This window comes from Scyliorhinus canicula, chromosome 4 (assembly GCF_902713615.1).
Source record: "Scyliorhinus canicula chromosome 4, sScyCan1.1, whole genome shotgun sequence".
NCBI classification, from domain to species: domain Eukaryota; kingdom Metazoa; phylum Chordata; class Chondrichthyes; order Carcharhiniformes; family Scyliorhinidae; genus Scyliorhinus; species Scyliorhinus canicula.
The window spans coordinates 65433116-65691185 of record NC_052149.1 but is presented as its reverse complement, the minus strand read 5'-3'; the positions used below and the strand labels follow the sequence as shown (position 1 = coordinate 65691185).

Below are 258070 nucleotides of genomic sequence, written 5' to 3'. Positions count from 1 at the left end.
AATGGCAAGTACATTATGTTGGACATGTTTGGAACAGGAATGTGCCAGAAATATTTAGAGTAGGGAGGTCATAACATCAGTCAGTATGTAATTTGAAGCGCACATTGTTGTTTTGGAGCTCAGTGCTCCAGCTAATGTCTTAAATACACACCACTAAATGTGTATTGAGTGGCAACAACCCTTAGTTGCTGATTTATTTCTCCTGGCTCTGTAAGAGTTTGTAGAAGTGCTTGATGGTTTGGCGAGATCTTTAAAGCTGGTGAAGTTGACAAGGAGTGGTACTGCATGTGGAGAATGTTCTGTCAGACCACATGTTCCCAATAATGGGAGTTGTAGTAACAATGGGCAAAATTCTACATTTGGAAGACTAAAGACGCTGGGACTGAATTGCGTGCGGTTTACACTCCCATTGGGGGCGCTTTTCATGGAGCTATTCAAGGCATGCTAATGGGCCAGCAGTCTGCTCATGCGAATTCGTTCTAACCTCTGAGGCCGGAGGTGTGCCAAAGAGCCTGGCAGTTGGAACTGTTTTTAAGCGCTCCACTTACGACATACGCATTGCAGCCACCAAGATGGCTCAGAGAATAATAATAATCTTTATTATTGTCACAAGTAGACTTACATTAACACCGCAATGAAGTTACTGTGAAAAGCCCCCCCCCCCCCCCCCCCCCCCCCCCCCCCCTCCCCTGTCGGGAGTCCACAGCTCCATGCCACTGGCCCAGGCAGCCATCCCCCGGGCAGCCAGTTTTTGATGGTTTATCAGTGTTTTTTAGCCTCCCACTCCCCCTCCGCCATGGCACCCAGTCCGTGTTTGTCAATATTGGTAGTTTATGGGTGGCATGGTAGCACTGTTGCTTCACAGCGCCAGGGACTCGGGTTCAATTCCTGGTTGGATCATTGTCTGTACAGAGTCTGCACGTCCTCCCGATATCTGCGTGGGTTTCCTCTGGGTACACCTGTTTCCTCTCACAAGTCCCGAAAGATGTGCTTATTAGGTGAATTGAACATTCTGAATTCTCTCTCAATGTATCTGAACAGGTGCCAGAATATGGCGACTAGGGGATTTTTTCAGTAACTTCATTGCAGTGTTAATGTAAGTCTACCTGTGACACCATTAAAGATTATTATTATTAGTAAGTCACACCCGCGAGACTTCTAGCTGAGAGGGGCGGAGCATCACGGTAGGGCGGCGCATACTGTGCCCAACCCAATAATCACATTTAAATGCATGCAAATGACAGTTTTGCATGCCGTTTCTGGCGTGTACACAAACCTCGTTATGATCACCTGCGGGGGACAGGAGCCTAGCACCCGATTCGGAGCTGGTCATCAACCTCTATTTTGGGCCGATGCACGATTCTCCACCCGATCACGGTTTGCAGCATCACAAGATGGAGAATTTTGCCCAGTGTCTCTTCACTTGCAGCATGACAAGGACATGTGGCATGGGCAGCAGAGAAGAGAGTCAGCTGCTCAAAGAGAGTGGAGGAGGTTTCTCAGCAAGAGGCCTATCCACCCAGAGTTGTACTAAAATATTCAGCTTCCTTCAACCTAAAATGGACTCCATTTTTTGAAAGAGGCGCTCACTGAACTCTGTCTCCCACTTGCAAGCAGATCTGTAACCTCAGCAGGGTAAGGAGCGTACTGCCAACAACTAAGGCAACTATGGTCCTGAATTTCTTTGCATCAGGATCCTTCCAGCATTGAACAGCCAACATCTCCCAGTTGACTGCTACAGAAGAGAAGTGACTGACCCTCTTTCTGCCAGGAGAGGAAAGTTAATTGTCTTTTCTCTGACCTGAGAGAAGCAGGAGGAATGTGCACATGACTTTGCCAGATTAGAGCTTGGCCCCATGGTGCAGAGTGCCATCAATAAGTTTTTGTGGGTGTTGCATCTCAATGCTAAGATGTATTGAAAATAACAGTTGAATGTTCAATTGGTGGGTAAGTATGCTCAGCACATCATGCGGTGAATGCCCGTTATCCTGGCTGCAATCATGATGCATGTATTCAGTACCATTCTAGTGTCACACGGGAGGGTGGGAGTATGGCAGGGGGGTGGGCACCGGAGCAATAGGTCAGAAGGTGAAAGCATTGAGGGAGAGCTAGGGTATAGGGCCAGTCTGACTCTGAGGCAGAGCAGACAGGGAGATGTTGCTGAACGCAGCGGGTCTGGTGGCCTGAAGTGCATATGTTTTAATGCAAGAAGTATTACGGCTAAGGCAGATGAACTTAGAGCTTGGGATTAGTACTTGGAACTATGATGTTGTTGCCATTACAGAGACCTGGTTGAGGGAAGGACAGGATTGGCAGCTAAACGTTCCAGGATTTAGATGTTTCAGGTGGGATAGAGGGGGATGCAAAAGGGGTGCCGGAGTTGCGCTACTGGTTAGGGAGAATATCAAAGCTGTACTACGGGAGGACACCTCAGAGGGCAGTGAGGCTATATGGGTAGAGATCAGGAATAAGAAGGGTGCAGTCACAATGTTGGGGGTTACGACAGGCCTCCCAACAGCCAGCGGGAAATAGAGGAGCAGATAGGTAGACAGAGTTTGGAAAAGAGTAAAAACAACAGGGTTGTTGTGATGGGAGACTTCAACTTCCCCAATATTGACTGGGACTCACTTAGTGCTTGGGGCTCAGATGGGGCAGAGTTTGTAAGGAGCATCCAGGAGGGCTTCTTAAAACAATATGTAGACAGTCCAACTAAGGAAGGGGCTGTACTGGACCTAGTATTGGGGAATGAGCCCGGCCAGGTGGTAGAAGTTTCAGTAGGGGAGCATTTCGAGAACAGTGACCACAATTCAGTAAGTTTTAAAGTGGTGGTGGACAAGGATAAGAGTGGTCCTAGGGTGAATGTGCTAAATTGGGGGAAGGCTAATTATAACAATATTAGGCAGGAACTGAAGAATCTTGATTGGGGGCGGATGTTTGAGGGTAAATCAACATCTGACATGTGGGAGGCTTTCAAGTGTCAGTTGAAAGGAATTCAGGACCGGCATGTTCCTGTGAGGAAGAAGGATAAATACGGCATATTTCGGGAGCCTTGGATAACGAGAGATATTGTAGGCCTCGTCAAAAAGAAAAAGGAGGCATTTGTCAGGGCTAGAAGGCTGGGAACAGACAGCCTGTGTGGAATATAAACAAAGTAGGAAGGAACTTAAGCAAGGAGTCAGGAGGGCTAGAAGGGGTCACGAAAAGTCATTGGCAAATAGGGTGAAGGAAAATCCCAAGGCTTTTTACACGTACATAAAAAGCAAGAGGGTAGCCAGGGCAAGGGTTGGCCCACTGAAGGGAATCTATGTGTGGAGCCAGAGGAAATAGGCGAGGTACTAAATGAATACTTTGCATCAGTATTCACCAAAGAGAAGGAATTGGTGGATGTTGAATCTGGAGAAGGGTGTGTAGATAGCCTGGGTCACATTGAGATCAAAAAAGACGAGTTGTTGGGCGTCTTGAAAAATATTAAGGTAGGTAAGTCCCCAGGGCCTGATGGGATCTACCCCAGAATACTAAAGGAGGCTAGAGAGGAAATTGCTGAGGCCTTGACAAAATTCTTTGGATCCTCACTGTCTTCAGGTGATGTCCCGGAGGACTGGAGAATAGCCAATGTTGTTCCTTTGTTTATGAAGGTTAGCAAGGATAGTTCAGGGAACTACAGGCCGGTGAGCCTTACGTCAGTGGTAGGGAAATTACTGGAGAGAATTCTTCAAGATAGGATCTACTCCCATTTGGAAGCAAATGGACGTATTAGTGAGAGGCAGCATGGTTTTGTGAAGGGGAGGTCGTGTCTCACTAACTTGATAGAGTTTTTCGAAAAGGTCACAAAGATGATTGATGCAGGTAGGGCAGTGGATGTTGTCTATATGGACTTCAGAAAGGCCTTTGACAAGGTCCCTCATGGTAGACTGGTACAAAAGGTGAAGTCACACGGGATCAGGGGTGAGCTGGCAAGGTGGATACAGAACTGGCTACGTCATAGAAGGCAGAGAGTAGCAATGGAAAGGTGCTTTTCTGATTGGAGGGCTGTGACTAGTGGTGTTCCGCAGGGATCAGTGCTGGGACCTTTGCTGTTCATAGTATATAAAAATGATTTGGAAGAAAATGTAACTGGTTTGATTAGTAAGTTTGCAGATGACACAAAGGTTGGTGAAATTGCGGATAGCGATGAGGACTGTCAGAGGATACAGTAGGATTTAGATCGTTTGGAGACTTGGGCGGAGAGATGGCAGATGGAGTTTAATCCGGACAAATGTGAGGTAATGCATTTTGGAAGGTCTAATGCAGGTAGGGAATATACGGTGAATGGTCGAACCCTCAAGAGTATTGAAAGTCAGAGAGATCTCGGTGTACAGGTCCACAGGTCACTGAAAGGGGCAATACAGGTGGAGAAGGTAGTCAAGAAGACATACAGCATGCTTGCATTCATTGGCCGGGGCATTGAGTATAAAAATTGGCAAGTCATGTTGCAGCTGTATAGGACCTTAGTTAGGCCACACTTGGAGTATAGTGTTCAATTCTGGTCGCCACACTACCAGAAGGATGTAGAGGCTTTAGAGAGGGTGCAGAAGAGATTTACCAGAATGTTGCCTGGTATGGAGGGCATTAGCTATGAGGATCGGTTGAATAAACTTGGTTTGTTCTCATTGGAACGACGGAGGTTGAGGGGCAACCTGATAGATGTCTACAAAATTATGAGGGGCATAGACAGAGTGGATAGTCAGAGGCTATTCCGCAGGGTAGAGGGGTCAATTACTAGGGGGCATAAGTTTAAGGTGCGAGGGGCAAGGTTTAGAGTAGATGTACGATCAAGTTTTTTACACAGAGGGTAGTGGGTGCCTGGAACTCGCTGCCGGAGGAGGTGGAAGAAGCAGGGACGATAGTGACATTTAAGGGGCATCTTGACAAATACATGAATAGGATGGGAATAGAGGGATACGGACCCAGGAAGTGTGGAAGATTGTAGTTTAGTCAGGCAGTTTGGTCGGCACGGGCTTGGAGGGCCGAAGGGCCTGTTCCTGTGCTGTACTTTTCTTTGTTCTTTTTGTTCTTATTCTGCAGTTTTTACACCAGGGTGTAGCTGATGGATGGCAAGCTATCCACTGACCAACTAGCTCATGATTGTGTTTTGCAACGCGAGTGGTCAACAGTTGTACAATGTGATCAATGCTGCCACAGGTCACATCATAGAACAAGACATCGTACTGCTTAAGCAACGTTTCCACTGCGTGGATTGCTGCAGAGGAACACTGCGCCATTCATCAGCCTTTGTGGCCTGGTTCATTATGGTCTTTTGTGTGCTCCATAACTTCATCATCAGGGGGGTATGGCCATTGCTACGAGAGATACGGGGCGGGATTCTTCGCCCCGCCGCACCCGTTTTCTGGTACGGCACGCCACCACTGGCAGCGGAATCCTCCGTCCTGGTAGCTGACAAATAGGGTTTCACATTGTGGGCATGTGGGCATCCCCGCGCCGTCAGGAAACCTGCCAACGGAGGATCCCGCCAACGGAGAATCCAGCAGGTGGTGGACAACTGAGGAACAGAAAGCTGTGCTTTCTGTGATTGCCTCATTCAACTACAGTTCAACTGAACGCAACCCACTTGTTATACACCTTACTGTCCCTCTGCCACTGGTCGTTCTCTTGATTACAATGCTGAAATAAAGGCCACCATAGAACAATCGTTCCAAACTAACTTTGTGAGATACACCATCCAATATTACACACAAAAGCTAACCAATTACCCTTATGCATTTCCATAGTGCCTGTCTCACAAGTGCCTTTACCTGAATAGCCTATTGCTCATATACAGCTCTACTTTAGGAGCTACAGCATAGCTGCTGGAAGGCTGCTGAATTTAACTGGGATGACTGCAGAGGAGCTTTGTAAAATGCCCTAGTTTGGGCTTAGATAGCTTGGCTTTTGTCTGCAGCACCTCTACATTGGCAGCAGCAATCTGAACTAGCTTGCAGACAACAGGGCGGTGGAGGGCAGTGGTGGGAGAATGAGTGCTGTTACCCTGAGAAAGGACAACAGGTTTATGCTCCACATGTCCACTGTCATTCCCCCAAGATTGCAGCTTAGCAATTTGAGTAATTTGTTGGAGGACGAATCACTGGACTATGGTGAGACTTTGAAAAACCTTGGCATCTGCAGCTATGAACACATATGGCAACAAATGGAGATCTCATGATCTCACTCTGAGCTTCCACTGCAGTACTCTGCTTCTGCCTGTGCTAAATCAGATATCTGGAAGTGCTAACCATTGGCCACCCTTCCCAGACTGGAAAGGATAGGCTCAAAATTATGCGCAAAGCTCTTTGCCAAGTCGTTGATGGGCTCCTCATGCTCCAGGTATTCTGACAGGCCAGTCAGTGGATCATGCATTTCATTGGCACAGCACAGTGGCACATTGGTTAGCACTGCTACCTCACAGTGCCAGGGACCTGGGGTCAATTCTGACCTTGGGTGACCGCCTGTGTGGAGTTTGCACATTTCTTCCCGTGTCTGCGTGGGTTTCCTCCGGGTGCTCTGGTTACCTCCCACAAAGATGTGCAGGTTAGATGGATTGGATTTGTTTGATTGCCCCTAGGTGGTGGTATGGGGATAGGGTGGGGGATTGGGCCTTTCAGAGGGTCAGTGTAGACTCAATGGGCCGAATGGCCTCCTTCTGCACTCTATGGATTCTATGATTCTATGATTGTCAGTTCCCATCAGCCTCTCCCTGTACACCATCAACATCCTCATCTGAGTCCTCTGCAGCAGAACCCTTGTGCGATCTCACCCTCTGATTAGTTGTCAATTGCACCATCTTTTCCATCTTCTCTGCCTAGAGGCCACTCAAACATGCAACCCTCTGGTTGTGTGCTGTTGGTTGGTGAGATTGAGTGATGGTGTTTCTTCATTATCATAGCCCTGCTCCTCTTGCAGTTCATGTCTTGTCCAGGTGGCAGTTCTTGGGTATGTGAAAGGAGAAAGAATCAAGGGTAAGGTTGCAGTGAGGGGGAGGTGGGAGTGGGGAAGTAAGTGATGCATGCTGAGTGTATCAGAACACATGGTGCGAGAAGGTGGATTTGATAGGAATATATCATCTTCGTTTACAGTTTCAGTCCTGCCACTGGTCACAGCCTCAGTTGTGACCACTCCAGTGATTTCCAACACCCTCTTCTCAATAGGAGGAAGAGCATGTAACCGTACCTGTCCCTCGCTGGTTAGGTTTCACGACCTCTGATCACGTGCCACCTTGTGCTGCCACTTTATCCTGCAGTGCATTCACATGCTTGAGGCTATAGAATTATTGCATTAACAGCAGTGACTATCTGCTCCCAATGCTTTCTCAGTGTCTGTCAAGATCATCTCCTGCCCCTTGGAAGAAGACCTCTCTCCACCTGTAAGTCTCCCATGCCACATCAGAGAACATGAGAGCACCATTTCAGCCCTGTTTGGCCATTTTCACTCAAACTCCCTTCTACAAACAGTTCCAGCACCTGTTGCAGCTGGTATATGACTCCCCTTTAAGATACACAGTCTGGTTTTAAGTGGTGCTGACGTGGCACAGACCTGGGCCCCCTGCTGATTGCGTGCAGCCATTCTGCACTATGTTTAACACTGGGCTGCATGCCACTATCATTATAACGATCAGGCAACACAAAGTTTGCATGTTCCTGCATCGCAACAAATGGGTGAGAATTAATCACACATCACAATCTGTGATTGTTATTGAGCTTTATCCAACTTTCCCCACTTTTTAAATGCAGAAATGTTCTCAATATTATGAAAATATGTCTTTGTGATGCTGTAATATAATTTCAACCAACTATGAAATTATAGCACGGTAACTTTTGCACAGCCCAGTAAAACAGACATTTTAAATAGTGTTTTTTGACGCTGAGAATATATTTCAATGAAAGAAAAATACTAATAAAACATATAGCCAGGCAACCATTGCAAATCAAAAGTTTATTTGGCAATGTAGACATCTACATGTCCATTCCCCATAATATACTGACATTAAAATATTAAAATAGTGTTTTTTGTGCATTCTGCGCTCACTGTTCCATATTAGGAATGTAGCACTAAATTACGCAAGAATTATGGGCATAATTTAATGGATAAGTGTCTAAGTGCGGGAGCGAATGGGAACTGCTCCGTGTTTCCCGATGCTCGACCCGGTGAGTCATCGCCCGTAACAGATGTTAATTGGTCCACTTAACGAGGCCCCACGGGCTTCACCCGACAAATGATGGTCCAGGAACCCACCCACCAGCTTTCCGCTGCACGGTAGCACAGTGGTTAGCACAGGTGTTTCACATCTCCAGGGTCCCAGGCTCGATTCCCGGCTTGGGTCACTGACTGTGCGGACTCTGCACGTTCTCCCCGTGTCTGCGTGGGTTTCCTCCGGGTGCTCCGGTCCAAAGATGTGCTGGTTAGGTGGATTGGCTCTGAAAGATTGCCCTTAGTGTCCAATAAGGTTAGGTGGAGTTACTGGATTATGAGGATAGGGTGGAGCTTAAGTAGGGTGTTCTTTCCAAGGGCCAGGGAAGACTCGATGGGCCGAATAGCCTCCTTCTGCACTGTAAATTCTATGATTCTAAGTTAAATTGCTTCAACAAGAGGGAGCAGCACTTAAAGCAATCCTGCAGAGCAAACCCATACAGCTCACAAACTTGCCACCGAAGAGACCAACCTCACGATTCAGGGATGCTGACCTGTCCAGATTGTTCGACGGGGTTGAGTGCAGCCGGGGTGCCCCATTCCCCCAAAGATCTTGGAGGGTCAGCCACAGGGCAACTAAGGCCGCATGGGAGAAAGTGACAGCGGCCGTCAGCTTGTGGAGTGTGAACAGGAGGACTGGCACTCAGTGCCCCAAGATAATCAACGACCTCCACTGGGCTGCACCGGTGGGTTGGCACCGGTTCCCTCTGTGTCCCACAGATAAGGTTGACCCACAACTGATGGGAGAGGGCCTAGACATGTGGCAGGGTGTCGGACATCAGAGCCCTCACCCCCTACGAGGACCAGGCACTGGAGGTCGTGGGGGTGGCCGAGGACAGATCAGTCACCGATATAGAGGTTGGCGTACAGCGCAGAGGTGAGAATCCATTTGCCACCATGCAGATCAACTGTCACACATGAGTTGTTAATGCCATACAGACTGACCCAGTCCTCCCACTGACCACAAGTCCATTCTCCTGCAGGATCCCACCTCGGTGGGCAACAGTAGTGGACAGGCCTCTGAGGCACATTCTGGTGAGCACCTCACAGTTGCTGATGCACATCAGGAGGAGGCAGGAACGCCCAGGCGAGACAGCACTTGGAGGTCTGCTGGATCCCATGAGCCAGTTGGATCTGAGCCTCTAGACCAGGTTTACCCAGGGTTGATGCAGTTGCAAGGGTGGGGTCGTGATATTCAGAGGAGGATATCAACGACACTCTAGGAGGTCCATAGCACATTGGAGGAGTCTCAAAGGTTATGGGCGCTGGAGATGGTGCTGGAAATCCGTGGCACCAAGGCCAACACTGCTAGGGTGGTGATCGCAGTGAGGAGCCTGGTGCACAACCTCAGCATCATGAGAGGAGGTGTCCAGAGCTTGGCTCACTCAGTAACGGCCGCAGCTGAGCGCCTCAACAGCATGTCTGACTCACTTGGGGACATGTCCCAGTCCCAAGTGGACCAGTATGAGGCTCAGTGAAGCATGTCCCAGTCTCAGGTGGGCATTGTAGGGGCACTCCAGAGCAAGTTCCAGTCACTGAGGAGCATCGCTGAGGGTATCGACACCATGGTGCAGACGTTGGGGAGTTGCCACAGCTGGCAGAGCCAGATAACGTAGCCAGGGCTCAATCCAACTGCCCCTCCATCCCGAGATGACCCCCAGGGCCCTATGGGCATCAACCAGAAGGAGGTGGTGCTGGGTGCCAACCCGGAACCTCCCTACGGAGGGGCGACGGCGGCCACCAGCTCCCCCAAGTTCCACCCCACTGACAATGCCGCGTCCTGGAACAGGGTGGCATGGTGGGACATATGCTGCCAGCAAGTGGGCCGGGGCCATCCGAGAGGTCCCCAGAGGACGTCCACCAGGCGCATCAAAGGCCATGGGACGTAGTAAGCAGCAAGCTGTCGCCACCTCTGATGTGCATCCTGGGGACATACCTAGACACAGCAGTAGAGCATGGAAGGCTAAGCAGTTTGAGGATCACTGATATGGCACTGGGGGGAAAGGTGGGTAGGGAGGTAAGGGGAGAGGGCGGGGTGATGGGGGGGAAGGGGTGGGGGAGGGTTTGGGCAGGGTGTAGAAGATTGGGCTGCACCATTGGGGACTAGGGGCAATTGGGGGCACATGTCTACAGCAGTAAAAAATATTGCACCCAAGAAACATGGGACTTTCTTCCACAATGCGGGCCGATAACCAATCCCCTGCTGCAGCCCTGAGGCATAAAAGTACAGAGCTGCGGTGACCTTGACTGCCACCTGGATCGATTATCCTCCTCCTCCACGTGATGCCAATCCACAAGGACATGGCCACACCATCCCCTTGGTGAGGCGGAGCCTCCTGCGGCACTCGCTGTCCGTCATCTGTTTGAAAGACCAGTGACGCCAGTACACCTTGGGCCGTTGCTGGCCTCCCCTTTGGGTCCCTCCCTGGCCTGATGGGCTTCTGGGTCCTATAATCACATTAGCTGCCCAGATACAATTTAATCAAGTTAAAATGTGTGCTGGAGAAAATGTTGTCCTAAGCTGTTAGTTTGCATCAAGGAAGAATGAATGGTGTGAAATTTTGCTTAAATAAGAATCATCTCAACATAAAGGATATCTTGTTGTCGTGTTTGGTCAGTCATTTTGTGCTTATGCCCCAAGGCTGGACACATAGGAAGGATACAGCAATGTCCTGCGCCTGGTGTGATATCAGATTGAAGACTAATTTACACCATGCTGTTGAGCTTGAGGCACTGAGCACACACCAGGCATTCACCCTTCCTCCTCCCAAATGGGAACAACTGGACGATGAATTAACTCCAATGAGTTGATCTCAGATCACACTTTCCAGTCTTGGGACTTAGTTGCCCAATTCCCTCTAGGCACATTATTATGCGTAGTGTGGGCCAAAAAAGTAAGGCAACCAAAGAAAAGTAACTCTAGTTTTAAGAAAACAAGGAGTTTTAGGACAGTACGTACAACTTTCACTCATTTAACAATATTAAATTTTAGTTTCTGTGCAATTAAAACTAGCTTTTATGCTGCCCTGGTACAAGAAGTGGAATAATCAGAGCAGCACGGTGGTGCAGTGGGTAGTACTGCAGCCTCACAGCGCCGAGGTCCCAGGTTCGATCCTGACTCTGGGCCACTGTCCGTGTGGAGTTTGCAAATTCTCCCCATGTCTGCGTGGGTTTCACCCCCACAACCCAAAGATGTGCAGGATAGGTGGATTGGCCACGCTAAATTGCACCTTAATTGGAAACATGAATTGGGTACTCTAATTTTAAAAAAAAAGAAGTGTAATAATCAACCCTGCAATTTTATCATCCTACATAATGCCTCTCTGCGGACTGTGTAAAATCCCTGTATGGGATTTACAAGAGGTATGTTAACATCAGACAAAATATAATTTGTGGAGTCCAAAGGACCTTTTCATTTTCCAAGGAGCCAGATCCAATGTATGTGTTTTCAGATTGTCTTATACATTTCCCAGCTTTCATCTCTACTTTTGAGATAAATCTGTGCAGTACAAAGAACAATAAATAAAGAGTCCAAATGGCTAAAGGATAAACATTGCCAGATATATTTGGATTAGCACTGACGTTTTTTATATTTAATCTTAATCCTCTTTCTCTGGGCAAGCATGGGCTGCGTTAAGCCCAGAGTCAGGTTGCTTTAATTTTAATTGGAACAGATTGCAAGGACAGTGACGACTAAAATAAAACCAAAAGAAAAGAATGTCCTCAGCCAGATTTTGAAATTTACTAAAATGTGTAATGTTATCAAAATGTGACTATTACATCATGACATTTTTCAAATCATATCACAGTTTTTCATTAACTTTCTGTCAAACATGGCGATAATCCTGAACAGTATAATTCTTGTGCAGAAAATGTACATCGGGGAATCATTAAAAAAAAACAGCATATCAGCACATCTGTGTGAAGTGAGAATAATACCTGGTGCAACATTTTGGATCTATAATACAGAAAGCAAATTACATATTATACCATAAGAACCTAACAAAGGTGTATTTTCCTCTTTCCGGTTAAAATTATTCTGTTGGATGTCCTTTCAAACTAAGATTTATTTACCAGTTATTTTCAAGTTGCTCAGTAACAGCAGATGTTGCTTAAGAATTAAAACTCCCAGTTCTCTCACTCGTGTCCGGATGAGGATATCGCAATTTTCTCTTCTCTTTTTTTCACCAACACCATACATATATACCTTTATTTATTATTAAATTAATCAAACCTTCTCAAATGTCTATGAAGGAAATCTCCTGAACCACGAGTAACTAATGCTTGATCCTAAATATAGCACGGTGGCACAGTGGTTAGTATTGTTGCCTCATAGCGTCAGGGACCCAGGTCAATTCTGGCTTCGGGTGACTGTCTCCGTAAGTTTGCTTGGTTCCTCTCGTTTACCCCCACAGACCAAAGATGTGCAGGTTAGGTGGGGTTACAGGGACAGGGCAGGAGATTGGCCTAGGCAGCATGCTCTTTCGGAGGGTCGGTGCAGACTCAATGGGCCGAATGGCTGCCTTCTGTACTGTACGGATTCTGCTTTCTATGGATTCCATGGATTGATCATTTCTTTACTTGAGTCAAATGCATGTGTCAGCATTCGCCAATGCTGGAGAAAACCAAGGGAGTATAGAAAGTGCAGGGGTGAAATCAAAACAGAAATCAGGAAAGCAAAGAAACATCAAGTAAAATCAAGAAAAACCCAAAGATATTCCATACATATACAAAGCGAAAGAGAAGTACACGAGGAACGAAGGAACAGTGCCAATGAGAGACCAGACAATGTAACTTTGGGAGGTATCTTCTCATCCAGTTGGTGGCTGGGGTTGAAAATACAGAGAAAGGCCAATAATCGGAATCCTGCCTGTGGGAAATCAGTTCAGAATTTTTCCCTCGCTACTTTCATGATGGGCTGGTGGTGGGTTGGGTTTTCTGTTGGGAATTTCATATGCATACATTGCCATGTCATGAATACCGATTAAAGCCCCACTTGCTGGAATCACTTTCCCCCTCCCAATTATGTGCCATTCCAGCAGGAAATTAGACCAGTCTAAATCACGATTGGATATAAGAGGTGTGTAGCTATCTGCCCTCACTTCACCCGTGACTAAGAGGTGAGTGCAGCATTCAAAACGTATCTGCAACAGCGCTTCCCTAGTTCTGAAGCAATGTCAGTGTGATGTCACAATGCTGGGTGTGTAGGATTGATTTCCTCATGATGAGTGTCTCGGGTAAATGGTTGGTCGCCTCACGATGGGTGCCTTGGGTATAGAGTTGGCCTCCTCATGGTGGGTGCCTCTGTACTCTGGGAGGGCAGCACTCAGTGTGCACTGCAGGTCTCAGGGACCAGCATTGTGACCGGCTGGGGGGAAAAGGCAGGTAGGGGACATGTGGGGCATGGTGTATGGTGGGGTTAGAGTGGGGAGAGAGGAAACGTTGGCAGGCAGAGGGGAGACCAAGGGTGGGTATCTGGAGCCCGACATGGAAGACGGGAATGAAGACACGGAAGGGAGTGGATGGGAATCGAACTGTATGAATGTGAATGCATCCACGCAGACTCTGGAATACTGAAGGGGATGGGGGTGTTGGGGGGGGGGGGGAGTGTTGTGCTGGTATGGCATATGAAGGATGGATTGCACAGAGGCTCATGGAGGTGGGGGAGGGCAAAGGCTTGCACATGAAGAACACATTGCCGAGCGACTCATTGGAAGTGGGGGAGGCAGACTGTGTTGTGATCAATCATGAAGGACGGGAGAGCTCATTGAAAGACAGTGAGGGTCCCTGGTCTGGGGCCAAGAGGTTGGAGTGAGAAATTAATGGCAGTCCAAGGGCTTTGTGGGCCTCATAGTCAGGGTGAGAGATTAAAGGTAGATCTTGGGCCCGCAGGCTATGTATGACATGCATATCATAGTCTCATTCCAGGGAGGGTTAAGGCCTATGTAATCAATGGTAATCAGGCACAGCTCGACATGCAGGGCTCGACTATTGTCTTACCGTCAGTGGTGATGGAGTTGTCTGGTTCTGTACTGGACTGGTCCGAGTTAGGAGAGGCATTTACAGCCTGTAAATAGGGAAAAGTTAATAAAGGGGAGGGTATTCAGAGAAAGTTGGAGCAGGAGTAGACCATTTGTCCCTACGAGCCTGCTCAGCCATTCAATATGATAATGGCTAATCCTCGATCTCAATGCCTTATTCCCCCTTTTTCCCTATACCCCTTGGTGCCATTAAAATCTAAACAATGATCTCTAATTTTCTTGAATACATTCTGTTAGGGTACCAGACCAGACCCCAATTTATGTTAGGTTACTAGTTGACAACCCCAAACAATTTTTCTATTTGTAAATTTGTTGCATCCATCAGTCCACAGGGAGAAGGAGAATTGAATAACAGAGCCTGCGCCAAATGCTGCCTTCTTTCTAATTTTTTTATTATTTCCTTCCAATTAAGGGCAATATCATGGCCAATCCATCTATTCTGTACATATTTGGGTTTTGTGTGTGAGACCACGCAGACCCAGGGAGAATGTCCAAACTCCACACAGGCAGTGACCCAGGATCAGGATCGGAAATGCTGCCTTCTTAACGGCAATGATTTGATTGAGGTGCGGAACGGCCTGGTACCACCTAGCACAGCTTCGAGAGGTGGCCCAACCTGAGGTTCATATTCCAGGGGAGCCCGAGCAAGGCACAAAGGATGAGGACATTAGACCCATCCCACAGAATTGACTCGCATGAGCAAGGGTCTACCGAAAAAGACTAACCCTGGAGCTGAGTGAAAGACAATGCCATACATGTCTGTGCTTATCAACAGATGCAAATCAAATCCTCCACATTCTGCTGGAGGATCTAACGCCCCATGGACTGGGAGGACATCCCCTCCCTGTGCCCCTGAAAGTCACCACAGGTTTCTGCCTGTGGATCATTCTAGGGATCCTCAGGGGACCAATGCAGCATCTCACAGTCCTCAATGTAAAGTATCAAGGAGGTTACATTATGCCCTCTACAATAAGGCTCAGCATTATGTGAACTTCACACTGGATGAAGCTAGCCAGGCTGCTAGATTTCTGTGGTTTGCAGCTAGTTCAGACTTAGAGTCCAGGGTTCAATCATAAGAGACTATAAGACATAGGAGCAGAATTAGGTCACTCGGCCCATCGAGTCTACTCCGCCATTCAATCATGGCTGATATTGTCTCATCCCCATTCTCCTGCCTTCTGTCCATAACCCCTGATCCCCTTATTGCACACATGTTGCATTGGCAGCTCCATGGCAGCAGATCCTGGAAAGTTCAACTAGTGTGTGATTATCAGAAGCACATCCTGCACATTGGTGCCTGGTACCCTGGGAGTTCCCATGACTCATATATCCTGAGTCACTCCCAGGTGACTCACATATTCAAAGGGCCTGAGCAATTACAAGTTTGGCCACTTTGGCATAAGGGGTACCCACTCAAATGATGGCTCATGACACCATGAATCATCCTCTGAGGAGGGATACTAAGCGGTGCACAGCTTTACACGATCCATCATTGGACAGACCATCGGCAACCAGAAAATGTGCTTCCGATATTTGGACTGCTCAGGTGGGGCTCTGCAGTACTCTCCACAGAGTGTGTCCCACATCATCATGGTGTGTTGCACCCTTCATAACCTGGCACTTCAAAGGGGGGAATCCCTTGCCAGAGGGAGAAAAGGAGGAGGCCGAGAGCTCCTCAGAGGATGAAGAGCAAGAATGGCAGGAACTTCAAGAAGGAGATGAGTGTCAGTTTGAAGGAGTGAAGGGGGGTCCTGATAGGGAGGTCCTGAAAAGGGGGGCTGTCCTGAGAGAGGGGGTGGGGGCCTGAAAGCAGGGGTCCCTTCATGACCCCAGAGCGGGGTGTGCTCACTTGGCAGGGAGTTGTGATGTCCATGTCTGAGGGGAATGGCATTGCCCATGGGTGGGATGTGTGTGGGACCTTCAAGCTCAGAGAGTGTGCACTAGACCGGGGAGAAACTCCCCAAGGCCCAAAGAAATGACTGAGGGTGTGATTTAACAAAAATAACTGATCACGTTCTGGGCGGGAATTGAGGCATCGTTCCCGGCGCTACACTATCTAATGGCACTCTATTTTCCTTTCAGCTTCTGGCAGGGAGTGTCCCACTGAGGCTGCATTTAGCTGTACATCCTGCACAGACAAACGGAGCTCCTCAGTGAAAGTTTAAATAGCGCACCGATCTCTAACCCCTCCCTCCCGCCCCCCAACCTAACGCTACCCCCGGAACCCTCCAATGCCCCAACTCACCTGTTGAGGCGACCTTGAGCCTCCCCCCCGCACCTGACCGCCCCCCACCCCCAGGCCAGATCAGCAATGTGGGTAAAATGACAGCTTGGCATCTTGGAACTGCCAATCTGGCAACCTGGCAGGGTCAGGGTGGTGCCATGGTGGCACTACCAGAGTGACCATGTGTCACTGCCAGCGTGCCAGGTTGGCAATGTCTCGATGTCCAGGTGGCACCGATGCCAGTGTCCAACCTCGATCCCTTGGGAGACCAGTGCTGAACAGCGCCCGGCTGGTGTCTCCTAGGTGAGGCCAATTGATGGCAAATGGCCATTTGATCGGGCAGCAGCATAGCTAAGTGAGCTTTTAAGCTCCTTTAGCAAAGTGAGTCTTGGTCCTGCTCACTGTGGGCAGGATGCAGACTGCAACGTATCGCGAGATCTCATTAGATCTCCCAAGGCATAATGACTGTCGGGGATCACGGGAGAGGCCTCTCCCGGGATCTGCCGACCACATCCCACCCCAATTCTGGCATGACACGGCCGGTAAATCACGCCCTTAATGTGGGTGAATCCGGGTCCGGATCACACCCAAAAAGCCTGCAGAATAACTGCCAAACTCGCCCAAAATGACATTGAGAAATCTTTTGGGATAATCGGAGCTTTAGTGTTATGGATTGGTGGGTGTTTCGCGTCAGCTGCATTGGCTACACCGCGACCTGTATTCACCTGCACTTAGTGCAAAAATTAGTCCCGACCTGAATCTCTCCATGCCTGGCACCCTCGCTGTCTGATTCGTCCGACTCGCACCTCACCTGCTCGCCACTAACAAGGGGTGGCTGCTTTTAAACTCTCCCTCAGCACTCACTCGCAGCCAATACATGAGAATGGCAGCGCGCAAACCTGCTCCTCGCTTTGGGGATGCCGACCTGGCCAGGTTTCCCCATGCAGTGAATGAGAGGCGGGGCACCCTATTCCCCTGAGGAGGTCAGAGAACCAGCAACAGGGTGAGCAATGCTGCCTGGGGCTCAATGGTAGTTGCAGTTATTGCAGGCAGCATGACCGGGAGGACCACTGTCCAATGTTGGAAGAAGATGATCAACCTCCTCTGAGCTAAATTGCCACTTCTCTCCTGGCATCAGTCCTGTCTGGCGCCCCTCAATTCCTAAACCCTACCCAATCGACAGACTGCGTCCCCCCGACCCCAACCCCCTCCCAACATCCGATCTCCAAGCTTCCTTCTCAGAATGCGCTGGCACTCACCAGCACAACCCTTTGATGTCTAGGTGCATTGCCCATACATGCTACCTAGCATAGACCCCCTTGACCTATCAAGCGTGCACAATGCCCTCTCTTTGTTCCTGCAGGAGAAGATCATCCATAATAAGAGGGAAATGACAAAGATGGGGGTGGCGGTATGCCAGAGATCCGAATCCTCACCACCAATAAGGAAAGGGCTTTGGAAGTGGCGGGGTTGCCTGAGGAGAGAGCAGTGACCGACAGCGAGGTTGGCCTTCACTAGAGAACTGCGAATCCATTGCATCTTCATCCAGATGACCTGTTTCAAGTGAGTTGTTGATGTCCCACAAAATCATCCTTCCTTTTCACTGACCACATGTCCATTGCCAAGCAGGATCACCATCTGATGAGGCCAGGACATCCAAAGTTGTTCGTCCCCCACCACCCAAGTGAACACCTCAGAGGAGAACTCCAAGGAGAACACCGGCGAGGCGTCACAATTGTCACCCGCACCTTCCACCAGCGCAGAGACACACACCACGGTGGGCGACATGAGTGGACAGGCTTGGGGAACACCATCTGGTCAACACCACACAGCTGCTGATGCACAGCAGGTGCATGCAGGAACACCCATGGGAGACAACAGTTAGAGGTCTGCTGGATCCCAGGATTCAGCTTGACCCCAGCCCGATGCCGAGCTTCTGGACAACGTTCTCTCAGAGCTGATGCAGACGATAAGCGAGAGCTATTACATTCAGGAAGGGATATCAGTGACATTCCAGCAACTTCAAGGCCGATTGGAGGAGTCCCAAAGCCTTTAGGCACAGGAAGTGGTACCGGTAATGCATGGCACCCAGGCCAATCCTGCTCGGGTAGTGACTGTAGTGGAAAACGTTTGGCGCGATGGCTTGATTGGTGATGACCAAGGCATTGCCCAGTCTATGATGATGTGGCTGAGAGCCTCAACATCATGTCCCAGTTGATGAGGGACATGTCCCAGATGCAGGAGGCATTGCCAAGGCATTCCAGTGCGTGGCCTAGTCACTGAGGACCATCGCTGAAGGCGAGACCAGCTGCGAAGGCAGGCTGCATCCAGGGAAATACTGAAGATCCGGACTGGGGCTGGGGATGTGGTGTCAGAGCTAGGGAAGATGAATGAGGCATTTAGAGAGTATTAACCGGGACTTTATGAGGCAGACCCAGGAGGAGAGGAGGGGTACATGGGGTGGTTTCTGGATGAGCTGGAATTTCCCCAGGTGGAGAAAGCAAAGAGGCAGGCGTTGGAGGAGCTCCTGGGGCTGAGGGAGGTGCTGGATAGTATCAAGGGTATGAAGTCGGAGAAGGCCCCTGGGCCAGATGGGTACCCGGCAGAAAGAATTTGCAGCGGACCTGGCACCACATCTGTTGGGGGCGTTTAATAAAGCATTGGAGAAGGGGTAGTTGCTGGAGACGAAGAAGCAGGTAGTAATCACACTAATCCCAAAAAAAGGGAAAATCCGGTGGAATGTGGGTCGTATAGACCCATATCACTATTGAACACGGATGTGAAAGTATTGGCTACGTTGTTGGTGGGGAGGATGGAGGATTGTGTCCCGGGGGTGGTTGCAGAAGATCAAACAGGCTTCGTGAAGGGCAGGCAGCTCGCGAGTAATATAAGACGGCTGTTGAATGTGGTGATGAATCCGTCGAAAAGCTCTGGTGCCGGAGGTGGTGGTATCCATGGACACGGAGAAAGCATTTGATCGGGTGGAGTGGCGGTACATGTTCGAAGTTTCGGGGAGGTTTGGGTTTGGGCCGAGATTTGTGGCATGGGTGCGGTTGCTGTATGTGGCGCCAAGAGCGAGGGTGAGGATGAATGATATGAGCTCATGAAGCTTTGACTTACACAGGGGTACGAGGCAAGGGTGCCCGCTGTCGCTGCTGCTGTTTGCGCTGGTCATAGAGCCATTGGCGATGGTTCCCAGGGGGTCGGCAGAGTGACAGGGGATAATGAGGGGACAGAGGGAGCATCGGGTGTCGCTCTATGCCGATGACCTCTTGCTGTATGTTTCGGATCCATTAGAGAGTATGGGAAGGATTATGGGCCTTTTGGGGAGGTTTGGAGGGTTCTCGAGATACAAGCTGAATGTCGGGAAAAAGAGAGGTATTCCCGGTGAATGAGTTGGCACAGCGGGCTAATTTAGGGGGGATGCCATTTATGGTAGCGAGGGATAGGTTTAGGTACTTGGGGATTCAGGTAGCGAGGGAATGGACGGTGCTCCATAACTGGAACTTAACAAAGCTGGTGGAGGAGGCCAGGGAGGATCTTAAAGAGGTGGGATACACTGCACTTAACGTTGGCTGGGATGGATAGTGCACGAGGTGGAGGGAAGTGGGGCTGGTCAAGGTGAGGGATTTGTATTTGGAGGAAGGATTTGCCAGTCTGGAGGAGCTCAGGGAGAGGATAGAGCTGCCGAGGGGTAGTGAGTTCAGGTATTTACAGGTTAGGGACTTTGCACGAAAGGTCTGGAAGGGGTTGCCTAGATTGCCCCGGGATACACCCTGCTGGAGCGACTGCTGCTTCTGGGACTGGAAGGGGAGGGAAGAATTGGGGATATATATAAGTGGCTGGGGGAGCAGGGAGGCAAGCGGGTGGTGAAGCTCAAGGAGAAATGAGAAGCGGAGCTGGGAATGGAGATCAATTGGGGAGTATGGAGTGAAGCACTGCGTAGGGTAAACGGGACCTCCTCTTGTGCAAGGATGAGCCTGATACAGTTTAAGGTGGTGCACAGGGTGCATATGACTTGGACGAGAATGAGTGGGATCTTTCAGGGTGTAGCAGATGAGTGTGAGAGGTGCAGGCAGGGGCCAGCGAATCATGCGCACATGTTTTAGGGTTGTGAAAAATTGGGAAGATTCTGGGCAGGATAGTGGAGGAGGTGGACGCGGACCCTTTGGTGGCAATATTTGGAGTTTCAGAGAAGCCGGAGCTCATGGAGAGAAGGAAGTCCGATGTCTTGGCTTTGGCCTCTCTGATTGCACGGTGACGAATTTTGTTGGAGTGGCGGTCGGCATTGCCACCGGAGGTAGCAGTATGGTTGGGTGACCTGTATGACTTCCTGCAGTTAGAGAAGATAAAGTATGAGTTAAGGGGCTAAGCAGGGGAGTTTGAAGAAAGGTGGGGGATGTTTGTGACCGTGTTTGAGGAGCTGTTCGTCGCAGGGGGCTGGTGGGTGGGTGATGGGGAGGGGGTGGTGAAAAAGGAGAAAAATCTGTAGAAACTGTATAGTTGATTGTTGGGAAGAATGTTTCCCGAGGTTTTTATTTGCTGTAACCTACTTTGATACAAGTTTGAATAAAATGCGTTTTAAAAAAACCAATATGGTGCAGACGGTGGCGTGCTCCCAGATGACTCAGAGGCTTTAGCAGCTCACTGCAGCTGCCCCTCCATCCCATGGAGTCACCCAAGGCCTACGGGCACCCTCAGGGAGGAGGACACACTGGAGCCCATCCTGGGGCCTGCCATAAGGAGACTACGGAGATCTCCAGTTCTTCTGAATCCTTCCCCTCCTGACACCAGCGAATCCCAAGGGCAGCGGGCTGAACAGGGTTACACGGCAACGCCTGTGGCACCGGTACATCAGCCAGGGACCTCTGGCTCCAGGCCCTCCAGAGGCCATCCATCAAGTGCATCAAATGTCACAGGACACTGAAGGCAGTAGGCTGCCTTGACCTCTGCCTTCCGTGCCCTGTGACCTTTGATGCACTTGACAGAGGTCCTCTGTAGGGCCTGGAGCCGGAGGTCCACAGCCGACCTACCTCACTCACAATGGCTTATTGATGTTTTTGTAGAGATCTACAATTATATAACTTGTCACCATCTGGATTTGGGTCCCCAAATTCAGAAAATGTATTTACCGTTGCTGGACATTGATAGTATGTGGGCGGCATGGTAGCACAGTGGATAACATTGTTGCTTCACAGCGGCAGGAGCCCGGGTTCGATTCCCGGTTTGGGTCACTGTCTGTGTGGAGTTTGCACGTTTCCCTGTGTGGGTGTCCTCTGGGTGCTTCAGTTTCCTTCCACAAGTCCCCAAAGATGTGCAGGTTAAGTGAATTGGACATTCTGAGTTCTTCCTCAGTGTATCCGAACAGGCGCCGGAGTGTGGCGACTAGGGGATTTTCATAGTAACTTCAGTTCACTGTTAATGTAAGCTTACTTGTGACACTAATAAAGATTATTACTACTTCAATCTGCAGTAATAATGCATACATTAAAGTTATGCTGGTTTGCTTATGGTTTTACTTTAGCATATTTGAGTCTGTACTTAATAGCTATCCAGTTGCTGGAAACTTGTTTAGTTTTCATTTCTATTACATAACATTCACCTGAGACAACTCATTGTGATTAATAATATGGCCAGTTTGAAAAGTTCATCCAAGACATGCGCTTTCCTCTGGTGTTTGATGGTGCAACATATCAGCCTTCAAGAAGATGTTTAGATTTTATTGCCCACATCATAATATTGCTTGTTGACACGAGTGTGTGCAAAATTTACAGATTAAGTCTTGTGAACCTACTAAATTATAACGGATTCATATGTTGCATTTTGCTGAGGTGTGAATGATAATTTGACAAAAGAACAGAAAATGTTGGATAAACTCTGCGGGTCCAGCGGCATCTATGAAAAGTGTGATGAATATAAGAGTTTGCCATATTTTATATTTTGAAGTTTTTGCAATAATGTTATTTAAACCTGGGTTAAATGTTGACAGGCTGTATGCCTGCTAGAGCTGAAATTAAAGGTGAATTAATCAGTGATTTTTGAAGGGGAAGTGTTTTGCGAATATATATTGAAAGCCATTTTACCTGTTTGTAGATAGAGAGCTCATGTAATGTTGGAACAGCTTGAGCCAGGCTAAACAAATCAAAGCACATCTTGTAACAAGGGACAAAAGAATGCTGGTGTGCTTGGAGTGCAGCGGGTGTAGCAAATGGGAGGGGCCAGGTCTAGACAAAGTAATTGCTTCTAGGATTCTAAACTGAGTAGAAGGTTTTCAGATTGGTCCGAAAAAAAACTTTCTCTCTCCAAGGACTCTGCACCGAGATAAGCAAGTAAAACCCAATTGTCAACTTTGCACATAAGTCGTATTTGAAATATATGGGTTGCTTAATTGGAATGTAGAGATATGTTTCAGGAAGCAAGTTGTACCCATTAACTGTAAAACTATTTATTTGTTGGTAATGTGCTGATTTCTGTGTTCAAATTAAAGTTTGTTTTAGTATAAAAGCTGAACTGGTCAGTGTTATCGCTCCTGTGGTGCAGTAATATTTCTTCAAAGTGTCACTAAATCCAAATAGTTGGGTTCTAATCTTGGATCTTATCCAAAATTGGGGTTCTGGATCAGACTCATAACAAGGGAAACAGAGTTAGCATTTCGGATCTAAATTATCCTTCTACGGAATGATAATTTATTGCTTTCTTAGTCTTATCATAGTTTTAATTATTCCGCATGTCAAATATTAATTGTTAGAAGTGAATCTTTCAACTCTTCCCTAATGTCAAATCTCTCATCCCCATTATTCCCAGTGAGAAAAATTAGGTTCTGCCTGTGTGCTATGCTCAGGGACTGCTGCTAAGAAATAGAAGGTATCATTTTGTTTGAATCCTTTTTCTCCACGATGTAGAAGAAGTGCCCAAGACACCTCCCTACTGGAAATAATGCAGATTCAGAGGAACCACAGAGCCAATTGGAATCAATATTATCTTTTAATAAATGATTTACAAATGATAACATTCCGAGACATCAGCAAGACTATAAAATATTCGATTTACCCCTGTTGAAAATTTCAGCCCAGGCCAGAAACAGTCTCCTGACATTGGTCACCCAGTTAAAAACACATTCAAGTCCTGTCAAAATCAAATTGTACCAATACTGAGAAACAAATATTTCACCAATTATAGCATTAGTTCATTAGTTAAATAGGTTATGTATCTCATCATCCAAGGGACAATGAGCCAAATTGACCCCTTCTTTGCTGTATCATTCTGCAATCAGCAGAACAATCCATTGATGGGGGATTGATACATTTGATAAAAGTAGTTTCACCTCTCAATGCAATTCAGAATTAAAATACATATCTGTTAGATAAATATATATATCTGTTAGTTTTGAGATTCATTGTAACATATATGGTTATAAACAGAAACAACTTGTTCATTTATAAAATACCCAAGTAGCATCATTGTCATTGATTTACCACATTTTCCCCTTGCCCTTCCCTGCAAATATAAATCTACTTGCATTTATATAGTGTACCTTACATTGAAAGGACTCAGAGCACATTGCTTGCAGGAGGAAGCAAATGAAGTAGTCGCAGGGCAAAGGTTAGATAAAATGGTACGGTTAGGATAAGGAACCAAGGATGCAGTTGAAGAGGAGAGTTTTGAGAAGGACTTGGAAACAGGGAGGTAAGTGACCAGGCAGAGGGGCAGGGTACATAATTTTAGTAAATCTCTGAGAAAAAATTAACTGCTGCAGATGCTGAAACAAGAGATGAAGAAGTCCAATGGTAGAGGAGCAGATGGTGTGTGTTGGGATAAAACGCAGGAAGAAATCAGAAAGGAAGAATGGGATGAAAACAGCACTGAAAAATCCATTCGGGTTTTCCTACGCAGGTCTGGTATGAACTTGATGGGCCAAATGGTGTCTTTCCATACTGTAAATGACTATGACCATAGAAAACCTTAAAAGCAAGATCAAGAATTGATATTTGGGGAATAGTGGAACTTGGAGTGACCAGGTGATGGAAGAGGGAAGGATTTTCGGGTTCAGCCAACGGTGAGCATCGTCATGGATGGAACGGGAAAATTTGGAGAGCGGTCAAACGTCATCTGGGTTCAGATTTGCCATTCTTGGATGGATAAAAGCCTGTGGAGAGCTGAAGTCAGAAAACCCAGCTTTGAATGTGTTACATAAGTCAAGCCTCTTGACAGCAAAGGCATTGGGCGTGATTTTACCAGAAAAGATCTATGTCCGGTTTTGGGCACATTTAGCAGGGTCTTTCTCAGCTGCTTTATTTTGGCCTCGGCGAGCTTCTTTCTGCCGAGGCCCCACTTCGAGTCATTTCCTGCTGGCAAACCCTGCTGGGGCACCATTTTGTCTGGCTACCCCTCTCTTCCCCCTCCTATATACTAAAATATTAATAGTGTGCTCTTCGTTTATTACTTTATATTTGATATTTATTTCAGTGATTGTCTATCACTGTTGCGAATTATGATTACTTGTTTTATTTGAATCATTGCAATTTGGCCCTGCCTTGCAATGATTTTTCAGTAAACTAAACCAATAAAGTACCGATAGCATTGTTAAAGCATAGCTTCTAGGCATTAATGATACACTTGCTATCCCCCTCCACACTTGCTATCCCCCCTCCCCCATCTCCCCTCAGTTCAATGGGCCCAGGAACAGATAGGGAGCTACAATCACACACAATGCTGTTTGTGATTTTAGCCAGTGCAGTCATGCTGTAGTGGGCTCACAGAAGCTAGATTGGAGGTATTTGAATAAGACGTCATCAGAGGGGTGAGACTGTACTCACAAGGAAACCATCTAGTTCCAGCCTCTGTGAACAAAGCAAGTTTGAGAAAGACTGGCAGTTAGAGATGGTGACAATACGTAGGGTGAGTATCTTGATGGTGTCTTGATGGTGATATGGACAGTTTTAAAGTGGGCAGGTGAGGAAAAGAAAAACAGGTTAATAACGTCAGCAAGCATGAGATTGAAAAAGTCATGTTGACTAGTCAATAGCATGGATGAGTGGGTATCAAGTAGATGGGCTGTATAGATAAGATGATTGAATGTGGAAGTAGATGGAGGAGAAGAGGAAGGTAAGGGCATCATTTGATGGGGACATTTTATGGAGTTCATGGGGAGCAGGTCCAGTTGGAGGAGGCAGAAAGAGTTAAATAGATTACCTCTATTTTGCAATATCAGCCAACAAATAATTAATGGAAAACATAACACTTAGTTATTTTTCATGTGTAATTACTTATCATTCTGAGTAGCTTGTTCACTATCATTCTCTAAATTGTATCCTGAAATGTCATCCTCCTTTTTGGATGTGGAAGATGACTCAGAGTATGCTCCCATATCCAGCACTTGTAAGAACTTCAGCTTCTCAAATGCAGTTTCTTTTACTCTACTCGTTGTGAGTCTGTTGTCTCTGTGAAATAAAAACGATTGTGTACAGTAAATGGAATATAAGATTGAATTTGCATTAATACAGCATCTTTCATGACCTCTCAAAGCACAACATAGCCAATGATAATTTTGATCTGCCCGTCATATTGTGGGAAGATACATCAGCCAATTTGCATACCAAGGCCAGAATTCTTGGTGTTGGGATTCTCTGTTCCCGCCGGCAGTGCACAACTGCCCGTGGTTTTCCTAACGGCTTGGGGTGGCTTCGATGGGAGATCCAGCCAATGGCGTGCCACCGAGAATACACGGCTGGGGGACCGGAGAATCCAGCCCTAAATGTCTCATGAAGAAATTAGATAAACAAATAATCAGTTTCACTAATGATGACTGAGGAATGTATATTGGCTACTGGTCCAAAGATTTACAGGTTAGGTGGGGTTACGAGTATTGGGTGGGGGAGTGGACCTGGGTGGGGTGCTCTTTCAGAGGATCAATGCAGATTTGATGTGCTGAATGGCTCCTCCTGCACTGTAGGGATTCTATGGATTCTACTTACTTTCTTGACTCTTCTCAATCAAGATTTTTACATCTGCCTTCTTGGAGATATTGTTTAACATAACAAATAAAAAATGGTACCTTTGACAGTGCAGCACTCCATAAGCATTATACTGAAGTTTAATTATTTGCTCAGGTCTCTTAAGTAGGGGTTGAACCCACAAAATTCTGACCTATTGGCATAAGTGTTACCATTAAACTAAAGCAGAGACACATTGGGCTGAATTTTGCCATTGGGGGTCAAGCCCCATACCTGACACTTGAAAGTAGGATCCAACCCATTCCACAAGCAGATGCAGAAGGTGGCCCTTAATGGCAATTAGGCTCCTGAAATAGCTGTCAGCTACACTGCCAAAGCTTCCACCGCTGACAATATGCCATAACAGTGGGTAAATTATAGGCTTTCCCTCCCCAAAACACTTTCCCCGCCAGGGTCACTTAGCTCCTGACCTCATTACAGCCTTGGTTCAAACATGGACAAAAGTGCTGAATGCCAGAATGTCAGAGGTGAGAGCGGCTGCCCTTGATATCAAGGCAGCATTTGACCGGGTATAGCATCAAGGAGCCCTAGGTAAACTGGAATCAATGGGAATCAGGGGGGGAACTTTCTGATCCCCCAAAGACTGTCAACCATCTACAAGGCACTAGTCAGGAGTGTAATGGAATACTCTCTCTTTACCCGGATGAGCGCAACTCCAATAATACTCATCGCCGTTCCTTCGCCTAGGGACGGAGTTCCAAGATTTTGACCCAGCGAAAGTGAAGGAATGGTGATATATTTCCAAGTCAGGGTGGTGAGTTTCTTGGCAGGAAATCTCCAGGTGGTGGGGTTCCCATGTATCTGCTGCTCTTGACCTTCTATATGATAGTGGTTGTGGGTTTGGAAGGTGCTGTCGAAGGAATCTTGGCGAGTTACTGCAGTGCATCTTGTAGATGGTAAACAGGGCTGCCACTGTTCAATAGTGGTGGAGAGACTGAGTGTTTGTGGAAGAGATAGCAGTCAAACAGTTGTTCTGTCCTGGATGGTGCCGTGCTTCTTGAGTGTTGCTTGAGCTGCACATATCCAGGCAAGTAGAGCGCATTCCATCACACTTCTGGCTTGTGCCTTATAGATGGTGGACAGGTTTTGCGGATTCTGGATATGAGTTACTCACCACAGGGTTCCTAGCCTTTGACCTGCTCTAGTAGCCACAATATTTATGTGTCTAATGCAGTTCAGTTTCTGGTCAATGGTAACCCCCAAGATACTGATAGTGGGGGATTCAGCAATGGTAATGTCATTGAATGTCAAGGGGCGATGGTTAGATCCTCTCTTGTAGGAGATGGTCATTGCCTGGCACTTGTGTGGCATGAATGTTACTTGCCATTTGTCAGCCCAAGACTGGATATTGTCCAGGTCGTGCTGCATTTGGACATGGACTGTTTCAGTGTCTGAGGAGTCGCAAATGATACTGAACATTGTGCAGTCATCGGCAAACATCCCTACATCTGATCTTATGATGGAAGGAAGGTCTTAGATGAAGCAGCTGAAGATGGTTAGCCCTTTGACACTACCCTGAGGAACTCCTACAGTGATGTCGTGGAGCAGAGCTGATTGACCTCCAACCACCACAACCATCTCCTTTGTGCCAAGTATGAATCCAACCAGTGGAGGATTTTACCTCTGAATGTTATTGACATCAGTTTTGCCAGGGCTCCTTGATGTCATACTCGGTCAAATGCTGCCTTGATATCAAGGGCAGCCACTCTCTCCTCACCTCTGACATTCAGCTCTTTTGTCCATGTTTGAACCAAGGCATAATGACGTCAATAGCTGAGTGACTCTGGCGGAACACAAACTGAGCATTCGTGAGCAGATTATTGGTGACTAATTGTCACTGTTAATTATTATCATAGAATCCCTGCAGTGCAGAAGAAGGCCATTCAGCCCATTGAGTCTGAACCGACTCTCCGGAAGAGCACCCGACCGAAGCCCAATCCCCCACCCTAAGCCCTAACCCCATCTAACCTGCACATCTTTTGGACACTGAAGGGCAATTTTAGCATCACCAATCCGCCTAACCTGCACATCTTTAGACTGTGGAAGGAAACTGGAGCACCCAAAGGAAACTCACGCAGGCATGGGGAAAACATGTAAAGTCCACACAGACAATCACCCAAGGCCAGAATTGAACCCTGGTACTTGGCGCTGTGAAGTAGCAGTGCTAACCACTGTGCCACCGTGAGCTGTTCCATCACTTTGCTGATGATGGAGAGTAAACTGATAGGACGGTAATTGCTGGGTTGGATTTGTCCTGTTTCTCTAGTACAGGGCATACCTGCACAATTTTCCACATTGCCGGGGAGATGCCAATGCTGTAGCTGTACTGGGACAGCTTGGCAAGGGGTTCAGCAAGTTCTAGAGCACAAGTCTTCAGTGTTATTGTCGGAATATTCTCAGGGCCTTTGCAATACCCCGTGCCTTCAGCATTTCTTGTCACCTGTAATGGTGGAGACCTCTGGAAGAGGCTGAGATGGATCATCCACTCGGCACCTCTGGCTGTAGATTGTTGCAAATGCTTCAGCCTTGTCTTTTGCACTGATGTGCTGGGCTCCTCTGGCATTGAGGATAGGGCTATTTGTGGAGCCTCCTCCTCCAGTGAGTTGTTAATTGTCCACCACCATTCATGTCAGGTGTGGCAGGACTGCAGAACTTAGATCTGCTTGCTTCGCTCTGTCTATTACTTGCTGATTATGCTGAATGGCATGCAAGAAGTGTTGTTTTGTAGCTTCATAAAGTTCACAGCTCATTTTTAGGTATGTCTGGTGTTGCTCCTGACATGCTCTCCTGCACTCTTCATTGAACCAGGGTTGATCCCTGATTTGGTGGTAATGGTAGAGTGGGGGCTATGCCAGGCCATGAGGCTACAGATTGTGGTTGAGTACAATTCTGTATTTGAACCCTTTTGCCAGAATGAACAATTTGCTCAACCAACATTATTAATTATTTTGCCTGCTGAGAATACATGTGTTCCAAGCAGTTATTCCAGTGGCTGACATATGTAACAACTTCTCTGGATAGTGCATGTGAAAACACATCTCCTCTGTTCTGTTTCCAACTCTATTATTAGAATAGTTGACAGCCAATGTCAGAATTTACCTGCAATTATTTTCATTTACCCTGGTTGGATCTACAAATCATTTTTCTTGTCAGTTTTTCTCAAATAATTTGCATCCTTCAAAACCTTGCCTAGTTTCACAAACACTGGTGCCTTCCAGTCAATGCCCCGAGCTATTTAATGTGGGTCACATCATCAAAGCCAAATCCTGTCCTTATCAAAAATGAACATAATTGCACTTCCAAGAAGAGCTGATCGTGAACAGGAATTGGAACACTTTTGCTCTCTGCCCCAGGAACACAGAAATCAACTCTAGTATGACCTTGCGAACAGGAACAGGAACATTGCATGATATTTCTCTCTCTATTCCAGAGCATTGAGTCCAATTATAGTCTCGCTCAGCACTTCCTTAACATTTTTCCATTTACCACAGGAGCCATCCTTTCTAACTGATATTACCAAATACCTGTAACGTTGAATTTAGTGCTCTCGGTCTACAACTACTTGTAACTGGATTCACGCTTCCCAAATATAACATTTATATCCCAATAATGAGGGCAGCACGGTAGCATTGCGGATAGCACAAATGCTTCACAGCTCCAGGGTCCCAGGTTCAATTCCGGCTTGGGTCACTGTCTGTTCGGAGTCTGCACATCCTCCCCGTGTGTGCGTGGGTTTCCTCCGGGTGCTCCGGTTTCCTCCCACAGTCCAAAGATGTGCAGGTTAGGTGGATTGGCCATGATAAATTGCCCTTAGTGTCCAAAATTGCCCTTAGTGTTGGGTGGGGTTACTGGGTTATGGGGATAGGGTGGAGGTGTTGATCTTGGGTAGGGTGCTCTTTCCAAGAGCCGGTGCAGAGTCGATGGGCCAAATGGCCTCCTTCTGCACTGTAAATTCTATGTAAACTGAAGCCAGTTCCGGGTGGCACGGTAGCACAGTGGTTAGCACTGTCGCTACACAGTGCCAGGGTTTGATTTCCGGTTTGGGTCACTGCTCTGCTGTGGGTCGACACTATACTGAATTGACTGGAGACCTAGTACTAGCCTGACCAGACTTACTAGCTACCGCATGGTGTTTGCACTGGCTAGCTCGTGGACTCTGACTGTCTCAGTGGCTGGGTCCAGAGAGAGCGGGAAACCTAGTGCCCTCTGGCTTTATAGTGGTAGCGTCCTGTCTGGTGATTGGCTGCTCTGTTCTGTGTGCTTACTGGTCATCCTGTGTGTCAATCACTACCTGCCTGCACTTCATTATATACATGAGTAGATATTATGATATCTCCCCCCTTTTGTTTTAGATAAATAAATATTAAGGTGTGCGTGTGTATACATATGTGCCTGACTATATCCAACAGGTGTCGAAATGAACATATATACATAGGAAGGTGTCGACAATGTAGATACATGGCAAATGAAATGGTATTTACGGCGGTCAAATCGATGAGGTCACAAAATGTACAAAAGTTCAGTCTATAGATTTAGTCTTTGTGGTGGGTGACGAATTCTTGTTGACCGCCACAGAGGTGGATCAGGGGCCGCCTGCACTTGGATAGGTGGGATCGCTGCCATCGCAGTGGTTGCGGGGGCCGGCAGGATTGCTGGTAGACCGGTGGCCTCGTGGTAGGGTACGTCCGGAGGAAGCTCGTGGGTGGCGGGGCACTTCGATCAGGTAGCGGGCATGGAACTCTTCGCAATGCCCGTCTGTTGCGCCGTAGCAGGGAGCCATCAGCCATGCTGACAAGGAACGATCTTGGGGCCACTTGTTTGATAACCACAGCTGTGGCTGACCAGCCACCCTCAGGCAACTGGACATGAACATGATCAGTTGGGACCAGCTTGGGTAGATCCGTGGCATGAGCATCATATGTGGATTTCTGTTGGGCCTGTGACTGCTGCATTTTCTGTACAACCGTGAGGTGGTCAAGGTCTGGAACATGGATGGCTAGAACTGTGGTCCTCAGAGTGCAATTCATGAGCATCTGCGCTGGAGACAACCCAGTGGACAGCGGGGATGCCCTGTATGCCAGCATTGCCAGGTTGAAGTCAGAGCCTGAGTCTGCAGCTTTGCACAGCAACCGCTTAACAATATGGACCCCTTTCTCGACCATTCCCTGCAGGAATGGTCTGCAAAATCAGACCATTCCTGGCTGTAAAAGCGAGGACCGTTGTCACTCATTACCGTGAGTGGAATCCCATGCCTGACGAACGTTTCTTTGCAGGCTTTGATCATCGCCTTCAACGTGAGGTCGGACAGTTTCACCACTTCTGGGCAACTGGAGAAGTAGTCGACCAGGAGTATGTAGTCACGCCCCTTGCTGTGGAAAAGGTCGACACCGACTTTGGACCACAGAGAGGTCACGATCTCGTGTTGCTGCAACGTTTCTTTGGGTTGAGTTGGCTGAAATGTTTGGCAGGTAGGGCAGTTGAGGACTGTGTTGGCAATGTCCTGGCTGATGCCTGGCCAATAGACCGCCTCCCGAGCTCTGCGTCGGCATTTCTCGACCCCAAGGTGACCCTCATTGAGTTGGCCGAGCACCATAGCTCGCTTGCTCTGAGGAATCACGATCCTGTCGAGCTTCAGGAGGATGCCTTCCACCACCATCAGGTCGTCCTCTACGTTGTAGAACTGGGGACATTGTCCCTTCTGCCAGCCATTGGTAAGGTGCTGCATCACACGCTGCAGCAGAGGATCCTTGGCCTTTTCCTCACGAATTTGAACCACCCACTCGTCAGAGGCTGGAAGGTTGGTGGCACACAATTGCACTTGCGCTTCTATGTGGCAGATGAAGTCAGTTTGTTCACATGGTGTGGTAATGCACCTGGATAGAGCATCTGCAACAATGAGCTCTTTGCCTGGTGTGTAGACAAGTTCAAAATCATAGCGGCGTAGCTTAAGAAGAATTCACTGTAACCGAGGCGGCATGTCATTTAAATCCTTCTGGATAATGTGGTCTAGAGGCCTGTGGTCAGTCTCTACCGTGAATTTTGGGAGGCCATAAACATAGTCGTGAAACGACTATCCCTGTTAGGAGGCCCAGACATTCCTTCTCAATCTGAGCGTACCGTTGCTCAGTGGGCGTCATGGCCCTGGAGGCATATGCCACTGGAGCCCAGGACGAGGAGTCATCTCGCTGGAGGAGCACCGCCCCAATGCCGTCCTGGCTTGCATCAGTGGATATTTTGGTTTCCTTGGTTGGGTCGAAGAACGCCAGAACTAGGGCTGTGGTGAGCTTCGCTTTCAGCTCACGCCATTCCTCTTCATGCGCGGGCAGCCACTGGAATTCCGTCGACTTCTTGACGAGATGGCGGAGGGCCATGATGTGGGATGCCATATTGGGAATGAATTTCCCGAGGAAGTTGACCACCCCGAGAAAGCGGAGGACCGCCTTCTTGTCCTCCGGGGTCTTCATGGCGTTGATCGCCGAGACCTTGTCGGCATCTGGCCACATGCCATGCTGCGAGATGTGGTCATCTAGGAATTTGATGTCCGATTGACCAAATGAGCACTTGACCCTGTTGAGCTGGAGACCATGCTCATGGATTCTCTGGAATACCTTCTTGAGGCGAGCGAGGTGTTCCTGGGGCGTTGTGGACCAGATAATGACATCGTCAACGTACACTCGCACCCCCTTGATGCCCTCCATCAACAGTTCCATGATGCGGTGAAATACCTCTGAGGCAGAGATGATGCCAAAAGGCATGCGGTTGTAGCAGTAGCGACCGAACGGGGTGTTGAACGTGCACAGCTTGCGACTGGACGCGTCCAGCTGTATTTGCCAGAACCCCTTGGAGGCGTCCAGCTTTGTAAAGAATTTGGCATGAGCCATCTCACTGGTCAACTCTTCACATTTTGGTATCGGGTAATGCTCCCGCATGATGTTGCGGTTTAGATCCTTGGGTTCAATGCCGATTCGAAGCTCCCCTGACAGCTTCTTGATTCAGACCATGGAGCTGACCCAGTCTGTGGGCTCTGTGACTTTGGATATGATGCCCTGGTCTTGGAGGTCCTGTAATTGCTTCTTCAGACAACCCTTGAGGGGTGCCGGCACCCGGCGTGGTGCATGAATTACAGGGGTGGCATTCAGTTTGAGCAGGATTTTATATCGGTGTGGGAGCGTGCCCATTCCATCGAATACGCTGTGGTACTGCGTGATGATGTCATCTATGTCAGCTTGGAAGTTTCCATCAGGCGAGGCCGTCGCCGGTGACAATGACATGGTGTGGACTCACTGAACCAGATTCAGGTGCTTGCAGGCTCGAGCACCGAGCAGGGATGCTCTGTCAGGCCCGACGATTTCAAACTGCAGCGTCACCTTGATCGCCTTATTGGACACCCCTAGTTGACATGAGCCACGGCAGCTATGGCATTGCCATTGTAGTCAAGAAGCTGGCAGGCCAGTGGAAGAATACTTGGTCTGACGTGGATGGTGTCGGGATCGGATTTTGAGATGAGGTTCGCTGATACGCAGGTATCCAGTTTAAACCGGATTCGCGCCTTGTTAACTGTGAGGACAGCACACCACTCGTCGTCGGGATCCACACTGAGGATCGAGAGGCGTTGTGCAGGTGTGGTGAAGGGCAGCGCATGCTTTGTTATGATGCCCACCCGGTATGGGGACTTGAGGCACTCAGCATCAGGGTCTGTTCGGCTGTTGGGATCGGAATCTGGCATGCCTTGCTGTATTAAATGGACACTTCTGCGCCGCAGCTGGGATCGCTGGCTGCTGAGTGATGGAGCAGATCTGCAAAGGGCTGCGTAGTGGCCAAGCTTACCAACCTGTAGACACCGGCGTCCTTTTGCCGGACATTGCCGCTTTAAATGGGTGGAGCCACAATTCGGACACGTCATGACGCCAACGTCAGCGCGTTCCGTGTGCCATCGCGCATGCGCAGTGCGGTCGATCGACGTACGCACCTGCGCAGTCGGGTCATCGGTCTCGTCGTCTCCTCGGTCGTGGCGTGCATGCGCAGGGACCTGGGAAAAGCGCGCAAAACGGTCACTCTCCTCGATGCTCAGGCCCTGCACCTGTGCGATGGCCTGCACCCGTTCCACCTCGTCAGAGGCAAGCTTTGCAGTCTCTGCCGCCCTGATGTGGGAGTAACGATTATTAGCATGTTCATGGACAACGCACATCTCGATAGCAATAGTGAGGGTCAGCTGCTTGACTTTCAGGAGCTGCTGACGAAGGGAGTCGGAGTGGACCCCGAAAACGAGCTGATCCCGGATCATGGAGTCAGCTGTCGAGTCACAGTTACATGACTGCGCGACGATGCGGAGATGGGTCAAGAAGGACTGAAAAGGTTCATCCTTACCCTCAAGCCTCTGCTGGAAAATGTACCGTTCAAAGCTCTCATTCACCTCAATGTCGCAGTGGCTGTCGAACTTCAGCAGGACTGTTTTGAATTGCGTCTTGTCTTCGCCTTCAACAAAAGCAAGGGAGTTGTAGATGTGGGTGGCATGGACCCCCGCTGTGGAGAGGAATAGCGCGATCTTCCTGGCATCCGATGCGGCCTCGAGGTCGGCGGCCTCGATGCATAAGAGGAACTTTTGCTTGAAGATCTTCCAATTGGCGCCGAGGTTGCCTGAGATGCGGAGCTGCGGAGGAGGGTGGACGTTTTCCATGTCCCCGGATGGCTGCTTGCTGGCCAATACTGATTCACTCGAGGTAGGTCCGTCAAATTTCAGTATCATCCCTGGTACCATGATGTGTTCGACAGGTTGGTTTGACGTGGACTGCACTTGATGCAGTGTAGCGAGAGACAGACCTCTAACACTGGAGAAGATCCAACAGTGGTAGTGGTACATAGAACATAGAACATAGAACAGTACAGCACAGAACAGGCCCTTCGGCCCTCAATGTTGTGCCGAGCCATGATCACCCTACTCAAACCCACGTAACCCCCCAATTAACCTTACTTTTATTAGGACACTACGGGCAATTTAGCATGGCCAATCCACCTAACCCGCACATCTTTGGACTGTGGGAGGAAACCGGAGCACCCGGAGGAAACCCACGCACACAGGGGGAGGACGTGCAGACTCCACACAGACAGTGACCCAGCCGGGAATCGAACCTGGGACCCTGGAGCTGTGAAGCATTTATGCTAACCACCATGCTACCCTGCTGCCCAAACCCAAACCCTGTCTGGTGATTGGCTGCTCTGTGCTGTGTGCTTACTGGTCATCCTGTGCGTCAATCACTGCCTGTCTGCACTTCATTATATACATGAGTGGATATTATGCCAATCACCTGAAACCAGGACAAAATGGTCGGCAAGCTCAGTTCCTCACAATTGGAAATTATGACAGAACGGTGGTGCAAAGCACTGTTGCCTCACGACACCGAGGACCCGGGTTCGATCCTGGCCCCGGGTCACTGTCCATATGGAGTTTTCACATTCTCCCCGTGTCTGCGTGGGTCTCACCCCCACAACCCAAAGGTGTGCCGTGTAGGTAGGTGGATTGGCCACGCTAAATTGCCCCACAATTGGAAAAAACAAGTTGGTTACTCTGAATTTATTTTACAAACAATTGGAAATTATAGATTTCTTTCTCTCCTTTTGACACATCTTTAATAAGGACATGGGGAGTCCACACCGTGTAAAATAAGAACAAAGTTTTGTTTACACAAATGATACCTACACTACCCTGTAGAAGACTCCCTACTGGGTTCCTGCTTGGCCAGAGCCTCACTGGCAGATCTTATATGCATGTGGTAATTGAGATACTCTGCCCCTAGCAAGGAGCACGTGGAAGACAGGTATTTCCACCCAGTAGGCCCCATGTGGGATACAAAATCATTAATGATGTGGACTTCTCTTATTTTTCTGAAACTCCAACTGCATTGCACCATTAATCCTTCTTTCTCCCTGTTGTGCTGAATATACGATTTAGGACTCTAAGGCATTTTCTGGTGTCACAAAAATTGATTTATCTGAGAGGTAAATCTATCCAGAAGACTAGTGTAAATCAATTGCCACAACATTGTGGAACTTAGTTTTTTCAGCACTTTCTCCCCAAATTCAACTTATTCAAGATGGGTCTAGGACTAAATGATTTAGCATCACAGCCAGTGCATTGAGCAGTCAGAAGCCTTATGTACAATTATAGAAGGCAGGCTTCCTGTTCATGAGCATCTTTTCTATGTTAAAGTGTGGAGCATTCTTTCCCTCCTTGACAATAAGCCCCTACAATAGTGTTCGTAATCAAATTCACCTTACCTAAGAAAAATCCCTTTGATGTTTGGTGTGGATTCAAAAGCATCCTCTGGGATGACAGAAATCTGATTGTTCTGGAGGTAAATATATTCAAGAGTCTCTGGCAGATCAGAAGGAACATAGGAGAGCTGATTGCCTGACAGATCCAAAAGCTAAATACAGAAAACAACAAATTAAAACTGACATTGTTATCCGTTATACAGAAAGGAGCTGCATTGTTTTCATCACACAAACCAAAGCGCGAATGATTTTAATGCCTTCAAGCAAATATTGTACCCATACAGGCAATATGTGTTTCGTTGAATACTTTGAAAATATTGTGGGGTAGTTAAAGGCCCTAAGGTGTGCAATGAAGTCTGACTGTAAGAATATAAATCCTCTCGTTCTGTTTACCTCATCCATCTCAATTCATTCTCTCTATTAAAACTTATCCTAATTCCACTTGAACTTATTTCTGTCACAATTTCAACGATCTTCCGTAGCAGTCAACAAATCTATTAATAATTGAGTGAAAAACTGCCACCTGAAATTCACCTTACTCCTAACTTATTAATTTTTCAGTAGTGTTGTCTGACATGTGAAACCATCAGCACAGCTGAGAAAGAATGCAGAAACTCACATTACTTTAACATTTAAGATAGTTGGCTAGAAACATGATGCTTTTTTGGGTGTCAAATGGACAGCAAAACCTCCAATGTGCTGAATTTGCACATGCAAATAATGGTCCTTGTTTGAGGACAGTTTTGCAAAAATTGGGTCAGCCTAAACACAGCCAGCTTCCCTTTAATCAGATTTCAATATCTCTGACGTATAGCCGCGACATCAATTCCTCTCTCATTCAACTGCCCAATCAATCCATTAACTACACTTTCCACATCTCGTCCAGCAAACACAGCCAGGCTTCATGAACACCCCAGTTGTCCATTACTTCACAGCTTGCCCCACTATCCTGAGGGCCAGTGTACTGGAATCTGACATATATAGCAGGGAGGAAGCATGTGTGTTCATTTATATATCCAACTTTGCCTCAGCTTCCTGATCCCTGATCCCAGGCATACCCATATTGTTATATTTTTATGATATAAAGGCACAAATCACTCATAGGGGATCGAGTAAACACTTTGTTGGTTCATTTATTGAGACGAGGCACATGGGAACATTTATACAAAGATATAAAGCTTGAAGACATCAGCAGCAAAGCTGTCTCTGTGTGCTCTGCTTAAGAGCAAAAATGAAACCAAACTGGATTACATGACACACTTCCTTTTTACTGAAGTCATACTGTAATCCCTTAAAGGTTTTTACAACACACATCAGGCATCACGTTTCTCATTCTCTTCCATCCCTCCACGATTTCCTTCTCACTCCTTTCCCTCCATCTTCTGTTTTCAAAATGGTCGCGTCAAGTTTAATGCAAAAGGTAATAGACAGACTTGCATTTCTCTTCTGCCTTGTTACAACACATAAAATTGCTAGAAAAAATAGCAAGTCTGAGGATTGGGAACAGTTCAAAATTCAGCAAAGGAGGACCAAGAGATTAATTAAGAAGGTGAAAATAGAGTATGAGAGTCAATTTGCAAGTACCATAAAAGCAGACTGTAAAAGCTTCGCGAAGTATCAGAAAAAAAGATTAGTGAAGATAAATGTAAGTGCCCTATGGTCTGAAACAGGAGAATTCATAATAGAGAATAAGGAAAAGACAGAGCAATAAAACAACTGCTTTAGTTCTGCCTTCAGGAGGAAGACACAACTTCCAGAAATGTTTGGAAACCAAGGGTCTAGTGAGAATTGAAAGTAACTAATATTACTAAAGAAAAGTAAAGGAGAAATTAATGGTGTTGAACGCCAATAAATCCCCAGGCCTGATAATCTACATCACAGGGTACTAAAGGAGGTAACCATGAAAATAGTGGATAGTATAGATTCTGGAACAGTCTCAGCAGATTCAAGAATGGCAAATGTAACCCGCTATTTAAAAAAGAAGGGATCGTGAATACAAGAATTACAATTTGGTGAGCCTAACATCAGTAGCAGGGAAAATGCTAGAACCTATTATAAAGGATGTAATAACAGGGCACTTAGAAAATAACAACAGGATAGTCAACATGGAGTTATGAAAGGGAAATCATGGGCGAGATTCTCCGCGCATGCACAGGTTGGACAACGCCGACCCGCGCATGCGCAGTTGGCGTCTTTCTCCTCAGCCGCCCGGCAAGACGTGGCGGCTTGATCTTGCCGGGCGGCGGAGGGGAAAGATTGCGTCTGTTTTGGAGTCGTGGTGCTCCCGTGCCAATCGGGCCTCTAGATGCCCCAAACGGGCATCTGGTGCCCGTTTCACGACGGCAGCGAGCAGGTGTGTTTGCTGCCATGGTGAAACGGGCGTGAAGGGCTGGCCGCTCAGCCCATCGGCCTCGGAGAAACGCCGCTCGCCATAAAAAATGGCGAGCGGCGATTCGTGGCGTGGGGGGGGGGGGGAGAATAGCGGGAATGCGTGAAAAATGTCGGGAGGCCCTCCCGCTATTCTCCCACCCGGCGTGGGGGGCGGAGAATCGCGCCCCATGTTTGACAAACCTACTAGAGTTTTTTTTGAGAGCATAACTAATAGAATAGATAAGGGTGAACCAGTGGATGTGGTGTATTTAGAATTTCAGAACGTTTTTGATAAAGTCCCACATCTGGGGCGAAATTCTCTGCAGACCGTCGTAACGTCGATTTCTGGCGAGCAAAATTGGTGTAGATGACTCCGGCGTGAGGGCCTTCTTTTAGGCGGCTATTCTCCATTCCCGGAGGGGCCAGCAGCGGACTGACGCGATACGCGTCAGTTTCACCAGCTGCGGAAGTGGTGAGACCTGGCGTTTTGGGGGGGGGAGGAGGAGGAGAGAGACAGACCGGCATTAGGGGGGGGGGAGGAGAGAGACAGACCGGCATTTGGGGGGGGGGGAGAGAGACAGACCGGCATTTGGGGGGGGGGGAGGAGGAGGAGAGAGACAGACCGGCATTTGGGGGGGGGGGAGAGAGACAGACCAGCATTTTGGGGGGGGGGAGGAGGAGAGAGACAGACCCGGCGTTGGGGGGTTTGCGGCGTTGAGTTGAGAGGAGAGGGGGGGTTTTGCGGCGTTGAGTTGAGAGGGGGGATTGCGGTGTTGAGTTGAGAGAGGGGGGGGCGACGTTGGAGGGGGGGGCGGCGTTGGAGGGGGTAGGGGTGGTGAAGGGGGTAGGGGTGGTGAGGGGGGTTGGGGTAGGGGCAGCGGCGTGCAGAAGAGGGGGGCGACAGATGCCCGGGGCCAACGCACTGTCGCCCCCCCCTCTGCAGCTGCCCCTACCGCAACCCCCTCCCCTCACCACCCCTACCCACTTCACCACCCCTACCCCCCTCCAACGCTGCACCCCCCCCCCCACTAACGCCGCACCCCCCCCCCACTAACGGAGGAAGGAAGGGGGGGAGGAGGAAGGAGGGGGGGGGAGGAAGGAAGGGGGGAGGAGGAAGGAAGGGGGGGAGGAGGAAGGAAGGGGGGGAGGAGGAAGGAAGGGGGGGAGGAGGAGAGAGGGGGGGTGTGTGGGTACCGGCCTTCAGAGGGAGGGGGGGGTGTGGGTACCGGCCTTCAGAGGGAGGGGGGCGGGGTGTGGGTACCGGCGTTGAGGGGGGGGGGGACCCGGCGTTGAGAGGGGGGGGGACCCGGCATTGAGAGGGGGGGTTGCGGCGATGAGGGGGGGTTGCGGCGTTGAGGGTGGGGGCTTGCGGCGTTGCGAGAGATGGGGGGGCGGCGTTGGCGGGGGGTAGGGGTGGTGGGGAGGGGGGGTAGGGGGTGGGGGGAGGGGGGGTAGGGGTGGTGGGGAGGGGGGTAGGGGTGGTGAGGGGGGTAGGGGCGTTGGAGGGAGGTAGGGGTGGTGAGGGGGGGTGGTTGGGGTAGGGGGCAGCGGCGTACAGAGGGGGGGGCGACGGTGCGTTGGCCTCGGGCATCCATCGCCCCCCCTCTCTGCACGCCGCTGCCCCCAAACCCCCCCCATGCCGCAACCCCCCCCCCCGATGCCGCAACCCCCCCCGATGCCGCAACCCCCCCGATGCCGCAACCCCCCCCGATGCCGCAACCCCCCCCGATGCCGCAACCCCCCCGATGCCGCAACCCCCCCCGATGCCGCAACCCCCCCCGATGCCGCAACCCCTCCGATGCCGCAACCCCCCCCCCGATGCCGCAACCCCCCCCCGATGCCGCAACCCCCCCGATGCCGCAACCCCCCCCCCGATGCCGCAACCCACCCCCCGATGCCGCAACCCCCCCCGATGCCGCAACCCTCCCCCCGATGCCGCAACCCCCCCATGCCGCAACCCCCCCCGATGCCGCAACCCCCCCGATGCCGCAACCCCCCCCCGATGCCGCAACCCCCCCCCGATGCCGCAACCCCCCCCCGATGCCGCAACCCCCCCCCCCCGATGCCGCAACCCCCCCCGATGCCGCAACCCCCCCCCGATGCCGCAACCCCCCCCCGATGCCGCAACCCCCCCCCGATGCCGCAACCCCCCCCCCCCCCCCGACACTGAACGGCGTCCATTGATGGTTGACGCCGTTTTAAAGCTACTGTGATTTTCGCCGACGTGACCCGTAGCCACGTCGGCGGGACTTCGGCCCATCCGGGCCGGAGATTTGTGGAAACAAAAATATAATGAAATCCCGCCGGCGCCAGCTGTTTTCAGAGGCTGCCGGCGGGATTCGCACAGCGCCAGTTTTTGGCCGGTCAGAGAATTAAAAACCCTGCGGGAGCGGGATTAACGCCGCTGCCGGCCGATTCTCCGACCCTGCGTGGGGTCGGAGAATTTCGCCCAAGAGGTCAGTGTGTAAAATTAAAATGTATGGGGTTGGGGGTGATATATTGGTTGGGGGTGATGGATTCAGAATTGGTTAGCAGCCAGAAAACAGACTAGGAATGAATGGGTCTTTTTCAAAGTGGTAGGTGATGACTAGTGGAGTCCCACAGAGATCAGTTCTTGGGCCCCAGTTATAGGGAACAAAGTATAATATTTCCATGTTCGCTGACAACATGAAACTTGGCGGGAATTTTAGTAGCGAGGAGGATGTTAAGAGGCTTCAAGATGATTCCGACAAGTTGAGTGAGTGGGCAAAAACATGGCAGAAGCAGTGTAACATGGATAAGTGTGAAGTTATCCACTTTGGACAGAGAAACAAAATGGCAGAGTAATATTTAAATGCGGATAGATTGGAAAATGTTGACATACAAAAAGACCGGGGTGTCCTAGTAAACCAGTCACTGAAAGCAACATACAATTACAGCAAGCAATTAGGAAGGCAATTGGTATGTTGGCTTTCATTGCAAGAGGATTTGAGGACAGGCAGAAGGATATCTTCTTTCAGCTTTATAGAGTCTTGGTGAGACCATCTTATTGCTGCTTTATAGGGCCTTGGGGTATTCTGTGCAGTTTGGTCTCCTTATCTAAGAAAGGAAAAACTTGCCATAGAGGGAGTGAAGCGAAGGTTCGCCACACTGACTCTTATGATGGCAGGATTGTCGTATGAGAAGAAATTGGGTCGACTGGGCCTGTATTCTCTGTAATTTAGAAGAATGAAAGGGAACCTAATTGAAACATATATGGCGGGATTCTCCACTTGTGAGAATAAGTGTTGACGCTGGGGCACGATTCGTGGACTTCCATGACAGCAAAACTGTCTCCACACTTGGACTGATTCAGCGACTGTTAAGGAGCTAGCCACGTGCCACGTGGAACACAACCAATTCCAATGAGAAATGGTGCGGGATTTGCCAGATTCGCAATTGACACTCAGGAGGCTGACAGGCTGCAGCTGCAGATACACATTTCACTCCCCACACACCATCCCAGCCAACAAGATGGCATTGGTTGTGCTGGAGCACGCCCATCCCACTAATGGGTCAGCTGGGACCAGAGGGTACCTAGGGGGATGGCCTGGGGGGACACCCATATGACCTGTGGCCCTAAGTTCACAGTGGGCAGTCAGCAGCGTGTGCAGCTGCATGGCTGCCTTGCAGGCCACGGCAATGGTGCTCTGTGCTCGATTCTGGCATCAGCCAATGGAGAATCCTGCCTATAAAATTCTGACAGGGCTGGACAAATTGGATGCAGGGATGTTGTTTACTCTAGCTGGGGGGAGGGGGGTCAAGGGGAGGGGGGTCAAGAACAAGGAGTCACAGACTCAGGATACTGGGTTGGCCATTTAAAAAGGGAAATGAGAATCTGTGGAATTCTCCACCGCAGAAGGTTGTGGAGACCAAATGACTGAATATATCTAAGAAGGAAATCGCTAGATTTCTAGACCGTAATGGTGCCAAGGGGTATGGAGAGAGCACAGGGATAGAGGATCATCCATGATCATGTTGAATGGTGGAGCATACTCAAAGGGGTGAATGGTCTCCTCCTGCTCCTATTTAACATTACAAGTTAAATATTGCCTAAGAAATTTTGGACATAAAAACTATTGACAGCAGTTCACAGATTTAATGTAATTACATTTCTTTCGAGGAATATTTCTGCAATAATATTGGTTATTTGTCATTTTCATTAGATTGATTTTGAAATTATTAAAAAATTTAACTATGTTTTTCCTCAAATTTCACCTCGACTTAACTGGAAGCATTTGCTACAATTTCTTGAACACCTTCCACTGACATATCTAACTGTGATTGGATTATTTTAAGATTATAGATAAGGCATGCAAAAAGTTATATGATAGTCAGAAGAAAAGCACATGAGAACTTGAAGCAGGAAAAGACCACTCTTGAGGCTGATCACCTTTAATAAGATCATGGCTGATCATCAACGGTGACTCCGTTTTCCTGTCCTATTCCTATATCCCTTGAATCCCTTCTAATCCAAAACTTAATCCATCTCAGCTAAAATATGCTCAGTGACTGAGCATTCACAGCCTTCTCAGGTAGAGAATCTCAAGAATTTACATCCCTCTGACTGAAATCGAATTATTCTAATCAAAATGGCTTCTCCTTTATCCTGAGGCTATGTCCCCTCAGACTAGACTCTCTAGCCTGTGGAAACAGTGGGGTGAATTCTCTGCCAGGGGGATTCTCCGTTCTGCTGGTAACGCACACCCGCCTGAAGGTTTCCTGGCGGCATGGGGTGGCTACAATTGGAAATTCCATCGGCCAGCTGCTGGATTGAAAAATACCACTGCCAGTGATGGCGCTCCGCTGGGAGCGCCATGGCTAGCGAGATGGAGAATTCACCCCAGTCTCTGTCTCAGCATCTACCCTGTGAAGTCCTTTCAGAATTGGATTTTTCGATAACATCATCTAATTTTTCTAAACTCATCTTATTCAATCTCTCCTCAGACGACAACCCTCTCAACCCAGGAACTAAAAACGTTGTCACACCACCTCTGAGGCAAGTGGGTCCTTCCTTAGGGTTGGACACCGCAATTGCGCACAATAGCCCAGCAAAAATGATCACAAAAATGCCTTGTAGATTTTCAGCACGACTTCCTCGTTCTTATACTTCAACTCCCTTGCAATAAAGGCTGGCAAACCATTTGCCTTTCTGGGGCTGGGGCAGGGGGAGTGCAGCTCTGATTTCACTATCTTATTAGAAATGGCGGAAAAGGTTTCCGAGCCAGGAGGCCCTATCGGAGGGACCACAGCTCAGGGTGGTCAGAGGCCCACGTAGCCACTGCTGATACAGAAAGGATATTGTGAAGGGTGCCTCAACATGGAGGTGCTCTGAACGCCTTCTGCCAATCTCTGAATGAAGAGACCCACAGCTGCTAGGGCCATTGGTGTGGCTACGGCCTTTCATCCTGGTGGCTCCAAATTGGGGTGTAGAGCCTTTCAATAAGCTAAATCCCTGCCACCATGAGCCAACTCTAAGGTTCAGCTAGCTTCCACCCAGTGGGGGCAGCCATATCAACAGCAGGAACCTGCTATCACCTTCGAAAGTGGCCTCAAAGTGGTGACTATTTCCTCCCAGAGGCAGAAAGGCATTATGCAACTATTCTGATGTGTTTTCTCCCTATTTTTTTTAGCCCTTCCACCTCCACACCAACTTGCATAGGGCAGGAAAAATGCAACCTTTTGCACCCTCCTCATAATTTATTTTCCCACTTAGCTTTATATTGTTAGCAACCTTTGATATATTACACTTGGTCCCTTCATCTAATGCATTGTAACTAAGTGAGGTTGAAGGACTGACCAATGCAGCACCTGAATGGTAAGAGCCGGCCAATCTAAAAATAATCCATTTATTCCTATTATCTGCTATCAGTTCTTTTTTTTTATATAAATTTAGATTAGCCAATTATTTTTTCCAATTAAGGGGCAATTTAGCGTGGTCAATCCACCTACTCTGCACATTTTTTGGGTTGTGGGGGCGAAACCCACGCAGACACGGGGAGAACGTGCAAACTCCACACGGACGTGACCCAGAGCCGGGATCGAACCTGGGACCTCAGCGCCGTGAGGCAGTTGTGCTAACCACTAGGCCACCGTGCTGCCCTGCTATCAGTTCTTTAACCAATCCTCTATCCTTACCAATATATCCCTCCCAACTCCATGAGCAACTCCATATTGTGCAACAAACATTTCATGCAGCATCTTATCAAATGCTTTTTGAAAATCCAAATACTATATCCATTGGTTTCTTAGTTCCCTGCTACCATTCCTTAATACTCAATTCCACAAGTTGCGACTAATGGCTGGTAGTCGCCCATTTACTTTCTCCCCGAATAAACAATGTTACATTTACTATTTTCCAATACACTGGAACTATTCCAAATCTAGGAAATTTTAGAAAATCAGAAGTCGTGAACCCACAAACTCGGTATTAACCTCTTGTAAAAACCGACATGTCGGCTGTCAAGCCCAAGGAATTTGTCACGGGTCTGTCCTTTAATTTCTCCAGTACTTTGTCCACGCTGCAGTCAATTACTTTCAATAAACCCTTGATTCCCCACTATTTCCGGTATATTTTGTGCGTTTGCTAATGTGAAGACAGAGACTGAGGGCGGGATTTTCCGTGCAACCGCGCTACGTGTTTTGCCATGGTGGATGTGGCCCACCATTGGGCGGAGGTGGGATCTTCGGGTCCCGCCATTCTCATTGAATGCACCCCTCGCAGCCAGGAAATCCATGGTGGGAGTGCACCGTCAGCGGGACCAGAAGATCCCGCCAAGCGTGAACAGCCAGAAAATTCTTGCCAGAGTATTTGATTACTGTCTCTGCCATTTCCTTATTCTCCATTATAATTTCTCCTGCCTCAGCTTCTAAGGATTCATAAAAGCAAATTACTGCAGATGCTGAAATCTGAAACAAAAAAAAATTACTGGGCAATCTCAGCAGGTCTGACAGCATCTGTGGAGAATTAACTTTGACAAAGAGTCATCCAGTCTCGAAACGGTAGCTCCCGTTTCTCTCCACAGATGCTGTCACATCTGCTGAGATTGTCCAGTATTTTCTCTTTTTGTCTAAGGATTCATGTTTACTTGTTACTCTATTCCTTTTTACATATTTATAGAAGCTTTTGTATTCTGAATTCATATTTCTGCCTAGTTTACTCTCATTCTATTTTATTCTTCTTCATGAATTTTTTTGGTCATCTTTTGCTAACTCTATCTTTAACCTCATTAGTTAGCCATGGATGAATATTTTTTCCCGTGGAATTATTATTTCTCAATGGAACTTCGGTTGATTGAGAATAATGAAGTTGTTCTTGAAAATGTTCACCGTGTGTTGTAAGTCTGAAGGTTGGAGTCTCTATCAGTATTCATGAACACTTACCAAAAGAGAAAAATGCTGGAAAATCTCAACAGGTCTGGCAGCATCCATCAAAGGGTCATCTGGACTCAAACCGTTTGCTCTTTTCTCTCCTCACAGATGCTGCCAGGCCTGCTGGGATTTTGCAGCATTTTCTCTTTTGGTTTCAGATTCCAGCATCCGCAGTAATTTGCTTTTATGAACACTTAATTAATTTCAAGGGCCCAAGAGTTACGGAATAGATAAAGATAGGGTTGACATGGCGAGCAAAGTCTCCTTCATGGCAAGTTAAGATTCCAATAACTATGGACTCATATGTGCAAAAAGGTTTCTTCTCCTGACTTCATCTCAAAAGTGAATAACTGGACACATCAACCAAGGAAAGAAACTGTTTAGTTTAGGATGCTCCTTATATATGACTAGTCAGGCAACATTCACTATGTGGGCTCACCATGATCAAGCACTTCCAAGAAAGAAGAGAAAAAAAAACAACTGAAAGGGGTGTGAATAGAAAAACTATTCTTGCGATTTCCCAGCGATTTCTTCTGATAGTGCAACTGATATTAATAATATCTTACCTGTAGATTAGCCAGCTGTTTCCATGCCCCTGGATAGACAGAGTTCAGTTTAAGTTTGTTATTACTCAAGAAGATCTCCTTCAGTTTTGTCATTCCTGAGAGCGGGCCATCAGTAATTGAATTAATTTCATTTTCCTTCAGCCTTAATACATGTAAATTCTTTGGCAGTCCACTGGGCACTACATTTAGATTATTTCCAGAGAAATCCAACGATTCCAGCAGCCTCGTTTTCCGGAATGCATCTGGGTGGATTTTGGGACTCGTTAGTTTATTGTAACTCAGATTAAGCTCTGTCAAAAAGTATGTGTGAGCGAAATCGTTTCTGGAAATTTCCGAGATCTGATTATGGAGAAGCATTAACGTCTTCACCCGTCGTGGTAAGCCACTTGGGATTCTTTCGAGCATATTATTGTAAAGGTGGAAGGTATGGAGTTTTTTAAGCCCCTTGAATGCAAGTGGATGAATTGCTTTTGCCTTTATCTTGTTGTTATGAAGTAAGAGGTATTCAAGGTTTTTTATCTGCGTCAGCCAGTTACCAGGTATTGATTTGATAGCATTTTTCTCCAAGTGTAAGAGAATAATATTCCGAGGTAGCCCCCTTGGTATTTGAGTCAGATTGTTACTTGACAAGTCTAGGTATTCTAAGCTTGACAGTTTCCTTAATTCAAGAAGAACAAAGGTTATGTACAATTCAGAAATAATATACATTTTTCTAAATGTTCTAGTGCAACTTCACCATCAGTGTAGCCTCCTCCCAACAGAATGACTTGAAGTTCAACTGAACTGCAAAACCGAAAGTTATTTAATACTGCATGCTATACTCTTTAGCTAAGTTCCCCATTCTTGAGTGGCCTTGAATACGGAACCGCAAGAAATACAGAGGTTTACAGCGAGTGATCATCACTCTCCTACCGACACAGGCTCATCACCATGGGGTGATGTTACACCCTGGGAGGGTGGAACAAGGTAGTCGGGGTGGGAGGATGGGAGTGTCAAGGAATGGGTGCGAGGGTCAGGGAATAGGTAGCAGGATTGGCGAATGGGGAGAGGGTTGTGGAATGTGGGGAAGGAAGGGAATGGGGGGAAGGAAGGAAATGGGGTGGGAAGGAGGGGAATGGACGGAGGGCGGAAGCTGTCGGACAAAGCATCGTCCAACAAGAATCGAGCAATGATAAGGGCCTCCCTGATCCTGCGGGCATGTCGGACCCTTGCTGCCGCCTATCCACCATTCTCCGCCTCCTCCGCGGGTTCATACACCATCCCCATCTGGTCCAGCTCCTCCTCCTCCTCAGACGAGGCCACATGTCCCTCCTCCTCTTCCTCCAGCATGTCACTCCACTGTTGCGCCAAGTTGTGGAGGGCACAGTAGACCACTACAAAGCGGGTGACACTCGGTGCAGTGTACTGCAGGGCACTACCAGAGCGGTCCAGGCATCCGAACAGCATTTTCAGCAGTCCAATGCACCGCTCAGTGATAGCCCAGGTGACAACATGCACCTCAGTATATAAGGTCTCTGCCTTGGTCTCCAGCCTCTGCACTGGTGTCATCAGCCAGGACCTCAGTTGGCACCCTTACCCCCAAGAGCCAACCCGTCATCCTGGGGTGGTGCTCAAAGATGCAGGGGATCTCTGAGTGTGCCGGATGTAGCTGTCATGCACAAACCATGTAAGGATTCTGGGAGATTCATCCTGGTATGGCCACAGGGAAAGAATCATTGGGACAGCCTTTACTGCTGGTGATGGATTTAGAAAACTCTCCCAAAACTAAGGTATATGTCTGGAAGCAGTCACTCAAAGTTACTTTTAGGCAAAATGGGAAATATGAACCCAATGGAAGCTGGGAGCAACCATGGACTGTAATTCCTTGAAAAGTGAGATGTGTATTCAGTATAAAAAGAAATGTACCCTTCTATTGTTAAAAATAATGTTTAGTTCATAATGTTTTAGTCATAGTTTACAATAGAAAATCTCAAAATATGACATCTTACCATATCATCCTTCCCAGGTATTAAATGGAAGTTTGAATTTATTTTTAAACGCTATCAGTCTCAGAGATCCTAACATTACTTGAATATTTTGAACGCTAAAAAGAACACAAATGTCCAACTAAAATGCTTTTATTCTGCTCTGTGTCTTCTCAACAGCTTTATCATGTAAGATCCTTACCAAAATGTTTCGTTGTCTATTCCATCATTGGTTATGTAATTGTTGTGAAGATACAGTTCTCGAAGACTAGAAAGGTTATCGAAAGCACCTTTAGGAATCTTTTCCAGTTTATTGTTCTGCCAACATTTGAATATAAAAAGAGTGCAATGAGGTAAAGTTATTACTTTGAACTTGAAATAATAGCGACTGTCTCTTTTAAAAAGAGTTTTACATACTTTTAAATGCAATCTGAATAATTCCTTTGGCAGATTCTTGGGAACGTACTTCAAGAAATTACTTGACATGATTAATATTCCAACACCATCAGATCCATTAAACATGTGATCAGGTAATCCTGCATCAGTAAGCTTATTGTTATGGAGGTAAACAGACCTATTAAGATAAAGAAACAATAATTGCCAATAATTTAAAAAATTATTATTTGATAGCATTATCAAATGTTATCAACAATTGCAAAATCTAAAGAGATAGTGTTATGGAAGCCCTCAAAAAGGAAAAATGCTAAAATAAATATTTAAGAGTTTCTCAAATATACTTAAATAGAAAGTCCAGCTTGAAACAAATCCACTATTTTCCAACACCAGATGTTGTTATTTTTCTTTCAGCATTATATATTTTAGTTAGATTAATGTCCAGAGGGCTGATTTAATTGCTGCAGATATTTTATTCATTGATAAAACCACATATTAATTTTGTAAGTAGCCCAAGACTTTGTGGATGGATGTAGGGGCAACGAAGAAGAAATAACTTCCATTTATGTAGCACATCTTCTGGATGTCCCAAGGTTCTTCACTATCAATCAATTGTTTTTGAGCTGTTGTTGCTTTGGAGACAAACATGACAGCTAATTGTATTTTACTGTTGAAATAGTTGTAATCTTAATTAGTTTATTGACCTTGGGTCTAATATTCATTGCTTTTATTTTTTTTCAATTTACATCTTCCTCTCCTGAAGGCACTGACTAACAGCTCCATGGGTCCCATCCATCCTCTAACTGATCGTTATTCTACATAAGCCTGGAGAATGAATATTGACAGGCTAATTGACTGTGAGGCCATGAAAACCACGTTGGATCCTGTCCTCACCCAATATCCACACATTTACACTTTTTAGGTGCAATTGAATAACGGTTCAGAATAGGGCCAGGAGATACTGAGGCCAACTGCAATGATTTACTCTTACCATAGCTGAGATTACTCAATTTAGGCCACGGATCGATGTTGGGAGGGGTTCTTGGCCTGTGTTGAGTAAGTAACCTCAGCTAGAGTAAAAGTAAACCATTGCAGTTGGCCTCAGTACATCCTGATTCGATTCTGAGTCGTTATTCTGTGGCACCTAGAAAGTTTATACATGTACAAAGTGTATACATGTGGACCATGGTGATAACGTGTAGGTCAATGCCACAAAACTGCCCATTTTTGCATCATTTACAGATTTTCATTATGTACTTTTACATTATTTTGGTTTCATAACAACAATCTAAACTTACTCCTAGCTTAACATTAGCAACAAATCTTTCATCAGTTCTAAGATAAGTTGAAAATGAAATGAAAATCGCTTATTGTCACAAGTTTGCTTCAAATTAAGTTACTGTGAAAAGCCCCTAGTCGCCACATTCCGGCGCCTGTTCGGGGAGGCTGGTACGGGAATTGAACTGTGCTGCTGGCCTGCCTTGGTCTGCTTTAAAAGCCAGCTATTTAGCCCAGTGTGCTAAACCAGCCCCAGCTGGTTAAAGAGCTGTGTATAAAACATGGAAATATAATTAAAATAAACATCCTTTCCAAGAGGACTAAAACATGTTTATTTACCAGCTTGTTTATTGGTGTACTTCCTGGTTTAGAATGCATATGAGGGGGCAGCACGGTGGCACAGTGGTTAGCACTGCTGAATCACAGCGCCGAGGACCAGGGTTCGAAACCGGCCCCAGGTCACTATCCGTGTGAAGTTTGCACATTCTCCCCGTGTCTGCATGGGTCTCACCCCCACAACCCAAAAAGATGTGCAGGGTAGGTGGATTGATGATGTTAAATTGCCCCTTTATTGGAAAAAAATTATTGGGTACTCTAAATTTAAAAAAAAATTAGAATGCGCATGAAATTGTTTTATTCCAAGAAATTTCTAAATAGAACAGGCAGAATTTTACGGCCCCTCCCACTAGCAGTTTTTCCCAGTCTCGTCAAAGTCAATGGACTTTTGAACGACTCACTGCATTTCACAGTCCCACCTTCTCTGTGACATGACTGTAAAATTTATTTCTATTTAGACATAACCTTTTCTCTTCAAATATCCTGCTATAAGACACCTATACTGACCTCTAACCTTACAGGGAAGCATCTGAATTCCTCTGAACACTTCCCCAAGCAACAGTTAGGCTTGAGAACTTTGAGAAAGAAGAGAATAAAACCTGCTGCACCCTGCTATTATACCTTTAACAATATCTCAACATAAGCACAGGGACCTTTCTTATCTGCTTGACATACTGATTACCTTTTGCCTGGCCAACAGTATATGTTGCTAAACCATGGTTTTGTCAGTTTACAGTCACTCTCACCTCTCAGAACGTAAGCATAAGTCCAACTCTAGAACTTAAGCATAAAAATCAAGGATTGTCAGTGTCTTATCCAGAAGACAATATCAAAGGCTGTATCCATTGGATAAGACGTTATAACGAGGCCAGGCCTGCCCACTTGTTTGGATGTAAAAGATCCCATGGCACATTTTGAGGAAGAATAGGAGAGTTATCCCGGCCAATAGCTATCCCTCAATCAACATCTTAAAACAGTGGGCACAATTATCCGATCTGCCACCCGTGTTTTCCTGGGCGGCGCGTCTTCTCTGCAGCGGGATTCTCTGCTCCTGCCACCTGCCAATGGGATTTCCCATTATGGCCATCCCATGCTGCCAGGAAACCCGCGGGCGTGGGTGAGCCACTGGCGCAACGGGGAATCCCACTGGCAGCGAATCCCGCTGAGTGTGTCTGGTCATTACATTGCCATTTGTGGGACCTTGCTGTGTACAAATTGGCTACCATGTTTCCTACATTACAGCACAAGTACCACATAGATTGTAAAGAAAAAAGGTTTATTGAAAAATGAACAGTATCACAGAACACAATCTTCCAAATGTCATTAGATGTTTCTTTGTACATGATAGGGTCACTAGTTATCCATTTTCACAGGGACAATGGATAGTGTTATGCAATGCAATCTCTAAAACAATTATAAAAATCCTAGAATTCCATGCAATAAACATGGAATTTGACTTACTCAGTCTTGTAAATCAGTCACTCTGATTATGGTCTTTCTGAAGAGGAAATCATTTGATAGGGCTTTCGCACTGTGGATAGGAAGAATTCTCTTGGTTCCCTGCAGGTTTGTGACACGATGGTCACTTGATAGTACAGAACTTGAATATTTCTGAAAACATTTCAGTTGCCAAAGCTTTTTGTCTGGCACTCATCTCAAAAATTATTTCAATAATTTGAACAACAGACTGAGCAAGCAAACTGCTGCAAATCTCACCCAAGGAATCATTCTGAGCCTTGCACCTTTTTTGAATTACCCAAATGCTTGGGAAGCCAAAATTTCTCCGTTGTTTTCACTATGGCAACACTTCAGCCAATCAGTGTCAACTTGCCAACCAATCTGCATCCTTTTCTCTTGCAGTATAACATTGTTGTGATCATTTGAAATTTGGCTTTATTTTGTTTATCCTGATTAATAAAAGACAAAAAGATTCAGCAACATGTTTCTCTTTTTGAAAATATTAAAATAATGCACAAAATTGATCAAGTTAATGGTATTTATGAATGACCCGGCATCTTTTTTTAATATAAATTTAAAATACCCAATTCATTTATTTTCCAATTAAGGGGCAATTTAGCCTGGAAAATCCACCTACCCTGCACATCTTTGGGCTGTGGGAGTGAGACCCACGCAGACACAGGGAGAATGTGCAAACTCCACACGGACAGTGACCTGGGGCCGGGATCGAACCCGGGTCCTCAATACTTTGAGGCAGTGTGCCACCGTGCCGCCCATGGCCTGGCATCTTAAAAGTGTTTGTATCTTGGATACAATAAAAGAGGCAAGTGTTTTGTTAATCATATATTGAAGTGGTACCTGCAAATTCCCAGGGAGGTTGGGGGAGGTGGTTGGGGAGTGAATTGGCTGAAGTGGTAAGAGGATCAATGTAAAGGTCACGCAAATCTCCAGATCACCTGACCTGTGCCAAAAGATATACTAAAGTAAATAAGATTGAGCTCAGCTCTGAAATTCTCCAAGCTTAAATACTCGCCTGGTCCTCTATACAAGAATTCCCGCTTGGGCAAGGACTGATGACACTGGTGGAACTGTACCCCAGCACAAGTCTGTAACTCTGGGAACAAAGTGGAGACATCTTGGGTGATAGCAATGGGGCTCTTTGGACAAATCAACTTCAATATTCTCTGATTTGTTTCTGTGATGCAAATACATATTAGTTCACATGACAAATCATACCTTAGATTTGGCTTCTGCCCAAAAGTGAGGGGGTAGATCTTTGTAAGGTAATTTGCTGCAACATCAGCACTAACCAAGGTTGGCGGCAGGTGTTTTGGAGCAACTGTAAGCTGAAAAATATACAATATCCAATCAGTAGATCACTGTCCTGTCTGGCTAAATTAAAGGAATCAGTCAAATTCAACTCTGGATCTTACACAAATAGAAAAGCAAATTACTGTGGATGCTGGAAATCTGAAATAAAATTTTAAAAAGTACTGGAGAAACTAAGCATGCGAGGCAGCATCTGTGGAGAAAAGCAGAGTTAACGTTTCGGGTAGAGTGATGTTTATTAGAACTGTTCTGATGAAAGGTTACGCGATCTGAAATGTTGGGCAGGATTCTCTGGCGTCCAAACTATGTGTTTCTCGGCACCGGGAGGTAGTGCACCATTCGCTGGCAGTAGGATTCTCTGCTCCCACAGCTATCAATGGGAATTCTCATTGAAACCACCCCACACTGCCGGGCAACCTGCAGTCAGGGAGCGCGCTGCTGGTGGCACCAGAGAATTCTGCCCCTCTCCTGCTGTTTACTCTGTTTCTCTTTATATGTGCTGCCTGATCTGTTGAGATTTTTCAGCATATTTTGGGCTGGATTTTTCTCCGGAACTCCACTACTAACGGAAGCAGCGGAGAATCTAGCATCAGGCAGAAAACAGGATCAGCACTGTTCCGATGCTCCGATCCCCCTCTGGCAACGGGACTGAGGTTTGCCCCCTATGCCAGCAGGATGAAGACAAATTTGCATCCTATTAACGGGCCAGGCACCATACTCTCCGGGCACTCGTAATTCTTCAGTCCTCTGGTGCAAGTCTTGACAAGCATGGCCCTGACGCGGTGGGCCAAGGAGGTAACTCTTTAAGAGAGTTGCCCCTAAAATCTATTGGAGGGCAACTCTCCTATCCTCAATGCAAGACCTGCCCAGTCCACTCTCCGCAGACCCCCCCCCCAGTGCCCCAATACCAGAGACCTCTTAATTAGAAAGACCCCTACCACAGACCCTCAGAAGAGAGACCCCTGTCAAGAAGCCCCCCAAAAGAGAGACCCTGCCTAACAGCCCCCAGCAGAGACTCCTGGGTGAAAACCTCCAGAATAAAGACCCCTGCTGGGAAGCTACTCAGAAGTGAGACTTCTGTCTGGAAGCTAGAGATCGGTCCAGAAAGAGGCAGTGAAAACAATCACTGCTTTAAAACGCACCTGAACAATACACATGCTGGCTCAGACGGAGGAGGCAGCACCTTGCAATTTCTGGAAAGAGAAACAGTCCGTGGGGTTAAACCTCCGCAGATTTTTTATTTGCAAGCTTTTCATTCATTTCTCTTTGATATTGATTTTACGAGGCTGTGATTGACAGCTTTTAGACAAACACAACTGTCTGCATTATTTCATTCATCTCCCTTCATGCTTGAGTGACTTTGAAGTATTTAATTGTGAAATTAACAGAAAGCACTTAACTCTCTTTGATGTGGTGCAGGAGTATCAATCGTAGCTTGATGTTTATAAATATTGCAGTTAGTAAAATCCATCCAGTAAAATCAATTTCACAGAGATATAAATGAAAGGCTTACAGTTCAAAAATCTGTGGAGGTTTAAACCAAGCTGTCTGTTTTTTTCTTTCCAGGAATTACAGGTGCTCCTTCCTCTGTCTGAACCAGCAGGTGTATTGCCCAGCTGAGTTTTAAAACAGTGATTCTTTTTTCACTACCACGGTCTGGACTGCTCTCCAGCTTCCAGACAGGGGTTCCTCTCCTTGGGGGGCTTCCAGACAGGGATCTCTCTTCTGCGGAGTCTTTGATGGGGGTCTCTTTAATTAGGGGTCTCTGGTGGAGGTCTCTTTAATTAAGGTGTTTCTGGTAAGGAGGGGGAAGTTGGGTCACCCCCTTACCATTAGGGGGAGGCTGACCCAGAAAATCACGGGGGCGGGCTAAATTGCATTGTGGGTGGGCGGGAAGTTCTGTATTGTATTGCGGGAGGGAGGAGTCCCAGCCACCAGACCTCGCTATCGGGCCACCTGCTCAAAATGGAGGCCCAATAACAGGATTCCCTATGGAATCCTTCGCAATCCTCACCATGCATACATTTGCATATCTAAGGACTGGGAATTGCTTCCTGATTTGCACTCCAGCAGGAGAACATATTCTCCCAAACAGAGAATCCTGGCCTTTGTTTTTATTCCAGAATTAAAGAGCGCTGACACAAACATGTTGCTTGATTATTGGCCAACTGTATCAGTAAGGCAGTTACTATGCAAATAGTTTACCAGCACATCATTGCGATGCAACAGCTACTTATTTTGCTTGTGAAAACGTTTAATTTTTAAGGTATTTATTTTGCAAACTAAACTACGATGTCCATTAAAAATCCATTCAACATAGGGGGCGGCACAGTGGCAGAGTGGTTAGCACTACTGCCTCATAGCGCCAAGGACCCGGGTTCAATTCCGGCCTTGGTGGCTGCCTGTGTGGAGCTTTCTCCCAGTGTCTGCACGGGTTTCCTCCAGGTGCTCCGGTTTCCTCCCACAGTCCAAAGATGTGCAGGGTAGGTGGATTGGCCATGCTGAACTACCCTTGAGGGCCTAGGTAGGGTGCTCTTTGAGAAGGTCGGTGCAGACTCAATTGGCCAAATGGCCTCCTTCTGCACTGTAGGGATTCTATGATCAATACAGCACCGCCTACCACACCAGATTAGCATTTATTCCCATCCTGAAATCAGTCTTTGGAAAATGTCAGGGTGAAATTACAAATATTGGGGTAGCTTTACCATAGCCAATAGGAACTGGGTTAAGACCACGCAATCACATTTAACATTGGGCTATTAGAGCCAGCAGATACAAAACACTTTTACCATATTAACTCTGGACTGGATTTGAACCGAGCTCTGAAGTGAAAGCAAAGGTTTCCCCATTTTGTGATTCTTGAAGTAAAAAAAAAGTTTACGTTGATTTGGGTAGCAATTTATTTGTTTTTGATCAGCAAATCGTTACCTCCAAACAGAATGAATATAGCCATGGCACCAAAAATGATCAGGAGCATTGTACCTGTTAAGTAGTCAGCACTTTCAGACTTGGCTCTGTTTATTGAATTGTCGGAAACATGGTAAAAGATCACGGGTATTTTCTGAGAGATTTACCAATGTTTTACCAGTAATGCTAATGTCAACTACTAGGTTCTGTATGCTTGGAATGGTGATAAATCAATGCACAATGGTTGATCAATTATGATTCTGTTGCAGAAGTAATGATGAGGGGGAAGAGAAAAATTAATATCGAGTCAGCCTCCAGTTTCCTGCAGGAGGGGTCTGTTCAGGTGCCCAGAGCTGGTTTCCTGGCAGCAGGCTTGGGAGTCAGGGCTCCTGGATGCCTTTGCAGCCTGGGAAAAGAAAGAGCCACAGGCTGCCCTCTAGAGAGATTCCCCTCCAACATTCCTGGCTGCAAAAACCATTTTTTAATGTAAGATTTTTTTAAATTTGGAGTGAAGGAATCTCCAGGTTGAAGCACCCTCCCTGTTACATACCTTCCATTAGAGCCTGCTGTTCATTTTAAGCTGTAAAATTCTGATGCCCCCCTCACGTCCCAGATTTCAGAGCTAACATGCCACCCTTAATGTCTCAGTAACATTTCTTTAATCTGCCGGTTTCTTGTAATATTCACAGATTCTTAATCCTCTGTACAGAATGCCCTGCTGTTTTGCCTCCCTTAATAAATCAAATTCCAGTGCAAAATCCCGTGGGACGATGGGAAGACTATGACAAATATAAGGATAATAAATGGCTGTCACTATTTGTTTGCCACTGACTGGAAAATCCAACCCATCATTATTTACACAGAGCTAAGTTTAGGTTGCCTTTGCTTATATTGATGCCAACTTATACTGATAGTATCACAAGTACATTTTTGTATTCATTCAAGACTTAGGGAAACTTTGTGTCTAAATATGGTAGGGTCACTGATGCCTGCAACACTAAAGAACTGTTACATTTGTAGTGACGTTGCAAATGGTTGATTGCAATTGAATTATCCATGATTTGAGCAGCTATTCCTTCCTTGACCAAGCACATAATCAGAGAGGTGCAAAGACAAAGTTCATCAGTGGGATTGTCTGAGGCATAGGGTGGGTTTCTCTGATTGCCGACACTGAAATCGCATTCGGCGATTGGGCAGAAAATCCCGTTTGACGCTGAAATCAGGGGCGGTGCCTGTTTTCAGAGGCTCCACCCCCTCCAAAACAGCATCATCGGTGAGTTCGCCGCATGCCATTGGGATGGTCTCAGGACGTCACCTAAAGGCCCTCCCCCAATGCTCCGCCACCGATGGGCTGACTTCCCGACGGCGTGGATCACTTGTGGTCTGAGATTTCATCAACCTCGCGTGGCAGCTGCGGACTGTGTCCGCTGGCCGGGGGTGCTTCGGTGGGTGGCAGAGGGACTGGTGGGGGGTGGTCCAGGAATGACAAGAGGGGTTACGGGGGACACTATTTTCAGGCCGGGTCCGCGCACGGCCAGAGCAATTTTGTACAGCGCGATCGCTGCAGGGGGCCACCATGCGCTTGCCCAGCCCCAGACCCGGCAATTCTCCGTCCGTTTCTGTCGGGAATGCCAGGGGTTTTACCTGGTGTGGCTGCTAGCCCTCCATCAGGCGGACCATCGGTGCGAGGGCGCCGCCAACTTTTTCGTCGTAAGACTGGACATAGCCTCAGAATCGGAGAATCCAGTCCTAAGTGTTGATGCCGGGGCAGGATTCCTGGACTTCCACGACAGCAAAACCTGCGGTGCACCTGGACTGATTAAGCAACCATGGATGGGCTAGCACCGGCGCCACGTGGAACACAATCGATTCCAATGAGAAACATTGCAGGATTCGGCGGATCCGTGATTGAGGGCGCCATTCTCTGGCCTCGCTATGCTTTCGCTCGAGCGAAATGAGGCCGTTGAATAGTGGGAGAGGGAGAAAACCAGAACCGTGCCAGGCGTCAAACAGTTTGGGATGCAACCGGATGGCCCCCATTGGCGAAATCGGGATATGGCCTTGGCGTGGCGAGAAACCAATTATCACCACTTAAGCCCTATCCCCTTATCCAACAGCCTCCCTTCCTTCATCGGCCTCCCCAGCGCCCCCGCTGGCGCTGATTAGTGCTCCTTTATAAAAAGATGAACCTGGCAGAAGGGCTACTGTGGGTAGCTGAGGAGGTGAGTAGCAATCTTTGATCACAGGCAAAGAGCCCGGGGGCACTGTGCTTGCCACCCCAATACTTGGCGGGGGGGGGGGGGGGGGGGGGGGGGGGCTGCTCAGCTGGGGAGGGGGGAACCCTCCGCAGGAGTGTGCCACCATGGGAGGGTGGGGGGAGAGGTGCTGGGGGGAGGCAAGCGGGGGGCAACCGCTCACAGCACCAACATGTCAACCCATGGATCGTGTGTACACATTGCTGGAGGTAACCTTTGTCCCTGAACACCTGTCCCACCGACCACCCATAAACCCCACCAACTGCCAAGGCCTCTGGCTGTGCGGCTGAAGGTTATTACTAATAGGGAATTGGCAATCATGTTTATGTCAGCGCTTCACACATCCCAAGTGGATTCCTATAGTGGGCAGGACATGTAGCATGTGGGAGTAATTGCCTAGCATCCCAATCACACCATGATGCCTGGACACTGTGCCTCAACACTGTAGGATGCAACATGCAGCAACTAACATCCAAACACGGACGGGATGGGAAACAGCTCCGGGGATATGTCCACGGCCGGAAGATGGATTAGTGCCACAGGGAGAGGGCCAGCACCAGGTCCAGGTGACATTATGAGCGGGTGTCCGGGATATAGGATCTGGGGACCAGTGAGGGGGCTGTCTGCAGCCGGATGTGCGTGGACAAAGTGTTCCGGGCATGGGAGAGGGGATCAATAGGGGAGGGGGGAATCAATGGGGAATGGAGGGTCCTGGGGTGGGAGCCACTACTGTTTGTCAGTCTAACACCCTCTCCCAATGCCTTACAGATAAATTATTTTTAAAAACATTTTTTATTCTCCTCCTTTTTCACACTTTCTCCCAAATTTACACCCAACAATAAACAACAATCAGTAAAGAATGTAATGTCAATCCCCATATCAATAACAACGATCCCATCCTCCAACCAAACCCCCCAAACAATAGCCCTCATGTTAACATAAACAATGACAAAGAGGAATCAGGAATCCCCCATAGTCACCATTAACACATACAGTCCCTCTCCCCCCACCCCTCCCAGCCCCAACCCCCTAATGTTCAATGTGATCCAATTCTCAAAAGTGCATAATGAATAACCCCCATGAATTGTAAAATCCCTCCATCCTTCCCCTCAGTTCAAATTTGACCTTTCAAGCGTCAAAAATTCCAGCAGGTCCCCAGGCACGCCAGGGCACAGGGTGGAGAGGTTGACCTCCACGCTAACAGGATCCGCCTTTGGGCAATCAACGAGGCGAAGGCTACAACATCTGCCTCTGTGCCCATTTCCAACCCCGGTTGGTCCGACACCCCGAATATGGCCTCCCGAGGGCCCGGGTCCAGTTTCACGTGCACCACTTTAGAGATTGCCCTAAACACCTCCTTCAAGTAATCCTCCAGCTTTGGACAGGATCAAAACATATGAACGTGGTTTGCGGGGCCACCCTCTCAACATTCACATACATCTTCTACCCCCTCAAAGAGCTGGATTATCCTCGCCCTTGTAAGGTCTGCTCTATACACCACCTTCAGTTGTATCAACCCCAACCTCGCACATGAGGTGGAGGCATTCACCCTCCGGAGCACCTCACACCAGAACCCCTCCTCCATACTCTCTCCCAACTCTTCCTCCCACTTTGACTTGATCCCTTCTAGCGGCACCTTCTTCTCCTCCAAAATAGCCCTGTAAACAGCCGATACTATTCCCTCTCCAGTCCCCCTGTCGTCAGCACGTCCTCCAGCAATGTGGAAGCTGGCTCTACTGGGAAGCTCTATATCTCCCAGCAAAGTCTTGAACCTGCATGTGTCTAAATATTTCCCCCTGCTCTGCCCATACTTCGCTCTGACCCAGCTCCATACCTTCTCCACATTCGCCGTCCAGTAATAATACATCAGGTTCAGAAGACCCAAACCTCCTGCCTGCCTTCAATCTCTCTAAAAAATGCCTTTGGCAGGAAAATCGGCAGTCATTGAAAAATAAATAGGAATCGCGGCAGAATATTCATTTTAACTGCCTGTACTGACCCGCCAGTGACAGAGGGAGACCATCCCACCTTGCCAGATCAGCTTTCACCTTCCCCACCAAACTAGAAATGTTGTACCTACGGAGCCCCGCCCAATCTCGAGCACCTGCACCCCCAGGTATCTAAAGTACCTAAAGCCTTACGGAATGGCAACCCCCCGATCCCTGCCCCCACCCCTGGCCGAGACACCACAAAATATTCACTCTTGTCTGGATTTAATTTATACCCTGAGAAAGACCCAAACACCCGAAGCAGCTCCAGTATTCCCCCTATTGGCACACTTGGTTCCGACACGTATAATAACAAGTCATCGGTATATAAGGACACCATATGCTCTACCCACCCCCCCCAGCCCCGCACTATCCCTTTCCATACCCCTGAACGTCTTAATGCGATGGCCAATGGCTCAATCGCAAGTGCAAACAGCAAGGGGGACATAGGACATTCCTGCCTAGTCCCACGGTGGAGAGGAAATTATTCTGAGCTGATGTTATTTGTACGGTCACTGGTCCTTGGCTCCTTATATAATAGCTTTACCCAGTCCACAAATCTGGGTCCAATTCCAAACCGCTCTGGAACTGCCATCAAGTACCCCCATTCTACCCGGTCAAACGCTTTCTCAGCGTCCAATGCCACAACCACCTCTGTTTCCTTCCCCTCCGCCGGTAGCACAACCACGTTCAATACCCTTCTAACGTTTGAAAAGAGCTGCCTCCCTCTCACAAACCCCGTCTGATCTTCACCTATCACTTTCGGGAGGCACTCCTCCAGCCTACCCGCTAGTACCTTCGCCAATATCTTTGCGTCCATGTTTAAAAGTAATATGGGCCTATATGACCTACACTCCGTCGGGTCCTTATCTTTCTTAAGTAACAAGAAAATCGATGCCTGTCCCAAAGTTTGTGGCAACACCCCCTTCCCTATTGCCTCCTCAAACATCCCCACCATTAGCGGTATCAGCTTATTTTTGAATTTTTTATAATATTCCACTGGAAACCCATCCGGCCCTGCCACCTTCCCCGACTGCATCCTCCCAATCGCATCTTTTATCTCCTGCTCCACTATAGCCCCCTCTAATGTTACCCTGTCCCCCTCCCCTAACCTGGGGTACTCCAGCCCATCTAGAAATTCCTGCATCTCCCGGCCAGGTCAGGTGGCTCTGACCTGTACAACCTCTCATAGAATTCCTTAAGGACCTTGTTAATCTGATCTGGAGCTACCACCAACTTCCCTGCCTTATCCCGCACCTGGACAATTTCCCTTGCCGCAGCCTCCCTACGGAGCTGACCTGCCTTCTCTCCATGCTCGTACATTAGCCACCATTAGCCCAGCCAGCGCCTTCGCCCCTCCTGACGAGACTAGCGAGCGCGGCCCTGACCTGTCCAATTTTGGCTCCTGCACCAAGTTCCAGTCCCCCCCCACTATCAGTTTGTGTGTGTCCAAGTCGAGGATGGCCCAACACACCTTCTTCGTGAATCCCACATTGTCCCAATTGGGACCATATACACTTACTAGCGGCACTAGTCTCCCCTCCAGCGCCCCTGTCACAATTACATACCTACTCTCCTGATCTGCAACCACCTTCTCCATCTGGAACCGTACCCTTTTGCTGACCATTACCGCTACCCATCGAACCCTTCCGTCAAATCCAGAATGAAACACCTGACTAACCAGCCCTTTGTTCATTCTCACTTGATCCTTCACCCTCAGGTGAGTCTCCTGCAGAATTACTACATCGGCCTTCAAACTTTTAAGATGAGCCAGCACGCTTGTCCTCTTTACTGGGCCTCCCAGCCCCCTCATGTTCTAACTGGGGGTCTCTCACCGCCCCCCCCCCCCCCCCCTTATCCACCATCATCATACCACCGGGCCCTGCCCCGTGAGCCTGACCCGTCCCTTTCCATTATTAACATCGAACCCCCTCCCCCCTCCCAGAATCCCCCCCTGCACTTCCCCTCGAAAATATCTCACCCAGTATTGATCCTCTCCCCCCCTACCTGCTCGCCTCGAAGGCCCATTGAAACCTGCAACCCAGGCTCCAATGTCCGCAGCCCTCCTCTCACCTCACCTCCGTTCACTAGCCGACTTCAGTTAGCTAGCGCGGGTGCCCCCCCCCCCCCCCACCCCCCAAGGCATACTGCCCCTTCCCACCCAGTCCCAGAAGAAAAGGAAAATCAATCTAACGGTTCTAACCCATGCAATTCAATGAAATAACATATAACCATTGCAGCAACAAAAAAGGAGCAAAAATGCCAATCAAACCAACACAAACTTAAACTCTATAATGATGTGAAGTCAAGTAAGTTACAATACAGGTCAGTGAAAAGAAAGTTATAACATTTATACATTTTCCAGCTCCCCAATCACGGTCCACGATCTCTCTTCCAGCTCCACTCCTCACTTCTGTCCCAAACCTTCTGCCTTCATGAATGCTTCAGCCGCCTCCACTGTTTCAAAATAAAAATCTTTGGCGTTGTACGTCACCCTCAGCTTTGCTGGGTATACCATACCAAATCACAGCTCCTTGTTTTACAGTGCAGCCTTCACTCGGCTGAAAGCCGCTCGTCTCTTTGCCAACTCCACCGTCAAGTCCTGGTAAACCCGAACTCTAGCACCATCCCACTGCACCTCCCGCCCAGTTTAACACCTTCTCCTTCATGTGGTATTTATGAAAGCAGATAATTACTGCTCTCGGTGGTTCATTTACTTTGGGTTTCGGCCTTAACGAGCGATGAGCTTGGTCCAGTTCATACCGGAAGGGGTCTTCATTCTCCCCATCAACCCCGCCAGCATCTTAGCAAAGTACTCAGTTGGCCTTGAGCCCTCTGCCCCTTCAGGCAAGTCTTAGTTATGCCACCTCGAGGGAGTTCTCCAAGTCCTCAAGCTTTGCTCCGAGTCCTCTGTTGACCTCCACCACCCTCGTCTCCCATTGAGGTGAGCTGGTCACTGTGCTGCAACACGGCCTCCTCCACTTCCTTCATCTTTTCACCCTGTTCTCTCACTTCGGCCGATGTCTTTGCCACATCCACCCTCACCGGGGTGATTGCCTCCTCCACCAATGATCTCAGTGCGACCGCCATCTCCTTCCTCAACGCCTCCATGTGCCTCGCAAACTGCTTCTCCAGCTCCACAGCCATCACCTCAGTCATCCTATCCACTGTAAGTAGTGCGGCCACAACACGCGGTCCAGCATCCGCCATCTTGTCAACACTTTTACAGGTCCTCTCCTTTGGCAGCGAACCCGTGTTTCCTCCCCTCTTCATAGCTGTTTTTGGCATCCCTTAACCACTTAGTATTTTTCTCCTTCTTTCTTCAATCTCAAGATAAATAATGAAATAAAATAATAAAATAAATAAACAAAATAAAAAATTTAATATTTTTTAAAAAATAAAAACAATTAAAAATGTTTTTTTCCCTTTTAAGATAAAAAAAAAATTATTTCAAAAATCAAAGTTCAAAACATCTCTTCTCCTGGGACTGGACTTCAAACATCCCAAACATTCATTTTCAGTGGGGGGGGGGGGGGCACCCAGTGTGCGCTGCTCCGCTTCTACATATGTGCTGGATTCACCTCAGGCCACGCTCCTCCCCCGCCTCTTGCTTCGGGCTCGCTGCCCCTACTCCCCCGGTCCCGGGGGTCCCCACCGGCTCCAAACCTGCCTGACCCGGCGCCTGTCCCTCAGGCCCCAATGGCAGAAGAAATAACGACCTGCGAAACCACGGGGGAACCCCCATAAAATGCCACCGACTGGCGGGAGCCCGTCTTCAGCGCGACCGCACTGCTCGTGCGCGACACTGGAAGTACCGCCTTACAGATATTTAATGCTATGGCAAGGATTTTGGACCCAGAATTTGCCCTAGTGCCAGTAGGCCATGCGGACAGACAGTGGAGACGGCGGCAGCAGCAGCGTCAACAGATACTTGAGGCGGTGGTCCATGTGCCAGACCCAGACTCCCACCCTGCAATCCCGGCCGCCGATCAGGCTAGGGAGGGACCCAGAAGGGGAGTCCCGCAATGGCCTAGGGTGCACAGGCATTTTTAAAGCAGTTCCACACACAACATTGTTACTAAACAGTTCATTGGTTCGGTAGAGCATGTATGCTGCGTGAATTGGCATGAAAGTGCCGTGGGATGGCATGGAAGAAATAGGGGGCATTAGTACTGCGAGGGACCATGAGTTGACATGGAGGATCCATGGGGAGCATGGATAAGATCCTTCACCATTCCTTTCAAAAGATTCCCAAATCCAGGCTATGGTTCTCGACTCCTCTGAGGGAGAGTCAGCCATAAGTCAAGGAGAAGCTGGCCCAAATCCATGAAATTACAGGGAGTCAGGAAATTTTGACCCCTGCAGTGGAATCAGGCAGGAAGGAGTGCAGGGCACAGGTTCTTCATCCACATCTTTATCCTGTGCCAATAAGGGCTCTGGGTTTGGGAGAAGGAATCCCAAAATCCAGTCCCAACTGCCATTTTTAAGGGTGTGATTCAGACCAAAATTTCCTATGTCCTGTTTTGAGCACATTTAGTGGGGTGCTTTTCGGTGGCTGCAGTGCCAAGAACGATCTCGCTATTCAATGGCAGTTTGCTGTCTTTCATGGCTTCAGTTTCTCTCTGCCAAGGCCGCACTTAGAGGGATGCCATTTTGGAAGGCTGCCTCAATCTCCTACCCCCCCTCCCCCCCCCCCCCCCCCCCCCGCCATTGTGGATCCCCCTCATTTTTGAACCAACACCACCACTCCAACCTTGGGTAGGCCCCTGGGAATCCCCCGCCTCACCCCCCTCTACCTGGTGAGCCCCCTTCCGGCCCATTCCTTGACATTGCCAACCAGGCACCCGTGCACCCTGACACTGTCAACCTGGCACCATGGCAGTTCCCCTGGCAATGCCACCTAGGCACCCTGGCAGTAGCAGAGTGGCACTGCCGGAGTTCCCAGGTGGTATCACGAGGGTGCCAGGCTGGCAGTGTCAAGATGCTCAGGTGCCAGATGGAGAGCCAGGGTACCACCCTGCCCTGTCCCGGCCACCCGAGGGTCTCCAATGGCCTTGGAGACCTCCCCAGGTCCATTATGCCTGGTCCATGTTTGTGTGGACCAGTACTAAATGACACCATAGAGAAGTCTTGCAGATGTGGCCGTTGACTCCCGGACACCGGGGAATCCAGCAAACGAATGTCGCAATCTCACGTGAGGACTTGCGGGAGGTTTAACAGCCTCGTCCTGACACCAAGTCAGGTGCAATGAGGCTGCTGAATCACGCCCCAAATCTCCCTCACCCCCATTCCACCACAGTTGGAGGTGTGAAAATCTGGGTCAAAGAGCCTGGAAGATGGTCTATATAACTATATAAGTATCTACAACAGATGGAAATGTGAAATTTGTGTTGGCTCATTCAACATAAGCTTAACCACAACGTAGAAATATTGTGAAAAAGCAAGAAATAAATAAGAGATGTTCGCAGAGAACAGTGAACATGAAAAGTTCCTGATAATCCAACCACAGGAGAACCCTCTGGAAAAAGTTATAAATGAATAATTTTATGGCCAAGTCATTATGGAATGTTTTCTGGACTGCTTGGTCACCTGCCATGTGTTCAATTTATTTCATGAAACTGAAGCAATTTTAGTTTTGGAACATTTTGAAACAATTTTAGTTTCCAGTAGTTTTTGTTCAGTGCTTTTCTTTTCCCTTGCAGTTTCAAAAGCTCCCTGGGGTGAGAACAGCTTGAGGAACTAATCCCAGAGCCTGTGTTGGAGCTGTTACAGAGGCTGTGTTGGAGCTGTTACAGAGTATGTGTAAAAGGTGGCAAGGGATGACTAATTTCCCATCCTTATTGCTATGGGGATGACTGGTTACCACATATCAACACCACTCGACTGAACAGTTGAGATCAAGGTTCAAGCATGTGGAGGACCACAAGGGTGAACCCACGTCCCACCACACTGTGGTACTGTGCCAATGCACCACCCTGAAATCACTTCTTTTTTAAAAAAAAATTCCAATTAAGGGGCAATTTAGCGTGGCCAATGAACCTACCCTGCACATCTTTGGGTTGTGGGGGCGAGACCCACACAGACACGGGTGAATGTGCAAACTCCACACGGACAGTGGCCCGGAGCCAAGATCGAACCCGGGTCCTCGGCTCTGTGAGGCAGCTGTGCTTTTCATAGAATTTACCATGCAAAAGGAGGCCATTCGGCCCATCGAGTCCGCATCGGCCCTTGTAAAGAGCACCCTACCTAAGCCCACACCTCTAACCTGTCCCCGTAACATAGATACATAGATACATAGCAGATAGGAGTAGGAGGAGGCCTTTTGATTTTGAGTCTGCTCCGCCATTCATCACGATCATGGCTGATCACCCAACTCAATTGCGTAATCCTGCTTTCTCCCCATAGCCTTTGATCCCATTCTCCCCAAGTGCTATATCCAGCCGCCTCCTGAATATATTCAACAATTTAACATCAACTACTTCCTGTGGTAATGATTTCCACAGGCTCACCACTTTTTGGGTGAAGAAATGTCTCCTTATATCTGTCCGAAATGGTTTACCCTGAATCCTCAGACTATGACCCCTGGTTCTGGACACACCCATCATGGCATCTACCCTGTCTAGTCCAGTTAAAATTTTATAAATCTCTAAGTGATCCCCCCTCATTCTTCTGAACTCCAGCGAGAACAATCCCAAGCTAGTCAATCTCTCCTCATATGACAATCCTGCCATTCTTGGAATCAGTCTGGTAAACCTTTGCTGCACTCCCTCGAGAGCAAGAACATCCTTCCTCAGAGAAGGAGACCAAAACTGCACACAATACTCTAGGTGTGGCCTCACCAAGGCCCTGTATAATTGCAGCAACACATCCCTTCTTCTATACTCGAAACCTCTCGCAATGCAGGCCAACATACCATTAGCCTTCTTTACCACTTGCTGCACCAACATGCTTACCTTCAGCGACTGGTGCACAAGGACACGCAGATCCCGCTGCACACTCCCCTCTCCTAATTTACAATCAATCAGGTAGTAATTTGCCTTCCTGTTTTTGCTTCCAAAGTGAATAACCTCACACTTGTCCAAATTATACTGCATCTGCCATTGATTTGCCCACTCGCCATGCATCTTCTTCATAATTCACCCTCCCACCTAATCTGCAAACTTTGAAATGTTACATTTTGTTCCCTCATCCAAATAATTAATATATATTGTGAATAGCTGGGGTCCCAGCACCGATCCCTGTTGTACCCCACTAGTTACTGCCTGCCAATTTGAAAACCCCAACAAACCCTTTTGGACACTAAGGGCAATTTAGCATAGCCAATCCGCCTAACCTGCACATCTTTTGACTGTGGGAGGAAACCGGAGGACCCGGAGGAAACCCACGCAGACACGGGGAGAACGTGCAGACTCCGCACAGACAGTGACCCAAGCCGGGAATCGAACCTGGGACCTTGGAGCTGTGAAGTAACTATGCTAACCATTGCGCCACCATGCCACCCTGAAATCACTTCTGAATTTTATTTTACCACTGAATTCTATGTTAGTGGACTGATGTTGGCAGCATCAGGTGATAAAGTCACTCATTATTGTATACAGAAATTCTAGACCATAACTAGACCCACCTGCCGATTTATATAATTCTGTTAGTTGAATGCTGTTTTCCAGTGGCTCATGAGATCATTTTATGGCATAAATAGAGGCCACTCAAGGGTAAGCCATAAATACAGAATACATGAGTGAGATAGGACAAAGTAATTCAGCTGCAATGCCAGGCCAAGTGAGTTGAGTAGAAGAAGGTTTGTGTTTATACACCACCTTGACCTGTTGCTCAGAAACTTCTCATCTAAAATTTAAATGTCTGTCCTGTAGATAAACACAGTAGCCGTTGCATACACCAAGATCGTAAAACATCAGTGAAATGATTGAGCAGCTAATCCATGCTTTGAGATATTGGTCAAGGAAGGAACAGGACAGTGGAAGAACTCTGCTCTTTGAACTGTCCTCGATCTTCAATGTCCACCTGTAGCAGTGGAATGGGAGAATTTCAGATGAATGTTTCACCCAAAGACAATCTGCTTACCAGCAGACTAAGATCCCTATCTATTAGCTTCTCATTTAGCATTTTATTTGTAATGTAAGTATTAATTTAGATATAATATAAGAACATTTACATTTTACTATTGTACCAACCGTTCTTAATCTGAATGATTAAAAACATAGATGGCCCTTTAATAGCCCCATGTCTTTACGTGATGTAGCTTTCACTTCTGTGGAAGGTTTTGTCCATTTTAACTTGAAAAACCTGTTAGCGAGGATTAAAGTTAGAAATTATGGGCAGATGCAGCCCCTATAACTATATGCATTCTCTTTTGTTTAAGGACAGCATGTACTCTTTCTGCTACCCCCCCCCCCCCCCCCTCCTCTTTCTCTGGTCTCCTCAAGCCATGGCAGGTCAACCTGCGTCCAAATCCATTTCAATAGCGTTGTACGCAACCTGACAGAAAGCACCTAATGATCACTCTGCTGAGGATGTCTGCTCCCTGGGTATAAGCCTCTGGCCTCTACTAAACACTCCCACAACAACATAACTGAGATCAGAGGTTGGGGTAAATTATGGGTGGAGCCCAATATGCCACCACTCCATACTTAATCACATTAAATTAAAATTGTTCTGGAACTGAGTGGAAGAATATTTCACACAGTTGAATCTACAAATTAGCTACATTTTAATTTGATAGATTATTAAAATTATCAATGCAAAATTAATTTTGAGCAAATTGATGAGTGTCTGATTAACATATTTCAACATTCATAATAGAAACATAGCAAAGAGTTAAAGAAATCCAACTTATAGTCTCTCTGTCATTTTACTTTCTGAAAAATAGCTACTCTTGATTTCCAATGCAAAGAGAAATGGATGGTGCAGAGAGATAATATTAAATTATAACATTCAATACATTTCACAGCTCTTCAAAAATGACAAATATCAATGACTCAGAACTCAACACTTTCCACTTCGATGCCAACATCAAGCACTCCTTATCCGGGCACAACAACTTTAGAAAATGTAGAGCACAGCACAGTGGCAAATTCCTAAACAGGGTGAGATTGCTATTTTAGTCACATAGTGCCAAATTATGGACAGTTTTGGGCTGTGCTGTTGCAGCCTTTTGAACTTGGTTGTGACACTTCCAAATTCAATTCTTTTAAGGCCTCCATAGCCCAACAGGTAGATGAGGCTTTTATCCATGGGCTACATTTACAACTGATGCAAAGGGCGATACTATAAATCACCTTTCTTTGGCTTTTAATTTAATTAGATAAATCATATTCAGATAATCTCATGAAAGTGTCTGAAATAATTAAAATCTTTTACCTTATTGTTCGCGAGGTATAAATACAGCAAGTTCTCAAGAGAACAAAACGCATCATCTGGAAGCCCTTCAAAAAGTCAAACAATGGAAAATTCAATCATCAGCCTTCGACGTCAGAGTTGCCTAATCCATTAAATTGAATAATTTTATTTGTTATCAGTAAATTACTACTTTGCTGTATTATTTATTTATCTTAATTTTATTTTATTGATAATTTAGTTTTTGCACAGAATAAATTATTAAGAGTAGACTGTAATACTAAACGTTCTTTTATTTAGTGAACTTCGTGGGCTTTCTCACTAAAATGGTTCCAAATACATGTTTAATATTAGGTATCTGAAAGGAATGAAAGCAGGAGATGGAGTGAGGAGTAGTGACTCCAACACAGTGAAAATGTAGGGAGGACCGGTGTGATGAATGGAACATTTAGATTGTGGTAGTATGACTAGAGAGATTACGGTACCCAAGAACCAAGCTGCCATTGGTGCAGACGACTCGCTGGCCATTGGCCCAGGCAAGTCATGTGCCTCTCTGCCAATTGGGTGAGGCTAGTCATGTGACTCCCCGCCGATTGGCTGAGAGGTAGGTAGCTCCGCCTACGAGGCAGGGTATAAGAACCCGTACCGGCTGGCAGTCAGCCTTTCTCTGTACGTCTACTGCCGGGCACACATCTAGTGTATTAAAGCCTGTTGTTTGAAACTACCACTCAACTCGAGTCCAATTGATGGTGCATCAATTTAATACACTAGAATTTTGAAATGGAGCTACGGATCAAGCCAAACTGCCTCCGCATCAGCCCGCATGCCGCAAATGCATCATCAACATTTAAACATTGGCTGGCGTGTTTTAACAGCAGAAAACCGCCCGACAAGGGAGCAGAAACTCCATATCCTCCACTCCTGCGGGGGCACCGCCGTCTACTCTCTGATAGAGAATGAACTCGACTATGACGCCGCCATGGACCTGCTAAAGGGACATTTCATCAGGCCGGTGAACCAGGTCTACCCGCGGCACCTCCTGGCTACGAGGCAGCAATTCCCCGGTGAGTCCCTCGATGAATTCTACCGGGCCCTCATTGTCCTGGGGAGAAATTGCGCCTGCCCGCAAGTCTCTGCGGCTGAACATACCGAACTTTTAATCAGAGACGGTTTCGTTGCGGGTATGCAATCATCCCAGATACGCCAGATACTCCTGGAAAAGGACACTTTAAGCCTCGCTGAGGCATGGACCCTCGCATCCTCCTTAGAGGTCGCTGACCGCAATGCCCGCGCGTATGCCCCCGGCTGCACGGCGGCCCCTTGGGCAGCGTGGCACGTGACCCCCCTCACCCCCGCCGACTCAGACCCCCCCCAGACCTGCGCCGTGTGGCACCCTGATAAGCCCACGGGGCCCCGCTGCTACTTTTGTGGCCAGGCCAAGCACCCCCACCCACGCTGCCCGACCCGCACCGCAACCTGTAAAAGCTGCGGTAAGAAGGGCCACTTTGCGGCCGTCTGCCAATCAAAGTCGGTCGCTGCCGTTCCGAACAGCGACCGCGGATCCTCCCCCCCATGCTCCTCTAGGGCCCCGTGCGGCCCGCAGACCTCGCTGCCCCCACCCCCCACCGCCACGAGTGATCCCCGGATGCCGCCATTTTGGACCCCCGACGCCACATGCGATCCCCAGGCGTGCCATTTGGGCCCCCGATTCCACGTGCGACCCCGGGCACCGCCATCTTGTTCACCCCCCACCACGTGCGGCCGACGGGCGCCGCCATCTTGGATCGGCATGGAGGACCCCGCAAATGACTACTCGCTGTTGGATGACGACTCTGAGTTCCTGCCACGACTCGCCTCGGTGACGTTGGATCAGTCACGGCCCCGCACGCTTTCCACGGCGACCACACAGATCCTCCTCAACGGCCATGAGACGAGCTGCCTACTGGACTCCGGGAGCACAGAGAGTTTCGTACACCCCAACACGGTAAGACGCTGCGCGCTCCCCGTTCACTCAGTAAAACACAAAATCGCTCTGGCCTCCGGTTCGCACTCAGTCCAGATCACCGGGTGCTGCGTAGCGGACCTCACGGTCCAGGGGAGGGTTTTTAAAAACTATAAGCTCCTCGTCCTTCTCCACCTCTGCGCACCAGCACTCCTGGGACTGGACTTTCAGTGCAACCTGCAGAGCTTAACTTTCAAATTCGGCGGCCCTATTCCCCCCTTACTGTCTGCGGCCTCGTGTCCCTCAAGGTCGACCCCCCCTTCCTTGTTTGCAAACTTCACCCCGGATTGCAAACCCGTCGCCACCGGGAGCAGACGGTACAGTGCCCAGGACCGGACCTTTATCAGGTCCGAGGTCCAAAGGCTTCTGAAGGAAGAGGTCATAGAGGCCAGCTCAGCCCCTGGTGAGCACAAGTGCTGGTGGTTAGGACTGGGGAGAAAAACCAGATGGTCATAGACTACAGTCAGACCATCAACCGGTTTACGCAGCTGGACGCGTATCCTCTCCCCTGTATTTCCGACCTGGTTAACAGGATCGCGCAGTACAAAGTCTTCTCCACGGTGGACCTTAAGTCCGCCTACCACCAGCTCCCCATCCGCGCGAGTGACCGAAAGTACACTGCATTCGAAGCGGATGGGCGACTCTACCACTTTTTAAGGGTTCCATTCGGTGTCACAAATGGGGTCTCGGTCTTCCAAAGGGAGATGGACCAAATGGTTGACCAATACGGTTTACGGGCAACCTTCGCGTATCTCGACAATGTTATCTGTGGCCATGACCAGCAGGACCACAACGCCAACCTCCGCAAATTCCTCCGTATCGCAAAACTCCTTAACCTCACTCATAATAAGGATAAGTGCGTGTTCAGCACCGACCATCTAGCCATCCTCGGCTACGTAGTGCGTAACGGAGTGATAGACCCCGAGCCCGAACGCATGCGCCCCCTAATGGAACTTCCTGTCCCCAACTCCCTCAAAGCCCTCAAACGCTGTCTGGGCTTCTTTTCCTATTATGCCCAGTGGGTCCCTAACTACGCCGACAAAGCCCGCCTCCTCATCCAATCCAACACGTTTCCCCTGTTGATGGAGGCCAGCCAGGCCTTTAGCCGCACCAAAGCAGACATTGCAAAGGCCACGATGCGCGCTATCGACGAGTCCCTCCCATTCCAGGTCGAGAGCGACGCGTCTGATGTAGCTCTGGCGGCCACCCTCAACCAAGCGGGCAGACCCGTGGCCTTCTTCTCCCGTACCCTCCAAGCTTCCGAAATCCGCCACTCCTCTGTGGGAAAGGAAGCACAGGCCATAGTAGAAGCTGTGCAACATTGGAGGCACTATCTGGCCAGCAGGAGGTTCACCCTCCTCACAGACCAACGGTCAGTAGCCTTCATGTTTGATAATGCACAGAGGGGCAAGATTGTGGTGGCGGATCAAGTTGTCCACGTACAACTACGATATCTTGTATCGTCCTGGGAAGCTTAACGAGCCTCCCGATGCCCTGTCCCTCGGCACCTGCGCCAACGCACAGGTGGACCGCCTCCGCTCCCTCCACGCGGACCTCTGCCATCCGGGGGTCACCCGCTTCTTTCATTTCATTAAGACCCGCAACCTGCCCTACTCCATCGAGGAGGTCAGGACAGTGACCAGGGAATGCCACATCTGCGCGGAGTGCAAGCTGCACTTTTACCACCCCGAACAAGCGCATCTGATAAAGGCTTCCCGCCCCTTTGAACGTCTCAGCATGGACTTCAAAGGTCCCCTCCCTTCCAACAACCGCAACACGTATTTCCTAAACGTGATTGACGTTTCCCGTTCGCCATCCCCTGCCCCGACATGACCACGAAAACCATCATCAAAGCCCTCCACACCATTTTCTCCCTGTTCGGTTACCCCGCGGACATCCATAGCAACTGGGGGTCCTCCTTTATGAGCGACGAGCTGCGTCAATTCCTGCTCAGCAGGGGCATCGCCTCTAGCAGGACGACTGGTTACAACCGGTAATGGACAGGTCAAGAGGGAGAATGGTACGGTCTGGAAGACCGTCCTGCTGGCCCTACAGTCCAGATATCTCCCAGTTTCCCACTGGCAAGAGGTCCTCCCAGACGCCCTCCACTCTATTCGGTCACTCCTCTGTACCACCACAAATCAAACACCTCACGAACACCTTCTTGTTTTCCCCAGGAAGTCTTCCTCAGGGACCCCGGTCCTGACCTGGCTGGCCACCCCCGGGCCCATCCTGCTCCGGAAGCACGTGCGGGTGCACAAGTCCGACCCGTTGGTTGAAAGAGTCCAGCTACTCCAAGCGAACCTGCAGTATGCGTACGTGAAGTATCCCGACGGCCGACAGGACACGGTCTCCCTTCGGGACCTGGCACCCACCGGAGTGCGGCCGCAACCCCCAGCACCAACACCCCCCCTCCAGTCCCAACCTCCCCCAGCGCCCCCGCAACCCGGCGCACAGGAACCACCTTCCACGGCCTGGCCACCGCTAGCTTCGACCAGGGGTATGGACACAGGACAACGACCGCCGCTCCCGGAGTCACTGACGACCACCACTCCAATGTCACCGGCACCGCTGCGCAGGTTCAGCAGGACATCGAAGGCACCCATCCGGCTGATCGAGTCAATTTGATGTACTGATGGACTTTATGGACTCTTGTGTTCTTGCATATGTTCCTTGCCTGTTTTTTTTCGTTTTTGTTGTTGTTCCCTTGGACACTGTAAATAGCAATATTGCTTTCTTGCACGCTAGTCGCGGGCCAGTGGGCAGCCATAGATACCTCGGTACAGCTTAGAACATCTCTAGTCATACTACAAGTCCTACGGGGCCACACCCCCCTCTTCCGTCTCTCCTCCCCCCCCCCCCGCTTCTTTCTCAACAAGGGGTGAATGTGGTAGTATGACTAGGGAGATTACGGTACCCGTAATCTGCCATTGGTGTAGAAGACTCACTGTCCATTGGCCCAGGCAAGTCATGTGCCTCTCTGCCAATTGGCTGAGGCTAGTCATGTGACTCCCTGCCGATTGGCTGAGAGGTAGGTAACTCCGCCTATGAGGCGGGGTATAAGAACCAGTACCGGCTGGCAGTCGGCCTTTCTCTGTACGTCTACTGCCGGGCACACATCTATTGTATTAAAGCCTGTTGTTTGGAACTACTGTTCGACTTGAGTCCAATTGATGGTGCATCATAGATGCAATTGAAAAACTTGTAAAATGTGATCACGTTGCTTATCATTGCAATGAAAATGAGACTCAGTTGTTCTGTTCTAATCCCTGTTACTGTTACTTCAGTCTTGATAAAATGCCTCAGATTGATACTCTAATACCCCAAGAGACCTGTATTGATGGAATCATCATCACAATTTGGGCGGAATTCTCTCAACCCAGGCCGGGCCAGGCGCGAATTGTGCGACATCGCCACAACGCCGGTTCACCGATTCTCCGGAGAGCGGAGAATCGGCGGCATTGGCGCCGGCATGGTCGGCGCTCCCGCCGGTCGGGGGCCGCTCTTTTGGCGATTCCCCACTCGGGATGGGCCGAGCAGCCGTAAAAATAATCCGAGTCCCGCCGGCCCCATCCACATGTGGTCTTACCCGGCGGGACCTCGGCGTGCATCCATCCAAGGGCGGCCTGGTGGGGGTGTAGGGGGGATTCCGATCCCAGGGGGGGGCCTCCCCTGTGGCCTGGCCTGCGACCGGAGCCTACCGATCAGCGGGCCGGCCTCTTGGGCTGGGAGCCTCTTTTGTTCCGCGCCAGCCCCTGTAGCCCTACACTACGTTGCTTCGGGGCCAGCACGGAGAAGGGAGCACTGCGCATGCATGCACTGGCGCTGGTCACACTGCACATGCGCCGGTCGCACTGCACATGCGCAGACCCGCTGTGCCCATTTGATCCTGGTATCGGCAGCTGGAGTGGCGTGGGTCGCTCCAGTGCCGTGCTGGCCCCCTGTAGGGGTCAGAATCACTGCTTCTGGGGACATGTTGACGCCATCATGAAACACAACGGCGTTTCGAGAGCGTCAACACGTAGCCTCAGGATCGGAGAATCCCGCCCTTTCTGTACCAGTGAAGGGCACAATCAACTGTTCGGGAAAGTTTCCCTCAAGATTGTAATGGCATGAGGGCAGCACATTGGCGCAATGGTTATCACTGCTGCCTCAAGGCACCGAGGACCCAGGTTCAATCCCGGTCCCGGGTCACTGTCCATGTGGAGTTTGCTCATTATCCCCGTGTCTGCGTGGGTCTGACGCCCACAATCCAAAGATGTGCAGAGTAGGTAGATTGGCCACGTTAAATTGTCCCTTAATTGGAAAAAAAAGAATTGGGTACACTAAAAAATGTTTTTTTTTAATTGTAATGGCATGGCTAAATTAATAGAAAAAAACTGTTTCTGAAGACCTGCTTTCTTTTGAACTGCGCTGTTATAAGCAAGTGTCAACCGGAAAGAAGGGAAACTGGAGGGGCAAGCAACAATGGTCTGCTTTTGACGAGTTTTGAAGAATGGATATTGAAAAGAGTGGGGAAAAAGTATGAAAAAAGCTGTCTACATGTAACCACAGCCATGTTACTACATAAAGAGGACAAAAAATAAATAAGAATGTAATTGTTAAAAAAAAAATCGAGATATGCAATAGATAGTCCCTTGGGTTCAGTGTCATTGGTCACTCTCATACGTGGACTCCACATGTCCTATAATCAGCAGTGAATCTTACAATTATCTGACAGCACAAACCAAGGTCATTATATTAAGATCCCTTATTGTGTGGACCGGATACTGTATGTTTCTTCTACCTTTCTGGGAGATGGACTGATCAGTGAGATGAGACCAATGGCAAACCTAAAAACTGCTTCTTTTTACATGTAATATATAGAACAAGAAAGATGAAGTTTAAAGTGAATCCCATTCCATTTCATATACCTCATGGACTGTAAAATAACAAGTATATCACCTAACACCGATAATGTGATATATTTACCTTATTGGCTAGCACTAAGCTCAACATAGAAATCTTTTAGCTTTCCCCTGGGCTGTGTTCAAATCTAAGTTTACTTCAGACTGCCTTCTTTTCAATTCAGAAGAAAAGCCTAAAGCTTAACCCCAGGTTCCTCCTTTAGCTCTCTGTTTTAAGGATTGGATTACTGTGTTGTCAATGAAACCACCTTTAAGCTGAAGCTGCCCCCTTCTATGGCACCTATGTGGCTTGATAAACACTATGTGAATGAAGGGTACTCATTGTAACATTTCAAGTATGAACACCCCTAAAATATACCAACAAATTCACTATCTCAAAACTGATAGGGTATGCAAGAAACACAATCCTCTAAACGCTCCATTTAGCTCCTGCTAACAGGCTGAATAAACATTACTAACTTCTGTATAATGGAAAGTTAACCCCTTGTAGGTTGAAAATAATAGCTCAGTAAAAATTAACCCACAATTCTACCGAGGTCAAATAAATCACAAACTATAAAAATAATGCACACAAGATTGGATAAGGTGTGAACTCAAAATAATTTGAACATATGGGGAGAAATTCTCCCATCGGGAGACTAAGTGCCGACGCCGGAATGAAAACCAGAGTGTTTCACTCCGGCGTCGGAGGCCGCTCCTTGCCCCCTATTCTCTCACCCCCAGGGGGCTAGGAGTGGCGCTGCATCAATTATGCGTGCCGGGCCTTGGCACCGCGTGAAAGCAGCGCTGCGTAAATTACGCAGCCAACGTCGCATAAATGACGTCACCCGCGCATGCTACAAACGGCGAGCGCCGATTCTCTGAGCGGCCTGTCGTGAAATGCGGCACGCCGTTTTGGGGGGGTGGGAGAATCACGTGCAGGTGGGAATCGCCTGGCACTCACGCTATTCTGCCACCCAGCATGGGGGTCGGAGAATTACGCCCATGAAGTCCTAGCCTTGGGCGAAATTCTCCGACCCCCAGCAGGGTTGGAGAATCGCCTGGGGCCGCCTAAAAGCCCGCCCCCGCTGTGGCAGAGATTCTCCGCCACCCGGGAAGTGGCGGCGGCGGAATCTCGCCACTCCGATTGGAGAGGCCCCTGCGGTGATTCTCCAGCCCGGATGGGCTGAAGTCCCACCTCTGGGAGACCTCTCCCGCCGCCGAGGTTTGAACCACCTCTGGAACGGCTGGATCACCGGTGCGAGCAGGCCCCCGGGGTCCTGGTGGGGCGGGGGGGGGTGATCGAACCCCGGGGGGGTGCCGCCACGGTGGCCTGGCCCGCGATCGGGGCCCCCCGCTCAGACTCCGGGCCAGTGCCCTGGCTGCACTATTTTCCTCCACGGCCGCCACAGCCTCCGCCATGGCGGAAGCGGAAGAGAACTCCACATTGCGCATGCGCCGGCAGTGACGTCAGCGGCCGCTGACGTCACTGCCGGCGCATGCGCGGACCGGCGAAAGCCTTTCGGCCAGCCCCGCTGCCGGGGGCGCCGGTTTTTTGCGCCGGTCTTCTGGTGCAAACCGCTCCGGCGCGGGGCTGGCCCCAAAAGGTGGGGAGAATTCCCCACCTTTGGGGAGGCCCAACCCCTGAGTGGTTGGCGCCACTCCCCTACTCCGGGACCCTCCATCACGCCGGGTAGGGGAGAATGCCGCCCCTTGTATTTGTGAATGATCTTTAAAGAGGAACTTTAATATAAGGGTACACTGTATGATTGCACTAGATTTACACTGAATGATTGCATTTCTGATACAGTCAAACAGGTTAGGCAGGATTTTCCTCCCCCATGTTTTGCAACGGCAGAGGATGGCTCGCCAGTGGCTAGCGGCAGCTTCTGGTCTGCTGTTATCAATGGGGTTTCCCATTGATCACACCCCTTGCTGCCACAAACCCATGGCGGGGGTGCACAGTTGGCAGGACTGTCTGATCCTGTCAGCTTGGACAGCCAGAAAATCCGACTGCTGAGTGTGTTGTCCTGCAAATCCTTCCAACACACCAATGGCTGGCGGTAGAGTGGCAGAGACTCCTGGTCAGCCATTCCTGGTGTGGAGTGGCGCCCCTCCAGCTAAACGCTCCTGGCGCCAGACTAGTGATCTATTCCGGGAATTATTAGCCATGGAAACAGGTGAAAGTCTGCCTTAGTACACCACTAGGTGAGAGAAGACAATGGGAAATGGAGCACTGGATGATGTTGTTTATCCTCATGTCAATCCGTTAGTATAGAGTGGAATTATTTAACTTGCAGAGGTGAATAACATGTCCCAGTTCCTCCACCCCTGAATTTGTAATAAGTATGCAGAATCTACAAGAAATCTGTTTATATAATAAAGGTGTGAGGAAGATGCCTATTCTCTCGGACATCATAATCATTAATCTTAAATATTGTGATCTTCAGTGAAAAGCTATCACAAGGCAAACTATGAGAGAATGAATGGACATGATCAAGTGTTTAGATCATAGACTCAGATTGAAACATTCCCTTTCTTGCTGATAAGAATTCACTGATACATTTAAAATATTAATAACTTAAACAGCTCCATTTCCACCTTGAGAGAAAAAAGACAGAATTTAGTTTTTAAAAACACATTGTCGGTGTCCAGTTTACATTTGAGAAACACACGTTCAAAAGAAAAAGGACTGTGCAGGTCTAAACTGGACAGGTGGTAACCCCAAATGGAACTGGAGCTGCAGGAGGAGAGATTGGTCTTTGGAAGTAACACAAAACAGACCATTATAAAAGAGAATTGGGCAGAGTGTGAAATGAGCTCTCGACTCACAGTCGCTTGTGTGCTCTCATCCAAGCCCAGTCATACCCCCCCTCCCCCCCCCCCCAACAGTGCTCATGAATAACCTGAATGTATAATTTCAAGGATATTGAAGGAGTTAAAAACTTGTGGTACACACTGGGTGGAGAAGGCTATTACAATTTTATGACTCTCTTAAACTGTGAGTATTCAAAATCTTTAGTCTCCCTTGTAACCATGACAATCTTAAAAAAAATAGAAGTGAGATTGTTTACATCTGGAGTCACTGAAAAGAAACATTTGGCTGTTTGTGAGAAAGGAACAGTGAGCCGCCAGCAACCTGGAGAGCACAGTGATATATCCTGTTTGTGGTGCCAATATGTGCAGGAACTCAGTGTTTGGTGCTTTAATTCTCACTTGCAGAAAACCTTGTCGCTTTCTGACCTCCAATCTTTCGATCTCAAGCTTTTCCCTACTACTACTTATATTTCTCTACATTATCAGCATCACTGTGGGGTAATTAATCCCTTCCCATACCTCCTAAATTGCCAATAGGTTTTCCTATATGATCATTCACTTCCGTGTATCTTCACAGTGTTACAGTCAGGATACAGTAAGAAGTCTTACAACACCAGGTTAAAGTCCAACAGGTTTGTTTCAAACACGAGCTTTCGGAGCACGGCTCCTTCTTCAGGTGAATGGAAAGGCTTGTTCCAGAAATGTTTATATAGACACAGTCAGAGATGCCCCGGAATGCGAGCACCTGCAGGCAATCAAAATCAAATGCTCGCATTCCGGGGCATCTCTGACTGTGTCTATATAAACATTTCTGGAACAAGCCTTTCCATTCACCTGAAGAAGGAGCCGTGCTCCGAAAGCTCGTGTTTGAAACAAACCTGTTGGACTTTAACCTGGTGTTGTAAGACTTCTTACTGTGCTCACCCCAGTCCAACGCCGGCATCTCCACATCACAGTCAGGATAGTCATATCATCTCCTAGTCCAACTAGTTTTTTTCCAATCATTCAAAAATGTGGACCCCGCCCAAAGAAATTCTCCTTTTGGGCGTCTTTGGGATTCTCCATCCAGCAACGTCTGAATCGCGAAACATGATTGGGCGGAAATTTCACGTGAGCCAAAAATCATGGCTGGCGCAGGGCGCCCGACGGAATGCCACGCTCCGGTGCCTTGGCAGCGGCCTCAATGCACTCTACTCCACATGTACAGTAAATGGCATTGGAATATCATTAACTGCCCCGACCGGGTATTCTCTGGCCGACGCTCCGGCTCTGCCAGGAAGGGGTTCACCTATAGTTTTGAATTTCGAGAAACATGCACCATGCCCACTGAGGGAGATGAGGGAGAGAGAAGAAGTAGGACATGATCCCAGAGGCGTGATTGTGGGCTGCCGGTCATGCCGCAGGCAGGGTTGGCTGAAGGGGATGGCAGGGCCAGGGGGGTGCGGAGTAGTGGGGGCGAGCAGGGCATGGGCCATGGGGGTTGAGTGCCCTCCCCCCCCCCCAACCCGGGACTGCGGAGTCCAGGCACAGACCACCATTACGGTGGCCTATAAGGCAACCACATTGCTGCGCATCCCACTGACCACCCACTGTAGCCCATGGTGGCGCAGAGTGACACTGGCCTTATAGGTGCCCCCACCCCACCACCTCTGCACTTTACAGCCTCCCCCTCCACTCCACCAATGCTGTCCCCCACAGCTGGGCGCAACACACCGGCAGAACTTGACGCACCCAACCCTAGGGTAACTCCCACAGTAGCTCCGACAGAGAGAGTACCTCTGGCCAGCCACCGGTACCACTGCCGGCAGGGGTGGGGGCTGGGGCCGGAGGCCCCCGTAGTACTGGGCACCGATGGGGCCATGGGTTGTTGTGCATTCCACTGAGTGCCAAGGGAATGGCTGGGTGTGGGGATGGGGGAGGAGTGGGGGGGAGGGGGACTTACGGACACAGGAGCTGTAGTGCAGGCCGAGGCCACCGTGTAGCCCGTTGGACCAGGGGTATGCACCATGCTAACATGCTTGCCTTTCACCCACTGCAGACAATGGACTTCGGAATTAAACCAGGAATGGTGGCCTTCATCCTAGCTGCTGCAGCCCTAGGTGATACACGGAGGCTGAACAAGCAGGAGCTGCTTGGGAAGGACCCTGCAGCAGTGGAGCTTGCCTCACCAGTGAGGCTGGAGAGCCAGCCACCCAACAGGCCGAGGAAGACATGGGAAGGAATTGCCGCATCTAGCCTAATGTGTACGACATATCTGCCGAATCATGGCGCAACTGGCACCGCGTGGGTATGGGGGCAACACCCACTCCCGGTGGCTGACAAGGTGACAATCGCCATGAACCTTTACACCACAGGGTCCTTCCAGGTGCCGAGTGGGGACCTATTCAGAATCTCACAGATGTCAGTGCACAGGTGCAGCCTGTGCCAACTAGGCATATAAGGTCTGGTTGATGGTACGAATTTCCCATCCCACCCACACAGAGCACCAAGGCAGTTTGGAACTTCTGTGTACAGGTGTTTATTTTGAACTTAACAGATGAACATCTCCATAACAGTTTGTGCCCCAGCCCTAACACTATCCTGTGTGCTACGCCCGTGCCAACCTAACTGGTGTCTACCTTTCCGGCCTTACAGGCCCTAATGCGACGTCTAGTTGGATGCCCAGGCAGTATATCAGAAATGGAGGCAGCCTGGTCCGATTCCCGCCCCGTGATCTGGGTCCCCTTTGGCGGCTGAGGTGCACATTGGGTGCCGTCTGCATCCAGCGTTGTCGCTGTTGCCTTCTACATCATCTGTCCACCTCAGCTGCAACAAGCAATGTCAGGGCAGCCTCCACAGGATCAACTCCAGAAAACACTGTTGTATCTGGAAGGAATTGGAGAAGGAAAGTGACAGACAATCCTGGGACCTTCAAATCCCCCAAACCTCACACACCCTTACCATGACTATCCCATCTTCTCTCAGAGTGCTATCCAGTGAGCTACTTGTGCTGGCAAAGCTCATCCTGTACACTCACCCCAACCACATCAGGAACCTGTAGACCCCAGTCCTCTGCCAGGAACATTAGGGAGATTGTGCTCAACCAACTGCCCTCTGCTCATCCATGCATTTACCGTTTGACCGCAAGAGGCTCCTCAGTGCTGAAGCCCTGCCCTTTACTGTTTGATTGTTGGCAGAACTAATATAATGAGCTGCAGTCAACCCCTCAGTACCACACCCCTTAGCTAACTCTTCGGCCAGCAGGACGGCTCAGAAGAAAAATGTTACTGAAAAAAGACACAAAGTATAAAATCCCCTGAAAACATTGTACTCCAACAGAGAGCTATATATTTTCACAACAGTTAGAACAACTAGAACATAAATCCACATAAAATTAAAACCACTACCCAAGCCCAACTTGCAAAACATTCAACCCAAACAACAGATAAATGCAATCCAACTTCCATATATCAACATGCCCTTCCACAATATCCCCAAAACCTCAAACAACCCGCACCCAGCCCATGTTTCCCAGGCAATCTGGGAGTGGGGGCTGCCTAACGCGGGGGAGTCAAGCCAGTATATGGGGGGGGGGGATTGGGCCAGTTTACGGTGTGAGGGGTTGCCAGCCATGGGACCTCACTATCTGACCTCCTGCTCAAGTTGATAACTCGATAGAGGGAATCCCTCATATTCCACATTGTGAAACACTTAATTCCATCCCGCTTTATCACCGCAAGAGATTCGTAAAACTGGTGCAATTCAACTCCGGTGGGCAGCCTCCCAAATGCAGAATCTAGCCCTCTCATTTTAAAATGAAGGCATTGGTAGAGCAGGAATGAAGGTGGGCCAGCAAAGTGTGGAAATAGCTTATCTCTATCTACCCTCTCTGTTCCCCTCCGTGGCTCCGCGCATGCGCAGAGAGGCCGGCATATTCTTGCACATGCACAGGGAGGTGTCTTCTCTGCGCCGGCCATGGCAGAGTCCTACAGAGGCTGGCGTGGAAGGAAGCAGTGCCCCTATGGCACAGGCCCGCCCACAGATCGTGGGGCCCCGATCGCGGGCCAGGCCACCATGGAGGGCCCCACCCGGGTCAGAATCCCCCGTGCCCCCTCCCGAGGACCGCACCAGCCGGCCTACCAGCCAGGTCCCACCATGTGGGACCATGTCCATTTCACGCCGGCAGGACTGGCCAGAAACGGACGACCGCTCGGCCCATTGGGGCCCGGAGAATTGCCGGGGGGGGGGGTGGGGGGTGCTGCCAACGGCCCTCGACCGGCGTGGAGTGGTCCCCACTCCCGCCTGAAAACAGGCACCGAAGAATACGGCCGCCGGCATCGGAGGGGCGGGGCGGGATTCATGGCCCCCCCCCCCCCCCCCCCAGCCCCCACCCCCCAGGGATTCTCCGACCCAGCGGGGGGTCAGAGAATCCCGCAGACTTTATTCCCTCTCAGACCAGCATAGCCTTCTGAAGATGTGACAGCCAGAATTGCTCAAAGTACTCCAGGTATGATCTAACTCGCATTTTGTAGTGCTGTAACTCTTTTTTAAAATTAGTTATCAAAGGTGTTGAAAGAGGAACCGGGAATATTCCTGGTGGCTTGAGCAACGCTCTTTCTGTGTTCAAAAATAATTTTGTGATTCAAGTTAGCTGCTGTGTCTACCTACAGAACACTTCTTGCATAATTTTTTTCCCTTTCGTTTAATCTGTTAACTGTATGTTAATTACATTGATAAATTTTAAAAAATTTTTAGAGTACCCAATTCTTTTTTTTCCCAATTAAGTGGCAATTTAGCGTGGCCAATCCACCTCCCTTGCACATCTTTGGATTGTGGGCGTAAGACCCACACAGACACGGGGCGAATGTGCAAACACCACACGCACAGTGACCCAGGGCCAGGGTCGAACCCGGGTCCTTAGCGCTGCGAGGCAGCAGTGCAAACCACTGCGCCACCTTGCCGCCCACTTCATGATTGATCAATTTTCACTAAAGTGAGAAAGCAATTTGGCTAGTGATAGCACTTTCACTTCACGGCCAGAGGATTGTGTGATTGTCCCATGTGAACAGAGACCAGAGTGTCAGCAGGAAACACAACCACTTCTATGCCAACACACATTGTTCCTGCCTACAAAATTCCAACCTCTTAGCTTCCAACTTGCAAAATTTAGGAATGTCTCCTTTGGGTATTGACAGTGTCAAATGTATTGAGTAAGATTCACTCGTACTGCCAGTATGCTCATGGTGGAACATCAGTCTCTGCTTGGTTTTTTGAGAATAGCAATATTTTCACCTAATACGGGATTCTCTGTCATGGCAGACCCGTTTTCTGGCATGGGAGCGAGGTCCTCCACCCCATTGGGGCTTCCTATTGTGGCCATTCCCACGTCATTGGGAAATTCGCGGCCATGCGTGCGCTGCTGGCGAAGCGGAGAATTCTGTCGACGGAGAATGCCACCCTTTGTGTTTATCTATTAGGTTCACTTATCAATTAAGCTCAAATAAATATATTTGATGGTGTATAGTGTGAGCCTGTGTTCCAATAGTGTAAGCTCTTCTTCCTAGAAAAGTTGAGCAGCATAGAATGGCACAGAAACTAAATTCAGCCACTTCCTGTGGTAGCAGCTTTCACCTTCACACCACTCTTATGGTAAAGACGTTTCTTCTGCATTCCCTGTTGAGTTTTTTGCTGACTATTTTGTATTGGTGACCTCTAATTATGCTCATCCCCACAAAAGGAATCATGTTCTCTGCACCCACCCTATCAAAGCACAAAGAAAGGTGGTTTTGGTGGTTGGAGGTCCATCATCTCACTCCTGGAATATATGACTACATGAGTTCCTCAGGATACCATCTTCACCTTTTTAATCATAAGGTCCATCCATCATAAGGTCAGGGGAGGTGATGTTTGTGGATAATTGCCCAAATTCAGCACCATTTGCTATTCCACAGATACTGAAGCAGTCCATATGCAGCAAGATCTGGATAGTATTCAGGCTTGGGCTGACAAGTGCAAGTAACATTTGCACCACACAAGGGCCAGTAATGACCATCTCCAACAAAAGAGAATCTAACAATCTCCCATTTACATTTAATGGTTTTACCATTATGGCAAAAGAAAGTATTAATAACATGGGGTTACCGTTCACCAGAAATTGAACTGGACCAGTCGTACAAATACTGTGGCTACAAAACAGATCAGAGACTGTGGTGAGTAACTCACCTCCTGACTCCTCAAAGCCTGTCCACAAGTTAGGAATGTGATGAAACACTCTTCACTTGCCTGGATGAGTGAAGCTCCAACCACACTCAAGAAGCTCAACACCATCCAAGACAAAGAAATACCCCATTCACCACCTTAAACATTCACTCCCTCCAGCATGGACCTATGTATAGTGGCAGCAGTGTGTACCATCTACACAATGCACTGCAACAACTCATCAAGACTCCTTCAGCAACACCTTCCAAACCCCTGACCTCTGCCACCTAGGAGGACAAGGGCAGCAGGTGTATGGGAACACCACCACCTGCAAGTTTCGCTCCAAGCCACACCTCATCCTGACTTGGAAATATACCACTGATCCTTCACTGTCACTGGATTAAAATTCTGAAACTCACTCCCTAACAGTACTGTGGAACTGGACCGGTTCAAGAAGGTAGCACATCACCATAATCCCAAGGGCAATTAGAGATGGGCAATAAATGCTTGCTTAGCCAGTGACCCCCACATAGCATGAACAAATCTGAAAAAAGAAACATTCATGATTTAAAGATCCTTAACAGGTAACACCTTGGCGCTCTTTTTTCAAGAGAACAGAGACTGAGACTAAGTCCATGCCTTAATGACTATTGTCCAGTGGCTCTGACATCCATCATCATGAAGTGCTTCGAAAGGTAAGTCATGGTACGAATCAACTCCATGGCCCTGCACTCTACCCTGGAACACCTAGATAACAAAGACACCTATGTCAGACTCCTATTTATCGAATACAGCTCAGCCTTCAACACCATCATTTCTACAAACCCATCTCCAAACTCCGTGGCCTTGGCCTCGGCTCCTCCCTCTGCGACTGGATCCTGAACTTTCTAACCCATAGACCACAATCAGTAAAGATAGGCAACAATACCTACTCCACGATCATCCTCAACACCGGTGTGTCCTCAGCTCCCTACTATACTCCTTTTACCTATGACCTGATGGCCAAATTTCCCTCCAACTCGATTTTCAAATTTGCTGATGACACCACCGTAGTGGGTCGGATTTCAAACAATGACGAGACAGAGTATAGGAATGAGATAGAGAATCTGGTGAACTGGTGCAACGACAATAATCTCTCCCTCAATGTCAACAAAACGAAGGAGATTATCATCGACTTCAGGAAGCGTAGTGGAGAACATGCCCCTGTCTACATCAATGGGAACGAAGTAGAAAGGGTTGAGAATTTCAAGTTTTTAGGTGTACAGATCACCAACAGCCTGTCTTGGTCCCCCCATGCCGACACTATAGTTAAGAAAGCCCATCAACAACTCTACTTTCTCAGAAGACTGAGGAAATTTGGCATGTCAACTACGACTCTCACCAACTTCTACAGATGCACCATAGAAAGCATTCTTTCTGGTTGTATCACAGCTTGGTATGGAGCCTGCTCCACCCAAGACCGCAGGAAACTACAAACGGTCGTGAATGTAGCCCAGTCCATCACGCAAACCAGCCTCCCATCCATTGACTCTATCTATAATTCCCGCTGCCTCAGAAAGGCAGCCAGCATAAAGAAACAATACTTTTCACTGCATACTAATTCATGTGACAATAATGAATCAAATCAAATCATCTCAACTAGTTCCTGTATATGTATATGCATGGAGGTCATGTTGGCTGGTTTGTGATGTGGAGCGATGCCAATAGCGCGGGTTAAATTGCCGTACCGGCTGAGGTCACCATGAAGGCCCTACCTTCTCAATTTTGCCACTTTCCTGAGGTGTGGTGACCCTCAGCTTAAATCACCACCAGTCAGCTCTTTCTAAAAGGCAAAAGCAGCCTCTGGGACTGTGGCAACGTTTACATTTATGTATTTGCGTGCATTTCTGGTACTCTCCTTGTAAATCTTTTCTGCACTATCTCCAATGCCTCTGTATGCTTTTTAATACAATGGCAAACAGGACTGCAAGCAGTGATTTAAGTTAGGTCTAACCAAAGCTTGATACATAATTTCTATACTTTTCCTTTTGGCCTTCTGGAAACAAAGCCTCAGGCTTAGTTTGCTTTTTATGGCCTTGCTTTTCCTGTGGTGCAACCTTTAGTGATTTGTGAAGGTTACCATTATAGACTTAGATGAGGAAAGATGGAAGGAGGTTTAAGTGGAGCATTAACACTGGCATGGAGTAATTATGTGGAATGGCCTATTTCTCTGCTGTATATCCTACATAATCCTATGTAAGTGTGATACTCATAGAGGTTCAGAGTAGGCAATCTTGAAATTTATCCAGCTTTAGTAAGGAAATATTTAGAAAATAAACACAGCTATGTTAACACGTTACAAAGCCAGTTGAAGAAGTGGCAAATTAGATGCTAATCTTTTAATTAATACTAGATTTTTTTCCAGAATGCAACATTATGAATGTCTGCCTCCTCCCTAAACAAAACCCAGTGTTCCGGAAATCTTTCTTTATATGCTGTCCTTAAGAACAATAAACAAAACAAATGATCTGTAAAACAAAATAATAAAGGAGGCAAAGGGGAGAGGGAGGCAGGAGACAGGGGTGATAGCCACTGGTAAGGCACTGGAATTAAAACAAAACGTCAAAGGAAACATAACTAACTAAGCCAAAATGTCATTCTGGCGGACCAGTCTTTATATGTACTTAATTAATCCATTCACCTGTGTGTCCTTAACCTTAATAATACAATTAACGTACCATTACCAAGCTACAATATGCAGATTTGTGGTTAGCACTGCTGCCTCACAGCTCCAGGGTCCTGGATTCAATTCCAGCCCTTGGATGACTGTGCAGTTTGCACTCTCCCCCCTGAGAGTCCAAAAGGTTAGGTGGGGTTATAGGGACACGATGGAGGTATGGGCTTGAGTAAAGTGCTCTTCCCAAGGGCCAGTGCAGATTCAATGGGCAGAATGGCCTCCTTCTGCACTGTAGGGATTCGATAATATGAATGAACACACTGCAAGATAGTGCAAATGACAAGCAGGAGCTTATTTGTGTCCTGTATGCATGATCACACTACTTTTAGCTCTATATTGAGTAGAGAAAGACCCTCTGGTTTGTAGGGGAATAAAATCCCCTTACCGGAATGATAAGTGACAGTGAACTCAAGCAGAAGGTACCAGGAAGAGATTGTCACATGAATCTAAAACAGCTCTGAAAGCCTGCACCACCTGCAAAGCAGCTGCAAAAATAAAAGATTGTGCAATATTTAGGAAAGAAAATGGAGAAAATGACTACAGATGTGAGGTTCAAGAAATGTTGGAATGCCCCTGCACCAGACTTATTGCTGTGCAAACTAGTTCTCAGCCGCGTCCAAAGCTCGACAAATAATGGAACATTAACTTTTTGCTGTAGATAAAGCAGTGTCTCAGAAGATGTTTGAATTCGCTCACAGACCAACAAATCAATAAGTTATATGTCAATGCCCTCATAGATATCATTAAGTCAGATTTCAAAGCGACTATGATGCTACTGTCACTATTCTAGAATAAACGAATTCCATGAAACTTCAGAACTCTGATCCACTAGCCATGTTTTACAAAATAAAATGTAACCATTAGTAAAAAGATCAATATTCCAACAAGTAGTACAACAACAATTTTCAAATAATGCCCAATCCATGTAGGCCGACTCTAAATGTTCGAGTCATTCAGCAAGGGTTACATATGACAGTGTATAACAAGAATAGCTTGACATTTGTTGTTAGTAATAAAAGTGAAAACTTTCAAACAAATTCACTTTCTACTCTAAACTATAGGTATCATTCTGCCTGAATAGTGAAAACAAAATGATTAATGGCTATGGATGCAATGACTAGGTCCAGGCATATTATTTTCAGAGTCTATTGACTACGTTTTCAATGCCATTTGGAATATATAGAATGTTTGAAAATGCCTTTTGGAAAGTCTCCAACTCCTGAGGATTTTCAAAGGAGGCTTCTGGCGACACTTAAAAGTCTAACAGGAATCACCGCAACGGCAAATTACATTTATTCTTTGGCACTAATGAATAAGACCAGGCCTTGGCGCAGTGCTTAGCACTGCTGCCTTACAGTGCCGAGGACCCGGGTTCGATCCCGGCCCCCTGCCTGTGTGGAGTTTGCCCATTGTCCCGGTGTCTGCATGGGTCTCATGCCCACAACCCAAAAAGATGTGCAGGGTAGGGGGCCACGCTAAAGTGCCCCTTAATTGGAATTTTTTTAAAAACCGAATGAATAAGACAATAATCAGCAACTGGGAACTCTTCTGACATAATGCTAGCAAAATGTTTCAAATAGAACAAGGATATAATTAAGTTAATGGAAAGAGTAAAATAACTAATTGGCTATAAAGCATTTTGAGATGTCCTGAGGCCATAAAAGGTGCTATATAAATGCAAGACGGTTTTGTTTTGCATCAGTTTGCTGTTAAGCAATCAAAGTGAACTCATTACCCTGATGACAAGTAACGAAATGGTTCAGAAACCACATACCCAATGACTTTATCTGTCACTGACATTTATGAACTCTTAATTCTAGAACTGTTAGGTGTTACAATTAATACAGATTGTTATCTTCATCAGTCAAAATTTCTTAATTGAAAATTTTATTTCCTTTGAGGCAGAACATATATCAATTTTGGTGTAACTTTGCAGCTATAATTAAGTATAGATCTCTGACCTGAAAATGTGCAACTGTCCTTTGCATGAAATTAGTTTGAAATGGTTGAATAGTAAACAGCACATTTGCTACCAAGGAAAAAAACACACAAAATTCTCCATTTTAAAATGAGCTTCCTTCCCTCTTCCATTGTTTGCTGAACAGTTCTCTGTTCTCTGAACGGTCCAAAGATGTGCAGGTTATGTGGATTGGCCATGCTAAATTGCCCCTCAGTTTCCAAAAGGCTAAGTGGGGTTACTGGATTGCAGGGATAGGGTGAAGGCGTGCAGACCCGATAGGTCGAATAGGCCGCGGGGGCGTCGCGCCAAGAATGACGCGGCCGGCGCGCCTAATGACGTCAGCCGTGCATGCGCAGGTTGGCCGGCTCCAACTCGCGCATGCGCGGCTGACGTCACGGCGCTGACAGCTTGAACCCGCGCATGCGCGGTGGCCATCTTTCCCCTCAGCCGCCCCGCAAGACGTGGCGGCTTGATCTTGCGGGGCGGCGGAGGGGAAATAGTGCGTCCGATTTGGACGCCGGCCCGACGATCGGTGGGCACCGATCGCGGGCCTGTCCCCTCCCGAGCACAGTCGTGGTGCTCTTTCCTTTCTAGGCCACCTTCAAGCCCCACCGGGCTTCTCACTCCCATTTCACGATGGCAGCAACCAGGTGTGTTTGCCGAACGGCAGGCCGCTCGGCCCATCTGGGTCGGAGAATCGCCGGTCGCCCTGAAAGCAGCGAGCGGCGATTCTTCCGAGCCGGGGGGGCGAGAGAATCGCGGGGGTGCTGAAATTTGTTGGGGGGCCCTCCCGCGATTCTCCCACCCGGCGTGGGGAGCGGAGAATCGCGCCCTGAGTCTCTTGTTTATTTTTTAAGATTTGGTCCTGTGATGCGCGTGGCACTTGAAAGGCTAGCATCTGTTGCTCATCGCTAATTGCCTTGAGCAAGTATTGATGAGCTGCCCTCTTGATTAGCTGCAGTCCATCTGGTGTAGATATACCACCCACAGCCCAGCATAGAGGGAGTTCCAGGTTTTTGACCCAGCAACAATGAAAGAATGGCTGGTGGAGAACTTAATTTGGAGGGGATACTTAATTCCATTGAGCTGACATTTAAACCAGCATGTGTGCATGACGTGCTAATGTTTGCAAAGCTTCCCAATATTGTCCGTCGGGAAGCTTGACCCACCTCATCTTTAAACCATCTTTAAAAGTTCCAAGAACAGGGCGGCATGGGTGGCGTAGTGGCGCCAAGGACCTGGGTTCGATCCCGGCCCACTGTCTGCGGGAATTTTGCACATTCTCCCCATGTCTGCGTGGATCTCACCCCCACAACCCAAAGATGTGCAAGGTAGGTGGATTGGGCACAATAAATTGTCCCTTAATTGGAAAAAAAGAATTGGGAACTCTAAATAAAAAAAAGCCCCAAAAACATAATTGCTGAAGTTCATCAGTTGGGAAATTGATTTTTGGCCTCACAGTAAATTAATTTTCCCTGTTCACCGTGCTTCCCGCTGCTTGCAGCACTGGAAGATTCCGCACATTGAATTTACAGCAGATGCCATTTGGTCAACTGTTGCTCTCCACAGATCCCATTTTGCAACATTTTCCTTTTTCAAGTCCTTGTCCAACTGTCTTGATGAATTGTTTAGATGTTTTCTCAATTCCCACATAAAATCATAGAATTTCTACAATGCAGAAAGAGGCCATTAGGCCCTTTGAATCTGACCCTCTGAAAGAGCACCCTACCTGGGCCAACAACCCAACCTAACTCATTAACCCCACCTAACCTACACATCTTTGGACATGGGAGGAAACCAGAGCACCTGGAGGAAACACACACAGACATGGGGAGAATGTGCAAACTCCGCACGGGCATAAAACATTCTATGTTGTGAAATTACTCAATCTGGAAAAATACTCTTCTAACTTTATTTTCCTAATGACAACTCTGAATTTACGTCACTTTGTTACCAATCAATGAATCATCTTTCACTATTTTCTCTTTCTACAAAATTTGTTCCACCAATCTGTCACAAAAGGTCACCAATCTGTCAATAGCCTGAGGGGCACCACGCAGCATCAAGTATGGCTGACCAGGAGTCTCTCCCACTCTTACTGGCAGCCATTGGTGCTTTGGAAGGATTTCCATGTTGCCACTCGACCTGTTTGTCCACGTTATGGCTCTTTAGTTATCAAGTCCTGGGTGGGATTTAAACCCAGAGTTTCTGGATCAGTGGCAGAGATGCTACCCACCGCGCCACGAGACCTCCTCATATATATTTGCTTTGAACTACATCCTGTGTAGTGGGTGGCACGGTAGCACAGTGGGTAGCACTGTCGCTTAACAGCACCAGGGTCCCAGGTTCGATTTCCGGCTTGGGTCACTGTCTGTGCGGAGTCTGCACATTCTCCACTTGTCTGTGTGGGGTTCCTCCGGGTGCTCCGGTTTCCTCCCACAAGTCCTTAAAGGCGTGTTATTGGGTGAATTGGATATTCTGAATTATCCCTCTGTGTACGTGAACAGGCACCAGATTGTGGCGACTAGGGGGTTTTCACAGTAACTTCATTGCAGTGTTAATGTGAGCCTATTTGTTACAATAAAGATTATTATTATCCACTCTGTCTATGTCTGTGTGCTATCTCCTGTATTCTTCCATATAGTTTGCATTTCCTACAACCAGAAAATGTCAACCTCATATCTTTTTCTATCTCCAAATCATCCATATAAATAGAAAACAAAAGAGCAGCCTGCACAGATCCCAGGTCATACCACAATCTGCATCCCACAAATGCAGGAAACAGTAAATTATCCTTGAAGACATTCAAAGATTTATGCACTTGCATTCCAAGGTCCCTCTGTCCCTGCACATGCTTAAGTACTGTGCCATTAAGTCTAATCCCTTCTGCCAAAATACACACCTCACAAATATTTGTCTAAACTTCTATGATCTAGGAAAGGAAATGAGTCATCAAAAAAGAATCATCAAAATTATTCAGTTTACTTCTTGGTTCCTTCAATTTATAAACAAATGAAGGAAAAATTACAACGCATAATTTTTAAAGATAAGGGCCAAACCATTTTTAAACCTAACTGGATAATCACCAATAATTAATGAAAAAGTTATGATCAGCGTTCCTTCTATTTTTTCTGAAATATTTTCAGCACATGTCCTCTTTAGAAGTTTTTGTGTGGCTGCATAAGCACAGTAATTTAAAGGGGCTGACTTGCATGTAGGCAGTGGGATTTTCAGATTGTGTGCACAGTTTAGAGGCAACATTGGCTACGGCATATACTCCTGTAAAAATAATTTTCATTCAAACTATCGGAGTAAATATGTATTATCAGACTGTATGAGGCCTGGGTTGTCCTGTGATTTTTGGAAGCAGCACAAAATCAAAGGTTTTCCTTACCTTTTGAAGTAAGCCTATTATTCTGTAAATTAAAAGTCTCCAGATTCTGAAGTCTTGATAACTCCTCCATAGGGATCACCTCTAGAGCATTGTTCTAAGTAACAAGAAATGACATGAGTTCTTTGATTTCCTGCCAGCATTTCTGAACTTACACTTTATAGTTTTAAACATAGATGATGATAATTGAGTTGATTGCATGGGGGTTTCAGTGTAGCTTTCAGTGGAGGAAGGTTTCAGTAAAAAACAGCCCTATGATTAACATGTAGATCAAAAAATTATGTGTAAAACAATATAGAATGACAATGGCCCTGTGGCTTATTCTATGCATTTAGCTTCAGTGGTTATTAAATTAATAGGCTACTTTTATAACATACTTTTTGCCAAGGCCAACACAGTACAAATACATGCCAACATTCCGTGGAGAGATTTTTCAGAATCTCGTCATGTATATTAAAGATTTGGCTGAAGCATGTTTGAAATGCCAATGGACATATTCTACAAGTTTCAAACAGCTTACTTCGGTTCACCATCTTTGGGTCATTTTTATAGCATTTATTTAGATACATCACATAGTGAATTAATTAATTGTGTAGAAAAGCTCTGACAATTTCAGTCAAGTCATTCTTAGCAATTTTCATGTTTAGCTAATAATTATATTTCTTATGTCATGTTGGATCTTCCCAAGCACATCCCATTCACTTAATTAATATAGTTCCACAGGTGAAAGGATTTTTAGGAATGCCATGATTTTGGAATGGATTCTGATTGTGTCACAAATCTGATTTGCGGTTTGTTTCTTGTTTGTTTTTAACAGAAAATGACATCTCATGACCCAATGAAAATTACAATTGTCATCTTGAATTTATTAATTCAATGAACTGTCATTTTCGAAATGCTTAAAACAGTCATTCAAAATTGTTATCAATAATGAAGTCATTTTGGCATGAAATCGAGTGTCAAACTTTAAGTATTTGAACAGTCTCCATTGTTATCTTTTCTGAGTAAGTGACCCAAAGGAGAGGGTGAGTTGGTAAATTGACTGCTCAATTTGGAAGTAACCCACAAAGATGCTGCAGAAAGCTGCAGTTTCATCCCTCGTCTTAGCTACCTCAGGTAGGCTGAAGGCAGCGGCACTATGACTTTTCGCAATGCGCATGGTCTTCAGTGCCTCCCCATTCCTAACCGCTATCCAGTGATCCTATACTTGATAAGTGCAGTTGTATTCTCAGATAGCCTGTTGATGCTAATTGCTAAACTTCACACAAGACCACTTAAGTTAAATAGGAGAGAAGGGTTAGCCTGCATCAGTATGGAGAATACCAGGACAAGTCAGGAGCGCCCAAGAGGGAAAACCTGGAGTACGAGATGTGAAAACGACAGACAGCACGTTATTAAATACAACTGAGGGCAAACAATTGTTGCAGCTATAGCTGATTGTTAATTTGTGTAGAGGATCAAGACTGAGATTATGCGGAGGGATTTATCCTATCTCTTACCTGCAAAGACAGGTGCAGTATTGACGTTGATAAGTTCCTAGGAAATTCCTTTAGATCCACTCCACCACAGTCTACGGTTCCATCCAGGTTACAGTTGCAGTCAGGAGGGCAATAAGGTACTTGCACTTCAGGAGCAGTTGTTCCTCCTGCGTGATTCTTCATTGCGTCAGAGGAATCCTTCTCCTCACACATTGCACTGCAGCTGAAGCTCAGGAGCCACAGCAACAAGAACCTACTGCTCCAATTCATTTGACCTCCTAAAGAAACAGAATCCATTTAATTTTAACACTTACTAGTCAGGGTTGAATGTTTCACCCTTGCTGATATTAGCTTCTAATTTACTGAAATTCTATTATTTGGATATCATCACTTTCTAAATAAACCTGATTCTTTGATTTATCTAGAATGCAACAAATAATTGACCTGCAGTAATATTTGACTTGATATTTGACAAAGTATGTTAACCATATATAGTTTGTCATGCATTTAAATTTCCAATCTATAAATAAATAATCTTGATACACAAACTAATAAAAAATATATATATTCAGTAATTTTCCTGTTTGGCACTGTTTCATATCTGACTAGTTACTCATGCCAGTTAAATATTTTGATTTGATTAATTATTTTATCAGCTCCACATTTTTACATTAAACTTAAAACAATAATATTATTAATATTGCTGTCTCAGGAAGAGGACTTGGCCCACCTCCCTTCATTACCTCTTAACAATTAATTCAGTGTTAAGCTTCGCAAGAAGAACAAGTGGTTTTCATATCTCCAAACTGCCTTGGGTTTGAAGGAGATTCTCGGAGGAAGGGAAAGATCCTTTCCAGATGTGAAGCTGAATATGGAAACACTTCATTGATTTTTAAACAAAACTTCAACCCTTCTTCAGAAATGTGAACAAGAAACGCTTTGGCCTACTCTAGAGCTACCATATAGAAAAGTACAAGTCTAGAAAGACGGTTCGAGAGGATATATCTGGAAAGCCAGGTCAAGGCATACTATCAAACTGACTCTTTTTATATCTAATCACACATTTTCTGTTTGGCCAAGAGCCATAAGAACACAGAGAAACAAGTCAAATCCAGTAATAACACATCACTCAAGAGTGATAGCAGGAAAATGCCACGTATTAAATTTAACAGAAACTACTAAATTCCATGTCAATTAAATTTCATAAATGCTTTACCTTGGCTGCTATTATTAATTAAAACCAGAATTCTTGCACCATTCACCAAGCACTGAGATAATCACTAACAGGACCGAAATAGTGGTGTTCTGTTTGAAGAAGGAGCTGTTGATTTAGACCAGTCTGGGTATTCAAAGGCTTACTTTGTAAAATAACAGTTTCCAAATATATACTGCTTTATTGTGACTGGAATTGATTAATAACCCCCTTTTTCAACAATCAGGATTCTGATGACCCTGCCTTGAACCCATCTTATAACAAATTGCACCCATCTAACTATTTCATAAGTGAGAAAAAAAGCCAGTACCTGTACACATGTATCTGCAGCTTTCTTCGCAATGTGTTTATTTAATTTTACAACAAGAACTCAGAACATTTCTCGATGAAGTAACAATCATTTTTGTTTCTAGAGTTTGGTTGACAGTATATTTAGGTTTAACTTACTGCATTAACAAATACAGCACTCATGTATAATTGTTTACATTGTTACCATGCCTTAAATGCTGCTGTCGAGCATATGCCTATTTTAATCTGAATTCGTATTAACTTAGTATTCCAAGGGTGGCTGTGTTTTCTGACTAACAAGTTAAAAACTTACATTTTCAGTTCATCACTGATAAAACACCAGCAGAAGATTCACATAACAAAATCATTTGAACACATTTCCATCTAATGTCATGCAGACTGATACGCACCTGAGTCTGTTTAAAAACAATGCATGGAGAGCCTATCCAACTGAACAGAGGCAAACAATGCTCCCAAGTGTAACCTCAAGATATTACTTTGTCTTTTCTTCCTGCCGGGTGTTACCCTGGCTCGAAGTTTCAGTAATGAGGTGGCGTCAGAATATTTTACTTCTGTTTAGGTTGGACTGACAATCAAATTCTAGTCTTGCATCTACCCTTGACAATACCAATCTCGACAAAGTCCTCTGAAGGAATAAGTCTTCACAACGGTGTCTGATTCAAACATTCACAGTATGACTATGATTTATAGGAATGTGTTGCTTTGCTCTTTGGGGACTCTACAGCACATGAGATGCATGTTTGAGACCACACAAAGTAATCTACCATATTTCCTCAATTAGAATCAGATTCTTCTTTTAAACACTGACATATTCTGGCTGGACCTTAAAGCAGGTTTCTGTTCACAGGATTTATGATTTGCTAATTAATCTTGTAAAAAAAGTTAATGTTAGTAGGAAGCCCTTTATAAGAATCTACAATCAGCTGTGATGTATTTTGCCTGCGTCTATTAAATTGTCCTTTGCCTACCTAGAACCTGCAGTCATTTTCATTTTTATTCATTCGCCGTACTTTTTCAGTAATATGCTCATTAAGCTGAGGGATGGAGCACATTCCAGCCAGGATATCTATTATCAGCACCTGGTTAGGCAGACCACAGTTGGGAACGGAGTAAAATTCTATTTGCTCAGTCTGAACAATGTGCCTCAGCAGCCAATATTTTATTATATATATTTATCCTGAGAAGGCCACTTTCATTTTCCTCAGTAAGTGGTGGTGGCCCCTACTTCCTGAACTGCTGCAGTCCTGGTGCTTTCATCATGGTGTTCTGCAGGAAATGCCAGGATTTTGACTCATTGACAATAAGAAAATTGTAGTCCATTTCCAAATCAGGATGATGTGAGAATTGAAAGGGAAGTTAAAAGTGATGGTGTCCTATGTTGCTCATGTCCGTCTTGCTGATGGCGGTCACAGGGCTGGAAGGTACAGCAGGATGGTGGGTGCTGTGCATCTAGTGTTTTCTGCAGTCATGGTGCATTGGTGGAGAAATGAATTACTCTTGTTAGGGTTCAAATGCTTTGCCATGTCCTGGTCAGTACAGCAGCAATTTTACCCACCCAGATTGTGCAGTGAGCATTGCATCCGATCCCTAATTTGTGCCTTGTAGAAAGTCGACAGAAATGAAGGGCTCATGTCCTCAGTCAATTCTTTGAGAGCATCCAGCTCTGTCTTATTGGTGATCATCTCCAATCTACCCCCACCCCTGACCCTTCATGCCTCTCTGAGATTATATTGGTGGGAGGGAGACTTGGTAATTGATGATGATGCTGTTTAACAGCCAAATGTAGAGGATTGCAGATGGTCAATAGTTGGCAATTATGTGATTCAAATATTTCCTACCACTCCTTAGCCCAGGCCTTGCTGCCTCATCATCAAATTGTGAATGGAGAGGAACACTGTAGGGGCCTCACGGTAGCATGGTGGTTAGCATCAATGCTTCACAGCTCCAGGGTCCCAGGTTCGATTCCCGGCTGGGTCACTGTCTGTGTGGAGTCTGCACGTCCTCCCTGTGTGTGCGTGGGTTTCCTCCGGGTGCTCCGGTTTCCTCCCACAGTCCAAAGATGTGCGGGTTAGGTGGATTGGCCATGCTAAATTGCCCGTAGTGTAAGGTTAATGGGGGGGATTGTTGGGTTACGGGTATACGGGTTACGTGGGTTTAAGTAGGGTGATCATTGCTCGGCACAACATCGAGGGCCGAAGGGCCTGTTCTGTGCTGTACTGTTCTATTGTAAAAACAGATAATGCAATCAACTACAAGATGATTTTTCTGGTGTACAACTTAACCTAATAAATTTATCAATGACGGTAAATTGGAGTGGCATTAGACGAAGAACGAAACGGAACTGGGAACAAGGACAGCTTTGAGATAGGGTGAGTCGGTGGTGCAATTCAATTGACTTGAGGTAAAGTCCGCTGAACGTCACGTCGGCAGTTTGCCGTTTTATTTTGGCCTTGGGGAGATTCTCTCCACCAAGGCCAGACTTAAAGGGATTTCCTGCTGGCGAGCTGAAGGCTCCTCCCAGAATGGGGGCCGTTTTGTTCGGCAGCCTCGATCTTCCCCCTCTTCCCCCCTTTCAGGCCCTTCCCAATTTTGGGGAGGACCCCGGGAACCCCTCCCTCAGTCTGGCAAGTTCGACCCAGCCTGCACCCTAGCAGTGTCAGCCTGGAACTGTCAGGCAGCACGGTAGCACAAGTGGATAGCACTGTGGCTTCACAGTGCCAGGGTCCCAGGTTCGATTCCCCGCTGGGTCACTGTCTGTGCGGAGTCTGCACATTCTCCGTGTCTGCGTGTGTTTCCTCCAAGTGCTCCGGTTTCCTCCCACGGTCCAAGGACTTGCAGGTTAGATGGATTGGCCATGATTAATTGCCCTTAGTGACCAAAAGGGTTAGGAGGGGTCAATGGGTCATGGGGTTAGGGTGGAAGTGAGGGCTTAAGTGGGTCAGTGCAGACTCGATGGGCCGAATGGCCTCCTTCTGCACTGTATGTTCAATGTTCTATGTCTCCAATTGTGGCCTGGGAGACCCACTCTGATCCACACTTGTGTGTACCAGTACTAAACGGCACCCTGGCAAGGCTTTCCAGGCACGGCCGTTGAGTACCGGGCGCTGGGTGAATCCGGTGAATGCATATTCCCATTTAAATATGCTGACCTGGATCTCGCCCAGCAAGAGTTATGTCCAGATCACGACGTCTCGCAAGATTCCATTGAATCTCACGAGACGTTTTGAGCGTTATCTCTCGAGATTCAATGACTTTGTCCCGATACCAAGTCAGGCGCGATGAGCCACGGAATCTTGCCCGCAGTGTATATGTATGCCTGCGCACAGCACTGAGTGTGGATCTCAGGATGTGGCAAGAACAGCAGACCAAGATTATCACTCACTCTTCTTGGGACCTGACGATCTCGCGGCCTCATAGTTACATGGTTCCAACTTACCTCCTGTACATTATATCATTTACTGTCAAATCCAGTAGCAGTCATGCAGAATAAACGGCATTGAAGGAATATTCTGGAGACAGGGAATTAACGCAGAAGACCATACTGACTATTCATTATGCGATCAACTGGAAGATCTTCTCACAAATAGTAGGGAAACCACAGCTGAACGTGACTGCTTACACAAGGAGAAGCTCTCCTGATCTCAGGATGTGCACTTTTTAATCTTGGTACAGGAATTCCTAATACAGTATTCCTTCTTTTTTCATAGCCTCTTAAGGTGGCGATGAGATCAGGAATAAGGGTGTAAGCCATCTTGCTACACAATAAAACCATTATGTTTTAGACTTTCTCATTCTCCAAGCAATCAACCGCTCATTTTGATGAACAGAACAGACTCGTTCTGGACTGCCAATAAAAATGTAAATTTAATTAAAATTAACTTATACTTGCATTGTGGTATAGCTTTTTCTCTTTGGTCAGGACAATGTAATTTCAGATTATTACAAAACCGTAACATTTTATGATGTGGAGATGCCGGCGCTGGATTGGGGTGGGCACATTAAGTCTTACAACACCAGGTTAAAGTCCAAAATGTTTGTTTGGAATCATTAGCTTTCGGAGCACAGCTCCTTCATCGGAGCTATGCTCTGAAAGCTAGTGATTCCAAATAAACCTGTTGGACTTTAACCTGGTGTCGGAAGACTTCTTACTGTAACATTTAATAACACACGGTGACCACTTGGCCATTCACAGCATAGTCAGTTCTTTGAAAGTGTCGTTCATTTATTCCTGCTCCTCTAGGCATTCTATAGATTATTTTAAATCTTTTAAAATATTTACCCAATTCCCTTTTAGTTAAAAATAATTATGGATTTAATTTCCACCACTGTTTCTGGTAGGGGAATCCAAATTCTAACAGTCCTGTTTCTTTGTTCTGTTAATGTTGATCTTAAATTTATGGGGCTGGATTCTCCGTTTGTGAGACTACGCGTTGACGCTGGCGCATGATTCGTGGAGTTCCACGACAGCATACCCGGTGCTGCACCTGAACCGATTCAGCTACTGTTAAGGGGCTATGCCAATTCTAATGAGAAATGGTGCGGGATTCGCTGGTTTGGCGATTGACACTCAGGAGGTTGACAAGCTGCAGTTACATTTACACACTTCACTCCCCACACACCATTCCAGCTAACAAGATGGCAGCAGGACACGCGGCACCAAAGTTCATGGACACCGAGCTGGAGTCCCACCTGGATGCTGTGGAGAAGAGACGGATGACCCTGTACCCTGACCGAGGAAGGAGGCTGCCAACCACCGCTATTCGCCATGCCTGGGTGCAGGCAGAGGTCGTACGCTCTGTGGGCAACACCGTCGGCAGTGCATGGCCCCCTCAGGATGGCCAGGGAGGGTAGGCAGCACTGTTCCCAGGCATCAACCCCCGTTGCATGCACCCATGACCTTACCCCACCCAAACCGGTGGCAACCGAACCCCCAACCTGCACCACATGCCGGTACCTATGCAGGCCACCATGGCCCAGTGCCGTGGTCACTGAGGCCACCAGCTACCCACCCCCTGGGCTGCATGCGTTGGACTGTCTAACACTGTTGTTTTCTGTTTCCCCCCCCTCCACCCAGGAGAAGGCCGCCTATAACCGCTGAAAGTGGGAGAAGATTGGAGGGGGACTGCCGGACCTGTGGCCCATCACCATTGCAGAGCAGAGGGCCTGAATGTAGTCGGCGGCCTGGAGGTAAGGGAGGTCGCCGGGATGGAGTTCGGCCGTGGGCAAGAAAGTGAGACCCTACTGAGTTGCGGTTCCCCGTGACATGCATGTCAGCCCCCCACCCAACACCACCCCCACCCCACCCCACCATACCAACCCACACGCTCACCCCCACGACCCCCATTCCCCACCGGCCCACGGTCTAATATGCTTCTTGTCTTGTGATTTGCAGGACCTGCTGGAGATGGGGCAGGCCCATCTCGTGTCCCTGCCCCCAGCCAATGCCACAGCCGGAGCTCCCCCGTGAGCTAAGCACTGACGAGGAGAGCAGCTCGGTAGGCAGCCCTCCACCCGCGACGCAGGACACCCCGGATTCCGGCTCGATTCTGAGGATGACATTGACTTCCCGTCACTGCTTTCTCCAACACCCTCCACCATCTCAGAGACACTCACTTCGGTTGGGCACTTTAGTGAAGAGGCTCCTGGAATACTATCTGCACACACCCGGTACAGCAGGTGGAGGTAGGAGCAGCCGAGGGGGAAAACGGTCAGAGGGCGGGCCAACTCCAGGAACTAGCTGCCGTCCAGATGGGTTTCGGACTTCTGGAACGGACAGTCCCGTTGATTGTGGAGATGCAGTTGTAGAGCCAGGGGCTGCATGAGGGGTTGTCAGAGAGCATCCAGTGCCTGCAGGTGTAATTGGAGGTGTCCAACCATATGCAGGAGCAGGAGGTGATGTCAGCCCTGCCTGCCACCCAGGCCAACATGGGTGGCGTCTGTGGTGGAGAAATTGGGGGCGACGGTTTTGTTTATGGATCAGCATATCCAAGGCCTGGGGCATTCTGTGCCGGCCTGGGCATATAGGGTCTCCATGACAGCACGGATTCACGTGTGCATTGAGATCTGAAAGATCACGGACAGGTCCCCTCTCGCCGCCTGGAAGGACCCTGTCCCGTAAATGTTCATGGAGACCGGCACCTTGACAGCCACCAGGAGTGGGTATCCTCCCCCACACCTCCACGGTGCCAGGTGTGCCATGATCTGGCAGATATGTCACACTGCCTCCTTGCCAAGCCGGAATCCTCAACGACATGATTGGTTTGGCAGATCCTCGAATCACAGGTCCTGCCGGTACACACGAGGCCTCATGCGGTGCCTCCTTGGCACCTCCTCCTCGGCCTGTTGGGTAGCCAGCTCTCCATCCTGGGCGGCGGCCTCCTGTTCCTTTGGGGCAAGCTCTGCTGTTGCAGCTCCACGTACTTCTCGAGCAGTGCCAGCTCGTACAGCTGCAGGGTATCTCCAAGGGCTGCATGTTCCCCATCTCTGCACCCCTGGTCCCGCCTGTGCCCAGCAGCATGGGGGGGGGGGGGGGGCTCTGACCCTGGCACCCATCCCTGCTGCCAGGGGGTACCACTCTGTGCCCCCATTGTGACTGTGGTGAATGAGAATTCACACGGTATTATAATCTGTATATGTGCATCAATATTGTAAGTGCAGCTGCACTACCTGACCACCAGGGGGAGTAGCTCTGGAAGTACTCGAGAGTTTGTACTGGGCTCCGCCCTTTGCTCCACCCAGGACTCCTCCCCCTAGGGCTGCTGTATAAGATCCATGCCACAGGGTCAGCCAGCCAGTTCCACGAAAGTTCAACGGCTAACAGGCTGGCTCTGTTGTAAGTATATTAAAACAGCTATTCTAATCATACAAGCACGTGTCCATAGAATTGTTGGTTCCAACAATTTAATATACTTACGAAACAGTCAAAGTAAATTATGGAAACAGCCCTCAAGCCCGGGCGCCTAGAACTCGACCCGCAGGATGCAGAGGCTAAGGAAATTTTTTCCCACTGGCTGAGATGTTTTAAAGTCTACCTGGCAGAAGCCAGCACTGCTGGAACAACGGAGGAACAAAAACTCAGCCTACTGCACGTGAGGGTAAGCCATAGAATCTCCACCCAGCTAAATCCGGCAGGTTCTTACACTGCAGCGCTGGCGATATTGGACAAAATGTACGTTAGGCCCATTAACGAGGTTTATGCACGCCACGTGTTTACGACTCGCTGTCAGCGGCCTACAGAAACGCTAGCTGAGTTTGTACGGGAACTGAACAATCTTTCCAATGACTGTAATTATCAAGCCGTCACTGCGGCTGAACATAGGGAGCTTGCTGTGCGGGACGTTTTCGTAGCGGGCCTTAGATCTAACTATGTGCGCCAAAGACTGCTAGAAAAGGGGGCCCAGGACTTAGATACTACTGTGCAGGCTGCTACCACTATGGAAGTCTCCTTCCGCAGCCTCACGTCGTTTCCCGCGGACCCCGCAACCTCATCGTGGACCCCCGACCAACAATCCCCCCAGGCCTGTGCCGCACGGCCCCCAGCTACCGTGCTGCCAAAGCCAGTTACTCTGCTGCCCCAGCCAGCTACTCAGCTGCTCCAGCCAGCTATTCAGCTGCCCCAGCCTGCCATTTCTGTGGCCAAAGCCAGCACCCGCGGCAGCACTGCCCAGCCCGATCCGCGGCCTGTAGCAGCTGCCGGAAGAAAGGCCCCGACTCCACCCCCTCATGCCACGTGCGATCCATGGGGGCCGCCATCTTGGCAAACCCCCACCATGCGGCCGGCCACGTGCGACTCATGGGGGCCGCCATCTTTCTCGCTGCTCACCACGTGCGATCCATGGGCCCCATCTGCATCGGCATGCTCAGAAAGCTCATCTGAAGACTACGACTTCCCCGGGCACTCACCACGCGGCCCGCAACTCAGTGCAGCGATCCTCAATCAAGCTCGCCAGAACGTACCAGCATCTACTCGACCGGACGTCCACTCGGAAGACTACGACCTTCCCGGGCACTCATCACGCGGCACGCAACTCAACGCGGTCACCCTAGATCAACCCGCCCCAAGCACCTACGAAGTTCGATGGCGGAGGTCCAGATCAACGGGTACAGCATGCCATACCTCTTTGACTCCGGGAGCACCGAGAGCTTTATACACCCAGAGCTGGTAAGACGCTGTTCGCTTCCTATTATTGCGGTGAGCCAAACTATCGCCCTCGCTTCGGGCTCCCACTCAGTCCAAATCCAAGGACGCACTGTCGCTACGCTCACAATTCGAGGCGCTAGTTATTCAAAATTTAAACTTTATGACCCACCTGACCTCTGCGCGCCACTCTTATTAGGCCTGGATTTCCAGTGCAACCTCAAGAGCCTCACCCTCAGCTTCGGCGGGCCCCTGCCTCCACTCACTATCTGCAGCCTAACCAAGATGCGCATCTCCCCCCCCCCCTCCTCTCTTTGCCAATCTCACGCCAGATTGCAAACCAGTAGCTACTCGCAGCAGGCAATACAGCCTACAGGGAAGGGTCTTTATCCAACCGTGGTCCGACGGCTGCTCAGTGAGGGGATCATAGAGGCCAGTAATAGTCCCTGGAGAGCTCAGGTGGTGGTCATCAAGACCGGGGGGAAATTTTGCATGGTCATCGACTATAGCCAGACCATAAATCGCTTTACACTCCTAGACGCGTATCCCCTCCCCAGAATTGCAGACATGGCTAATCAGATCGCCCAATATCGGCTATTTTCCATGGTGGATCTGAAGTCTGCATACCACCAGCTCCCAATCCGCTCGGAGGACCGCCAATACACTGCGTTCGAGGCCGATGGCCGCCTCTTCCATTTCCTCCGGGTTCCCTGCGGCGTCACTAACGGGGTTTCGGTGTTCCAACGAGCAATGGACCGAATGGTACGGGCTGCGGGCCACGTTTCCGTATCTGGACAATGTTACCATCTGCGGCTATGACCAGCAGGACCACGATGCCAACCTCCATCGTTTTCTCCAGATGGCACAGAAATTAAACCTCACTTATAACAAGGAGAAATGCGTTTTCCGCACAAACAGACTGGCCATCCTCGGCTACGTCGTGGAGAACGGAGTCCTGGGCCGAGACCCTGACCGCATGCGCCCCCTCTTAGAACTCCCCCTCCCTCATTGCCTCAAGGCCCTCAAACAGTGCTTGGGGTTCTTTTCATACTACGCCCAGTGGGTCCCCCAATATGCGGACAAAGCCCGCCCACTCTTTAAGGCCACACGATTTCCCCTGTCTGCTGAGGCGTGCCAGGCCTTCAGCTGCATCAAGGAGGACATTGCCAAAGCAGCCATGCGGGCGGTGGATGAATCCACTCCCTTTCAGGTTGAGAGCGACGCCTCAGAGGTAGCTTCAGCAGCCACTTTAAATCAGGCAGGGAGGCCCGTTGCATTTTTCTCCCGTACCCTATCCGCTTCAGAACTCCGACACTCCTCTGTCGAGAAGGAGGCGCAAGCCATCGTGGAGGCTGTTCATCACTGGAGGCACTACCTCGCAGGTAGGAGGTTCACCCTCATCACCAACCAACGATCGGTTGCCTTTATGTTTGACAACTCGCAAAGGGGCAAAATAAAAAATGATAAAATCCTTCGGTGGAGGATCGAACTCTCCACCTATAGTTACGATATTAAATATCGACCCGGGAAGCTCAATGAGCCCTATCCCGTGGGACATGCGCCAGCGCGCAGATCAGCCGTCTGAAAGCCATCCACGTGGACCTCTGCCACCCAGGGGTCACCCGGCTCGCCCACTACATCAGAGCCCGAAACCTGCCTTTCTCCAACGAGGAGGTAAAAGCGGTCACCAGGGACACCCGATCTGTGCAGAGTGCAAACCGCAGTTCTATAGACCAGACAGGGCCCACCTGGTCAAGGCTTATATGCCCTTTGAACACCTTGCGATCGATTTCAAAGGGCCACTCCCCTCCACTAACAAAAACATTTATTTCCTCAACATCATCGATGAGTTCTCCCGATTCCCTTTTGCCATCCCATGCCCCGATATGACCTCCCACACAGTCATTAGGGCCCTGCAGAGTGTCTTCACCCTGTTCGGTTTCCCCAGCTACGTGCACAGCGACCGGGGTTCGTCCTTTATGAGCGACGAGCTGCGTCAGTACCTGCTCGACAAGGGCATCGCCTCGAGCAGGACTACCAGTTACAACCCCAGGGGGAACGGGCAGGTGGAGAGGGAGAACGCGACAGTCTGGAAGAGTGTCCTACTGACCCTGCGGTCTAGAAAACTCCAATTCTCCCAATGGCAAGAAGTCCTCCCAGGCGCGCTCCACGCAATCAGATCCCTCCTCTGTACAGCTACAAATCAAACCCCTCATGAGCGGCTCTTCATTTTTTCTAGGGGCACTACCACGGGGGTCTCACTTCCGGCGTGGCTGAGGACACCAGGTCCGGTTCTCCTGAGGAAGCACGTCAGTGGGCACAAAACTGACCCCTCGTTGAAAAGGTGCGCCTCCTCCATTCCAATCCCCAGTACGCATTCGTGGAGTTCCCGGACGGTCGCCAGGACACAGTATCCCTTCGGGACCTGGCACCCGCTGGATCCAGCCCTCCCCACCCCCACTGAGGAACCCCTTACCCCGTTCCTTATGCGGCCTCCACCTCGCGCCGATTCCGCAAGCTCACCCCACCGGTTCCACGCGCCAGCGCCAGCCCGCCCCAGCGCCCCCAGTCTCCGGTCGAGCCAGAGGTGTATGAAGTTTGGACGAGACCCGCCCCGGAGTCTGCCATTGTACCCCAGCTCTCAACACCCACCCAGCCACCGCAAGAGGCTGCAACCCCGGTGCTCCGCAGATCGAAACAAACAATTCGTCCGCCGGACAGACTAACTCTGTGAGCCACCACCCCCGCCGGACTCGATTTTTTTCACAGGGGGTGAATGTGATGAATGAGAATTCACACGGTATTATAATCTGTCTATATGCATCAATATTGTAAGTGCAGTTGCACTACCTGACCACCAGGGGGAGTAGCTCTGGAAGTACTCGAGTTTGTACTGGGCTCCTCCCTTTACTCCGCCCAGGACTCCTCCCCCTGGAGCTGCTGTATAAGTTCCGTGCCACAGGGTCAGCCAGCCAGTTCACCGAAAGTTCAACGGCTAACAGGCTGGCTCTGTTGTAAGTATATTAAAACCGCTATTCTAATCCTACAAGCACGTTTCCGTAAAATTGTTGGTTCCAACAGTGACTATAGTGGGTATTCCCCTTGGGTGGGCTGCGTGATGCCCCGCCGTTGGGTGGCGAGGTGCAGTCACCCATATGGTTGGTGTCACTCTACAGAATCATGGACCAAGGTGGGTGGTGAGTGGGGTATGCAACAAGATGGCTGCCTTGAAGGCCATGGCAATCCGTGCCTGAACACCGCACCAGTCCCTTGTGGGGGGTCACCCCGGCCAAAAGGCCTGTCTCCCACCCACCCCCCCCCCCCCTCCCAGGGCACCCTCTCCACCCCAGCCAGTGACCGGACTGGCATCCCATCATCACGGCTGTGTCCTATCTCCTCTTTATCCCTCATAAGTCACAATGCTGGTTTCACAATTCCCATCAGGAACGCAGCCCATTGGAGGCGGAGAATCGTAGAATCCCTGTAGAATACCAGGTCGGGCCCGCTAATGACATACAAACGGTGTTTACTGCACGTGCGTTCTGGACCACATTGACACCGCTGTTGAGGTGATGACGAATTGCGATTTGCCGTCAAATCTGCGCCCATCGTGATGTTGGCACTGGAACCTGCTCTGTGCCCAATCGTGTTTCGCTATTCTGTTGTCAGCCAACGGAGAATCCCACCCATGGTCGTTTATTACTGACTTACCTGCCAGTGGAAATACTGTTGCTTTATCAAAGCCCTTTTTACAATAATGCCAGACATAATTTCCCTTCATCCTCTCACAATGAAAATATATTTTACTCTTCTTATAACTAAATCCTCATATCCTTAATCACTCTGTTCTGCACACCCTCTGCATGCCCATCCAAAACTGGACACTGTATTCCAAATGTGTCTTAATTAATTCGTACAGGTCTAGCATCGCTACTCTCTTTTTTAATCTTGCCCCCATTTTTAAGATCTAAAATCTCAAATGTATTTTCCAACTTTTCTGGGTAGCGCGGTAGCACACTGGTTAGCACAGTTGCTTCACAGCACCAGGTTTGATTCCCAGCTTGGGTCACTGTCTGTACGTAGTCTGCGCATTCTCCCTGGCTCTGCATGGATTTGCTCCAGGTTCTCCGGTTTCCTCCCACAAGTCCCGAAAGATGTAGTGTGAGGTGAATTGGAGATTCTGAATTCTCCCTCCGTGTACCCGAACAGGCGCCAGAATGTGGTGCCATGGGGCTTTTCACAGTAATTTCATTGCAGTGTTAATGTAAGCCTACTTGTGACAATAAAGATTATTTTAATGAACCGGTCCTCTGACTGTAAACCATATTTAATGAAATACAAGTTATCAGAAATTTGGAATTATATGAAAGGACTAAAAGCACAATTAAATCTGAATTGCCCCCGTCCCTAAAAGATGGCCACACAACATACTCCAGATGTTGAACAGAAATAATTTATGAAAATTTATAATACCATAATAAACCATATCACATCTATGCAATGCTCTCAAGTTTGATGATAGTTCTTTTATTCAGTTTTTTAATTGAAATAGATTTAACTCCATGGTCTACATGATTTCTCTTGGATGTGTGAGGCTGATGCTTCGCAATAACATTCTTAATGCAAGTAAAATCCACTAAATGTAACAGGCCTAACATTCTGCAGACCATTTGAGGAGGTGAAATGTTGGTGGGTTGGGACAGAATTTTGTGCGTAACTGCAAGTGCCCAAGGGCGGGGGAGTGGGCCTAGGTAGGATGTTCGGTCGGAGGGTTGGTGCAGACTCGATGGGCCGAGGGCAGGGAGGCTGCCATCCTGAACTTCTCCTACCCTGGTTTGATTCTGAACGAGGCAAGTAGTGCCAATTGTGAAACCCGGATTACCAAAGTGAATCCAAAAATAAACTGAGTCAGCCATTAACAAAGAGATAAAACAGGATTTATTTTCATTCTTTTACTCTGGATGCTACAACATCTAGCATATAAATCCTGAAAAGTTATTGGTTAAGGAATTGCAAAGGCGATAATTCAAAGAACTCGCTAGTAAGGCAAATTTAAAAAGTGTTTTTCATGTAAATTAAAGTCAGACAGCTGGATCCATCAAGAACCTAACATTCAATGGTTGTATTCATTCAATGCAGATATATAGCTAGTAATAAAGCATTTTACAAAATATATTCAAGGTTACATTTACATCATTTTCAGAAACAGACTGAATCAGTTCGAATATAACTAATTGAATTTTTCTTAAATTTGCTCAGCAAGATACCAGTGTTACAAACTTCAAGTGTAATTAGAAAGTATTGGAAATTATTCCAGATTGTTTCAAACATGAAGATAGTGGCTCCTAACGTCCTCTCTGGCACCCTGCCACTCACATGTCACGTGATCAGAGGCTGGTGCTCTGTCCAGATAGTTGAAAAGATCACCTGGGATGAACCCTCACAGTTTGGCTTTGCCAGGCTGAAGCTGTAGACTCTGAAGTTTCATGGCCAGGCCCATATTACCAGCAATTTTCAGTTTCCCCTGAAAGAAGGCCTACACAGAAAGATCATTAAAAAAAAAACAAAATTGTTCTCCACTGTTATACAAGTCATTGCATTCCAATGAAACGCCTCCCAACTTTTTTTTTCAAAACTCCTTTTATTTTATGGATTTTCAATTTAGGGAGAGATTAGCTACAAAGTAAAGATCAATAATTGCTTTACTATCTTGATGCATCAATGTTATTTCCATTTCTCATCCTAACTGTCCCGTGGTCGTATTGAATGAGATAACTTCCACCTGCCTTCCTTTTAAATTTAGATTTAATGAATGCGGTAATACATGACTTGGTTTCAAAAATTTAAAGAACAATCTAATCATTGTTATGTTATGTATTATTTTGTTAAGAATGGGGTTAGGCAATTCTTTTGATTAAATGACTATTTCAATTGAATCTGCATAAATTTGAAAATCCTCTTGTCAGAATACTGGAAGAATTATTTTATGATCTAAACTGAAAAGAAAAACAGTGCAGGTTTCATCACAACTGGGAAAAGTTAGACATGTAATAGGTTTGGATCAAATGAAAAGGAGGAGGGTGGGAGAGGAACAAAATAAAATGTTGGTGGTAAATTGGAAGGCCGGACAGAAATGACAAAAGATTTCATGGTCGTGCTCAAGTAAAGAAGCAAAGGATAATGCCTGGAGGATAAATCAAAATGGAAAATGCTGGAAACACTCAGCAGGTCAGAAAACACCTACGGAGAGAAACACAGGTTCACATTTCAGATCAATGACCTTTCAATAGAACGGAGGAAAGATAGAAATGTAATAGGTTTTAAAGGGAGGAGGGACCCATTAAGAATAAACGGGAAGTTCTATGATAGGGTGGAGGGCAGGAGATTAAATATGAAATGTTTTTGGTACAAAAGCCAAAGGGAGTGGTAACGGGTGAAGTAAGGAACCAAAAGATGTGTTGTGTGAATGTCTGGATTGCAATTGTCAGAACGCAAAGTTAAGGAATAAAGAAACTAGCAAAAGCAAATCAAACCAACAAATAAAAAAAAGTCTGCAGCGTCCCGAGTCGAAAGATGAGGTGCTGTTCCTCAAACTAGCATTGAGCTTCACTGGAATACTAGTGAAGGCCAAGGACAATCAGAAATGGAGCAATTTGGAGAATTGAATTGACAAGCAGCTGGAAGCTCATGGTCATACTTAAGGAATGAAAGGAGGCGCTTGGCAAAGCAGTCACCCAATCTGCATTTAGTCTCCCAATAGAGGAGAGGCCAATTGATGAGCAGCAAATACAGTATACTGAATTGAACGAAGTGCAAAGTAAATAGCTAGGTTTTTGACCCAGCAACATTGGTGGAACATGTATTCAAAATCAGGACAGTATGTGGCTTGGAGGGGAATGTGTAGGTGGTCATGTTACCGTGTGTTTATGGCCCTTGTCCTTTTAGATGGCAGAGGTTACAGGTTTGGAAGAAGTGATCGAAGGAGCCTTGTTGAGTTGCAGTCGTGAGTTGCAGAATAATGTTCAATGTGAGAACAAGCTCAGCCGGACAGAGGAGGGGCTGGTGGATGAAGATTTGTTGAGTCTCTTTTCAAGGAAGGAGTGGAGAGCTCTCACGCCTTGCATATCAGGAATGGAAGCACAAAAGGATTGGACAACCATGGTGAAACGGAGACAGTTAGGACCACAAAACTGGAACATGTTAAAAAGTAAAGGTTTTCACAATGTTTGACTTGGCTGTTGTTACAGTTTTAAGAAAGACGTACATTAATACAGCATCTTGAAGTGTTGTGGCTATATTACGTAGACTAATATGACAGCCAGTTTGCAAATGGCGTAGTCTCACAAACAGAAAATTAGTCATTAGTTAATTTCTCGTTGTGGTATTGGCTGAGGAAAGAATGTTGACCAGGACTTTGGAAAAACTCCCTGCACTCCCCAAATAGTGCCCTGGAATATGTTTCGTCCACTTTAACAGGTAGAGCCTTGGTTTAAAGTCTCAACCAAAACACAGCTAAGAATGGAGCTCCTCCAAATATTGAAGTATTAATCCAAATTATAGCTCAAATTCTGGAGCTTGAAACCGTAAATTCTTGACTCAAGAAGCAAGAATTCTACCTCCAGTTCCTATGTGCCTCAAACTATTTATTTTGCACCACTGGTTTGTCCCTATGATGTCACCAATGGTGTCTCTCATTTACTCCAAGTTTTTGTCGAGATTTTCCAATTTATGTTTTTCATACTGCTGATGGGAAGTAGAACATCAGCTAGTCGGGCTGTACCTGATCTGGTGAGTACTCAACATTGGCACAGGGAGCCCCCCCCCCCCCCCCCCGGACAGCCTCCACGCCTCGCAGGATTCACTGAAGATCCGCGAGATGTCGGAGTTGGAACTCCGCTTCAAATGGGCGTGACCAAACGCCACTCCTGGAAGTGAGTCGTAAACCTACTTACGACCTACGCACCTGGGAGACACCGGCCTCCATCAATTCACCAGCCTCCCCAGGGAGGTTTCAGCTGGGCGCCGATCGGTGCTGGTCCACATAAACGTAAACCAGATGGAGCGGCACCCAGAGGGGTCTCCTGGGCCATTGGAGACTTTTTTGGGTGGTCAGGCTAAGTGCAGGGTGACCCCCTGGCTCTCCCCCTGGAACGTGGACACTTTGTCACTGCCCAGCTGGCAGCTTGGCACTGCCACTCTGACACTGCTAAGGTGTCCGGATGGAACTACCAAGCTGGCTGGAGCACTGCCTGGGTACCTGGATGGCAGTGCAAGGGTCAGAGGCCAAGGGGGGGGGGGGGGCATGCCCATGATATGAGGGTGGAGGGGGGTTTGAAGGGTGGAGGAGTGCAAGGGGCCTCTGGGAGGTTGGAGGAATCATGGGTGGGGGTCCTAGAAGGGAGGGTATGCTGTAAGGGGGATTGGGGGGGGGGGTCCTGAAGAGGAGGGACCCCCAGGGCCACCATTGTGGGGTGTCCTCATTGGAGGGGGGGGGGGGTAGTGTCCATGTGTGTAGGGGGTGACACTGCCCATGGGTGGGGGGTGAAGCTCACTGAGTGATCGGGCACCTTTTCAAAATGGTGGCCTGATCTCTGAGTTGAGCCCCCCAGTGCTAACACAAATTCTAAGTGTGGGCTAAACTGGTGAGAAACTGCCCTGGGCCCAAAACAGTGACTAAGTGTCATTGAATAGCGGTGGGGAACTCGCCGGCCGAAAACCCACCACATGAACTTGAACTTATAAATCTTTAGGGAGAGTCACACCCAAGATGTTTTCTTCGGTTGGGAGCGGAGGTGGTACTAGTCCCCATTTTCCTTCATTTGAGAGAGGATGGGCTCTTTGCCAAGATTTATTAATTTCATTTTTATTTAAATAAATTTAAAGTGCACATTTGTTTTCCCCAATTAAGGGGCAATGTTTATCAATTTCAAGGAAGTAACTATTCCAAGTGTGTATCCAGTCCCTTCAAGTGGCTTTGATGCAAATGAATTGCTGCAATAAAAGGTAAACTCAATGGAATGTATTTTTCCAGCAAAGTGTATCATCATGTATGTTTAAGGAGTTTGATGCTGTGTCTGCATTTTATTTCCATTATTCAGCTTGCTGCAACAGGTGTTAAAAACACCATTCTGGAATGTAGGGAAAATACTTTTTGCCAAATAGTCTGCAATTTGAAAAGTAAGCAGTCAATTTAATATGTCCAGCCTTCTATTCCACATTAGATTTTTATATGGAAACTACTCACAGTCTGGGGATTCATCTTGCCAGTCATCAAAGCTACAAATCATCATCAGACATGGTTATGGTGCAGTCAGCTTTCTTCTCTGAATGCAGACACAAATAAAGAGTTAAGTTTCAAGAAAGGAAATCAATTTGCAACATTAATCAAAATAAAGCAGCCAGAGTCCATTCATCTACACATTAAGGGGGAGCAACTCCCTCAATTGTCATAATTATTGATGGTAATAGCTCTACACGAGCACCCAGTACCAAAAGATCCACAATACAATTCCTTCTACCAGACTCAACTGTTTTTTTAAAAAACAGCAACCCTAAAACAGTGGAACAATTTTTCCAATTCCTACACTGAGTGAATCTGCCTATTACTGACAGATTGAGAGATTCCTATGGTAGGCACACTAGTGACAATCCTAACTATCTAAATTCAGTTTACTCGAGACTCTTGCAGCCAGGAGAGACTTATCTTATCAGTCTGGGCAAGATTTGAAAAAGGATAGGCTGGTGTCCAACCCATTCACTAACTCAACCATTCTTTGTTCATGTCTTTGAAATCTTGTAACTGGTGGTCAGAATGGTTTTAGCAGACATTTTGGCTGGGATTCTGCATTCCCCGCCGCCAAGATCGGGAATCCCGATCGGGTGCAGAATGCTGTGGCGGGGCAAAATTAGGACTGTGCTGGGCAGCAAATTAGTCGCGAGCCTCCATGCCTGCCCCACTAGCCATAGCGGGTTTACGGACAACCCAGCTGGGCTTCCCGCCCCAACCCAGCAGGACCATGCAAATAGCTCATTTGGTCTATTTTGCATGTCACTGGCAGACAGGTCGCACCATTCACCAGCTAGTTGGGATGCTCCAGTCCGCCAGCCAAGTGGCCCACTGGTGTGAATTGATGCGAATCCTGAGGCGCAGCCCAAAGAGTGGCAAGGTGATTAGTACCCTCCCAATAAAAAAAGTAAGGTTAAGGGGGGGGGGTTGTTGGGTTACGGGTATAGGGTGGATACGTGGGTTTGGGTAGGGTGATCATTGCTCGGCACAACATCGAGGGCCGAAGGGCCTGTTCTGTGCTGTACTGTTCTATGTTCTAATTGCCGCCAGGGTGCCAAGAGGGTCCTTCATGGGAGGTGGGTGTCAGGAGGGCTTGTGCTGGACGGGAGGGGCTCAGGTCATGGGTCTTCCCTGGGATGAGGTTCCTTTGGTTGTTCTTCAGATCAGCAGCCACTAAACCCATTAAACATTTAGTCAGTATGTAAAAGTTCACGTATTCTCAAAATAAAGTTAAATCTGCCCATATGTACCCCTATACCATTTAGAGTGTCACTCATTAACCCATAAATACACATCCCTAATAATAAAGTGAAAATGTTTTCATCTGCACCCCTAAACTCTTTAAAAAGTCTGTCAGTTTGCCATGTGGGGGGGGGGGGGGGGGGGGGGGGGGGGCTAAGCTAGCAATTAAGGTGCATGGTGCCATGCCTGCAATTCGGAGTGGAGGGGGGCTGCGGCAGCTAGTTGAGATTCGGAATGCCCTTTAACAAGGGCGTTCCAATCTCAAAGGTGCGGGACCCGGTCCGAAAGATCGGTCCCACCCCTCCTCAGTTGCACTGTGGATTCCCAGGGTGCCATTCCATAGCATGGAAAAAACGGGCTGTCAATTTTTATTTCCAAGTGCCATGGAATAGCACGTCGAGGACTCTCCTAGCACCAGCGGAGATCAGTCCCGATTCTCCGTTGGCTGGAGCGCTTAGAACGGAGAATCCCAGACTATGTCTCTAGTGAAGTAATTCATTTCAAAGTAATATATTTCCTTTGAACAAAATTGCTGCGCAGTATTGCAACTTTGATGGTTTCATTTTTGTTATGTAAACACTTTTCTCCAATCTTGTCTTCCCTCTAGCTCAGCATTGATCTCTTTTAGGCGTTTGTCCATAGGCACTGTACCTGTGATTAAGATATTCATCTATACTCAGTGTTGAACAAGAACAGTGACTTTTATGACAGACTAAACCTCCAGCTACAGATGCCTTGGGAGCAGTACAAAAAGAACATTATAATGAACGACTTGTTGACCTCTTTCCAGCATTTTAATATCTGTTAATAGGCTATTACATTCATTAATTGCCTTTTTTAAAATGTGATGAATTTGAACTCTTCAACCTTATCAAGGAGTTTAAGGCTAAGGCTCAGGCCTGGGTTTTCCGCTTATGTTGGGCAGGTTTGGTGACAGGAGTGGAAATGGAAGTCACGTTTCACATCAGTGTAAACGCATGACGAGATTGTCTCCACACCCAGTCAGTGAGGGGGCCATTTCCTGACATTCAACGTTGGGAACCTCATTTGAATACATTTACATGTTATTCCTAGGCCCTTATGCCGGAATCTTCACCCCCGCCGTCAACAAATCCATCCATGGCGGCGTGACGGCAGAACGGCATGAAGCCCGACTGGTCTCCGAAGACGTGCACATGCTGGGCAGACCTCGCAGGGGAGCTCAGGTGAGTGCAGTGCTCTGGGGCAGGGGGTGTGGGTGGGAGAGAAAGAGGGCCATGCCTGGGTACCGCCATGGGATCCTCCGGCACTGTCCTGGAACTGCCCAGGCATCCTTGGCACTGCCTGGGCAACCCCTGGTGCTGCCCGGGAATGGCCCAAGTATTTACAGGGTTAACTGGTTTGGTGGCTGTGCGCTGGAACGGTCTTTAAAAATGGTACCTGATCCTCGCGCTCTAAGCTCTTGGCAGGTCGGGCGAATCAAAGGTCCGTGATACAGCACGGGACCTGTCAATTTAAGTTTTTTTTTAAAGTCCCGGACTGGTGGAGAAAGCACTATTCCCGCCCAACATCAGCCTTTGTCGATTTCTGCAAAAATCTCAGCCTTATCTTTGTCAGTGGCACTCTTGTCTCTTAGTAGAAATGTCAGGAATGCAAACCCCATTCCAGAACTTGAGCACTCCAGACTGACACTCATGTGTGCTACTAAATGCTGCACCGTGGGAATATTGGAAGACCCATTTTTCGGACAGGATGTTAAACTGGGGTCCAATCCGTCCTTTTAAGTGACGTAAAAGGTTCTCAGTACATTCTGAAGAACAGGAGAGTTCCGTTGTGTTCTGGCCAAGATTTATCCCTCAGCCAACAATGCTAGTAGTTTAATTTATCTCAATGCTGTTTGTGGGATCTTGCTGTACATAAATTCCCTGTTGCATTTCCCTTTCATTACGACATTGGTTGCGTAACGGTGATCAACTGTCCTGTACTTTAACTGATTGTCTGTTTTTTTGACTGTTGGCTAAAGAGATGCCTTTGACCCTGAATTTCCAGGACAGCCCTTTGGGAGACTGAGCTCAACAGATAACATGTTGTGCAGCCAGCCTGTCCTTCTTAAAAGCAAGCTGTCCGTCTTAAAGGCAAGCTTCACAGAATAACATTGGTGGAACTTAAATGATGGAAAATCGAACAATAAGGCACAGAGAAGGTTTCAGGGTGACAGATGCAGCATTGACGTATTAATGATGGAGCTGGGCATGCGGATAGATTACAAAGTTCCATTGGATCCAGCGGGCCTTCAAGGATCACCCACAGAAGGAAGTGAGGAAACATGGCCAGGCAGGCCAAATCTTGGTATCTGGACTCAAGGATCTGTCAATAGTGCCATCAGAAATCAAATGCCTCATGCACGTGTTCAAAGTCAGTGAATGCATCTTCGCATGACATCTACCACCACAACACCACGGTAAAGTGTTTTGAATGGGACTTCATATCTGTGAGTCAGCAAGCAGAGAGATAATGATGTTGCTACTCCACAACATAACTTGTAAGTTTTTGTTGCTTTAAACACTCTTTGCCACCCTTCCCCACATTACCATTGCCTCCCCCTTCCCCAACACACATGGCCAGTTCTTATGATCACCAGAACTATAATTTGTCCCCTCCCCCAGATTAGTCACCGGCACCTCACTCCCTCCCAGGTATCATTTTTTTTTATTTCATAAGAGTTGGTCACCTTAGCTACAATAAAAATTTCATTGACTGTGAAACATGAAAAGCACTGTACAATTTTGTCTGCTCTCATTTATTCTCCCTCTTTATTTTCCTGAGCATATCTGGATTTGTACTACTTCGTCTTACAAAAAGGGCTTATCAAGTGTGACTGCCCGTTATGATAAAGTGCGGTGCACCTACCCAGTCATTCTTGAACCAGACCATAGATCTATAAAAGCTTCCAGTAGGAAGCTACTTAGCTCACTGTGCCGTGTTGAATCTGCATTAGAGCAATCAAAAACTAATTCCACTACCCTGCTCTCTGCCTATATCTTCCTCTTCAATTGTTAATCTACTCTGTCATTAAAATAATAAATGCATCTTCCTCAAATACTCATTGTGAAAAAACTTAACACGTGGAAACTTTCTGTCTCAAGAAATTTCTTCTAACTTTTCACTCTGTTACTGACAATTGAAAATTTATGACTCCTGGACAGCGATGCCCCAATTAGAGTCAGCAGTCTTTCCTTATTTATCTTAACAAAACCCTTCTAAATCTCTATTAAATATAGCTTTATCAATTTTCACTCCTTAGAAATAGTTGCAATATCTCAAGTCTTGCTTTATAGCAAACGTTTCTCATACTGGACATCGTCCTCTTGAGTTTTGATAATCAAAATCACTGTTTTTTGACTGCGGCCTTCAAAATAAAACATGTACTCGAGTGAAAGCAAACCCATTTTGTGTAGTCTCATTTTCAAAATTTGAGGAGGAGATACATTTCACATGATCCATTTCACAGAGTGTTTTTTAATTCTCCATTCCTTTTTGATTTGAATTGAGCAGCACGGTTGCACAATGGTTAGCACTTCTGCTTCAGAGCGCCTTGGACCTAGGTTCAATTCCAGTCTTGGGTGACTGTGTGGAGTTTGCATGTTCTCCCTGTGTCTGCATGATTTTCCTCCAGGTGCTCAGGTGTCCTCCCACAGTCCAAATATGTGCAGGTTAGGCAGAGTTAAGGAGATGGGGCGGGGAGTGGGCCTAGGTGGGATGCTTTTGAGAGGGCCAGTGCAGACTCGATGGGTCAAATGGCCTCCTTCTGCACTGTGGGGATTCTATGGGGAAATGGATGGTAACTAATGAAGTGTAATACTCAAAATGTTATCACCGTCTTATCACTTCCAGATCCTGCCCGAGCTGTCTCCAAGACAGATTGTAGTGTCATGCGAATGTCACTTTAAGAAATGTTTGGCTGCTCATGTTACTGCAGTGATGTCAGACTGTGGGTGGAGCTGAGCTCTTGGCTCTGCTTTTTAGTTTCACTTTGAGAAAAGCTTGGGTGTGTCTATGTTTTTTTTTGTTTCGCTTCAGTGTTGGAGCTGAAGCCAGACAAAGCAGGAATAGAATAGAATAGAACAGTACAGCACAGAACAGGCCCTTCGGCCCTCGATGTTGTGCCGAGCCATGATCACCCTACTCAAACACACGTAACCACCCTATACCCGTAACCCAATAACCCCCCCCTTAACCTTACTTTTTAGAACACTACGGGCAATTTAGCATGGCCAATCCACCTAACCCGCACATCTTTGGACTGTGGGAGGAAACCGGAGCACCCGGAGGAAACCCACGCACACACAGGGAGGACGTGCAGACTCCGCACAGACAGTGACCCCAGCCGGAATCGAACCTGGGACCCTGGAGCTGTGAAGCATTTATGCTAACCACCATGCTACCGTGCTGCCCAAAGGAGTTCTGTTGATCTCTCTGCCATGAAAAGACTACCTCTTGATCATCTGGTGAATTCAGAATTATAAATGCCTCAATAGTGAATTTAAACCTGATGTGCTTCTGTTAAAAGGTGTTTATTTTGTCTTCTGGATGTCGTTTGGGAATTTATTACGGATTACTTAGTGTTGTATTCTTTGGAGGTTGTATTTGATTAATGGTTGCGAAGATGTTCACTGTATGTTTTAAAAAGGTTAATTTGAGTTCATAGAATAAACATTGTTTTGCTTTAAAAAATACTTTTTCATTTCTGCTGTACTACGCCTGTAAAGTAGGCCATGTGCTCCCCATACCAAACGAGTAAAAAGTTGTGGCCAGCTGCACTCCATGATGCACTTTGGGGTTCTCTAAACCCTGGCTCATAACAATAGTAACACGAGACTAATGTATCAAACAATCAAATCACACTGAATTTCTTTGGAGGACTATGTGTCTTTAAAACGATGGTTGCTTTAGATCAGAATACATGATATATTAACTCACATCAGTCTGGGCTACGTTTAATGCCAGAAAGGACAGTATGGTAATCTAATATTGAACATTGTGCAAATTTATGATTTGACAAAATTAAAGGAATTGGTGTGTACAGCCTTTCTTTTAATTTACAAGAAGAAAACCCACTGCATTCCCAATATTAGGAACTCCCAAAAGATTGAATTGTGATTCAGCATTGTAACAAGGTTTTAAAAAGGTACATAGTCTTGTTCCAGCAGTATGTTCTAGTTGCCAATAAGTAGCTTGTGATATTCTCCTAGTCCTCCTTGATTAAGAACACAGGTTACACGGAGTATAGTACCAGTTTCCTGTAGTCTCGAATCCCGTAGAATCAGTAATTTTGTATTAAAGACACAATTCCATTTCATGTTCCAAACTTTGGGGGCAGATTTAAGCTTCTGCTGGAATGAGCACCAGTAAACCACACGCTCCCAATTTTGTTTTAGAGATCATAATCCCTACACTGCAGAAGGAGGCCCTTTTGGCCCATCGAGTCTGCACCGGACGCTCTGAAAGAGCACACCACTCAAGCCCATTTCCCTGCCCACCAACCCCTGAACCTAACCTCCACATACCTGGACACCAAGGGGCAGTTTAGCATGGTCATTCCACCTTACCTGCACATCTTTGGGCTGTGGGAGGAAACCCACGCAGACACAGGGAGAAAGTGGAAACTACGCACAGTCACTCAAGGCCAGAATTGAACCCGGGTCCCTGGTGCTGCGCCAGCAGTGTTAACTACTGTGTCACCATGCCACCCAACCTCTAACTCTTTTATTTAGTCCAAGATGTTATGAAACTTATAACCTCCTTATAAATGGTGTATATATATTCTGCAACTTTTCAATATCCTTTTTAAAAATATCTGTAGGAAGAAGAATGGCAGGGCTATAGTGATAGGGGATTCAATCGTAAGGGGAATATACAGGCGGTTCTGCGGACGTAATCGAGACTCCAAATTGGTATGTTGCCTCCCTGGTGCAAGGATCAAGGCTGTCTCAGAGCAGCTGCAGGACGGGGAGGTTGAACAGCCAGCTGTTGTGTGCACATAGGCACCAACACTACTATAGTTAAAAAACGGGATGAGGTCCGACAAGCTGAATTCAGTGACTTAGGAGTTAAACTAAAATGTAGGACCTCAAAAGGTAGTAATCTCAGGATTATTACCAGTGCCACGAGCTAGTCAGAGTAGGAATGTCAGGATAGATTGGATGAATGCATGGCTCGAGATATGGTGCAAAAGGGAGGGATTCAAATTCCTGGGGCATTGGAACCGGTTCTGGGGGAGGTGGGACCAGTACAAACCGGACCGTCTGCACCTGGGCAGGCTGGATCCGATGCCCTGGGAGATGGGGGGGGGGGGGGGGGTTTTGCTACAGCTGTTGGGGAGGGTTTAAACTAATGTGGCAAGGGGATAAGATCTGATGTAGGAAGTCGGGGGGAAGTAAAACGGAGCCAGGAACAAAAAAACAGTAAGGGTGAAAGTGTAAGGCACAGGAGCCATAGTCAAAAATCGAAAAGGGCCACAGTACAGGGTAAGTGACTAAGGAGAGTGTGAAAAGGGAGGTGGCCAGTGCAGCATTCAGGGTGTTGTACCTAAATGTGCGCAGTATATCGAACAGGTAAATGAGCTTGTACCACACATTGAAATTGGCCGGTACGATGTTGTGGGCATCACAGAGACGTGGCTGCAAGGGGATCAGGGCTGTGATCCAAATATCCAAGGATATATGTCCTATCGAAAGGACAGGCAGATGGACAAAGGGGGCGGGTTTGCATTGTCAGTAAGGAATGAAGCTAAATCAATAGCAAGGAGTGATATAGGATCAGAAGGCATAGAATCTCTGTGGTTAGAGTTGAGGAATTACAAAGGTAAAAAGATCCTGATGGGAGTTATCCACAGGCCCCCTAGCAGTAGTCAGGATGTGGGGCAGAAAATAAATCAGGAGATAGAAAAGGCATGTAAAAAAGACAATTTACAATATTCATGGGGGACTTCAATATGCAGGTGGACTGGTAAAATCAGGTTGGTAGTGGATCCCAAGAAATGGAATTTGTGGAATGTCCAAGAGATGGATTTTTGGAGCAGCTTGTGACAGAGCCTACTAGGGAACAGGCGATTCTGGATTTGGTGCTGTGTAATGAGGCAGACTTGAGAGGGAGAAGCTGCAATCAGATGTAATGGTATTACAATTAAATAAGGGTAACTACAAAGACATGAGGGTGGAGCTGGCCACAGTTGATTGGAGAAGGAGCCTAGCAGGGAAGACAGTAGAACAGCAATGGCAGGGGCTTTTGGGGGTTATTAGGGAGGCACAACAGAAATTCATCCCAAGGAAGTCGAAACATGCTAAAGGGAGGGCAAGGCATCCATGGCTGACGAGGGATATCAAGGACAGCATAAAGGCTAAAGAAAAAGCATACAAAGTGGCGAGCATTAGTGGGAAACCAGAGGATTGGAAAGCCTTTAAAAGCGAGCAGAGGACAACTAAAAAAGTAATAAGGGGGGAGAAGTAGAAGTACGAGTGCAAGCTAGCTAGTCATAGAACATAGAACAGTACAGCACAGAACAGGCCCTTCGGCCCTCGATGTTGTGCCGAGCAACGATCACCCTACTCAAACCCACGTATCCACCCTATACCATTAACCAAACAACCCCCCCCCCCCCTTAACCTTACTTTTTTAAGGACACTACGGGCAATTTAGCATGGTCAATCCACCTAACCCGCACATCTTTGCACTGTGGGAGGAAACCGACGCCCGGAGGAAACCCACACACACGGGGGGACATGCAGACTCCGCACAGACAGTGACCCAGCCGGGAACCGAACCTGGGACCCTGGAGCTGTGAAGCATTTATGCTAACCACCATGCTACCATGCTGCCCTAGTCATATAAAGGAAGATAGGAAAAGATTTATTTAAATATATGAAAGGTAAGAGAAAGGCAAAAATAGACATTGGACCACTAGAAAATGTGGTTGGAGAACTGAATAGTTACTTTGCATCAGTCTTCATGGTGGAAGACACCAGTGGGATGCCAGAGCTTCAGGAGAACCATGGGGAAGAGGGGAATGTAGTGACCATTACGAAGGAGAAGGCTCTGGGGAAACTTAAAGGTTGGAAGGTGGATAAGTCACGTGGACTGGAAGGACTACACCCCAGGGTCCTAAAAGAGATAGCTGAGGAAACTGTGGAGGCATTAGTGATGATCTTTCAGGAATCACTGGAGGCAGGAAGGGTTCCAGAGGACTGGAAGGTGGCGAATGTAACACCACTGTTTAAGAAGGAGGGTGGCAGAAGATGGGAAATTATAGGCCGTTTAGCCTGACTTCAGTCATTGGTAAGATTTTAGAGTCTGTTATTAAAGATGAGATCGCGAACAACATTTCTAGTTTGGTGGGGAGAGTAAAGGCTGATCTAGCAAGGTGGGATGGTCTCCCCCTGTCACTGGCTGGTCGGGTACAGGCGGTTAAAATGAACGTGTTGCCGCGATTTCTGTTTATTTTATATGCCTGCCGATTTTTCTGCTAAAGACATTTTTCAGAGAGATTGAGGGAAGGATTACTTCGTTCATATGGGGAGGGAAGGTGGCCAGAGTTAGAAAGGTGCTGCTACAGAGGGGAAGGCAGGCAGGAGGTTTGGGTCTTCCGAACCTGATGTATTACTACTGGGCGGCGAATGTGAAGAAGGTGCGGAGCTGGGTCAGAGTGGTTGATTCCCAGTGGGTCAGAATGGAGGATAGTTTGTGTAGGAGGGTCATAATTGAAAGCATTAGCAACAGCGCTGTTCCAGATAGCCCCGGGGAAATACTCAGAGAGTCCAGTAATAATAGCTTCATTGAGAATTTGGTTGCAGTTTCGCCAACACTTCGGGTTGGGGGCACGGTCAAGGGAAATGCCATTCGGGGAAACCACAGATTTGAGCCAGGGAGGTGGGATGGGAATTTTCAGAAATGGGAGGAGAAAGGGATCAAGGCACTAAAAGATTTTTTTCTTAGGGGTTTGCAGGACGGAAGTAGTTGGAAGCGAAGTATGGGCTGGAGCAGTGGGAAATGTTTAGATACATGCAGATTCAAGATTTTGCGAGGAAGGAGATACAGAGCTTCCCGGTGGAGCCAGCCTCCACATTGCTGGAGGAGGTGCTGACGACAGGGGGACTGGAGAAGGGATAGTGTCAGCGGTTTACGGGGCTATTTTGGAAGAGGAGAAGGCACTCGAAGGGATCAAAGCAAAGTGGGAGGAAGAGTTGGGAGAGGATATGGAGGAGGAGGAGTGGTTCTGGTGTGAGATGCTCCGGAGAGTGAATGCCTCCACCTCGTGCGCGAAGTTGGGGTTGATACAGCTGAAGGTGGTATACAGAGCACACCTCACAAGGGCAGGGTTGGAAACGGGTGCGGAGGCAGATGTTGTAGCCTTCGCCTCGTTGATCACCCGAAGGCGGATCCTGATGGGATGGAGAGCAACCTCTCCCCCCTGTGCCCTGGTATGGCGGGTGGGACTTGTTGGAATTCTTGACCCTTGAGATGGTTAAGTTGGAACTGAGGGGAAGGATGTAGGGGTTCTACAATTCATGGGCATTATTCATCATGCACTTTCAAGAACTGGATAACATCAACATTAGTTTGGGGGGTGGGGGGGCAGTGTGTGTTGATGGTGACTATGGGTGATACCTGATTCCTTTTTGTCTTTTGTTAATGCGGGCTAATGTTTCGGGTTTGGTGGGAGGATGGGATCGTTGTTATTGATATGGGGATTGACATATTTGTACTGATTATGTTGTTGTTGGTGGGTGTAAATTTGGGAGAAAATGTGATAAAGGAGAATAAAAAAGAATTTTTTTAAAAATGAGATCGCGAAGCACTTGGAAATGCATGGTAAAATTGAACTGAGACAGCATGGCTTTGTCAAAGGGAGGTCGTGTCTGACAAATCCATTAGAGTTCTTTGAGGAGGTAACAAGCAAGTTAGACAAAGGAGAACCAGTGGACGTGATTTATTTAGATTTCCAGAATGCCTTTGACAGGTTGCCGCATAGGAGACTGTTAAATAAGTTAGAGCTTATGGTGTTCAGGGTAAGATCCTGGCATCGATAGAGGATTGGCTGACTTGCAGAAGGCAAAGAGTGGGTATAAAGGGGTCTTTTTCAGGATGGCAGCCGGTGACTAGTGGTGTGTCTCAGGGGTCTGTGCTGGGACCACAACTTTTTACAATATATATTAATGATCTCGAAGAAGGTACTGAAGGCAATGTTGCTGAGTTTGCAGATGATACAAAGATCTGTAGAGGGACAGATAGTATTGAGGAAGCAAGGGGGCGGCAGAAGGACTTGGACAAGCTAGGAGAGTGGGCAATGAAGTGGCAAATGAAATACAATGTGGAAAAGTGTGAGGTTATGCACTTTGGAAGGAGGAATCTCGGCATAGACTATTTTCTAAATGGGGAAATGCTTCGGAAAGCAGAAGCACAAAGGGACTTGGGAGTCCTTGTTCATGATTTTCTTAAGGTTAATGTGCAGGTTCAGTTGGCAGTTAAGAAGGCAAATGCAATGTTAGCATTCATGTCAAGAGGGCTAGAGTACAAGACCAGCGATGTACTTCTGAGGCTGTATAAGGCACTGGTCAGACCCCATTTGGAGTATTGTGACTAGTTTTGGGCCCCATATCTAAGGAAGGATGTGCTGGCCTTGGAAAGGTTCCAGTGGAGGTTCACAAGAATGATCCCTGGAATGAAGAACTTGACGTATGAGGAACGATTGAGGACTCTGGGTCTGTACTCATTGGGAGTTTAGAAGGATGACAGGAGATCTTATTGAAACGTACAAAATACTGCGAGGCCTGGATAGAGTAGACGTGGAGATGATGTTTCCATTTGAGGGAAAAACCAGAACCAGAGGACACCATCTCAGATTAAAGGTACGATCCTTTAAAATAGTGATGAAGAGGAATTTAGCCAGAGAGTGGTGAATCTGTGGAACTCTTTGCCGCAGAAGGCTGTGGGGGCCAAATCACTGAGTGTCTTTAAGACAGAGATAGATAGGTTCTTGATTAATAAGGGGATCAGGGGTTATGGGGAGAAGGCAGGAGAATGGGGATGAGAAAAATATCAGCCATGATCGAATGGCGGAGCAGACTCGATGGACCAAGTGGCCTAATTCTGCTCCTATGTCTTATGGTTTTATGATGCCACAGTTACAAATTTGGGTAGATAGCTTCTTAGATTCACTTACATAGGTTTCTCCACAGACAGCTGATTCCATATTCCTGCTGCTCCTGTAGTTGATAACAATGCTCAGTATTTAAACCAGTGGTGGGCAACCTGTAGCCCGGGGACACATGCAGCCCATCTAGGGTCGGAGTGTGGCCCATGAGACATTTTGCTGACTGTTGCCCATGCGCAGATTTGCCCAGTTCACAAATAGTCATACTTGATTGTAATCGGCATTTACATTATCATATAAAAAAAGTCTACTTCAGCAGATTCACCTTCAGATGCTGCTTTCCCTCACTTACATTTATCAATTGCTGGTCTGCATTGCCTGCTGAGTTTCAACGTGAAATACGAACATTTCATTGCTTAAAAGTACCAACATATGGGACAGGCTTCATGCGTTCATTTGTTGCAAGAGGAGGCTTTGATATAACGCAAGATTCATAGATTCGCATTTACTGCAAAAGTATTGTTGTGTATTTTAGATGAAGTAACGATGTTACTCATTCACATAGATGATTTAGACTTGGGGACCAAGTGCAATGTGTCCACGTTTGCAGACGACACTAAGATGAGTGGTAAAGTAAAAAGTGCAGAGGATACTGGAAGTCTGCAGAGGGATTTTGATAGTTTAAGTGAATGGGCTAGAGTCTGGCAGATGGAATACAATGTTGACAAATGTGAGGTTATCCATTTTGGTAGGAATAACAGCAAAAGGGATTATTATTTAAATGATAAAATATTAAAACATGCTGCTATACAGAGGGGACTGGGTGTTCTAGTGCATGAGTCGCAAAAGTTGGTTTACAGGTGCAACAGGTGATTAAGGCGGCAAATGGAGTTTTGACCTTCATTGCTAGAGGGATGGAGTTGAAGACTAGGGAGGTTATGCCGCAACTATAAGGTGTTAGTGAGGCCATACCTGGAGTACTGTGTTCAGTTTTGGCCTCCTTACCTGAGAAAGACGTACTGGCCTGGAGGTGTGCAAAGGAGGTTCACCAGGTTGATCCAGAGTCGAGGGGGTTGGATTACGAGGAGAGGTTGGGTAGACGGGGACTGTACTCGTTGGAATTTAGAAGGATGCGGGGGATCTTATAGAAACATTTAAAATTATGAAGGGAATAGATAGGATAGATGCGGGAAGGTTGTTTCCACTGGCAGGTGAAGGGAATAGATGCGGATAGGTTGTTTCCACTAGCGGGTGAAAGCAGAACTAGGGGGCATAGCCTCAAAAATAAGGGGAAAATTAGATATAGACTGAGCTAGGAGGAACTTCTTTCACCCAAAGGTTTGAGAATCTATGGAACTCCCTGCCCAGTGAAGCAGTTGAGGCTCCTTCATTAAATGTTTTCAAGATAAAGATAGATAGTTTTTTAAACAATAAAGGAATAAAGGGTTATGGTGTTCGGGCCGGAAAGTGGAGCTGAGTCCACAAAAGATCAGCCATGATCTCATTGAATGGCGGAGCAGGCGCGAAGGGCCAGATGGCCTACTCCTGCTCCTAGTCTTATGTACTCGGTGAGAAATAAAAAGCACTGAAATGCCTTATCCCATCTCTCCTATGCCTTCAATCATATTTGTATTTAAATGGAAAACAAAGGTTGGATTGATTTTAAGATCTTCTGAACTGTTCTATAATCCTAAATATTGGCCCCATAATCACTGTTAAATAAATAACAGGCTATAAGCCATGTGCACATGCCAAAGTGACTTTATGCAGTTGCTTGATTAATGTAGAAATAGCGAAGTTACTTTCAAACATGCCATTAGCTTCATGCAAATGTCAACTTGCTGTTTAGATCCCATTGAAATGCACTGATGTGACACAAACTGCTCGCACTTGTTCTGAAGATATGGGTCTAGATTCTCCGTTCTGGAGACTGATTACTCCCGCCGGAGTAGAAGTGCTCCTGGCCTTTGCTGACAATAGGAGCGGTGCATATACAATGCAAATCCTTCTCCCCACCATCTCCGCTGACAAGTAGAGGCATCCTTCTTCCACTTACACCACAGCACGCATACGCCGATGACCCAGGCCCCCCACAGACCCACAACAAGAGGCCTCCCAGACCCCCATCATTCCCCAACAGACCCCCATATCAGTGCCCATCAGGATGTCCCCCCCCCCCCCCCCCCCCCTGCACATCAGATAACCCTGCCTGAAAGCTGAAGAGCAGCCCAGGCAGTAGGGTGAAAGATTACCCTTCCGTATCCTCTGCTGCCTCAGACAAAAGTCTTCAAAGCAGCAGCTGTACAAGTGTCAAGGCATCCTCGAAAGCCCAGTGCACTTCAAAGGGCTTGAAATCCCTTGACAGCCTTTGATATGCAAATATTCCATTCAGTTTCACACAGCAATACATTGCATTATGAAATGAAAATCGCTTATTGTCACGAGTAGGCTTCAATGAAGTTACTGTGAAAAGTCCCTAGTTGCCACATTCCGGCGCCTGTCCGGGGAGGCTGGTACGGGCCAGTGATCACAGCCAGTGATTGACAGTGTTATTATTCCAGTTTTTAAGTTGTGTGTGAAATTTAAAAAAATTCTCCCTCTCTCAATCCAATCTTTCTTTCTCTGCATGCTTTTTATACCGGATATGACAATGGATTCACTACTCTAACTTAGACTTTCCTGATCAGCCTTGTGCTATTCGTTAATGATTCTTCAATCTGAATTTTTAAAGAAATCCAATGTCTCCCATCTTTCAGGCTCCAGAAACCCTCACCCATGTTTCACTCAGTTCCTATCTAATACTTCCAGCTACTTGCTGTGAAAAATATCAAGGCGATTACATCAGCAAGAGAAAATCCAACAAACGTGGACACTATTTGGTAAACGTGTACAGGAATTCTTGGATGATTATGTGTTTGCTTTTACTGAAATTTCCAGTTATCCCATTTGCTTTTCTTGTACCTGATTATTTCCCTGAAGCTCAAAACTGTAGAATACTGCTGGCCAGAGAAATTTACCAGCAAACAATTTCAGGAAAACTCTTTATGATAATAAGTTCTGCTTCAATTATATTAATAGGAACATTATGTTAGACAGCAATCTGCATTCAGGGGAATGTGGCCATGGAATGTTATAACATATGGGAGTGTTATATATAATGCACCCAAGCCTCCAACAACCAATAATAAGTCATAAATAAAGGTTACAACTTGGCAACAGCATGCAGGTGCTTCCTTTTGTCGTATAAAAATGAAAGGGCAAAGTAAAATAATTTCTATTCCTCATAGAAGAAAATTCATTGTACCAGAATTGAAATCCACTGATCCTTTGCCATTCTTGACATCCACTACCCATAATCCTTCTTTGCCACCGGGGCCATCTTTGACTTTAAACGCAAACACTCCTCCAATCTTCTTTACAAAGAGCTCTCCTTCCTGGAAAAAAAATAGGTACAGAAAAACAAGATTCAAATTTTGTCTTAGATAATTCTAAGTGGTAATTCATCAAGTCAGTTTAAAAGTCAAACAGAATATACAGGTTTACCATAACTCTTGCAGAGGATTAAAGATGAAAGCTCAATACCTAATAGCTGACCCTTCCTTTAACTTTAGCCTTCATCTTCTGCAATCTCTATTTCCATTAGAGAAGAAACAACCAACTAGGACAAACAAACCACAAACTGGTGCGCTGCATAGCTTTAATGAAGAGCTGTACAATGGTAACAACATAGAGTTCAAGGTGGTCAACAATTTTTCAAGCAGGCATGAAACTACAAAATAGTACCATCTGCAAAAAGTTTTTCCAAAGGCCTGCCAATGGGAGAATGTAATGAGGGGGGGATTTTCAATCTCATAAATTATAACAAGTGTTTACCTATTGGGGATGAAAGAAGAATTGTAAATCATTACAATGGGGTAAAAATCAAAATCAAAGCACTGTTTAACGACTTAACTACACAGATTTCCACCACAAGGCGCTTGAGAGAGACAGTGCTCAGTTTACGCTAGTTCATAACTAGCATTTTACAGATGCCTGACTGCTTGCTCTACAAAGGTGAAAGGATCAGGACGTGCCGGGGCGGCACGATAGCACAGTGGTTAGCACTGTTGCTTCACAGCACCAGGGATCCGGGTTCGTTTCCCGGTTTGGGTCACTGTCTGTGTGGAGGCTGCACCTTCTCCCAGTGTCGGCGTGGGTTTCATCCGGGTACTCCGGTTTTCTACCACAAGTCCTGAAAGACATGCTTGTTAGGTGAACTGGATTTTCTGAATTCTCCCTCTGTGTACCCGAACAGACGCTGGAGAGTGGTGACTAGAGGATTTTCACAGTACTTCACTGCAGTATTAATGCAAGCCTACTTGTGACAATGATAAAGATGGTGATGATGATGACAGTTATTTAACATCCAGCTTAAACTAGTAATAAATGTGAATTCATAGTCACATTCAGGAGCCATCTTGGTATATGGTTCCTGAACATAAACATTGTGTAACAATTTAAGAACTAGCAAGGTGGGTAAGTAATCAAATTACGAAACTAAACACGGACACCAATTTGATAATGCCAGTACGTAAAGGTAAATTCATTGCAGAAGATAGTACAGTAACCCAATATACAACATAATAATTTATGGACTTGTGTAAATACAAATAGTGGAGATTACATTTAAATGTGATTCAGAGGCAATAAATATTATGAAGGCATAGCAGGGGCTAAATTTCTAAGCTTTCCAACAAATTGGTGAGATGCCCGTGAGGTTGAACAAACGAATTGTGATAATGATGTTTTTGAAACATGGTTTCTGAAAAAATAATTTAGTTGGCGGTAATAAAAAAACTATAATTTCCATAATGATCACTCAACAGTTTTCAAATAGCTAATGACTTGCTCAGCTGTCAAACTGTCAGAAAGCCCAACTGCACCGTACTGCTTGGTTCCCACTCGGCACCTGAAGGACCTCTTGCCAAAAATGTTCAGGGCAACCATCATCTTGACGGCCACCTGGAGTGGGTGTCCTCCCACATACCCCCACGGTTCCAGGTTTGCCATGAACCAGTAGATATGCCCTATGGTCCCCCTGCTCAGCCGGAACCCTCAGCGACAAGCCCGGTCCGGCAGGTCCTTGGATGACAGGCGCTGCCGGTACACACAATGCCTAGTGCGGCGCCTCCTTCCCACCTCCTCCTTCTCCTGTTGGGTGGCCAGCTCTCCAGCCTCACCGGCTGGCTCCGGTTCATCTGGGGCAAGCTCTGCTGCTGCAGGGTCCTCCCCGAGTAGCTCCTGCTTGTACAGCCTCAGTGCATCTGGCAGGGCTGTGGCGGCAAGGCAGATGGCAGAGGAGAGACGACCCCAATCTAACCTCAAAGCCCATCCCCTGGTTACCCCACGCTACACCCCCATGCCCCTGGCAGATGATGCCCTCCCACCAGACAGCCCTGCCAGCAGCAAGACCGGCAGCCAATGGCTGCGTCGTTTGGAATATATCCTACATCTACTCTCTCCCTCAACTGCCATGGCACCTGTACCCAATTTTAAATACCACGAGTGAACCTTGCGTTTATAATTGCTCCTGGGGGAAGCCGGAGCATCGCGGGAGGCCTGGAGAATACACGGGTGGGCCCGGTAGTGATATGTCAATGGCGTTTATTGCACATAGAATGCATTCACGCCACTGTTGAGGGGCCAGTGCATTCCATTTAATTGGGCTCCTGGCGTCTGCCTCGATTCTCACTTGACACCCGATTTTCCGCCAGTGCTTCACGATTCCGACATCACTGGATGGAGGATCCTGCCCCTTGTCTTTCACCAAGCTTTTGGTCACCAATCCCAGTAATACCTTCTTGTGTGTCCACATTTCCTATTAAGCCCCAGATCTGAGAGCCACATAATATTTTCCTTTGGTAAAGTGCTACATAAATCGAAGTTACGGTTGATGTTGAGTTGAAGTTTTGTTATTGTACTTTAGCCTACTTTGTGCACTGCTCCATCAAACAATTATCTTACTCTGTTGACGCACTTTTATTATCTGGTGCAGAAGCTGCTGCAATATAGGTATGATATATACACTTTAGACTTGCATGCCACATTGTGTTCTTCTGCACAGTGATATATCCACAAATGGCCCATGATCAAGGTTTTCTGACAAATAAAATATTCACTTATTCCCATCACATGATTAGCACCACAGTAGAAATGAGAAAAAAGGGGAAAAAGGGTGCACTGATAATCGGGTTAGGTTGTGCGTTGGGAAGGAATAACATTGGCCATGACCAATTGGGTAATGCTGTAGTTCTTCTTGGTCAATTTCTTTGCCAGTCAGGGTTTACAGCAGAACACAAAATGATATGCTCAGAGATGGAGTTGGAATTGCCCAGATACATTTCACACAGCTCCCTTACAACAAGAAATTATATTTATATGGCTGATTTAATGCAATACAAAAATTATTGAGGAATGGGAGATAGATTGATGGACTTGTTTTGGGCTGGATTAAACGCAGTTCCCAGAAATGAAGAGGAACTATCCCAGTCCATTATGGATCTATAATCAATATTACTTTGTGTAATATGCAAGTTTAAGAGAGAGGGAAGAAGCTAAAGGACTTTTATGAATAAACAGAATCGCTTCAGCTATATTCTCTGATTATCTCCTATAAGCACCAATTTGTTAATTGGAACAGCACTCTCTAGCACGGAATGAAGCTTTCCCTTTTCTATGCCAAGGGCACCAAGGCTGGTTGGAATGCCTGTATACCACAAGATCATTTCACTTGGCACAGTCTACTCCATTCCAGAAGTTCAAGACAGCATCACACTGGAGTCAGTTTACCAAAGAAGCTACTGGGGGTTGCTGATTTCAGCAAACCAGCAACTGAAAGATATTTTAATATGCTGTAACATATACAGTTTTGATGCTAACTCATTTTTACAAGACGTAAACTTAACTCATATTATAAAAGCATGCACAAAATCTCCACTTGCACTGATAATCTCCGCGTAATTTCAGAATTTAGCTGAGGCTAAACAATCCGTCACGCAAGATCTTACTCAAATTTAAAATAAGCAAATGCAGCTTCCGTAGAGATCAGTTCTCGTTAGCTGCTTACTGCAGTTTAAGCCGTTCAAGCAGAATGGCACATCTGTTTCATGGTAGGTTTCCTCAGGTAAAAAGGGTTCATTCAGAAATTATAAATGAAAGCAAATCCCATCATTATCCCTGGGTCAGTGCTCATATGACCATTGCAAGCAAGTCTCTCCTGTATGGTCTTAAAGTAATAATTGTTTAATATAAACTGACATTTAACTGATTTATGAGCAAGAAATTATTTCGCAAAAATGTAAACACACATGAAGCAGCACAGTATGGCATTTTTCCATGATTGAGTGGAGTTTTATCTGCTTTACCATGACTTTTAGACCTCAGGAGACCCAAGTCCATTTTAGCTGAGGCTTAGTCTTTACATTGTGTCTTTTTTCCTTCAGTTTTCTTTCTCCTCTACTGATGCTTGGTGACAGATTCTACCAAACTCGACTGCCTCCACTGCAGTGCTTTTCAATTTTATTTTCCCAGTACCCTCTTTTACCAATGGGCCAACCTTTGCGACTCACACCATCTTCACTTCCCTTTAATGCGAAAGGGGAACCTGCTGGGTCCACATGATCTCACTTCAATCAGCTTCACAGGAAGAGAGAGCAATGCGCATCTCAGGTGGGTGCAGACTTCAGCCAGTTTCTTTGTGCGTCTTCATCTTTGAGAAAATGGAAAATCCAACCTCGCGCATGTAGGTCGTGAAGGGAAATAACAACAAAATGCTTGTTTTACTCAGCACTGGACTCCTGGAAGATGCCACTCCAGAATGTTGACAACCTCATGGTGTCACAATTCAGTTACAGCAGCGTAGTCTTTTCATTTGACCTCAGCTGTAAATTAATAACTGACTCTGTGGCCTCAACCTCAAAAAGGAGTTTTTCACCCACCATTTCTCTTTCAAAATCTGAAACTTCTCCTCTAATTTGCCAATACTTCTGTGCATATAACACACAATGACTTTACATCCTTATTTGCATTGGCACAATTGACAAAACCATAACTCAAGAAATTATATTTCCACTGCTTTGTTCCTGAATTAAGTTTGTTCTTTGTCGGCTGTTAACCAGAGGCCCTGGAATTCTGCTAACAGAGCTAACACCAACACAGTGTCCTGTACTGCCCTGGACTCTCCTATGCAGCTCTCTCTGGCAGATTCAGTTGCGAGATCCTGTCCAGTTGGTAAACTGCCTATTTGTGTCTCTGGCCACTTCTTACTTGGAAGAAAACGATCCATCTTCACAGTCCTCTGGCCTTGCTTGTCAGCAGCTAGAAAATGGAAGAAGCTCTCCTCTGTGATTTGGAGCCAAAAGCACGTACATAGATAGCGCTTGAAGTCAAGTGTACATGCAGGGTGTATGACATGCTCACTGCTGCCAATTCTGGCCGGAAGACTGCTCACAGCCACATTTTCTGTTATTTAAAAGGTGGCAGTGGCCTCCATTCTCAAAATCCTGTAAAAATCCTGCTCTAAGTGCATCATTCAAATTCATATTGGCTATATATGAGCCTGAAAAAAATTGCTGTTCATGCTGCTGAATATATCGGTATAATTCGGTCCTTTGCATTTCTCAGCAAGAGCCACAAGATAAATACTGAGAACCAGAATCCTGGCGGATGTTTTCCCCACTCCTAATCCAAAGCTCTAACAGTCAATTGTTGAACCCTAATTATGCTCCAGAAAGTGTCAGAACATGGAACCATTCATCCCGGCTTCTTTTGAAAAGAAAACGGGCCAATTATTTCTGGACACAAAAAAACCCACTTTGAATTTCCTTCAAGAATTATTTGGTCATTACCACTCAGATCAGAAATGTCCTATGATCTGAGTTAGATGATGTTACCTAGGCTGGTGAGGGAGACACTATAACTCGGTCCTCTCCTCATGATCTCATAGCTCCTGTATGAATGTCAGGTCGATAATCTTTCAAACAAAATATCAAACTCAGTTTTCCTTTTCACAAATGCCTGACTGGCTGAGTATTTCCAACATTTTCAATTTTTATTTAAAATAATACTTTGCTTTTGTCTGGCTGTAGTCAGACTTGATTGCAATGCCCAGTTGGGATTGTGCTTTAATAGAGCCCACCCAGCAAGAGTGGTTTCTTTTGAAGCAGTGATTAAACTACCGGATGGGAGAATGCTTGTGGACGTTATTTATAGGAGTTCCAGACGGCATCAGATAAAATAATTAGAAAAGATTATTAGCTAATGTTGAAGCTCATGGAATTGAGGGTAAAATATTGATCTGGTTAAGACGTTGGCTGAATGGCAGGAGATAGAGTAAGGACAATGAGCATATAATCTAATTGGCTGGGACTATTCATTATATCCAATATCACATCTAAGGAAAGACATATTGGCCGTGAAAGGAGCGCTGTGCATATTTACTAAAATAATACCTGGATTCCAAGGGCTAAATTATGAGGAGAAATTACACAAATTAGGGTTGTATCCCCTGGAATTTAGAAATCTAACGGGCGATTTGATAGAAATTTTGAAGTTATTAAAAAAAAACAGCTGAGGTAGAAAGATGCAAACTCTTTCTGCTGATTGTGAAATCTAGTAATAGGGGATCTAGCCCAAGGATAAGAGCCAGATCTTTCAGGATTAAATTTAGGAAATGCTTTTACATACAAAGGCTGGCAAAGTTTGTAATGGTCTTCCACAAATGGCAGTTAATTATATTTTAATTCTGTTTTCTGTTAAGTAAAAGGCATTAAGGTATATGATGCAAAGACAGGAATATGGAGTAGGTTATCGAACCTGATGACGTTGAATGGTAGAACAGGCTCAGGGTTTGACTCCGTTTCCAATTGTTATCGCTCAATTTCAAAGAGCAATGAGTTCTCCCCAGTTTTCTGGCCAATATTTATCTCTTAAGCAACACCTAAAAACCGATGACCTGGTCATTATCATATTGTAGTTTGCGCAATGTTGCTGTGGAAAATGACTGCCATGTCTCCTACATTACAACAGAGGCAACACTGGAAAAGTGCTTAATTGGCTATGAAGAATTTGGGACCTGTGGAAGACATATATAAATCTAGCCAAAGTTCATCATGTAACAAATTCACTTGTTACTGGTTAATGATATTGGCCCATACCTTTCCAGAGATATCTGCGTTCCTCCAATTCTAGTCTCTTGAGCACACTCGATTTTAATCATTCCCCCACTGGCGGACATGCCTTCAGTTGCCTGGGATCTAAACTCTGGAATACCCCGCTCCATCTCCCCACACCTCTTTACTCCTTTAAGACAGTCGTCAAAAATGAAAATCTACTGCTTGAACAAGCGTTTGGTCATCTGACCTTGTATCTTATGTGGCTCAGTGTCATATCTTGTTTTATATGTCACGAGAAGCAGCTTGGGATTTTTTATTCCATTAAAGGTGTGACATGTGATTATTGCGCATCATTATTCAGATTCCAGACAGCAAGGCTTTATTTATGTTTCTTACAAAAGGCAACATGAACAGATGAAACTAAACTGCATTGTCTTTATAATTAAGTATTTCATTTGTTCATCTTAGGCCAACAAGAAAGTTTGCAAGAGTTAATACTGACAATCAGTACTACTTAAAATATCTGGAACTAGCGCAAACTGTAAGACATATGGTAGAAGCACGCATGCAAGGTCAACTGGTGTTAATAATATATATATATAATACACACACACACACATATTCAAGTAAGCTGTTTCACATCAATTTACTAAATGCTTTAAACCGATTCCAAAACAGACAAAACCTTCCCATATAAGTGCAGACAGGAGCCAGAGAAAAAAATCCAGGTCTGGCCCAATTGCACAGCACTAGCAAGGAACTGTCAAGTCAATACATCTCACATCAGCAAGCATCTGCTTTAGATCAGCACCAAAGGCCTTTACTCAGTCCCTGTCACTGCATTCTTCGTTCACTGTATGAACAAATGTTTAAATTTTAACAAGTTGCCACTGATTTCTTGACTTTTGGATGACAGTCTGTCAGTTGTAAGAATTGTTGCTCGTGTAAAAAAGTACATTTTCCCAGATTAACTTTCTGGATTTATCGCGACGTATTCTGCGCCATGCATCAGAAAATTGCAAGGGAAGGAATAAGCTGTTGTTTGGTGGGAAAGTCTGTAAACTAATCAATGAAACCAGAGCAATCTGTATCATAGACATTCCATGCATTTATGTAAATTCCACAGCACACATCTTGTGCTACAGCAGGAATTATTTATATATTTTACACACAAGTACAAGAATGCAATAACATAGCAAGAACTGGAAGTGACGCAAAGTAGCAACTGTCTGACAGACTGGATATGCACGAACATACATATGAACAGACAAATTAGGAGCAGGAGTAGGCCATTCAGCCCCTCTAGCCTGCTCCACCATTTGATAAGATCATGGTTGATCGGATTGTGGCCTCAACTCTACTTTCCTGACTACCCCTGTAAAGAAGGGGTGACACCAAAGGGTTAGCATTAGGATGAGAGTTCTTCTTGATATACATTATTAACTTGGACTTTAGTTATATGGAGAAACTAAAGAAGCTTTGATAGTCTAAGAGCCTTAAGATATAAAAACAGAAAATGCTGGAAAAACTCAACAGAGGTTTGGTAGAACCTGTAGAGATTGAAACAGAGTTAATATTTTGAGTCCAACATGTGTCTTAGAAAGTTCCAAAGAAGACGTATTGGACTCAAGTGTTAACCTTGTTTCTCTCCCCACAGATACTGTCAGACTGAGTGGGCGGAATTCTCCGTTCCAGCAGCTAAGTGCTGGAGCCAATAGAGAATCCGTGGGTGGATCATGAAAATGACGCGATTCCAGTACCAGTGAGGGGCTAGCACCAGCGCTGCATGAACCACCCGTGGATTGCGTGGAAGTTATCCTCCGCCCGATTGCCAATCCCGATTTCGGCATCGGGCTACGAAGAATTCTGCCCACCGAGTTTTTCCAGTATTTCCTTTCAGTATTTTATTTCAGATTTCCAGCATCCGCAGTATTTTGTTTTTGTTTTAGTGAAGAGTTAGAAGAGTTGTTCAAAAACATAAAGGGTTTGGTGCAGCAGAGGGAAAACATTTTCAACTTGAAAGAGGGTCATAACCAGTTGAAACATATTTAAGATAATTTGGCAAAAGAACCAGGCACCAGTAGCACAGTGGTTAGTACTGTTGCTTCACAGCACCAGTGTCCCGGGTTCGATTCCCGCTTGGGTCACTGTCTGTGCGGAGTCTGCACATTCTCTGCGTGTTTGGGTGGGATTCCTCCAGTTGCTCCAGTTTCCTCCCACAGTCCAAAGACGTGCAGATTAGGTGGATTGGCTATGCTAAATTGCCCTTGGTGTCCAAAAAAGGTTAGTTGGGTTATGGAGATAGGATCGAAGTGTGGGCTCTTTCCAAGGGTCTGGACTGTAAATTCTATGATAATTCAATGATGAGTCTATGATAAAATATATGCAGTGAGTTAAGAAGATCTGGAATGCACTAATTGAAAGGATGGTGCAAGCAGATTCAATAATAAACAGTTTCAAAAGGGAAGAGGACATATATTGAAAAAGAAAACAAATATTATGTTTGTTGGAGCTGTGGAGAAAATACAGGGAATAGGACCAATTGGATAGCTCTTTCAAAGAGTTGGTTCCAGGTACAATGGGCTGAATGGCCTCCTCCTGCCTTTACGTTTCCAATAGCTTTTCAGTAAATTAGCTCAGTCAGTGAAATATCCTCAAAGTTCTGCATGTTACGTTTCTAACTTCAATGTACTTTTGCGAGGATGAAATGTAGTAGAGAGGAGGCAATTCAGCCACTCAACCCCAAAAATGTGTCACAGCCCTGAACCCAGCAAAGTGTTCTGTGCTGTACCAGTGCAACATTTTTCTTCCTTTGTGTCGGTCTGTTTTATGCTGTGGACTCACACCGACTAGGGACCAGTGTCCAAAATACTAAGAACCATTTCACTTAGGACTACAGTCAGCAGAGGGAATTTTCATCTCATCAATTGTGGTTGGAGATCAGATTTTAGGAGTCAAAACATTGGACTCACCTCCTGAAGTTTTTTCTCAATTTCTCTAAACACCGTTTGAGCTTTGAATCCACTGACGCCGGTTACAGCGCTGGTTGGAACTGGTTGGATATTTTGTCTTCTGAAAATGAAAATAAAGTAATTAAAACAAAATGAAATAACAACTTTTAAACAGAGCAGCTTATGTCATGCATTTCATCAGGATTTCTATTCAGGGTATATTAAAATTAAAGCTTTTATGAGAGCTTTGAGAACTAGAAATGTAAAGATTAAGCATTGCCAGTTCAGGCATGGAAAAGATGGCTATCTATGGTTGGGTAGAATAGAGGATGTCTTACCTGCTTTGCAAAAATTTCCATTAAGAATTTCAGTGTTAAAATATGAACACTTACAACTACTTTGTTCCCTTTGATGAATCTAAAATTCACAAGAAAAAATTAAGTTCTACATCTTTCTCAACAATGTAACTACAAACTCGAACACCAGGTAGCACTGCTTCCATTTAACTACAATCAGTTAAATTGATTTCCGAAAAAAACCATCTGCCCGTTTTTCCACTATAATTGAAAATAACGATTCCAAGATAAGGGGCGGAATTCTCTGCCAGGCCCGACAGCGTTGTGAAACCTGGAGAGGTTCACAACGGCGTCGGAGGCTGCTCCTGGCCCCCTATTCTCCTCCCCGCCGGGGGGCTAGGAGGGCCGTGCCGTGAATCTCGGCCGCGGGGCCTTGTCGCCGGCGTCAAGGCTCGGCACGCCGAGAATGACACGGCCGACGCACCTAATGACGTCAGCCGCGCATGCGCGAGTTGGCCGGCTCCAACCCGTGCATGCGCGGTTGCCGTCTTCCCCTCCGCTGCCCCGCAAGACGTGGCGGCTTGATCTTGCGGGGCAGCGGAGGGGAAGGTAGATTTACCCAATGATTAGTTTCCATGACTTGTAATTCTTTCACTAAAGCATTTACTTCAAAGCCTCAGCCTATCAAAGAAGTCTCAGCTTCAACTGGTCACTTTTTAAACTCAACAGCTAGAGAGAATTTTCAATTGCGGCTGTGCATTCTGATCATGTGCTGTTTGTAGAATTTCCAAGCATTGAACATGCCTCATGCTGGAAAGAATGAGATTTCTTCAAAACATTCTGACCAAAGCTGAGTGAATCCTCAATCCATTCCATCAGATAAGGGATGATACCCAAGGGGCTGGTTTAGCACGGGGCTAAATAGCTGGCTTTTAAAGCAGACCAAGGCAAGCCAGCAGCACAGTTCACTTCCCGTACCAGCCTCCCCGAACAGGCGCTGGAATGTGGCGACTAGGAGCTTTTCACAGCAACTTCATTTGAAGCCTACTTGTGACAATAAGCGATTTTCATTTTTTTTTCATATTTATACAAGGTTCTGTATAGTGACATCACAAGTCCACAGACAATGGGGAAATTTCTTAACAACTACCGACTGTGATTAACTTTATGCAAATAATTGGTATTATCTAACTATCCTCCACTCATTGCACTTTGCTGGAAAAACTCACTTTTAACAGGAGCCTGATGAGTTCAGGTATGAGTTCTGTTTGCCATGTCGACAGACGCCTTCCTCCAACTAATTTAATACAATTGTCATGGCGGGATACATGGCGCTGAGGCCACTTCATCATAGGAGAGGCCCCACACAAGTCTCGCAGCTGTGGCAAAACCTCCACCTATTAATATCAAAGGCAGAAGTGGCTGATGCAGGATTCCCAGCAGCCATCGGCGGGATGTCGAATAGTTAACAACCATTAACCCTTGATCCCCCACAATTTATTGACGGGCTGCACAGCTTTCCCACAGCCTTGAAAGGTTGAAAGGCTGCCCAGCCAGCAGCCTCCTGGGAGTCCCTTCCTATCAGGTACTTCGTGCCTGTTCGAGGCACCCAGCATCAGGCAGGGTGGCGTGCACTGCAGGTTAGACCCCTGCAATCCCACAACCCTGTGATCCCCATCTTGCCTTCACTCGCCTTTGGTCTGGGATCCCAAGGTGATCCTTGACCTCTGATGAATCCATTGCTGCCAGTAGCCTCGACTCTCGCTGACACTGGCGGCGTGAGGATGGCTGGCCTCTGATTGGCCAGAATGGACTGCTGCCACTGGAGATCTCAAATCACGGGGTGTGGCAACGGTAGCCACATTAGTGGCACTTGATTCTGTCGGTCCTCCACTATGCAACTGACAGGGCTTCCCCACCAGTCTGACAAAATCTCAGCCAATATGTTAATACTCACTCCCTTTATGTAAATACATTGACAACATTTTGTGCTCCATCTCCATGGCAATTTGAATGACCTTTATCCAGGTAGAAATGCTAATTAGCTATCTTCTAAACACCAACTCCATTCTATCCGAGAACAAAATAGACAGTTTAAAGCATAACTGTCACTTAAAGCCTGACATTCCTGACACCTCCCTGGGGCTAACAGAGCAGGACGATAGCACAGTGGTTATCACAGTTGCTTCACAGCTCTAGGGTCCCAGGTTCGATTCCCAGTCATTGTCTGTGCGGAGTCTGCACGTTCTCCCAGTGTTTGCGTGTGTTTCCGCCGGGTGCTCCGGTTTCCTACCACAGTCCAAAGACGTGTAGATTAGGTGGATTGGCTATGCTAAATTGCCCTTGGTGTCCAAAAAAGGTTAGGTGAGGTTACGGGGATAGGGTGGAGGTGTGAAGATAGGGCAGAGGTCTGGGCTTAGGTAGGGTGCTCTTTCCAAGGGCCGTTGCAGACTTGATGGGCCGAATGGCCTCCTTCTGCACTGTAAATTGTATGATTATCTATGATTGTCCATTGTCAGCACGGTTACTTGGCTCATTGTTTAGATATAAATATCTTGCACCTTATTTCCAGTATAGCAACTTGGGCCTCCCTTTAACATTTAACAAAAAAGCCACTCAGGCTTGTTAGCAGAATTCAGAACAGGTTAGAAGACTCACCTCGCCCTTCATTTCTTCCAACATACCCAACATTAAAAACAATCCCAAAATGTAACAATCTTATGAACGTCATATTCATAACACTGTAACCCAGTTTGGTCATACAACCTTCAGATATTTGCACTACTTCAATTCTGGCCTCCATTTAATAGTATAAATTAATATGTTTGTTTTCTGCTAAAAAACAGAAGCCATTTTAACAAAAACTGAACCAGTATTATTGGAAACCAGACAGATTAGTTAAGTAGTCAGCCTTAATTGTGAGACAACTGAAGAATAAGTAATTCATTAATAGGGACATTAGAAAGACTAGAAATTTAATTTGGAACACAAATGATTATAACTTTTACAATTATAAACATATTATTAACACTTGATTATTAATAGACTCTTAAAACACTGTGGGAACAAGATTATCGTGGGCTTCCCCCGGGGCCGGATGGATACCCAGTAGAGTTTTATAGGAAGTTCTCTGAGCTGGTGGGCCCGGTCTTGGCGAGGGTTTTCAATGAGGCAAGGGACAGAGGGACCCTGCCGCCGACAATGTCACAAGCCACCATATCTCTGATATTGAAGCAGGGTAAAGACCCGGAGGTGTGCGGGTCCTACAGGCCAATCTCCCTGATTAATGTAGACGCCAAGCTCCTGGCAAAGGTACTGGCGGGTAGAATGGAAGACTGTGTACCGGAGGTGATTGGGGAGGATCAAACGGGGTTCGTGAAAGGTAGGCAGCTGGCGGCCAATCTGAGGAGATTGCTCAATGTGATAATGATGCCCCCGGCGGGTAGAGAGGTGGAGGTAGTGGTGGCAATGGACGCCGAGAAGGCCTTTGACCGGGTGGAGTGGGACTATCTATGGGAGGTGCTCGGACGGTTTGGGTTCGGGGAGGGATTGGTGGATTGGATCAAATTATTATATCAGGCCCCGAGGGCCAGCGTCAGGACCAACAGAGAAGTGTCGGAGTACTTTAGGTTGTACCGAGGGACCAGGCAGGGCTGCCCGCTCTCCCCGCTGCTGTTTGCGCTGGCCATAGAGCCGCTGGCGATTGCGCTGAGAGCTGCAGAGGGTTGGAAGGGGATGGTGAGGGGCGGGGTTGAACACAGGGTTTCTCTTTATGCAGACGACCTGCTCCTGTACGTGTCGGACCCAGTGGCCGGGATGGGAACTATACTGGGAATGCTGAGGGAGTTCGGCCAGTTCTCAGGATACAAATTAAATACGGTCAAGAGTGAAATGTTTGTGGTCCAGGCAAGGGGCCAGGAGAACAGATTGAGAGGGCTACCGTTTAGGCTAGTTGAGGAAAATTTCCGGTATTTGGGAATCCAGGTGGCACGAGACTGGGGCAGGCTGCATAAGTTAAATTTGGCCAGGGTGGTGGAGCAAATGAAGGGAGAGTTTCGGAGATGGGATGCACTCCCGCTGTCGCTGGCAGGGAGGGTGCAGACTGTAAAGATAACAATCCTCCCTCGATTTTTGTTTATTTTTCAGTGCCTCCCGATCTTTATCCCACAGTCCTTCTTCAAAAGAGTTAACGGGCTGATCATGAGCTTTGTCTGGGCGGGAAAGTCTCCGGGGGTGAAGAAGGCGATGTTGGAGAGGAACCGCAGCGAGGGAGGGCTGGCTTTGCCGAGTCTGGTCAATTATTACTGGGCGGCCAACATCACTATGATAAGGAAGTGGATGGTGGGTACGGGGTCTATTTGGGAGCGGGTGGAGGCGGCTTCGTGCAGGGGCTCCAGTTTGGAAGCCCTGGTCACGGCTCCTCTACCGCTGCCGCCGGCCAAGTACACCACCAGCCCGGTAGTGGTGGCGACCCTGCGGATATGGGGCCAGTGGAGGAGGCATGTGGGGGAGATGGGGGCGTCTGTCTGGGCGCCAATCTGCGACAACCATCGGTTTGCCCCCGGCAGAATGGATGGGGGGTTCAGAGTATGGCGGCGAGCAGGGGCGGGAAGGGTGGGTGATATGTTCCTGGAAAGGAGCTTCGCGAGTTTGAGGAGCTTGGAGGAGAAATTTGGGTTGGTAAGGGGAAATGATTTTAGATACCTACAGTTGCGGGACTTTGTTCGTAGACAGGTCCCATCTTTCCCGCGCCTCCCGCCAATGGGGATCCTAGACAGAATAGTCTCTGGGAGGGACGAAGGGGAGGGTAGAGTCTCGGGTATTTATAAGGTGCTCATGAGGGAGGAAGGGTCCCAGACAGAGGAACTGAAACTTAAATGGGAGAAGGAGATAGGCGGGGAAATGGAGGATGGGCTGTGGGCAGAGGCCCTGAGTAGGGTAAACTCGACCGCGACATGTGCTAGGCTCGGGCTGATCCAATTTAAGGTCGTTCACCGGGTCCATATGACGGTGGCTCGGATGAGCAAATTTTTCGGGATAGAGGACAAATGCGCTAGGTGCGCGGGAGGACCAGCGAACCATGTTCACGTGTTCTGGGCATGCCCTGAGCTGAGGGGGTACTGGGAGGCATTTGCAGGGGTCATGTCCCAGGTGCTAAAAACAAGGGTGGTGATGAGTCCAGGGGTGGCAATTTTTGGGGTTTCGGAAGACCCGGGCGTCCAGGGGGAGAAAGAGGCCGATGTGTTGGCCTTTGCTTCCCTGATAGCCCGGCGACGAATATTATTGGCGTGGAGGGACTCGAAGCCCCCGAAGACTGAGTGGTGGCTTGCGGACATGTCGAGTTTCCTGGGGATGGAAAAAATTAAGTTCGCCTTGAGGGGATCTGTGCAGGGGTTCACCCGGAGGTGGCAACCATTTATTGACTTCTTTGCGGGAGAGTGAGAGAGAGAGTAGAGTAGGAGGGAAAATATGGCGGGTAGTACCGGTGGGAGGGGAGCGGGCTTGTGCAATATGTTACGGTGGAAGTATTGAAAGTATATGGATGTTTGCACATTTTTGCCTTTTTTGCTTCCTTTCTGATGATGTCTGTAACTGTTATAAAGCCAAAAACTACCTCAATAAAATTGTTTATTAAAAAAAAAAGATTATCGTGGGCTTCTCAGACCACAGAATAAAGATATTACACAAATATTAACCTTGACTAAGAGAACTGAGTAGGCCCTTGTCCATGGGACTTTAACTCCTAACGACAGACAGCTATGTTGATCAACTATTGGCCAAGACCAAGTCTACCTCAAGATAAGAGATATAGTTTGAGAAGAAGCACTGTCTGAAAGCCGAGATGACCTGTGCAATTAGCTAAACAACCAGTGGGCTAATTCGCATTTCATTTGTAATAGAACATACAGTGCAGAAGAAGGCCATTCAGCCCATCGAGTCTGCACCGACCCACTTAAGCCCTCACTTCCAACCTATTCCTGTAACCCAATAACCCCTCCTAACCTTTTTGGTCACTAAGAGCAATTTCTCATGGCCAATTCTCCTAACCTGCACGTCTTTGGACTGTGGGAGGAAACCGGAGCACCCGACGGAAACCCACGCAGACACGGGGAGAACGTGCAGACTCCGCACAGACAGTGACCCAGCGGGGAATCGAACCTGGGACCCAGGCCTGAGGATCAGGCGTGGAGCAAGGGTGAGAAGGTGGGACTTCATGAATAACTTTAGCCGGTACGGGAATTGAACCCGCACTGCTGGCTTCGCTCTGCAGCACAAACCAGCTGTCTATCAACCTGAGCATTCTCTCTTTTTATTTCAGATTTTCAGCATGAGCAATATTTTACTTTTATCCTATTTCTGTCATGAATTGGCAACCTCACAATGAGGGACATCTTTCAAAATTCTATTGATTTTGGAAGGGTTCTTGCAGATTGGGAGGTGGCAAATGTAATTGCACTATTTAAAAGGGGAAGGGGGGGGGCGGGGAGAGAAAAATTGGGGAATACAGATCTGTTAGCCTGACATCAGTAGTCGGAAAAATTCCAGAATCTATAAAAGATGTGACAACAGGACATTTAGAAAATAATGATGAGTGGGCAGAATATGAAAGGAACCTGTTGCGTTTTTATAAGTATAGATAAGGGGGGAACCAGTGGATGTGATATAATTAGATTTTCAGGAAGTTTTTGATAAGGTCAGAAGCAGAGGTTACTAAATAAAATGAAAACACATGGGATAGGGTGGGAAAATACTGCATGAATTGAGAACTGGTTAACTGACAAAACAGGCGGTAGGAATAAATGGGTCATTTTCAGATTGGTAGGCTGTGGCAAGTGTGGTACAAGGATCAGTGCTTGAGCCTCAGCTATTCACAATCTATATCAATGATTCTGGTGTTGGGATGAAATGTAATATTTCCAAGTTTGCAGATAACACAAAACTAGATGGAAGCGTGAGAAGTGAGGGGGATGCAAAGATGCTTCAAAGGAATTTGGGAGACCAAGCGAGTGGGCAAAACGTTGGCAGGTGGAATATCATGTGGAGAAATGCCAGGGTATCTACTTATGCAGGAAAAACAGAAATCCAGAATACTCCTTAAATCGGAGGAGGCTGGGAAGTGTTGACTATTCACCTTGGAGGTCCTTGTTCAAGGGTCACTGAAAACTAACATCAGGTATAGCAAGCAATTAAGGCAGCAAATTGTATACTGGCCTTTATTACAAGAGGTTTTAAGTACAGGAGTAAAGATGCCTTACTGCAATCCTACAGCCCTTTGGTAAGACTGCACCTGGAGTTTTGCCTGCAGTTTTGGCCTCCTTACCCAAGGTAGGATCGCCACAGAAGGAGCACAAGAAAGCTTCATAATTAAATCCTGGGATGGAGGGATTGTCCTATTGAGGGAAGACAAAATGGAGTGGAACCTTACCTCTCATTCTTGCAAACTCTAGAAATAATCTAATTCCAAGATACACCATTTTTACAGAGCTCGACAGGGTAGAATCAGGAAGGATATTTTCCCTGGCTTGTGGGGGCAGGGAGGCTTTTGACAAAAAGTCATCTAGACTCAAAACATTAGCTCCCTTCTCTCTCCACAGATGCTGTCAGACTGTTGAGATTGTCCAGTATTTTCTGTTTTGTTTTGTATCACTTGTATTTGTTTGCTGGCGAAGACATTACTGCCCTGAGTAGCTGTTCCATTGACAATATTCTCTCAAGTTACTATTTGCTCATTGTTTTATGCCAACATTAACACTCTCCCCATTTTATCAGTTCCTCGCTGCAACCAGTCTTGTGAGGCTTACTTACCTCTAACTTTGAAAAAAAACAGCATGCAGCAGTTCATAAAGCTGAGCAAGTAGCCACAGTAGGTCACTTCACCTGCTGAATTCCTCCCTCCAATTCAGACACATTTACACCCACAGCAACCATCTCAAAGCATTTCACCCTCAGGAGTTGCAGCAAATTGAGCATTTTCTAGCCTATCCTCAGAGGCACCAAATGAGTGTCACATCTCCTTCATATCCCTCATGCTCTTACAACATTAGTGACCCGGGAACTTGTTTTGCCACTCTCTCACTTGCCATGCCATGATTAGGCCACCGAATCTTTGCCAGCCACAACTATCTCTCCAATGCCACCCGCAGAATACCACCATATCCTCAGGAACTTTACACCCCATGAACAACATGACATGGAAAGGCATCACATATACAAAAGTTAAATCTCTCATGCCTCCTCTTACCTTATTCCAAGGTGACCGGTGCATAGAACAGCCAGGAGTCCCAAGAAGGAGCTTCACCACAGTTCACCAAACATGACCTGGAGATCCTGCTGCATCAGATCGAGGCTCACAGGAAATGTCCTATTCTTACTAGGGATCAGGCAGCCTCTCAGTGGCACCAAGGTGGCTTGGGTCAAGGTCGCTGACAGGAGAACCTGGACCCAGTGTCACAAGTGCTTCAGTGACCTTCTGAACTACGGTAAGATGAATGGGATGTTCTAAAGCGTGCATCCAGGTCATGTTGTATGTAGTATGGCCGGTCTCATGTATATATGGTACCCCATCCACACAAGCTGCAAAGACCATTTGTTTCTGAGACAGTGCATCAACAATCTTTCTCCCAAGGATAATCCCATAGTGGAACAAGCTGCCAACGGGAATAGTCACAGATCCATCACTTGAAATCGTCAAGATCCATCTCTAGATTATTTCCATTTATACGCTTTTCATGATGAGCACTGCCATATCAGCAGGTTTTGACTGGTTTAACTAGTGCTAACAATATAAATGCTTGCAGAATATAGATGTTAGTTTGTGATGCTGGCAGAAAGCAGAAGTTCTGCAGTGCGGAAGCAGAAAATGTCCATGGCCAATGGAAACAATTGATGCTCATATGAACAGAGGAAATTGGCGGAGAGACGTAGAATCCCTACAGTGCAGAAGGAGGCCATTCAGCCCATCAAGACTGCACTGACCCTTCAAAAAAGCACTCTAACCATATCTACTCCTTAGTCAACCCACTTATTCCTGTAACCTCATACTTAACCTGTATATTCCTGGACACTAAGGGGCAATTTATCAAGGCCAATCCATCTAACCAGCGCATCCTTGGACTGTGGGAGGAAACCAGAGCACCTGGAGGAAACCCACGCAGACATGGGGAGAACTTCCAAACTCCACACAGACAGTAACCCAAGGCCAGAATTGACCCAGGTGTCTGGCGCTGTGAGGCAGCAGTGCTAACCACTGTGCTATTGTGCCACCCCATGCCAGAATCGCCAAGTCCTGTGCTTTGATAAGTTTACACTTCATCCTTTCCATCCTTGCCATTCAGGAGAAAAGAATAGGGTGTGGGATGCCGATCCTGAAGGACATCAAACAAGAGTGGAGAGGCCAATGCAAACCGCAAGAACAGCAGCAATGGAAAGTGTGAATAATGAGGAATCCCTCCTCGGAGTTGCACGTGGAGGTGAATTTTTTTTTTGTAAATTTAGAGTACCCAATTATTTTTTTTCCCCAATTAAGGAGCAATTTAGCATGGCCAATCCACCTAACCTGCACATCTTTGGGTTGTGGGGGTGAAACCCACGCAGACACGGGGAGAATGTGCAAACTCCACACGGACAGTGTCCCAGGGCCAGGATTCGAACCCGGGTCCTCAGCGCCATAGTCCCAGTGCTAACTACTGCGCCACGTGCTGCCCTCACATGGAGTTGAATTTGGACTAATTCCAAATAATGAGAAATGGGGATAAAAGGTGGAAATTGTAATCTTTGTTGTTACTGTGTTACTAAGGCTTCTGAGGTATGATTCTTCTGGACGAAGTTCAACATCAAATATGGAAGGGAGCGAGACATTGAGTCTGCTGGCAACACTCAAGAACCCTGAGGAACTTGAGGGATGAGGGACCTCCATGTTATCTTCATTGCTTTATGTTACGTACATGTAAAATCTTGCTTCATAAATTCTGCTTGATCCATACATACTAGTTATTCCTACCTTGTTAGGTCAAGCACAACTAGCATCAGAAATTAAGAATTCGGAACTAGAAGTTTTAATTGAAGGGATTTTATACCTCAAGATTCTAAAATCTTACATATTAAAAAGTCGTAAAGAAATAAAAACACCAATGCAAGTCAGTTTTACACAATTACGAGAGACATAACACCAAATTCTCCAAAAGGTGATTCACCCGGAAAACAGGCGGGTTTCATGAGGGCGGTGATCAAATTAATTATTTTTTTCAATTCCATTTTTACCTTGTCCTATGACAAAAATGGTAACTTGTACCCGGTAGAGTTGAGAGATTAAGAAGAAACAGCGAATACCCAGTGGCTCTGTAGAAGGGAGATGCAATTTGGCTGTGTACATTTATTAGACCATTTAAATTCCAATGGAACTCATAATTATGTCGGCTCCCACTGGCACCAAATCTCCTGTTTACAACTGCGGAATTGATTTGCCAGGAACAGACCAATTGATCTGAAGTTACAATTTGGACAATCTGATTGTAAACAACCCAGGTGTTTAGAATGTCTGTGTAGGTGATCATGAGAAAGAAAAATCCAGGTTTTAACGAGGAAATGAGAAATCAACCCATGTATGTTCTTTTTTTTTAATATAAATTTAGATTACCCAATTATTTTTTCCAATTAAGGGGCAATTTAGCGTGGCCAATCCACCTACTCTGCACATTTTTGTGTTGTGGGGGCGAAACCCACGCAGACATGGGGAGAATGTGCAAACTCCACACGGACAGTGACCCAGAGCCAGGATCGAACCTGGGACCTCAGCGCCGTGAGGCGGTTGTGCTAACCACTAGGCCACCGTGCTGCCCTGACCCATGTATATTCTGATCGGAGATAGCAGAACCCAAGGCTTGTTGTCAGAATTATTTTACTTGTATCATTTTGTGGGAGGTATCCAATAAAACCCTATGATGGAAAAAAGCCTCAAGAAGGACTGGAACTTCCAGGGTATGCACTTGCCTGGACTGCATGTTTGGGGCCACGACAGGGAGAAATCGGTCAATTGTCACCCAGTGTCCACTGTTGGAAAATACGGACAAATACACTTCCTGTGCAGACAGGAATGACTTGGCTGTGGTGCCTTCATTAGAATTTTCAAAAAACCCTAAGGCATAGGGATTGTGAAACTTTTCAAGTCAGCAGTTATCACAGCAGCACAGTGGGTTGTCCAGTTTAATCCAGCCGCAATGCATGTCTTGTCAAAGAGCCAACACAGGCCCAAAATGGGACACTTACATGTTCCCATGGATAGAAGACTCAAGATCTGCACATAAAATAAAGCTGTAATTAGTTAAACTTACTGCTTATTTGCCTATTGCAAAATTAGCAACATAAGTTTTTAAATGAGATCAACTTCCTGCAACAACAATAGAACCATTTTCAGTGCTACTAGTCAAAAACTTCAGGCTGTTGGACAACACTGAATCACTAACATTTTCTGTCTGTTAATATTTTCATCCAGTCTTGTGGCTTTATGCCCAACTCTCAGGCCTCAAAGATACCACAAATTAACCCAAAAAAGTTTGGATCTGAATGTAGAAATCTAATTTATTAGCCTCACTTAGTTGAATTATAAATTAACAGTTCTTCGTCATTAAGCCTGGGATGAACCCCTTTTGGGGAATGTGATACATAATTGAACCTGACAACTTTAGTCATTGTTTTGTTCAGGGCTGGTGAGGGTAAAATCGAGAGGGTGTGGCATGAGGAAAAGTGCACTGGCGTAGAACAGAACTTTTCAGTTGTAAAGTAAGCATGTTCCTACTCAGGTTGAAGGCAGCATATTTGATCTGTGATATTATTGGCTTAACCTTTATGCAGATAAAAGTTATGGAATGTCGACATTAGGATAGAAAATATTTAAAGCAACCTTGATAATATTATTAACATGGCATTATCACTATCATGTCAAGAACAAATGTACAGCATAGGCCAAATGCAGAATAATGGCCTTTATACCATATCCCGCAATGTATGTTTTTATTAAAAATAATTTTTATTGAAACATTTTGTATTTATATAACAACAACGAACCGCAATAAAATACCAACAATAACAATAATGATAACAGTCATAAACCTTCGCCCATCCTTAATGAACAAAACATACTAACAACAACTTAAGTTAACACAATATTAAGTTAAATAACCATAAGAAAAAAAAACAAAAACACAAAAAAAATACTGATCCAGGTCTCCACAATAGGGGGCCTCACATCTTTCCACTGCATCAAGATCCTCCGCCGGGCTACTAGGGACGCAAAGGCCAGAACACCGGCCTCTTTCGCCTCCTTCACTCCCGGCTCCGCCGCAACTCCAAAAATCGCGAGTCCCCAATCTGGTTTGACCCTGGATCCAACCACCCTCGACACCGTCCCCGCCACCCCCTTCCAGAATTCTTCCAGTGCCGGGCATGCCCAGAACATATGGGCATGATTCGCTGGACTCCCCGAACACCTGGTGCACCTGTCCTCACCCCCAAAGAACCTACTCATCCGAGTCACAGACATATGGGCCCGATGCAGCACCTTAAATTGGATGAGACGAAGCCTCGCACATGAAGAGGAAGAGTTGACTCTCTCCAAGGAATCCGCCCAAGTCCCATCCTCTATATGCTCCCCTAGTTCCCCCTCCCATTTAGCCTTCAGCTCCTCCACTGACGACTCCTCCACCTCCTGCATTACCTTATAAATGTCAGACACCTTCCCCTCTCCGACCCACACCCCCGAAAGCACTCTGTCCATTGCCCCCCCCCGCGAGGGCAACAAAGGAAATTCCTCCACCTGTCGCCCAGCAAACGACTTTACCTGCAGGTATCTGAACATGTTCCCTTGCGGGAGCCCAAATTTATCTTCCAGTTCCCCCAGGCCTGCAAACCTCCCGCCAATAAACAGGTCCCTCAATTTACTGATGCCCACCCTTTGCCACCCCCTAAATCCCCCATCAGTGTTCCCCGGGATGAACCGATGATTTCCACCTAACGGAGCCTCCATTGAGCCCCTTGTTTCCCCCCTATGCCGTCAGCGGGCTCGTGGTACACCTCTTAGGAGAGAGCGGCAACGGCGCCGTTAACAAGGCACCCAGGCTCGTACCTCTACAGGACGCCATCTCCATTCTTTTCAATGCCGCCCCCCCTCCCCTCCATCACCCATTTACGGACCATTGACACATTGGCCGCCCAATAGTACCCCAAAAGGTTGGGCAGCGCCAGCCCGCCTCTATCCCTCCCTCGCTCCAGGAAAACCCTCTTCACTCTCGGAGTCACATGTGCCCACACGAAGCTCAAAATACTGCTAGTCAACCTCCTAAATAAGGCCCTGGGGATGAAGATGGGCAGGCACTGAAAGAGGAACAAGAACCTCGGAAGCACCGTCATTTTGACGGACTGCACCCTCCCCGCCAACGACAATGGCAGCATGTCCCACCTCTTGATCTCCTCCTCCATCTGATCCACAAGCCTGGTGAAATTATGCTTGTGAAGAGTCCCCCAGTCCCTGGCCATCTGCACCCCCAGGTACCTAAAACTCTCCCCTGCCCTCCTAAGCGGGAGCCTACCAATTCCCTCCTCCTGGTCCCCAGGGTGCACCACAAACACCTCACTCTTGCCTAGATTTAGTTTATAGCCTGAAAAGGTCCCAAACTCAGCTAGCAGCTCCATCACCCCCGGCATCCCTCCCACCGGGTCCGCCACATAGAGTAGCAGGCCGTCGGCATACAACGACACCCTATGTTTCTCCCCACTTCGCACCAAACCTCTCCACCTCTCTGAATCTCTCAACGCCATCGCCAGCGGCTCGATTGCCAATGCAAACAACAAGGGGGACAGGGGGCAACCCTGCCTGGTCCCTCGGTAAAGCCGGAAGTACTCCGTCCTCCTCCCATTCGTGCCCACACACGCCATCGGGGCCTCATATAGCAGCCTCACCCATCTAATAAACCCTTCACCAAATCCAAACCTCCCCAACACCTCCCATAAGTACCCCCACTCCACTCTATCGAAGGCCTTCTCCGCATCCAGCGCCACCACTATCTCAGCCTCCCCCTCAATCCCCTGCATCATGATGACATTCAACAACCTCCGCACATTCGTGTTCAGCTGCCTTCCCTTAACAAAACCTGTCTGGTCCTCGTGTACAACCCCTGGCACACAGTCCTCTATCCTGGTGGCCAGGATCTTTGCCAGCACGTTGGCATCCACATTAAGGAGAGTTATGGGCCTGTATGAACCACACTGCTGGGGGTCCTTGTCCCTCTTTAAGAGTAAAGAAATCAGCGCCTGCGACATCGTCGGGGGCAAAGTCCCCCCTTCCCACGCCTCATTAAGTGTCCGCACCAGCAAGGGGCCCACTAGGTCCACAAACTTTTTATAAAACTCCACCGGGAACCCATCCGGCCCCAGCGCCTTCCCTGACTGCATTTGCCCGATCCCCTTAACCAGCTCAATCGGCGCCCTCATCCCCTCCACCTGCACCTTCGGGAAAGATAGCCTGTCGAGAAACCTCTCCATTCCCCTCCTCTCCACCGTTGGCTCCGACTGGTACAGTTCCCTGTAAAAGTCCTTGAAGACCTCATTCACCTCTACCCCCTTCCGCACCACATTCCCACTCTTATCTCTCACTCCAGCAATTTCCCTAGCCCCATCCCGCTTGCGGAGCTGATGAGCCAGCATCCTACTCACCTTTTCACCATGTTCATATACTGCTCCTTGTGCCTTCTTCCACTGTGCCTCCGCCTTTCTAGTGGTCAGCAAATCAAATTTAGCCTGTAGGCTGCGCCTCTCCCCTAACAATCCCTCCTCTGGTGCCTCCGCGTACCTCCTATCTACCTCCAGCATCTTCCCCACCAGTCTATCCCTCTCACTCCTCTCCCTGTGTGCCCGGATGAATATCAGCTCCCCACAAATCACTGCCTTCAAGGCTTCCCAGACCATCCCCACCCGGACCTCCCCCGTATCATTCACCTCGAGGAACCCCTCAATACTTGCCCGGACCCTCCTGCACACCTCCTCCTCCGCCAACAACCCCACATCCAACCGCCACAACGGGCGCTGATCCCGCACCTCCCCCATCTCCAACTCCATCCAATGCGGAGCGTGGTCGGAGATTGCAATGGCCGAATATTCGGCCTCCTCCACTCTCGGAATCAGTCCCCTACTCACCATGAAGAAGTCTATCCGAGAATAAACCCTATGCACATGGGAGAAGAAAGAATACTCCCGTGCCCTCGGCCTCACAAACTTCCACGGGTCCAACCCTCCCATCTGGTCCACAAACCCCCTCAGTACCCTGGCCGCCGCCGGCCTCCCACCCGTCCTTGAACTGGACCAATCCAGTGAAGGATCCAACACCGTATTGAAGTCCCCCCCCCATAATCAGACCTCCCGCCTCTAGATCCGGGACACGTCCCAGCATATGCCTCATAAAGCCCGCATCATCCCAATTTGGGGCATATACACTAGCAAGTACCACCTTCTCTCCCTGTAGCCTGCCCCTTACCATAACATACCTACCCCCCTTATCCGCCACCACCTCATATGCCTCAAACAACACATTTTCCCCCACCAGAATCGCCACTCCCTGGTTCTTCACATCCAACCCGGAGTGGAAAACCTGCCCCACCCACCCCTTCCTCAGACGGACCTGGTCCGCCACCTTCAGGTGGGTCTCCTGAAGCATTGCCACATCTGCCTTTAGCCCCCTCAGATGAGCAAGTACCCTAGACCGCTTCACCGGCCCATTCAGTCTTCTCGCATTCCAGGTGACCAACCGGATCAGAGGGCGTCCCGCCCCCCTCGACTAGCCATAGCCCGTCGACTGCCCGCCCCAGGCCAGCACCCCCCGCCCGATCCAGTCCCACGGCAACAACACCTCACCTCTGTCCCCCCGGCCCACACCTGCTCCTTCCTGACCCTGCCAGCAGCAACTCGGTATTCCCCTTTCCCCCCCTCCCTCCCCCCCCAGGCTAGGAACCCTCCTAGCCGCGAACTGTCCTCCATTGTACTTCCGTGGGTCAGCTAACTTCTGCTGACACCGGAAACTCCCGCCAATACCCGACCCCTCCCAAAGTGGGATCGTCCCCCATCCTATCCCTCCTCCAGGCACCGCTCCAGCGTGGGGAGGAATCAGTTAAGGCCCCCCCCCCCCCGGTCATCATCTCCACCCCCCAGCCCCGCAATGCGGGAAACCAGAGGAAAGCCCGCGCTTTCGCACTGCCCCACCACATCCTTCTGACGCAGCTCCCAAATACCAGCCCCACTCCATACCCCCAACCCTATACAGAATACACCAAACCCCCCAACCCCCCGCAAAATATAAAACTCAAACAATGCCCTCAACAAAAAACAGAACACCCCAATAAATAACCATATCAAAATTACAAAAGTACAGAAAAAACACAGCAACAGCAGAAACCAGCAATAAAGCATTACAACCGACCCCGCAACCCCCAACCCCTAGTTCGAGTCGAGCTTCTCCATCCGCACGAAGGCCCACGCCTCCTCCGGGGAATCAAAATAATAATGCCGCTCCAAATAAGTTACCCACAAGCGCGCAGGCTGCAACATTCCAAACTTTATTTTCTTCTTATAGAGCACCTCCTTCGTCCGATTAAACCTGGACCGCCGCTTAGCCACCTCCGCACTCCAATCCTGGTAGATCCGTATTACCCCATTCTCCCAATTGCTGCTCTTCACCCTCTTGGCCCAGCGCAGCACACACTCCCGATCACTGAACCGGTGGAACCTCACCAGCACCGCACGCGGGGGTTCATTCTCCTTAGGCCTCCTGGCCAGTACTCTGTGGGCTCCCTCCAGCTCCAGGGGCAGATGGAAAGATCCTGCCCCCACTAGCGAGTTCAGCATCGTGGCCACGTAGGTTGTCAGATCCGACCCCTCCACAAGGCCCAAGATCCTCAGGATTCTTCCGCCTCATGCGGTGATCAAGCTCCTCGAAGCAGTCTGCCACTTCTGATGGAGTGCCTTGTGCCCCTCCACCTTACTCACGAGGACCACGGCCTCCTCCTCTCATTCAGCGGCCTGCGCCTGCAACGCCTGGATGGCAGCACCCTGGGTCGTCTGAATCTCCGAAAGCTTTTTATTCGTTTCCTGCAGAGAGCTCAGCACCTCAGCCTTAAAGTCTGCAAAACAGCGCAGGAGAGCAGCTTGCTGCTCCTGTGCCCACAGCCTCCACTCCTCTGGTGCTCCGCCGGCCGCCATCTTGGAATCCTTCCCCCGTTTTTTCTGGGGAGCTGCTGCCGTTTTTTCCCCCTTTCCACTCCGAGTTAGAGTCATGAAATGTGGAGAAAGTTGATCACCACACCTTCTCCCACCGGGAGACATCGAAAAGATTCAGTTTTGGGCTCTAAAAAGAGCCGAAAAGTCCGTTTGAATCGGGAGCTCCCAAATGTGCGGCTTCCTACGTCATCGCCGCCACCGGAAGTCCCTCCCGCAATGTATGTTAATGTCCAACCCAGAGGACTATCATCCAATGTGCATATTTCCAATGGTAATTACTGCATTTGCCTAACCAGAATAAAATTGGCCATTTAACATTTCCATGCTAAACAGTTCTGTTCATTTCACTTAAATGCACCAAGGAGTGAGTGAAGATTGAACACCCGCCCAAGCTATGTTCCAGTGCATGCTTGCTATTTCAGAAGACTAAACAAATTCAAAAGCACCAGTCTATCAATACTGGCATTCTGGTGCATTTCTCAGTCCAGCACTTGAGCAGCAAAGCTCGCAGGGAGCCAGAATGTTGCCGTGGGAATTGGGGCGATCACAGTCCCACACATTCATATCCAATCCCTTACCCTGAGGTTCACCCTTTCTCATAATCAGCAAATTGTTTCAGTAACTGAGAAGTACTGAGGACAGTTGGCTCCTTTCATTCATTCAAATGCCACCTCAGGAAACAGCCAACTTGGTTTCATTTACATTGATGCAGAATCAGTAGGATTTGGGGTATCACATTGGTTGGCACTGCAGCCTCACAGCTCCAGATCCCGGGTTCAATTCCAGCCTCAGGTGACTGTCTATGTGAAGATTGCACTTTCTCCCCGTGTCTGCGTGGGTTTCCTCTCAGTGCTCCGGTTTCCTCCCACAGTCTAAAGATGTGCCGGTTAGGTGGATTGGCCATGCTAAATTGCCCCTTATAGTGTCGAAAAGGTTAGGTGGGGTTGCGGGGTAGGGTAGAGGTGTGGGCTTAAGTGGGGTGCTCTTTTCAAGGGCTAGTGCAGACTCAATGGGCCGAATGGCCTTCTTCTGCACTGTAAATTCTATGATTCAAATCTCAGTTCAATGTTAGTATCAAAAGGTTTGGTATAGTAACCTTTTGTGATCTTAAGTGTTTCCTATGTGATATAGTGAGACAGTACCAGTATACATTTGCAAGTGGTAATGCAACACCTTCCATTTTGGCCACACAGGCTGATATCAAGTACTTTCGATTTGGCTGAATGAGTGCAGTGCTCACAACACTCAAGAAGCCTTGACACTATCCAAAACAGCCCACTTGATCAGCACCCCATCCACCACCTTAAATAGTCATCCCCTGTATGTTAACGGGGTCCAAGCAGTTGGTGAAGTCGAAACCAAGACAGAGCTTTTCTTTGCAGAGAGAGTTTATTAACTTTGTTAGTTTCACAGCTCTGCTCACACACACAGCCAGTGTCCCAGCTAATCTCAATTGACGTCCTCTCCTTTTCAAATGTTTTTTCCAATTAAGGGACAAATTAGCGTGGCCAATCCACCTACCTTGTACATCTTTGGGTTGCAGGGGTAAGACCCACGCAGACACTGGGAGAATGTACAAACTCCACCCGGACAATTACCCGGGGCCGGGATCTAACCCGGATCATTGGCGCCATGAGGCAGCAGTGCTAACCGCTGCGCCATCATGTCACCCTTTTGGCGTATTCTTCTAAATATAACAAACGATCAATAAAATAAACAAATTTAGGAGGGGTGACATCCCACATTGTTCACAATGACTCTTACCAATTTGTACAGTTACACCACAGAAAGCATTCTATCTGGCTGCATCACAGCCTGGTATGGCAACTGCTCAGCCCAAGACCGTAAGAAACTACAGAGAGTCATGAACACAGCCCAGTCCAATACAGGAACCTATCTCCCATCCATTGACTATGTCTACACCCCTTGCTGCTTTGGGAAAGCGGGCAGCAGAATCAAAGACCTCTCCCACCTGGGTTATTCTCTTTTCCAACCTCTTCCATCGGGCAGGAGATACAAAAGTCAGAGAACACGCACTAAAAGATTCAAAAACAGCTTCCTCCCCAATGTTACCAGACTCCTAAATGACCCTCTTATGGACTGAACTAATCTATCAACGCATCTTCTCTACTGCACCACACTTCGTATGCTTCACCCGATGTCTATGTCTATGTATTTATTTTGTGTATTTATCGCATGTCCTATTCTTTTTCATGCATGGACCATCTGTCTGGACTGTATGCAGAATAATACTTTTCACTGTACCTTGGTACACGTCAATAAACCCAAATCCAAATCCCTGTTGGAGGCACTGCAACTAAAAAGCATCAAAGGAAACCAAACTTATCAAACTAAAATATCATTACCGGAGGTGATAATGTTGGTGGGGCACTGTAATGAAGAAATCAAAACTTTGAAGGACACTTACACAATCAAATTAAAATATAATTTTCCCCTATATAATCTTTTAATGAAACCAATGATCAATAAATGAGAGAGGGTGACAGCCCCTAGTGGGCACTGCAGCTAAAATAAAATGCCAAAGAAAACTCAACTAAACCAAAATGTAATTCTCGGGGGTGATGATGCACCACAGACCCTGCAGCACCACCTGTCATAAATCGGTATTTATATGCGCTCTGGGTACTTAATTAAACAATGCTCTTCAGGGCAGCATAGTGGCACAGTGGTTCACAGTGCCAGGGACCCAGGTTCAATTCCGGCCTTGCGTCACTGTCAGTGTGATGTTTGCATGTTCTCCCAGTGTCTGCGTGGGTTTCCTCTGGGTGCTCCAGCTTCCTCCCACAGTTCAAAGATGTGCAGGTTAGGTGGATTGGCCATGATAAATTGCCCCTTAGTGTCCGAAAGGTTAGGTGAGGTTACGGGCATAGGGCAGGGGAGTGGGCCTGGGTAGGGTGCTCTTTCATAGGGTCGGTGCAGGTCCCTAAGCCGAAAGGCCTCCTTCTGCGGTGTAGGGATTCTGTGATTCTATATCTGTGCATCCTAGCAATATAAATAACATAATTAACACCGTGCTCAGCGGCCATGGTGTGCACCATCTCCAAGATAAACTGCAGCTACTTGCCAAGCCTCGGTTGTGTTATGCTTCTTCATGTAGCATAAGCTGCTTCCTTGATGTATGCTCTAACAAAGGAAGGTTCAGACTTGGAGATAGCTTTAAAACACTTATTGAACAGTTAACAATTCTCCTACTTGAGTTCGACTCTCCTGCTGATCTTGCTATAGTAACTCAATCTAACTAACCAGTCTGCTCTAATCCATGCGGTGGGTTTGATGCTGCCTGATCTGCCCCTGTCTCTCTGAGTGTCGCCTATGGAAAGAGAAAGAGCATGTATGCCCTGTATTTTTCTATGGGTAGCCCCCTTGTGGTAGTGTCACCTCTGGGTGTGTCTTGACTTCCCATTGGTCGTGTCCTATCTTACTGACCTATTGGTTGAATGTCTGTGTGTCGTGTTGTCTCTGGTGCTCCCTCTAGTGTTTATTTAGTCCTAGTGTACCTGCAGTAACCCCTTGTGTATTTACAGTGATGCATATCACCACAGCCTCCTTCAACAGTACCTTTCAAACCTGGGACCTCCACCCACCTAGAACAAGAAGGGCGGCAGACGAATACCAACACCACACCTGCAAGATCAGCACCAAGTTGCACATCATCCTGACTCCGAGCTAGATCACCGTTTCTTCACTGGAATTTCCATCCTAACAGCACTCTGTGTACACCTGCACCACAGGACTGCAGCTGCTCAACAGGGCGGCTCAGCACCAACTTCTCATGGAAAATTAGGGATGGGCAAGCTTACATCCGATGTACGAATTAAAAACCTGTCCAGCTGTTATTGCATTATTCGATGTGGAGTAAAATCTGAGCAATTTTCCCCAATTCTCAATTTCAGAAAGAATTCTTTTTCATTAGAACAACATCTGGGGCTTCTCTAAGCAAGGTACTGCACCACCTCTGACAAGAGACACAATAGCTTAATGATGAGGCAGAGCAAAGACAAAGAAGAAAATAAGCAAATTATGTTCCGGAGATCCCACTACCTTGATCAAAGATCTGCGGGTCGAGAATCAACCTGTATTGACACATGAAAGCCCTTGGCAAAAACCCTTAGTCTCAATAAGATGCCATCCTTGAATCGAGGAACAGCTAGTTCAGCACACTCACTAACATTTTGCTAAGGCCCACAACTCAAAGCAGTGTCTTGCTTGTGGGATACTCACAGGAAGGAAGGCCCGTCATCTCAAACTTGCCCCTCGCCTGCGATGTGGTGATCCTCAGGTTAAATCACCACCAGTCAGCTCTCCCCCTTAAAGCGAAAAGCAGCCTCTGGTCATCAGGGACTATGGCAACTTTACCTTACTCATAGGAATGCCCCAACACCTTGCAGCACAGAATGCTAGGACAGAGTATTTTCTATTAACTTCCTTTGCAAACCTTAAATCAATCGGAATAGATCACTTCTTTAGGGATTCCATCTTTTGGTGTATAAATGGTGAGAAACCTTGCTTGCTTTATTTGGCCTCATTTTCTCTAGTGGGATAAGAGAGATTGATGGGAACCTGGGCTGAAAGCTACTATTCATTGCACGAGCACCACTGCATATTCTGAACACAAAGGTAAGTGATGGTGGAAGGAGTTGTGCAAAATACACTAATAGTAGTGTGGGGTCAGTGCACCTGGCGCAATCCATAGTTAAGTCTCTTGCTAAATGAGCCCTGCAGACACAAAGGCCTTTGACTAGTTAATGATGTTGCTGGAAAGGCCTGGAGAATACAAACATGTTAAAATTGTGATTGTATTTATGGTAATAAAGAATTCCCCTCCTTTTCTCTCCCCCTTTCACAATCAAAAGGATGCCATCCCACAGTTAAAACTTATTTTTTAAAAAATGTCAGATGTAATAGTATAATTGCTGCATACTCCAACTCGATCTTCATTCAAATCTACAGTGGGAAGAATTGCTACCAAAACACAGCTGCTACTCATTTTTCTCCAACATACTAACCTCAGCTACATTTCACCATGTTACGACGTCTAAATCACTTTGTGTTTAAGCCTATTGTTCCCTTAGGGCAGAAATACTGTTTGCTCCAATGGTCAAGATGCTTAAACACATGTTTAATGGTTGAACATGCAAAAACACAAAGATGTCAAACCTCTGCACACAAGGATCATTTGTAAAGTTGCTGCAAGACAGTAGACAAAGGAGCAGGTTTAAATGCAACCAGCGATCAACAATCCTGCTCCGTTACTTTCTGCAGTTTCAGATGTCCAAACTGAACTTTTTATTTAGTGGCACAATACATTTGCACAAAGCCATTCATTGCGAGTACGTAACCGTGGAGACAGAATGGAATGTAACCCAGGTAATTAATATTAATCTCATTAGTCACTAGGAATAGGTAAAGCAGCTTTGTCTGGTTCAAATTCATGAAATTATGATGCCTGTTTATCCAGGAACCACATTGTTCCAATCTGCCCCTAGATTGCTAATGGACTGATTTGCAGTAGTGGAAGCATTCTATAAAAAATGCAAGTTGAATGCTAATGCGGGACCCTGGCCTAGCAGATTCCTAAAATAGGATCCACACTGTGCTGCACTTTAATTTGGCAGGTCTCCCTCGGAAACAATGAAATATAAACTCACCTCGCTGCCTGTGGAAATCCCATCCTGTATAGTGTTACTACCACAGCCCCACCAAGCCCGATGTTATGCTGCAAAGCGACCTTTGCCCCAGGAACTTGCCTCTTCCTGGCTTCGCCTCTCAGTTGCCAGCACAGTTCAGCACACTGGGCCAGGCCTGACAATCAAACACAGATACCATCGATGTTTAAAGCCATCACATCCAAACTCACTGTTAGAAAATAACACCATTCAGATTAAAAAAGAGACAATGGATATTATACTACTTTAAATATTAATATCTATATAAATATCTACATATAATTTATAGATATATTATATACTATCTATAATATTTGTTATATGCAAATTATACGTTTTTGCTGTATCAGATTATACTGTCAATATTCCGATATGGAATCAGCATTTGGAAAAAAATACTTCCAAAATTAAGTGTCTGACAAATAGAGTTGCCAACGCTCCAGGACTGGTCGAGGGTCTCCAGTAACTGAAGACCAATCTCCAGGACACTGCTGTGTGCAATTCTGGAGAGAAAATCACCAGGACATTAAAACTGAATTGATTTATTTTTTGTCCTTTTTTTTGAACATTTCTCTTTACCAGTTTGAAATGGGGGGGGGGGGGGGGGGTAGACTATTTGGTGAACAGTCAAGTGTCATCCAATTGGGTAATAAGTTAGGAAGGCATAAGTCACAAGGATGGATGTGTCGACCAACGAATGGCTAGAGTGTAGGGGCAATTCATTGGTTGAAACTTCCAGGAATACAGTTAATCACTGTTGGCAACTCTATTGGTAAACTCAGTATGACCAAAATTTACAAACCTTTCCCTTAAAGCAGACTTGTGCTTGATCAAGCCAAGGGGAGGTGTGGCTTTGTGCGTTTGTTTCATATTTAAACATTTCAAAGCAGTTTAATTAAAAAGCCGGACTGAACCGGGTTCAATTCTGGCCTCGGATGACCAACTGTGTGGAGTTTGCACTTCCTCCCAGTGACTGTGTGGGTTTCCTCCGGGTGCTCCGGTTTCCTCTCACTGTCCAAAGATGTGCAGGTTAGGTGGATTGGCCATGTAAATTGCTTCTTAGTGTCCAAAAGGTTAGGTGGGGTTACTGGGTTACGGGGATAGGGTGGAGGCGTGGGCTTAAGTAGGGTGCTCTTTCCAAGGGCCAGTGATGATTCGATGAGTCGAATGGCCTCCTTCTGCACTGAAAATTCTATGATTCTATGATTCACAGAATCTGACTAATTCACTGCATATTTCTATTTAAAAACCTCCTGTCTAGTTCAATACCAGATTGATGTCTGGCTTGACAATCATCCGCTGAAATAACATTAAATTCCTTCCCTGCTTTTCAACTCTGCTGGAGTATTTCATATTAGCAGAACTGTCAACATGGAAGAAAGATTAGGAGTGATAATTGATCAGCAACTGTCACACAATTTATAAACCTATTTAAATACCTGGAATTTAATCTGGAATTTCAATCACAGTTGTTAATTACTGCTAACTTGGTCTGATTCTTTAAAGCCAATTTTCAGGCACAGCATTTGAGAAAATAGCCTGTGAAAGTAAATCTAGCTCAATGTAGCTGCTCAAGTTAATCAAAGAGAATACATTTCTCCCCGTGTCTTCGTGGGTCTCAGCCCCACAGCCCAAAGATGTGCAGGGTAGGTGAATTAGCCACGCTAAATTGCCCCTTAATTGGAAAAAAAGAATTGGGTACTCAATTTTTTTTTTAAAAAAAGAATACATTTCTGGCTCTAAATAGTGTTCTCTCTTTTTGATTTTTTTTTTAATTGCCCCTATGAGTGTGAAACATCCACATTTTTAAAGATACACATTCTAGAGAAGATAATTTGGATCTGAATTTCCGAGGAGTGGCAATCAGTCGGATTTCCATTCCACTTCTAGTTTCTTCTCCAATCCTTTCTCACCAACCTTCCATTTCAGGCCGAGTGAGAGCGTGAACTGTGACGCACTAGGCCTTGCCATCGAGGGCAACAGAGTTGGACACAGGGAGGCTAAGGCCCATTTTTAATAGCACTAGCTGTTATATGTCAGCTAAGTTTAACAGTCCAGGCACTTTGAAGTGAGGGATAGGTAGTTTTATATGGTAAGTGGTCCAGGGGTGGGGATGTCAGGCAGTCTGGGGGGGCTGTACAGTCAGGAGGGATGTAAAAACGGCAGAACGTATGCAGTTGGGGTGTGAATGTGCAGTTGGGGAGTGGGGGCTAGCCAGCGGGGGTCCCATGGGGATTGGAGAGATGTGGGTGGAGTCCTGTCTTGGTCAGGGGTCATGGGTCCCGTGCAGGGTTAGGAGGCCCCGTAAAATGTGGGGAGAGCAGGTAGTCAGGGGTCCTTGTAACAATATCGTCATTCCTTCATTGTCACTGGATCACTATCCTATAACTACCTTCCTACTGATACTGTAGGTATGCCTACGAGATATGAACTGCAGCAGTTCAAGATGGCACTCATCAACCCCTTGTCAAGGGCAATTAAGGATGGGCAATAAATTCTAGTCTTGCCATTTATGCCCACATTCTTTGAAAGAATAAAAAACAGGCATGCCTAACGGGCACTTCACTCTGTTGGGCAGTTCTGAGGTGATGCAGGACTCTCGCGGGTCCAATTAGAGACCCTTGCCTTTCAGAGGAAACCAAGAAAAAAGTCAAGAACCGAAGATCTGAAAAAGGCACCTTCAAAATCTGGGCAAGCATCAAGCGAGGCTGTGTGACAGCTCTTGTACCACATACAATTGCCCTGACAGTGGCTATCCACCTTATCAAAGACCAACAGATACTGGAGTATGTTGAACATTTCTCAGGGGGGCACATGTTGGGAGCGCAGGAGTTCTTCCGGGAGGGGTGGGCAGAGACACAGCATGTAAGAGCTGCTCAGTTACTGTTAATGAACATCCACTGTTATTGATCCCTGGTCACCAGTTATTGGAGTTCAATATTTCTATATGGTGTCAGGAGTTGGCAGAATGGGACAGGGACCACATTGTCCCACTCGTGTTTGACAAAACCATTACAGATAACTGGATGAGATTTGATAAAGAGTGACAAATCTAATGCGGTGTCGGCCTATCGGACAAATCGAAAAAGATACAGGTGTATACTCTCCTAAATCTAGTGGGTCCCAAGGCAGTTGAGAAATACGGGTCCTTTGTTTTTCAAACAGAGAAGAGAAGGAGGACCCCAAAATATTGCTGAAAACGTTTGAGCACATATGCATGCCAGTAAAGGACATTATACGCGATAGACATGCGTGCAATACAATCAACCAAAAGGTTGACTAGTCTATTCAATCATATGCTGTGACTTTAAAATTTTGGCAAAGAAATGCATGTTTGGCACAGTCACCGAAGAACTGGTGAGAGATTGCATTATGTGCGGTGTCCATAGTGATTATTTTTTTCTTTATTCGTTTGTGGATGTCGCTGGCTGTGTCAGCATTTGTTGCCCGTCCCCGAGGGCATGTAAGAGTCAACCGCATTGCTGTGGGTGGGTCTGGAGTCACATGTAGGTCAGACCAGGTAAGGATGACAGATTTCCTTACCTAAAGGACATTAGTGAACCAGATAGGTTTTCACGACAATGGGTTTTTATAACAATCGGCGTATGCAAACATGAGAGAGAAGCATTGAGGCATGAGCCATGCAATGCACTCAAGTCACATCGAACCAAGGAACCACTGCATAGAACATACAGTGCAGAAGGAGGCCATTCGGCCCATCGAGTCTGACTGACCCACTTAAGCCCACACTTCCACCCTATCCCCGTAACCCAATAACCCTTGCTAACCTTTTTGGCCACTAAGGGCAATTTATCATGGTCAATCCGCCTATTCTGCACGTCTTTGGACTGTGGGAGGAAACCCACACCTGGAGTACCTGGAGGAAACCCACGCAGACACGGGGAGAACGTGCAGACTCCGCACAGATAGTGACCCAGCGTGGAATCGAACCTGGGACCCTGGCGCTGTGAAGCCACAGTGCTAGCCACTTATGCTACCGTGCATGCACCTACATGAGGTCCCAGATCTCCCATGATCGTTCATACCAGCAGATATTTTTCAATGGTGCAGTAAATAGCACTTGGTCCTAATCAACTTGCACTCTGATTCGTTTGAAATCTACCACCGACCAGATATGAACAGCAAAACAGTTATAAGCAAGCTCAAGAGACACTTTCCAACACATGGCATCCCACAGGCACATAATGACAGACAACGCTCATTAGTTTTTTGGCAGAGTGTTCAGGGACTATGCACATGGGACTATGAGCACTTCACGAATAGCTCCCTGTATCAACAGTCCATAGGTCTGGTAGAAAGGGAGGTGCTTCGGCCAAACATCTGCTTGGAAAATATACCCCAGATCAGAGCAATTTCCATGTTGCACTCCTCAGCCTTATGATATGTGCCCAGACAGGGTCTGTCATCATCCGCACAGTGCATGTTCTCTAGGTGTACCAGGACTACGATTCCCATTGCCATGTCCCTCTTGCAACCAAAGGTCGAGACCAACGTGAGTGGTCCCCTTATAAAGTGGCGATGAAGAGCTACTACAATCAAAATGCTTGCACACTTTGTCCTCTAGAACCTGATCAGTCAGAAACCAAACCACATGTGTCCATGAGAAACTGGCGGTGGTATATGCCACAGCCAAACAACAATGTACGGTGGTCAGTACGTACAAAACTGGTGTCACCTATTGTAGGTATCTGAACCACCATATCCCATGCATCCAGCCTGCAATCCAAGCACGCCACACCAGTGGAAACGGAGGCCCCACCAGAGACCAACACAGCAAGCCCTGCAGCCTCAGGGTGCACAGCAAGGGCATGTGATGCCATTCACACTGAAGACACCAACGCAAGAGTGTCTCAAATACAGCCAACTAGTACAATCATACGTTCTGGGCACCTGAGCCAACCAAATCCAAGGTTCAAAGGCAATGTTACGAACTAGTCTACGAATGGACTTCCGTTTAAAAGGGGGAGGAAAGGAGACGTGATGAGTAATGCATCAGCTTCAATAGCCCAAATCAGTATTTTGCACCTTGTAAATAGTTATGTAATATGTTAGCCCTGTTTAATTTTATATGTGTTAATAATTATATTTTGTGACGGTAATACTACATTGTTACATTTTAGTAATACTGATTGTCCCAACTTAAACGGGGAAGATGTAAACTGGGCGGCCATGTGGATGCAGGGGTTACGCAGGCACAAAAAGGGGGTCATGTGTCAGGAGCACAGGAGTTCTCCTGGAGTGTGGTCAGAGACAAAGCATGTAAGAGCTTCTCAGTTAGTTAATAAACATCTACTGTTGTTGGTCCCCAATACTTCCATAGCCACCACTGATGAGATCATCCAACACTGGATCAGTTGCCTATTTACAAACTGCAGCTGCGTGTGTTTGACAACAAAGACCTCCACAGGTCAACAAAATTATTTGCAGCCAGAGCAGCTATTGTCACTATGCTCTTGTAACTGCAGTGAAGCCTAGACTGTGCATTAATGACATTTAAGACTGCTGGAGGAATTCCATCAGCATGCCTCCGGCTTCAATGGGAAGAAAATCAAACATATGCTTGTGTACTTCTTGAATCCAGTTCCACATGTATTCAGATAAAATTCCCACAAAATCAGCAACAAAAACAATGGGCACCACTGCGGTCATGCTGCTGAAAATCATCTCATCACATGATCCTGTTTTCTCAACACTCAAATAACCCCATGTTCCCGGGAAGGACAAATAAACTGCTTCAAAGATACTCTGAAGCTCTCCTTGAAGTACAACAAAATTGACTTTAGTAACTGAGAGAAGCTTGTTCCTGATCAATCAAAATGGCTACACCTTGTCCATTAAGCTGCATCATGCTTTGAAAACAGTGCATTATTATGGAGGCTAAATGACAGCAGAGAAAGCAAGTAGAGGAAGAAAATCCTACACTCTGAATCCCCCAATCTCCTTGTGAGACATCCTGCCTCACATACCCAAAGATCTGCAGTTGAAAATCGACCAGCTCAGTCACATGGAAGACCCATGCCAGAAACTTGCAACCGTACGAGGTGTCACCCTTGAATTGAGGAACCGAGGATGATAAATGCAAGTTGTTGTTGAGAAAGTAGGCTGGAGGATAATGGTGAACTAGTGAGCCTGCAGTGTATGACAGTCAAATTCATATTTTTTTCAGTCTAGTAAGAGCAATCCTGTGGGCTTTTAGAAACAGTGGCTGTGAAGGAGCAATTATTTTAAATCATTTGATAAATGAGGGAATGGGAGAAGTTGGATTTGAGAGAAGCAGGAACATTACTAAGGCTGACAGCTGTTCCTAATATTGTCCATGCTACTGATTCCATATTTCCTTGTAAGTAGCATAATGGAAATCGAAGATGATCTCTGGGGTCTCAAGATCACAATTATGTATATTTTTGTGAAAGAGCACATACAAGACTTGTTACCTAAAATTACTTGTATTGGTAATATGAAAATAATCATAAATCTGGAAAATTATCTTAGCAATTTTGTTTTAACTGAAAATACAAACCACGTTTTGGAATGATGTACAACAGATGGGACAGAAAAATGTTGGTAAAGTAATTTATTTTTCAGCCGCATAATTCAAATGATATTCCACCCCCCATCATTGATGAATAGTCTCCTACACCTGCCAAATACAAATATATAATGTGTTCGCGATACTTATTGGGAAAATGAACTTCTATTTTTTAACCATCTGGCTTATTTCTGTCACTGAGAAAAGATCAGAAAAAGCAAAGACATTTCCATTTTAGGAAATTGCATTGAATTTGACAGCACAGAAATCAGCCAGTCACCCAACAGCTCTTGTATTTATGTTCCAAACCTGCTTACTTCCCATGAGGGATATCAACGTATCTCTATGCCTTTCTACCTCATATTTTTTTCCAATTAGGTCAAAACAAAATGTTTCTGCCACTTCGACAAGTAAACAATATTAATTTCTCCGCGTCCCTGATTATCATGGAGAACCTGGTTCCAACTAACAAAGCCATGCAGGCACTGACCTTGATAAAAAAAAACACTTGAATGTTCCTGATCAAGCGAGAGCTGGTGACATTATGAACAAATAGAAGTCAAGAAATAGAGCGGCATGTGGAAAACATGTGAAACTGTCGGATGCAACCTTCCCTGCCACATCCTGCACCCCCAAGGAGCTATTCTGTTTGAAACGAACGATAATGTTAGGTCCTGGCTGTGACTAAAATTATGACGGTTTTGATGGAGTTGCAGAGGACATAATACTTTTAAAGGACAGGGTGTTCATGCCATGAAGGGTCACTGGTTTACTGGACTGCATAAGAATTTTAGTTTAGACAGGTTGAAACTCCCTCGCTCCCATGATTGAATTACACACCAACACATCATCAAAACTCAAAATTGAATAATAATCAGTATCTCTTGGCTGGGAAAGGAAAAAATATCCAAGCTACAGTGCTTGGAAAACAAAGGTAGTTTTAAGGGTTTGACATTTGTATTGGGAAAATGAGAAACAAGGTATATTAGGAGTGTTCAATGTAATGTTTTTGTGCCTGCAAGTGTAAAACCTTAGATTCATGCTGAACAAAGGTGTACATGTGGGGGGGTTGTTAAGTTCCAACTATGTTTCGATTGTGCTTTGAGAGGGTTGTGGCACGAAGAATAAATATTAATAGCAGGGGCGTTGGTTAGCAAAAGGAGGCCACCTTCCTTTATTCCTAGTTTTAACTGCAAGCAAGGGCAGTTGGAGCCAAGGGTCACTGAGGAGTGTACAGCTCTCAATTTTGCCAGGAGAAGCTGGATAGGAAAATTGGATTGCAAAGAGGCAGGCTTCCTAAAGTACAGTTACAGTCCAAATAACCAGGGAATTAGGACAGACAAACTGTCTCTAAGAAGTTTGGAGTTAAGTGAACAGAGACCAAGGTATTGTTCAGAAGAATTTGAGGAAGAGTAAACAAACTGTTCTGCGTTAAAAAGACAATCGCAGTGAACAGATTTAATGTGAGACAGCAGACTTCAAAGGTAAATTAAATGCTTTATGTCATTTTAATAGTCTGGGAATTGAGAGTTAAAGCAATTATGAGCAATTTCACAGCAGTCAAGACAAAGAAATTCTAAAGGGGTGGATGTGGAATTTGGACTGGATTCACTGTTAAAGGTGGAACAGAAGCTTTGTTTAAACCTGGACTGGATTTCAGAATGCAAACCATTAAAGGAAAGCCTTATTAGGAGAGAAGATTTTGAAGCATGTTTTAGGGAATGGAGTTTGGAAACTCTCATGTAACAATCCCAAGCGGGATTCTGAGGAGAAAACCACAGGCACTAACTTGGAATCAGAACAGATTGCGTATTTGACCAGTCATCTTCTGTTAAAACTCCATTTCAAAATCTAGAAGGTGCAGTAGCCTTTACTGCACCTTCTGCAATTTGTAAAACAAAATAATATTTTTCATCCTCTGTTAAAATCTTCCAATCGTTAAATTCTCAATAGTTAAATTATTGGTCACTGCTAATATGGTGACCATATGGGGAGTTTAAAAAAGATTAATTTCCTGTTATGAAGTCAAAGGATATGTTTTCCAGATGGAGTTTGATGTAAAATGTTAGGAGAAATTTCAGGTTGGTAAAATGTGAAAAGCAAATTAATCAGAAACAACAGGATGGTTTCTAAAAATATAAAATGAGGATGTAAAGCCAAGGGTAAGAAAAACAATGACAACTTTGATTTGCATTTACATCCATGAATGGAGTCCAGCTTCAGAGGGCTTCTGTCACCTAGCAAAGTGAAAGATTTAGTTTAGTTTGGTTTGGAGGCTATAAACATCACATTGAATTTTCACAACCTAGAATATGTAACATGTTTAACACAATCACTTCTTGAGTCATAGGCTGGGATTTTCGCAGATATCGGCAAATGCCGATGTCAAGCAGGAAATGTGGTGTTGAAGCCGGCGGTGGTGGCAATAGTAGCTTTCTCCGTAATATAGTGTGGAACTTTGGAAACAAAACTTCAAGTCACGGGACCCACGACATTTCATTGGTGGGGCTGCCTTTGATTCACCCGCCCCATTATCAACTCTGACATTCTATGATCTGGAACACCATTTTAAAAGCTGCCCGAGTGCACAGCGAGGAAACCTGTTCGCTCACGTGTCCCCGGCAATCCCCCCCCCCCCCCCCGGCACTACATGGGCATCAAGCTGGCACTACCCAGTCAGTGCTAATGGGATTCAAAGAGGGTGCCTGGGCATGACCCTCTCCACCCAAGCACCCCTGGGAGGTCTGCTCGTCAGGTGCCTTTGAAGACTGCACTGCACTGTAAATTCTATGAAGACGAGTCGTCCGTCACGCTATTCTGCCATCACGCAACCATGGATGGATTTTTTGATTGGGGGGATATTGAATGGTCCAATGTATGGGCCGGATACATGATACAAAAAAAAATTATAATGATGTTCCTGAGTTTGAACATCAGGAAACGCAGCCCGTCACTGACAGGGGGACGGGACAATTGCAACTTTGCATTTCTCGCCATACTTGCCGCTTCAGTTATTGAAATCGCCCGACTCAAATGGGAGCGGAAAACCTCGGCCATAATCTTTTCATGACTCTAATGACTGCTAATAGCACATGTAACCTGAATCAACTCTTACCATTTTACTTGCCTTTCAGTCCTTCAATTGAAAGTCTTACAACACCAGGTTAAAGTCCAACAGGTTTGTTTCAAACACGAGCTTTCGGAGCACGGCTCCTTCTTCAGGTGAATGGAAAGGCTCCAACGCCGGCATCTCCACATCATGGCTTCCATTGAAAGTGGCACTGTTATTTTGACTCACATTGATTCTAGCCACCATTATAATTGAAGGTATTTTTCATACTTTTACATGATTTATTATCTAATGTAGCTTTTCATTGCATTTTTCTTTTATTTCTGGCACCAAAGTTAAATAGGAAATGAAAGGTACAAAACCACATAAATATATTTAGTTTTAATTCTAATTTTACTGGCTAAATTTTATTCTGCAAATTGATGCAGTTGCAATCTTTTATAGCTTATGCAATTGGACAAAAACGAAGAATGAATATGTTGGCTTGGAATTTCCTGAAAAGGCCTGACCAGTAAGTTACACAGAGACTCATAGCAGCCTCCCCATCAAAACATTGCACCAAACCTACCTGAGATTCCTAATGTCATATTAAGAGAATGTACAAACTAACTTAAAGCAAATAGAAATTAGCACAAGTAATTGGGCCCCAAGGCAAGCACCGCACTTACCCCATATTCCTTCTTCATTTTCCTCTTTGCACATGAAAATTACAGTTTTGAAGACCATAATTTTTACACATTTGGCACAGCTGTTCATTCCAAATTCAACCAGTTTTCAACTTTGTAAACAAAATATTTTGATGCTATGAAGATACATTCTTAAGAATGGCACAATCCTCCGTGGGGACTAAGTCCCCACGCCGGTGGAAGAACCGGCGCCAACTACTCCGGCGTCAACAGCCCCCGAAAGTACGGAATTCTCCCGGAGGGGTTAGCACCGCTCCAACCGGCAGCGAAGGGACTGTGTGAGTTCGCGCATGCGCTGAAGGGTCGGCGTGATCTCGCACATGCACGGAACCGCCGGCGTATTTTGCCGCATGCGTGGGGGGGGGGGTTCTCTTCGCCGTGCCGGGTATGGCGGAGCCCTACAGTGGCCGGTGAGGAAGGAAGAAGTGCCCCCATGGAACAGGTCCGCCCGCAGATCGGTGGGCCCCAATCATGGGCCAGGCTACTGTGGGGGGCTCCCCCCGGGACGGATCCCCCCCCCCCGAGGACCGGCCCTGCCGACTTACCTGCCAGTTCCCGCCGTGTGGGACCATGCGTAACCCACGCCGGCGGGACTGGCCAAAAATGGACGGCCACTCGGCCCATCGGGGCCTGGAGAATTGCCGGGGGGCCACTGTCAACGGCCCTCGACTGGCATGGCGTTAATCCCGCTCCCGCCCGGAAAGTGGCGCCGGAGAATACGTCAGCCGGCGACGGGGTGGCGTTCGCGCTGCCCCCCGGGGATTCCCCTTTGGAGCTGGAGCATCTGAAATTTTAGGCATAATATAAAGTCCATTCAGAACTAGCACAACTTCAATAACACTGTTTAAGCTGCGCTCTTGCATTGTGGAGCATGGTATGTTAATAAGGACAGGCGGTTTCTATGGAAGTTTTATGGAAATCACTGGAAAAAGGCCATGGAAATTCACGTTTGGTGTTGAAATCTCTCTCCCATTTTCTTCCTTCATGTCCTGAAGGCTATGACTGATCTTAGAACATCGTTTCAAACACCGGCAGTATCTCATTACCTGGACATTCTTCAAGTATAAATCTAGATAACGCCAACAATTTGTTCAATGAGGCTGGCCCTACCCCCAATTTTCAGTGACGCAAATGTACTTTCCAGCAGGAATCACAGAATATGCAATCAGGAATAAATACGCTTGTTTAACTTTTGCCCCTCACATGCCCGTGTTGCGGAGGCCAACCATAACCCCCATCTCTACTGCCCGAGTTCAGCTAACTTAACAGTGATCTGTGGAAGGCCTACTCTTCCCTTCTTTGCACACTGACATGATCCTATTATTCAGAAAAACACCACAGAAATTATATTACAAAGATTAGTTAAAGGGACATTTTGTAGGGCTGTTGGTCGCTGGGATCTGTGAAAAGTGCTTGGTTAATATCAGGTTTCTCTGTCTGATTGGTCAAAAGAGCTTTTCACAATGGCAGGACAGGAAACTCATACACAAGATGGTAAATATTTATAGGGAAACAGGCATAGTGGTCTTAGCAAGAAATTAGTTGCTTTACTTTGTCTTTGGCAAGCGTCAATACCAAAACCTTAAAACTGATAAGGTATGTAATCAGAATTTAGTTCCCAGCCATTAATCAAAGATCACTAATAACAAACTGAAACAAGCAAAAAACAAATCCAAGAAGAGATGGTCACTTCTTCAATCTGAATTAACTTCATTTTTTTCCACCTTGGGGATTGTAAAACTGGCAAAATAACCCAGAAGATTTACAATCGTCTTTATGTCAGTGGACCTGCCAACTGGAAGCAGCAAAGGTAAATAATTTCATAGCAACTGTTGCCTTTTCAGTCATCCAAGTCTGAGTGAAGCCCAAACAGATGGGATGAAAACCTTTTTTTTCTTGGATAACTATAAAGAGAAAAAAAAAGTTGAACGAGGAGAGTTTGGCAGGTTCCAATGCAATTCCCACTGGACACCAAGCACAGAACACAATAATTTGCAACTAGCACAGAGCAAAGAGTACAGCTGATTCTTGTACTGGACTGGAGTATCTTCTACTGCAAGCTTTCAGAAAATATGGAAAGCTAACCAGGATTAAAGATAATTAGGTACTTTTTGACATAAATTATTAGCTACAGAATTATTCATAATTTATCTATCCATAACGTAACTCTTCACAGATGTCGCCTGACTGAGTATTTCCAGCATTTTTTGTTGTTATTTAATGGGCCTTAAATTCCAAGTTCCAAGACAATGGAATAAGGATGGTACAGCATTGCCCGGAAAGTACAAACTTCCAATCGGCAATTGCACTGCACTGGGAACCATCCAAAAATGCAAGTTTAGTTGCAAACTGCAGATGGTTCTGTCTGTTAAATCAATAATTACCCAGAAGAGATTAGAAGAATTGAAATTACTTCTGGGTAATTATTTTCCAAACCCACCGACTACCCTGCCCTTGTGAACCTCGAGTACAACCCCCACCTCACCCTCCCGCCAAACGGGACACAACAGCCCCCTGGCTTCCACCAGCCCTGCCATGGGACTCCCCACCCTCCTCGGGACTCCACACCATCAAAAGAATTCCCACCCCCACAGGAGACTCTATCCGCACCCCAACTACCCCTCCCCACCCCCTGGAAATGTTCATCTTCCCTCTAACCCCACCAGGCCACTCCTGACACCCATCCCAGCCCCTCCTCAGGCCTGACTCTCGTTCCCCAGCCCCACAAACAGTCTGTCCCCCCCCCCCCCCCCCCCTCCACCCCAACAAGGCCCAAACCACTGCTCTCCCTCCCAACTGTGTACGGCCAACTCCTCTCTCCACTTTGACTCGGCCAGGCCAGACTTCCCTGTCCTTCCCACCTGTCCCAGTCAGGGCCAACTCCACCCCTCATGCCAAGGCCTGACTGCTTTAACTGGCCACTTAAGGTCCTCAATTGGCATCGGGGTGCGAAGGTCTATCATGACTTTCACCGTCCCTGACTTAATCAGCACAGGGAAGTACACAAAAATATATGTATGAATACTGACTGGCCTGTTAAAGACGAGGCAATCTTATTTTTAAAAGATGGGTGGTTTGCATTTTTCTGTTAATATCCTGCATGCTCCACCAGCACCATGACTTCTTACTCAATGCAGAACTGAAAAGGGCAGAAGTTTCCAAAAAGCCAATTAATCATGTCAGAAATGGGTCTGTTTACACACACACACAGCGTGTTTAAAGAAAAAAAACCACATCTGGGTATTTTGTTCAAATTTTCTTCTTTAAAATGACTGTTTGGTCATCCACAAACTGAACAGCTGGCTAGCCTACTCTCATTTGGTATGAATCCCCTTTCCAAACAAAACACATGAGACTGAGAAGTTATGAAACAAACAAGTTAAACCCTTATCACTTTGGGGAATTTTGGTCTGGTCAGTGCTCAATTTCTTTTTTCATACTTCTCAAAACAGAGACATAAATATCTTACTGCATTTTCATTGGTGGTATGTAATTTAAAACTCAAATACAACACATTATTAATCTTTATGACTGGCCTGCAGTGGACACCGTCTGGTGCAGTGGTAGTCTCCCTACCTCTGGGTTAGAAGCTTTGGGTTCAGGTCCTATGCCAGGACTTGCTGTGGCCATAGAAGGAGTGTTCATGATATGGTTCAACAGACTGATAGTCAGCCTGCTGGGAATCCTTCCCCACTATTCCCCGAAAGTGTGAATGATGATATACTTTTTATAAAACTGCCTGCTGTGCAATTTGAAGAGGCTGTGTTTGGTGATGCTGCAACTGCAGAAGGTGCACTTTCTGCACATGTATCTGCACTTCCTGCAATGTCAAAGTCAGTGGCTGATTTTTAAGAACTTTGATTATTAAAATATAACAGAACTGTAGAAAGGCTGAAGCAGATTTATGGAATTTTCTCTGGATTAGGTGCCATGTCAGCCCCCACAAAAACAAGCCAAATGACAGTAAGCTGTGCTCACAAGGTTACACTTAATTCCCAATGTACATTAATTCCAATTCTGCAAAGTGTTCACCAGTTTAGACAATATAATTTTCTGCATTAGAATTTTGAAAAATCTGATCTAAAGAGTGTCTTGCTTGTAGTGAGGTGCAGTGTTATTTTGCAGCCTGGTATAAATGATCATGATAATTGTCAGATAAGACTGCAGCTCGGAACAACCAGAAATGGGAGCATCATAAGAAGAGGCTTGAAAGAGGGTCAGCAAGGGCTCGGTGTGGCGGAGGGAACGGGTCAAAAAAGCTAGTGATTCGAAACAAACCTGTCGGGCTTTAACCTGGTGTTGTCAGACTTCTTACTGAGCAATATTTTAAACAGCATTCAAACCTATTTTTTGTAGGTTACAACCCATGTTAAAATTAGACGCAAGTAGTTGAAAAAAGTAGAATGTACAGTATTCTGCGGAATGCACTCTTGATTTTCCTATAACATTCATCATTCCTTTTGTTTAATGCATCAGTACTTCACTCAAGAAGCTAATCTACTGGGGCGGCACAGTGGTTAACAGTGCTGCCTCACAGCGCCAAGGGCCGGAGTTCGATCCTGGCCAGGGTCACTCCGTGTGGAGCTTGCACATTCTCCCCGTGTCTGCGTGGGTCTCACCCCCACAATCCAAAAATGTGCATAGTACGTGGATTGACCACGCTAGATTGCCCCTTAATTGGGGGAAAAAAAAGAATTGGGTACTCAAAATTTTTTAAAAACATTAATCTACCGGCAACCCAAGTAACCTTTAAAACCTTGGTCAGACCCCATCTGGAGTGCTGTATTCAGCTTTGGGCACCTTACCTCAGGAAAGATACATTGGTCTTGGTAAGAGTGCGGCTCACATTCACTAGAATGACAGTGTATTTGTTCACGGGATTTGGGAATCACTGGCTAGGCCAGCACTTACTTCTCATCCATAATTCCCTTGAGGTGGTGGTGGTGAGCTAACTTCTTGAATCGCTACAGTCCATGTGGTGTAGGTACACGCACAGTACTGTTAAGGACGCGAGCTCCAGGAATTTAACACAGCAACAGTAAAGGAACTGCAATATAGTTCCAAGTCAGGGTATGGGTGATTTGGTGGCGATTTTCAGATTGTGGTGTTCCATCCATCTGTTGTCCTGGTCCTTCTGGATGGTAGAGTTGAAGAAGCTTCGGTGAGTTACAGGAGAGCATCTTGCATATGGTAAACACTGTTGCCATTGTGCAAGGGAATGATAGAGAAGAGAAGCCAATCAAGAAGGCTGCTTTGTCCTGGATAGTGTTGAGCTTCTTCAGTGCTGTTGGAGCTGCACTCATCCAGGCAAATGGGGAGTATTCCATCACACTCCTGACTTTTTCTAGATAGTGGACAAGCTTTGGAGCATCAGGAGGTAAGTTACTCGTTACTAAATTCCTAGTCTCGCATGTGCTTTTGCAGTCACAATATTTAAATTACTGGTTAAGTTTAGTTTCTGGTCTGTGGTAAACCCCAGGTTGTGGATAGGAGGAGGATTCAGCAATGGTAATGCATTCAATGTCACAGGGAGATGGTTAGACTTTCTCCTTTTGGAAGTGGTCATTGCCCGGAGTTCATATGGTAGGAATGTTACCTGCCACATATCAGCCCAAGCTGGAATGTTGTCAAGGTTTTGCTGCATTATAGACATGGATTGCTTCAGGATCTGTGTAGTCGCAAATGGCACTGAATATTTGATCAGTGAACATCTTCACTTCTGACCTTATGATAGAGGGAAAGTCATTGATGAAACAACTGCAGATGACTGGGCTTAGGATGCTACCCTGAGGAACTCTTGCAGCAATGTTCTGAAACAGATGACTAACCTCCAACAATCAGCTTTAGGAGTTAAATTATGAGGGCATAAATTCTATTTGTATTCCCTTGAGTAAAGAAGACTGACATGTTAACTGATTGAGGTGTGTAAAATGTAGCATGGATTCATTAGGGTCGATACAGAGGGACTGTTTCCGCTGGTCGTGAAATCAAAATTAGAGCCAAGCCATTTAGAAGGAATATTAGAAGCACATTCTCCACACAAAAGATAGTAGAACTTTGCAATTCCCTCATCAAAAAACTGTAGATGCTGGGATAATTGGAGGCTTCAGAACTGAGATTTCTAGGCTTTTGCTGGCTAAGGGTATCAAGAGTTATGGAGCTAATGGAGTTGAAGCCCAAATCAGCCATGATCTAATTTAACAGTGGAGCAGGCTTAAGGGGCTGAATGGCCTACTTCTGTTCCTATATTCAACAGCATTGCACCACTGATTTATTTATTTCGGGTCCAACATTTAACACATACCATTTTGCATTATATCTGCCAATGATGTGTGGTAATCAGTTAGATTACAATTAACTTCTTATAAAAAATGTCAGTATGCAGAATACCAACAGACAATGATCAGGATTTTTCAGTCAGCAGCAAAGCCTCACAGAAAGCTGTCCACAAAGTTCTAGTGATTGCCACGGCAAGGATTTTCCTTTCCTGCCGTTAGTTTGAATTTGGCATCAAGTTGACAGGATTTCCAGTCACCCAACAATATCATCAAGCAGGGTAAATGTGGTGGTATGATTTGCATAACTGTCTGCCATTGGTGCAGAACACTGGCTTACCATTGGCCCTGGTCGGTCATGTGCCTCTCGACCGATTGGTTGAGACCAGTCATGTGACGGCTCCCCGATTGGTCGAGAGGCTGAGTTAACCCCGCCTCCAGAGCGAGGTAAAAATACCCAGAACGCTCGGCGGTCGTCCATTTACTGTAGTCGACCGCAGGGCTAACTTCTAGCTTATTAAAGCCTAACTTTTGTACAGCAACTCGTCTCGCGTTCGATTGATGGTTCATCAGTAAGCAGCAAATCACATTGAAGAATTCTCACATGCAGGGTGTATAATGCACTAATTATTCTTCACTTTTAACAAAGTGTTTTGGAGAGCGAAATAATAACTGGGATGAACAAATCACTCAATCAGCAAGCAATATTGCAGCTCAGATCCCAATCGGGTTTGGAATATCTGCATATAAGAATACCTGTAGCACCCAATGGATGTCCTTTTGATATCAGTCCGCCACTTGGATTTATGACCCATTTTCCACCATATGTATTATCTCCTTTGTCAATCAACTGTCCAGCTTTACCTAGAAGAACAAGCACCAGTCAACATTAAATCAAAAGGCGTTAGAAACATTAACATTACAAACTTGTGAAATACATTTTAGGAGACCAGGGTACCTGATGAGCAATCATATTAATTCAGGCATTTTTTCTGCTAATGTTCACAATTTCAATTCTGGTAGGATATGAAAGTATATTTTGAACTGCCATCTAAAATTTATTCCTGAATCCTCATCCGCTGCAGGTAGTGATTCACACTGGCATGACAGTGCACGCGGAAAAGATGACACATCGCTCAAGTGACAAATCTTTGAGACCAGACGATGAATGCTATCATTCTATTTAACTGTAGGAGCTATTATAACCAAGATAAATCCTGGTCTTTGAAAATGAAAAAACGAAATGAAAATCGCTTATTGTCACGAGTAGGCTTCAATGAAGTTACTGTGAAAAGCCCCGAGTCGCCACATTCCGATGCCTGTTCGGGGAGGCTGTTACGGGAATCGAACCGTGCTGCTGGCCTGCCTTGGTCTGCTTTCAAAGCCAGCGATTTAGCCCAGTGTGCTAAACAGCCCCTATATATATATATATATATATATATATATATATTTATATATTTATATATATATATTTATATATATATACACACACATACGTTCTTCAACAGAAGTTGTTCAATCGCAATCAGTGCAAACGCTAGTTGACTTTTTGCTTTCTTGTGTGGGAAAAGTAGAGCTAATTATTACAGCCTCAGCACTATTCACAATGATTGGTGAACTCAGAACCGAGCTAGAACATTTCTATATTGCGTGGTTCAGTACCACACCATATAATATAAATTACCCAGTAAATAATCAGAAAAGCTACAAATGGAGAATCATATATTTTCAGCTAATACGATTCACTCCTCGTGATATCAAGTAATGGCTGAAGGCACTGGATATTGCAAAGGTTATGGGCCATGACAATATTCCACAATAGTACTGAAGACTTGCACTCCAGAAGTTGCCGCACCCCTAACCAAACTGTTCCAGTACAGCTACAACACTGGCATCTATCCGGCAATTTGGAGGCGTTTCCTGCACACAAAAAAAAACAGAACAAATCCAACCCGGCTAATTACCATCTCTTCAGTCTACCCTCGATCACCAAGTGATAGAAGGGTCTTCAATAAGGCCACCAAGCAGCAATTACTCAGCAATAACTTGCTCACGAATGTTCAGTCTGTGTTCCGCCAGGATCACTCAGCTCCGAACCTCATTACAGCTTTGGTTCAAACATGGACAAAAGAGCTGAATGCCAGAGGTGAGACGAGAGCGACTGCCCTTGACATCAGCATTTGACTGAGTATGGCATCAAGGAGCCCTATCAAAACTGGAGTCATTGGCAATCAAGGGGATACCCCCCTTCCCGGTTGGAGTCATATCTGGCACAAAGGAAGATGGGCGGCACGGTAGCACAGTGGTTAGCATTGTGGCTTCACAGCACCACGGTCCCAGGTTCGATTCCCTGCTGGGTCACTGTCTGTGCAGAGTTTGCACATTCTCCCCGTGTCTGCATGGGTTTCCTCCGGGTGCTCCGGTTTCCTCCCACAGTCCAAAGATGTGCAGGTTAGGTGGATTGGCCATGCTAAATTGCCAATAGTGTCCAAAAAAGATTAGGAGGAGTTATTGGGTTACAGGGATAGGGTGGAAGTGAGGGCATAAGTGGGTCGGTGCAAACTCGATGGCCGAATGGCCTCCTTCTGCACTGTATATTCTATTCTATTCTATGGTTGTAGTGGTTGGGTGGTGTCCTAGACCCAACCATCTGCAGCTTCATCAATGACCTTCCTTGCATCTTAAGGTCAGAAGTGGGATGTTCACTGATGGCTGCACAATATCCAGTACCATTCACGACTCTTCAGGTATTAGAGCAGTTCATATCCAAAGTAGCAAGATCTGGACAATATCCGACATGGGCTGACAAGTGGCAAGTAACATTCATGCCACACAAGTGCCAGGCAATGATTGTCTCCAACAAGGAAGAATCCAACCATCGCCCCTTGACATTCAATGGCATTACCATTGCTGAATCCACCCCCCTACCAATATCCTGTAGGTTACCATTGACCAGAAACTGAACTAGTCATATAAATACTGTGGCTACCAGAAAAGGTCGGAGCCTTGGAATCCTGTGGCAAGTAACTCACTTCCTGACCTCCCAAAGCCTGTCTACCATCTACAAGACACAAGGCAAGAGTATAATGGAATACTCTCCACTTACCTGGATGAATGCAGCTCCAACAACACTCAAGAAGCTCGACACCATCCAGGACAAAGCAGCCCACTTGATTGCTATCACTTCCACAAACAATCCCTCCACCAACGAACAGTGGCAGCTGTGAGTACCATCTACAAGCTGCATTTCAGGAACTCACCAATGTTCCTTGGCAGTACCTTCCAAACCCACGACCACTGCTATCCAGAAGAACAAGGGCAGCAGATATCTGGGAATCCCACCACCCTGACTTGGAAATATGTCTCCGTTCTTTCACTGTCGCTGGGTTAAAACCCTGGAATTCCTTCCCTAACAGCACTATGGGTGTACCTACACCTCAGGGATTGCAGTGGTTCAAGAAGGCAACTTCCCACTACCTGATGGGCAGCTAGGGATTGGAAATAAATGCTGGCCTAATCAGCAATGCCCATATCCTGTAAATGAAAGTAAGATTGGAGATGCTGTTAGTTAGTGCACTGACAGAAATAGAATCTAGTTAGATTAATGGGATGAATGTCATTTACATACGAGGTCTGCACTGGCTATGTATCAAATACATTGCAAATGGGTATATATTCACAGCACATAATAAGCACAACTCTGAGCAAATTAGTGATTTCATTGAAAACAGCCAAATAGAAGCATGTTTTGGAAATAATGCGACTCTCAGGTAAAGGAGTGGAGGGATGTTCCTGTCAAATTTGGGTTAAAGTTTATTGTTGGGATAGTGCTTGTGGAGGTAATCCAAATTTTGGATCAATAACCAGGGGGTCAGGGGAGGAGAGTTACAGATACTTCTCTAAAAAGATGAAAGAAATAGGGAAGTCAATAAGTGGTTTCTTCTACACATAGCATGCAAGGACATGTATGATTGTGAAAAATGACCGTTTTCTTTACATCTTTTCTTCATCTGAATCTAAACTTTTCTTTGGCCAATTCTAAGCAAAATGCCTATGCTGCTGTAACAACAATGGCAGATAGCACAATTGCTTCACAGCTCCAGGGTCCCAGGTTCGATTCCGGCTTGGGTCAGTCTGTGCAGAGTCTGCACATCCTCCCAGTGTCTGCGTGGATTTCCTCCGGGTGCTCCGGTTTCTTCCCACAGTCCAAAGATGTGCAGGTTAGGTGGATTGGCCATGCTAAATTGCCCTTAGTGTCCAAAATTGCCCTGTGTTGGGTGGGGTTACTGGGTTATGGGATAGGGTGGAGGTGTTGACCTTGGATAGGGTGCTCTTTCCAAGAGCCGGTGCAGACTCGATGGGCCGAATGGTCTCTTTCTGCTCTGTAAATTCTATGATTCTATGAAAATGGGAAAATAATCCAAGAAAATGTATAAAGAATAAACAGATCAATTAATATTATTACCTACACTTCATAAGCCTAAAAAAGACATTATGACATACCAATAAACAGGAATCATTACATTTCTTAATAAACCTCCAATCACAATGTATGCAGCTTACAACTCACTTTCTAGGAACACATTGGCTTGTGGCAAGAATAACTCATTAATAGAACCAACACAAGTTAAGATACAATACAAATAAATAATTAACTGAGAGCAATAATTACCTTCGGAACAAAGCCCAAGAGCCTCGTAAGTAATGAGCTCATTAGCAGAAAAGCAGTCATGAAGCTCAATGACATCCACATCATTAGGCTCGAGACCAGTTTTCTGAAAACATTTTCTTGCTGCCTCCTTGGTCATGTCGAACCCAACCTGCAAAGTGAAAATAAGCATAAATCTCTTTCATTTTCTCTCTTCCTCTCCTGAATGTATGGCCCTACTCTGAGGCAGTGGTAAATGTGCCATCCCACATCTTTTCTCCATTGATAATCGTTTCAGTACAATGCAAGACAAGGAGTATAAAAATAAAACTGGCTATTTAACTGCAGAGGCATTTCCATCAAGCCGAATCACATACTCTCCCAATGCACATGAATATATATTCCAATGGAGATCTGCTGATTTCTTCTGATAGTGCATGGGTACCAACTCCAACAATATACCACAATACCATTCTTGCTATGTCCAAATTACACACAGGAGTCTGAATGGCTCAGTTCTACCATGAATGGTACACTTACCAATTAAACCCATTCTGGAACCTGTTTCAATCATTTTATTTGCACAGATTTTACAAGTTTTCCAGTCACATCTGAGATCTTAGTGATTAGATTAAAATAGCCAGACAACCCTTGATAGACTAGCGCGTGAACTCTAATACGAATAAACAATAACCCTAACTCTAGCTCACTGCTTTTAACTATGTTTATGATGTCAAGTGTTAAATATACTCAAGTGAAAATCTCATATGTTGCCTATAATTGTCAACATTGGGCATGATTATTTTCAAAAGGTACTACATGGAGTACATGTGACTCATCATCAGTAAGGTATGTATTCCTCAATTGACTCTCACCCTTAAAACGCGACAGGTGATTCAGCCACTGCTTGCACAATGGAAGAAGAAAAATAAAAGTACATTCATGTACTCGTGTATGTGCTTTGTTTGGCCCCTTGTTCCTCACTGTAACCAATCATCATTTGTTGATGTACCATTTGTCAATGTACTCTGTTGATTATTCTTTTTGTCTACTATGTACGTACTGTGTATGTTCCCTTGGCCACAGAAAAATATTTTTTTTTTAAATAAATTTTAGAGTACCAAATTCATTTTTTCCAATTAAGGGGCAATTTAGTGTGGCCAATCCACCTAGCTTGCACATTTTTTACTTTGCATCAGTATTCACCAAAGAGAAGGAATTGGTGGATGTGGGGCACTATTCTCCGCCCCCCCCCCACGCCGGGTGGGAGAATAGCGGGAGAGCCTCCTGACATTTTTCACGCCCTCCCGCTATTCTCCCACCCCCCCACGCCCGACCCATGCCACGAATCGCCGCTCGCTGTTTTTTTTTTACAGTGAGCAGCGATTCTCCAAGGCCGATGGGCCGAGCGGCCGGGCCTTCACGCCCATTTCAACACAGCAGCAAACACACCTGCTTGCTGCCGTCGTGCAACGGGCGCCAGATGCCCGTTTGGGGCATCTGGGGGCCCGATTGGCACGGCAGTACCAACGTAACGGACACACGTTTTTCCCTCGCCGCCCCACAAGATCAAGCCGTCACGTCTTGCGGGTCGGCTGAGGGAAAAGACGCCAACTGCGCATGCGCGGGTTGGTGTTGTCCAACCTGCGCATGCGCGGCTGACGTCATCGGCCGCATCAGCCGGCGTGACGCTTGACATGCGGCCTTGACGACGGTCATCAAGGCCGCGCCGCCGTGACGCACGGGGCCGCGCTCCTAGCCCCGCCCGGGGGGGAGAATCAGCCCCAGAAGTGGGCGTGAAGGCTCCCGTGGGTCACGGCCTGTCCCATGGCAGCCTTTACGGAGAATCCCGCCCGTGGAGTTTGGAGAAGGGTGTGTAGATAGCCTGGGTCACATAGAGATCCAAAAAGACGAGGTATTGGGCGTCTTGAAAAATATTAAGGTAGATAAGTCCCGAGGTCCCCAGACCTTTGACAAGGTCCCTCATGGTAGACTGGTACAAAAGGTGAAGTCACACAGGATCAGGGGTGAGCTGGCAAGGTAGATACAGAACTGGCTAGGTCATAGAAGGCAGAGAGTAGCAATGGGCAGCACGGTAGCATTGTGGATAGCACAATTGCTTCATAGCTCCAGGGTCTCAGGTTCGATTCCGGCTTGGGTCACTGTCTGTGCGGAGTCTGCACGTTCTCCCCGTGTGTGTGTGGGTTTCCTCCGGGTGCTCCGGTTTACTCCCACAGTCCAAAGATGTGCAGGTTAGGTGGATTGGCCATGATAAATTGCCCTTAGTGTCCAAAATTGCCCTTAGTGTTGGGTGGGGTTACTGGGTTATGGGGATAGGGCGGAGGTGTTGACCTTGGGTAGGGTGCTCTTTCCAAGAGCCAGTGCAGACTCGATGGGCTGAATGGCCTCCTTCTGCACTGTAAATTCTGTGATAATCTGTGAGGGCCTGATGGGATCTACCCCAGAATACCGAAGGAGGCTAGAAAGGAAATTGCTGAGGCCTTGACAAAAATCTTTGGATCCTCACTGTCTTCAGGTGATGTCCAAGAGGACTGGAGAATAGCCAATGTTGTCCCTTTGTTTAAGAAGGGTAGCAAGGATAATCCAGGGAACTACAGGCTGGTGAGCCTTACATCAGTGGTAGGAATATTACTGGAGAGAATTCTTCTAGACAGGATCTATTCCCTTTTGGAAGCAAATGGATGTATTAGTGAGAGGCAGCATGGTTTTGTGAAGGGGAGGTCGTGTCTCACTAACTTGATACAGTTTTTCGAAGTGGTCACAAAGATGATTGATGCAGGTAGGGCAGTGGATGTTGTCTATATGGACTTCAGTAAGGCCTTTGACAAGGTCCCTCATGGTAGACTGTTACAAAAGGTGAAGTCACACGGGATCAGGGGTGAGCTGGCAAGGTGGATACAGAACTGGCTACGTCATAGAAGGCAGAGAGTAGCAATGGAAGGGTGCTTTTCTAATTGGAGGGCTGTGACTAGTGGTGTTCCACAGGGATCAGTGCTGGGACCTTTGCTGTTTGTGGTATACATAAATGATTTGGAGGAAAATGTAACTGGTCTGATTAAGTTTGCAGACGACACAAAGGTTGGTGGAATTGCGGATAGTGATGAGGACTGTCAGAGGATACAGTAGGATTTAGATCGTTTGGAGATTTGGGCAGAGAGATGGCAGATGGAGTTTAATCCAGACAAATGTGAGGTAATGCATTTTGGAATGTCTAATGCAGGTAGGGAATATACAGTGAATGGTCGAACCCTCAAGAGTATTGAAAGTCAGAGAGATCTAGGTGTACAGGTCCACAGGTCACTGAAAGGGGCAACACAGGTGGAGAAGGTAGTCAAGCAGGCATATGGCATGCTTGCCTTCATTGGCCGGGGCATTGAGTCTAAGAATTGGCAAGTCATGTTGCAGCTGTATAGAACCTTAGTTAGGCCACACTTGGAGTATAGTGTTCAATTCTGGTTGCCACACTACCAGAAGGATGTGGAGGCTTTCAAGAGGGTGCAGAAGAGATTTACCAGGATGTTGCCTGGTATGGAGGGCATTAGCTATGAGGAGCGGTTGAATAAATTCGGTTTGTTCTCACTGGAACGACGGAGGTTGAGGGGCGACCTGATAGACATCTACAAAATTATGAGGGGCATAGACAGCGTGGATAGTCAGAGGCTTTTCCCCAGGGTAGAGGGGTCAATTACTAGGGGGCATAGGTTTAAGGTGCGAGGGGCAAGGTTTAGAGTAGATGTACGAGGCAAGTGTTTTTTTACACAGAGGGTAGTGGGTGCCTGGAACCCGCTGCCGGAGGTGGTGGTGGAAGCAGGAACAATAGTGACATTTAAGGAGCATCTTGACAAATACATGAATAGGATGGGAATAGAGGGATACGCACCCAGGAAGTGTAGAAGATTGTAGTTTAGTCGGGCAGCATGGTCGGCACGGGCTTGGAGGGCCGAAGGACCTGTTCCTGTGCTGTACTTTTCTTTGTTCTTTGTATTTTTGGGTTGTGGGGCCGAAACCCACACAAACACGGGAAGAATGTGCAAACTCCACACGGACAGTGACCCAGAGCCGGGATCGAACCTGGAACCCCGGCGCCGTGAGGCCGCAATGCTGACCCACTGCGCCACCTTGCTGCCCAGAAAACTACTTTTCACTGTACTTCGGTACATGTGACTTTAAAAAAAATCAAATTAAATCAACTCTTTAACACCAAGCTCATCTTCGTCTCAACTTGTCTGATGATAGCAGCACTGGTGGCAATCTTGGTTTGCGCCGTGCTGGTCAACTCTTGTGTTAAGAATTGCCTGGTATGACACAGCAGTCCCACTCTTGCAGACAGTCTCTGCCACGTTTGCTGCAGAGGAAATCAATGGGATTATCAGGTCATCATTCGTTGGCCTCTCTTTTCTCTGGACCTTCTTCTTGGCCAGCTGAGCTTTTCATTTTCTGCTCACCTCTTTCAATGCCTTTCCAAAGTCTCTAGAGGTCACAGCCATCAGTGACCGTCTCCCAGTTGTTAGTGTCAATGTCTGCTATCTTCATATCTTGCTTGCAGATGTCCTTACAGCAGAAATATGGATATCCAGAAGGTCGTGACCCAGTGGCCAATTCATTCTACTAAAATCATTGGATATACAGCCATCACCTGTCCGACGAACATGTCTGAGCCAGTGCAGATGGCGTTGGTTTAGCAATGAGTGTGTGCTGATGGAACTGGCACCCTCTTGGACCTCTGAGTTAATGACCTTGTCATTTGTCTGATATCTAACTTCATAAATTATAATTAATCAAAATTATAATACTTTGGTCATTTATAGATAACCCTACAATTTGGGAATAAAAATATGCTAAACTGACAAAAACAATAATCCGTATGAACTGTGCCTCAAAGAGATAGAGATAAAGCCAGCCATTAATATAATGAATATGCTCTCAATAATAATCTTCCTTTTGTCATTCGGTCTAAAATCTTAAGTGCAGCAGCTGTTTTGATATTCTGGAGCCCAGTGCCATCAATCCATAAACTCAAGAAGATTTACTTGGTTCTTGCGTCTGTGAAGAGTATTAATTTCACTAATGTTTCTTTACACAAAACATTTCCATTAAAGCAACGTTTTATGGATAAGGGAAAGATTTACCAATTTCATTAACCAGGGCCATATCTTCCGAGGAGTAGCAATCACGGTCAGATCGCCACCCCACTCCTATTTTCTGTACACAGCGTCAGAGCTACGCATTTCAGGCATGGACATCCAAAGCGGGCCTCTTCCAAAATACGGGACATACCTATTCTGGGGGCTCTCCTTCAAAAGGTAGCAGCAGCTGTCATATTTTGCTAAGTCTTCATTCACTAACACAGCGTTAGTGAATGCTTGTGACGGAGGTAAGTGGGTAGGTTGCCAGCGGGGTGGGGTGGCAGGGTGGTGACAGTACACAGGACTGTCTGAGGGCAGGGGGTCAGAGGGCTAGTAGAGTTGGGGGAGGGAGTCGGAGGGTCAGGGAGTAGGATGGTTGGGGGCCAGTCGGAGTTTCAATGCAGGGCGTGGGAGGGTCAATTGTATTGTTATCTAGGAGTTAGATATAAGTTTGCTCTGTCTAATATTTCCTGGGTAACTTATCAGGTGAGTGAGTCCGGAGCCTCCAAAGTCTCTGACTGTACTTCAGGAGTTCAAGACTTTTTTGGAAGATTCCAGAGGGGGTCAGAGGGCTAGTAGAGTTGGGGGGAGGGAGTCGGAGGGTCAGGGAGTAGGATGGTTGGGGGCCAGTCGGAGTTTCAATGCAGGGCGTGGGAGGGTCAATTGTATTGTTATCTAGGAGTTAGATATAAGTTTGCTCTGTCTAATATTTCCTGGGTAACTTATCAGGTGAGTGAGTCCGGAGCCTCCAAAGTCTCTGACTGTACTTCAGGAGTTCAAGTCTTTTTTGGAAGATTCCAGAGGGGGTCAGAGGGCTAGTAGAGTTGGGGGGAGGGAGTCGGAGGGTCAGGGAGTAGGATGGTTGGGGGCCAGTCGGAGTTTCAATGCAGGGCGTGGGAGGGTCAATTGTATTGTTATCTAGGAGTTAGATATAAGTTTGCTCTGTCTAATATTTCCTGGGTAACTTATCAGGTGAGTGAGTCCGGAGCCTCCAAAGTCTCTGACTGTACTTCAGGAGTTCAAGACTTTTTTGGAAGATTCCAGATGCAGGGGAATTGCCCATCTGAGTTCAAATCTTCCCAAGGAATTCCTGCAGAATCCTATCATTGGAACATCCAAGGAACCCCCCTAGCATAACTTTCGGGATACAACCATCCAGAGACCAGTATTTTGCTTGGAATACAAATGTTCCCATTCTGATAACTCTGTATGGACCAGTATGCAGCTAATCAGATGCTAATGTTTGGCTGCATCCGTGTCCTTTTCTATTTGCCTGGAACTCTTGGTGATGGTCAAATAGGTATTTTTCAAACCGTCCTAAGCAGCAGGATCCCATTCATGTTGCCTTTTGGTACGTCACGCCTACCAGTGACTCCCTTTCAGAACAATGCTCAAATCAACTCTTAAATGAGCAGTGAAGTCACTCATGACAATGAGACTGTCCTTTCTACGAACCTGAGATATGCTCTGGATACTCATAGAATTCATGATTGGTTTTTATCAGAGTTTATCAAGGGTTGCTACACAGATACTAATAAGGGAGATGGAAGCATAGTCATAATGTTCCTGGATTTATAATCCAGAGGCTTGAACTAATGCTCTGGAGATGCAAGTTCAAATCCCACTATGGCAGTTGGAGGTATTTAAATTCAATTCATTAGCAAAACGGGAATAAAAAGCGAGTCTCATTAAAGACCATCTTGAAACCACAAAAGCCCATCTGATTCCCTAACATTCTTCAGGTGAATGAGGAAAACCGCTGTCCTCATCTGATCTGGCCTATATGACTCTCAACCCACACCTACCAGGTTCATTCTGAAATAGCCTAGTAAGCCCCACAGTTGCTTACTTGCTTAAGGGCAATTAGCGATAGGCAATAAATGCTGCCTTTGCCAGTGATGCTCTCATCCAAAGAACAAATTTTTAAAACTTAGTGGTGGCACACATCTGACAAGACAATAAAATATATCAACAATAAATTAGATTTAACATGTAGCAGGCATTGGAAACTCATTGTAAGTACCTGCAACATCAACAGGAACTTTCATTTTATTTAGCAATTTTGATGAAGAAAAGTGTCCCAAAAGGAATAATTTTTTTAAAAAACAAGTCAACAAAGGACAGAGAAAGTGAGATACCAAAATCTTAAATCAAAGAGAGGAATTTCAAGGCTGGTCTTGGAAAACCAATTCTCCTAAACTACTTCCGCTCTTTGCAATTTCTGGGATCTTTCTCCTCAGTGCCAGCTATCCTTCCCCATCTTTACCTCACAATCCAAGAAAACCCCTTCACCAACTCCATCCCACGATAATCATCCCACAATTCCACATCTCATTATCCCTACTGTCACTTTCAAACTATTCAATCAACACTCTATTGCTCCCATCCCCATTTCTCCCTCCAATCAGGGCTGGTTTTAAGCCTATTTGACCAATTTCATCAAATTGGGCCCCGCACCTTAAGGGGGCCCCGCGCCAGCGGCGACAGAGTTACCGTTTGAAGCCTTTTCTGTATTCTAAGAGGAACTATAGGGTAGTTTTTACTTTTGGGGAACGCACCGCATTACCGTCGACAAATCCTTCAGCCCTGCACCGCCAAATCCTTCCGCCCGGGTAAGTAAGTTTCAAAATTTTAGTATATCAAGCATTTAATGTTTTTTTTTGGTTAAAGACGAGCATACTACACAAAATATAAACATACATAAATTTTTACTTTTGTAGAGTAGGGGCCCCGCCATCACTTTTCTAATTGGGCCCACAATTCCTAGCACCGGCCCTGCCTCCAATGTACACAGAGCCTGATACATATTTTCTCTTACCTTGGGTTTTGGATATTAAAATAAAAAGGGAAATCATTGCCCTGGTAGCTCGTTCTAAACGTATCCTTTTACTCATTATGACTCACGTGATATTGCTAAAATCAGAAATACTGCACTTTTGGTCTCTTGTTAAGCCAAATCTATGACACACTTGGTACATCATTCACCTCCTTTTAACCTGCATATTTTAATATATCGCTGTTATCCAGCTGAAATCAGAAAGTACTGTCAAAGCCAAACCAACAGGCTAATACCCCACAGAGATGCTAACAAGGATAGCAGTGGACTTTAGCTCCTTGACAAATTTGGCAGTGGTGCTCCTTACATTCACCTTTTCTAAGTGGCTTTGCAATTCATATATCAACTGTTAATTTTCCTTCATGGTAAGATACCCCCACCTACTGGTGTGCATAGGAACTGAAGCTAGTCTCCCAGGATAGTTTATTGTTACATTAGCCTACAGTTTCTTTGTCTTTCCTGCCTTCCCAGAATCGAAAATCATGGAATAGAAGACAAAACTAGGAGGTGGACTGTGGGGTCGGGGTGGACGAATACTCAACACCATTACGGCAGCCGGTAAGGCAGCCATGAGGCTGTACATGGTGCTCTGGGTCGTATAGGTCATCCCTCCACCCAACCACCGCCACCCCCACTCCCCACCAAAATATTATGATTTTGGCCCAGTATCCTAGCCTCTGTTGGGGTCTGGTCTGGGATCATAATACTACCTTTTGCGCTTTTAAAAAAAAACTTATTGAACTGTTGTGTATGCAAGAATCTAATTCATGGTAATATGATCGTTATTTTTCAGCTTTCCCCATTGCAATTGGTCTTTTACAGCATACGCAATTATGAGTAAGTTGAACTTTGATGCAGTTGGGATCACTATTTTCCAGTTGGGTAATTAGCAGCTGGACTAAATGTTACTGAGTAGATTATTCTGTTGTGCGTGTCCTGGAGGATCCAAAGTTCAGTTGATATTTCTTAAAATGCTGGCAACAATATTTGTTCCTGGCAGGACTAGGGTGGCAGTGCTGGGAAAATAGCAGTGCAATATTTGCTTCCCTACTCCCATGCCAATCTGCCAGTTGCCAATTCCATCCAGTTCTGGAAATGGGCTGCTTGAGCATTTAATTTAAACGGAGCCATGAAGACAAGGGGCGCAGCTGAAGCACAATTCTTTTCGAATGGCGGAGCAGGCTCGCTGGGCCACAAGGTCTTCTACTGCTCCTGTTTCTGGTCATCTGGGGCAACAACAAAAAAAAGGACCCAAAAACAATGTTTGCACCAGACCTTGTCTGCTTATTCATTCTTGTTATAAAGCAACTTAGAAGGCCCCACAAAACTCTTCCCACTAGCTGTTCTATTCCAGAAAGCCAGGTGCTGAAGGATAAAACTGGAGCCAACTTTTACACACTTTCAGAAGAATTTAGTTACAGGGATGCTAGCACACAAACGACAGTTTCGGTCTGTTCCCATTTATAGGGAGATGGTGAATTCTCAGTTAATGGCTACCACCTGCATACAACTAAATACAATTACCATGCAATTAACTCCTGTTGCCTGTCCTTCAGTACCCCCCAACTTCCTGCCAGTCCTTCGGTACCCGCTAATCTGCGACCAGTCCTTCAGTGCCCCTCACCTGCTGCTTGTCCTTCAGTGCCCCTCAACCTGCTGCTTGTCCTTCAGTGCCCCTCAACCTGCTGCTTGTCCTTCAGTGCCCCTCAACCTGCTGCCAGTTCTTCAGTATCCCCGAACCGGCTGCCAGTCCTTCAGTGTCCACTCTTTGACAAAGGGTCATCTGGACTCGAAACGTTGGCTATTTTATCTCCCTACAGATGCTGCCAGACCTGCTGAGATTTTCCAGCATTTTCTCTTTGGCTTCAGTGTCCACTCCCCTGCTGCAAGTATTTCAGTGCCTCCCAACCCAATGCCGGTCCTTCTTATCTGCTGCCAGTACTTCAGTACCCTGCCCTCATCTGCTAGTCCTTCAGTGCTCTCCCCCTCTTCACTGGCAATACTTCAGCACCCTGTCCCCCACTGCCAATCCTTTAATACCCTTCCATCCACTCACTTTAAGAGCTATAATTCTGACTCGGCTTTCCAGAGGAGCAAGGAAATTTCTTGTTCCTGGTTGGTAGCTCACCGACATCATTCTAATGGGGCCTAGGTGTGCAGGTGGTTCAGGCCTCCCACCAATTCCATTGAACAGTTATTAGGCTCGCAGTGACCATCATCTACCCAAAATAATTAAGTATATAAAAATTCATCCCTCTAGTATTAAAAATAAAAATATGTCGATCCTGATTCCTGGCAAAGGCAAATTAAATTTAAAACTTCAAATGTTGTCCTAATTGAATACACGGGGCTCTGCTACTAATACATTTTTTCATACACAACTCATACGAAGGTTATTTGAAAATCTTACCGCCTTTATGCAACTGTTTTCTTGAAAGCTGCTTGGCATATCGGTTATCATTTCCTGGGCGAGAATTTCTACAGCTTTAGACTGCAAGCCATGTCGCAGGACAAACTTCTCACTCGCCAGGACAGCTGCTCCTGCACCATTAGACGTTGGACTATATCAATTAAAGTTTTATAAAAATTAAGGTAAAAGGACGAACAGCTTCACCACTTATTCTGATCTGACTGTTGCACATGTGAAAACAAAATTTTGAATATTGTACACAAATGAAGTTTATTGTAGACAAATGAGGTTTATTCCACTTTAATTTTCATCCATTCAGTCCTGGATTGTACTAGTGCATCAATTATCAGATGTTGCCAGCAAAACAATATCTTATCCAAGTGATCATTCTTTACAAGTTTCCATGGATAATAGTATCAAAGCACAAAGGCCATCACTGATTATATCACACATCCACAAACAGCGCAAACGTTACTGGATAATACAAGATGCCACTACAGATTTCACCTCCCACTCCCTCTATCTCAACGTGCTGGCACTAGGCCAATTGTACTGACTGTTATTGCTCTGATGAGATCACCTAACACAGCATCAAAGTTGGAACTTTTTATGAGGTTTACAAATGTTGTGTTTTCATCCAATGATCCCTCAAAGAGCCTGTCATGTAAAAATATTTCAAAGGAGCATCCCTCAAGATAAGAAAAGACCAATAATGGGGGGGGGGGGGGATCCCCCCTCCCCCCAAGACATGTATACAAGTATAATATAACTGTATCTCCAGTACCTCAATGTATATACACTTCCCTAGTTTTTACCTCCCCACACCCTGGTTTTTTACTTTTTATTTATGTGATATTACTACTTTTTTTTCAAATACATTTTGAGTACCCAATTCATTTTTTTCTAATTAAGGGGCAATTCAGCATGGCCAATCCACCTAGCCTGCACATCTCTGGGTTGTGGGGGCGAAACCCACACGTAAAACGGGGAGAATGTTCAAACTCCACACGCACAGCGACACAGAGCCGGGATCGAACCTGGGACCTCGGCGGTGATCTTGCTAATTATATAGCGTTGTTTTTATCTTGTTTGTACTACCTTCTCCTTTTTTTCCCCCCTCTTTCTTCTTTGTGTACACCTGTAGATATTCTGGGCGGGATTCTTCAAAACGGCGGCTAAGCATTGATGCCGGTGTAAACACCGGAGTGTTTCACGTCGGCGTCAACGGGCCTCTGAGCCCAGCAATTCCGTGGCCCACAGGGGACCAGCATGGCACCGGAGAGCTCCACACAGCTCCGGCTGCCGATACGCGGCCCTGCACTGCTGGCCGTGAGTCCGCGCAGACCCGCGGGACAGAACGGACCCACACAGCGGGCTGACGCAGAAGAAGATACGCCCCCACAGAGTGCGCACGCCCGCCAATCGGTGGCCCCCGATTGCAGGCCTGGCCGTCGTGGAGACCCCCCCAGAGACTGATTTCGCCGGGGAGGCTCGGAGAATCCCGCCCACTATGTTCAAAAAACCCAATGAAAAACATTTATTAAAAAAAGATTAATAACTTGTTTATTTTTCATAATCATGTATCAAAATGATTTTAAATGGACGCGTTTGTCTGACGGTGTATTTTATGGAAAGATTAACATGGCCATATTGTTTCATTACAACCACAATGCTTCAGCAAGCTCAGTGGTAGCAATCTTGCTTTGCAGTCCAAATGTTGTGGATTCAATCACATTTCAAATTCTTGAGAACCAAGGTCTACACTTTAATGCAATGCCGACATCGTGTTGCACTGGCAAGGGTGCCATTTAATCGAAGAGCGCTTCAATGGCGACTCCGTCTGCCTTTGGGCGAGGTAAAGAGCCTCTGCCATTTGTTAAAGAGGCCATCCCTCAGTGATCCAGCCATATAGCTATCCCTCAACCATCAAACATCATGGAATTCTAACAGTGCAGAAGGAGGCCATTCGACCCATCGAGTCTGCATCAACCCTCTGAAAGAGCAACCCAACCAGGCTCCCACCCTATCCTTGCAACCCCGTAACCCCACCTAAACAGCACAGCCCTGGAACCTAATGGGCAACTTAGCATGACCAGTTGACCTAACCTGCACATCTTTGGACTGTAGGAGGAAACCTGAGCACCCGGAAGAAAGCCATGCAGGCACGGGGAGAATGTGCAAACTCGACACAGTCACCCAAGGCTGGAATCAAACCCAGGTCCCTGGCGCTGTAAGGCAGCAGTGCTGACCACTGTGCCGGCCCATCTGGTGATTTATTTCATTGCAATCTGCAGAGCCGAATTCCATGCATGACAACTGGGACTACATTTCAAAGTACCTCATCATTATAAGGCACTATGGGACGTTTAGAGATCATAAAAGACAATATAGAAATGACAATTCTTCCTTTCCATCACTTCCACTTTTGATGCTGTGAGACCGTTAACTCCCAAAATTGTTTTCCTGTTTTATCTTTCCTTATGGCAAAAAAATGGAAAGAAACAAAGCTGAATCCTGGCTCAGTAAATATTCCATGGTTGGGCAAACTGTGAATAGAGGCTCAGAGACACATGAATAAGTCTATTATTGAAGGTAAGGCTCGGAGACAAATAGCCAAAATTGCACTTTTAGCAACACTCACCTAGTCAAATTGCATTTGAGATTTTTTTTAAAAATGTGCATAGCCAGCAAATTGAAAAGTACCCCATTCTCACCAGCATTGCAGGAGAGTCAAGAATTCAAAGATCTGACGAGACTTCATCACCTGGTCAAGACTGTACTCATCTTGAAACTGAGAATATCTAAACAAATGAACTGCGATTATTTATATTTCAAAATGAACTAAACAAATCACAATAATTCACTTTTATACATGATACCAAGTTTATGATGATCTTACACACGGGACAGAGCTGCTTCTATTTCCGAATTTTAAGGCAAAGCCATTTACAATTTAAATTTCAGCTTCAGGCCAAAAAGAATATGGCTGATGGAGTTGTAGAATATATTTTTCAAATAATTGAATGTTCATACAGTTTATCTTCTTGCTTTTTTTCCTTTTACTTCTGCACCCTCATGATTATTACTGATAAATCCTGAACTCCTCAGCTGAACGGGCTCATGCAAAGAGACAATGATTCTTTTGTTTCTTCTCTGAGAGGAAGAAGGGGAGGAAGAAGAGTGAAAGGGACTTGCATGGAATAGGGCAAACTCTGGAAATTTTTAACAATGGCTAGCAGGACCCAGATGTGGATGTTCCATCCTAATTTCCAACAGACACTATTTATTTGGCAGAGGAAGGAGATGGTGTGTGAATCACACAGAATGAAAACCTGAACTAAGCAGGGCCGTTTGAAATTAGTGGCAAGTTCAAGCTGATCCCATTTTCGCTGTTCCAAGGGCCTTTGCCTGCAGTGTAGGAGTAATGTAGAGCGGATACAAACATTTGTGAAGGGTGGATAAGGCATGTTTAAGCGTCAAATTCTTGAAGATTTTTAAAATCCCCAGCCCATTAAACATTAAAAAATTCTCGAGCTGTTGACAGTTTGGGTTAAAAGGAAATCTTCCAATTAATGCTTTGATTGACAGGTGGTGCCGGTTAGAAAAAAGTTACCATCCGTTCCTGTTTCAATAAAGTTTTATTGCTGACATTCTCCAAGAGATGTTATTATAGTTGAAGTCCTTATGAATACTTGACTGAGTTTCAAAAGGTAAAAAAGTGCTCGTCTCAGCAGGAGGAAGGCTGAGTTCATATTTTGTTTAACAGTTTAAAGAGACCATTAAATGACTAGCTGCATTTGATGTGGTTACTGAATGGAACTATGTTTTTCATAGATTGAACATTTGTGGGGATTTAAAATCTTTGAATGGGCTTCATGAATTTTGTAGGCGGAGGTTAAGTATCATGCATGTATGATAGAATTCTATTAGATTGCTAGAAGTTTATATTTCTTTCATCGCCACATGGTTCCTAAGGTTTTCCTACAATGAATATTGGTGAGTGGCTATGGAGGCGGCATGGGAAGGAATGAGTTGGCTTGGAGGAGACATGCATTGGCATGAGGAGTGGATGGGGATACACCAGGGTGTAAGTGGTCAGGTGTAAGGCATGAGGGCCTTACATTTTCTAAATCAACTGGATGAAGTCTCAGAGAAATTAGATGAAATTTTCTAACCAACCAGACAGCTTCTACATTCTCCTGCCCCCTTGGCCACTATAATCCACTTCCAGAGTTGGCGGGTTTGACTATCATGGAGTGAAAATTGTGTGTGACAGGGCCCCTTTAAACCGAGGTGGGTCTGCTGAATTGGCTAATTTCCCGACTCGAGTTGCCCGCCTCAGTAGCAAAAAGCCTTATTGTCCAGAGACCAGGAGTAAACCATTGACATGGGAGAGTGGGCAAGTATTTTCCAGGTTTGCTTTCGGGGCACGATTTAACGCACAAAAAAAGAGTCCCATTTTGGGCGCTGAGAATGACCCCGTTATCAAACAGGGCTCATTTTTTTTTGGCCGCGGCGGGGAATGTCCCGCTGAGGACACACGTACCTCACCTCTCCCAGCAAAGGTGAGATCCCGATGGCGATGTCTCGCGAGAGCTCGTTCGACCAATGTATCAGGTTCTCAAACCCCCCACATTTGAACTGAAGATTAGAGCAACTCCTGCACATTAGAAAGTGTTTCTGGATTGACCATTGAAAATGACAACCAAAGGTTCTGTTTGTAAGCTTTGCTCACTGTTCAGAATGATGAAACAGGAAGCTTAGATTGGGACAGGTGAGACATTCTCTGCTTAAGTTAAATGCTAAAATCGATGAGTATATAGAATTCCGACTCAAGAATCTCAACCACAATATAAAAAATTATCTGACATTACTACTGCCTGCTGGCAAAAAAGTGTATGCAATAACGTATTTTATATCAAAAATAAGCACAAAATGCACAAAAGTTTAATGAATAAGAACATAAGAAAGAGGAGCAGGAGGAGACTATGTGGTCCATTATGCCTGATTCACCATGACAAGATCATGGCTGATACTCAACCTCGACTCCACCTTCTCAAATTATCCCCATGTACTTAAGTTCCCGTACGGTACCAAAAAACCTGTCGACCTACACATACTTACGTCACAACTGCTTTATTCACATAGAATACACATCACTAATGCAAACATTCCAAGGTCACACAAATACAAGTTGAAACCAAAAAGATAAAATGGTCCAGATGAGGTACTTTGCTTAATCCTTTGGCTATTGAACTCTCCAGAGAAAATATTTACATAACATCGATAAAATCGTAATCCTGCAAAGTCACAAGTAAGCAGGATAATAGAAATGAACAGATGATTACAAATGATTTAGTGATATATTTTCTACTCTGGCAGGACAGTCAGTCTCTTTTGCTGCTAACAAGGAAGAACAGACGGGCCAATGACCTGAGCCACATCAATCCATAACACTGGGGATAAAGCAGCTGGTGTCCGTGTTTCCCCTCCTCACCATCCCAGAAAAATCTGGTTGTAAAAATTTAAATTTAAAGTTAGGAATACCAAATTAATTATAAAGCTTCCTACTTTAGCTCACTCTTTTGAAAAATTTCAGAACTCCTTGGGCTGGATTCTCAGCTGACGGGTTTCTCCCACATCTGGGGATTTCCCCGACGGCATGGGGCTGCCCACAATGGGAAAACAAGATGAAGAATTCCACTGCCGGTGGGGGCACGCCGCACCAGAAAACTGGAGCAGTGTGACGGAGAATCCACCCCTTATTTCTTTCACTTTTTTTCCCCCATGAATTCTGCAACACTATAGTGCTTTGAAACTCCTTGCTCTTTTCATTTTTGATGGTGCCCATGGGCTTTGGCCCTTAACTGGCAGTGATTAACTGAAAAACAAGCAAAACTTTACTTACGGATTATTTGTGGAATGTTTGTGATTTTTCCAAGCTATTTTGGCAAAGTGCTCTGGTTTAGTACCTGTATTAAAAACAAAAAGATAAACTGTACTGGAGACTGGTTGACACACTACACTGGATTCAAAACAAATACAGGTCAGTGGAGTGAAAGAGGTGCCAAGCAATGCAGTTTCTATGCAAGATGAACTCGAGACTACCTCATTTCAGTTTGTCATGAACTAGAATTTAATATACAAAAATGCCTAGGTGCATGTAGATGATCCATCATGGACTCCTCCTGAAGTCCTCGCCAACACAGATTGAAGACGTCAATCATTTGGATTCACTTCATATAATATCAAGGAACTGAGTGCACGGGTTACAAAAAGGGCGAAGGGCTGACACCATTCCAATTGTTCTGAAGTCTTGTTCTCCAGAACTAGCCACACCACTGGCCAAGCTACAGCCACAGCTTTGGCACTGACTTTACAAAGTTCCCAGGTATGCCTTATCCACAAAAAGCAGGACAAATCCAAACTGGTCAATTATTGCCCAGTGAGCCTATTTTCAATTATTAGCAACGTGAAAGAAGGTGTCGTCAACAGTACTTTAAAACAGGACTCACTCGCCAATAAGCTTATCATCGACACTCAGATTGTGTTTTGGCACAACCACATAGTTCCAGACTTCATTAGAACTTTGGTCCAAACGCGAATTGAAGCGCTGAATTCCAAAAGAGGTGAGAATGACTACCCCTGACATCAAGTCACCATTTGACCACAAGTGGCTTCAAGGAAGCCTAGTAAAACTGAGCTCAATAGGAATCATGGGGGGAACTGGCTGGAATCATGTGAAGCACAAAATAAATTTGTACTTGTTGGAGGGCAGAACATCAGTGTAAGAATTTCCAAGTAGTTTCCAAGGCCCAACCATCGTCAGCTTCAACAATGACCTTCCCTCCATCATAAGCCAATGGTGGGGATATTTCCTGACAACAACAAGTGGGGATCTTTTCTGATGATTAAACATTTAGTTGCATTTGCAACTCCTCAGATAATGAGGCAGTCCACGGCTGCACGCAGCAAGATCTGGACAACACTCAGGCTTGGGCTAATAAGTGGCAAGTAATAGTCCCTTCCCACAAGTGTGAGGCATATCAATCTCTAACAAGAAAGAATCTAATCACGTCGTCTTGACGTTTAATTGCATTCCCATCACTGAATCCCTAAGGATCCATCATTGAACAGAACTTAACTGGACAACTAACATAAATCTTGTGGTTACAAGAGGTCAGAGCTGGGAATTCTGCAGAATAGCTCACCTCAAAGTACAGCCCAAAAACTCAAGATGTTATACAGAATGAAGGACAAAGATGCCTTTGTTATTCCATCTAAAATCTTCAGCATTCACTCCCTCCATCAGCACTGAACCACAGCAACTTGCTTCTTCAACAGGACCACCCAACTCAGAATTCTATTACCTAGAAGAGCAGGTGCAAGGGAACAGCACCAAGAGAATACCACCACCACTTGCAATCTAACTCACACACCTTCCTGATTTGAAATTCTTTTGCCATTCCTTCATCATCGCTGGGAAGTTCCCTAGTGGCACTGTGGGTGCAAGTGCCTCCACCATATAGAATGCAGCAGCTCAAGAAAATAGTCATCTTCCCAAGGGCAATTAGGGATGGACAATGTGTCATGTGGACTTGTCAACAGTGCCACATCCCATAAACAAATAGAAAGAAATGTTGTTCAGGCAGCTAATATGGATGGTTAATGTGTAAATTTGGGGGAAATTGACACTGTATATCCATACTCATCCTTTTTAAAGCTTGGAGTCTGTGGTTCCACTTTTGGCAGGTGGCACAGTTCTGTGAACACCTGAGAACAGTTACTGCAAACACTGCTCTTGGCTGAGATTCAGGTAGAAGTGTTCTCTAAGGACCCAGGAGAGAGCCCTCCTCCTCTCTCTGTGATCAGCTATCTTCTCTGCTGCCTCCGCCTCACCTCCATTATGCTTCAGCCCAAGCAGAACTGCAACCATAGCCCTCATGACTGGGAGCAAGTAGTGTGTTCAGGAGTCTTTCAAAAGGTCCATTGGTTCTGGCTGAATAAGACTGCTGTCAAGTCCTCCAACAACTCGGTTCCACTAACCCTGCAGCGGTAGTCAATTGCACCTCATCTTAAAGTTGAATAAAGACTAATTTAAACAGCACTGGATGGTGAGGTCTCTCCATGCACATTTGAGAAAGGACAGTACAAAATGGCAGGTTGGCCATCAAATCAATGTTATAAGCAAACTGACATCAGAATCCACTCACTCTACATACTTATGGCACACGCATGGGACATCTACGCGGTTGTCCTTCACAACATGGCGGTCAGAGTGGACCAAGCCAGAAGTGGTCAGAGGTGCTACCGCCCACACCCTGTCATTTTTTCTGAACTGGCTCCTGTACTACCAGCCCGTGCAACCGTTTAAATAATATGTTAATTTTCTTCAGAAAGGATCAAGCCTTTTAATATGTTTACATTGAAATGGATGACATATGCACAGGCATGTTAGTTATAAGTACCGTATTTCTCCATATGCTCTTTGCCAGCACTTCCAAATAATTGTGGTGCTATTGGGGCTGCAGAAATCCCATATTTATTATTCAGCACCTCACAGTGTTTGTCCATGGGATTGGTCCGGTCAGTGTACTGAAAACACAAAGGATAAATAATCTCACCTAAATAAAATGGACAGAAAAGTAGACATGAAATAGTAGATCACTAGTGGAAGACATTTAAATGCTAACTGGAAAGGATACAATTTTTTTAAATTCCCACAAGGAATAAACTAATTGGACCAAAAGTTAGAGCTCTCTATTTATAAGCATAAAAAGTAAGGCAAGAAAGGGAATAGGCCATTTAGCCCCAGGTGTCTGTTCACCATTCAATATGGTTGATCTGTGACTGAACAGAGACTTTGACCCAGATCCCTTAATACCTTTGATTAACTGAAATCTAATAATCTTAGAGTTTAAATTAACAACTAAGCTAGCACCAACTGCTATTTGCGGAAGAGCGCCTGAAACGTCTACTACCGTTTTTGTGTGAAATGTTTTCTAATTTTAATCCTGAAAGGCTTGGCTCTACGTTTAAGCGATGCCATCTAGACCTAGTGGAACCAGGTGGAGCTAGTTCCTTGTAGTGAAAAATAAATACAATAAAATTATTGGCACTAAGAGGAAACAAATATAAGAAATACCCCCCAAAAAAGGCAAGGATTAAACAAATCCAAAGGGCTAGGGCAGAAAGTAAAGATGGCTCAGTTACAAGTTAGCAGTAGAGACTTTTGATAGGCTTATAAAGAAAATATGCTTATCAAGGAAGCAGTGGCTACTAAGAGATGAAAGTAGCAAACCTATAGGGGAAATGAAAGACTTGTATTGCGGCTCACCAAGTATTTTGCCTGTATACTTAACAGTAGTGTAATGGAAGGAGTACAGGAGTGCCTTAGGGGGATATGAATGAGTAATTCACAAACATCAGTATTGAGGAAGAAATAGGATTAAAGTGTTCGTGGAATTTAAGAAGTTAATTCACAGTTTTGGATGATCTATACGGAAACAGGCCGGAGATGAAACATCAGGAGGAATGAAGCATAATATTTCAAAATTAGAAAAATAAGGACTTAAGGAGAGTGAATGTTACATCCTTGTCAAAAAAGCAATGAGATAAACCAGCTCAGTTAGCCCCATGTAGTACTAGGAAGACTGCAAGAGATCATAATTAAAAATGTTTGAAAAGTATGGCTTAATTAGGAGCAGTCAAGACCTAGTCATGCTTGACTAATTTGAATCATATTTCAGAAGAAATTAATAAAGGGCCTATATTAAACGTGGCATATATGGACTTTCAGAAAGTGCTAAATGAAATGCTACATTAGAGTCATATTATGAAGATTAAAGCTGATGGCAGCATTCATAAATGGATGATTCATGGACTGAAAGCAGAGTATCGGAATGAGTGGAAGTTTCTCAGATTGGCAACATTGAGCTAGTTGGATGCAGGAGGGATGTGCAGAGGGAATTGTCTCATTTTTCCATAAATATAAATGATTTCAACATGAGGATTGGTGGAATTGCATCAAATCTTGCTGGCAAAACCAAATTAAGGAAGATGGAACACAGACGAAGAATGCAGCATACTACAAGAGAACAGCACGGTAGCACAGTGGTTATCACATTTGCCTCACAGCTCCTGGGTCCCAGGTTCGATTCCTGGCAGGGCCACTGTCTGTGCGGATTCTGCACGTTCTCCGTGTGTCTGCGTGGGTTTCCACCGGGTGGTCCGGTTTCTTCCCACAGTCCAAACATGTGCAGGTTAGGTAGATTGGCCATGCTAAATTGCCCTTAGTGTCCAAAAAGGTTGGGTGGGGTTATGGGGATAGGGTGGAGGTGTGAGCTTGAGTAGGGCGCGCTTTCCAAGGGCTGGTGTAGACTCAATGGGCCGAATGGCCTCCTTCTGCACTGTGAAAATTCTATGATTTCTCCCAAACGTTTTGCCTCGTGATCTTAGGAAAAAGACTGCTTCCATAAGCAGATGGATCGCTAGGAATTGAAATTTACACTGTGTACATGCTAATAGTAGTAATTGTAGTATGGAACATTAAAGGTAACATGGGATTCCAATCACATTCTCCTGCTTCTTGAAAGATACCATATTTAATCTGGGGAAGCCAATTAGGTTAATCTGTTTTGCAGGTTGAATTCTAAGTAGAAACATTAAAAGCACTATACACAAACCAGAAAACTTAAAAGGAAACTAACATTGAAAACAATCCACAAAGTTTATTCATCATTTCTTCACGTTGAATAGAAACACCCATAGATGGGATCGTCCAGTCCCCCCAATGACCAACCCCCGCCACCAACGAGTATGCCAGGATATACTCGTCATGCATGCTGCCTGGATATCAGGTGCATATATGCATGATGTGCAGCTGGTGGTCACACACTCGTGGAGTGGAACCCCTTCCCACTGATGAAGGGCACCCCATATCAAACCGGTGCTCGGAGGTGACACACATATCCATCGATTGTCTCCTGGACCTGGGGCATGCCAGAGAAGGCAGTAGATCCAGCAGCCCGGCATCCTGTTGGGCCTGGTCCAGGTTGAAGGTGATGTATGTAGATGCCCAGGCGTGTAGGGCATCCATAACAGCGCGGATGCACCGGTGCACTGACATTTGTGAGATCCCGCACAGGTCCCCATTCGAACCCTGGAATGAGCCTGATGCATAGAGGTTGAGGGCCAGCATCTCCTTGACGGTCACCAGTGTCCTCCTCCATACCCCCGCGGTGCCAAGTACACTAGCATCTGACACAGGAGGCGCACAGTCTCTCTGGTGAGCTGGAATTGGTGGTGGCACAGATGGTCCAGCAGCTCCTTGAAGGGCAAACTCTGACAGAATACACAAGGCCAAATACAACGTTGCCTTCACACCTTCTCCTCGGCCTGGTGGACGACCAACCGACACTTGAGCCTCACTGGCTGGCCCCTGCATTTCTGGGGCAGGTTCCTCTTGTGCAGGATCCTCCCTGGACTGGCCCTGGCGCTCCTGTCGCCTTGCCTCCATGACTGCAGCAGCGGCTAGGTAAACAGCGAGCATAGCTGGCCGTGGTCCAAAATCCAGGTCGCTGCCATGGGGAGGGGGCAGAGACAGAAAATGTCAGCAAGATGAGGATTCCCTTGACCATCCAATGCCGCCAGGTTACATGGTTGCCCTGAGTTGTATTGCTCCACTGCCCTCAACATGTCCACCCCGCCCCCTTTGAGATGATGTAGTCTGCACTGCATCCCTGTCACCATCAATGACCGGCACCCGGTGTGTGACGTGGGGAGCCTCTATCCTTACCACCCATCCCTGCCAACTGGGGTACCACTGGCTGCCACAACCAGTTTTAACAATAGGCTCTGTGACCCTGTCTGTTTCTCTCAGTGGGATCTACTGTGGATCTCCTCACTGGATGAGCCTTGAGCTCTCCCGCCAGAAGGGTGGAGATGATTGTATGGTGGACATGTTCCTACTCTGCAGACGTGCAGCTCTATGCAAAGAGGCTGGTATGTAGGCGGGTCCTACAGATGGGGGTTAGCGAGGGATTAGTGCATTGGCTGGGACCTTAGCTGCAATGTGATGTGGGGCCTGGGCTCTACACACAGATTGTGACAGGGAGCCAGTCATGTTTCCTGGCTAGGGATGGTTTGGTTGGGATCAGGTGCGCGGTGGACAGGCAGGGCTTGGCAACAGCTCATGATCCTCAGGGATGGGCTTGCTGAGAGGGTTCCAGCGGCACCGGGCATGTGTCCTTTGTTTGGGGTGAGCTCTGCTATTAAGGATGTCCAGATGGGCGGGCTACCACATGACCAGTAGCCCTCAGAGCATTTACAGGTCTCAACAATCAGTCAGGTGCCTGTAATTTGCAACTGGGGTATGGATTTAAATGAATTTTGCAGCAATGGGAGTCTCAACCAGGGCACCCCAATCACGAGGGGGATGCCAGGCATCCTCCACTTGCCACCAAGCCGTTTCCCGCAACTCCCTGCGGTCCAGGCTTAAATGCCCCGCCCCCCCACCCTCCCGAAAAATTTCAATGGTTTGCTTGCTTCCTTGCTCCCACTCAGCCTTGGCGCCTGGGCCCCGCTTGTAAATACTTGCACAAAATAATAGCCACATGATTCCCGGGGAGGAGTGGAGTATAACAAGGGGTAGGGGAGAGGTTGAGAAAAGGGCACCACTTTGACTCCAATTATTGCAAAACTGCATAAGATAATTGGTAACATAGTCACAGCGCCAAAGAACTTGGGGACTTAAAAGTTAAAATAATAAATCTTTTAGAATAGAACTGAAGTTAAAAAAAGCCATAGAAAGGTAAATTAGGGTTGAAGTTTGTTATATTGAGTAATTGCATATAAAAGCAAAGAAGTGATGATGAATCAACACACTAGGGGTGGCCAAGGGGAGCAAATGTTAAGATACAACATCCCATCGCAGGTTGGTGGGCTGCCCATAATGAGGGGGAAAAGAAGTAATGATCCATCCATATACAAAAAAACTCCAAACCATTTTCATACAAAACAAACATATATACAGAAAATGTGTTCCAGCTCATTCAGGTCACACCAAAATAGTCAATATTAATGATTTTGAAATCAATAATAACATTTTAAAATTTGTGGATGACACCAAATTGGGGAGTAGGAGCAAGGCTATTAGTGCGGAGGAGGACTGCAACAAATTACAAGCCAACATCAATAAACTTGCAGAATGGTCACATAATTTGCAAATTAATTTCAACAAAGTGTGAGGTATTACATTTTGGTAGGAAAGCAAGATCATATATACAAATACACAAGTCACTAAATGAAGCAAGCAGGTTAATAAAATCAGAAAGAAACACATCAGGACTAGGATTTATTCCTGGAGACTAGTATTAAAAATTTATGAAATTATGCTGAACTTTGGATGCTCCAAGTGTGAACATTCTGTAGAAGAGACATATTCCACTGAAAACATTAACTCTGTTTCTCTCTTCACACATTCTGCCAGACCTGCTGATAATTCCCAGCACTTCCTGTTTTTATTTCAGATTTCCAGGACTCGTAGTACTTTCTCTTGGTTAGACCACACTTGAGAGTACGGTCAGTTCTGACCCAATTTTATAAGAAAGATACAGAAGAAATGGAGAGAGTTAACAAAATATTTACAAGGATAATTATCAGAGCTGCAAGGTTATACCTATCAGGAAAAGATGAACAGGCTGGGTCATTTTTCTGTAGAAAAAGAAAGAGTAAGCTGAGGGGGTGACCTGATAAAGTTCTTTAAGATTATGCAAGGTTTTGATATAGTCAACATGGAGAGAAGATACGGGGGAGAGAAGACGAGAATCCAAGAAATCAAAAACTTCTTTACCCAGAATGTCACCACAATGAATCATTAAGACAAACAGTAAAGATACATTGAAGGAGAAACTAGATAAGAATGAAGAGGAGATTAGCAGATTATGCTGATAGAATTAAATCAGCAAGAATGGGAAGAGGTTACAACGGAGCATTAACATTGACACGTGCTATTTAGGCCAACTAACTAGACTATATATTCTATCATTCCATGGATTCACTTGAAGATACAAGAATTGAAAAATACAGTCATCAGGAGAGATTTACAAAACATAGAAAAAATAAAGCAGGAACAGGCCATTCGGCTCTTCAAACCTGCTCCACCATTCAATATGATCATGGCTGATCATCCTCAGTAACCTGTTCCCGCCTTTCCCCATATCCTTTGATCCCTTTCACCCAAGAGCTAAATCTAACACCTTGAAAACGTACAATCTTTTGGCCTCAACTGTTTTCTGTGGTAGTGAATCTCACAGGCAAGACATCCCTGCTCCTGAACTTGAATCCTCTCTCTCAATCTATAACCATTCAGACTATAATTTGCATTCCCGTTTTGCTACCAAAGTGAATAACTTCATATTTACCCACATTATGCTGCATTTGACATGGATTTGCCCACTCACTCAATTTGTCCAAATCACAAGGAAGCATCTCTGCATTCACCTCACAGCTCACCCTCACACCAAGTTTTGCGTTATCTGCAAATTTGGAGATATTGGACGCAATCTAATAATCTCGCCACACTCGACTCGGTGATGTAACAAGGCCGTTAAAATCTTACGACAGACTTCTCATGAGATTCGGAATGCCTCACGAGATCTAGTCCTCACTGGACGAGATCCAGATTAACATATTTAAGTGAGCCATTATGCCCATATAAATATGTCTATGCCTGATTCCCCCAGGAACTAATGGCCTCACCTGCGAGACTTCGCCAGGGCGCCGCCTAGCACTGGTCCACACAAACGTTTCCAGGCGTAACAGCACCTGGGGAAGTCTCCCAGGCCCTATGAGGCCCCCAGGGGGTTGGGCTCTAGGCAGGTGGCACCATGGCACACCCACTAGCACCTGGGCACTGCCATCCTAGCACCACCGCCTGGACACCCTGACGGTCTGTCCTGGCACTGCCAGGTGGCCATAGCACTGCCCAGGTGCTAGACTGGCAGTGCCAAGGTGCCGGAATGCCAGGTTGCCCGTGCCAGTGATGGAGCCTGGAGATGCCTTGCCCTGAAGAGGTGAGGCACGAGAACTGCCTGGGAAGTAAGTTGGCAGTGGGGGAATCTGATGTTCTTGGTGAAGCAGCAGAGGGGGCTCAAAAGATCGGGACAGCATTTAAAAATGGCGCCCCATTCCGCAGGTCATCCTCCTGTAGGAAATGATGCAAGTGTGGTCTCGGCGGGGCATTCCAACTGAGACCTAAAAAATCAGCAGCATCCAGTTATTTAGCGGGATTGTTCTTGGCACTGCAGGTGCTGAGAAACATCCCACTATACATGCCTAAAATAGGTCTCTATTTTGCGAATTAAATCGCGTCCATTATATTTAGTTCTCTCATATAAATCATTCATATACATTGTGAATAGCTGAAGTCCTAGCACTGACCACTGCGGTACCCCACTAGTCACTGCCTGCCAATTGGAGAAAAAATGTTTATTCCTACTCTTTGTTTCCTGTCCGCCACCCAGATTGCTATCCGTCTCAATGCACTACTCCCAATCGCATGAGCTTTAATTTTACATTCTAATCTCTTATGTGGGACCTTGTTGAAAGCCCCCTGAAAAGGGGCGATTTCACTTAAGACATTAAGGCAAAAAGACATGTGCATTCAAGTATCAAAATTATGGAAGGGTTTGTAAGAAAACATTGAAGATAATTTTCATTCATCAATGATGTGGCAACTCAGGGCTCATACTCGGAATTTAAGCCCGTGTTGAAGATGGGGATTGATCACAGTGGTTGTACAGGTAATGATGTTATGCACGGGTTATTAGGACATAGAATTATTTCCAAAAATTGCTCAAGAAGCTTAGTCAATCACAACAGTAAAGAATAAATTAGATCAAACATGAAAAGAATATTAAAAAGGTACAGAGAAAGTGCAGATAAATTATGATATCTGCAGTAGGGAGCCAATTCTGGTACAGGCCCAATCCATTCTGTACTAAAATTGCTCTGAATTTATTTTTATTCTTCAATGGGATGTGGGCCAGCATTTATTGAGGGGCATTGCTGTGGATCTTGGGTCACATGTGAGGGCAGCAGATTTCCTTCCCTAAAGGACATTAGTGAACCACACGGTGATTTACAACAATCGATAATGGTTTCATGGCCATTATTAGACTTTCAATTCCAGATTTTTATTCAATTGAAATTTCACATAGATGGTGAAATTTCAATTGAATAAAAATCTGGAATTAAAAGCCATGGTGGGATTCACAGCCGTGTCTCTGAATTACTAGTCTAGCGACAATACTACAATGCCACTGCCTCCCCACTATAAGTCTTATACTACAAGATCAATACTTCATGATGGAAGAGGAAATTGTTGGAAGTAGCGTGGAGAGGAAATAATTTAAAATAAATGAAAGTTTAGTAAAGATAGTATTGAACTGAAGGAGACGACAGAATATTTAATATTTCACCACAATGCATTAGTTTATGGGAATGCCAAATTCCATGTCAAATTGACAAAGTATGTCAGCTACCTTAGAAGAAAGTGATCCTCTTTCCATTTTCTCAAATCCCAAAGCTAAAGTGCAATCAGCCAGTCCTTAAAATATACAAAACAAAAAGGATATTACAACACTATTTTAAGACAGGAGGAATCAAAATCATTGAGTTAGTACATTCAATTTGAAATTTACTCGCCTAATACTTGGCTTTTATTGAAGATCAACAATCAATACTTTAACCTGAAGTTTTCAGTGCATAATTTTAAATCATTAGATTTTTTAATATTTACATATTATGGTCATTTATGTTTTGCAGAATGCTATCTCTAAGAATAGCTTTAAAACCTTTTCATGAAGTTCACTGGAGGATGAAGACCTTTGGCGACACAGGGACTTTATAGAACTATTTCTAACAAGTCTAGATCTTTGCAGTTTAGACAGTCATGAAGGACTTTGGCTTCATGTTGTCATGCAAAGTTTAGCTTGTTTATTGATGCATTATGTGGGTGGCTTAGGAAGGCCACTGACTGGAATTCCAAGAGCAGCAGCTCTTAAAGAGCTGATGTTTCTGCAAATTTGCACTGCAAATGACAGCAACATTGCCCAGTATGTAAAATAGAAATAACCTCCTAGTATTAATTTGCATGAAAATTTGGGTTCTCTGTCTCTTCTTTGTTCAGTTATTTATCTATAAAGGAGGTTAAGATCGAGAAAGAATTGCTGTCTATACCAGAATATGAACATTTAGGCAACTTGAAAACTTGGAGGTATATTATGGTGATGGCAGAAAGACAATTTCTATAATATTAAAATAAATATTAAATTATTAAAGCTATTCTGATCTTTTCTCAAGGAGAGGTGTCACTGTTCTTCAGTTAAAATCGAATCATACCTCTGTTGCCTGAAGGCTGGAGGAATGGGGTAGCTTGATCCTAAATCTTAACTGATGGCCTGTCGTCCCATGGCTGGCTACTAGGAGGCAGAAGCAATCAATCTAACTATGCTGTCTAATTTTCCCTCTCCACGGGGAGATGCCAAGACTCCAGCTCCAGATTTGTCTTGGTAATTCTCCATAATTCTCAAGAGCAGGGAGCAAGTGCAAATGTATTCATAATCTGATACCAAAAACCACCAAGAAATGACTCTGCCCTTTTTAATATCTGGTCACTTTTGAACTGGTCCAGCAAAATCAAGTTAATCAATCAGAAACAGATAAATCCGGACACTTCATTTCAATATAAAAATGCAGCTTATCACTCATTATAAAAATACTTGATTTGGCTTCTGGTGGTTGTTACACATATGTTGTGTTGGCTTACCTCCTTGTATCAGCTGCCTGGCCACGAAGAGGGCTGTCGAACCAGTGGAGCAGTTGTTGTTAACATTAATAATGGGTATTCCAGTTGTTCCTAAACTGTGATAGATTGCACGCTGGCCACAAGTCGAATCACCTTCACAACCAGGATGACAGAAAACCATTACTCCGTGACTTAGAGTTAATCAAGCCTACCATAAACTAAATTTAAGCATTACACAAGATATGTTTGGTGATTAATCATCTCAACTAATGCCTTCTCTCCTTGTAGCACCGCCCTCCCACTTTCAAAATAACGTTTTGACTGGAAAACATGCTCACACTAGAATCCTGCAAGACCAATACAGTGTTTATATCCCCACTCACCTCCAGCTCCCCAAATGTATCAACCAAAGAACGCTGACTCTATTAATAAACAGCATATGAACAGAATATGCAAATCTTTGACAACTGTAAACATCTACTAGTACAAAGTGTTGTACCGTAAATGCTCGCAGATGATAGCACTGTCGTCCACGTCAGAAAATTGTGGTTTCAAGCAGCACATGAATACTAAATCTAGGCTGACACTTCAGTATAGCACAGAGCTGCATTTTAAAATCCTTCAGATGGGATATTAACCTAAGGACTTGCCTGTCTATTACAGTGATTCAGATAAATCTTGTGGTAGACCTGATGTCATTATGTATAAAAAAGGTAGAGTTATAATGATGCCTTGGTCAACATTCCTCCCTCAGCCAATAACCACAATAATTTCAATCATCGTTCTTTATGTGATACAGAATTGTACAAAATTACAGAACTTCAAAAGAAATTTAGTGTACTTGAAAGACTTTGGGATATCTCAGATAAAAGTAAAATCAAGTTCAATCCAATGTGAAAAAGCAAAGAAAATGTAACTATTTGACGGTCTTTGGCCCAGAAGCCGTAACAGTAAAGAAAATCTGTAAGCAATTTAAACTGTTTGGGGAAAGTATAATAGTTTTTTTCTAAATGTTGAAAAGAGTTTCAAGAGACCTGTAAAGGGATCAATTGTAATTTTTGGCTAACGAGAAATACTGGTCCATCCGAACTGATGACCCTTGGCCTGGGAAGGAAGTTTAACCTGACCACTTACTTAATAAACATATCTTCTCCCTGTCTGCTCAGTGGCTGAACCTACAAAACTTACCAACTTTATGGCAGCTAATGCCGCAATATGGGGAATGTCCTCTGATGTTAAACACCTGGACAGAAGGCTGTGGAACCTGCTGTACAATACGTGTCTGAGTTGGAAGGATAGGTGAGATAGGAACGGCTAAATTTCCGGGGAAGTAACTACACGTGGAACAATCCAATTCAATTGCCTCTACATCAGAGGTTACATCCCATTGTCTTGATAACAGAAAATTAAAAAATCTTCGTAATCCTTGAATAGAAGAGCAACTGCATCCATTCCAACAGGAATTAATGTATTACTCATTTGGAATACAAAGCCACCATCAGAAAGGTGATCCTGAATCCATTGCAACATTGGAAAAATACATGTTTTCACTAATACCTTTTAGGGAGAAAACTCTGCTGCCCTTACCTGCCTGACCTATCATAAGACACCAGGCACATAGCAATGTGGTTGATTCTTAACTACTCTTTGACATGGCCTAGCAAGCTACTTGAGTTGTATAAAAGAAAGTGGTTCACTGCCAACTTCTCAAGGACAATTAGAGATGGGCAATAAATGCTGGCCTTGGCAACGATGCCCACATCGTACAAAGAAATGTTTCACAGATTTAGATTTATATAGCACTTTTCACAACCTCAAGATGTCCCACAGACAATAAATTACTTTTGAAGTGTAACCATTGTTGCAATGTAAAAAATGCAAAGACCAGTTTAACAGTGTAAATTATTTTTTGCAAAGTTAAGGCAGCAAAGTCATAGCAACTCCATAGAAATTCACAACATTGTGATTGAATACAAACATAAGGCACGTGAATTACAACCTGATCTTCTCTGGCATTTGCTCCAAATGTCGTTAGGCTACAAGGCAATTAAATGAAGTAATTCTGTGGAAGAGTCGCTCACCATACACGTAGCCCACACAAGCTTGCTCCACAGCATTATATGCAATGCCAGCATCAGCCAATGCCTTCTGAGCTGTAATGGTAAAAAGACAATGAATTTTCTGCTCGGCAAAAATTGTTTCTCAGATTCCAACACATCAGAGTTACTAATCTATTTTAATAGTTGTTAATCAAGAAAAGCATGAAAGTAATTAGAAACAAATGATCTCATTAGTGAGATTCATATTAAACAACAGGAGCAAACTATTATTTGCATACAAGAACCTACTGCTGCATTTTATTACATTGGGGTGCTGTGCTACTGTATAGGGAGGCAACATTAGTTCATCTGTAGACACAGTAACCAACCTCAGAAGTATCTTTTTTTAAACCACTTTACCAGTTGCTGAGATAGGACAGCATAACTGGCACATGCCACAATCAATGAGTGTTCCAACCATTCATACAAATCCCATGTAACATCTATCTCACTGACTTGAACAAACTTTCCCCCAATATAATGCCTGGTGACCACACCTCTCACCCTAAGTTTTAGTAGTCCAAGGTTTGAACGGCAAAATTGAGTTATTTTGACTGCAATCAATTTCACAATACATTCATTTAAAATATATATATTGTTGCCCTAAGATTTTGGCTGTACAAATGAATCAATGTAGACTTCTGCGTGGTTTACCAATTGGTCCATTTTACATGCTAACCACCTGGTATCATCCAGTCAGATCTCAGAAGCCTAAGAAAGCAAGCAGTCATGAAACCTGAATTACTGGTATGTCTCTGGGACCAACACCAAACAATGAACATTTCTCATTACAAAAATTTTCAAACTTCGATTTTAAAATGTGAAATTCAGGTGAAATTCTCTGGTTTTAAAACATTGGTATCTTGTGGATTATTACATATGTTTTAATTGTCCAATTTTTCTGGTTTCAAATGTTCAGGAAAAAAAATCGATATTATTCTATACCTGCTTCTTTAGCCATGTCAGGGTAGTCAACATCTTCCAGAGCCCCAGGTTTTTCAAACTGGTGGAAAATAAATAACAGATTACATTTTCACTAAATTTCACTAAATAGTGTCAATTTCCAGCCAGGAGGAACGAGACTGCATGAGTAATGAGGGCTAGTGCTGGACCTTAACAAGATACAGACAGAAGGAAAGAAAGCATGATTTAACTCTTTGGAAACTGACTGCTGCATGTTTGATTCTCCCTCATGATCATGCTTGCCTGGAGTGCTTTTTCTCCCTAATTCAGAAAAATAGAACTACTTTCTGCCCTGGACTCGGTGGCAAAGTTTTATCTGCTGTACGCTAACAGAGTACTTGATGAAATGGCCCTATAAATAACAGATTCTATATACTCTGGAACAGTTCTACTGATGGGAGGGTAGCTAATGTAACCCCATTATTAAAAAGGGAGGTAATGAGAAAACAGGGAATTATAGACCAGTCAGCCTGAAGTCCATAATGGTGAAAATTCTAGAATCCATTATCAAAGATTTTATGGCAGAGCACTTGGAAAACAGTGGCAGGATCGGACAGAGTCAGCATGGATTTACGAAAGGGAAAATATGCTTGACAAATCTACTGGAATTCTTTGGAGGCTGTAACTAGTAGAGTTGATGAGGGAAGCCAAAGGATGTGGTTTATTTGCACTTTCAGAAGGCTTTAAACAAAATCTCACAGCAGAGATTAGTGTGTAAAATTGAAGTGCATGGGATTGGGCGTAGTGTATTGAGGTGTGTTGAGATGGATAGAAAATTGTTTGGCAGACAGGAAACAAAGAATAGGAATAAACGGGTCAAATAGCAGGTAGTGACTCGTGGGCTATTCACAACACACATGAATGATTTAGATGTGGGAACAAAATGTAATATCTCCAAATTTTCAGATGACAAAGTTGGGTTAACTGTGAGGAGGATGCAGAGATGCTTCAGTGTTATTTGGACAGGCTGAGGGAGTGGGCAAATGTATGGCAGATGCAATATAATGTGGATAAATGTGAGGTTATCCATTTTGGTAGGAAGAACACAATTCTAGCAAGAACGGTGATTATCTGAATGGCTAAAAATTAAGATTGGGAATGTGCAACAAGACCTGGATGACCTCCTACACCTATCGTCGAAGGTAAGCATGCAGGGGAGCAGACGTTAAAGAAGGCAAATGGTATATTGGCCTTCATAGCAAGAGGATTCAGGTACAGTAGCGGGATGTCTTGCTACAATTATACAGGGCCTTGGCGAGGCCACACCTGGAATATTGTGTGCAATTTTGGTCTCCTTATCTGAAAGATGTTCTTGCTCCAGATGGAGTGAAGAGAAGGTTTACTAGACAGATTCCTGGTATGGTGGGGCTGATGTGTGAGGAGAGATTGAGTCGGCTACAATTTGAAGAATGAGGGGAGATATCATAGAAACCTATAAATTCTAACAGGACTAGATAAGGTATGTGCAGGAAGGATATTCCCAATGGTGGAGGAGTCCATAACCAGGGGTCATCGTCTAAGGATACAGGGTAAACCGTTTGGGACTGAGATGAGGAGAAACTTCTTCACCCAGAGAGTGGTAAGCCTGTGGAATTTGCTACCACAGGAAACAGCTGCACCTCAATTTTTTTAATCACTCGGTGCACAAGGGAGCAAGCAAACAAGAGGACCTCCTCACAGGGCTGATCCTAGTCAAGACCAAAGCAGCCATTAACAGTTCCAGTCTGTGTGAGGGAAGCCCTGCGAACCATGTACATGTGTTTTGGGCATGTCCAAGGCTGAGGGAATTCTGGCAGGTGTTTTCAGATGTCATGTCAGAGGTTCTGGAAGGGAGGGGGACTCCGAGTCCAAAGGTGGCAATGTTTGGGGTGTCGGAAGATCCGGGAGCCGGGGGGGGGGGGGGGGGGGGGGGGAGTAAAGAGAGAGAGAGAGAGGCCAATGTTTGCCTCCCTGGTAGATTGGAGACGGATTTTGCTGGGACGGAGGGACTCAGAGCCTCCAAAGTCGAGGGTTTGGGTCAGTGACATGGCAGGGTTTCTTACCCTAGAGAAAATTAAGTTTGCCTTAAGGGGTTCAGTACAGGGGTTCGCTTGGCGATGGCAACCGTTCATCGACTTCTTCAAGGAGAATTGACCGCCAGCAGGGGGGGGGGTGAAGGAGAGGCGTGGAAGGGGGAAGGAGAGGCGTGGAAGGGGGAAGGAGAGGCGTGGAAGGAACAAATAAGGACAGGGAATCTAATGTATGGGTAGTTAAGGTTTAGGGCTGGGGGGAGTTGGGCATGTTATTGTGGAAGGTTTGCGTGTGTTGGATCTCTCTGTTTAAAATGTGAAAATGTTAAAATCATAAATGCCTCAATAAAACATTTTCTAAAAAAGAACAGTTCCAGGCAGTGGTCAAGTCTGTGCCTGGGCTTTCCTGGAGATGGAGCACGCAGTGCCCACCGGTACACATGGGCCTTGCGTGACCAGTGGACACCAGAGTGACTGGCATGTTTCACCATCCGCTGGAATTAAAATTTTATCCGACTTGTGAAATTTCTCAATTTATTTTGTTACAGTTTGCTAGGGGCACAAAGAAAATTCAAACTGAGATGCATAAGCAACCTGGTAGAATTGAAAAAAAAATATTTCAAAAGCATTTGCAGGTGAAGTGATTGAGCTTTAAATAAATTACTCAAAGAAGAATATAAAGTGCCAGACCTACATTGGCTTATGTCTGGGGAGATGGGGGAGGACTTTATATACCAAATCTCTTGTTTCAGAGTTTGCCCCTTGATCAGTGGGATTGTCAATGTACAGTTTGTGCTGAGAATCAGCAAGCAAATAGAGACATGTGTGTGAAAAGGTGACATTATCGGAGTTTGTGTGGCAGTGTGTTTAGCTACTCACTCACAGAGGTAGCAGCACCCTGACTGCTTCTGTCACCAGTGCTCCAGCTTGCGACATTTAAAGTGAAACAGGGGGGCCTCTGTCTGGGAGACAAGCCATAGTATGTCTGTCGCTTCCTTCCCTCCCTACCTACCTACCTACCTACCCACACACACCGAGCGCAAAACACCACTCCGTTTTCCCTGCAGCCGAGTGAACAGTAATACCTTGGTCATTCCCACTCCCACCACAAACACCCTGCTCTTAGCGGCTGCCATCTTCCGCAGCTGAAAGACCTTCAGCAGGAACACGGTTCGCTGTCAGGAGCGCTGCCCCTTAAAGCTGCGCTCACACCAAATGACCATTCGCAGACAAGGCAAGCCAAATGCTCCCTCTTCAACGGACATTTCATCCATGGGTGCTGTCCTCACGTTGTCCGCCCTCATCAAAGAGATTTAACCGTGCTTTTTAATTTCGACTGTGCAGCTGTAATTGCGGACTTCGATCCTCTGCTTGAGCTGCGGAAAGAACGGGACTTAATATGTTTGGAAATTATGACAATATTAAATAAAAGTTACAATTTTTAGTTTTAATTTGATGGAGAAGGAGTCAACATTTTAATGATTATTTTACTATCTATTTGGTTTGCTGTCATGTTTCCGCATTGTATGTCTACCATCTACTGGTGGAAATGGGTAACGGTCCTTTCACTCTGAATTTCAGTTGCTCTCCCGTCTCCTTGATCAGGATTGGGCGGATGAGATAGTGGGGAACAGATTGGTTCCTGTTGAACTTTTTTTTAGTGTAAAATCCACAATGCGATGGCCTAATTAGGAGACAACCCGCCTATTCATACAATCCCTACAGTGCAAAAGGAGGCCATTCAGCCCATCGATTCTGCACCAGCCCTTGGAAAGAGCACCCTACTTAAACCCATGCCTCCACCCTATCCCCACCTAACCTTTTGGACAGTGATGCACGATCAATTACACAAAGATGAGAGTTGGATGCAATCAAGGCTTTATTACACTAAGATGTGTGGCCTCCTACAGCAGCTGGCAAAATGGCTGCTGTATGGGGAGCACACATATTTATACTCTGTCTACTGGGCGGAGCCTGCAGGCAGGTAACTACCCCCGTACCTGTAGTACAGGGCCTTACAATAAAGCACCTACATCGACATCCTCTATATACAATATATACATCAGTGGTGACTGCCACATTCACCCCCTGTTAAAAAAATGGAGTCCGGCAGGAGTGGTGGAGAACTATATATAGAAAGATATGTTTTAAAAGTACAGACAATATTACAAATTCAGGCGGTCCGAAGCCTTGGGGCGCGATTCTCCGCCCCCCACGACGGGTCGGAGAATAGCGGGAGGGCCTTCCCGACATTTTTCCCAACCTCCCGCTATTCTCCCCCCCCCCCCCCCCACGGCCGCCCCATGACACGAATCGCTGCTCGCCGTTTTTTTACGTAGAACAGCGATTCTCCCCTATCCGATGGGCCGAGTTCCCAGGCCTTTACGGCCGTTTTCACGAACGCAAACACACCTGCTCTCACCGTTCGTGAAAACAGCCGCAAAGTTCCGTTCCCGACAACCATGGCACCAATTGGCACGGCCGCACCACGGCCGTGCCAAGGGTGGCATGGGCCCGCGATCGGTGGGCACTGATCGCGGGCAGCGGGTCCGTAACCCACGCACTCTTTGTTCCTCCGCCGCCCCGCTGGATCAGTCCGCGGGGCGGTTGAGGGGCATGACGGCCCGCGCATGCGCGGGTTTGATGCATATGCGCGATGACGTCATCCGCGCATGCGTGGGTTGGAGCCGTCCAATCCGCGCATGCGCGGCTGACGTCATCGTGCGCGTCAGCCGCCGTGACCCTTGGCGCACGGGCTTAGCGACGGTCACTAAGCCTGCGATGCCGTGGTTCACGGGACCCCGCTGCTAGCCCCGACCGGGGAGGAGAATCGGGTCCCGGGAGGGGGCGCGGAGGCTGCCGTGAAACACGGCCAGTTTCACGGCAGCCTTTACGGCTCTCCGCATTTGCGGAGAATCGCGCCCTTGATCTGTCATTGAGAGCGTCGCAGTGCTGGCGGCGACTCTGGTGTCAGATTGGTTTTCGGTGACTTCGGGAGCGTGTCAAAATCCTCTTCATCCCCGGGTGTGAGCAGGGGGAGGACGGATTGTCCTCGAGCGGGGGCTGCGGTGGGGTGCGCCGGGGGAGGGGAGGGTGGCGCTGGGTCGGGGGTGTGTGTGTGTGTGGAACCAGCTGGTGCCAGGTCCCTGAGAGAGACTGTGTCTTGGCGGCCATCGGGATGCGCTACGTAGGCGTACTGCGGGTTGGCGTGAAGTAGCTGTACCCTCTCAACCAATGGGTCCGCCTTTTGGAGTTGAACGTGACTACAGAGGAGAACGGGTCCTGGAGCTGCCAACCATAACAGGAGCGAAACCCCGGAGGTGGACTTCCTAGGGAGGGCAAAGAGACATTCAGGGGGTGTTTCATTAGTCGCGGTGCACAGGAGCGACCGAATGGAGCGAAGGGCGTCAGGGAGGACCTCCCGCCAGTGGGAGGCCAGGAGATTTCTGGACCGTTTCCCCGGGGGTTGTAACTGGTCGTCCTGCTCGAGGCAATGCCCCTGTTGAGCAGGGACTGGCACAGCTCATCGCTCATGAATGAGGATCCCCTGTCGCTGTGGATGTAGGCGGGGAAGCCAAACAGAGAGAAAATGGTGTTGAGGGCTTTGATGACGGTGGCAGACGTCATATCGCACATGGGATGACGAAAGGGAATCTGGAATATTCATCGACCACACTGAGAAAGTACATGTTGCGGTCGATATAATGGAGGGGCCCTTTGAAGTCCACGCTGAGGCGTTCAAAGGGGCGGGAGGCCTTCACCAGGCGCGCGCGGTCTGGCCAGTAGAAGTGTGGCTTACACTCCGCGCAAACCTGGCAGTCTCTGGTGATTGCCCTGACTTCCTCGGTGGAGTAGGGCAGGTTGCGGGCCTTGATGAAATGGTAAAAGCGTGTGACCCCCAGGCGACAGAGATTGTCCTGCAGAGTCCAGAGTCGGTCCACCTGTGAGCTGGCACATGTACCTCGGGATAGGGCATCAGTGGGGTTGTTGAGCTTACTTGGGCGATAAAAAATCTCGTAGTTGTAGGTGGAGAGCTCGATCCTCCACCTCAAGATTTTATCGTTTTTGATCTTGCCCCACTGTGCGTTATTAAATATGAAGGCAACCGACCGTTGGTCAGTGAGGAGAGTGAATCTCCTGCCGGCCAGGTAATGCCTCCAATGTCGCACAGCTTCAACGATGGCTTGGGCCTCTTTTTCGACGGAGGAATGCCGAATTTCAGGCATGTAGGGTGTGGGAAAAGAATGCCAAGGGCCTGCCTGCCTGGTTGAGGGTGACGGCCAGAGTGACGTCTGATGCATCGCTCTCGACTTGGAATGGTAACGTCGCGTCGACCGCGTGTATTGCGGCCTTGGCGATGTCGGCCTTGATACGGCTGAAGGCCTGGTGAGCCTCGGCCGTCAGGGGAAAAACAGTGGATTGAATGAGTGGGCGGGCCTTGTCCGCGTAATTTGGGACCCACTGGGCGTAATAAGAACCCCAGGCATCGTTTGAGGGCCTTGGTGCAGTGGGGAAGGGGGAGTTCCATGAGGGGGCGCATGCGGTCGGGATTGGGCCCCAGAACTCCTTCCTGGAGCACATAGCCGAGGATGGCTAAGCGGTTCGAGCTGAACACGCACATCTCCTTGTTGTAGGTCAGGTTGAGGAGAGTGGCGGTATGGAGAAATTTGGCAAGGTTGGCGTCATGGTCCTGCTGATCGTGGCCGCAGATGGTGACATTGTCCAGGTACAGGAAGGTGGCCTGCAGTCCGAACCGGTCAACCATTCGGTCCATCTCCTGTTGGAAGACCAAGACCCCGTTGGTGACACCAAAGGGAATCCGAAGAAGGTGGTAAAGGCGGTCATCTGCCTCGAAGGCAGTGTATGGGCGGTCTGCCTTGCGGATGGGGAGCTGGTGGTGGGCAGATTTCAGGTCCACAGATTGACCATATCAGATATGCGTGGGAGGGGGTACGCGTCGAGCTGCATGTACCGAATGATGGTCTGATTGTAGTCAACGACCATTCTGTGTTTCTCTCCAGTTTTCACAACTGCCACTTGGGCTCTCCAGAGGCTGCTGCTGGCCTCGATGATGCCTTTCCGAAGCAGCCGCTGGACTTCGGACCTGATGAAGGTCCTGTCCTGGGCGCTGTACCGTCTGCTCCTGGTGGCGACGGGTTTGCAATCCGTGGTTAGGTTTACAAATAGGGAAGGTGGGTCAACCTTTAGGGTCGCGAGGCTGCACACAGTAAGGGGTGGTAGGGGCCCGCCGAATTTCAGTGTTAGGCTCTGGAGGTTGAACTGGAAGTCCAGGCCGAGTAGCAGGGCAGCGCAGAGGTTGGGAAGGACGTAGAGGTGGAAGCCGCTGAACTCCACACCTTGGACAGTGAGAGTGGCGATGCAATACCTCCGGATCGCCATGAAGTGGGACCCGGAGGCCAGGGAAATTCTCTAGTTAGCGGAGTGTACCACGAGGGCGCAGCACCTTACCGTATCGGGGTGGATGAAGCTCTTGGTGCTCCCGGAGTCCAGCAGGCAGGAGATCTCGTGCCCATCGACCTTCACTTTGGTTGAAGCAGTTGCAAGGTTGTGTGGACGAGACTGGTCAGTCGTGACTGAGGCGAGACGCGGCTGGTCATTGGCGGTTGCAGGCGACGAGCGGCCGGGTGAGGTGCACGGGGGCATGGGTTCTGGGTCGGGTAAGATGGCGGCGCCCACTGGCCGCACGTGTCGTAGGGAAAACAAGATGGCGGCACCCGTTGGTCCTGGGGGGTACAAGATGGAGGCGCCCACGGGCCGCATGCATTGCGAATCGAGCAGGATGGTGGCGCCCACTGGCCGCACGTGGTCCGAGGAGGGGAAGATGGCGGTGCTCACTGGCCACACATGGGAGGTGCTGGAACAATAGCGGTGACTGAGCGGGCCTGGCACACCACAGCGAAGTGTCTCTTCTTGCCACAGGCCTTGCAGGGGGCGCTCCGGGCCAGGCAGTGCTGTCGGGGGTGTTTGGACTGCCCACAGAAGTAACATTTGGGTCCCCGGGGTTGGTTGGCTGCCGCGCAGCACAGGCGTGGGGTTGGCTGAGGGCTGTGTTGATGGGGTCCACGATGCGGCGGCTGTCTGTGGAGTCCACAATGCACAGGGGGGTGAGCCGCGCTATTGGAGGCGTAGGCCTGGATGTTGCGTGAAGCGACCGTAAGTGAGAGCGCTGGCTTTTTGGTTTCTGCCAGGTCGAGCGTGGCCCCTTCTAAGAGGCGCTGGCGGATGTAATCGGACCCTATGCCCGTAACAAATGAGTCTCTCATGAGCAAATTCAAGTGTTCCATGGCCGAAACGGCCTGACAGTCACAGTCTCTAACTAGGGGAACCAGGGCACGCCAGAAATCTTCCACTGACTCACCAGGACGTTGACGACGCGTGGAGAGGAGGTGCCTGGCATAGAGTGTGTTAGTCCGCTGAGCGTAGTTTTCCTTCAGTAGCGCCATGGCTTCTACTTAGGTCGGCGCATCCTGGATAAGTGGAAAGACGTTGGAGCTCAGCCACGTGTAAAGGCTCTGGATCTTCTATGCTTCTGGGTTTGGGTCTGACACAGATCCGATGTGTGCTTCGAAACAGGCTAGCCAATGTTCATAGTCCTTTTTGGCGTTGTCTGCTTGCGGATGCAGCTGCAGGCGATCCGGCTTGATGCGGAGGTCCATCTTCTGAAAACTTAGTTTCATAAAATGATGCATGATCAATTACAAAGACGAGGGATGGATGCAATCGAGGCTTTATTACACTAAGATATGTGGCCTCCTACAGCAGCTGGCAAAATGGCTGCTATATGGGGAGCACACATATTTATACTCCGCCTACTGAGCGGAGCCAGCAGGCAGGGAACTGCCCCCACACCTGTAGTACAGGGCCTTACCATAAAGCACCTACATCTACATCCTTTGTAGACAATATATACATCAGTGGTGACTACCACAAGGAGCAATTTAGCACAGCCAATCCACCAAACCTACACATCTTTGGACTGTGGGAGGAAACCGGCCGACCCGGGGAAGAAAGTGCAAACTCAACACAGTCACCCCCAAGGCCGGAATTGAACTCGGGTCCCTGGAGCTGTGAGGCAACAGTGCTAAACACTGTGCCACCGTGACACTCACACTACTGTGCCACCATGCCGCCATATCACTGTGTCCCTGTTCCACCCTAAAGGTCTTCTTACTGACCTCCTATCCTCCACAAACTGCAGGTAAACTAAAACTCTGCTGTACATGCTCTGCCCAGAACAAATTCCTGTCCAGCAATCATTCCCACCTTGTTAATTGTTATGCGGTTGTGCTTATTTAAATAAAATACAATTTCTAATTTTTTTTCTGCCTGGATTTTATAAAAAAAGGTAAACTAATCATATTTATGACTGTCGAGGACTGCCAACCAGCTACAATATATAAAATTGCATTCAACTCAACTCACCTGTTGTCTTTTACTGAAACTTGTCAAAAGCTAATGAGATGAAATATCAAAATGCAATTGTCTGTTCAAAAAACAATGACTGCAGCAGACATGGATTAATCAAATTCCTCTGGAATAGACAGCCAGCAGGAATTTAAGAATTGTTCACCAAGACGGAGGTCATAAATCAGAATTCTGTCCTGAAAAACTGTAAAAGGCTGTTTCTAGGGTCACATGATGTGAATGCGGGAGCAGTTGCGTTTTCACAAGCTCCGGCCCTGCTCATCTTTTAATCCTTTATTTTATCCTGGTGCACATTTAATATTTATTTTTTCTTAGGTTACAAAGCTTGCACTAAGTCCCCGGAAGACCCTGATTGGTGTTTTTGCAAAGAAGAATGAAGGTAAATCGTTAAAATCCTCATTTGTTTGTGGCAGTCAGAATGGGCTGCGGTGGGGCCCAGCTTGTAGAGGCACAGTTGCTGCTGAACTCTCACTTTGGCAGTGCTGTGTGCATCCAGAAGATGGCTGCTATTAAAAATTTTGTTTTGGTTGAGGATTTTGGCTCTGTCAGTCGAGCTCACTTTGAAGAATTGTGGGGTACCTTTAGGAGAGGGGTGGAGGAGCATGAGAGAGTTCTTGCACTCGAGAAAACACCTTCCTTGGTAAGGGCCTGTCTTTGTGTCACTGAGATCCTGCTGCATAGTCTATCGTGACAGGTTTGGGAGATGGGGGCCCATGAGCCCGATCCCTGCGATAAGCGGGAGGTAAGTTCCCAATTGGATTTGAAAATTGTCTGCAGTGCTTTGGTAATCATGATTCGGAGGCTGGATACATCAGCTTCGATGGAGCACAATGTATCTGTTCTTCAAAGCCAAGGGGTTGAGCCTACAGATCACTGGTCCAATATCATCCTATTCCCGATGCCTGTCATGCGGGGTTAGAGGTGGTGGAGTGGGTCGAGTCACCACCCCCGGCCAGCTGTGGGCTGCCTGGGCTTTGGAGAGACAGTATGGTGGAAAGGATGGTGCCTCGTTCTTCATTCGTTGGAAACTTTGAGAGATCCTAAACAGTGATTGCTAATCCTGCCTTATCCTTTTCCTTCTCATGCAATATGGAAGATGTCATATTATGCAATTCTTCTATAATCCTGGACTTTGCTCCCTGGTGATGATGTTGTTGATTATTTATGGTTGTCTTTTTTCCTGCAAGGGGTTATGAGATGTGAGCACAGGGACGAATGAAGACGATTAGCCTATTCTCACAAAATCATATTGAGTTCATTATGTGAAATGTAATCTGTGCACAGCTTCACACCTTTTGGTTATTATGTCTTGAAAGGACCCTTCCTGTTGATTCACTTATTTCCCATTGCTTTTACTTTTTTATTATCACTTTTTGATCTATGGATATTTAATGGACATGCACCTTTAAGTTGAGCAGAAATTGCCTCTCATTGGATAGAGATTAATTCTCATTGGACATAGATCATAGAATCACTACAAAAGGAGGCCATTCGGTCCATCGAGTCTGCATCAACCCTCTGAAAGGGTTCCTAGGGTCAGGCCCCCACCCTATCCCTTTAACCCAGTAACCCTACCTAACCTAACCTTTTGGACTCCAAGGGGAAATTTAGCATGGCCAATCCACTTAACCTGTACGTTTTTGGACTGTGTGAGGATACCGGAGAAGCCAGAGGCAACCCACGCAGAAACAGGGAGAAAGTGCAAACTCCACACAGACAGTCACCCGAGGCCGGAACTGAACCTGGGTGAGGCAGCAGTGCTAACCACTGTGCCGCCCTAGAGGAAGTGAAGAAGGCAAAAGTTGCAAAATAATACACTGTGCTATGAAAATTTATATTTTTAACAGAAGAACTCAGAATTTCTGGCAGGTGAGAGATCAGAGGGATTTGGTTGAATTGGTTGGTTGGTGGCCAATGGATTGGCCAATGACAGTATTCTGCATGGCAACAGACAATGATTAGCTTCAGTCAAGTGGGAGGTTTTCAGAGGACCCAGGAGCACAGCAGAATGGACCTGGAATCTGAGAGAAGAAGCTATGAGTAGCTCTTTCTTTATCTCTCTCTCTCTCTCTCTCTCTCGCTCTCTTTCTCAAAAAATGCTTCCTGCCTGCTTCAGAATCTGAAAAGAAGTCTTGAGATCCTGAAGAATCTAAAGTGAAAACGATTACAGATGGAAGCAAGAATACCCAACTGAATGCCTAGACTAAAAATAATCTAATTGGAAGATGTCCATCTGAAAGAAAAACTTTTATCTATTTACTCTTTGTGTTATTCTTTTTTTTAACAGCCCTCTGTGTTTGACTGTCTTATGTGTGTGTAGAGGGTGGGGCGAGTTAAAGATGAGGGTTGGGAATTAGATAATAGTTAACCAGTTGTATTTGCTGCATATTTAATTATATTTCTTGTTATTAATAAAAAAATAATTGTGTTTAAATTTACAAACCTGGTGACTTTAGTTATTGGGCAGCCAAAGATCAAAGACTTTGTTTTTTTTTCTAAGAATTAATAGTTAATTTCAATTGTGCTGTGACTCCGGATCAAGTTAGGCTGGACGTGACTGCTGACTATCCCAGAGTGTCATAACAGTCTTATAATCTTTGTAGCTATGGGAGGGAATGCTGTGTCTGATCCTGGTCTGGTCCATTGGTTTGGGGGAGGTTACCATGACTGTGCCGGAAAGGAGGGTGTCGGCCCTCCCTCTCAAGGCACCCAATTGTTGGATGTCTTGACAATTCTTCTTAATCGCGGGATGGGGCCTTCCACGGTTGGGGTTGGAGTAATTATCTACTTTTTTTTTAGTATAACTGGGGATGGTAGGTTGCCCTATATGGAGTTGGATCCTGGGGGTTTAGTTTCCTGTGTGTCAGGATGTTCTGGGCTCAGCCAGTGCTGTGGCTGGCATCCCATTGCTCCTGGGGGTCTGGGATGCCCCTTGTTGGGGGCACCCTGGGAGGTTAGGTTTAGCTTCTTCAGTGCATGGGGGCCTGGGGATGAGCCAAGTCCTCTGTTTTGGTGGATTCTTGTTGTCCCCCAGGGAGGTTGGGTGCCTTCCTGAGTGGCCTGTTCTCCTCTTAATTGGTGGGTTCCAGGGAAGTATGGGGCCTGGGTTGATAAGAATGGAGATAAGAAAGTATCAGTCATGATTGAATGGCGGAGCAGACTCGATGGGCCAAGTGGCCGAATTCTGCTCCTATGTTTTATGGTCTTATGATGTTGATTCTGCTCTGGGCTAGGATTGGGGTTAAGTTGCATCTTATGATATGTATGTAACTCGCCTCAGTACTGGGGTTTTTGCCTATTTTCTTTGGTTTTGTAAGCATGGGTATGATGAATCCATTCTTGGCTCCTACATGGGTGCATATGGGTCTGGTTATCTGAAGAGAGGAGGCTGTGGTGGGTCATTGGTGCTAGAGCTGAGGGAGATGTACTTTGGCATGGTTAATTTATCCTGATTCTTTGTAGTGATTGTGGGCTTGCATGGTGTTAGTGGGGTGGAGAGGGTACAGTGCACCATTTTTTGATATTAAGCCTACCCTCTTATTCTACAGTCTGTAGGAATGTGTGTGTGTGGACCCAGGGAATAAGACCAAAAATGGAGGAGCAGAAGTAGGCCATTCTGCCCATCAAGTCTGCTCCACCAATCAATGAGATCATGACTGATCTGATAAGCCTCTACTCCATTTTCCTGCCTTATCCCCATAACCCTTGATTCCCTTGCTTCAGGAGTTCCCAAATGGACCCAGGGGGCCCGCAAAGTGTCACCCAAGGACCACAAAGGGCCTCCTGTGGGTGTGCGAAGGGTCTCCTGGGTGTTCGCAAAGGGCCTCCCAGGGGTCTGCGAAGGGTCTCCAGCGGGTTCACGAAGCGCATAGCTGCCACATGACCGGCATATACCTGTTCAAATGCGCAAAGTTTTAAAATAATTAGAGAAATCAAATAGGCCAATCAGGCAAGACCTCTTGGTGCACTGGATGCTGATAGGCTGACAGACTGACTGCCTATCAGCATCAGCTCCAAGTGAACTTGCTCTGATTGGCCCATTTGATTAATTCGATCTTGCTGTTGCTGGGCATAAAGGCCGACGGCCGACTGTATAGTTTGAGGGTGAGTTAGGAGTCGGCAGGAGACGAGTCAGCCAGAAGCGAAGAAGAGGTGGTGAGAAGCAGAAGAGAGGTGGGGATGGCGAGGAGAGGGGTTGGGGAGGCACACAGGCATCAACGAAGCCCACAGACAATGGTGAGGCTTAGAGGCGAGGAAGTGAGGAAGAGGCGAGGCAACAAGTAGGCAGCAAATCAACGAGGAAGTGGTGAGAAGATGAGAAGGCGGCGAGGAGGTGGTGAAGCATCAAAGAGGCAGTAGGGAGGCGGCGGCAGTGAGATGAGGAGCAGAGGAGCAAAGGAAGAGTGAGGATCATTGAGGAGCAGTGAGGAAGGGAAGAAACTGCGAGGTTCAGAGGAGTGGCGAGGAACAGAGGAAGCGGCGGAGGAGCGCAGGATCAGCAAGGAATGGTGAGGAGCAGAGGAGTGGAAAGGAGCAGTGAGGACCAGAGGAGTGGTGAGGAGCGACGATAGCAGCACGGTAGCACAGTGGTTAGCACAGTTGCTTCACAGCTTCAGGGTCCCAGGTTCGATTCCCAGCTTGGGTCACTGTCTGTGTGGAGTCTGCACACTCTCCCCGTGTCTGCGTGGGTTTCCTCCGGGTGCTCCGGTTTCCTCCCACTGTCCAAAGATGTGCAAGTTACGTGGATTGGCCATGATAAATTGCCTTTCGTGTCCAAAAAGGTTAGGTGGGGTTATTGGTCTATGGGGATAGGGTGGAGGTGTGGGCTTAAGTAGGGTGCTCTTTTCAAGGGCCGTGAGGCTTGATGGGCCGAATGGCCTCCTTCTGCACTGTAAAGTCTATGTAAACGAGGACCAGAGGAGTGGCGAGGATCAGAGGAACAGCAAGGTCCAGAGGAGTGGTGAGGACCAGGGGAGCGGCAAGAAGCAGCAAGAACCAGAGGAGCAGCAAGGGCCAGTGAAGTGGCGAGGACCAGAGGAGTGACAAGGAGCAGCGAGGGTTAATATAGCAGTGTGGAGTAGAGGAGTTGCAAGGAGCAGAGGAATAGCGGCATTGGCTGCATAGGTGAGTATTATTTCAGATTACAGAGGTTACAGTTAAATGGCTTAGCAAGGACAGTTAAAGTGAGGGGTCCATGGGAGCGGCCTTTGGCGAACGCAGTTAATGTGAGGGGTCCCTGAGAGCAGCCTTTGGTGAAGGCAGTGTGGTAGTTGGTATTAGGGGTGTTACGGTACCTAGGTTGGAGGTACCTGATGCCATAAGACTATTGGTGTTGGAGGTACCTGATACTGTAAGACAATTGGTGAAGCCTGCCTGGTGGTTCCGCCCAGGAAGGCGGAGTATCAGAGTCTGTGTCTGCATTCTGTACCTGCGCTGCTGGGGGAAACATCTAGTCCAATAAAGCCTTCAATTGTCATCCAATTTTGCTTCGAGAGTTACTGATCGTGCATCAAATTATTGGACTAGATTTGAAGAATGGAGCTCCGCATCAAGCTGGAGTGTCTGCAACTTAGCCCCACGCGACAAACTCAGCGGCGACCTTTAAACACTGGCTGGCGTGCTTCAACGGGTACCTCAGGACGGCCACAACTACACCCACGGAGGACCAGAAGATGCACGTTCTCCACTCAAGAGTGAGCCCAGAAATCTACACGCTCATTGAGGATGCAGACGATTTCGAGGCCGCCATGACCCTGTTGAAAGGACACTACATCTGCCCAGTAAATCAGGTTTACGCCCGACATCTTCTAGCTACCAGACGACAAATTCCGGGGAATCACTCAACGAATTCTATTGCGCACTGTTGGTACTAGGTAGAAACTGTGACTGTCCGCAAGTTTCAGCCAACGACCACAGCGAACTTTTAATCCGGGACGCATTTGTTGCAGGTATGCTGTCCTCACAAATCCGTCAGTGGCTGCTAGGAAAAGAGACATGAGGCCTCAAGGAGGCACGGGCCAGCAAGCTCCCTAGATGTGGCCTCCCGCAACGCCCGAGCATACGTCCCCGACCGCGCGGCAGCCTCTTGGGCAGCGTGGAACCCAGCCGCGGCCGACCCCAATGCATCCCCCATCCCCCCACAAGCTTGTGCCGCGCGGCTGCCAGGCAATCTCGGGGGGGCCCCGCTGTTATTTTTACGGGCAAGCCAAGCACCCCCGGCAATGTTGCCCGGCCCACTCCGTCATTTGCAAAGGCTGTGGCAAAAAGGGGCATTTTGTGGCAGAATGCTGTCTCCAGGGGCAAACCGGGACCGCCGTCACAGCTCCCATCGCAGGCCACGTGCGGCCCATGGGTGCTGCCATCTTCGATTCCGCGAGCCACGTGCGGACCCCGGACGCCACCATCTGATTCGGATGACCGCACACGCCCGAGGAAACTCAGCTTCTGCCACAACTCGCCTCGGTGACTCTGGACCAGTCTCGGCCCCGAACTCTTTCAACCGCTATGACAATTGTGCTCATCAACGGACACAAGACATCCTGCCTGATCGACTCCGGGAACACAGAGAGCTTCATACACCCCAACATGGTAAGGCGCTGCTCTCTCCCCATACACCCAGTTAATCAAAGAATCTCCCTGGCTTACGGGTCTCACTCTATAGAGATCAGGGGTACTACATAGCTACCCTCACAGTCCAGGGAAGAGAATTTAAGAATTTCCGACTTTACATCCTCCCTCACCTCTGCGCTGTCATGCTCCTGGGATTTTACTTCCAATGCAACCTCCAGAGCTTAACCTTTACATTCGGCGGCCCTATACCCCCCTCACTGTCTGCAGCCTCGCGACCCTCAAGGTCGACCTGCCTTCCCTTTTTGCAAATCTCACCCCTGATTGCAAACCCGTCGCCACCAAGAGCAGACGGTATAGTGCCCAGGACCGGACCTTCATTAGGTCGGAAGTCCAGCGGTTACTGAAGGAAGGTATTATCGACAACAGCCCCTGGAGAGCTCAAGTAGTGGTTGTAAAGACCGGGGGGAAGCACAGGATGGTCATTTGGCCAGGGCGGATAATGTGAGAGTACAATGCAATGGGAGGGGGCCTTTGGCCCAGCAGTTAATGTGAGGGAGCCATAGGAGGGGGGGCTATGGCCAGGACAGTTAATGTGAAAGGGGCCATTGTAATGTTCTTGCTGGATGGCTGATTTATATTACAAAAACACTTGTAGCTAAAGCTACAGACGATTCATTATCATTAACTGTGGGTCAACCATATACAAAACAACAGATGAATAACAGTATTTAAATGCACAAGCAACCTCTCTTCCAGCTATCCAGTCAGTCTGAGGTCACCTGACTCTAATATTCACTTATATACTATTGAGACTCCTAGTGGTCAGTTGGTGAATTACAACACACCCATGCTATCATAACAGCCATGGGAGGGGGCCTTTAGCCCAGGCGGTTAATGTCATGGGGCCATGCGAGGGGGCTTTTGGCCAAGTTAATGTGAGGGGGGTCTATGTAGTTTGTGAATGTATTTGTAACTGTGTGCCTCTTCCTAATCCCAAAAGTCACAGGCTCCGAGTGATTAACTGTGTGTAATAATATCTTATCACTCATAGTGCTAATCTAGGTGTGCTACTCAGCAATGGAATGGTGGCTAAAAGAGGGCAACTCAATGAAGCGGAAAGCAAGTGACTAGTGGCGAACAATAGGGCGGCACAGTAGCACAGTGGGTAACTCTGTTGCTTCACAGCTCCAGGGTACCAGGTTCGATTCCCAGCTTGGGTCACTGTCTGTCTGGAGTTTGTACGTTCTCCCTGTGTCTGCGTGGGTTTCCTCCGCATGCTCCGGCTTCCTCCCACAAGTCCCGAAAGACGTGCTGCTAGGTGAATTGGATATTCTGAATTCTCCCTTTGTGTACCCGAAAAGGCGCTCATATGTGGAGGCTAAGGGCTTTTCACAGTAACTTCATTGCAGTGTTACTGTAAGCCTACTTGTGACAATAAAGATTATTATTATTATTATTATTATCATCAGGGGCTTACCACTCACTGCCCACATAAGGAGCACAGGTTCGATGAGAATTATCTGTCCCTGGGATTCATGCGCGTTGGAGGCCAAGATATACGTGAAGGACAGTGTGTTGTGTGCTGATAAATATTATCCAACAGTTTGATTGTTACAGCAAAACTATGAAGATATTTGGAAACAAATCATCCTGAATATCAGAATAAGACCATGGGCGTGATTCTCCGCAAATGCGAGAGTCGTAAAGGCTGCCGTGAAACTGGCCGTGTTTCATGGCAGCCTCCGTGCCCCCTCCCGGGACCCGATTCTCCCCCCCGGTCGGGGCTAGCAGAGCGGCCCCGTGAAGAACGGCATCGCGGGCTTAGCGACCATCGCTAAGCCCGCGCGCCTAGCGTCACGGTGGCTGATGCACACGATGACGTCAGCTGCGCATGCGCGGGTTGGACGGCTCCAACCCGCTCATGCGCGGATGATGTCATCATGCATATGCGTCAAACCTGCGCATGCGCGGGCCGTCATGCCCCTCAGCCGCCCCGCGGACTGATCCTGCGGGGCGGCGGAGGAACAAAGAGTGCGCGGGTATCGGACCTGCTGCCCGCGATCGGTGCCCACTGATCGCGGGCCCATGCCACCCTTGGCACGGCCATGGTGCGGCCATGCCAATCGGTGCCATGGTTGTCCGGGACGGCACTTTGCGGCCGTTTTCACGAACGGTGAGAGCAGAATGATTGAGAATGATTGAGAGAGAATGATTGAGGCACAACAGCTCAATAACAATACTGTGATCATAACAAATGCATGATCTTGCTGATGACATTGACGATCAGTTTGTCTCTCGGCCTAAATGTTGTGAGGCATATTCATTGCAGCGAGATGTGTCTACTGATGCGTCAGAGCTTGCAATATTGCTTGTAATTGCTTCGGTGACATTATTGAGGACTTTCTGCTAAGTGACCCTCTGCAGAGCAACATCACTTTTGGCGACCGCCAACCTTCAGAACCCATGCCGGCTGACCTTCGTGACCGAAACTGGCCAACCTTGACAACATACGCCGACGGACTTTCGTGACACACGGCAAACAACTTCTTTTTTTTTCAAATAATTTTTATTGAAAAATTTTGTATTTATACAACAACAAACAGTAATGAAAATAGCAACGGTCTCTAACAACAACAGTCATAACACCGCCAGAACCGTAACAGCTCGTACACCGAACCCCCCCCCCCCCCACACCCCCCAACCCCAATGACCAACAAACTAAATTAACAACAAATTAAATTAATAACATATTAAATTGAATAACCGTAGAACAAATAGATAATACCCCCCCTCTCTCCCCCCCCCCCCCCCCCCCCCCCGGTTGCTGCTGCTATTGACCCATTTCCCTATCTCTGAGCCAGAAAGTCCAAGAAAGGCTGCCACCGTTTATAGAACCCTTGTACTGATCCTCTCAGGGCGAATTTGACCCTTTCCAGTTTGATAAACCCCGCCATGTCACTGATCCAGGTCTCCACGCTTGGGGGCCTCGCATCCTGCAGCAAGTTCCGCCGCCGGGCTACTAGGGACGCAAAGGCCAAAACACCGGCCTCTTTCGCCTCCTGCACTCCCGGCTCCGCTGCAACCCCAAAGATCGCGAGTCCCCAGCCCGGTTTGACCCTGGATCCAACCACCCTCAACACCGTCCTCGCTACCCCCTTCCAAAATTCCTCCAGTGCCGGGCATGCCCAGAACATATGGGCATGGTTCGCAGGACTCCCCAAACACCTGACACACCTATCTTCGTCCCCAAAGAACCTACTCATCCGAGTCCCGGACATGTGAGCCCGATGCAGCACCTTAAATTGAATGAGACTAAGCCTCGCACATGAAGAGGAAGAGTTAACCCTCTCCAAGGCATCCGCCCAAGTCCCGTCCTCCATCTGCTCCCCTAATTCCCCTTCCCACTTCAGCCTTCAGCCTTCAGCTCCTCCACTGACACCTCCTCCCCCTCCTGCATTACCTTATAAATGTCAGACACCTTCCCATCCCCGACCCACACCCCCGAAAGCACCCTGTCCCTTGCCCCCCCGCGAGGGCAGCAAAGGAAATTCCTCCACCTGCTGCCTAGCAAACGCCTTTACCTGCAAGTACCTGAACGTGTTCCCTGGGGGGGAGCCCGAATTTCTCTTCCAATTCCCCCAAGCTCGCAAACCTCCCGCCCATAAACAGGTCCCCCAACTTCCTAATGCCCACCATGTACCACCCCCTAAATCCCCCGTCGATGTTCCCCGGGATGAACCGATCATTCCCCCTTAATGGAGACTCCACCAAGCCCTTCACTTCCCCCCTGTGCCGCCTCCACTGCCCCCATATTTTTAGGGTCGCCGCCACCACCGGGCTCGTGGTATACCTCATGGGAGGGAGCGGCAGCGGCGCCGTTACCAGGGCCCCCAGGCTCGTGCCTCCACAGGATGCCATCTCCATGCCGCCCCCCACCTCCATCACCCATTTACGCACCATTGACACATTGGCCGCCAATAATAACTCGAAAGGTTGGGCAGCGCCAGCCCCCCCCCCATCTCTACCTCACTCCAGAAAGACCCTCTTCACTCTCGGAGTCCCACGTGCCCACACAAAGCTCAAAATGCTACTAGTCACCCTCCTGAAAAAGGCCCTGGGGGTGAAGATGGGCAGGCACTGAAACAGGAACAAGAACCTCGAGAGCACCGTCATTTTGACGGCCTGCACCCTCCCCGCCAACGACAGTGGCAGCATATCCCATCTTTTAAATTCCTCCTCCATCTGCTCCACAAGGCTGGTGACATTGAGCTTGTGAAGAGTCCCCCAGCTCCTGGCCACCTGCACCCCCAGGTACCTGAAACTCTTCCCTGCCCTCTTAAACGGGAGCCTTCCAATTCCCTCCTCTTGGTCCCCTGGGTGCACCACAAACATCTCACTCTTGCCCAGATTCAGTTTATAGCCTGAAAAGGCCCCAAACTCAGCCAACAGCTCCATCACCCTCGGCATCCCTCCCACTGGGTCCGCCACATACAGTAACAGGTCATCTGCATACAACGGCACCCGATGTTCCTCCCCACCCCGCATCAAACCCCTCCACCTTCCTGACTCCCTCAACGCCATCGCCAAAGGTTCGATTGCCAGTGCAAACAACAAGGGGGACAGGGGGCACCCCTGCCTGGTCCCTCGGTAGAGCCGGAAGTACTCCGACCTCCTCCCATTCGTAGCCACACTCGCCATCGGGGCCTCATACAGTAGCCTCACCCACTTAATAAACCCTTCTCCAAATCCAAACCTCTCCAGCACCTCCCATAGGTACCCCCACTCCACTCTATCGAAGGCCTTCTCCGCATCCAGCGCCACCACTATCTCCGCCTCCCCCTCAATCGCCGGCATCATAATGACATTTAGCAACCTCCGTACATTCGTATTCAGCTGCCTTCCCTTAACAAAACCTGTCTGGTCCTCGTGTATCACCCCTGGCACACAGTCCTCTCTCCTGGTGGCCAGGATCTTTGCCAGCAACTTGGCGTCTACATTAAGGAGAGATATGGGCCTGTACGAACCACACAGGGCATCGGCAAACAACTTCTGCGACGCACGCCGATGAACCGTCACGACAACCGCATGTTCTCGTACTTTTAATGCGAAAGGGAAACCTGCTTTATCCTCACAATCTCACTTGAATCTGGTTCAAAGGAGGAGAGGGCAGTGCGAATATCGGTGCAGACCTCAGCCAGTTCCTTTGTGCCATCTTCATCTTTATGAAAACGGAAAATCCAACCTCGCACAGTCGTGAAGGACAATAGCAACAACATGCATGTTTCACTCAGCATTAGATACTCCTGGAAGATGCTACATCAGAATTCTGACAGCCTCGTGGGCTTTTGGCATGTTTTTAAAGTGTTATTACGGTAAACTGCACCAGTGTAGTCTTTTAATCTGGAGTCAGCTGTAAATTAATAAATTCATAAACATCCTCTAACCCCTCAAAGAGTTGGCTCATCCTCGCCTTTGTGAGATGCGCTCTATACACCAACTTCAGCTGTATCAGCCTCAACCTCGTGCACGAAGTTGAGGCATTCACCCTCCGTTGCACCTCACACCACAACCCCTCCTCCATGCCCTCTGATGAGCCATCAATTGCACGAGAGACGAGTTGCTATACAAAAGTTAGGCTTTAATAAGCTAGAACTTAGCCCTGTGGTTGTCTACAATAAAATGGACGACCGCCTGGCGTTCCGACTATTTATACCTTGGTATGGAGGCGTGGTTAACTCAGCCTCTCGACCAATCGGAGAGCTGTCACATGACTGGTCTCAACCAATCGGTCGAGAGGCACATGACCGACCAGGGCCAATGGTAAGCCGGTGTTCTGCACCAATGGCAGACAGCTATGCAAATCATATCACCACACCCTCTCCCAACTTTTCCTCCCACTTTGTCTTAATCCCCTCCAGTGGTGGCTTCTCTTCTCCCAGAATCCCCCATAAATCATTGACACCACCCCCTTCTCCATTCCCCCTGTCGTCAGCACCTCCTCCAACACTGTGGAATGTGGCGCCACCGGAAAGCTCTGTTTCTCCTTCTTAGCGAAATCTCGGACCTACATATACCTAAACATTTCTCTCTGCCCCAACCCATATTTCTCCCACAGCTCCTTCAATCCTGCAAACCGGCCCCATAGGAACAAATCCTCTGATTTCCTGATTTCCTTCTCCTCCCACCTCCAAAAACTCCCATCCCACTTCCCTGGCTCAAATCTAGGATTCCCCTGAATCGGCATTTCCCTTGACCCTGCCCCCAGCCGAATGTGCTGGTGCAACTACCTCCAGATTTTCAACGTCGCTTCTACTACTGGACTCCCTGAGTATTTCCCCGGAGCCATCTGGAGCGGCGCTGTTGCCAACGCCCTCAGCCCTGACCCTCTACACAGGCTTTCCTCCATTCTAACCCACTGGGAGTCCCCCCTCTAACCCAGCTCCTCACCTTCTCCGCGTTCACCGCCCAGTAACAATATAGTAAACTCGAAAGATCCCACCCCCCTGACTGCCGTCCTCTCTATAAAAGCACCTTCCTAATCCTAGCCACCTTCCCCTCCCATATAAATGAGGTAATCATCTTTTCAACCGCCTCGAAAAATGCCTTTGGCAGGAAGATCGTCAGGCACTCAAAAATAAACAGGATTTGCAGCAACACGTTCATTTTAATTGCCTGTACCCTACCTGCCAGTGACAGAGGGAGACCATCCCACATTGTCAGATCTGCTTTCACCCTCCCCACCAGACTAGTAATGTTGTACCTACAGAGCTCCCCCCAAACCTGTGCCACCTGCTAACCCAGCCCTTTCTAAGCCTCCCCTGATCCTTCACCCTCAAGTGAGTCTCCTGCAGCATCGTCACATCTGCTTTCAAACTTTTCAAATGCGCAAGCACCCTCGACCTCTTCACTGGGCTTCCCAACCCCCTCACATTCCACGTAACTATCCTAACAGGTGTTTTACCCCACCCTCACTGCTTATCCACCATCATCATCATTTGGGACCCTACACACTGAGCCTGACCCGTCCCAATCCATTGTTGACCAAATGCACCAAAGGCTGAAAGGAGAAAGAATGAACAATAGACTGCAGGTAGAATACCAAGGGACATGGATGTGGACATAAGTCTGGAGGATGTTGTAGACGTAGGGTGGGTTAAGGACATGGATGTACTTGGAAACAAGATTGCGGGTTTTAAATTAAATATGTTTAGAGACAAGAAGTCAATGTACGACAACAAAAACAAGTGAAAGAGGCCTATGGGACTTGGTGCAGGAGAGATAGGTGCATTTTGGATCATTGACAGTGGGTGCAGGATGAGAAGCCAATGGCAAGAACAGTAGAAACATTGAAGGTCCTGATGGAAAGGTGGAAAGAGTTGCAGATGTGGAGGGGCTGAGGTGGAATAAAGGCAGACAATGTTGTGGAGGTGGAAATAAATAGGCCTGTAAATGGATAAAAAGTGATGTTTGAAGCTCAGCCTGCCGTCAAGGGGGATGCCAATTACAATACAAATGTCCAGATTGGTGGGCATTCTCTTCCTGAGTAATTTTAAAAGACACGTCTAAACAATTTTTGGTTTTGATCAGTTGACTAATGCCACATTGACTATTTGATGTTTCACTATTTTTGTCTTAGATTTGATATGAAACAGAAATGCATTATTTTCTTATCTCTCACAATGCAAACAATGGAGACATCATTCTCAGTGGTCTCCCTCGGGAACAAAACAAGGGATATCTTATCCCTTAAAACAATACAACGTATGCAGAAGAGACCTTGAAAATATTTTAACATCAGCTATTTTTAAAGGCCTTTGTTGTAGGGATGCTGTCTGAACTTCTCAGTGTTTCCTTTTTATCTATTTTGGTTTTCCCAGACTTCTGCAGTATTATCTAACATCTTGCAACCTTGGAAATCAGTAGCTGTTCTGATAAACTACCAAAGTAATTTTGGCAGGAGTCTTGTCAAAATGGTTGGAACGGGCGGCACGGTAGCACAGTGGATAGCACTGTTCCTTCACAGCACCAGGGTCCCAGGTTCGATTCCCGGCATGGGTCATTGTCTGTGTGGAGTCTGCATGTTTACCCCGTGTCTGCGTGGGTTTCCTCCGGGTGCTCCAGTTTCCTTTCACAAGTCCCAAAAGAGTGCTTGTTAAGCGAATTGGACATTCTGAATTCTCTCTGTGTACCCAAACGGGTGCCGGAGTGTGGCAACTAGGGGCTTTTCACAGTAACATCATTGCAGTGTTAATGTAAGCTTACTTGTGACAATAAAGATTATTATTATAGCATAAGCAGTGATCGAATATTCCAGATTTAAGATTTGCTTCTAAGTTTCTGGGGTGGTCCTGTCAGGAAGAATCCTCTGCTTGCTCCCTTATAAGGCCTGTCATAGAGGAGGCTCAAGGTTGGGGGCAGCGACTCCAATTTAGATATTAGACCCTGTTATATGATTGGTATCGGTAAGCCTCATTGGCACCACCTGCGGGATGAGGCTGGTATAATGATTAAGACCTTCTGAGACAGTACTACTGGAAGAAACAAAACTGTTTCCCAATGATGTTCACAACATATATTCCTCACAAACCATACTGAACTTACTGACATTACTGCAGTAGCTCCAGGGACATGAAGCCTGCCAATGCTTTTGGGGTCATGTTTTTAAAAAGTATGTTTAATAAAAGTATGAAGAATGTATATATATTTTACGAAGTGATTATAAATGTATACATTTACATCCTTTATATATGATTCAATATATATATATTTTCTTATGTTGTATATGATTACAATTATGAGGTTTATACAATGGTTATGTTTCGGGACTGTTTTTAATTTAAGGTAAAATGAAGGTGGTCATGTGACCTGTTCTGACGTCTACCTGGCAGCAAGCCTGGGTGGTTTGAATATTGGAGATTAAAGAGGGCCCAGATTGTTTTAGTGGGAAGAAGGTTCAAGGTGCTTACACTTGGAGACAGTGTCACCAGTCTGTGTGCTAACAGTGAAAAGACTACAAGTCAGTAGAAATCCCAGAAAGGTGTTGAGAATAGTGGGTTGTAAACAGCTGTGCTTTGAACTGTTCATTTACTTCTAAGATAGAAGAGAGTTGGGGTATCAGGTATAGCTAATCAGCATTTTGTTCTCGATACAAGGTCCATGAGATTCACATTGCCATGGAGATGGACTTTGAGAGGGGAAGGGTTTCAGATATCTCTGAAAATTCACAGATAAGGCAGTCTGCCAGGATCTGGAAGAAGGAGAGCAAGACAGAAAAATGTATTAGCTCACCATGTAGGAATGTGAATTGAAAAGACAAACTTCACAAGGAGCTAATACAAAGGCTGGAAGATTCGTCCAGCTTGTGTTAGAGAAAGAATTTCTGGGGAAAACACCTCACTGTGAAAGACAGTTCTGAGATTAAAGGGTTTTCTGGTCCCATTTGTGGTGGGCATCATGGCAGGTGGGAATGGTAAATATCATGAAAAAGTCAAAAATCAATTTACTGCATCATAAAACCTGGTCGCAATTGTGTATTCCAGCTGTCAATGGCAGGCTGCATTTCCCATCATGGAACATCAAGAACATCATTTAAAAATTATTGCATGTCATTTTAAGATCTCCTTGCTGGAATCATCCCCCATGCTGGATTGCCTGGGCATATCTGCAGGCAACTAGAATAACATGTTTTACAACAGTATATAGGTGACATACACCTGGATGACCTGTCCCATAGGGGTTAATTGGCCTACCTTGAATGGTGCAACACTCACAGGAATCACCACCAGGCTTTGCAGGCAGCACCACATCACTTTCAGCAGGGATGTCACAGGCATGTCTCTACCTACCAGATCAGTGGTAAGGCGAGGTTGGCTTTGCATGGCTGTACGGCCAGGCGTGTACTGGGAAAGTGGTGCAAATGACCTCAGGCAGCAGAACGGGATGCAGCGCAAAGGCTGCACTGTGGAGGGGGGGGGGGGGGGCAAGTGACATCAGGCAGGAGAAGGGGCTGCACTGCTGCACTGGGATGGGGGCCAGGGGAGGCCTTGATACACACTCCACACTGGCCTTCATTACAGTGGCGAGCAGTCTCCCACACGGGAACAAAGCGCTTGGACCCACATTCACAGACAAGTCATTGACAGAAAGAGGACCTTTAACGTCTAATGCTGACACTGTCTGTTTTTCATTGATACTGCAGAGAAGAGACCAGCAGTAATATGGAGCCGGGATTTATTACTGTTTGTAGGCTGGAGTGAAGAAGGAAAAGATTGCACTGGAGGCACATAGCTCGCCAAAGGAAGGAGCAATACCAAGGGTCAGCAGGGCCTCCTCTGGATGCAGAGGATGAGGCTCACAGAGACGGCAGGCGTGTGGCTTGCAAGAAGTAGGGTCTGCACAACTCCTATGTCGTATCTGCAGATGAGCGAGTACCAGTGTCGCTGACAGCTCATATGTGCTGTTGATTCACATGTGAAACACTTTCCAGAAATTAGCACCACAGGCACTGGGGAGCCATCCATTTTTGGTGGCTGAGAAAGTAATGGCTGCTTTGAACTTCTACACCAGGGCTCCATTGTGGCAGTGGGATCTCTCAAGCATCCACGCACAAATGCATTTAGACACCCTTTTTTCATAGGCCCAAAATTACACCAACTTCGACAGATATCAAGCAAAGCAAAATGCCAGAGTGTTGGATTTTGTTGAGATTGCTTGATTTCCACAAGTGCAGGGTACCATCAAGTGCATTCATGTAGCTATAAAAGATCCCTAACAACTGACACCGCAAGACATAAACAGGAAATTACCACTTGCTCAATGTTCAACTAGTTCGTGACCATAGAAACCTGATCAAGCAGATTTGTGTCAGATACCCAGAAAGCATCCATGTCTCATACAACTTGAGTAGATTGCAGATCCTATCTTTGAGGGACTGCACAGGATGCAAGGCTGGCTCCTTGGTGACAAAGGATACCCTCAAAGGAAGTGGCTGACGATGCCTGTGCAGTGGCCTCAGACTCTTGCAGAGAGACGGGACAGCAAGTCTTATGCTGATAGATGGGCATTAGTGGAGCACTGTAGTCATCCTAAAGATGTGATACCGATGCCTGGACAGATCTGGCGGAGCACTCCTGTATACTACCCGGAGGGTCTTCTGGATCATTGTGGTTTCCTCCACGCTGCACACATTGGCACTGCAAAGAGAGGAGAACTTGTCAGCTGACCAGATGGAGGAGCTGCACATCTCTTCCAATGAGGAAGAACTCGATGGGGATGAGGATTTGAGTCTGAGGAAGATTAGGCTGGAGGGTCAGAGGCCATAGCATGGGCCAAATGAGACAGGTGTGCATGTAAGGCTGGATAACCACCAGATTTCCCCATGAGGATGATGAATTGCAGTGAGTATACTCTTGGACAAGAACACTCCATCATGGGCCAGCAAGAACACCAGCCTTGCTAGTCCTGTCATATCACCAATGCACTTGAATATGAGACTGACTATTCGCACATCAGGCTCACATTGTTCTGATCGTTTGAAGGATGATGAACTTTCAGGAGCATGTGTCTTTGTTAAGATGAGGTGCTAACTGGAGAATGGCATCCTGGCATCAGGTGTCAGAAGGTTCTGCATCTCTCAAGTATCCCAGAGCCAACTGCACCCTAGAAGAGCCAAGAGATGTTGGTCAATCCTCAGTGGTTTCACAGCTGTATGCCTTCAGTGTGATAGTTCTCAAGGAGATCCAACTCAAGCAAGGGAAATACGTATTCTGCGTAACATTGATGATGAATCAGATATGTTACACTTGGGCCAAGGCAGCCGATGATCCTCCTCTGCTGCTGTGAATCCATTTAGAGGTGACTCAGAGTGCTGAATCCCTAGTTTCTGATGAGAGCATTGTCTCCACAAGACACACAACTGCAGGGTGAGAGATTCTCAAGGTTAGACGTTTGAACACCATTCGATAATGCGGCTGAGAGGGGCCAAGCTTCATCATCTTGAGGTGGGAAGATACCCCAACTTATTGGTGAGCCTAGCAGATGTACACTCTGAAAGTGGAAAATGCAATTAGCCGACAGAGGTGTACAAAAATGCTGATAATGGGCTCATAGAATGAAAAACCTGCTGAGAGACAGAGTGCACATGGATTAGCATAATATACGAGGCTTCTCCATGCATGGACACATCTCTCCTTGAACACTACACCTTCACCTTTCAGTAATGCAGACAAGAAAGGAGAATGCCTCTGCCTCAACCTTATCCAGCCAAGAATAAACATGACATGACCCTACCAAGCATGTGAATGAGGTTCATTGCACAAGCACCCTTAACATTAAGGTAGAGGCACCAGTGATGTGGAGAATTACCTAGAAAAGGATCACGCACTGTGGTGATATGGCAGCCCAATGGACAAAGGTAGGCCCATTACATTGCAATCTGCGAAAATTGAGCTCACATGTGATTGAGAGCAACACAGCTCATCAAAAGAAGGAAGCATACACAAGAGGAGATGTGAAATGAGTGCAATTCCATTTACATTTGTGTACATTATATAAATGTTGTGAACACCCATGCCACCATGGTGCTCCAAAATCTTTTTAACTTTCCTTACCTTACCATTATGTCTTGGTGTTTCCCTGACATCCACAGCAGAGGTGAAAGCAGCCTGCTGGTTGCTACACACTTTCTCTGTGATGACTTTGGCGGATGTCCTCTGGAGGGCAGAGACCTGGAGGATCCCGGGCCTGCTTTGGGTGTCCTGCTGTGGAACAGGTGCACCCTCCTCAGCTTGTGGAGCTGAAAGTGATGGGGGTCACAGGAAGTGGCAATTTAGATCTGCCAGAGAGTTTCAGATTCACCTGGCTTGACGGCCCCATATGTGCAGCTGCTGGTCCTCCTCCTCATGGATGCCCGAGAATCCCTGGCTTTCCTTGAGGAATAGGGGCGACTGGAGTGACCCGCTCCTCATGCATAGCAATTGATAGATGTCACTAAGGGCTACAGGGATGGAATGTTGCTCCTACAGCAGTGTAGGATTGATTTCCTGGGCCAAGGTCTCCATGGCCACCCTGCCATTATTGACCGTGGTGCCTTGGCATTCCAGCACTTTCACCTCAGACTGAGGGCGGAAGGACTCCTCCATTGTCCATTGCAATCTAAGGGATGCAGCTGACATCCTTTACTGATGTTCCCATGATTGTCACTGCAGCTTTACTAACTGATTTAGGATCGAGTCCAGAGGCTCGTCATCTGAATTGCACTCAGCAGATGGTCTCCACCAGTCCTCCGAGTGCTGGCTACCTTTGATGTCCCTGCCGCTGCATGATATTTTACTTTAAAAAATTCAAAGTATTGAACAGTGCACAAACTGCACATTCATCCTCGTACAAAAGTATGAGTGAATTATCTGATGACTTCGACTTACCGATTTCCAGAGATACCACATTGCCTGAAAAAGTTGAACAAGAAGTGAACTCTGTGATGACAATGGAACTACAAGATATTGCGCATTCTTTTGTTGAAGTGAGGGAAGAAATTGACCCTGAAGACATCCATTGTCTTATGGCCAAAATCTGCTCCACTGGGTATGATAGAATATTTTGTACTAAATAAAACATAAAACACAGGTAATATGGAAAATTTGAGAAAAGAGTTTGACGTTGGAGGCCGAAAGCAGGTTTGAAGTCTTCCTAAATCCCACTTTCTAAGGATGAAGAGAAATGCGATGACAGAAATTAGAAATTGGTTGATTTTGTCCAGAAACCTCTCAGGCAGTTATGTTTGCAAATTATTCGCTGACCCTGGTAAAGGGAAACGAGCACTCATCGACAGGTACTCTAATTGGAGAAATGTTGACAGAGATATTGCTGATCATGAAACTTCCAAAGCTCATATTATCTGGAAGAATTGCTTCCACGTTATTGGCTTAGTTTAAAAAAGAATGTTCTCACTGGAGGAAAGTGCTGTGAGACGTGTTGTTGCTACAGTCCAGCTGCTGTCTTCTTTGGGACTACCTACTTAGAGGACATGATGAGTCATCATTGTCAAGATGAAAAGGTGATTTTTCATCCTGCCTTGAATATCTCAGTGAACTTGATGAGCTTCTCATAGAGCATTTGAAAAGTTATCAGTATTATGGCTGAAAGAAAACCAACTTTTAATGCACCAAACCCATGATGACTTCATCACTACAATGATAGAGTGGCCCAGAAACCAATTCACTATCCCATAATCGTTGATTCAACACCAGATGTGATTCATCTGGACCAATTATCATGAATTTTAAGATATGTTGTGGAGATGAGCTTTTAAGATATGTGACCAGCGATGGTGAAATTGTGGCGCAATTTCTTTGTTTTGGCCAGCTACAATCCCACACTTCTGAGTACCTGGAGCAACTGTTTTGGAAACCATTGCAAATTTGGTTTTGTACATTAAAAAGTATCTTGCGCAGAGCTTCGATAGTGGCACAAATATGGCAGGAAAATATTCAGGTCTATAAGCAAGACAGAACAATGCATGCAACTGTGCATTATTCTGCATGCTGCAGCACTCCTTGTATTTAACCTGCCACACTAGAACTGAACCCTGTGTGAGAGCTGTACAATTTTCTGACTTTGTTCAAAACATGTATACCTTTTTCCGGTTTCCACACATGGGTCGAATATATTGCAATCACACTTGGAGCAGGCAAATGGAAAACATTTGACTGTCAAAAGAATTTGTGACACCAGGTAGTCCACTCATACAGGTGCTGTTTTGGCTTTGAAAATTAGCTTTGCTGATATAAAGGATAGATGCATCAAATTCAGAGAAACCACACTTGAAAGCAAAATCCTTGAGCAGCGGAGAGGTTTGGAAAGTACGACATTGCTATTTTACTCTTTCATGGATCCGTTTACTTTAAAGAATGAATGCAGTCAGCAAATCGCTGCAAAATGTTGATGCAACTTTATTGAATGCTGCACAGTAGTTCGCCTCGGTTAAGAGTTTTGTCGTGGAATTTTGAAATGACTATAGCTCGGTGGAAGCAGAGGCACAACATTATTAAAAATTAGAACACCTCTAATGATGAGTTTACAAGATACAGGAAACTAGAGACAATGAAATCACTTTAAAAGGGAAAGAGAAGATAATGGTTGAGACTGCCAATGTTATTTGTGACACAACAATGATGCAACTGCAGAGTAGAAGTGAATCTCTGTAGAAGAGATTTCCATGCTTTTTCACAGAAGTTTAGATGAAAATGCTAAAAGCCACTGCAGCAAGAAAGTAAGTGAATGCTACCAGGAGGACAGGGACACAAATCTTTTTGAGGATGAAGTGAAACAATTCATTCATTTAATCAATAATGATGAGTTCAAGATCACTAGCTGATTTGTAAGATTTGTACATGATGGATTGCAGGCAACCTTTCCAAATGTGGAAATCCTTTTTAACAATATCTGTCAGCGATGCTTCCAGTGAACATTATTTTTCTACATTGAAAAAAGTAAAAAATTATTTGGAAAGTATGATGAGTCAGGAACGTTTGACAAGTTCAAAAACATTGAAGATTGAAAGTGTGTTTTTACAGAGATTTTACCTCCCATGATGTAATTGGTGATTGTGTAAAAAGGTGTAGAGAAAAAGCTACCTAAATTGCCATGCCAGCAAGGGATACAGCAAGAAATATTAAAAATCTGTCCCTCTTCCATATTCTTTTATTTAAATTATGTTTTTCAAAATGGACCATTGCTGGTCTGATATATTGGCTGCAGCTGGTCACATGCTGGTGGTTCTAACCACAATCGCTCTCAAGACCGGCCTTCAGAAAGTCTCCAAGACAAAGAGCGGAATCGTGCCAGACAAAAACTGATATTGGACTTGGACTCACTGGACTCCACTCTCGTGAATTTACAGCAATAACTTCTTTGATTTTGTGAGAGGAAATAAGGAAGTTAACTTTTATTTTTGAAACTGAATGCGACTCTGTGAAATATACTGAATGGCAGCTTATGCATCTTGTTGATTGGAGTATTTGCTCCTGCAATGGACTGGCTCATTCTGTCCTGCACTAGCCTGTGCTGCAGTGATGTAATAGGCTGATTTTTCAATCTCATTGCTCATCAGCAAGTTCCATGTTTGCTCACCTCAAAATTCACACATCTAAACATTGACCATCTTTACCGTCATTCTGACAAGAGGTAAGCTTGGATTTCAAGTCAGCAATAATTCATACAGGCCTGTTTTCACAAGTTAAAAAGCAGTGAGCAATTTGTGTATTTTTGTGACTTGCATCTTTGTGCACTGTGGCGCAAGAATGGTTGGGTAGGATCATGAGGGGCGTGAGGTGGGGGAGGGGAGAGAGGCAAAAATGAAGGTGAGCGCGAGGCCCAATGAACTGTAAATCCAACGCTGGCTGGAAGAGATTGCAATAAAAGTGGAGCAAACTTAAGAATCAGATATAGATGACCAGATGCGGGGGGGTCGGCAGAGGAGTTAGGAGTGTCTTTTGCCTTACGACAGAAATGTATAGGATATTTAAAAAAGGGCAAGAAAGGTCACTTTCTACAAGTTGTTAAACTAAATATCTAACTCTTGTTCTTGCAACACAAAAGCGTTTGCTACACTTTTGTTGCAATCTCTTCCGGATACACTATAGTATCTGCCAGATTTTCCCTCTCTCTCTGTTCTTTTTTTTGTTTTTTTTAATATAAATTTAGAGTACCCAATTCATTTTTTCCAATTAAGGGGCAATTTAGCGTGGCCAATCCACCTACCCTGCACATCTTTGGGTTGTGGGGGCAAAACCCACGCAAACACGGGGAGAATGTGCAAACTCCCAGGGACAGTTACCCAGAGCCGGGATCGAACCTGGGACCTCGGTGCTGTGAGGCAGCTGTGCTAACCACTGCGCCACCATGCTGCCCCCACTCTCTCTCCCTGTTCTGATGAAGAACACAGTAAGATGTCTGAGAACAGCAGATTAAAATCCAGCAGGTTTGTTTGAAATCATTAGCTTTCGGAGCATATCTCCACTCACCTGATAAAGGTGCTACGCTCCGAAAGCTAGTGATTCCAAACAAACCTGTTGGACTTTAACGTGGTGTTGTAAGACTTTTTACTGTGCCAACCCCTGTCCAACACCGGCATCTCCACAGCCTGATGAAGTGCCAAATGGACTTGAAATGTTAACTCTGTTCTCTCTCCCTACAGATACTGCCAGACCTGCTGAGATTTTCTAGCACTTTCTGTTTGTTTCAGATTTTAACAACCACAGTTTTCTCCTTATTTCAGATGATAACAATGTCTGGTAAGTGTGGATGGTGAATGGAGACATGATGGGATGAGGATGCAAGCCGCAGAGGAGATGTGAGTGTGTGTGTGTGAGTGAGTGGTGGTGTCCTTTAAGCTAGAAGCGACTGAGATATCAGTGAATATATGATAGACTTGAGAGTGTGTGAGTTGAGAGTGATGAGATGGTTGACTTACCCTGGTGGAGCGGATGAGATAATTCATTCTCTTCCTGCACTGGGTGGTTGACCGCTTCTGCACAGCGTTGGCCCTGACCAACATGGCTACCGCTTTGCAGGTTGGATTTGTGACATTTGTGGTAGTTACCACTGATGTATATACTGTATATATATATGTGTTTTACGGTAAGGCCCCTGTACTACAGGTAGGGGGGTAGATCCCTGCCTGCTGGCTCCGCCCAGTAGGCGGAGTATAAATATATGTGCTCCCCGTATAGCAGCCATTTTGCCAGCTGCTGTAGGAGGCCACACATCTCAGTGTAATAAAGCCTCGATTACATCCTACTCTCGTCTCCTCGTAATTGATAGTGCATCAACCTTACTGGATCTCCTATGGCCAAAATGGAGGTAGCAGACATCCCGTCAGCTTCGCCTTTATCCAACAGGCATTGCAGTGAGGCTTCACTAGATTTTGGAGCATCATGCTTCCTCCCTTTGGGAGCCATGTCTTCATGGTCTATGATCCTTAACTGCTTACTCATCTTACTCTGAACCCATTTGTTGGCAGATTTGGAAGAAAGGTTAGAGCTAATTTTGCTCTTACAGTGTCAAAAGCCAGATTGGTTTAGCATACCCAATGTATGGTAAGAGAAAGCCACGTATCACGCAGATAAGTGACCTCAGGCCATTACAGCTTTTTGCTAGGATCCAAGGCAGAAAATGGAACCACTGGCATGCTGGGGAGGGTGACTATTTCCAGTGCTATGGGGAAAATGTGAGGGAGTGGGATAAGTTGCGTTGCCCTTTGATTGAGCCAACATGGCCAAGCTGAATGGCTTCCATCTATGCAGTAACTCTTTAGTTTCTATGAAATGGGAAGTAAACAGGAGTTATAATGTGAACAAATGGTTGATGCAGGTGTCATCATTCAAAAATACATCGTCAGGTTCCACATGTGCACTGATAGCATCCAGCTTTATTTCACCATCACCTCTCTCGACTCCTCCACTGCTTCTGAGTAGTCACAGTTCTTATCAGATATTCAGCATTGCGTAGTCATGATTTCCTTCAATTGAATATTAAGAGTTAAGCAATTTTGCGCGATTCTCCCAAAAACTTTCAAAGTTAATTTGTGGTGGGTTTTTCAGGGAGTTTCCCATCGGCTGTGCCGGCAAGATCTTCACCACTATTCAATGACACTTAGTCACGTTTTTGGGCCCTGGAGAATTTCTCATCGGTTTAGCCCACACTTAGAATTATTTTTAGCACTGGGGTGCTGAACTCAAGAGATCAGGCCACCATTTTGAAAGGTTGCTCTGATCTCTAAGTGAACTTGTGGGTCCCTCACACCCCCACCACCCATGGCCAATGTCACAATGGACATTACCCCCCCCCCCATGTGACAGCACTCCGCTATGGGGTCCCTGAGGATCCCCTCTTCAGAGGCCCCCCAAGCCCCCTTACAGCAACCCTCCGTTCCAGGACCCCCACCCATCATCCCTCCAACCTCGCAGATGCCCCCACTTACCTGCCGTGCACTCTCCCACCCTGCAAACCCCCTCCACCCTCATTTAATGGGCATGGCCCCCTTGCCCTCTGGCCCTTGGCAGTGCCACCCTGACACTTGTGCACCCTTGCACTGCCACCCTGGCACCCAGGCAGTGCACCTGCTGGCTTGGCAGTGCCATCCGAGCATCCTTGGCAGTGCCAAGCTGCCAGCTGGGTAGTGCCAAAGTGCCCACATTCCAGGGGGAAGAAAGGAGTCCACTCTGCACTTACCCTGTCCACCCAGGGGTCTCTGATGGTCCGGAAGACCCGCTGTGTGCCGTTCCGCCTGGTCTGCGTTTGTGTGGACCAGCACTGATTGACACGCAGCTGCAGCCTCCCTGGGGAGGCCGAAGAATAGAGGGAGGCTGGTGGATCCCACATGAGTAGGTCGTAAGTAGGTTTACGACCTACGCCAGTGAGCATCATTCGGTCCCGCCCATTTGGTGCAGAGTTTCGACTCCGACGTTTCGCAGGACATCGGAGGCTCGCTGGAAGACTCTCCCGGGATTCTCCAGTCGCGTTGTGCTCTTGCTTGAGCGCAACGTGGCCAGAAAATCATGCCCATTGTCTTTGGTTCTCATCACAAACTTCCTTAGCCAATAAACTCCATCCTTTCTGTTGGAACCAACAATTCTACGGACACGTGCTTGTAGGATTAGAATAGCGGTTTTAATATACTTACAACAGAGCCAGCCTGTTAGCTGTTGAACTTTCGGAGAACTGCCCGGCTGACCCTGTGGCACTGATCTTTATACAGCAGCTCCCGGGGGAGGAGTCCTGGGCGGAGCCAAGGGAGGAGCCCAGTACAACTCTCGAGCATTTCCAGAGCTACTCCCCCTGGAGGTCAGGTAGTGCAACTGCACTTACAATATAGACACATACAGATTATAATCCGGTGTGAATCACATTCACCACACTTTCCCTGAGAAATGAAGCAGATTATTTGCTTCCAACTCCATTTCCCTTCCAATACCAATGCCACATACTTCCATCTACATAACATCAACCTTTTATATCTCTGCCTCAGTTTATCTACTGCTGAAATCCTCATGCAAACTTTTGTTACTTTGGACTTGAGTATTCCAATGTTCTTCTGGTGGACTATGCACTTTCCACTAACTTAAACTCATCCAAGGCTCTGTTTTCTACATTCTAATGCAATAAGTTTCATTCACCTGTCACGGGTGAACTAACTCCCCATTATCTTAATGTTTAACTTCCCATCCTTGTTTTCAAATCCTTCAATGTCGTATCCGCTCCATATCTCTGCAATCTCCTCCAGCCTTACAGATCTTTCCATTTTGGCTTCTTATGTGGAGGCTTTAGAGCAGGTGCAGAAGAGATTTATCAGGGCCAAAGAGCCTGTTCCTGTGCTGTACTTTTCTTTGTTCTTTGTTGTTGCTATGCATCACGGATTTTCTGTGATTAACCTTTGGGATTTCTACCTTCATCCAGCAAGGCACAGACTTGTGGAGTTATGTCTCAAAGGGCACGATTCTCCAGAAACACTTCCAAGTGTGGTAGTGAGCAGGAAGTGCCGCGAGCTTCCCGGCGCTCGGGCCACCGGAACGGGCAACACAATTCAAAGTTAATTGGTTCACTTAACAAGGCCTCACAGGCTTCTCGCCGCAAATAGCGCCTTGCCAGCTGATTTACCGGTACTGCGCTCGCCAGCCCCCCCCCGCTAACAAGATTGAGCAGCGCTTAGGCTGCACTTGCTGAACCAACTCCGCCAGCTCGTAACAATGGCGCCGAGGAGACCAACCCCAAGATTCGGGGATGCTGACTTGGGGAGGCTCCTGGATGTGGTGGAGACCAGGTGGGATGTTCTGTTCCCCCGGGGGTCCCAGAGGGAGAGCCACAAGGCAGCCAGTGCTGCCTGGGATGAGGTGGAGGCAGCAGTCAGCTCGAGGGGTATGACCGTGCCTGCAGTGCAGGAAGAAGGTCAACGACCTACACCGGGCAGCACGAGTGAGTAGACACCAACGACCCCCCCCCCCCCCATCCCCGCCAAAGGAGCATCTACCCCTCAACTCTCCAACTGACACCCAGCCCTCCTCCTCCTCCCCAACCCCCCCCCCCACCACTGAACCACGCGTGTGCCTAATGATGCCCTCTCTGAGTCTCCTCAGGAAAAGCTCCCCCACAATCAGCGGGAGACAGCCTAGAACTACAGTGGTGTGCCCTCACCTTCTTGGAGGAGCATGCCTTGGAGGTAACTGGTGTGACCGAGGACAGATCAGTCATCCACGCGCGCCAGCTGGATGCCACAAAGGTGAGGAGCCACCGGGCTCCCCCCGGGGGACATGTCAAATGTGAGTATTGATTGCTTTACTAACTGACTCATCCCTCCCACTGACCACATAATAATAATAATAATCTTTTATTGTCACAAGTATGAAGTTACTGTGAAAAGCCCCTAGTCACCACATTCCGGCACCTGTTCAGGTAAGCCAGTGCTGGGATTGAACCCGCGCTGCTGACCTTGTTCTGCATTACAAACTAGCTGTCTAGCCCACTGAGCTAAACGGTCCATTCTCCTGCAGGTCCTCCAACAGACGGTGCCGGCTCATCCCAGGTGGCCCTCTCTTCTGACTCCGAGGAGAACTCCGAGGATGCCACTGTAGTCGTGGTACAGCTGTTAGCCGTCCACCAGCGCAGATACACACATCTCGATGGGAAATGTTAGGCTTCTGGGGCAGAATCTGGTGAGCAGCACACTGCCGATGATGTACACCAGGTGGAGGCAGGAACCCCCAGGCGAGACAACAATCGGAGGTCTACTGGATCCCAGGATCCAGCTGGTGCTGACGTACACCGGGCAGCACGAGTGAGTAGACACCAACACCCCCTCCCCCCGCCAAGGCAGCATCCACCCCCCCAATTCTCTAAGTGTCTCGCATCCCTCCCTCCCCCCAGACCCGCTTCTCCCACCACTGAACACACGTTGGGAGCGGCCAGGACATTAAGTGGGAGATGTCAGCATCACTCCAGCAGATCCATAGACACTTGGAGGAGTCCCAGAGGCTACAGCGCAGGAGGAAGTGCCAGCAATGAGCGGGCCGGTTGCATCACAAACTGTTTGGTGCCTGGCGCGGATCTCGTTTTTGGCCTCTCCCGCACTTCACCAGCCTCAGTACGCTTGAGCGAGAGCACAACGAGGCCGGAGAATGCACCCTAAATCTCTTCACCTTTCCCTATTCTTTAACATACCTCTTTGACCAAGATTTGATGTCCAATCCTAACATCTCTATTATGGGCCAGGGTTTAGAGAACCCCAAAGTATATCATGGAGTTCACCTGACCCACAACTTTAAATAGATTTTGGTTATGGAGGGCACAAGGGCCCACTTTACCGGTGTGGTGCAACAGAGTGCTAAAGTATGTTTAAAACAAAAAAATGTTTATTCTATGGATCCAGTTAACATTTTATAAACACACAGTAAATAGTTTATCAACTACCAATCCTGACCACCCCAGCAAAAGATACAGTACTCTATAGATAACCCTTGATAACTTTCCAAACAACATCCACAAGTTAAACCCTTTTTAAATAAAGACAGCAGATTTATATTCTCTACAGAAACAGGTATTACTTTGAAATCATCAAGTGATCTTTCGATTGCAGAGAGAGATCATAACATCTTCATGCTGTGAATTCAGCTCTTCACCTCTGAAAACGAAACCAAAACCACACTGCAGCTGACAGTTCAAAAATGAAAGTGAAAGACAGACAGACAGCCCAGCTCCACCCACACTCTGACATCACTGAAGCTATTTGATAAGCATCCATTTCTTAAACGTACATCCACCTGACATTTCCTTATATGGCTCAGTGTCAAATTCCCCCTGTGAACCATCTTGGGACATTTTTCTATATTGAAGTCCTCCATGGATTAAGCTTGGAGATATAATTTTTGAAAGACTTACCTGAAAAGAGGAAAATTCTGGAAAAAAATCAATTGTAGAGTGAAGGATAGCAAAAGGTCGGTTTTTAAGTACAGAGAGAGCAAACAGTCTGCAGAAAGGCTGAAGTCAGCCTCGGGAGGTGTTTTAAGTAGGAGTCGGAGCTGGAAGCCCACTTTCATAAATAATTAAATACCATAAAAATGAAGTAGCCTTAAACACTGGGAAGGAAGAGTAAACACTCCAATCTGAATAAAACAACCTGAATGCACCATGGAGGCTACAGTAGTAGGGTCTGGTATATACAGGTTAATGTGCGGATGAATACAGTACCACCCACAGAATGATGTAAGAAGGCACATGACTCAAAGCTAGGGTCAGCCTAGAGATGGACAGAGAAGGTAAAGACCTAGACTGAAGTCAGCTCCGTACCTGCGCCCTCTATAATAAATATATACATAGTTATGAGTTGTTTGTAAAGATTATACACAAAATTATGAAGCCAACTTCATGGTGTCCCGAAGCAAGATTTTTCATGGTTTAGCAACAGGATCAAAACCATCATCCTCACAAAAAATGCAGAGTGACTAAGAAAAAGGACATTTCAATGGATTCTGCATTAACCTAACTCCTAACCGAAGCTACAGAAAACGCGCAAGAGAAAAAAAAAGACAAAGCTCTAGAGACAGAAGAGCCTGGAAGCAAACAAGAAAGGTAGATGTTTACTCATGCAGAAGCGTCCATTGCATCCTCCTTTGAAGTTGAGCATCAGCAAACAGGGCCCACAGCCTGCAAGGGTAAGATAAAATTTTTAAATTCCAAGCCAGCTAGTCTTGAGAACACCTTTTAGGTCATCAGCCAAAATTGCTACTTGAAAGCGATCTGTTACTCAACCCCATCCCAGACACTAAGGGTCAACACATGGCTCCTGAGTCTGGCAAAAAATAAAAATCACTGATAATTAATATTGTCCACTCCGGGTACCTCATGGCCATCCAAAATCGGAAACATCCAATCCCACAGTTCCGTTCCGAATACTACTGAATGAATTAAGTTGGCCATCAGCCGACATACATCGCTGTTGTGGTCCCTTCTGCTTCAGGCAGAAACGTACCACTGCCATTTTGAAAAGCTTGCAAAATACTGGCAAGTGTGGGAAGATCCTTCGTCCTGCAGTAACTGGCAATGCCGTCTTGGAAGCCTCTAATTTCTTGAAATTAACTCCACACTTTAAAAAATAATCAAAAATGGATTGCACTCCCACACTTCTAGCTCCATGGCATTTACCCATGGCCCAGACCTGTCACACAACTGGAATCTTTGGAGGAAAAGATTTTTAAGATGCGGCATTGTTCCAAGGTCTAAATAAAAAATTGGAGGCAGAACGAGTTAGTACACTTCTTTACTCCAGCAGCCAACATCATTATACAACAGTTGCTATCGATGAAATATCTGCCAAATTTGATGATGTTTTGAAATCTTTCAATGTCAATTTCAACTTGAAATCCAATAAAGTACTGGAGAGCTAAATTTCATAAGATAGGCCAGCTCCTTGAGGAATGTTTCATTAACAATCTCTTTAGGATGGCAAAAGGATCTGAATATGGCAATTTAAAGTCTGAGCTCATCTGTGGGAGAATCATGGTGGATGTTGCAGATGATTCACTTTACATCCTGCAAGCTAAAGATAGTCTTACCCTCGACAACACTATCCAGCTAGTTCAACTGTCTGAGATATGTGAACAGCACAGGATCATCCTAAGGGAAGAGAACACCATGTGAGGCAGAAGCCAACCCTCAGTCCAACATATCATGTCGCAGAAACGCATGGACCATCCAAGTCAGGGAAATCAACCCCTGAACTCCCAGTTGAGTGACCTTGCCAATGAAGCATTCTCATAAGAAAAATTAATATCCTGTGAATACTGTTCAATACCTTCACTGCAACGCCTTGGTAAACTGTTCAAGTCAAAACCCCAGCAAGGCACAGACATCCCAAAGATAATTCATGAGATGAGATCAAACACGCAAAAGACGCACAGCCAATCTTCTTAGGGACATCAGAGAATGCGGTTCTTCATTTTGGAATACTGACATCTTGATAAATGGTTATTTAACAATTGAAAATTAGATTCAGGTGCCAATAGATCAGTCCCGTCAGACAGGAATCATGGCTCCAAGGCCTTGGATTTGAATGACTTTATGGAGCAGGGTGAGTCCGACTATCAGTCATTGCAATTGTCCTTGACGTATGAAGGACAGCACCGCATAGATCTTTTGAGTCATGTATGTCATCCGTAATCAGCCTTTCTCTCTTCTGGGCAGTAATGCCTGCGTAGTCCTCAATCTTTTCCAGATACCAGAAGATGCAAAAAACACACTGTAATTAACTATCTTTTTGCAGAGAAGATTTGTCCATCATCATTCCAGATCTTGGAATGTCCCTGACGGTCAGACCAACCTACTGTGCACAAGATTACCATAAAATCGCTGGTGGAAGTGGTAACAAAGAATAATCCATAGTCTGAGGAACCTCTACCTCGAACTATGATCATGGTACAGTTGGTAGACACACCGACCACTGTGAACACACAGTACATCCAGCCAGCATACCAAAACCACAAGAGATGGTGGAGACTTGTAGCAACAAAAACAGAGTTGAGCATACAACTCAACCTTCTTCTTGTCACAGGAATGCTCCTCCTCCCCTCGGAGAGCTTCCAGACAGCTTAAATAGAAAAGAAGGGAACACACCGCCAAGTAGACAAGTACCATTTTTCCACCCTGCAAGAAACAGTGAAGCTAAACATCTACCATACCCATAAAGCCTGTATGGTTTAACCTCAAGCATGGAAGAAACGGATGAAACTGTACCAAAGCTCCAGTCCAGCATCCAAGCTAACAACGAGAACAAGCAACACCAGAGTCTACCCTCTACAGACAGAATGGTGCATGAAATGGGGGCGGTTTATAAGGACTACAGATTCACTTGAAACTTCTAACTTCAAAGACTTGAAGGGGAAGATGGTGCAGCAAGAATGTTGTTAGTGTTCGTACTGCAACAGCAAAAATTATAAAATAGCATTAAGGTTGTAAGAATAAGGTAAATGCCCAAGACCTATAACAATGCAAGACCGAGTGTAAAACTAAAATAACTCCTATTTCCATGGGCTATCAGCTTGGACAAGGGTGGGTGGGTGGCAT

At 46.6% G+C, this 258070-nt stretch overlaps 2 protein-coding genes across 2 annotated transcripts; both read right to left on the bottom strand.

Annotated features, from left to right (window-relative positions):
• Window positions 1-25151: 25151 nt before the first annotated feature.
• podn (podocan) lies at window positions 25152-97880 on the bottom strand. The gene is made up of 10 exons (XM_038794373.1): window positions 97696-97880; window positions 95806-96062; window positions 94310-94403; window positions 70382-70446; window positions 53761-53870; window positions 49477-49633; window positions 49262-49377; window positions 47096-47753; window positions 36774-36922; window positions 25152-25925 (listed from the first exon to the last, which is right to left on the bottom strand). Exons 2-10 carry the CDS (start codon window positions 96052-96054, stop codon window positions 25748-25750), a joined length of 1776 nt encoding a protein of 591 aa, XP_038650301.1. The 5' UTR covers window positions 96055-96062; window positions 97696-97880; the 3' UTR covers window positions 25152-25747.
• A 12478-nt stretch (window positions 97881-110358) lies between these two features.
• Window positions 110359-219148, bottom strand: scp2a (sterol carrier protein 2a). The gene is given in 17 exon segments (XM_038794372.1): window positions 110359-110979; window positions 114688-114722; window positions 114725-114766; window positions 130404-130533; window positions 140223-140322; window positions 163426-163579; window positions 180781-180888; window positions 184697-184844; window positions 195066-195216; window positions 197780-197866; window positions 200974-201037; window positions 203534-203660; window positions 211610-211674; window positions 212896-213027; window positions 214956-215027; window positions 215919-215976; window positions 219031-219148. Coding segments are annotated over 17 exon segments (1620 nt in total). The 5' UTR covers window positions 219082-219148; the 3' UTR covers window positions 110359-110883.
• Between the last annotated feature and the right edge of the window lie 38922 nt (window positions 219149-258070).

Coding starts and splice junctions, on each gene's coding strand:
- podn (XM_038794373.1), bottom strand. CDS start 96,054: ATGAATTGGAGCAGTAGGTTCTTGTTGCTGTGGCTCCTGAGCTTCAGC. Junction 47,754..49,261: donor ATAGACAACGAAACATTTTG/GTAAGGATCTTA, acceptor TCTTGAATTAAG/GAAACTGTCAAGCTTAGAAT. Junction 36,923..47,095: donor AACAGCTGGCTAATCTACAG/GTAAGATATTAT, acceptor TTCTGTATTTAG/CTTTTGGATCTGTCAGGCAA.